Source organism: Styela clava, chromosome 13 (genome assembly GCF_964204865.1).
Source record: "Styela clava chromosome 13, kaStyClav1.hap1.2, whole genome shotgun sequence".
NCBI lineage: Eukaryota > Metazoa > Chordata > Ascidiacea > Stolidobranchia > Styelidae > Styela > Styela clava.
The window spans coordinates 6,666,502-6,953,989 of record NC_135262.1 but is presented as its reverse complement, the minus strand read 5'-3'; the positions used below and the strand labels follow the sequence as shown (position 1 = coordinate 6,953,989).

The 287,488-nt window shown below is 34.3% G+C and overlaps 15 protein-coding genes and 1 long non-coding RNA gene across 31 annotated transcripts; 8 read left to right on the top strand and 8 right to left on the bottom strand.

Moving 5' to 3' along the window:
* Positions 1–1,844: 1,844 nt before the first annotated feature.
* On the bottom strand, positions 1,845–42,246 carry LOC120333254 (uncharacterized). 2 transcript variants are annotated; one of them, XM_039400624.2, is made up of 50 exons: positions 42,126–42,246; positions 41,318–41,400; positions 40,809–40,898; positions 40,496–40,614; positions 39,720–39,839; positions 39,475–39,624; positions 38,658–38,741; positions 38,083–38,237; positions 37,555–37,681; positions 34,887–35,006; positions 34,374–34,517; positions 33,665–33,764; positions 31,667–31,755; positions 31,312–31,335; positions 29,993–30,142; positions 29,177–29,384; positions 27,740–27,933; positions 27,244–27,300; positions 26,314–26,587; positions 25,702–25,816; positions 24,617–24,784; positions 23,900–24,070; positions 23,508–23,604; positions 22,974–23,096; positions 22,340–22,483; positions 20,741–20,900; positions 19,810–19,952; positions 18,958–19,601; positions 18,575–18,755; positions 17,574–17,678; positions 16,566–16,731; positions 16,239–16,429; positions 12,522–16,163; positions 11,559–11,702; positions 10,992–11,087; positions 10,529–10,645; positions 10,244–10,303; positions 9,992–10,111; positions 9,419–9,550; positions 8,583–8,624; positions 7,772–7,936; positions 6,703–6,861; positions 6,432–6,545; positions 5,711–5,752; positions 5,032–5,184; positions 4,603–4,715; positions 4,159–4,253; positions 3,649–3,850; positions 3,426–3,523; positions 1,845–2,442 (listed from the first exon to the last, which is right to left on the bottom strand). In XM_039400624.2, the coding sequence occupies exons 1-50, from the start codon at positions 42,170–42,172 to the stop codon at positions 2,330–2,332; spliced, it is 10,350 nt and encodes a 3,449-aa protein (XP_039256558.2). In that variant the 5' UTR covers positions 42,173–42,246; the 3' UTR covers positions 1,845–2,329. The 2 variants fall into 2 exon arrangements, with proteins under 2 accessions (XP_039256558.2, XP_039256559.2); XM_039400625.2 differs by lacking the exon at positions 31,312–31,335.
* Positions 42,247–51,879: 9,633 nt separating this feature from the next.
* Positions 51,880–55,753, top strand: LOC120333269 (uncharacterized). 2 transcript variants are annotated; one of them, XM_039400663.2, is made up of 4 exons: positions 51,880–52,078; positions 52,564–52,782; positions 54,293–54,902; positions 55,363–55,753. In XM_039400663.2, exons 1-4 carry the CDS (start codon positions 51,906–51,908, stop codon positions 55,396–55,398), a joined length of 1,038 nt encoding a protein of 345 aa, XP_039256597.2. In that variant the 5' UTR covers positions 51,880–51,905; the 3' UTR covers positions 55,399–55,753. The 2 variants fall into 2 exon arrangements, with proteins under 2 accessions (XP_039256597.2, XP_039256596.2); XM_039400662.2 differs by having other exon boundaries at positions 54,293–54,959.
* A 1,997-nt stretch (positions 55,754–57,750) lies between these two features.
* Positions 57,751–82,456, bottom strand: LOC120333260 (glutathione hydrolase 7-like). 3 transcript variants are annotated; one of them, XM_039400643.2, is made up of 16 exons: positions 82,311–82,456; positions 81,588–81,748; positions 80,934–81,084; positions 66,646–66,775; positions 66,045–66,153; positions 65,254–65,426; positions 64,577–64,765; positions 63,759–63,966; positions 63,154–63,307; positions 62,468–62,580; positions 61,454–61,533; positions 60,978–61,133; positions 60,237–60,357; positions 59,682–59,808; positions 59,096–59,203; positions 57,751–58,275 (listed from the first exon to the last, which is right to left on the bottom strand). In XM_039400643.2, the coding sequence occupies exons 3-16, from the start codon at positions 81,058–81,060 to the stop codon at positions 58,106–58,108; spliced, it is 1,965 nt and encodes a 654-aa protein (XP_039256577.2). In that variant the 5' UTR covers positions 81,061–81,084; positions 81,588–81,748; positions 82,311–82,456; the 3' UTR covers positions 57,751–58,105. The 3 variants fall into 3 exon arrangements, with proteins under 3 accessions (XP_039256577.2, XP_077975254.1, XP_039256580.2); XM_078119128.1 differs by lacking the exon at positions 80,934–81,084; XM_039400646.2 differs by lacking the exons at positions 80,934–81,084; positions 81,588–81,748; positions 82,311–82,456 and adding an exon at positions 68,851–69,005.
* On the top strand, positions 69,485–78,775 carry LOC120333270 (CMP-N-acetylneuraminate-beta-galactosamide-alpha-2,3-sialyltransferase 1-like). Its single transcript, XM_039400664.2, has 7 exons — positions 69,485–70,196; positions 70,724–70,834; positions 71,886–72,070; positions 72,484–72,610; positions 74,372–74,528; positions 77,146–77,325; positions 78,480–78,775. The coding sequence occupies exons 1-7, from the start codon at positions 70,031–70,033 to the stop codon at positions 78,568–78,570; spliced, it is 1,017 nt and encodes a 338-aa protein (XP_039256598.2). The 5' UTR covers positions 69,485–70,030; the 3' UTR covers positions 78,571–78,775.
* A 4,382-nt stretch (positions 82,457–86,838) lies between the features above and the next one.
* Positions 86,839–89,717, bottom strand: LOC120333276 (troponin C, skeletal muscle-like). The gene is made up of 4 exons (XM_039400672.2): positions 89,451–89,717; positions 88,713–88,828; positions 88,446–88,581; positions 86,839–87,115 (listed from the first exon to the last, which is right to left on the bottom strand). The coding sequence occupies exons 1-4, from the start codon at positions 89,623–89,625 to the stop codon at positions 87,069–87,071; spliced, it is 474 nt and encodes a 157-aa protein (XP_039256606.1). The 5' UTR covers positions 89,626–89,717; the 3' UTR covers positions 86,839–87,068.
* Positions 89,718–93,506: 3,789 nt separating this feature from the next.
* Positions 93,507–97,136, top strand: LOC120333271 (dehydrogenase/reductase SDR family member 4-like). The gene is made up of 2 exons (XM_039400666.2): positions 93,507–94,061; positions 96,389–97,136. The coding sequence occupies exons 1-2, from the start codon at positions 93,825–93,827 to the stop codon at positions 96,980–96,982; spliced, it is 831 nt and encodes a 276-aa protein (XP_039256600.2). The 5' UTR covers positions 93,507–93,824; the 3' UTR covers positions 96,983–97,136.
* An 11,729-nt stretch (positions 97,137–108,865) lies between these two features.
* LOC144431456 (uncharacterized) lies at positions 108,866–110,464 on the top strand. The gene is made up of 3 exons (XR_013480033.1): positions 108,866–108,932; positions 109,565–109,750; positions 109,908–110,464. It is a non-coding gene; the product is annotated as an uncharacterized LOC144431456 (long non-coding RNA).
* Positions 110,465–121,112: 10,648 nt separating this feature from the next.
* Positions 121,113–123,225, top strand: LOC144411638 (uncharacterized). Its single transcript, XM_078118980.1, has 5 exons — positions 121,113–121,183; positions 121,801–121,903; positions 122,109–122,202; positions 122,277–122,329; positions 122,406–123,225. Exons 2-5 carry the CDS (start codon positions 121,808–121,810, stop codon positions 122,517–122,519), a joined length of 357 nt encoding a protein of 118 aa, XP_077975106.1. The 5' UTR covers positions 121,113–121,183; positions 121,801–121,807; the 3' UTR covers positions 122,520–123,225.
* A 5,334-nt stretch (positions 123,226–128,559) lies between these two features.
* Positions 128,560–148,678, top strand: LOC120333267 (hepatic leukemia factor-like). Of its 3 annotated transcripts, none has more exons than XM_039400657.2 (10): positions 128,560–128,681; positions 132,958–133,126; positions 137,528–137,679; positions 138,287–138,368; positions 139,483–139,637; positions 140,274–140,355; positions 141,527–141,759; positions 142,216–142,338; positions 144,931–145,082; positions 146,780–148,678. In XM_039400657.2, the coding sequence occupies exons 2-10, from the start codon at positions 133,033–133,035 to the stop codon at positions 146,826–146,828; spliced, it is 1,122 nt and encodes a 373-aa protein (XP_039256591.2). In that variant the 5' UTR covers positions 128,560–128,681; positions 132,958–133,032; the 3' UTR covers positions 146,829–148,678. The 3 variants fall into 3 exon arrangements, with proteins under 3 accessions (XP_039256591.2, XP_039256594.2, XP_039256593.2); XM_039400659.2 differs by lacking the exon at positions 128,560–128,681 and adding an exon at positions 131,901–132,024; XM_039400660.2 differs by lacking the exon at positions 132,958–133,126 and having other exon boundaries at positions 128,570–128,681.
* A 1,426-nt stretch (positions 148,679–150,104) lies between these two features.
* Positions 150,105–176,433, top strand: LOC120333255 (phosphorylase b kinase regulatory subunit alpha, skeletal muscle isoform-like). Of its 6 annotated transcripts, XM_078119411.1 has the most exons (31): positions 150,105–150,605; positions 152,616–152,774; positions 152,949–153,020; positions 153,227–153,371; positions 153,618–153,781; positions 154,260–154,400; positions 154,852–154,956; positions 155,445–155,537; positions 155,868–156,044; positions 156,513–156,699; positions 157,251–157,341; positions 158,174–158,327; positions 158,674–158,818; positions 159,479–159,557; positions 159,731–159,813; positions 160,456–160,614; positions 161,345–161,371; positions 161,835–161,864; positions 163,552–163,639; positions 164,156–164,236; positions 165,732–165,851; positions 166,314–166,425; positions 167,006–167,127; positions 167,660–167,738; positions 168,199–168,288; positions 168,685–168,826; positions 169,635–169,735; positions 170,458–170,634; positions 171,503–171,664; positions 172,236–172,439; positions 173,858–176,433. In XM_078119411.1, exons 1-31 carry the CDS (start codon positions 150,528–150,530, stop codon positions 174,035–174,037), a joined length of 3,747 nt encoding a protein of 1,248 aa, XP_077975537.1. In that variant the 5' UTR covers positions 150,105–150,527; the 3' UTR covers positions 174,038–176,433. The 6 variants fall into 6 exon arrangements, with proteins under 6 accessions (XP_077975537.1, XP_039256561.2, XP_039256563.2 ...); XM_039400627.2 differs by lacking the exon at positions 161,345–161,371 and having other exon boundaries at positions 150,106–150,605; XM_039400631.2 differs by lacking the exon at positions 164,156–164,236 and having other exon boundaries at positions 150,108–150,605.
* A 786-nt stretch (positions 176,434–177,219) lies between these two features.
* Positions 177,220–179,290, bottom strand: LOC120333264 (pyruvate kinase PKM-like). Its single transcript, XM_039400651.2, has one exon. It carries the CDS (start codon positions 179,060–179,062, stop codon positions 177,485–177,487), a length of 1,578 nt encoding a protein of 525 aa, XP_039256585.1. The 5' UTR covers positions 179,063–179,290; the 3' UTR covers positions 177,220–177,484.
* A 10,863-nt stretch (positions 179,291–190,153) lies between these two features.
* LOC120333259 (F-BAR and double SH3 domains protein 2-like) lies at positions 190,154–219,898 on the top strand. 4 transcript variants are annotated; one of them, XM_039400639.2, is made up of 18 exons: positions 190,154–190,483; positions 194,535–194,632; positions 195,201–195,246; positions 197,084–197,151; positions 198,085–198,120; positions 199,636–199,780; positions 200,353–200,489; positions 201,487–201,550; positions 205,130–205,258; positions 205,345–205,467; positions 206,573–206,739; positions 208,147–208,240; positions 209,871–210,047; positions 211,450–211,701; positions 212,057–212,453; positions 214,008–214,261; positions 216,250–216,396; positions 217,953–219,898. In XM_039400639.2, exons 1-18 carry the CDS (start codon positions 190,364–190,366, stop codon positions 218,007–218,009), a joined length of 2,511 nt encoding a protein of 836 aa, XP_039256573.2. In that variant the 5' UTR covers positions 190,154–190,363; the 3' UTR covers positions 218,010–219,898. The 4 variants fall into 4 exon arrangements, with proteins under 4 accessions (XP_039256573.2, XP_039256574.2, XP_039256576.2 ...); XM_039400641.2 differs by lacking the exon at positions 190,154–190,483 and adding an exon at positions 193,502–193,654; XM_039400640.2 differs by lacking the exon at positions 198,085–198,120.
* A 1,771-nt stretch (positions 219,899–221,669) lies between these two features.
* On the bottom strand, positions 221,670–237,569 carry LOC120332622 (uncharacterized). 2 transcript variants are annotated; one of them, XM_039399906.2, is made up of 15 exons: positions 237,339–237,569; positions 236,041–236,077; positions 235,749–235,831; positions 235,057–235,187; positions 233,732–233,838; positions 233,410–233,475; positions 233,035–233,133; positions 231,963–232,084; positions 230,929–231,027; positions 230,359–230,470; positions 229,997–230,098; positions 228,549–228,711; positions 226,306–226,496; positions 223,384–223,497; positions 221,670–222,468 (listed from the first exon to the last, which is right to left on the bottom strand). In XM_039399906.2, exons 1-15 carry the CDS (start codon positions 237,368–237,370, stop codon positions 222,394–222,396), a joined length of 1,533 nt encoding a protein of 510 aa, XP_039255840.2. In that variant the 5' UTR covers positions 237,371–237,569; the 3' UTR covers positions 221,670–222,393. The 2 variants fall into 2 exon arrangements, with proteins under 2 accessions (XP_039255840.2, XP_039255841.2); XM_039399907.2 differs by lacking the exon at positions 233,035–233,133 and having other exon boundaries at positions 237,339–237,568.
* A 10,846-nt stretch (positions 237,570–248,415) lies between these two features.
* Positions 248,416–266,579, bottom strand: LOC120332878 (uncharacterized). The gene is made up of 20 exons (XM_039400208.2): positions 265,937–266,579; positions 265,237–265,353; positions 264,493–264,569; positions 264,268–264,416; positions 263,760–263,818; positions 263,462–263,551; positions 263,151–263,234; positions 262,699–262,893; positions 262,318–262,523; positions 261,072–261,216; positions 260,599–260,783; positions 259,455–259,557; positions 258,710–258,861; positions 258,202–258,318; positions 257,081–257,781; positions 256,377–256,629; positions 255,348–255,454; positions 251,562–255,152; positions 250,822–250,989; positions 248,416–249,988 (listed from the first exon to the last, which is right to left on the bottom strand). Exons 1-20 carry the CDS (start codon positions 266,423–266,425, stop codon positions 249,981–249,983), a joined length of 6,996 nt encoding a protein of 2,331 aa, XP_039256142.2. The 5' UTR covers positions 266,426–266,579; the 3' UTR covers positions 248,416–249,980.
* On the bottom strand, positions 266,579–268,612 carry LOC120332879 (alpha-tocopherol transfer protein-like). Its single transcript, XM_039400209.2, has one exon. It carries the CDS (start codon positions 268,242–268,244, stop codon positions 267,297–267,299), a length of 948 nt encoding a protein of 315 aa, XP_039256143.2. The 5' UTR covers positions 268,245–268,612; the 3' UTR covers positions 266,579–267,296.
* A 7,021-nt stretch (positions 268,613–275,633) lies between these two features.
* On the bottom strand, positions 275,634–281,788 carry LOC120332547 (uncharacterized). Its single transcript, XM_039399815.2, has 6 exons — positions 281,512–281,788; positions 280,760–281,107; positions 280,350–280,503; positions 279,518–279,691; positions 278,038–278,228; positions 275,634–277,604 (listed from the first exon to the last, which is right to left on the bottom strand). The coding sequence occupies exons 1-6, from the start codon at positions 281,641–281,643 to the stop codon at positions 277,479–277,481; spliced, it is 1,125 nt and encodes a 374-aa protein (XP_039255749.2). The 5' UTR covers positions 281,644–281,788; the 3' UTR covers positions 275,634–277,478.
* Positions 281,789–287,488: the final 5,700 nt, after the last annotated feature.

The window sequence follows — 287,488 nt, the reverse complement described above, 5'->3', positions numbered from 1 at the left end:
CGCTCAAATGGAGGTCCTGCTTTGTACGAATTTTATACCAACTGAGTTAGGTGTTTAATGTTGTACCTGGGGACTAATAGTTTAATGCAAACTATTTTGCCAAGACTTGTTATCATTTAATGTGGAATTCGCAAATGTGGCACAAAATTATGAAGGCAGTGTTTTAGAAGGCTATCCGGCAAGTTTTAGCGGGGTAATGTGTTATCAGATATCGAATACATTTCCATCAAGTCACTCATGAAAAATGCATAACTGGTCAACGCAAGAACGCTCGTCCGCTCCGTTGGAGAAAAAAAACAAACGGTTGCAAAATTTCACATTCTCTGGTTCGGTTTTATTAAGCCCTAAGCCATAAATTATTCCATTTTGAATTAACGATCTCGCTACGGACGTCGCTCAGTCATAAACAAGACCGGCTATTATGGTTTTGGAGGTGTAACATCTAGGGTTACGCCCACCGAAATACAAGTTTTCTTTGTGTTTGTTTCAGTGATATGTAATCTGAACCAATGCTCGAAGTTTTGACAAACAGTTGCTGTATGTGTGTCTACCTAGATTGTGTTTGTTTTATGTGCAATATTCCCCGAAAAGTATACTTTGTACAGTCAGCGAAACCAATACAGGGAAGTGTCAAAACACATCAGTTGGGAGAAAAGATCGTCGACATTGACAGCTCAGTCGACATAATAATAGTTATGTCGCAATCGATAAATAACTCCGGTTGCGGCGGGCTTGGAAATACCCGACATAAAAACATCTTTTCCATCCATGAACTTGGCCAGCTGATTTATCAGCATGACATATCAAAATTTTCTCGTAATTAGGAATGAATTTCTGGAAATTGGGAGCTACTTTGTCGCGGCTACTACCCATCACAGATTGAGAAAATAACGGAATAATTTCTTGCAGCGTAATATTGACAAATCCCTTACATCGATATCGTAGCCAACCCGTGTTCATTTCGCAACTCTCGAGGTACCCTACGATTGCCGATACAAAAGACTGTGGTATAGACTTATACTTAGCAAGCGAAGCAGAACGGAAATAAACAATGGCTGAGACGGCAAACGATACCACATACAGTACGACTGTAGAATTGCTGTATGTTTGTTCAATGAATTTTTGTAGTATGTTAATTTCTCTCAATCATTATTAATGTACAAGCGGAGTATAAAGAGACGATAAAACAACAAAACATATACTAAAAAAGCAGAAGAACATTTTCCTTTGCCAACGTCATTCCACATAATAAAAACATTGAATGTAATCAAACGTAAAGGAAATATGGAAAGAGGCGGTTAGTTTTCATTATTAATCTGAAGCGCAGTTCTAGCATAGTGATTGCATCCGACCGAACGCCATTGTGGGCTTGCCACTGAAATGTCAGCCCATAAGCTGACCATATTTCACCGACGTCAACGCCCACCACACACCTTTTACACGCATCGGAATAAGTGAGATTTGGTGGCCTTCAAACCGAATGTTCGCTCTATTTGCTAATTCTAAATTGTATTATTGAATTACTCAATATATACAGGCAGTTGCACGCCACGCGCGCAAATATGTACTCAATGGCAATTGAAAGCCTTTTTGAGCAGCATTTTTCTTCGTGATTTTGCAGTGCCTCCAAAACTATGGGCGCAATTATTTATCTTGTAATTACGTACACAATCACTTTTCTGAATCCTAAATCAAGCAGCCGGAGGGAGGATCGTTCTCTCGATCGTCATTGTTGAATACTGTGCGGAAACAAAACCACAGATTCTAATAAAATGTGCACATATGCAACCGGTTTCTTTTACTCAAAACAACTAACTCATTGTTTAAAAGTATCCCAAGTTAGATAATATAACACATTGAGAAGTAAGGTGTATTTACATATATAATACAAACAGAACAGACCAAGGCAGTGCACGGACTGGCAGAAAGTATAGGTTAATAATAAAGCAGATAGGAACAACGGAAATGATATTGGTTACAAAGGCAGAAACAAAACAAACATCCAAAAGTCACTCCAATTCAATGTGAGTCGAAATTAGCAAAGAAGAATGATTGAACAATAAGAAAGTTTAAGTTATGCAAAAAATAATAGAAATCATACGATGGATACATTAAGAACAATAACAGAAGAAAATCTTACAAAATATAGCTATACATTCATATTCACCTCTACCTTACATGCAAAGTTTCTATGACTACTAAGTATGTCGCAATTGCCTGGCCAGTGCACTTGGCGATTTTCCATTCAAAAATTTCATTCCTTGCTCACAGGATGACTGACATTTTATGAACACGAAAACAAAGCATCAGTATGGTATAAATATTCATGCTACTGATTTTTACAGTTATCTTCTTGACTTGCATGTGCTGATGGAAGCTCTTTTCTTTGTGGTCTTTCATCAACACTGCTACTCATGGTTTGATTCATAATGGAAGAGTTCTCTGAAATAAAAAGAGAAATACCGTGAATTATATCTGTAAAATTAAAAAATGATGAAGTTCTTTCACAGTGTGAAAATATATATGGGAGAGCTTTCGTTCGGCAAACATGTGAGAAATACCGTGAATTATATCTGTAAAATTAAAAAATGATGAAGTTCTTTCACAGTGTGAACCTATATATGAGAGAACTTTCGTTCGGCAAACATGTGAGAAATACCGTGAATTATATCTGTAAAATTAAAAAATGATGAAGTTCTTTCACAGTGTGAAAATATATATGGGAGAGCTTTCGTTCGGCAAACATGTGAGAAATACCGTGAATTATATCTGTAAAATTAAAAAATGATGAAGTTCTTTCACAGTGTGAACCTATATATGAGAGAACTTTCGTTCGGCAAACATGTGAGAAATACCGTGAATTATATCTGTAAAATTAAAAAATGATGAAGTTCTTTCACAGTGTGAAAATATATATGGGAGAGCTTTCGTTCGGCAAACATGTGAGAAATACCGTGAATTATATCTGTAAAATTAAAAAATGATGAAGTTCTTTCACAGTGTGAACCTATATATGAGAAACTTTCGTTCGGCAAACATGTGAGAAATACCGTGAATTATATCTGTAAAATTAAAAAATGATGAAGTTCTTTCAGTGTGAACTTATATTTTTGTTCGGCAAACATGTGTGCAGATGTTTTGATTTGGAAAATAAACATGTGTGGGTTTGTTAAAAAATCACCCGAAACCTTGTTTTAAAAATGCATGTGTGTAAGTCTTAGATTGAAATGTGAATGTGGAACAGAAACCAGAATTGATAAACACATTTGTGGCAGACTTGAATAGGAAATCGTATGTGAGAATTTTGGCTAAAAAAATACTGAATAAAAACTTTGTTGAAAAGCACATGAGTGAGGCTGCAAGTATGTGTGGTGACAACATTTGCAAGAGTATTGGCTAGATATTGATCTACACACATAGTATACCTGATAACACATCACCAGATGTAAGTTTCTTTTCTCGAAACCTCTTAATAATCGAACGATATTTGTTGTTTTCTTCAAGGAGTTCCATGTTTTCAGTCCTAAATATATAATAAAAGACACAAATATACCTGTTATGTATGTCTGCACATTGGTAACTATTTTCACATCAATGCTGATTGTACATGTGTGCACATGTGCTTTCTAAATAGTCAAAATCACATACCTCCTCTTTGTTTCAATGTCCTTATATTTAGCGAGTTCTTTCTCAAGAAATTTGACTCGTCTTTGGAAATCAGAAATCTCCATTTCCAATACATAAACCTTTGTATCTTGAACAACTAGACCACCGGTGCCTCCACAGAATGCAGATTGCTTCGAAGATGCAACTGAGCTTCGTGTGGCTCTACCTGATCTTGTTTTGGTGCCTAAATAGTGTTAATGTGAAACAGACAGAATTACGTGATGTTATGTTGTACTATTTAAAGTAATGGCTCTATTATGATTCGTTGTCTCTGCTCTTTTACAAAAACACTCAGTTTTGCCTTAAACTTGTTTTAACGTGTCTGACTACGAAAATTTTTCCCAATATAACATAAAATTCAGTCAATGTTTTCGACAAAACATGAAGAATTACAAAAAATATTTGTTCAGTGTATTTAGGATATAATTTCCATATTCATCCTGGGTAAGATGAAATGCCACAATCATCAAACGTTTATTAAAACGCCATTACCTTCATCAGTAGCTTGTGACATAAAAGTCATCTTCTGTTTCAGAGTCGACATTCTTTCTTCATTTACTTTCAATTCCTCTTTAAGCTGGTTCACTCTGTATTTTACAAGGATAATGAACAAATGAACAAGAAAGCAAGGCGATTCAGAAGTATGAGTACCAACATGGAGGTAACTAATTTTGTTCGCCTACTTTACATGAAGTTGTGTAAAGAGACTGATTACTACGAGAGAAGAGGTATATTTACAAGAATAACCAACAGACAGTCCCCGGACTCGTAATAGAACTAAAATAGGAAAAATGAGAATAAAATTATGGCCTAACCCTAACCTTGTACAGATACTACAGGAGTATTCTTAACAGTCTAAGAGTCAATTGTAAACTTTCCCGAATCCACAGCCCTGATATTAAATAGACATTTGTTTGAAATTCAAGTCAAACTTACTCTCTCTCTAATGGTTCAACATTAGTAGTCAGTTGTATCCGAAGTTTGGAAATCATATTTTCTTTCTCTTCAACTTCTTTCAAGAGTGCTTTTTGAGGCCCAAAATTTTCATCCTAAAACACAATTTATTTGTTTGTAAAAATACACCTCAATGCCCATATCTTTTTTCTTAATTATTCAAAATGTAAATTTTTTTTTCTTCTGTATCATACATACCCCCCCCCCCCCCCCCCTATTTGAAAATTCCTGGCTACACCCGAGATTCTATTGATAAAAGTTGCATGTTACAATGAATTATTCAAGTTATCACTCTTTTAATATTAACCATTATAATGCCTTAACAGTAATAAAATAGATTTTTCAGTTGTGCCACATCTGATAATTCATTTTTGACCACATTCATTCATTGAAGTAAAATTGAATACCCACCTTTGTAGATGCTACCTGCGAAACTTTTTTGACTCGTTGTTCGAGAACAAGAATTTTTTTTTCCAGTTGTGAAGTTTTTTTTTTCTCCTCTTCATATTCCTGATCGGCTTCCATGCAACTGTCTTCCAACTCATTGATACGATCATTCAAACACTGAGGTTATAGAAACAAAGTTGATTCGATATTATTCATTTATTCAAAATTAAATCGGAAACTCAAATCAATTTACAATTGTTTATATTCAGCATTTTAAATCAAGAATATAACAAAATATTTGTAATAGCGTAAAGTAGGGCTACTCAACTGACAGACCGTAGTCCGAATCCAGATCTTCCGAGTATTCGACTGTACCTAATTTTTTATTTTAAATTATTGGCCCAACTTTGGATATGTGAAGTTTTCCTTTTATTAAATGACATTCAGTTTTAAAGGTTATTTTATAATTTGCTCGTATTTGCACTGGACTATATATGGAAAAAGCTGTAACGCTGAGGAAGTGCGCGTTTAAGAATGCCGAAATATAATTTCTGGAAGGACCAGCCCCCAGTAATTATAGAGTTTTGTTTACGGATCTTTGAGAGGCCCTGGTGTAATACCTCACGGACAGAGAATTAATTATAATTGACTGCAAAAATAAACATCTTTACAAATACAAAATTGTAAATAAAAACAAGAATACCTTTTTGGTGGCTTCAAAACGTTTCTGTACTTCTTTCAATTTCTAAAATTAAAGAGATTTTCGATTATTAGCATGAAAACAAAGGGCTATATACAGGGCTATATTTACCCAGTATCATGCAGGCTCATGTTTTTGCATATAGTGGGAAGGCTTGAGTGATTATTTATTAAACTCAAAGTGACTCGAGACATTTAAACTCAGTGACTCTGATTCCCCAGTGACTCCAACTTAGGATATGACTCAACACTCAAAACAAGTTTAGGGACACTAAAAAATACCAATATTTTGTTTTTTGAAAAAAAAAAAAATAGCACTAGCAAAAAACTATATATGAAAATTTATAACTTCTCCACATTTACATATTAAAATTAAAGGTACTGCCGTAGTATTTGTACCAGGTTAAGGTTAGTTCATAATTTAATTCTGTTTTTCCTTATTTTCGTTCTATCACAAGTTCGGAGACTTACACCCCATACTGGTACTTGTGAACACTTCTTGTGCGCCAAATTGAATCACATTCCCAAACAAATGTGAGCAATTTTAGGCCAATTTAATTTGGGTTTTATCAAGCAAAACACAATTTAAATTCCGTGCAACTATAGTGCATGTGATCAGTCGAAATTATTTTGAAGAGTTTTCACATCTCAGTCTCTCCATGTTACGATATAAGGTAACAATTTAACAGATATTCAGTTAACTGGAGTTTCAAAATGATGCTGACCTTAGAAAATTCTTCTTCTTTTTCAGATAACTTTTTCGTCAAACTTTTGTTTTTTTCTCTTTCCATGAACAATTCTTTTCCATCGTCAGTGTCTAATCCTGCATGCTTGGTTTTCTGTTTGAAATACGATACATGAAGTTTGAAAGAGACATACAAGAAATTTGAAAGGTGGATTTCTCTTTTAAAAAAAATATTTTTGTTTTAATGCTTCAGCTATGAGCGTTGTAGTGCAATCAAGAAAACTAAATATGTCGGTAATACTCCAACTCACATTTCTTACAGTAGCATGCTCAAGTCGAGCAACTAACTCAGCACATCGTTTTCTCTCAGTTTTTAATTGAGTTGTGAGTGCTTGTGTTTTTTGTTTTTCTTCTTTATATTTCACATCACATTTTTGTAAATTTTCTTTTAAAATATCGACTTCGCCATTCTAAAGGTAAAAAAATTGTTTGCATTTAATTTTGGAAGAAAACAATGATAAGATATGGCACACGGACTTCTTGTCCAAGGCAAACTACAGCCCGAGGGCCAAATTCGGCCCGTTGGGTGATTCAATCCGGCCTGTCTGATGCTGCCAAATATTTCTACTTGTAATCAATTCTGCATGGATAACATAGTTGTTGTTATTGAAATCTGAATTTGTTGAGTTTGCGATTAAATTTAGTTTTAGTACGTGGCATATTGTTTTCCACTTTTTCTTATGTAACACTGTTAAATAAAATTCGGTTCATAAAATGTAACTTTTTACGTCACACTAACATGGCCCGCCTATTAATGTGGGCAAAATTATTAGCCCCTGGTCCAAAAACCACTGGTCTAACCATTGGGTTAGACTTCTTTCTTCAGTAATTGGAGTCAAGAGAGTCTTCAGAATATTATGCAGTCAAGCCATCGTCTTCTTTGTCTTATCACAATTAGAGGTGCTCCCGAAGTATGCGAACCAAGATGGCGGACATCGGAACGTAACATGGGTAACAGGTTAGGTTAGACGATAATTTTTTTCCAATTTTCCTTATTTTAGTCCTATTATCAGTTCGAAGACTAGCCAAGAGCCTCCCGTAGTATTTATACCTAAAATTATGGCCTAACCCTAACCTAGTACACATATTACATTCCGATGTCCGCCATCTTGGTTTGCATACTTCGGGAGCCCCCAATTAGATTTAGAGGAGGCTAGTAATCAATACCAAATTTAAACATAGTGGTTAGCAACCCCCTCTGTCAATTACAGCAATTGCAAATACACAATTTCTTCCAGTCACATTCCTCTAAATGAGCGAAGACTGCTTGCTCTGGTGTCTAAAAAGTTAGAAATCAGTCCGAAACACAAGAAAACTAACCATTTTATCACTGCGCCTTGTTCTGGTAGCACCAACTCTATTATGATTTTTCTCGTTTTCTTCGAATTTCTTCTGTAATTCTTCATATTTTTTCTTTTCATCTTCAATTTCTTTGTCTGCTTCCATCAGACCTTCTTCAAGTGAATCAATACGAAGGTTGAGTTTCTGAAAGTGCATTTTGATTTTGAAAAACAAAGGTAAAAATGGTAACATTTACCAATTTTACTGTTTTCTGTGATTCTTAATTGTATTTCTGGCAACTAGCATTTCCCCAGATGGCGGAGCATGCCCGACATAAATGACCAATCATGATCAGCCAGATGTGAAGGTGGAGTAACCACTCTAACAGAGTCACTACTTTGGAAGACTCAAAGTGATTCAACTCTTGAGTCATTTAAGTGAAACGACAACTTTTTTGACTCTGGGACGTCGGGACTCAAAAAGCAGCTCAACCCGTGACTTGGGAGTGCTGTGACTCAAACTGCGACTCAGATGATAAATAACTCGATTTGACTCGAGAATTTGGGTTCAGGGACATGTACTCAGCATGGTATATAAATATATTATTTGAATATATCATTGTTACGAGTTTACCCAGGTAACATAGAAAACAGATATTCTCAACGTACTTCACGGCATTAACCCGGTTATAGTAAATCAAAAGATGTCAAAATTCTTGTGTCTTTGGTGCACACATTGCCCAACAACATATATATGCATGTCATTAAATTAAACTTTCAAAAAGATTATATGGAATTGGGTAAAGTTGACCAACAGAGGCGCCATGAGCCCATCAAAATTGAAAACTTACAGAACAATCGGTGTTTGCCTTTTCCGTGGCTTCGTCAAGTTTCTGACAATATAAAAAAAATATTACTCAGCAAAAAAAGACAATCATTAATTAAAGAATCCTTTTTGTAAATGTGATTATGTCATAAATCAATTTTATAAAAAAATTTGCGTAACTACCAAATTGCAACTATAAGTATATTTGGTAATAGTTGAAATTAAAACAAGTTAAGCTCAAAGCTGTAATAAAAAGTCATGGTACTGAAAAACGTGATGTCATAATAACCGTTTCTAGTCACGAGAAGCCCAGTGGCCCCCTATGGTACACCTGGGTTAATAGGGTCAGTGAATCAAATGATTTGAATCGCTTTATCAACCCACAAGCTCAGTCGGCAAAAGTTCATGTCACCTCTAGGAAGAACATAAAACAAACAATATAGGCTCAAGAATGAAAAAGGCGGGATGACCTAGCGGCACTCCAGAAGTGCGTGTACCAATATGGAGGTAACTAATTTTGTTCGCCTACTTTACATCAAGTTGTGTAAAGGGACCGAACCTATGGGCAGGGGCATATTCACTTGGCTAACACAGACAGTCCCAGAAAAAACAAGAAAAATCGAAATAAAATTATGGCCCAACTCTGACCTGATACACATACTACTGGAGTACCCAAAGCACTAGACCAAACTGCATTAATGCCACAAGTTATGCATTTCCGATTTAAACCCCACGTTCAGCACGTCCCCCACCCCACAGGGGGAAATAAATTGGGTAATGGCAGAATGGAAGAATTGGGCAATGCTGAACCATAAAAATTTATACTAAATTTTTTAGAAAACAATAAAATTTCTGCATCACCTTTTTGAACTCAACTTGCATAGCTGTAATTTCATCAGTCAGATTTTTCGATTTTTCTTGTTCTTGTGTGAGATTTTGCAGACATTTTTCATATTTCTTTTCATATTCTACCAATGTACTTTTATTCATTGTCTAGAAAAAAATTTCAGTAAAATATAGAATGACAAAAGCGATCTTGTGTTGTATAATTTATACCCAATATCATGTGCTATGCCATGTATAATTCAAAGATAAATTTTGGGCACTCTACCTTTGTAGAGTATGTGTACCAGGTTAGGGTTAGGCCATAATTTTATTCCAATTTTCCTTATTTTTGTTCTATTACGAGTTTGGGGACTAGCCAAGTGACTCCCGTAGTATTTGTACCTGAAATTATGGCCTAACCCCAACCTGGTACACATACTACGGGAGTACCAAATTTTGTATATCTTGATATATATACTTATCAAAATGCAGTAGTGATAAAAAATATTATTTCAGCGATAAATTTTATCAGTAGAAAAAAATTAACGATAAGACAACTGATAATATGTCATTATGAATGAAATTGTGGAGGATGTAGAAAGTAAAAACCTTTTTTGAAGATATGTCTTTAGCTTCAGAAAGTTGCAAAATAAGATCTTGACATTTTTTGTTTTCTGACATATATTTGGATTCCATCTCAGAATACGATTCTTTAAGATTTTCTAACTCCTAAAAAATATAATTTTACGTTGAAAAAAGTTGTTTGAAAATATGAGTAAAAATTCTATCAACATTTTGTGTCCAAATCTTGTATGAAATGAATAAGTAACATGAGTAAGGGGACAAGACATGGCGGCGTACCTTCTCCACTTCATATGCTTTTTGTAACTTTTCTTCCAATTTGAATACTTCAAGAGAATTCTGTAAAAAATATGAATATTATCAATAGAACATACATAATCAACAAAAGAATATAACCCATTCAAATCTTTGGGTCTATGGGGAAATAATAGAGGTTAAATCAGGATTTTTCTAGACGATCCATGAAGCGGTTATTTGGGGGCCACGAAATAGGCCCTTCAGGAGGTACTACATTAATTTAAAATAAATTGACTGATTTGTTCCAAAAATGTTCCAAAAACAAACCTTTTCATTCCGTGTAGAGATTTCATCCTTAGCAGCTTTGATTGCTTTCTCTAGATCTGATTTATCTTCTTCGTGCCGTACAGCCCATTTGTTAACTTCAGATCGTAATGTTTGAACCTTAATAAAAAAAATTGGAAGTATTGGAAATTTGAAATTGTTTGGTGAATTAGCTGTAGAGACAAAGGATTTTTCCAAACAATACCAACAAGGTAAATGGGAATTATATTGTTGAATACAATGAATTTAATTTAAGCAGAATGAAAATTCCACGCCAATTCACAAAAAGTTATTAATACACGGTCAACCAAGACTACATAAATTCTTGACACACTAGCCATGTCGGTGGTATAACCTAAAACAGCTGAGAATTTGCAAAAAAATGAAATAGAAACACTCTGGCAGATCGTAAATAAACAAATGAAATGTTTTTTAAATGTATAAAAAAAATGATCGAATGTCATACTTCTAATTCCTTTTTATATAACAGTCCTTTTACTTCTTCCAAACAGGTATGTGCTTTCTTCTCACTGTTTTTGAGTTGGTTTTTAATTTGTTCAAGCTGTGAAGAAAAATATAATTAATAGGTTAGGTATTGTAAAGAGTGTATTGAATGTTGTTAAGTTGGGTGCGATGACCGAGCAACACTGGCACGTGCGCCACAAAACGAAAACGACCAGTCAAGATTTTTTGCTGACTCGTCGACGCTCCAGAAGTGTGTGTACCAATATGGAGGTAACTAATTTTGTTCGCCTAGTTTACATTACTAAGTTGTATAAAAGGACTGAAACCTATGGGCAGGGGGTATATTCAAGTTGGCTGACACAGTCAATCCCCGAACTCGAAATAGAACTAAAATAAGAAAAATTGATATAAAAAAATGGCCTGACCCTAAACTGGTAGACACACTACAGAAGTACCAAATATTGTTTAGGATGTCAAACTAAAATATTCAAATCTTTCAACCCAAATCTCAATGCAGCATAATCTTTTTTTTTAGATCTTATCAGACAAAAATAGCAACAATCCTCACCTCCGACAAATTCCTATTTTCTTTAGATTTCAGGATTTCAAGTTCATCTTCATGTTTCTTAGTTAATTCTACCATTTCCAGTTTCAATTTTTCGATATTTTGACCAGAGAATTCTTTTTCTTTCATTGCAGATTCAAGTTTTGTCTGAACAGAAATTTATGGTTTATCACAGGCTTCTCAAACTGGGCACTTGGCCCGCCTTGGGGGCCATGTGCAAAGATTTTTACTAGGCACAGTTTGAGATGACTACCTTTGACTGAATGGCAGTTATTCTTTTATTTTCATTTATTGGATTCTTATTATGTGGATCATGAAAGTTAGGGGACTGCAACTGCAAGTCCAGTGGTCGGCAAACTGACGCTGACCAATCGTGGGCCGCTGAGCATTTTTGAGTGGGCCGTCAATAAATTTCTAATATGGGCAGCGATAAAAGCTCTATAAATCCAACATTACATATGACTTTTATGCCAAATACGTTTGTTTCAAGTTTCAACTATAGTAACAGCAACTATTCTGGTATGTTCATTCTTGCAAATCTTGTCATTTTATTGCGCCACCAAAATTCGCAACGACGTGTACCACTACATTCGCTTGTTCAATTTTTGTACCGCCACGTGTATCGGTACGTTTGCACTAGTTTTAATTACAAATTGAATGTTCCAAATTTCTTACATGATTAAATTAAAAATTTCCAACGAAATTGTTGGGCCTTAAAACTTTTTCCATTTTACTATTTGGGCCTCACTCAAAAAATTTTGCCGACCACTGTGCTAGTCTAGTCAGGTATACATTAATCAAAATATTTAACTATTCCGAATATATCATGAAAAATGTTATTACCGGTAAACTTTTCCCAAATTTGGTTCAGTTCAAATTCATAGTTAAAAAGTAGAATTATAGAGCTCAGTAACTTACATAATTGCGACATTGTCTCTGGCTTCTATGACTGAGACTCACACTCACCTTCAACAATTCGAGTTCTTCAGACAATTCTTGATGAGTGGCTTTCTCAAGTTCCAAATCAGTAGATTGGGATTCTTCAAATTCTTTCAATTTTTCTTCCAAAGCAGATTTTTCTGATTTCGCTTCATTCATTTCAAATGTGAGATTTTCTTTCGATTCTGTCAAATCTAGGATCTGAGTTTTCAAATCTTGGATATTTTCTTGCATCTTGCTTTCAAGATCCACAGTATTTATCTTTTGAGAATCTATAGAATCCTTTAGATTTTTCATCTCCGAAATTTCAGACTCTAATTCTCTAACTTTATTTTGTGTTGCAAGAAGCATTTTTTCAAGGTTAAGATTCAAATTATTTGCAACTTCCAATTCAGATGTCAAAGAATCTTTAGAATCTCTCAAATTAGGATTCTCATATGACAACTCTTCCTCTTTTTGAATCCTACCAACTTCCTCTAAATTTTTCTCCTCCAGTTTTATATTTGAATCCGCGATCTCCTGCTTCAAAATTTCAACTTCTTTTTCAAGAGCATCTCGCGATAAAGCAGATTCCTCCATCATGGATGCTTTGTCTCGGATCATATCAAACATAGATTTAAGTTCTGAATCCAGACTAGATGACTTCTCTTTCTCAATTTCAAGATCTGTTTGGAGAAGAGCAATTTCCTTATTCTTAGAATTCTCGCTTTCTTCATACTTTTTCAGCATTTTGCTCAGTTCATCCAGTTGGTCCTCCAGATCTGATTTGAGAATCTGTAAGTCATCTTTTGTCTTTCTTAACTCTGAAATCTCCTCTTGAAGCTTTTCATTCTCAGCGTAAGATTCATTTTGATTGGTCTTGAGTTCTTCAATCATTTCTTCCATCGATTTGATAGATTCCTGCAAACAAGCGCATTTTTCTTCCAGGTATACTTTTTCACTCGTCACTTCCTCTAGGTTGAGATTCTCTTGGATCCCGAGCCCTTCTCTAACTTTGTCAATTTCAGAATCCTTTTTCTCTAAATCCTGTTTTAATTGTCCAATTTCCTCCAGAACTTTTTCTCTGTCTTGCTTGATTGAGTGAAGCTCTTCCTCTAAATCCGTTTTTGTCTTCTTCAAATCAGTAATCTTAGCATCTTCTTTCTCTAAACTTTTGCTCAGATCGAGAAGCTGACGTTTTAGCTCAGACATCGCCTCCTGCTCAGAGGAACATAGTGTTTCCAGTTCTGAGATCTTCAAATGAGCTTCTTTCTTATGTTTGAGAAGTTCTTCAATTTCTTTATCTTTCAGCTTGATTTCTGAGATTCTTTCTTGTAATTCATCCTCCAGGTTAGGAAGATTTTGAGTCTTTTCATTGTTTTCATCCTTTTCAACATCATTTCTTTCATTTCCAGAATTATTGAGTAGAATTTCCTCATCTCGAGAAACATCCTGCTTTTCATAGTCCGTCTTTTCATCATTCAATTTGTTTTCCAATACTTCTTTCATTGCTTCCAGAGAAGCAATTATTTCAGTTTTCTTTTTAATCTCTGCCAATAATTCCATTTCTCTTTGTTCAAGATTATTTTTCATTACTTGTGATTTTTCTTCTAATTCAGTAGTTTTTTGTTGAAAAACATTCAACTCAGATACCTTCTCTTGCAATTGAGTTGACAATTCTGATATTTTCTCGTCAAGATCTTTTTGAGAACAATTCATTCTTTCAATTTCAGCATTCAAGTTCAGAATTTCCTCATCCTTTTGTTTCAGCGTTTCAGATGAGAAAATCTCATTGGATTGATTTCCTTCACATATCTCTTTCAGCAACTTTTCATTCTGTTCAGAATAAGATTGAATTTCATTACTGAATTCTTCTTCTTTCAGTTTCATTCCTTCTGTCAAATCATGAATTTTTGATTTCAAATTCTCATTTTCTTGTTGTAACCCTATATCAGAAGTTCTGAGAGTATTTCCTGCCTTCATAGATTCCAGAGAATTCAGTAATTCAGCAATTTGTTCATCTTTTTCATTGATTTGAATTTTCAGTTCTGCTACCTGATCGTAAAGATTGTCGATAAGTTCTTGATCTAAGTCAGCAGCAAATCCAATTCCGTCATCGTCTTTATTACTCACTTTTCGTTGAGAAATCTCTTGCTGCAAGGATTCACATTTCTTCTCAAGACTATCAATTTGTTGTCGACAATCTAGAATCTCGCTCTCTTTTTCTGTCAAATTGGACTTCAAATCATCCAGTCCTTCTTTTGCAGTCACAGATTCAGATTCGGTATTTTTTGATAGGTTTTCTTCCAGGATCTTAATTTCATCATCTTTTTTCTGTATCACTTCACTCATTTCTATGATAATCTTTTCGTGATTCTCTTTCGCATCTTCAAGAAATCTCGAAGCCTCTTCTTTTGCCATAATAATTTCCTCCAGTTCAGATTCCAGATCCGATATTTTATTCAGCAATTCTTCATTTGTCACAGAAGATTCCTCCGTTTCCTCAGTCTTTTCATCATTTTCCAATTGATTTTCAAAAGAAGAAATTTGTTCATTTTTCAACTGAACTTCTTTCTCTAATTCTTGCGCTCTTGCACGCAACATCCCTTTCTCTTTTAAGGAGGCATCATATTCCTCTTGGAGATTCTTATAATTTACTTCTACATCTTCTTGTCCATCCTTATTCTGCATCTCCTCCAGTTTATTAGACAGGTTATCCCGTTCTTTTTCAAGGTTTGAGACTTTTTCAATAAGAGAATCCTTTTCATTTTGAAGATCCCGAAGTTCATCCTGTATTTGCAACATCTTATCTTCAGATTCTACTTGGAGATTATTCGAAGGATTCTCTTCATTTTTTAGAAGTTCATCTTGAATCTTAGTCTTTTTCTCATTTTGCAATTGTTCAATACTATTTTGAGCTGCACAAGCTTTATCTTCCAATTCACATTTTAATGTGGTGAGTGAATCTCTTTCCTCTTGCATCTTTGAGAGTTGCTCCTGCATGTTCGAGATCTGGACTTCACATTCCTTTTTCTCGGTTTTTTCAGTTTTCCATTTTTCATCCATATCCTGCATCCTATTTTCCAATTCTTCCTTTTCTGCTTTTAATTCATACATTTCATCCTGAATTTGTCGTAATTCTTTCATCAATTCCTCTTGTTTACAATTCTCTTGAGCAAAAATTTCTGATCTTACATCATCCATGCCTTGACGAGCAAGATCTAATTTTTCCTTAACCTGATCCAGGTTTTGTCGAAGCAAGTCATTCCTATTCTCCTCATCTTTGAGCAGATTCTTACTCTTTTCCAATTCCTCTCTAAAAGATTCTAGTTCAGTAATCAGCAATGTTTGTTGGTTGTTCACTTGACTGAACTTCTCTTTTTCTTTCTCTAAAAGCTTGGTAAGATGATTAAGTTGGTCTTTGAGCGATTCAATGTTTCGTTCATCTTCCTGGATCTTAGATTCGGCATCCTCCAGATTTGTTTTTGTAGATCCAAATTCAGCCTGAATCTTTTCGTATTGCGATCTATATTCTTCCTCTTTTTCTCGAACTTCCTTAAGAGATTTTTCAAGGGCAGAGATCGTTTGTTTTGCAAGATTCACTTCATCCTGGAGAAGCTTTTTCTCAGAAGATATTGAAGAAAGATTCTCAGATGATTCTCTTGTTTGTTTTTGAAGATCAGTCTCCATCTGGAAAAGTGATAAATATCAATCAGGTAACAATAAAAAGTCTAACAACCTTATTAACAAGAATCCCGAACTTACTTCCCGTAATTGTTTTTGTAATTCCATAATTCTGTTTCTCATTTCAGACGATTCCTTTTCTCTCGCTCTCTGTCCTGAGACTTCCTCTTGACGAGTTTGTCTCTCCTGCTCCAGAACAGCCTCAAGACGAGTGACTTCGCCTTGTAAACTGATGACTCTGACGACTTCACTTTCCAATTTTTTGTTTTCATCTGAAACAAACGATCGCTTTGAGTTTTCGTAGCGGCTTTTGACTACTTTTATCACCCTTGAAAGTTTACTTTGTGGAATTCATAATTCTGACGCCTAATTGAAAAAATATATCATCAAAGCCTATTTTAGACCTACCTTGAAGTTTCTTATTCGCCGTGGCCAAATTCCCAGAGGTTTGCTTGGTCAGATCAAGATTGAGAGACAATTGTTTGATTTTGACGGCCATTTTATCAGGATCCATCATTTGGTTGCGGGGAATCACAGATGTTTGATTATTGTGTACGTTTTCTAGATTTTTCACCTTAAAAATAAGAGATATTTCGTTCAGGTTGGTTTTTAAAAGCGATATAAAAAGTGAAGTGAGCTTAATCACAGTGTAGCTAGTTCTTGTGATTCCCACGGCTGCAAAATTAAGGAAAACACTTAACCTTAGACACTTACCCTTAATATGTACCAGTTTAGCGTTAGGCCATAATTTTATTCCGATTTTCCTTATTTTAGTTCTATTACGAGTTCGGGGACTGTATGTGTTAGCCAAGTCATGGCGAGTCAAATTAGGGAATTAGAGAAAAGATTGAAATACAACTCTTTTTTTCTGGCAACAACAGCAGGCAGCTAAAACTTCCCACAGTCCAGAAAATCTGGAAAAATTACTGATATAAAAAAGCTTCTAATCTTTTAATCAGCATTTAATAATTCAGTATAGTTTCAGTAGCTCTTGGCATATTATAAATCACTTGTGATTTTGCTCAGAGATGAGTCTTTCTTTATTTCAGAAATTGTGAGTGAGTACGTGCTTTGAGCAAATTCAAAGGCGCTCCAGAAGTATGTGTACCAATATGGAGATAACTAATTTTGTTCGCCTACTTTACATCAAGTTGTGTAAAGGAACTGAAGCCTACGGACAGGGGGATATTCACTTGTCTAACACAGACAGACTCCGCGAATTCATATTAGAACTAAAATAAGGAGAAGAAAATCGAAATATAACCCTAACCTGCTACACACACTACGGGAGTACCAATTCAAAAGTTTTTGACATTTCAGTAATTGTCGATAACTTTGCTCAGCGATGAGTCTCCTATACTTCTGAGTGAGTGCATATTAAAATGATTCGAGCAAATTCGCTTAAAAAAAACTCACTTGTTGCTTCAGGAACTCACATTCTTCTGTCATTTTATCACTTTGTCTTGTCGCAATATCTTTCTCAACATTAGATTTGCATAATGATGATTGAAGATCACTTATCTAATGCAAAGCAAAGTAAAAGAAAAATATATTTTATTGAATATTCTTAGAGGATATTCAGCAATTTATCAAATCTTAGTCATGATTAGCCAATACAATTGAAAATGGCAGTCAGACTGTATTTAAAAATTGCGATTGCAAAATAAGATTAAGTCGCACAAGTTTAATCACAAATTATCAACTGTTAAAAATACGAATCAATTGATGAAAGATAATAGCGGTTCAGATGCAATTGGAGAGCTGCTTTACGTAGCTAAAACTAACATATAATAACACACAAAGAGGGATATTGGATAAATTCAGTTACAACAAAACCTAATGATTGGTTGGTATTTCGAATGAAAAAATAATATATTCAAAATTATTGTAATATACTGTAAATATCGCAGTTTTGTAATAACGATTTTTTTTTTTAATTTGGCACTTGCATCTGCACAGTCATCTGTAAAGCCCATTTTTATACTTGCATTAAATTATTTATACCTAGTAAAACAAGATAGATATAAACAGATAGGGCAGACAGACAGACGATGTAAGCAGACAAACGATACCTTTGCAAAATTTGTCGCATGCACCTGCCATTTCACAAGCTTGCATTAAATTAATTTAGAAAGTAAATCCAGACAGACTTAAACAGACAAAGCGGACAGACAGACAAAAGGAGGGAGACAGACAGACAAATATTATGTTAGATAACTCATCTGCATCTGTACAGTCATTCGACAAGGTCATTTGATATGTGCATTAAATTGATTTAGCAAGTAGGACAAGACAATTTTACACAGACAAGGCAGACAGACAGACAGACAGACAGAAAAGAATGTATTCCAATCAATACAGTAATGGGCGACAACCTACTCAAATAAAAAGACTGTATTCTAAAATTGAACACTAACTTTAGATAACAATTCGTTAATCTGTTTGTTTGACAATTCTCTTTCATTTGCAAATTCAAGAGTCGATTCTCTTCTTTGTTGTTCTGATCTTTGTAGCAATCTTTGTTGATCTAATTCACGATTTGTTTCAGCAAGCAACGCTCCTTGTGCATGCTCCGTCTTGGTATGGAGTTTCGAATAACTAGAATGAAACGTAAAGAAAACTGGATGACTTTGACTGAAATTCATTTTTCAATATTTTACAATTATCTTAACACTTACAAGACCAGCATAAGTCATATTGACTGAAATCAAACCCATTTAGACCTCTAATAATGGTTATTAAAACATTTTATTCTTGCAATGTGAAAACCATAAAAAAAGACACTCTCAAAACAACTCACTTTTCTCTCATCTCAGACAATTCTCTTCTCGCATTTGCGAGTTCTTCTCTGAGTACCTTCTCAGTGCAGTCCTCGCTGAAAGAAGTTAGGAAAACATCTTGCTGTAGTTTTGCAAGTTCCTCCTGCTTCCCGACTGCCGCATCCAAGTTTTCTTGCAAGATTCTAATATTTTCATCCTTCTGGGAGAGAACGGACTCCATTTCATTCATCTTTTCCAGTATAGATGAATTTTGAGATTCTTTTTCTTGCAGAAGATGGGTGAGAGAATCTAGCTTGCTTACATCCTCATCATTTTTAGCCTCATCCAGATGTGTTTTCGATACTTCTAATTCAGCATCTTTTTCACAAATTGCTTTTTCCAATTCCTCAATTTTCATTTTCATCTCAGCAACATGTTCAACATCTTCTTTTAATATTCTAAGCTCTTCCTCCAGCTCAGAGATTCTCTTGGATCCTGCTTCACACTCTTCGAGAATTTTCATCTTTTCTGCAATAAGAGAATCTGCTTCCTCTAACTTCGATTTGAGACTCTCCAAGTTGAGGTTTTTCTCCAGCAAAAATGTGCTTAGTTCGGAATTTTCATTAGTTTGCTGAATTGAATCTCGCTCCAGAGAATCAATTTGAGACATCTTGGAAACTTTTTCCTGCAAGAAAAACGAATTTGAATTAGGCAATAGGCCTATAATTAGTTAATGAATCTAAACAGTCCTGTAGTCGCAAGATTGAAAATGGGCAAAACTGATATTATATTTCCTTCCAAGTTCCAAAACACCACTGCGTAGCGTTACTCGTCATCGAGAATTTTCCATCATTCATCAACATATAGGTTATTTAAAAAATTACTTTTATTACCTCACAAATATCAAGTTGTGTTCTAATCTCTTCTATTTCGGCATTAGAGGATTGCAACTTCCCATTGAGATTCTGTATTTCAGATTCCTTTTCATCTAATTGGATCTTAAGCTCATCTAATTGAGAAGAATCCTGAACAGCGACTGTTTGAACAGAAAAGTAACACATATTCACTTTAAGCAAAGTCCTTATGTAAGCCTCCACTGCAAAATGGGGGAGAATTTTAATTGAATTTTGTTCAAGAATAAAGATAATAAAACAAGGCAATACATGGTGTATAAGTATAATTTATAAATATAGTGTCCAAAAAATTTCGCCCGGTTTTAAAAAAAAAAATTGAATCAAAAATTTCTTTGTCTTTGTTTATTGATAGTTCCTATTGTGCATGTGGCTTTCATTTATCATACAATAAAATTTATTTTAACTTATAATTGTCATTACTATAAAATTTTTGAAATTCTTTGGACACACTGCATATAAACCTATTCACTGGATACAAGTAGTGAGAGTCCCTAAATTCTGAGGATTGAGTCGAGTACATCACTGAGTGAGTTAGTTTCAGTGGTGGTTAGTTGATGATGAGTAAGTAACATTATTTTGGTAAGAATTCAAATATCAAAATTGTTGTTCATTTTGTGTAAAATTCACACAGTAAATATAAATATTGTGCTAAATTTTATTGTAAATCTTCAAATTTATCTAAATTTAGCTTTAAAATAATTTAAATTTTCAATTGCCAGAAACCTAACTGAATCACACGACAGAATCCTTACTACTAATAAACTATACAGAAAAGGTAGGAATGTAGGAATGACTGATGAAACCTCAATGACAAGTAGAATATTAATAATTGTGATGTCATAATTATGACCATTTTTCATACAATCAGCATTTCACCTATCAGGAACATTGAAATAATCAAGTATTTCACCTTCTTGTGGAACATCACTGCCCAGTTGATTGTAAGCATTCTGCAATTGGTCAGTCAGTTCTTTTATTCTTCGTTCATATTTATCTTTAGTTAATTCAGCCATTGTGTCGAAGCTATCAACATCTGACTTAACACGTTTCAGTTCTTTTTCTAATTTTTCCTGATAAAAAATGAAAAATTCATTCATTTTCAGGATTCTAAACCCTCTTTTTCCGCTGGTTACAATCGGCTTTTTGTACCATTTTATAATATGTAATGACCAGTTAATCAAACGTGCAAGAAACGCCCCCAATATCTCTTTAAAAAGCTTATTTTCGCATCTTCCTACTAAAACGCTCCCAAATGACGTAGCACAAACCGTCCGACCATAAAAGAGAAATTTCAAAAAATTTTGAGAATGAGTTTCTCTCTCTTATCGCTGCGGTGAACACGTGCTACACAAAACGAGATTTCGAGAGCTCTCCGGAACGAGCGATACGTAACCTTTGCACAAAAACCAGACTGAGCTTCGCAAGTGAAACGCGAAATAATCAATGTTATGTGAGAGCAAGTTTACGATAGTTGTCTGGAATCTTTGTTTGTTTATTATGTGCGCGAAATTGTTTCCCGCTCGTTCAAATGACTTATCTTTGAAATAATGACAAATTCTTTCGTGTATCTCTGAGCTTTGAAACACCTACACAAATAAAATTCACTTAGTAGTAAAATAAAAAATTTACAAAAAAAAAATGTTGACGGATCAAGCATGGATCATAGTTGGATGCCTAAAATGATTTTAGTTAGTGCGGAAATACTTCACAAAACATAAATGTAAAATAGCCCGAAAATAACTATTATTGTTATATTATGACCAAAAATGGAGAAGTACAAATATATTCGTCATACGGAAAAAAAGAGTTAAAGAATATTTTCCCCCAGACCTTTTATGTCTTGAGAGAAGGTGGCCATCTTGGATTAACTGGTGAACTATCAGACGCTTGAACCTGGGATTTCTATCCTAAGGGGGAATCAAGCGTCACAGAATAGGCACATGAGTGAATGGATCAAAAAAGGTTGAGAATGACTGCTTTATTGGATAATAAACCATCACTTCTGGTGGAGTAAATAAATACGAAAAAATTCAATACAATTTCCGGGCCATGTTCACAACACGACGTAAGTACTTCTAGTTGGTGTGACACAACCATTTTTGCATATGTTAGTTCTAACTAAGCCCACTCGACTAGGTCATTCAAAAATTAGGTCACTACGACGGCACAGTACGGTAGTAAGGCCCTCCAAACTATACTCGCTGTCGCCCAAGACTCGCAGATAATCGCCTGAAATTTAGCAAGCTGTTTCTCTCATTTTCTCGTTGTAACGACTCCGATATGAGTTAGATCACTGGCGTTAGTGAGTTCGTTATCGTCGGTACAGATGCCATTTCGGACGATCGTAGCTATACTTTGGCAAGCTCTGTTAAGTGATTGTGACGTAATTTTTAGATAGCATAGCCAAGTGGGGGTAAGGAATAGCATGTGCAAAAATGGTTGTGCCACGCCAAATAGAAGTACCTACGACGTCGTTTAGTGAACATGCGCCCAATTATCAATAACTTACAATTTCAACTTTCTGTGAATCCACTGTAGTATTAGCAATAGCAAGATTTTTGTTTGATTCTTGTAACATAACTTGAGCATCTTCAGATGATTTAAGCAAATTACAGATTTCTTCTCGCAAGTGTTGAAGCTCAGCTTCTAAATCCTAGTATTAGAGAAATGATTGAAGACAATTGCAGAAATTTTTTACAAATAGTTGTCATGAAAACAGGCCTAAGAAAAACATACAGTCATACAGGGTTCTAATTCGAACAGATGTAATGATAAAAAAAGGGAAAAACAAATGGTTCTCAAACTATTGACACATTCACTTTATTTAATCCAGGACATAATGCACTGAAAAGAAAATTTGACTTCATCAACCAGGAATAGTCTTACAATACGTGTATATTCAGTTGATGCTAAACGTGAGATTATTTTTTGTGCATAATAAACGATATTTAGTTTTCTTCCCAATAATAATTTTTAAGATTTTATCGTTTTATGACATCTTTTAATCCAGAATGTAGAAATCATTTTTTAAGAAAATGGATTGATATTCCGCAGCGCAATCTAAATTAATTAGCAACACACACACAACACTGACAAAGAGAATGGTAAACATAAACCTGTGAAGTAAAAATGGTAAAAAGAACCTTATCAGTAGTAGTTGTTTGTGTATCAGAACTGTTAGAATTATCATTTCGAAGTTTTTCTATTTCAGATTTCAGTTCTTCAATTTGTTCTTGTAAGTTTGTAATTCTCTGAAGATTCTCTTTCTGTAAATGAAGTGAAAAAAGATAAATTTTAGCATTATAAAAACAACCAAATTAGTTTTTAAACATCTTTTCTTATATTTCGAAAACTACTCTGCGGTTAAAATTAGCATACCATATCCGGTACCCTAGTAGTATGTGTGCCAGGTTAGGGTTAGGCCATAATTTTATTCCGATTTCCCAATTTTAATTGTATTACGAGTTCGGGGACTGTCTGTGTTAGCCAAGTAAATATACCCCCTGCCTATAGGTTTCAGTCCCTTTACACAACTTGATGTAAAATAGGCAAAGAAAATTAGTTACCTCCATATTGGTACACAAATTAGAGCGCCAAATTTTCAATATCTTTCAGAATTTACTTTATACATAATAATTTACGGCAAAAACTAAAAAACATAGATTAATAAGATATACCTCTTCTTCAAACAAGATTTCTTTTTCAGTTTGTATAAATTCTTCATGTTCCTCCATGACAACAATTTTCTTTTTCAGTTGTTCACATTCAGATTTTCTACAGATGGATATATCATAAACCCGTACAAGGGAATGTTGAATCAAGAGGAAATTTATAATCAACCCAAACTTGCAGATTTGAGTTGAAAAAATATAGACCCAACCCTGACTTGAATTTTTCATCAAATTGACTGTGAATCCACAGTCCAGCAGATAACCATTGACTTATTAAAGTACCTATTTCCATTATATTGCATAATTTTTATTTTATTCTAAATTTTTGATGAGAATATCCATTTGATAAAAATTTTTTCATGAAAGTTTTGTCGACAAGGTGATGATAATCTACTTACAATTTTTCAAATTCTGATTTGAAATCATCGAATTCCATTTTTATTTGGTCTCGATCTTCGATCAAGTTTTCACAAGCCGCAAGTGCATCATTCATTGATTTCTCCCCAAACTTTACAGATTCATCCAAATCTGCACGTCGGTTTGGTGATTTCATTAATTCATTTTCAGCTCTGAAAAAAGTAAAATAAAAATTTTCACTATCCATTGGAATATAGTTTCATGAATTTTGACTTGCGAAAATATACAAAATTTGATTCGATTGATAGGAATGCTGTTATGCCAGGGGTCAAGACTTTTCAAACTGGGAGTCCCAATCCCCCGGCAGGTCACGAAAGGTCTCAATGGGGGTTGAGGAATCACCGCCGGGATTCGATCTTTTGTGCGAGAAAGCCGACAATATGCAAGTACATGCACTGTATTGATGGCGTTGTCAATTTTATCATTTCTTTTCTGTATTATTAAGTTTTTCCCTCATTTTTATTCTATTCCCTGACGGTCACGTAAAAAATATTTGACCTGTGCAAGGGGTGGGTTGCGAGGAAAAAATAACACTGTTATATTCGATGAACCAATAGCTCTCAACACTCTCGTGATCACCTGTAACTTTGCTTAGATATCAATCTTTGAGTGAGTGCGCATGACCTTGCTATGAGAAATATCCATAAATAACAATCTTAGGCAAAATATTTCTCTTGCACAAAAATAAAAACAAATACCTTAATTTCTCAAGCTCTTCTCGCAATATTTTACAATTATTTCTTGCATCGTCTCTTTGTTCCATTAGTACTTCACATTGACCGAGAGCTTCACCAAACGTCTTTTCACCAACTTTAACAGATTCATTCATTGTTTGACTTTTGTCTGCAGAATTCTGTTCCAGAGATCTTGATAAAAAAAAATTTTGATGTCAAAAACAAATCGAATATTCAAATCGTCTATATTTTCAATTCTTAATTTTAGGGAAAATGTAGAATTTTTCCTTGAGGGCCGCATTTGGCATTGTGAAAAGACGAAAAAAACATATTTATTTCCGAGACAAAATCACCATTATGATTATAATAAGGAAAAAAAATCGTGAACAAAGATAAAACAGAGCCACAAGCTGTACACAAGCTGAAGTAGACTTTTAAAGTGCATTAACATAGGAAAACTCATCTCATTGACCAGATGAGTGACCAAAATTATGCTTCATACAGCTATGATAAGAGAATTTCGTGATTTTGAACGATGTTTTTACAGACTAAAAGGGTGAAATTTAGGATAGGATGGAATTTACAGAGAAGAAGAAAGCTGATAAAATGACTTAATCATATGGGGAACCAAGGTATTTCGTCCTGTTACCAGTCCATGTTGGATAAGGGATTAGTAAGTAAGTTTTATTGGATGCATTGTATTGAGTTTGAAAAAGAAAATTATTTTTGACTTCTCTTTATTAAAATACTTCGCTGAATATTGCTTTAGATTTTGATTAGAAATCAGATTATCAGTTTTAAAGAGCACTCACGTATTTTTTTGTGATACCCTCAAATAAATTTATTTGAAATACGATGACACGAGGCCTCTCCGTCTGCTTGGAAACAAGTTTACGACAAAGAGGCGCCGAAGTACAGCCAAGATCGCCATGGCGACCAATTTATAACCCTGTCCCGCGGAAAACCCAGGGAACTGTGCTAAATTTTTTCAGAAATTAGAGATTACTTCACCGAAAAATGTAAATTCTGGTAGTAATTGAATTTTTTGATTCAATTTATACATCCTTGAGTTTTCAACTTTTTAACTTAAAAACGGGTAATTTACTTACTTTTTCTGTTTAGAAATTTCTTGATCTTTGTAAACAATTTCTTGTTCGAGTTTTCCAGTCTCGATTTTCAGTTTTTCAATATCCATCAACAATTTTTCGTTTTCAGTCGCAAGAACTGTAAAAGAGTGGATTTTAGTTGGTGCTTGAGTGGCGAAGTGATTAAAACGTTAACTATACTGGCACTGGAAGCACTGGAAAATCTCAGTTTCAAGTTTTCTTCCAAAAATAGTAGCTCTTCCCAAAAAAAGCATCTGCTTCACAGATCACCGCCTTGTTCAGAGTAAATATGTGAAAACGTTATATAAAAATCTTGTACATTGAGAACAGTTTTGAGTATCTTTAAATCATTCTGGATTTGCTAATTTGATAGAATTTAAACGCTGATAAAACGCCATCACTCTGATCATTATTTCCTATCAAATCTACCGAATTCCAGAAAGACAATAGCAAAACTACAACCTATCTTATATTAGATGAAATTTGGAATGCGAGACCTTACAAAAATCTGGTGATGATTTCCCAAAAACGATATCAGATTTATAACATTTGCCACATTAAATAGTCACGCAACCTGTTGAGTATAGTGTTGCGAATATTTTTTCAATAACCTACCAGAATCTTTTTTTTCGCTTTCCAGTTGTTTCTTGAGATTTGCGTTTTCCTGAACTTGTTCTTCCCACATCTTAAGAAGATTCTCAATTTCTTCATCTTTATTTGTAGAATCTTCCTCTTGGTGAGATTTGAATCCAGATTTTTCTTCCTCCAGCTTAGATGTAAGAAGAAGATTCTTATGTTTTTGCTCCTCCAGTTCAGAATTTTTTTCATCAAGTTCAGCTTTTGTGGTTTTGAGTTCGTCTTCGAGTTTGTTGACATCAACGAGAGCAGTCTTAAGGAAACAAGAGAGCAATGCACAAATATTCAAATATGGCCTTCGTCTATCACAGGGGTCCTCGAACAGACGCTACTGTTGTCAAATTTTATTAATGCCGTTATCGTTTCTTTGGACAATTACAAAATTAGCCAATCAGTATTTCAATAAGTAAACGAATAGCTCGCAGAGCCCTTAGGTTTTCTCGCGGAGCCCTGGGGATCTGTATGGAGCACTCTGAGAACAGAGTTTGCTTGAAGAGTTTGGACAGTCGAGCAACAGAATAAATAGTTCTCAACTTTCATTAAAATAAAACAGCAAAATTCTTGGTGCAATATTACGTAGTATAGGATTCAAAGAAAAGTTCGAACAAAATAGAATAGATAGAGATTTTTTTGATATTTCCAAACAACCGCAATCCCCCAACAACAACAACAATTTAGCAAATCAGTTCAGAGGTCCTCCTCATTTCCAATTATGAATGTTTGATACACCGGTCCATCCAGAGTCAGATTGAAGCTTTTCAGCAAGCTATGCCATTAATGGAGATTTTTTTTCAGGTGATTTCAAACCTTATAAAACCATATTTCTCAAAAAGATGTGAAATTATAAAAATATGCTATATAAGATAGAAATAAAATTGTTTGTCATTGGAATAAATTTGTCATACTCACGGGGGAATGACTGTTATTGGCAAAAGTTGCTTCCAATTGAGTTTGAAGAACAGAAACCTAAAATGATTGAAAGGTATTAGGTTAGGATGTGTCGTAAAACTAACACAAAAATCACCAAATTTCGACATTAACATTAAAAAACTTGTTTGGTTGGTCTCGTTCCCTCAGAAAGACTTTTGATCATTTATGGGATACGTAGCTCTCAATTAGTGGAGTCGAGGTTTGCCAAATTTTTGCCGAAGGGAAAAGTCATAATTTCGAACACCCGGAGTCATAAGTGAAATTTTTGAATTCCACGGAGTTAGGTGTCAGAATTTCAGCCTTTTAATGATGATAAAAAAAGTAAATTTTTTTTTACAGTTTCTCAGAGTTCAGAATCCGAGAAAACTAGGTTTGCTCATAATATGACTGACAGACAAACAATACAAGGGAAGTTAATAAGAATTGATTATGCATCGATAGGACTCCAAAAAATTAGCATAACTGTCCACCTTACCTGATTTTTATATTGTTCTAATTGAGAATCCAAAGATTTTTCTTTCTCTTTAGCATCCTTGTTGACCTCCTCTAACATAGATTTGAGATATTCAATAGAATCTTGTTCTTCATCTGCTTTCTCCTGCAACTTCCGATTCTGACTACAAACTTCTCTCAACTGGTCGCATAAGTCCATGTTTTCATTCCGCAAAGCTGTGAAAAAAAATAGGCTCTGATCAGAAAAATATGTATGAAGACTCGAAGAGCAAAAATAACCAGGGGAAAGCGATCACGCCAAAAACAACCTAAATATTTAACAAAACAGTACATACTCAAACAGTCAAACATAGGACAAATTCACGTCCGATAACGCAAAATTACCAAGATAACGGAAATTTTTTTGTACATTTGTAAACACCGTGAGTTAGAGGATAATAAAGTTTTTTTACGTCCCGTGCTCAGGCCAATCAGTGCTAAATGTACCCTATTTACTGTTACTGATCTCACATACAAGACAATATAGACATTTCTATTTCTTGTTAGTACATTCTTATTACTGCTGGTCGGTTATCGCTTCCCCCACCATTAATGCATCTAACAAATAATGATACCCCCGTAGTATGTGTACCAGGTTAGGGTTAGGCCAGGGGTCGGGAACCTTTTTGGTCAAGAGAGCCATAAAATAAACATATTTTCAATTGCATTTCCGTGCGAGCCATATAACATTTCTTCACTTAATCAGGCCTGAAATGTTTACTCAAAAGTCAACACATACAATGTCAATATACATTTAATGAGATTTCTGATGCTGCATGTAGTCGCTGCGGGCCTTGAACGGTTGCTCACTTGCAGCCCAAGTTGAAATCTACGGTACTCATCACCCTTTTTCGTTTAGGCATCTCCGTAGTGTTTTTAAAACTCTATCGCTTTGTGATGTCACAATATATGTTCCAGAATCCCCTTGTTTGTCACAATGCCTGTCTGGTGATTATCTTACATAACATAGACATGTGCTGGGCGCGCGTTCTCAAACGTATTGGGAATTTTCTGCCAAAATTGGCTATAAAAGTGTTTGAAATTTCGTAACAATAGTAAGCTTAGTCTTAGAATATTAGATTTTTCTGGGAGCCATATGCCGTCACCAAAAGAGCCATATATGGCTCGCGAGCCATGGGTTCCCGACCCCTGGGTTAGGCGATAATTTTATTCCAATTTTCCTTATTTTAGTTATGAGTTATTAATTATGAGTTCAGAGACTGTCTGTGTTAGCCAAGTGGATATCCCCCTGTTCATAGGTTTAGTCCATTTACACAACTAGGCGAACAAAATTATTTATCTCCATATTGGTATACATACTTCTGGAGTGCCGAAATAACCGGTAACTACCAGCCAGTCTTACCTATCCTATTTCAAAACTCCTGTAAAATTTGGGTGAACTTGAAAGAAATGATCGAACCTCTGACATCAGGATTTGAGTTTTCCCACTGACTTTCTCTTCGTACATAATCAGATATTTTCAAATTTTGATCTTTAATTTTTGATTCTAGTTTTTTTTTTTCGTCCTCAATTTGATTTTTCTCCTCAATGACGTCGTCGAGTGTCTCACGTTGAGCAGTAATTTCTCCCTGCATTCTCATCATTTTGAGATTGAGCGATTCTCTCTCCTATAGGGTATAGAAAATCATTACAAATAAATTTCAAATGTGGGAAGTATAAAAAAATATAGGCTTTTCCGGCTGCAGAGCCGGAAAAAATTTTCAACCTCGAATTCTAATCCGTTTCTAAAATGGCTCTGGCTCCAACTTTCGACTTCTGATAGACAAAAATTTTATTCGTAGCTTCTGTGTTAGATTTAACTGTGTTGCCATAGGGTTCTTGAGTTCAAATCCCATGCACACCCCTTTAGCCAAATTGTAATAAATTGGGTAGGGAATGCCCAACAAAAAGATTCCAGTTCTCTAAACTAGGGGTTCTTTAACTTTTTCTGTTATTGAGCCCCTAGGGAGTTGACTATTGTTTACGAAGCCACACACTAATTTATAAAAATAAAAATAAAAAAACGCATTGTTACTTACTGATTTATTGTCATTAGTAAAATAAAAATTTTATTATTTATGTTATTGCTTTTTTGGGCAGTTACAAAATTAGCCAAGTCAGTATTTTAATAAGTAAACGAAAAGCCTGCAGAGTCCGTAGGTTTTTTTCATATGGGCTTTTCTTGTTTGTAGCAAAAGATGCAAATAAGCGCAATATAAAACATAAAAATACAGACCTGCAGGTGTTTATTTTTTGCAGCTCTCACTTCTAATAACTCGTCTTCTAAATCTTCTTGTCTTTTCCTCATTCTCACAACTTCATCTTCTAAGGTTTCAAATTTATCGCTTGCTTCATCAGCTCGTAACTTCGATCCTGGCGTCATCGGCTAAAAAGAAGGCCAAAAAATTAACATCAGCCAAAATGAATGATTAGGTAATTTTGCGATCAAATTTTCTGTAAGTTTTTGCTTTAAAAGTTTTATTGCAGTTTTTCGAATATTTTTCTCCGACGTTTTTTATAATTCGGTTTAAAACAGTTTCTCTGCATGCAGCAATTTCTATATGAAGAGCTCATTTAAAATATTGGCTACAGGACGAATACCAACCGAGAAGAGTGAAGAAATCAGAACAGAAAAGGGAATAAAGAACTGAAAAAGAATGAATTATCTTAAATTACGACTAATAATCCATATTTGTCAGTGAAAGAATTCAGGAAAAATCTGAATTGTTGAAATCATTGACAGATATTCTTTAAAAGTTAATAGTATTATCCAAGCTTATATTTTCAAGTTGTAGAAATGGACTACAATTTAAGTATGCCCAAACAATGTCATGCACAATCAGGGATGGCCAAAATTGAATTATCAACCATTCGGAATATTACCGAATGTGGAATATATATAAATTAAATTGGATCTTGTTTATGCAGAAATTAATACACACCATTGTAAAATCAAAAAGAACTTAATTTCAGTGATGTAGAATAGTGGAAATAAGCATCGTTTTGGGTGGTTCCCTATTTCTATAAAGTGTTAGTTGTCGAATGAAGTTTATTTTTCTGCTATCTATTAGATGTCAAATACTTGAAATGAAAAACCATCAAATGTAAATAAATATTATAAATCATTCCTAAATTTCAGAATCTACTATATCAAATAAAACCAATTTCAAATGTATTTAAATATTGGGCTCGATGCGTTCCTGGCAGTTAGCAAATATTGTTAAAAGTTAGTGATTTGATTTACTCATATTTTCTTAATTAGTAAGTTATTTTTATAGTGAGTGACGGCTATTATTTTCCACTATACAATATACAGTTACAATTAAAATTATTCATGACACCGTTAATTAATATCTGTCCTCACTTTTGCTTTCTTTAAAATAGAATGTTGTTCCTGAGAATACGATATATCAATAACAATATTATTACACAAATTTGTTCAAGTTTCAAGTAAAAAAGGCGAATAAATTAATTATCATGAACTGGTCTCAATGATTGCTACAACTAAAAAAAATTGCTATTGTTAGTTTTATTTTATTCATGCTTTATATTTACTTTAATTTCTTGTTGAGCTGATTTCTAAAGAATAGAGAAAGACAAAAACATGAGTTAATTTTAATTCAGTGATGATAATGTTGTAAGAAAGGCTGTAAAGTTGAATTTCAACAAAGATGATAATTAAAGTCAAATTTTTTTTTGTGTAAACTCAAAAGCATTAAGTTGTTTAAGCATTCTCAACGATTAAAGAAGGGTTGCACTTCTCGTAGTGCCCATATTTGAAGACAGCCCCATAAACATTAAGTCAAAGTAGATGCCCTTCGAATCCTAGTCTAGAATTAAAACGAAAGAAAAAATGTCTCAATTCAAATAGTTGAATTTTATGCGAAATCATTTAAACTTCTGTACTTACTGTAGTTGTTGGTAAGTCAAAAAATCGAGCTCTTTTTTTAATTGGTTCATATTCAGCAGAAATTACTGTTTGATCAAGTTTTTGATAAACTGAAGAAGAAAAACAAATTATTTTTTATAATAAAATTAGTTGTGACAGTATACCAATTTATACCTGACACTATATGAAAACGATTAGTAGTGTTTCGTACGATCAGGTCACTGATACTCGAGTTGGACTCGACGTGGTACTCAACTAACTGCCAGTGAGACTTTATTTGTAAGTAAATAGACTCAAAATTTGGATAGTATGTTGACTCGAATTGACTTCCTAGTCTGGGTTTGGGGTCTCATACCTACCGTACTCAATATTTTGTACACATACACAACAGCTTAATTAAGTCCTCAAAATTTGTATAATCCTCAATGAGTTGTTTGGAATCGCATTTGGAATCAAGTATGAATTTCACCCATCGAGTTCTTATTTGTCAAAATTTAAATATTCAATACAAAATTGAATCAAGTCATTTTGTGTGCAGAAATGTTCTAACTTATAAAATTTTCTATTTTTATACAAAAAAAAAAAAAAACAGAAAGTCGCACATCATTTACTGACATGTTAATACTAGAGATGTACCGATACCACTTTTTTCGCCGATACCGATACCGATCCGATACCAACTAAAAACGCCGATACCGATACCGATACACCGATACTACAAAAAGGCTGATACTACCGATATTCCGATACCAATACTATGTAATTATTACTTAATTAGGTGTGCTGTGTAGGGCAGACGGGTTAAAACAATGGTCTTTGAGCGTTGTTCATAGCACACATTATTTTAGATCGAAAAAGGGATCTATCACATAATATGAATTTGATGTTTGGCATCCAGATGCTTTAACTGATTAAGATACACGCTAGTAATCTCGGTGTTCAATTAGAAAAATCCTGAGCCGGGATGTCCAATTCGAATTTATTGTTAATATCGCGACTTTGGAATATCGTTATTTATGTTTAAAAGAATATCGCCCACACATTCTAGCGCCGTCGTCCTACGTTCAAATTAAAAGCATTTTACAAATATTTTATTTTGTGATCAATCGTAATCATCGCCGCAATAAAACAAAGCCAACATGAAAGAATATCAATCAGCACCGACAAGAAGAAGGCCTACTCATAACCGTCGAGGAGTTTTTTTTACTTTACTATTTTATAATATTTTACAATTGCTATCATATATTTTGAGACAATCTAGTCTAACTCTAGGCAGTCATGTCAAAATATCTATAAAGAAATTGTGTAGTTAAACAAAATTAAAATTAATACCTGCGTAGACTGATAATTGTGTCGGAATTTAGTTTATCGATATCGACGGACTAAAATGATAATAAATGATAGTCGTAATTGACGACAAACAGTCAGAATTTATATCCGTGCCAAAAGTGCATGTGCCGTTATTCAGGACCCCAATTCCACTGTATGATTTAAAACTGGGCGCCTACTTGCTTTTTGTTATATGCTGTGTTGATATATTTCTTCATAATTACTATGTAATATCAAAAATGTCAATATAAAAATTTGACAGCAAAAATAGCCAAATTAGTTAAGCTAGTTTGACTGATAAATAGCTAAAACAGGTGAATCCTATTCCCTCGCGGGGATGGGGACAAGTATGGCTCATAGCTCACGATCTCTCCAGACAAAAAATAAATTGAAAAGTAGTATTCCAACTTATCTTTTAAAACATTCTGGTAAGGTAAATATAAAGGTAAGGTAAAAAGGTAAATATATCGGAAATATCGGCCTTAATCTAACCGATACCGATACATGGCCGATACCGAAATAATGACCGATATTGCCGATACCGATACCCGATACCGATACATCGGTACATCTCTAGTTAATACACTTTCATAACTTCGATCAAAAATGCTTCTACTTCACCTCTTAGTGAAAGAATGGAACCCTAATTTCGAGCAGATGACGAATTACATTTACTAACTCGATACTCACAAGAGGATTGATTCATAAGAGTAGCATCCATTCGTGGTGATCTAGGCGCAGCAGCAAGTTTACCAGGACACCATGTCTCTCTTCTTATGGCTCTCTGGCGCTGGAAAGTTTATTAATAAAGGTTGTTAATAAATAACACTTATTCATATAATTCGTTATTTGAATAACTAAAATGACGATTCATTACCAATTTGCTACACCAAGGTGAGGATTTTGGCATGAAATTTTCACAAGGGCTTTGAAGGGTTTAAATTCGCAAAAGCTCTGATTCCAGCCATGAAGACTATTTTTACCTCAAAGCTGAGCTGCAGCCCCTGCTCTTTAGCCATTGCCATTATTTGGAATGACCACTACCATGATCGACCTAAATGCAACTTCGTGGCAGTGTGACTCAAGACCATGATGAAAGGAATTGAAATTTAAAAATTGAACTTTCAACTCGAACCTTTTTCAAAAAGTATAGACGAAAATTACAGATTATCATTTTTATGTAAAGTATTAGAAAATTTGTAAAAAAAAAACACTTAGATGGTTGAAAGCTGCAGTCGCAAATATTTCTGGTAGCTCCAACTACTATAGTAATAAGTTTGACTTAAGCTCCAACAAAACGTCACGTCTCCTGCTCCCCAATTATGGTTTGGTAACCGCCGCATGGGGCAACCGCACCCATATTTAATTTCGAACATTTCTATATAGACTACGATAATACCTTTGAATCAGCAGGCTGTGTTGAGACTAGAATAATATTTTTCAATGTCTGTATTTTTTCTTCTTGTTCTTTCTGAAGTTTGTCTTTCTCTTCCAACATCGTTTCAAGCTCCGCAGTTTGTTTCTTACCAGAATTGAGTTGAAGCTAAACGATTGGTAGAAGGATATCAAGACTGATAGAAGAACCAATCAAAAGCCAGAATTTCGAATATTGTGCTAGATAATTGTTTGTGCTCCGCAACACAGATTAACATAATCTGAATTTGGTTACGAGAATTTTAAACAGGACTCGTAACCAACTAGACTTCACTTAGTGATTGGCTCAACTTTGAACTAGGAGACTCCGATGACCTGTGACTGGACTTGACCTACTACGGCCTGCAGTTTAAAAACTTTCGGCCAACACTGGTTTCTTATAGCCTTGTTCTGAGCTTCGTTTAAATAAAATCATTAAACCCAAACATAAAATGAATTATTTTTACACAAAGAAAGTAAAATAAAATGAAATTAATACCATCTGTATTTTCTTTTTCAACTGATTGATTTCTCTCTTCTGCCTGTACAACAAAGCTTCATCAGATAAAACTTCATTCACGTGAGGTTTGTTTTTGATCTTCTTAGCACTGCTAGCGAACTGTTAGAAAATATAAGGATTATTGTAAATGAGAAGTAATAAGTAATTACAGATTTATCAATTTCATTTATGGAGTTCCGTTTCCAGTAGAGAAATTAACAAATACGTAGCGACAATTACGTAGTTAAATGCTGTCATTACAGGGATGGCCAATACCGAATAGTTCACTATTTCGAATACATTCGAAATTATTTTTTTCGAATATGAAATTTCGAATACTTCGAAAAAAAAAACACTAATTGAAGCTTATCTAAATGTATGTAGGAATTTCCATACAATAAGCAATGGCATAACTGCTATCTACAAGTTACAACCTAGCTATATTACCAGGCATTTCATATTTGCAGATTATTGCAGTATATATTTTATATACCATGAGTCATAGCAACAGAATTAAATTAATACGGCAATAGTGGTATCGGCGATGGATTTGAATATTTGCGCAACACAAAATCATCTTAGTAAAACGATAAAGTATGAGTTATTTTTCCGATTTGTGACAATTTTTTCGTGAGTACAAAAATACGAATCAAAAATTAATTATATTCGTGAACTTTACCACACATTTTAAGTCCGCAGATCGCCGTTGTATGTTTGAGTATTAATACTTTTATTATTTCATAAATACGAAAATAGGAATCAAAAACTATTTATAATCGGGTAGTTTACCACATATTCTAAGTCCACAGATCACCGTTGTATTTTGTAAATACGAAAAGAGGAATCAAAAATTAATATTAATCGCGAGTTTGCCACACAATTTATGTCCACAGATTGCCGTGATATTGTGCCTAATATAATTAGTTTTTGATTCTTATTTTCGTACTGACGAAAAAATTGTCACAAGTCGGAAAAATAATTTATACTCCTTTTTGGGAAATAATTTGGATAATGGTTGCCATTGGTTTGTACCTAAAAGTATGGACTTTTTACTAGGAAGATTTTGTGCTGCGCAAAATATCCAATCCATGACCGATACCATTATTTAAAATGCCTTACCGTGTTAATTAAATTCTATTATCATAACTCAAATGTTGGTAAATCAGGCAGTTTACCACACATTCGAAGTCCACAGATCGCCGTTGCATTTAGAATTATATTAGTTTTATTATTTTGTAAATACGAATTCGAAATTAATTATAATTGGGCAGTTCCCCACATCGGTCAGTATACCACAGATTTTATGTCCACAGATTGTCGATACAACCATGAGTTGAACAGAATTAAATTAATACGGCATGACATTTTAAATGCTGGTACCAGTCATTATTTTGCGCAACAACGAATCATCCTGGTAAAGGATCGATACTTTTAACTATCGTTATCAAAATTATTTGCCAGAAATTATTTTCTAATAAATCGACTTGTTTTTCCAACTTGTGACAATTTATTGGATATCGTAACAATTACGGCTAAAAATACCGTATTTCCCGGTTAATAAGTCTACATGGCAAATAGGATCATGTTAGTTTGGTAGAATCATACTCACAGAATTAACTATTTTTAACAATAAAGTTTTAAAGCGGCAAGCATTTTGGACAACCTATTAACCCGAATGTTGAAATAATTTTCGAATGTGGTAAGTACTACACTGTACGTCCACGGGTTATTTCACAGCTGTGTTTTCCTGTCCCTGTCGTTTTCTGCTGAATCGACAAAACTGAAGGGTCACAAATCATTTTATCACGGTGGCCGTGTTTCTCTTTAAAGTAACGATAACCGGCCTGCGATTGAATATCATGATTGGCAGACCCTATGACCCAAATATAAGGTTACACAAATCATGCTTGAGAAGACTCATGCGAATAATAAGCAGGCCACATAGAAATAAAATAAATATACTTTCTCAAATAGACGAAGAAAAAAAATCAGGCCGAAAAATTGGGCCTAGAAAAACGACTAATTAGCCGGGGAAATACGGTGATTGTCAATTTTTCGACTAATGGAAATGTGTCGCAACACTATGCGACGTACGGTCGCACAGAATATAAACAATCAAAGTGCCGATACTATTTCATCGTCATTACAATACGCGAGACAGCATAAAAAGTCGTTTGAAGATTCCGGTAAAACGAAACATCACGTTTACGGCGAAAGTGGCTACTATTCGGAATTATTCGAAAATCAGCCGAAAAGGTATTCGAATACTTTGATATTCGAATAAATTCGAATATTCGATTCGTTTTGGACCCTGGGCCTGTCAAATATATTCGCCTCTTAAAAACGGGCCGCGAAGTGAATACTTCAATAAATTGCGTGCCAAAAATTAAAAAACGAACAAGTAGAATACTGTTCGGGCATTGGGCGATTTAAAAACGGGACTACCAATTTATAACCTTCAGTTCAGTCAATTGGCAATAATGACTGCCCGGTAAATGATGTGAAATTTTTTCTTTTCATTGCTGTAACAATTTAGCACTTTTTAACTTCAAATATTAAATAAGGTATGACATGTATTCTGATATTAAATTCGCTAACAATTCATAAAAGCGAAGACAGTGAAAAAAGGGAAGCGAAGACAGTGTCTGTAGACAAAAATATTCCTTACTCTCAATGTACTGTCTGTATCATCTGCAGAAGCTGGTGTAACAGCACAAATAATTGCAGTGAGAGAATTTCCGCCAAGAGAAGGCTGAAGGATTCTTGTGAGTTTTGAATCCCGATAACTTATGAATCTTAAAAAATAAGATTAAAAATATTATATCATTACTATTATTATACGATAATTGTTTAGAAAATACATACAAGGAAATGAATAAATATAATTGATAAATTTAGTTCAATGTATTGAAAGGGCTGTGATTCTGGATATTCTCAATGGAGATGGCGTTATATTTTCAAACTACTCAGAGACGGGAGTCAAGGTTCTGAAAGTCAAAATTTTAGACTTTCAATGAATAGAAAATTAGTTTCATTTTCTACATCAACTCAATAAAGCATGAAATTTTCCGAGTGTCCATATTATAGTCTGTTAAACTAGGCTTGCATATTTCAAAGTTTTTGTGAAGGAGCAATGAAGGAGAATTGTAAAGTCATTACGGGGAAAACATGGGAATTGAAAATGTAGAAAACTTACTGTGCTGATTGTCCACTTTCTGAAGCCTTACATATCTGGTTGATGACAAGACCAAGAGTGGAAAGACTTTTGTTGATATGGCAACCTTCCTTTAACCTTTGACCTTCAGCGCCAGTTTGACTTGCTCTCTCTGACCCAGCGAGATCAACAAGATTCTATATAAATATAGACTCTCTTAATTAATTAAAAACGAAGATTCACTCTTTACAACTTCAGAGTTGTATAATAGTTTTAAAAGCTAGCATACAGACAGATTTTTCTCTTGATTGACGCACAATTCCGCATGAGGAAAAAAACAATAATTGACGTGACTGCACTTGTGCTATAAGAAATATTCACGGAGATATAGCTCATCGGCCTAAAGATGATGGCCTAAAAAAGCATGTCACACTGGCAAGTATAACAAAATAGCGTTGTAAAAATCACACACATTATTATTCATTATTGACTTTTCAGAAATTTTCAGAATGAGGCGTTTTGGACCCAAAGCTGTATTTTATTAAATGAATGAGCACTTCCATGCAAACTATCTTTACAACATTTTTGTAAAATTAATTTTCTGAATAAAGTATTACCAGTTGCGAGACTTTAACAGCAGAATCATTATCAATTGAATCTCTTGTCGAGTCATGTTCAGCTCTTTCTCTGCTTTCGATGATCTGTTAAAAGAATATATTAATTAGTTGATCTGAGAATTAGCAATTTTGCACCTGAAACTGAAATTTTAAATACTAAAATGAAAATTCACATGCCTAGTTCAATTGAACTAAAATGGATGCTACAGACAAGGATATGTGTAAACCATGACAGTGGATTACAGATCAAATTGTCAAGTGAAATTTGTGGCTCATAAGCAATCAACAGCGAAGAATGTGTCGCGGATAATTACCAATCGACTCAGACTACTGATGCGATGCCTCCAACGCCACATTGACTCCGACAGATCCCAAATTCGTAGAAATCAAATTTTGACAATAAAAAATTTAGCATAAGCACTACAAGGGTAATTTACAATAGACTCCAACTACTGACGAGAACGAATTTCAACCCCAATTGAAATAAAATTTGACTCCAATCTGACTCTGACTCCAGCTCCCAAGTAAATCAAATTTTGACAATAAAAATTTTTGCATACATGATCCAGGGATAATTTACAATGGACTCCGACTGCCGACAGGAAAAATTCACACTCCAGCTCACACTCAATTTAAAAAAATTTAGACTTCGACGTCAGATTAATTTCTAAATATTGAATTCGATTATCACCATTACAAATCTAAAACTCCATATTCCGCATAGTTCAAAAATACAACTCTAATGACAACATGTCAAACTCAGACTTTGCAGCAGTGCAATAATTGATACATTGTAAATACAAGATGTTGAACTTACCATTCTAAATATAGTATGAGATCTACTGCTTCTTTCATTCATATTTGTACATCCAGTATGTCTTCTCTTATCGCCAGATTCCATGAGTTTTAGGACTTCCTTTGACGACATGACCAATTTTTCAGTCAATCCTTGTACAACAGCATTACGCTAAAATCAAATTATATTAATGAGGATTTTTCATCCTCTAAATTCTAAAGTTTTCTATAACGACTCCACAACTCTGCACAAAAAAGAATACTAACAAATTCATCTTCTCTGATTTGTAATCCAGGTCCTTCGGTAGTTGGTGCTAAAAGATCACGAACAACTTCGTTGTAAATTTCCATGTAAGAAACACGAAGAAGAAATTCTCTCTCTGGTGTCTGTATAAAAAGCATATTATCTTATATTTTTGCATGCAGAAAAATACATGACCAAATATTTCCATGATTGTGACGTGGGGCAACAAATGTTATCACACTGTCCCTGCAGAATGAATGTATAGCCCAATGTCAACTGCCCACATCATATTTTGTTCATGGCATATATAAAGGGCAGTTTAGGTAAGTTCGAGGGGGGTAAATTCTCTTTTAAATATGCCAAGAGGTAAACAATAGAGTAAAAGTTGAGAATCCCCGAGTTAGATTCTAGTGCGCCTGGCTTTTTTGTCACATTTTCTTGTCTTTTCAATAAACTTTACATGTCAATGGATGATATTGGGTCTAGTATGATGCCAGAATCTTTGATTAAGATGTTGAAATTGCGAGTCGGACTCCAATAATATTAATCATAATTTTCACTAATCCTGATGTAACTAATTCCATTCAAACATAATTATGAACTTTTATAGTTGAAATGACACCAATATATTCAACAAATCCATCACAAATAAAACATCATTCAAACCAGTCTAAAATTGAAAAAAATATTTTTTGTCAAAAATGCTTTGTTGAAAAAAAGAACACCCATTTCCTGACAGTTTTAAACCATTACCTTGTAAATACAAATATAAAAATCACAATGTGAAAAATAAACAAACCTTTTGAATCAAAGCAAAAGTATCATTCACAGAAAGTGGAATGATTCCCAGATTCCTGCGATCTCCCATCATTGTGTAAGTTTTACCAGATGAGGTTTGGCCATACGCAAAAACAGTACCTAAACAAATAAAAAATATTCAATTTTCGTTTAATTTGTCAAGTTAATAGGATGGTGGAATATGGATGACGTTTATTATGGAGACTCTGGAGAAATATGGAGTATATTCTATAATGGGGATATGATCTGAGAAAATCCTTTCTTATTGTCATGCTCTAGAGTTGGAAAAACTGTTTGTTATTCTATTTTCTCACCATTGAATCCACCCATGGCCGATTGAACAATCGGTTCAACAATTTCTTCATAAACTTCTCCTGTTATTTCGTCACTGTCAAATACTCGATCTAAATTTGAATAAATAGAATGTATGGCCGATACGATGTAAATAATTTTTTTGTTATTAATTATTCATAGTTTGCAAGAACAAAATATAAAAATCGAGATATTGAAATAAGATCTATATAATAAAATCACAGATATTGAGAATCTTAAAAGTATTGAAAAAATATTAACAATTGAAAATGTAAGAAAATGATTTTTTACTGTAGCGTCGAGAGCTTTAATGAACAATTATTAATAGGCTGAAAACGAGTTTCGCTCATGGTGATTGATTTCAAATAGTCTACATCACAGCAAACATCATGATCTCACTCCCTCGTTTCAAATAGAGTTCTCATTTTATGAGTCTGAATATCGGCGACAATCTTGGAATCCGAGAACACAGTAATGCAGAAAAGCTAATTGGAGAATGATTAAAAATTACCAAAAATGTACGGTTTGCTTTTTCCTTCCTTCAACTTAATCTGATGAGTGTCAGCAGTCCATAATATATCAGATCCTTGTTCCCTAATACAAAAAAAATTTTTTTTAGGAAAAAATCTTTTGATCAATCAATCAAATCGTTTTTTATTAGCCATTCCGATTCCGGTAAAGCATAACAAAATGAAAACAAAAAAGATCACAGTATTTGTACTGAATGGCAGAATGACCGCGAAATGAAAATTTGGTTTACTTCGATCTTGTCAGCGGCAACCTTAAAATAGCGGGTCTGGTATAGTTTAGTACCACATGCACTTCTAGTTGGCCTGGCTCAACAATTTTTGCATATGTCAATCCTAACCCTCACCTGACTATGTCACCCAAAAATTACGTCATTTCGACGTCACAGTGGCGTAATAATGCCCACCAAAGTATGCGAATGGTTGTCCAAAACGCGCAGACGAGCACCCGAAATCGAGCAAGCTATCTCTCTCGTTTTCTCGTCACAACGATCACGATAGGAGAGAGTTCGCCCGCCGGCTTTAGCGAGTTCGTTATCGGCGGCGCAGATGTCCTTTCGGGCGATCGTAATTATACTTTGGCAAGACCCATGACGTGATGGTGACGTCGCAGTGACATAATTTTTGGATGGCATAGTCAGGTGGGGGTTAGGAATAACATATGCAAAATTCGTTATGCTACGCCCACTGGAAGTACCTGTGGTACTAAACTATACTAGACCCAAAATAGCTAACAATAAAAATGAACAAAGTCAAAACATGGCATAAAATACAAAATACAGGAATGAGCACCTTGAAATCAGAGGCCTGATTCGAATGGCAACTTTCACGGAATCCATGACCTTCCTTTAGATTGTTCAAGTAAGTACAGAATTATTTTTGATGATTATTATAGCAAAGCAATATATTCCTGTATTCTGAACTAGCCTAGCATCTAAAATTCTTTGAATGCAGGAATGAGAGAGAATTTATTTTATGACAATTCAAAAATTTAAAAAACAAGAACAAACAACATAAACAATGGCAAAAGGTTCAGAGCTAAGAAAAGCATTCATAGCCTAATTTGCATACATTTCAAATTATGTATTCAACTCCAATACAGGTTATCTATTTCGCAATTCGAAACAACCAAAACCTAGCTTTCATACTGACCGCCATAATTAACAACCAACCAGCACATACGATTTGGGTAAGCTGCGACACCTAACGGCTATATTCAAAATTTTCGCCTGTCAGGAGATCGATGGGTGTTTCTAAGACCCCTGCTCGTCATCGCGTCTACAATCCTTTTAAAATAACCCCTTGAGGAACAAAATGAGCAGAGCATTGAGCTACTATATTTATATAATCCCTGAATTTTAGAAATCAAACTAAAACCCGACAAGTGACAAGTAAAAACGCGAAAACTAGCGTTTACAAAAAATGTTTAAACATGTATGCCGCGAGCCGAGGCCATTTATCTTTCAGTTTCGTAGCGTACATAAGGTAACTACCTGAAAATGATTTTAAAGTGTTCCTTAGAAATTTAGTAACAAATATTGCCTTGTTCCCACTTCCAAAAGTTGCACGTTTCACAGAAAAGACGCTTTTACCACAATAAAAATGTGTTACCATCTGTCCTATTTTCTCTGCTTTTCCGGTATCATGGGCCAATGAACGCAGACTTCTGCATGACGTAACAAACAAATTAGTCAGCTGTAGGTGGATCCCCAGTGGTTGGATGAATATCAGATGTACCGGTACTGCTACTGCTCGCTTTGGCGTTGAGTAGCCTTTCCATAGTTTTTTTCAGTTATTATTAGTTCAGTTATTCTAAGGAGGTGTTGAAAAGTATAAGTAAGATATTAAACACTTGTATATCCTTACCATAAATACCAATTTTAGTTGAGCACTAGTCTATCTCATAAGACGTTGTTAAATAGGTACGGTGCAGTAACTCCAAGAAAGGCTAGACCTAGAATAATATGTCACAAACAACGATATTTTCTGGCTTGCATGAAATGTTTATGATTAATTTAATGACTCTTCTTGACTATTCAGCAGACTTATACAACTATATAGGCCACAGCATATTTGGAAATAGAAATTAATGGCTGTTTCTGTAATGCACGGTTGTGTGAAAGAGAAGAAAATAATCAATTTTACTAATGTCGGTTGGTCTAATCTAAATCTAAATTCATAGAGTCGACAAGAACCTGGGAAGCAATGATAAGTTATGCCGGAGTGGAAAGAAAGTAGCATTCGAAACGATTGAGAGGTGAGAAATCAAGTTGTAGACAGACAGTTGATGTTTAAAAATATTGTCTATAGTTCATACTGTCATAGGGCATTTCATACCGTGATATATCAAAATTTAGTGTAGATATAGTCTAGTAATGGTATGCAAACACTGCTGGACTGTAGTACATGCAATGAGCATATATACGCTCATTGTGTACATCAGATAAAATGCATTATGTATTCAAGGTATTAGTTAGTATTTAGTGGTATTTTTACACTCATGCTGTTCCAAATATGATTTTCTTCCTCATTTTAGATACTGTACTACAAAAGAAAACGGCAATTTTCCTCATTTTAGATACTGTACTACAAAAGAAAACGGCAATGTTCCACCAATCCGACCTAACACAGGCTCTAATCCCTGCTGCTATCAGTGCTATAAAATGGATTAAACAAGAAGTCTTGAAGCGTAAAGGTATATGAGAATCATAATAGTTGCAAACAGCTTATATGTGCCCATCTGCCCATCAAACTCATTTTGGAGACTTCATTGAGGTTTTCAATTCATTTTTTTCTCAACTATGAAGATCTTTTGAGGTTAACGAGGCATTAATAAATAAAGCTGAGGAATTTGTTCGTTCACTGTATGAAGAGGATATGAAGAATGTAAATGATACCAGGGCACGTCTATTCAACACTGGCAAACATAAGGATTATGCTCTCCACCCAACAATGATTCACTGAAGAAGCATATGGCCCTCAAATCAGTTCTTGAGTTGGCAAACTGCAAGTGTAAGAAAAATAGTCAAAATAATTTATGCAAGTATGCCAAAATCAACTTAAATTGCACAGATTTTTGTTTTTGTATTGACTGCAAAAATCACAGTACACTTATAGAGGAAAAGTCGATTTTCGAGATAGTGGATTTCGAAAACAATTCAGAAGAAAGTGAATTAGATATTGCAGTTGATTTAATAAGTATCATTTATTTTTTTGTTCGGACATTTGTTAGTGTCGTAGTCCTGTTTCTAGAAATAATATTGCCTTTGTTCAAATACCCACATAAATTAAAAAAAGACTAATTGTAATATTTCTGTTCACTATGTTATGTACATATTGTACATTCATTTAATTTTCTTGACTTTTCCGGTAAATTTCTAAGTGAGAAATAACTGATTTATTTATGTTTTCGTGCTCACGATGTTAATTTGTGACTTCATTGCTTAAAAATAAATACGTTTGATAGCTTCTATAAAATGGATGTAGCTTTTTATGCTGTTCTTGTTGTAAACTGCTTGTGGTTATTACATAAAATTTATTCGCTAATGTGAATCAGCGTTGTTGGTGTCGCTGCTTTCGAGGTCACTCGCGACTCCTGTCACACAATTAAAGTATTTTTTGTTGTTGGTTACATGTATGCCATATTTTTCGTAATCTACCTAATAAATTATGATTGACTGAGAAAGTCCGATTTTGGTCAGGCAAAACATTACAGGAATACATTTGTGTTAGTGTGCTGTAGGGCTCTCGAATTGCATAGTTCTTATGTATGTGTTGTAAACTTACGGTTATTGAATTTCCGGGAAACCTCTTATATTCAATTTCGCACCATGATTGTGGAACAAGCTGTAATGCGTTCAGTATGTTCATTTTCACACAAAACTGAAGGATTTATTGAGTTACCAGATGTGCGCTACGAAACTCATTTTCTGGGCGTTTTCAAGGCTTCGTCCCACGGCCCGTGTCCGTGGTAAGGAGGATCTACATGTGTTTAATAACTTACTTATACATTTTTCAACAACGTATTAGCATAACCAAACTAATATTGACTAAACAGGGCTATAAAAAGGCTGCCCAACTCAACGCAAGGCCGAGCAGTAATAACTAATATTCATCCGCTCGTTACAAGCTGATTCGATTCAATTGTTACGTCATGCAGAAGTCATTGTTCATTGCCGAAAATGTAGAGAATATAGGACAGATCGTAGCACATATTTCTTGTAGTAAAAGCGTCTTTTCCATAAAACGTGCAACTTTTGGAAGTGGGAACAAGACAATATTTGTTACTAAATTTTTAAGGAACATTTTAAAATCATTTTCAGGTAGTTACCTGATGTGCGCTACGAAACTCACTTTCTAGACGTTTTTCAGGGCCTCGGCTCGCGGCCTAATGGCTGAAATGTGACTGGATAGGGATTTGTTCGTAGAGAATTGTTTTAAAACAATTGTTTTAAATCAAGTTTTCTTTTGCCTGTTATGTTTGAAATGGCTGTATTATTTGATTTTTTGTATTAATTGAATAGGTTGAAGAAAAATGGGTGTAAAAGCTTGCCAAGCGCTGATTATTCCTAATAAACCCTTGGAAACGCCACACAATTCATAAGCCGTTACGATAAATGATATGATGTCCCAGTCCCATCGTTGTTCATTTTAGCAAGGCCAGTCTTTATAGGTTCCACGTTTAAACTCAAAGAAATCAAGATCTCTACTTGAGGTCAACATCCATAATGTACAAAATGAGATGGCACAACTTATCTATTCTTGCAGGGATCGTGACCTACGTAGAAATCAGAATTGCATGGCGTCCTTACACGGATAACGTATGCAATATAAATCTACTTTAAACGCGATTTGTAGATAGTTAAGAGTGATAACGTGAGGGACGAATCCATTCTCTACTAGACGAAATACAAAATCTTGATTTTCAGTTAATATTCCTATCTCTATTTAGACCGGGCCCGACGCAATTTGTTTTGCATATATATAGGGCCCGTACTAGTTGAGGCAGACTCTGCCTTTAGTTTAACTTTTTACAATTTTCCCAACATATTCGTTCTGGATGTTAAAACACTGTAATATGACTTACCATAAAATTCAAATATATATATATGGATCTTTATTTAATTTTCTTATATTCACAAACTAACGACAATTAAACAAAGATTTTTTTAAAAGAATAGAGGTTTCTACTTGTATATGCTTATAAATTATAGAGAAAGCTTGCTTTATTTGTCAATTGGAAAAAGTTTCCGTAGAATATAAATAAAAGTAGAAGGCTGTAGGTAGGCTACAGATGACGATACAGGTACAGATAACGGTCATCAGAATCAATTACCAACCAATTTCTATCAATACCCTATAATTCAGCGTTTCCCAACCTTTTTCGGCCACGGAATACTTACGCTTTTTATCTCGCCTGGCGGAACACCAAAAATGAAAGAGTAAAATTGATAAAGAAAAACGGTGTACTTCAGCGGTTCCGAATGGGTTCTCGTGGCGAGTTGCCAAATTCGCCGAGAAAACTAACATAATTGTGTTAAACATGCCTAAAAGATGGTTGAATATTTTACATATTGCATTTATTAAGAATGTTTTATTGTTTCTTAAGGTGCTGTGTATATGAATCAATTCCTTTACCATTATATGTCGTTTATTTTCCATTACGTAGTGTTTGTCTCTAATGGTACGTATAATGGAGATAGAAGTACTTGCCGCAATTTCGTGAGCTGTAGTTTATTTATCTACTGAATAAAGTTTAGCGAATATGAGTAATTTTTTCGGCATTTCAAAGTAAAACCAGGCATAAATGGAGGAAGAAGCGTTGACCTTTTGCCTTTATTCTTTAAACCTACTCATAGCAAAACCAAAAGGATTGCTGTAAACTTGATAATAAACTTAACAGCCAAAGAGCTAGGTCAACGGTTAACGAAAATGTCACTACCCCGCTCTGAGTCCGCTTTAGACCGACGGTGACGGAATATCGAACGGTCAGTTGGGCGACAACTTCACGATCCATAGATCGCCATGGCGTGCACTCGTGATATTCACTGTCCGAGTCCAATTCACATTGGTTGGCTTTTATATTGGGTGCATTGATGTTTTATACTTTATATTTAATCTTAGTCTTATTTCGGTGGGTGTGCAGAACGTGTTATATTGATGAAATTTTTTTTTTTAAACATAACAAATAATGTAATTAAAACTGATTAGCTATTTTGGGAATAAGACATTGTAGATACTGAGAATTACATTCGTTTTTGGAATTTTTAGTTTTCAGGACTGGTGCATATAGTGAAGTTGAAAAATTGCGTATGTCCTCAAGTCATAGACACATTTATGCCCAAGTCACAGTGCGCCATTATGACGTCACTTAACTGCGTCATACAAATTAACTTAAATCCGGCTACGAACAAAAAATTGAACCATGGCAAATTAGTGACTCTCAGTGGCATAACAATAACATTAGGAAGTTTTTTACGTTTTTTTCAAAACTGCTAAAAATGACTTACGCAATTCGGTTATAAGCGTGGCGATATATATATCGGTATCGGCACTCTAGCATATAATTGAATGTTGTTGCAAATCCTCGTAGAAAAAACCAATAACGGTAACGCAACGGCGCAACATCCCGGACTCTCCTTTCGTGCGTACAAATTTTGAGGATGATTGTAGCACTGTATGCATGTCCAACAATTCTTACCAAATAGTCGATCGCATCAGTTGGCTTCGGTAACCGACATTCTCCAATTTCACTCACGACAGTTCTATCTAACCCTAATCAATCAATCATCATTTTTTCGTCAACACAATCAATATAAATATACCACGGAAATATGACAAGATATAAAGAAAGTGAATAAAAAAAGACGAACTTTATATGTGTCACAGGAGTCGCGAGGAACCACGAAAGGTCTTCGAGTAGCGACACCTACGATGCTGGTTCAGCTTACCTAACGCGTGTATCTTTTCCCTCTTCTCTGTTTCCTATTTCATCTTTCTCGATCTTTTATTTCTCAGTTACTTTTATTTCATGGTGGTACTACTTGCATATTTTAATTTTAACACTATCCCCACGGCTGACTTATCAAATTTTAAACAGTTATTGACACAACCATCACCCTTTTTCCTTCAGGCTAGAGACATTTGAAAACACAAAAAAGTCCGTACATAAAACAATGCACATTTTCTGGAGTTGTCATGAAAATCAAACCTTCTGCCCATACGGTAGCACTGATCACCTTTTTTTTTGTAGATTTTGTTAACACTAGAATCACTACGATATATATTTGAAAATGGTGATTCACAGAGACCTATGTTCAATATTGAATTTCAAAATACATCAATGACACGGCCCATACTATTATGATAGTGCTTCAATTTTGCTTGATATTTGAAATACCGACTGAAAACATTTATATTTGAATTCTGCTTGAAATAATACAACTGCAAGTGGTGGGAACAAACACGCGTGTAGGTATTTTCGAATCGTGGTCGCATCCACGAGTAAAAAGGGGTACAAAGATATTGCTCTAAGTCTAAAGTATTATCCATGTGACCTGGAAGAGTTTCTGCCTGAGAAACTTATTATTAATTTTTTTGCACTTCTGAAAACAGCGAATTTAAATGTTTAGGCTTATTAATAAAAATAATTTTGGATTGTGAATGTCTCTTTGTTTGATGATTTCTGATTGATGCGATGATTCATAATTGAGCGAGGGGTCATCTGATTTCGACAATGGGACGGGGAATGTTGAATTCAATAGTTTTACTCTGAGTTGAAAACGAAATTTTAAACAAAAAAATTGAATGTGGAGGTGTCGTTAAGATCTTTGCTTTGTCCGAATGTCATAGATAGAAAACCTGAAACATATAAGTAAATATTTCTGTATGCATTTGTTCATCTATTTCAATATTAGAGTCTTGGATACTTATACCTGCCAGCAAAAATGTCTTCTCTTTGCCGGGTATTAAATTGTACGGCGGCTTGGCTGTTACATCCCCATTTATTCAGTTTTCGCATTATCGACCAATCGTACCATATCGTAGCCATTTTTCTCTCACTCAATTTCCTGACATATTTACCTTTTTTAATTGATTTGCGTATATGATGTATTGTTTATTTGATCCTTTATTTGAAAAGTAAGACAAAATCACATAAAAAACATTTGAAAGGTAAAAAAAAAGAATAATGAATGAGGCTAGATCTGACGTAATCAAGTTGCTATCACATGGCTACTGTGGCGAATACAAATACATTTCATGGAATGTTTTCCATGAGATGACAAGCCTGTGACTTTCCAAATGCAGTCCGTGCGATATTTCAATTGTCGTCTGCTACCCATAATTTATTTGTATAAAACTCAAAATCACGATCGTACAAAAAAGTTGTCAAGTGTCATGACATGAAAACATTCGTCTAGGACTATAGGGCTAGGATTTGTTTGATTCAGTGGGGTCTGACTAATATCCATGTTGAGCAAAATGTTTGCGTCACAATCGCAGTACAGGAAGTGAAAATGTTGATTCTTATCGTCATTACACCAATGTAAGTGATGGCTAGGTTTTTCTCTAAATACAGAAATCAGAACGCTTATTGTCGGCTATAATGTAATATCTGCATAGTGATCAGGGCTGTGGCTTCGTCAAAAATTTACATTCAACTCCAAGACCTTACTCCGGCGATAGTGACAACTGACAACCAAATAAATATTGTATATATTATGATGTGGACAATCTAGCAATATTGTTGCAGCCTCTGTGTGACATCTCGACTGTACAATATCACAGGAAATGCTCTTGCATATTTACCTCAATCGGTGGGTCATAAACCGTAATTACTAAATGAATCATTTGCTTGCTTCATAGTAAATAGGAGAATTAGTGTTTTTTTATTGGGTATGTTATAAAATATTAGTACAACAACTATTTTTAAAGAAGCGTATTATGAACTCGCTTGAAAACTTTTTATCTAAATGACTAACCAGACTTACGCATATATATAAGCGTTGTTTCGATCACATTAGCATATATATGAAGCTACGTAAAGAAAGCGTGGGTAATTATAATTGTTTCTATTTTCTATATCTATTGTTACAATGTTTTCTATGACGCTTTATTAGTTCCGTGGGTGGATAAGGATATATACATATTTAGGCCTACATAGCAGCTATGTCAGCAATCGGACTCTATCTAACCTATTAGATAATAGTGGGTAGTATTTTAACAATAGGACGAGAAGGGTCAGCGTCATAAATAGGTGAATGTTGTTTTCAATTATTTAAAAGTTCATCGACTTGAAACCACGTAAAACTGTTCGTCACGATGATTGTTTTTTAAAATATTCAGTGTAATTTAGAGAGATGGAAAAGTAATGGTGTTGCTGCGGACTTACATTCCAAACATTTACCCGTAAAACCAGCAAATTCGTCATAAATGTCAGCTCATGGGGTTTTGTTTGTAAAACACTTATGGTACGGAATTTTTGCAACATTTCGATAAAACCGGTACATAAAGTCATCATCTTTATTAAATCAATGGACTAAATATATACGTTAAAATATAACATCGTTTGAAATCGGGTTAAAATAATTCATGTATATTTACTGCACTTTTAAGAGCCTTTTTTACTGGTTGAAAACGAAAATAAGTTGTATTTTTAATCAAGGATGCAAGATTTGGTAATATGTTTAGGCAAATTGTCTTGAGTTAGTCATAAAGTTAGACCATTTCTAAAATAAAATACAAGAATAGCAATACGGTAGATAGTAAACAGCATATAGGATAGAAGTTTGTGTTATTGCATGGGCGTACCCAAGTTCTGTCAAGTATGGATCGTTTCACGTTTGATATAATTTAACAAAAAAAAATTGCTCAAGGCCACGTCACGCGCACGCACTCAGCATGAAGGAGACTCATCTTTGGACAAAGTTACGAACCACCACTGAAGTGCCGAGAGCTACTCGACTTATAAAGAGAAAGAGAGAGACTATAAAAAATTCATGGTATATACTCCACAAAACAAGTTTGAATACACTTTCTCAATTTGCTACTTAAAAAAGGGGTCGAACTCAAGAACGAGGATCGTATTAGTTTTTGATCGCAAATGGTATTTTTTAACGAATTGAAAGACAAATTTGTAATACAAATTCTGCGAAAGATTTGAAATCCACAAATTACAGTCAGGTCTTGCAACATAGTGAGCAAAGCCATTAGATACGTTTTGTGCGACTAGTGCCCATGACTAATATATTGCAACTGCGTCCATCACATTAATTGTGCGTAATCAGCTGTTGGAGGTCGTCACTTGATTTTTAAGAAGCACCTGGTGTGCCTCATATTACGACTCGTGATTTCTCAAAATGTTTAGTCATATTTGTAGATTTATATTAGGATTCCACTTTCATTAAAGTATTAATAGGTTTAGTTTTTGATGGAGAGGATGCAAAAAACTTTTCTTGAATTAGACTATTGTTTTACGCAAAGCAAAAAATTAGAATGTTTTCGGTAGCTAAAATAGTACATTTTTTTATTATTTTGCAACAGAAATCTAGTAACTATTAATTGAGTGCAATTATGAATAAAACTAATGATTCTATTGTGCACGAATTACAACTTCCTAACCTTATAGTGAATTCTGTTTTGACCGTTGTTTCGTTATACCTACTCGTTGCGTTTTCTTTCTTTGAATACACAACACGGTACTGGAATGGGGTTGGGACCGATGAGCGACATAACAAAATCGCGAGGTAGGTCATTTTATTATTGTTTCTTCAATCACTAAAAGGTGAAACGTAGTGTTTTTAGCTATTAACGTAAAAGTCTTCGTTCTCATGCGCAGGTCGGATGCCGGTCCGGGTATATTCCATGATGCCCGGCGCCCGTCGTAGCATATATATAGCACTGACATGGGCGAACTACGGCCAACAGGCCAAATCCAGCCCGCTGAGTAATTCAATCTGAGGCTGCCACAACCTAACTAAAACCAAATTTTGATGTTTCAGCTAAAAAAAATTCTCAAAGAATTTGTTGAGATTAAATTTAGTTTTGGCGCGAGGCTTATTGTTTTCCAGTTTTGCTTTTGTAACACTGTGAATATTGTTCATTAATGTAACATTTTACGTCGCACTTACATTTTTAGTTTTTGGTCCAAAAACCTTGTCCACTCCTGAATAGCATATTATTGTGCTCAAGCTACTCTTTTTATCCAACACATTTTCTGTACATTTTGCAGGATTTTGCGTATACTCTGCATCGTCGGCATATCTTTTGCATTTATGCATTATGTATGTGAATTGATAGCACCATTCATGGTGGATGCTTCCGCCTGTCAAAGCATGAACATCATGTGGCTCCTAACGTACGCATTGGGAATTTTAACAGCCTATGTATTTTTGTGGCAACGACAGCACTGCTTATATGAAGGGCCTGCACTGAAGCATCTATTAAATGGGTGCGTTTTTCATAAAAATTTATTAATGAATAGTTTCATCCGCTTTAGGCATTTTTCTGTTGTTTTATGGAATGCAGTTTGAAAGTACGTGTAGACACAGCCGCTTTAAGATGTATTTCGGCCCGAGGTTTAAGAGAAGTTGGTGTTGTCTGCATAAGTTTGGGCTATATCATAAACTTTGTATGTAGTGATTTGAACGTCATATTTGCAAGAATAGTTAAAACTTTTGAATTAATTGCGTTATTACTTATCGATTTTAATTAGTAAGTATGTTGATAGGTATTTGTCTGTCTGTCTGTTAGATGCACGCGATATCTCACGAAAGCGAGACTGAATCTGCTCCAGATTTTGCATGTGCATTCACCATATCTCGGACCGAAAGCCTATTAATTTTGGGCAAATTATGTCGTTTAATTAGCGAGGTATTAATTAATTAGTGATGGACCCAAGGTGTCACTATGGAGTAAGAGCGCTGTTTTGGGGGATCCCCTAACTTTCGATCGATACGTCTTCGGTCTCTGACCGATATTCTTTTTTCAACTTTGTTCTGTAGGCCAGCGTTTCCCAAACTTGTTGTTCGTGCGCGCCAAATTATCAGGGAAAAAACTCACGGCACACTTACACGGAAAAAATTGCCCTTAAATACAACTCAATTTTGTGACCGTTCATGTGTAGCCTACTTTATGTCTTTCAAAGTTTGTAAACATGTAGGCCTGGGGAAAATAAAGGCAAAAGATCGACTTCTGACTGATTTTCCTTAGGAATACTAAAAAATCATTCATGTTCGCTAAACTCGCTTTGACGATAAATATACTGCAGCTCGCGAAATTGCAGCAAGTAGTGTCTACCTCTGTCACGTAACAATAGAGGCAAACACTTCGTGATGTGGAGAGTGAACGTAAACGACATAGAACAATAGAATGAGTTCATTTCATACAAAGCTTTAAAATAAGAAACAATAACTAATGTAACGAGAATATCGGTCAGAGACCGTAGACTTATCGATCGAAAGTTAGGGGATCCCAAAAACAGCGCTCTTACTTCCTAGTGACACCTCGTGCCCCATCAGTAATTAATTGATAACTCGCTAATTATACGACATAATTCGCCCAAAATCAATAGGCTTCTGGTACGAGATATGATGAATGCACATGCAAAATCTGCAGGAGATCCAATCTTCTTTTCGTGAGATATCGCGTGCATCTAACAGAGAGACAAATACCTATCAACATACTTACCGATTAAAATCGATAAGTAATAAAAACAATATGTAATATATTCAATCATATATTAGTTATGTTTGACATAATTCTGTTGAATACAAATCGTCGCGGCGCATCAGTTTATTGTTGGATTTTAATCTTGATTCGCGAGCTTACATTTATACTATACAATTAGCGAATTGGCAAAATTGCACGAACTGCTCGAACTACTGCTTGATATTACAACGATGCGACAAAACAACATCAATGATTTTCTTCATTAAGAAAATTCAATTTTATTTTTTCAGATACATCAAAGCCCTCAGCTGGATTGTCCTAGGATTTCTGATTTTGAGCGCGGTCATGGTGTTTCTCGCTGGATCGAGAATGATTGCCTTTTCTGGTTGTAACCACAGTACCGATTCTCAAAAACTGAAACTGTATGAAACAATCCTTGCTATAACCCTCCTGACATTAACTATCTTGGGACAAGCTCAACTTCTCGTGTTGTTCATAATACCGCTTCGTAGTCACACTTCCAAGATTAAAAAATCCGTTAACAGTGCTCAAAGAGAAACTTCAGAGTCTACCACGACTGCACCAGAACCAGATAACCGTCGGAGAGCAAATACCAACTCGTCTCCGACTACAAGAAAAAGTATACGAAGAAAAGAGAGTTCAAATGCCAGCATAATATCTCTGGTAAAACGGTGTTTAATTCTGTCATCTATCTGTATGGTTGGTGACGTAATTGCCGCAGCGGTTACCATTTTAGAAGAAAATGCAGCCGGTAAGTTGGCTTATGATATCAATCTTATCGTCAACATTTTGTGCTGCCTTGGAAGTTTTAAGACTTGGACTAGTATGGTGTTTCCATGGAAAAGAACGAGAAGAGCCCAAAAGACGAGGGAAAGAATTGTGAGTGTGCGATATCTTCATGCAGATACTGAAACATTTTCTATTTAACCGTAACAGGTAAATCGATTAAATGCGCGTGAATACTTTTGTAAAACCCCTAAGAAGGTAGAAAACTTTTCGCAATTCCCCTTTTAACGTAACTACAATACTATTGTAACATATATATAATAGGCCTATGACTTAAAAAGCGATGGCCCGCAACTCACGGGCACGCGTATCCTAATTCTCAATACCAGTAGTCGGTTGATATTCGCAAAGTTCATCAATGCCTCAGTGAAAAATGTTATTGTAATCTCAGGCAAGTTCACTCGTTTAAATGAGGTATAAGTAAAAGTCGACAAATAAGCTTTCTAATTAAACAGAATATGGAGATCTTTCATACATCAAACAGAAAAATTACTTCATACTAACGTATTTTCAGTTGTAGCTTCATTATCTTTTATAAAAATTTATATTACAGAATACTATACCTAACTACTCAAGCTACCAAGCGTAAAACAGACCAGGGAAGAGCGAAATACGAACCAGTCGGCAACACCTACGTGAATAGCCCCTTGCCAGATTTCTGAAGAAATTCGTCTATTTCACAGGATTTATTCAAAACTATGATATCCACAAAAGACCCTTAGTGGTGTGTTTGTCCGATGATACTTAGAATACACATGTCTATTTTTTTAAATTCAGTCACACAAGAACAAATAATGACTATCTGTGATTTTATTTTATATTTCATGCTTTTAACTATATTGAACACAAACTTGATATTTCTTGAAAATGAACTAACCGCCGTATTATGTGACTTAGAGGGTCATTCTCTGTGATGTGACCATTACATATGCAAATACAATAAAATTTACGAAACTGCTTGATTTATTGAGTAGGCCTATATATTCTATACAGTTGTTGATATTTGGTTTTGACAACCCTGCATGAGCAAATTGAAAGCAGCGCCCCCGAAACAGGTTTTCATGACAAAGATTGATTTAGAATTCTCAGGGGAGAAGGAAAACGAACGAGACGAATGGTATTATATTTAAGCACGTTGCAACACGTTATTTTGGCCCGCTCAATAAATTCCGAAAGAAATTGGGACCTAGTCATAAGCGAACCGAGGGGGCATTGGGCATGATTCAAATAAGTAAACTAACAACCGCGAACTGAGTTTACTGGAGAGCGCTGATGCGGGAAAAATTATGGACTATCGTTTTGAAATTAGCTTTCTACAGTTTTTTTTTCTTATTTTACAATGCAAAGTGTGTTGAGAAAGTGAGTCATTGAATATTAGTCAGTGGAAACCAATTTACGGATTTAAAGAAATAAATATATTGCCGAAAAACCCGACAACAATTCGGAAATGGCCAATTGTATTAGCATAACAAATCGTTTTGAAAACAATGAAGAGAATTTGGAATGTCATCTATGATTAGTACGACTTATGTATATTAGCAAACGCTTTAAACGTGGGGTTAACATGAAATACGCTCTCTCGTCCGGTTACTAGTCCAGGTTGCGTATTGGATTATTTAACCAGGTATTTATTTCAGATACATGGACTTGGATGTGGAGGAAGCACTAACCGACCAGCGGTTACGTGAACCACCCTACGGCGGCGAAGTGTCTAGCAATCCTCTGACACATAATTATCCTCCACGGGATTAAAACCTCTGAATCAACGGAGGGGAATCAGAGATGCGGTGGTGAGCCTATTTCAACGCTCAGCACGATGTGCAACTCCGCTGAGCCAAGTGCATGTCGGGTATAGGCAGTGGTGAGCTGTAGCCGGAACGGAGTTCCGTTTGTTGGACATTTTACTGCACTTGCGTTGTTGAAATGTTGTTGAAATAAAAAGGGGGGGACAAAATTTTGATGACGTCATAGCGAAAATAAAGTAATAGCCTTCTGGAGAAAAATTTTATCTTTAACCACTGAAAATTTCAAAGCAATTGGTTCAGTATTTGAAGAGAAAAGCGATTTTTTAAAAATGGAGACGGAGACAAATAACAATAACAACAAAATTTTGAAACGATCGTTATGTCCATTTCGTGTCCAATAAGATTTGTATTGAATTGCTATGAATACTCTTATAATTTTACACAAACCTATTTCATATAATTTTTTCGCAGTTCAATGCAGTTCTGTAAATGTCCGCGTCGTGTTGTGAATATATTACATTTTTGCGAATTAGGTGCGTTCCGGTTGTTACAATTTTTCCAGCTCATCACTGGGTATCGTATAGGTATAGTGAACTCACTAGCAATAGCAATACGTTTCAATGCATGGGGTTGATAGTGAACCCATGCACGTTCAACTGAACGCGCTACAACAACAAGTCCAGCAATCCTCATCTAGCCGCAACAGAACTAGTACACCCATTTCACCAACTCCAAATAAGAAGAAACATAAACTGATATCGAACTTGCTGGTTAATCACGAGTATTTTGTTGCGCCTGACGGATTGTCTCGGTATTCATTCTCGCCATAATGTGGGATGGAACTCCAGGTTTCATGTATTAATTTTCCGGTTAGGATGCGCATCAGCATCATGCTAAGCGCTAAAAATACGCTTGCCACCATACCCCTGATTTCCATGCGGTGGGGGGGGGGGTAATTATGTGCGAGAGTGTTGCTGAACTTCTTGTTCACACAATCGCTGGTCGTTACGGCATCCTCTACCATTAAGTCTAATCGCATTCTCGAAATGGACTAAAAACCTGGCAACAGGCCGTGGATCACCAGTTGACTAGGCCGTCTTATGGGCGATCCTCCTCATGGGATTAATATGTAAATCCTATCGTGTTTAAGAGCTGCCCAAGAAATCCTCGCAACTACTGAACCTCAAAGAAAAGTCTTGTTTGCTACGACAGTTTTATTCAATTTATATTTGAGCAAACTATGATGAAAGATACAGACATAATAAATGACAAAAAACATATGCTAAAACTTATCAAGAACTCCATCAATCAGAGTTAATTCTTTTATCGCCATAACCATTGCCTAGTGAAAATATGGCAAGCTAGATGCAATTCATCTAAAAAAATAAAATTAAACTATTTGAACAAGTAACCGATTAATTTCAACACAGTAATATAAACTATATGAATTCAGACACATAGAAGGGAGGAATATTGTGTAATGCACATGAATAAACTTAAAAAAGTGCGAGTATAGAATAAATAAATTATGAAAATATGAGCGAATGATGATTAGAAAACGTATGCGCCATCATCAGCATCTCGTGGATCTTCATAAAATTTTACTAATCCCTCAAAATAAGTAAGACTATGACAAACTCCTAATGATTGTCCTGATGATAATTGTGTAACATTGTGTCCGAGTGACTTCAAATATCCAACGAGCCCTGATGAGACAGATTCTAATGAAAAATATATGAATATAGGTAAATCAAAATGATTAAATTATATAGATTAGAGCAGGGTTCTTCCAACTGCACGGTGTAGCTGAAAGGGATGCGTTAAAATCTCTTTCGACTTAACTTTTGCCAAAACAAAATATCAATCAAATTGAAAATATTTGGACCAGACACCGAAATAAAGTCAAAATTTGATCTTTTGTGCGAAAATATGCAAGAATATTGATCTCAATAAAAGTTTTATTATTTTTCATATTATTGAATTTCACTTCACTTTTATTTTAGTTCCGGGGATCGATCAACAAAAAAATTTGGTCGAGCCAAGTGAGTCGTGATGAAAAACGTTTGAAGAACACTGTATTAGAGTATAAAAAAACTACTTATTCACTACCACACAATTTCAGAGTGGCTCATGAATAAACAAGAGAACTATACTAAAATAAATCGTCATGAAAGTCAAATCGCTAACTAATGCAGCACATCAGTCATCAACCTACGTGATCTAAAAAAAACTGTTATTTGAACATTCAAATGCTTCTAGGCCAATTACCAACCAAGTCCTACCGCAGAAGCAATTCACATTGGCGCGGGTAAAACCACAGCACCGGGAATGTCGAAAATATGACGCACTAGTCTGAGATGTGGCAGCGCAATATGTGCAACAAGAGCAAATTTCAAAACAAGATCGATTCAATAGTTGCTGACAAAAGCATTTTTTAGGACAACAACACCCAAACTACAACAATTACGCAAAACAATTTATATGTGCACTCCCTTTCCAACTATCTAATATTTTTTCAAGAAATTTAAATGCAATCAATACCTTCAGCCATCACATTGAAAGGATATGATTCTTGATCGAGACGTCCGCTGGTTATACTGTTAGAAAGATCCATTCCAGATTGTTTACGTATAACTGTTTGTAGCAATGCTAGAAGAAAAATAAAATTTGATGGTCAATGCAAGATCACGCTCTCACTGAGAAATAAGGAAGATTTGGTTCCAAGCGAAGTTACTGGCAGCCAATAAGTGCCAAAAGCCACGGTGGATATAAAAAAAATAGCGTAGAATTTTATTTTAGTAAATACTGATTGGCACGATAATTAAATACGATGTAAATACAATCAGAAGAACAGCTATGTAATAGTGAATTCCACAAAACTGAAGTTCTTGGAAAAAAACTTTGGGCAGAAAATTTGATTTTAAACGTTTATGGAGGGACAAGTTATGAAAGTTCAAAAGAACACTCGATTATAATATCTCTAAAATATGCTAAGCTACCCAACATTAGGACAATGGAAAAAGTTTGCAGTTGAACTCTAATTGCAGAAGCCAGTCATATTTCAAATACATAAAAACTAATTCGGCATCCTCAAATTGACCAATTTTATGAATCTGAAATAATGTACCTGAAATTGCCGAATCTGCTTCATGTGCATCAAAACCAAGATAAAGACCACATTTTGTTTCAGCTGGTAAGCCTAGAACAGCAGACATTGATGACATCGGTCTCTTACTACCCGCAATCATGTTTGCCTGTCAATGCATGGATATATCGCCTTCAAATATTTGTATTTGATAAACGAAAATGCAAAAAAATAATATTTTCAATAAAAACACAAAACGCATGAAGTTTTCTGTATGTTCTTAACAGTCTATGAAAAGGTGACCTATGCCACTCTCAGATTCCAGAGTTGAAGTTGGAGTCAAAAACTTTTACAACTTGGAGACCCAGGGAGAGTCTGGAGTCGATTTTAAATTTTGCTAGATTCAACAGCCCTGAATAGAAGACAACATTATTATTGAATATCATTATTTTGACATGAATTCAACCAAATCCGTATTCTCAAGGTCATTTACCATTGAAAGATTTCTAGGTAATCCCAGGAATATATCAAAAGACCTGATCATAAAATATAACCGCCGTTATTGCACACAAGAATCAAGCATTTATCCATACTGACCTCAGAGTTCCGCAGACCAACCAATTCTTCCCCTTTCCCTGGCCAACAGAAGTCTAACATTGCATTATTAAGAATAAATCCTTCAGACATAATCTTGGAACCAAATGGAGTTCCAATACCCCTGAAAAGTAAATGTATAAGAGGTTATGGGTTAGACTAGAGTGCAAAAAGCTGAAAAACTAAATCACCAGATATTTTCATATGAAGTGTCCTCTCCTTTCACTTAGAACAAGGTTATATAGCACATATAATTTATTACACTTTGGGTGAGGTATTTATTTTTATTCTGTGATGCCAACATAATCAAGCCCCCAGTTTTAATCACTATCGCAGCAGTTCCCAAAGTATGTGCGTCATGGCGATTTGCTAAGCGCACACCAATGATTAACAGAATTGCGCTAAACATAAATAATATACGATTTTTATTAAGAATTTTTTTTTATGGAAGTGCATTGTGAGTTTTTCCTTGATAATTTGGTGCCGCATTGACAAAAACTTTGGGTCTCTCTGAAACGATTATTAACTAGTTCAAATGATTCAACTACAAAATATCAAGTGAATATGACTAAAAACTAATTTTGTAAATTCAAACTGAATTTTTCAACCCACAAAGTAATGATTACAATTCTGTCCCCTCGTAAAATAATACTAAATATAAAAATGCATCATTAGGCGTCAGTCCCATTGTTTACTCGTTCGAAACAAATGTTGTTAGACTTACTGTTACAATATAAAACTTACATTACAATGGTGACAATGTAGCCATCATAACCCACGACAGTGACATGTTGTTCTCCACCTTTATTTAACGATAAAGGTTGTGTGTCATTTAAATAATTGACAATCGGAAAAGTTTTATTGTCTACGATTTGTTCAACTACTGCAGGGTTACTGAAGCTGAAAAAGGAAAATGATGATGTTGTGGATATTGTTTTTTTGGCGCTGCAGAAGTGTGTGTGACAATATGGAGGTAACTAATTTTGTTCGCCTACTTTACATCAAGTTGTGTAAACGGACTGAAACCTATGGGCAGGGGGGGAATGGTCTAACCCTTACCTGGTACACATACTACGGGAGTACCTTTATATCAGCCAATTTTTATACATTGGAACACTTTTAAATGACATTTGACCTTCGTGTTTGTATATTTCAGCATTGCTATCTTGTTGATGTTTCTGGTGAATGATCGAAATTTTTCTTTGATCGAATGACCTTACCTTTCATTTACTTGTTCGGTTGTCTCCCAGGATGATTGATAACCAAACGAATATTTTACCGCTTCCAGCATACGATGATACTAAATAAAACAAAAACATAAACAAAACGATAAGCGCAATAGGCTTTGTGATCAAAAGATCGCCTTTGGGAAATTTTAATCGTCTTATATTCATTCTAATTATAAGTGAAATGACAATCCCTTTAATTTTTGTAGTCACCATGACAGCTTGTACAATGCCATCTTTAGAGACCAAAATTTATAAATCTAATTCATTTATGAAAAATGAATAGTGTCTCAAAAATGTTGTCTTCCACATCTCATCTCATTTTAGCGCATTTGTCCCACTGTTATGAGTTAGGATCGATTCTGTGGGGCAAATGGGTAAAGTTAAAGCATTATATGGATATGATGTGGGTTTGAAAATATATGATAATCTGGAAAAAGGTTAGAGCAGGGGTGGGTAAGGTTTTTGAACCAGGGGCATAGACTAACAGGCCATGCAGGTGTGATGTAATATTTTATGTACAATATTTACAGTGTTACAGAAGCAAAATTAGAAAACAATAAGCTTCGTGCCAAACTAAATTTAATCGCAACGTCAACAAATCCCTTGAGACGTTTTTTAGCTAAACATCAAAATTTGGTTTTAGTTTGGTTGTGGTAGCATCAGATGGGCCAGATTGAATTACTCAATGAGGAGTCAGATTTGGCCCGCGACCGTAGTTTGGCCATGTCAGGGTTAGAGTATTCATATGAAGTGAGATTCATACAATTGGGATTTATCAATACAAGTGTGACGCAAACGGGAATCAACATTTTAGGGAAATCCAAAATGTATAACATCAGAACTAGCATCATAAATAGTACATGTCTGGTCCTAGAGCAAATAAAACTTAATGAGAATTTTTTTTATAATTTATATTTGAGGGGAACAGTTGGTCTATAGACAATATGTTGTTTGACCAAGTAATTTGCAAACATTGTGTAAAGAATAAACAACAATATAACTCACCAATAAATAGTCACTGGAAAAGTTTTTATTAATAGGATAATGAGATAGATAATTTAATGCAGAAAGAATAACAGGACCGGATGATGGAGGACTGCTTGCTGAAACCGACATATCTGCAAAATTATTAATATTGAAAGGAATGTTCTTACTGCATAAAACATTTATATTTTTAAGCCTTTTCCTGGGTTGGATTAGAAACATGTAAATAGATTGAAAGGATTATGCAAAGCACTAGGATGAGTCATAAAATTGTCAATATCAACATGGTAATACTTTTGTATATTTAATTCAAACTATTAAATATATTTGAATCTCAATGCGTCAACTTTATTATCTTAGTAATTTTAACTTTTTTTTTAACATTTCCACACAAATAATGAATTGCATAACATATTAATATTTATTCTGAGGAAAGGAAAGTCGATAGGACAACTTAATCATATGAGAGTTAATGTCCCCTCAACCGGGTAACTAGTTCATGTTGGGTATAGTTATTAATCAGTTATTGGTATCAGATGCATGAACTTGATAGCGGAGGAAGTCGTAACCGACCTATGACATGGAGGAGCCCAGGATCTCAAACCTGCGAACGAACCCCGCACAGGGGAATTCAGAATCAGAAGTGTTCCAGAAACTTGTTTGATTGCCTAATTTAGAAAGAGCATAACTGCAACAAATAACCAAACCTCCATATTTAACTCGAAGAACATCTGTATTTGTGATAGCTTTGTAATTTTTCAAATCCTGTTTCTGCATCTTAGATCCTCCCTTATTTAATGTTGCAACAAGAGAATCAGCTATTTTTCCAGCATAAAATGAGTCTGGATTTTCTCCGATAATCTAGAAAAAATGAGACATAAGGCATATTAAATGAGAAATTTATAAAAAAATTTCCAAGGTTTTTCACGTTTTTTTGGTGATTTTTCAAGGTTTTTCACTGTTTTTGCCAGGTTTTTCTCGATTTTTCATGTTTTTGAAAGTTTTTTTGCGGTTTTTGGATTGCAAGGATTGTGAGATAGCTCTGATTTTGATAAGGAATTCAAATTTTTATACATGGGAAAATTTATTTTGAAAACTCTCAACATTCAGAAAATTGAATTAAATAAAACCAAGGTGGTTATGTTATGGATCCCTCCATCATCAAGTCAATGCATCTGAGACAAATAACTGGTTAACTATACCCATACCTGACATGGACTGGTCAAGAGGCCATGGTTCGCAAAATGCTTGAACCAACAGATCTTTCTTAACCCCGAAATACATGAAAAATAATCCTATCCTATCCTTATACCTGTAATGTCTTAGCAAGCTCTGGTTGTTTCAAAGTGTCGTTAGTTTTTAGTAACTTTGAACCAGTTCCGTTAGTCACCAGATTTTTCAAGTCTCCAGGAATAGAAGTGATATCCAATTTAGAAATAGCTTCTGAAACTTCTTCAGATATTAAAACACCACCGGCAGCTAGTTTTGATGCTTGTTGAAAAATATTTTCCCAAGGTGCTCTAAAAAAATGAAATGGTGATTTTTGAAATTTAATACACTTAGATACCTTATTAAATAAAATCTACTATACCAGAAATAAAAAAATATCAGTTTTATAACTTTAAAAGATTCTAAAAAAGTAAATATATATGCAAAAAAGCAAGTATATTCGACAATTTCATTGAATCATAGTCTGAATATTTGTTTGATTTAGTTATATTCTGTTTTGTTTGAAGAAGCAGAACTATGATCTGACAAAACCTAACCTATATAGGATAAGATTTACATATTTATCCTATGGTAGAGAAAAGTCGATAAAACTGCTTAATCATATGGTGAACCACGGTCTCTCATCTGCTTATCAGTCCATGTCGGGTATGGGATTAGTTAGCCAGTTATTTGTTTCAGATGCATGGACTTGATGATTGAGGAAGCTGTAACTGACCAGCGGATACATGAACCACCTATGAAATATATTTCCTATTTTCTGGAAAGAGACTACGTTATTTTTATTCATCACTTTAATGCTATCTAGTTGAAGCATCTCCGCGATGACCACCACATGCAAAAGTAAACAAGGTGAAAGAACCTGCAGTTCAATAACACAACAATATTCTACGGAAAACCTACTTTCCAAATTTTTCATGAGCCGCCTTCATCCCACGTATATATCCTGGTACAGCAACGGATTGTTCAGCTTTCACTTCATCTCTTGTTATGTTTGGTGTTTCTGTCTTCATCGGACTTATCTCACGAAAATCTATTTGAACAATATCATGTTTTGCATCATGCTGTTTTTCGATCAACATGAAACCACCCCTGTTCGAAATAGAGAAAGATATTATTAGACATAAAGAGACCATATGAATTGTTTGTTTTTTTCAAACAGTTGTTCTTTTTTGTACCTAATGGACTAATCAATATCTAAGATGGCTGAAGCCGATGGGAGACTATTATTCTAAATTTTTTTCGTTCAAAGTCCTATGAAATCAGATATATAAGCTTTTGATATACATACATATGACTTTTACAGGGCGTATGAGAACCATTTTATTTAACTTTTAAAATTTCCACTCATTTCGAATCAGAACTTCAGACTTCCGATGGAGTCAAAATTTCTGACAGAAACTCAAATTTAACATCTCAACATAAAATTGATTTTCTTCAGGAGTTCGAAACAAGAGTTCAAATTTTCCTCAAACAAGAATTAAAGGGCTGTAGTCGAAATTTTTGTCCCCACTGAGTTATTTTTGAAATGGCTCTAATTTGGAGTGAGTGATAAATTTACCCAGTTCCCCCATACTCACCCTCCTAATCCACCTTTGTGAATATTTTTAACGATAAGACAAAGTGAGGTTAAAATAGCGGCGTCAATTGACGATGCTGTTGGATAAGTAGAATCTGCAGATTCAGATAAAACTCTGATTCCAATTTTTGAACATTGATCATCATCGGACAAAACTCCAGCGTGTGGAATAACCTGAAAATTTTTCGAGAAATATGTAAAGTTGTTAAAATATATCAGCGCTTCCTAACCGAAGTAGAATCCGTACAAATGAAAGGGAGTTAGTCGTTTTCGGGGAGGGAACTTAAATTTGTGTTTGTGTGTAGTTTTCCTAATAATATTCAATACTGCTGTAATACCTACTTATATACACATATCATCAACTTTTCAGACTGTAAAAAAGCCAGAACCCAATATTACTAGCGAATCATCTTGGAATGATCAAACAACAAACGGAAACAGAGTTGTCATGCATAGCAAAGGGGAATTGAAAAAGATTTACATTAGGAAAATAGAGGTATATGCAGAGAAAGGTTGGGAACCACTGGAATATTAACGTTTTCCAAAATCATAGAAAAAGTATTTTTAAACATAATGTCACAGATGGGCATTGACCTCTTCGCCATTCCATGCCAAGTTAAAATAAAAGTATATAAATTGCACCATGTAGTTGAAAAAAATAAAAAAAATTCAACATGGAAATTGACAGTGAAATTTGAAATGGCTATTGCTATCAACTAACATGATAATCGACTCTAATCGACTCTAATAACTTTTCGCCAGAAAAATACAAAGACAGAGATGAAATCATACCTGTGGAGCTCCTACTAATATTTGAATTATCATTGCAATAGTAATTCCAACGCAAAAAATAATCATGCTGGCAATAATTATGGATAAACTTGATGCTTCTCTCCACCATCTGAAAATTAGATATACAATCAGGAGATTAAATTTCATTGTTGTCAAGGGGTTAAGTCGAACACAAGCAACGAGCGGCTCAAGGATCACAACCCAGCCTGCCAAGCCATTCAGTGCGGCCCTTGTCAATTTTTCCCCATCCAGCATAAAATTCTAATCTGACAGGTTCATATTTGAAAAGGCGATCACACGAATAAAAATAATGGTTCAAGGTTTTTGCTCTTGACGCTGCGTTAAATCTTTCGCCAATTTGCCCCGTGTGCATTTTTTACTGTAAAGCTAAGCAATAGCAGTATTCATTTTTGTGTGGCCCAGCTAGATCTCTGAATTAGGATCATTTCCGGATATTGGATTTATAAGAAATAGGTGATCAAATTGATAATCTGAAAAAAACCTTCACATCCGACTTCTGAACAATAATTAAAATATAAAAAAGTTAGGAAAAGGATTCATTAGACATCTTAATAAGCTAAAATTGAGCAAAACAAAATACCTTGGTTTGTTAAAGGGATCTGATCGTGTTTCTCGTAATGGCGAGTCTTCTTCGAGATAATTATTACCAGATGATCCACCTTGCTGCATTGTGTACAATCTATCGCTCGTCGATGTTCCGTTGTCTAAATCTGTAAATGTAACATAAATTTCAATACATAGAAAACATATCATGAATAACATACAGAATTAATATCTAAAAAATGTACACTTAAATAAATGTGAAGGTATACTTCGTAAATAAAATCGAAGATTCATAAGGGATCCACCATTCCTTTACTGCTAATACGAGTATAAAAAATGTCGTTTTCTATGGAAATATTCCATATAACAATTTGAGTACTGTTAACAATCGAATACATTTGAATTTTCAGATTCTTTCAGCGACCAGTGCAATGGTCATTAATAACACAATTTCTGACAGTTGACATTATTTTGCAAATTTGATTGCGCCAGATTTTTTACATTGGAATCAACTGTAAAAATTCACAGGGCCAACGGAGAAGAACAGTAATTCTTGGAAGCAATCTTTTACAAACAGCCTTCATTTTGAATTTCTCGGACATCCTAAATGTTCCCATTCGTTCTTCTGTATGGTGATACTTGGAATTAAAATGGCCTACATATTTGACATGGGCATGGCTATAGTTTAAATTGGATTTGATATTTACTTATCATTTATTTATATTTACTGACATAATAAATTAATATTCTCAATAAAGAGAATAGAGACGAGTAATCGGCCAACCATTTTCGTATGGCAATAACGTGATACTTAATTAAAATGGTATACATGTTTGACATGGGTAACGATATAGTTTAATAAATTAAATTTTATATTTACATATCATCTATATTTACAGTATACTGACATAAATAAATTAACACTTCCAATAAAGAGATAAACACGAGTGATTGTCCAACTGGTTGTGTATGAACATCCCAAGCATGTGAATTAGAAAGTGTAAGTAAACAAAATACAGATGGTATTAAGTGATACTGTCCTTGCAAAAAAAGGGTTATAGTTAATAATTAAACGAAGTCATAGCATAGAGTATGTTCGTATGTAAAGATTTAATATAAATGCCAAGTTTTGAATAGCACACATGGTTAAATCAAAGCGAAGTAGCAAGATTTTTTTAGCTCAAGTTTTTCAGCTTTGAGTAGTACACTGAACAATACATAAAGGTATAAAGGGATTGTAATTATTATGTATAGATATGTGGCTTTGTAGTATTAAGTTGTTAGATTTTGTTTGATCGAATTCTGGATATTTGCTACTAATGTCTAGGTGATGTACAAATATAGGTACTCTCGTAGTATATGTAAAAGGTTAGGGGTTAGGCCATAATTTTTTTCCAATTTTCCTTATTTTGATTCTATTATGGCTTCCGGGACTGTCTGTGTTAGCCAAGTGAATATATCCCCTGCACATAGGTTTCAGTCCCTCTATACAACTTGATGTAAAGGAGGCGAAAATAATTAGTTACCTCCATAATGACACATACACTTCCGGAGCACCCAAATATAAGACTATGAGCATCTCATTTGTTAATGTTATATTGTGTTCGTACACATCAAAAACGAATATGTTATATATTCTACAATTAGTTTGGAGCAACAATTGCATCTTACAATACAAATTACCTCCATTGCCCAATCTATGTAGCATAGAATCGAATGGATATTGCATGCAACTAATTTTACAAATTACTGACGCTTTCAGGGACCAAAAAAATTTAGAGATTAGAAATTTATAGAGTATCATAGAATATACTTAGGAAAGTATAATATATGCAGGCAGGGGCACTGCCTGGACTTCTGAAGGAGGGTTTCAAATCAGAAATTCCCTTCTGGAACAGTCGCCGCAATTACAACGCCTGTCGAAATGGGCGGGCAACTTTTTTTTAGCAGAAAACAATTTCTCTGTTGCCTAAATTATTCAGTTCATGGCCGATATGAGCATTTAAAATAAATTGGTACATTCATTTAATTGTGTTCAACGCAACCCACCTTTGCGTCGACTACAATAAAATGTGAAAAAGAATATTTCTGATTCTTAAATTTTTTGGTTGCAAGACATAATTAAAGCCACTTCCTCATACTAATAAATATGAGCTAAAACATGCACAAATTGAATTACAATTTGATCTACTGTTTACCACCATGATAAATTTCACCAAGCATTTTGCAAATATCGCATTACCGGCTTGTCCTCGTTTCTTGCGGAGTAGTCTGTAGAGCAGGAATATTAGAAAGAAATAACTTTGAAGACAATTTTTTTGACAAGATGATATTCGTTAAGACATCATGGCGCATTATATAAAGTACTTACTTAGTCCTAGTATGAAATGAAAAATAATAATTACAATATTTTTTATTTTTGTTTGATATGTTTATTTAAAAGTTTAGAAATAACTTTTAATTAACAGAAAATTAAATTTCCTATATACAGTCTCATAAAACTGTAATTTCAATTTTTTTCGAGACGATTAAAACATAAAAATCGATCGAATCTATGGAGTAACTATTAAAAGTTTGTACAAGTGGGGTCGCAAGCACCCGCAAAAATTCTTTTTATTCGCTATCTTCCATTTCTATTGTTTTACCAAAATAAACTTCAAATTGGCAAAATTCTCTATCGCTATCCCATAGTTAACAACTATAATAAAACTCGGACGTACATTATTAAAAATTAGGAGACGATCAATTAAATTTTTATTTATTTATAGTTGAAAGTGAGTGAAATCGAAAAATAAATTATTAACAGTGTAGTCCTTTTTATTACTTCTGCGCTGTATAGCTGACATAAAACATAACGACATCCTTATGTAGGGATTATATTTAATTTGTATGCTCATGTGGAAGAGAATTGCACTGGCTAGTTCAGCATGTTAAGTTAAAGTTGAAATGAATTATATTGTTGCGCCTGTGTAGAAGTATTGACATCTTGATGTAGAAAAATATTTCATACGTTCTAAATTGGGGGCACATTCATGTGGAAAATTACATGAATCACTATATCTTCATGCTGATCATGTCTGAAACACCTTAAATATAATGATCATTGTTTCATCTGTTTTCGTTATCAGTTGAGATATTGTACATTTTAATCTGCTTGTCTGAAGGCTCAAATCTCTAATTTTTTAAAGCAAATAGAATGGGTTTCAAATTTATTTGAATATTCGATTATTTGATTCGTTTTGGACATTCCTGCGCTACTCAATACTGATGTTAAGCATATTTCACAAAAAACTTCAGATATTTCTAATAAAATAGAATTTCTCAACTTTATAACATTGACAGAAAATGTATCAATCTATTACTGTTTTCTTTTCTACAGATACTTTTTTCACTGTGAAACTATCTAATGTAAAATAGCAACAATGCTCAAAATAAGACCAGCTGGCTTAGTCTTATACTCTGCAATTATTGTAATAGTTTGCATGTTCATCATATACCTGAACATGTATCGTTCGACTGTTCATGTTTTTCCAAATATCGATCCAACTATCAATAATAAAATAAAAAGTGGAGGAGTCACAGAAAGAGGTAGGAATGATTAATTATATAGTATAGTTAGTATTGCCGGAGTGTAGTCACTAACGATATAATATGTATATGCCATAGATGGGCAGATGCTACGTTTGTGTATCATGATTGAATGCCATGTTTTGCGGCATTCTGCTGCTGGCAAAAGGCGTGGTTGAAAGTTTACCCTATTTGTGTAAACAGAGCATTATTTGTTAATGAGGAGTCTCCCAAAAAATGTTCGAGCTAGCTTGAATATAGACGTAGGTAACATTTCATTTTTAATGAAATTCAACATTTGGAACAACTGCTCTCGTGACCTTTTGGAATAGGATTCAATTTATATATTTATCCAGGAGAAAAGAAAGCCTATGAAACAGCTCAATCATATGGCGAACCTGGGTTACCAGTCCATGTCGGGTATGGGATTAGTTTGTCAGTTATTTGTTTCTGATGCATGGACTTGTCCCCAATTGGGATGACACTAATTAATGTCTGCATACCTGTCATAAACATCAATTATATGATAATATTTTTTTCAATTACAGATCAAAGGTGTCCCAACACTATAAAAAATTCAAAATCAGATTGGTTTAAAGAGAGTTACGATGAAAAAATAATGCCTTTTTGGGGAGTTGACAACTTGGGTATAAACCAAGGTCAGTAAATTTAAATATCTAATATTTTACTTCAATAAATTTTCATCGGGTGGTATCAATTCACACAACTAAATCATGTTTAGATTGTGACATGGCTTGGGAAATGTTTAAATATCTTTATAGTTCTTTCAATACATAAGTGTAAAACAAGATAATCTCATATTCCAAACACATTTGTTTCAGCGCTAATGAAGGACCTACTGGTAATAGACTGTGGTTTATAACTTTACTGCTAACAAGTGTCCGTACAAGCAACTACATAAGATGCTACACGCCTATAAAGTTTGGAAACATTTAAAAATATTTGTGATAAGGCATTCTGCTTTATGACATGCTAACCATTATTTCACTTTCTCCACGTTTTCATTGATGCGCATTTGAAATCACGAAAAATTCAGACACTGCATGTCTGCATTATTCATTGAGATGATGGTACAAATTGCCTTTTTAAATCAAGAATATTAAAGTGGAATTCTGTCAATGTTATGACAAAACAACTGCTCTTGCCTCAATATTATCATATTAGAAAGATCAAAATATTCAGACACAGACTGCAATTTTTATTAAAAATTGGAAATGATTCCCATTTTGACCCCAGGGACAGAAAAATTAGTAAGATGGTTAATGGTAAAGCAAAAGTCTTAGTCTCCTCTTGTCTTGATTCCATTCAAGGAGACTTGCAGTAGAGTCGAATCTATGAGTTTGCTTGTCATAAATTGCTCCAAAAATCAATAAATTGTGCAATGAAAAGCAACCTCATCCATCACATTATCGTCGTTTGTGTTGTAAGTGGAACATTATCCTTTCTCGTTAGTTAGGCACAGAAATTGATACGACATAAAATGGGAGTCCGTCAAAATCAAGATTCAGAAATAGGGGGCTGCGCTCAAAAAGTTTGGGAAACCCTGGTGTAGGGAGCCATAGCCTATCACCCTCCAGAAGTTACAGTGATGTTCCCAACCACCCTATTCAGTTATTCACCCCCAATTGGATTTAGGCCTGCGGACCAACGAATAATAACAAGTAACAAACTGATAAACAAACTTTTTAGATGTGTTTCAATGGTGGCTCTCCATACAAGGATCAACTCGAACTAATTTGGAGCCAGTTTTAAAAGGTTTATTCAAAGAAGGAATTGAAAAACATCGGAAACGAAACGGAACTCGGAATAATGAATGTGTTAGTTGTGCAGTTGTCGGAAACTCTGGAAATCTTAAAAATTCTGGATATGGAGAGGTCCGTTACTAATCATCATACTAAAATTGTCACCATCATGAATTTTCTATATTATTAAGATAATGACTATTCAAAAAGTTTAAAAGATGGGTCTTCCCCATTTTAGTACTATTATGAGTTCGTGCGATAGCCAAGTAAAGTCGTCTGCGATAGCCATGTAAATATCCCCTGCCCATAGGTTCCAGTCCCTTTACACAACTTGATGTAAAACAGGCGAACAAAATTAGTCACCTCCATATTGGTAAACATACTTCTGAAGCGTCAAAAATTCAGCGTTTTCAGAAATCCAGTGCAAAAGAAATATTGAAAAAAAAAATACGTCTTGCTATATAGTCAAACCATGCTAAATTTGACAATAATTGGAATTTTTGATTTTATAACTTGACTAACAACAGGTACTTTCTTTTCGACAGGCCATAGATAAACATGACATAGTGATTCGATTCAACCAAGGACCTACTACCAGTTTTGAAAAAGATGTTGGATCAAAAACAACACATCGACTTATGTATCCAGAAAGTATGAAGGCAATCAAAAAAGGTTCGAATTACAATTAATATTGTAAAAAATATACCAATTACTAAATGCATTCAACAGTTACTTTTTAGTCACATTGAAATAAACTGTCTTCTAATATTTATTAAGAAGTGTGCTTTCATGTAAGGTCTCTTCCACTAGAAATGAAAGATAACCATAAATTTGCCTTGCAACATCAATATCATGATAGACATATGACTTAAACAATTCAAGGCAACATTGTCAAGAAAACGACCAGATCAATGGTCCTCAAACAAGGGGGCAGTAGACAATTTTTGAAGGGGCATGATTAAAATTGAAATATATGTTAGATTTGATCTTTTCCCCCTTATTCTAGATATTAACATTTCAAAATTTTTCATTTATTTCATTATTTACATTCCATCTACGTATTTTCAAAGCGTTTTTTGAATAAAACATACTTTTGCCTTACCTTTTAGCTAGTTATCCTTTGAGGTGGGGCGCGAAACATGACAAATTCTAAAAAGGGGGCGCGGCTTAAAAAGTTTGAGAACCACTGGACTAGATAAAAGCTGGTATCTGATTGCCACATGGTAGCTCACAGCTTGCCAGTGAGGATATTTTTTTAAATGAGTGATTACATATCACAGATAAAGAATGTAACAATGCTCTAATCTCAAACCCAATGTTTGATTACCGTGTACTTTGGCAATCATTACAACATTACAAAATCGTTCGGTTGATATCAATACAGTCAATATTGATCCTTGGTGTAAAGTCTATCTACAGATAGCGTATCTTATACGTTATGTGCAAAAGCTAAATCCAACCCTGCTTGAAACACCGTTACATTTTCTGCTACCAGGATAATTTAAGGCTGACTATTTTGTAGAAAAATTATCGTTTGTTGCCTAATATTGCAATAATTGTCAACTTTTCTACATATTTCATTGGCTGCAAACTCATTTTACATATTCTGACGTAACTAATTGACGAAATTGTGAACAGTTCTGCATATGTTGTTAACTACAAATCTATTTACCATATTCTGACATTAACTCAGTCATTTAACACATATCAGAATTCCTTACCAGCACACTATCATAGAAATATGTAACATTACTACTCATAAGGCTATCATTTTTTTATGGTATACTCTCATAATAGCATTTCCCAATTGGAGCAGGCATAAGAAGCGTGTTTTACAAGATACGGAACATCTTATTAGTTATTAAAGTTATCATAGCGTATTTCCTATTCAAGTTTCAATAGGATTTCCTGTATACAACTTCAAAATGATTCTTAACCATTAACTTCCTGTGAAACCTCCATTACTGCATCTGCAGAATTTCTCGTCGCATATTTACTCAATAAATAAGGCAGCGTTACAGGATATGAGATCATTAATGCATAAATATCTAACCTTCGAACTTATCGAAAAAATCTGTAACCAGTCAGAGTAAAGAAATTCCACCAGCGTTAGACTCACTTTGTGTTGTAATATCACTATCAGCACAATTTTTCATAAATCCTGAATTTAGAAACTTATATTATACATATAATTGGATCAATAATTTAGCGTGAAAGACGCAAGACGCTTTTTCTTAGTTGAATACAACATACAAACTATCTTAAGCATTGTCTGACATTGTTTAAATGACTATCGACTTGATGTTGTTAATGATAACATTTCAATTTCTATAACCCCAACCTATCATGAGTGCAATGTTGCGGCAAAACAATGCGAACATTAAGTGAAGTTTTTATGAACATGAATAACCATATTTATTTTGCACTTAACAGATACCAGTTTTACTTTAATCCCCTTCAAACCTCTCGACGTCGAATGGCTCCTCAGTGCAATAACAAATGGAACTATCAAAAAGACATATAGGCCCGTAACACCGCGTATTTATGTGAATGTTCCAAAAATAAATATTATTCATCCAGAATTCATAAGGTGAGTAGCTTTTTTTTTACTAACATTTTATGCATTCACTTTGAAAGCTCTATACCAAGGGTGCACAACACAGGGCATGATTTTGTGCCCAATGTGGCACGCCATTAGCTTGAACGTGGCACGTAAACGGACTTGGTTAACATTTAGATTAGTGATGTGCATCGATATTTTTCTTTTATTAATTAAGCCCAACATTTCAAATTCTGTAAATCAAAAATGCCTTTAAAACTGTATCTCTCCAGGACATTAAAATTTTCAATAAATACTTTTTCGTTAATATCTGTTTCATTGCATTTGTTGTTACGTGTTTTATGGAAGTTCGTTCGAGTTGTGCACCCCTGATTTACACAACGATGTTATTCTTTTGCTTTCGAACTTTCGAGCAGATCCAAACTTTTCTGTTCTGCATTGTCTACCCAATTTTAATATTTAGCTTTGATTCATCAAAGAAATTTTTAAAAAGCAGAGTTGGCTTCAAAATGGAACATCATTTTTATTTTATTTTAGAAAAAAAAAAATTACGACAGACTTTGAATATATATTTCTAAATTGCCTCATATTAGTTTTCAATCAGTTATATAGGCTATTGTATATTTCCTACCAAAAACACTCATAAACATACACACAGTCAACTTGGATAGCAAGAATTTCAAGATCCAAAATGCAAATTACATTGTTCAGAAAACTGTGTCTACCTAACACTAACTTGCTGTTATGGTAAATATACCTTGATCAGCATTGAAATTATGTATCCTCTACAACATACCTTACCTGATACAAACGCATCATAATTTAGTTCGATATTGATATACTGTAGCTGAGAACCTTAGAAGAATTTGAATGATAAGACTGAGAATACATGCACCATATGCACGAAGATATTACATCATTGCACTAACAGGAAATTACAGACATGTGCATAATACAAGACAAACAGATCATTATAACGTTTATTTCCTGCTCAAAGCGCGAGAATCGACTGAAATTAAAGATTTGGAAACGACTTTTTTCCTCGAGAACTATTTATCTTGCCTAGGTTGCCCTTAAATTAATGGCTCAATCACAGACTAAATTAAAGCCAATTTCTAAGTCATAGGTAGTCATAATTTAAACAGGACAGTTTATATCTAGGAATCAAAATTTTACGTATTTTTCATATTTTCTCATTATTTGTAACTCAAATTTTATGTTTTACCTGTATAATGATTTGCATATACCAATAGTATAGTATATTAAATGTTTCGGTCTCAAAAAAAAATTTAAATTTTATGTTGCAGCATAATAAGACATATCATTTAAACAGTATATGAATTTGTATAAAAGCCTTTTGGAATAAGTTCAAATTAAAAACTAAATTATTTCAAAATAATTACTTCTAGAAGAAAACACCAATAAATTCTTAAATTTAATAAAAATCTCCTTTTTTGTACAAAAGGAATAACTATTTCTGTAATATATACTGATATTTAGACTATATTCTTTACATTACTCTGTATGGCTTATTATATATCCTAGCCAGCCTACTGTTCCATTTCTACAGGACATAATCCAATAATAAATACATCTACAATGTAGAACATCAGCCCTCTCAACGCATTTTCTATGTTTCAATGCATCCTATGAATATTTTATAAACAACGTCACAACATAGCTTTACATAATATATGTATATGCGCATATAAATAGCCCATTAGTTTTAGAAATTGAAGTTGCAAAAGCAGGAAACCATCTAGCTTTGCATTGAATAGCATCAGTGAAATTCTACCTACCGGTAAATCTTTTCCATGAGTAATAGTATGCCCTGAGGCGAATCTTTCATCCTTGTGTATAGATGTGGCAATTACTTGATATGAAGTTTTCACGAGCATTATGGAAGAGTGCAAGACAAAGGGTTGTTTTTATTCATGTCAGGTTGAATGGAAATAAAAATTTAGAGAAATAAGTATGAGGGGGCATTATTTATGTTTATCTATTCACATACATGAGTTTTCAACTTTTCAAAGAATAACTTTTGTAGAATATTGTGACAACAATATATGCTCAAATTCTGAACACAATGTAGTACTTTTATGGCACATATTTACAATTATTAATATAAAACAATCATGGTGTGGCGTTACTAACCAAAACGCTAATTTTTACGCTGTGATACTAATGAGCAAGGCCTCATACCAAACATAAAATAAACAACAAAATTTACCAAAAAATAAAATCAGTTAAACTTTCAAATTTTTGTTGAAAAAAAAGTGACCCAAGAAAATTTACAGGCGACCCAGTTTCGGGGCGCAACACATAGATTGGAAAACACTGCCTTGAATGATGAAGATGATAAGAACATAAAAAATTTTTTTTTTTACAGATTTTCATTCTTCAAATATTCCTGTTTTTTAGGTAATAAAATTATTAAGACTTTGAATATGTGATTTTGCAGAGGGCTTTATTTTACAGAAAAGGTCTTAAACTAGGAAATAACGACTATGCAAATGGAATGTTAATATTTCGATTCATTTTTTTTTCTATTTTTACAGTGTCAGAAGTTGAAAGTCATCCATGTAAATTCACAAATTAGGATATGTACTAGCTAGTAAGAAAACCAAGATTATTGTAAAATTTCCAGATACGTGCATGTTAATTGGATAAATCGTCAAGGGAGATATCCATCAACAGGAGCGATAGGAGTAGCACTCTCATTACAAATATGTGATTCTGTCGATGTATATGGATTTGGTATGGATGATAATAGAGGTTGGCATCATTACTGGGAAAACTTGCCACCTGGTAGCGCACAAGCTTTCAGGTATGATAATGTATTGTCTTTCCTATACAGACTCACATGTATCACTCTTTTTCTCTTTACATCGGCTTGGATTTAGTTGTATTTATATTTTTATCATACTAACACTATCCACATTATTTAGTCATCCCAGACTGCATATATTGTTGTATGGCAGTACAGCCATGTTGAGTAAAAATCCAATATTTGACAATAATCGGGACTGGAAAATCTAGAGTTCAGCATTTAAATTCCCGAAAGTTGGAAGGCCAGAGTTAATTTTGAATTCCTCAGAGTCAGGAGTAGGAATTCCAGATATTTACTTGGGATAATCAAGGCCAAAATTACTGATAGAAACTCGAAAAGCACAAATTTTTTAAATGTTTGATTTTACGGACCATAAGGCAAATTCCAAATCCGTTTTTTTCTCCGAAATTGGCTGCGCTATTGTGTATGGATCAGTAAGTGCTTTATGAGCATAAGCACAAATTTTTTAAATGTTTGATTTTACGGACCATAAGGCAAATTCCAAATCCGTTTTTTTCTCCGAAATTGGCTGCGCTATTGTGTATGGATCAGTAAGTGCTTTATGCTTTATTGCCTACGCTCGAAACCGATCCTCTTGTTTTATAAACAAAGCACCCTTTTACTTTTTCTTTAATAAAAGACAATAATCATAAAACTAGATAGCGATTGGAGACCGCCGACTTATCAATCTCGCGGTTTCGATTCTTTCCCTCTGACTCAATAGCGACACCGGGTGTGCCATCGCTAATTATATGACATAATTCATCCAAAATCAATAGGCTTCTGGCTCGAGATATGATGAATGCACATGTAAAAGTCGGAGCAGATTCAACCTTGAGATCGATAAGTGATGAGCTTTTTTGTTTTATAATGAGCCTTGTACGGTAACCAAAACTCCAATACCGCTGCTTCTTATAGCCCAATGCTCCTTATTTATATATGGACAAAACCCTAATCTAAGCAATTAATTAATGGTGCGCCTTATAACCTGGTGTGCCTTATGGTTCGTAGAATACGGTAGACTTAACAGGCAATTAGAGTTGGCCAAATTCTTGTAGCTGAAATTTAGTTTCCTCAGAGATCGGATCTCAAGTCAAAGTTTTCACAGACTTTACAGCCTTATCACTAAGATGTTTATTTACTATCAACAGAAAAACTGGAGTTCATGATGCAGATGTAGAAAGAGCATGGCTTGAAAGATTAAAAACAGAAGGTGTTATTTCAATAAATATTGGGAAATAATTTGCTTGCGGACACCTGAAAGAATTGTACTATTAATATTAAATATGCAAGATTTGTTGGGCATTTCTAAGTGCGATGAGTCTATTAGGTCATGATATGCTATATCTAAAGTTGCCGCTATTCAAATTATTTCCTGTCTGTTATTACAATTTTTAATAATACTGAGATCTTGCACTGACTGCAATAAATTGTCTATATATTTTTATTCATGTGTGAATAGAAAAACCAACCTTGACAATGACAAATAGCTGACAGAACAAATTGGTATAAGGAAATGTGAGTTTGCATTTAAAATATCTGTGCATATTCTGCCAACTATGGTATTCACGGTGCTCCCGAAGTATGCGAACCAAGATGGCGGACATCTGAACGTAACATGGGTAACAGGTTAGGGTTAGGCGATAATTTTTTTCCAATTTTCCTTATTTTAGTCCTATTATCAGTTCGAAGACTAGCCAAGAGCCTCCCGTAGTATTTACACCTAAAATTATGGCCTAACCCTAACCTAGTACACATATTACATTCCGATGTCCGCCATCTTGGTTCGCATACTTCCGGATCCCCGTATTCACAATACACTGAATGCAGGGCCTTTTTTTAATTGTAGACAAATAGGAAAATTAGTAATGAAAAGGCCTGAAAATAGCCTAAAATTAGCCTAAATCGTATTCTAAAAAACACAGCTGCAATACAAATACAGTGGGTACATGGCCATCACTATGCAAGCATGAAAACCACTAATAACTTTTGCTTCACTGTTGTCTGTGCACAAACACTGACCCTTTTATTTGGGCTTACAAAATAGTTGCGACAAATTTATCAGAAAAGAATTTCAAATATACTTTTTTTTTATATTTTTTATTGAAATGATAATTACCTACATGATTAAACATACTTAATACAAAAAATTTTAGTTTCAGCATATAAAATTTTTTTAAAATAACTCATTGACAAAACTAATATTGGTGTTTTATTAAGTTACCCAGTCAATCTAAGATGAAATATTAGATTTTACTAAGTATAAATTTAAAACAAAGCCAGATAACCCAAATAACGGTAAATTTTGTAAGTAGCATAGCACCAGTTGCCTCTCTGATTTTAACTTACCGGTATATTCGTCTAATCACGAACATAAAAAAATATAGTACCCACATTCATACAGTTAAAATTTAATTAACGACTTAATAATAAAAAATGAAAGTGAATCATCTAATAATGAATCACATCCTGATATTGATAAGACTCATTTCACCACTTTGAAATGCATATTATATGCTGCAACAATAATATATTAAAACAATGTTTCTTTTTGACTAGAAATAAATTTTATCAACTACAAAAACATTCTTGATCTACCAGGTTTTTAAATTCTGCTCATAAATTGTATTTTTTTACAAAAGAAAATCATAACAAATAATAAAAACGATGGTTTTTTCTTATTAATATGCAAATAGTCATTAGAGATTTAATTGTTAGCACTAAGGATACATAAGGGTAATTAAATGGATCTCAAGTAGTTTCGTAACACAATAACTTCTTGTGGGGGCGGCGTAACAATTTTTGCATATGTCATTCGTTCCTAACCCCACCCCCACATCACCCGCAAATTACATCACTATGACGTAACATATGCAAAAATAATTGTGACAAGCCCACTAGAAGTACATATGGTACTAAACTACACTAGACCCAAATTATTTTCCATACAATGAATGTTTTTATTTATTCCATGTGCGGTAATTCAATTAATTTAATCAAGTTACTCAATTCATGACAAGCTCAAAAAGCAATCGAAAACGCCTCTCTACAAATATTACCAGAAAAATGTTATCTGCATAATCCATCACAACTCATATTTAGAACTTATGATAAAACTGACAATTGTCAGTTTCCAGTCTAATAGAGTATTAGGCTACACATAATTAGTTCTTCAAATATCATAACTTGTGTTAAGAAATATCATCACAAGGATTTTTAACTATGAGTTGACAATGCAAATGGAATGTTGTTTTGATTGAATTTGAATTGCGTCAGAATTTGAATTTTTGTAGGCCCATGAGATATCAAATACCCAAAATAACAAATTTACAAATATAAGCATTCTAAATTATTCCTCAAACAAATAATTAACTATAGATGATTTCAAATGTACAGTATTCAAAATTATTTATTTTTGAAAACCTCTGTATTAGTATAATAAAAAAAATTTAGAATATACAAAATTAAAAAAAAATTTCCTCAAATATTTCAAAAGATTTCTAACTTCCAAAACTTAACACAATAAAAGCTTATTAAACTAAAGCACAAGTTGATGTTTATGACAAAAATAGAGCTATATAGTTCATATTAACAATACTACAAACCTGATGTATCTGTAGAGGAATTTGCTACAACAAACTCATTCATCTGTACAGTCTCGGGAGCAGTGTCATCTGGTCCCCTGAAGACAACTTCAAATGGAGCTGCATTATTTCTTCCACCAAGATCCATGTCGACTTTTAGCAAAGGCGAATACTGAAATGTTCGATTTGATTGTGCCATTGTAATATATATTCCAACTCACAATTACACCGCACAGAGGCACAGCATTTACAATGCCTTGAATTGATTTTTTCAAATAAATTACAGTAAGTCTAGTCTCAAGAGTGCGTCAAATTCCAATGGATCAATATTCTCAATTCTTAGCCTTGTGAACTAAATGTAATGTGCAGTGACTATACAGACTTATCAATCATGCGATCTATTTTTGAACGATGATCTAACTACCGGACTACTGATGTAAGAAGTCATGCATATAGTAATTGCATAACTCAGAATTACCACTATCGGACTAAAGTATTGCTAAGAATAACATGCACCACCATCATGACTCTCTAATTTGGATAATACAATGATTACACTTGGTCAGGCATGGAAAACGTGTATGGTAACTGACCATAAAATGTATGCGGCATGTGTTAACAGAAATAGACTTAAAAACACAGTGAAAAGTTGAATGAAATTGTTTATTAAAATACTTGTCTGATAGTAGAGCTGCAATATCCAAAATATCTGGCATATGTTGTTTAGGTTAGCAACAAAATTTCCATCTTCATCTACAGAAGTACAGTCAATACCATCTTCTGTCTTCTTGCAGTCTATTCGGATAAACTTCCAAACTTCAGCTCAAATTAAAAATCTATAAAATTCAGTATATCATTTCAGCATTTTACAGTTTTACGAAATATAGTCTACATAATTATAGCGTTAATGCTAATGGTATAACATACACCAATCAATCATTACTGCATTATAAACTGTTCAAACCGCAGTGAAATTTCAAAATATGGAATTCGAAGCACTTTTCAACCGTTCTGTAATTAGCAAACATTGATTTAATTAGATACCGTAGGTTAGTCCATGTCAATGTCATCATTGTTTGATTAGTCTACTAGGTACCAATAAGTTTGTAACTCTGTAATTGGCACGGTACCGTACTGGTAACCTTAGGGTAACTAAGAATACAGGAATATCTGAATATTAACGTAAAACGTGTGTTTGTTTTCTGGTCTAACAAAAGCAATAAATTCTCTCTCTCATTCAAATTTGATACGATTTTTGTCGAATAGATGGACTACAAAAAAATTAGAAAATGATTCATAGAAGAGAACTCATTTATCACGAGCTATATTGCATGGGGAAAATAAAAAAGTAGAGGGTAGACTATACATGCAAAATATAAACAACAAAAAGTGAAGTACCATTCATGGCCGCACAAAAGTTGCAGAAACGAGTCAGACGAGTCCACCGACTCCTCTGAAGCTAAATTGGGCAACTAGTTGTTCCAACGCGACATCTACCGGTTAGCGACCTCAGGCGCAGCGGTGTGGCGTCATATAAATTTGGATCGTCAAATAAAATCGGCTCGGCGATGTGGCGCATCATGCTAAGCGTTAGGAATACGCTCGCCACCGCACCTCTGATTACTGTGCGTGGGTTCGCAGGTTCGAATCAAATGCGGGGATGGTTAGGTGCGAGAGGATTGAACCATTTCTGCATTTTGTATTCAATGGTTTTGCAGTTCGCTTATTAACCAAATTGAGGAGTACTGAAGTAAGTTAGTATATCATAAATAGGTATGTAAATCTCATCCTATCGTACTGAAATGAATGAATGTTTATGAATGTTTCCCCGAGCACCGTCTTCCTTGTTCACTTCCGTAACATTGACCAATTAGCAAGATGCAATAATTGACGTAAAAAAAGACGTTTCAGCATCCACTCAGACACTTTTGTAACACAGGCACTTAGACAGATTTTTAGGTACCGTATGGTTGTAAACATTATCTTAATTTCGCGTGTTATTTGTTAGTTTTTAGTTGTGTTTCGAAAATATTAGCATGAATCCAATAAATCCGTAAGCATTTCGTCTCTTTTAAAAGTTTTAGTTTAAATGCAGTAATTATTATTAAATATTAGTATGGAAATAGCTGTGATGGACTAGGGTAAACTTCTTCATCGGTACTTTTGAATAACAGGTTGTTGGATAGTTTGAAACATATACGCCGGTTTATAATGTGACGAACCTTGTTTTATCTGTTAAATGATGCCATGTGATATTGTTTCCATATTTGGTATTTTGGTATTGACGACCCTGAGGGCGCTGTGACACTGTCGATCTGTCCTTTGATATCCTGTTAGCGCGTGCTGTGGTGTGATGTGATTGGTACAGTGTGGTTGGTTTTCGGTTGGATTCTGGTCATGAGTGTCCGGTGGGTTATCAGGGATGTTTGTTTGTGGTTTTGTGATATTATTGTTTCAGTACAGTGCCATTGCAGTTATTTTAGTGTTGTATTTTTGGTTGTTGTCAGGGAATTAGCTATTATCAGTACTGTTCAAAATGTTTTTATTGTGCATATTCTATTTTCTTGCATTGTGCTGCCTGGTACTTGTCGCTTTATTGTATGCTTTCCGTTTCATTCGAGTGTTTGGTTGTATTAATCGTTGCTTGGATTGATAATTAATAAATAGAACAAAATAGCATAAATTGAAGTGAATATTGACAGGAAACTTGATGTCAGATCATATTGAAAGATATTCTGAACTTGAATAATTATTACATAGACTGCCGGTACGCTACAATAGGCGCCAAGTCGCAAAACCACTCTCAAAATAAGCTCCAAAATTTTTGCAATGGTGAAGTATAGAAAGAATATTCCGGGGTTCAACGATCGGTAAACATCCATAATCGATAGGAAAGAGAGAGATAAACAATTTTTATCCGTATACAACAATCTTCAAACTTCATTTATATATATAAACCATGAATTGTCGAAAAAATATCATTGTTTTTTTTCATCTCCGGTTCCATAATGCAAACAATGGATATTTCCCCGACCTTTGACCCCAGAAATATTTTCCCAATACTTTACTATTACAAAATTTGTAATGCATATTTTGAAGCGTTGGCGCTTACAAACTGGTTTACATGTTCAAATCCACAATTTTTATTAAAAATATTTAACTACATAATGCTCGCAGGTACTGATGGCTAATTCCGGCCTAGTCTATCGCAGTTTTTTCGGGTCTCTTTTTTGAATATTACTACTAGAATAAAGCTCCCCGGAAGACAAAATGACAATTGAGTTATTTCATTTACACCCAATTTCCGGAAACCCAGCTGAAAAAAACGACCTAGTAAATTGACCACATGGAGGACCACGAACCTAGTTCGATGTTACTGTTGGCGTATGGTGAGTCTCACCATTGGTGAGGTGAGTCTAGCTCGTTTGTCGATTCAAGCGCAAGCACTTGGATATTGGGGTATCGTGCCCGCATAGACAGCAGATTACTACTGCGAGGAGCCCAGCAATGCTTATAGTAGGAGTTTTGAAATCTTTACCAATTATACATCATTCGCGACCTCTTTCTTGGGTTGAAAATTAGAAAAAAAATTGTAAACGAGCAATAACCTTGAATAAAATTTCAAGGGTGTGAGTGTTTTTCAAGCAAATAGTTTTTTTTTTCAATAACCAAGATGGCAGAGGTCATCGATGCTGAGTTAGCTGTCCTGTTTAGTTTTCTTGTCGTTACAGACAATATCAAGATTGGAAAATAAAGCTTTTATTCTCGCTGAAACACGGCGATACCATTGTAGCATGTTGGGTAAAGTACGGAGGGTAACACAAATATTCGTATTCTTACTAGACATGTACCGATATCACTTTTGCCATAGATTTGGACCAACTGAAGAATCTCCCCCCGGACCCACCTGGGGAGAAGATTCTTCAGTTGGACTCACCTAGGGGAAAATTCTTCAGTTGGTCTTAGTTGGAGTGGAGATTCGTCAGTTGATTCCGATCCCCAACTGAAGAATATCCCCCTCCTCTAAGCCGATAATACCAGTTGATCCTTCGTTTGACCTGGACTAATTATTTGGTAGGGTTAGATGGTCTTAGTTGGGGTGGAGATTCTTCAGTTGGGTACCCTGCGAGGGGGGGGGGGGGATTCTTCAGTTGATCCATAGATTTTATAAAGACGACTTATCTTGTTTTGTCCAAATCCTTTCATCAGTGATAGGTTGAAGTTTTTTGTACTTTTTCAACAACACTTTCCCATTTGAAGTCCATGGGGAGCCTATTCCGCACCGCCGAAAAAGATCGCCAATGTTATTACCGATACCCGATAATATGTAATTTTCATCGACGTTTATATATGATGTTTTACAGAGTATGGGCGAATACGATATAATACACTGTAAACAATATTAACAGTGTATATTATATATCTGTTTGGGGAAAAGTAACGTTGAAAGCTGATAATAAAGACGTGACACACGGTATCGTATGTGTCACATATTGTCTCGTTGAAGTGTTTGACAAAGACTTTGGGCATTGGTGCAGTTATGGCGCTACCGGTCTATTCATCGTGTAACTTCAGACATTTGATATATCTCGTTCTCAGACCTAGAGGTTATTTGATTCTCACTCCAGGTATCACAGCGAACTCATTCTGGCTTTCCTGGGAAAGCATATTGTAGCATATAGTGTTTTAGGTAATAATATATTTGGACTTATTATTGGTTGTTTGTTGTCTTCCTCTAAACATTTCCTTTTTGTTATATATATATATCTTTTTTGACTGTCTCATTTCGAATGAACGGACGTCGATGTCCAGCGTCATTTACATTTTTGTAGCAGTTCCGAAGAATCATAACATCTTCAGCAGTAGTCAGCAAAAAATGGCAGATGTTGAAAGGTGCTCTAGCTGTTACGCTCCACTATATGTTGGAACTGTTGCAACACGTCATGTAGAAACCTTGTAGGGCTGTAGGCAGTAGTGGGATTCTGCCGGTTCGCACCGGTTCTACAGAACCGTCTCACGAAATTCTATGAGATCAGCGAACCGGTTAGCATTACTGGTTACTGTAAATGACTTTTTGTAACAGAACCGGGTGAAAAATATGACTTTTGTGATGGAACCGCTTGACAAAAAATTGAATCCCACCACTGGCTGTAGGCTATTCAGGGCTACTTAACTATTTTTGCTAAAGGTCCGTATACAAAACTTGAGAATTCCTGGTACCGCTCTGACCAGAAAATGCGTTTCATTCTGCGCCTAACTATATTTTAGTGACTCTATCTTTTCGGTTGAAAAGTTAAGGAAACGCGAGTTGTGGAAAACTGAGTAACCGCAAAATATTTCACTTCTTTTATATCCAAAGTTAAATGGAGACAATCCTCCAAAATAAAAATCAGACACAGTCCGAATCGAACACTTGAAAGGTCCGGATTCGGACCGCCGTCCGCCAGTTGAGCAGCCCTGGGCTATGTCATGGAAGCCAAGAAAAACTGATTTATCTATCTCAGACTCGGCCAGACGTTAACGGATTACAGGCTTTTCTTACTACGTGCCAATTTACCCCTGTCGCCTGTTTGACTTTCCCAACCTCAGGTGACCGTACATTTGAACCCACGTACATTTGAACCATTGGTGGGATTCAGCCGGTTCGCAACGGTTCTATAGAACCGTCTCACGGATTTTATGAGATCAGCGAACCGGTTGGCATTACTGGTTACTGTCAATATTCTGTTTGTAACAGAATCGGCTGAAAAATATAACTTTTGTGAGGGAACCGGCTGACAAAATATTCGAATTCCACCACTGATTTGAACCCATGTTTTTTTAGTTTTCTTTACTGGTTGGAAAATATAAACTTGACTTGATCTGATCTTGTATATACGTTGTCGCTTAATATTTATCTGGGGTACTGCTAATAAAACACATACGATGAGTTTCTTTATACGAATATATTTCAGACGGAAATGTTTATCTAGGCCTATTAGGGAATAAAATTGAAATCACAAATGCAATATAGAGAGAAATATACGGACAGTCATGACACGTCAGCAAAAGGTATCACATTTTGGCAAAACATGAGATTCATTGTCACACCAAACACTGGTGGTTGGTTGTAGAAAATGTTCCAAATAAAAACTGATAAACTTTTTAAATCTTGGATCAATAATTCAACTGCTGTGATTCCCCTGTCATCATAGCGACGAATTCTGAGGCAAAAAAAAATAATATCAGTATGATTCAACACAATATAACTATAGTTTGAAAACCACATGCAATTTTATTATTACCGGTTAAAGCCATACTCACAAATAATAACAGTACTTTGATATCTAAAGTTCCCTCACCCTATAAATTTTAATTATATACTAGAGCCTTGAGCGTGGCTGTTTGAAAATATTTTTGGTTCCCAGCATCTCCCATTCACCAGTAAAATTGTGTATGCTTTTCTTTTAATTTTGTATGTAATTTTTATTGGATAAACAAACAAATTTGACTGTGACTATAACGAAAAAAAAACATCCTAATCATTTTTTTCCTGTACCCAACTTCCACAATTTCAATCCTATGTAAAATTTTCAGTTTAGCACCTACTGTAGGCAAGCACGACTCTGTATTGGCGAATAATTTTCAGGGTTATATAATGTACCAAGTACCAATGTGATGTTAGCGATTATGATCTTTTATCGCCTAGGCCCTAATCATGAGATAGGATTTAAAACATATTCACCCGACCGATGACGTCACGTTTCAAATCAAGAAAGAACTTCTTGCGCAACTTTGAACATAATTAATTACGGCCAAGCATGTTCAATGAAAGGATAAAGTACTTGGTAGATATATAAACTATCGTTTATACTTGGTATAGTGGATTTAAACTTAGAGGACAACGCGGAAAGGTTCCCCTGGGCACCCGATCGTAAGACGAATTGGTCTGTGAATGGTATGGAATGACAGCTGCAATAGGAGCATGTCAGCATTTATGGCCTTTCGGGGAAGATATAGTATTTCAGTACTCGTAATACAATTTTGTGGTAATTCTATTTTTCTTTACTTAATCGGAGTCATATTATGGCGTGAAGTATCAATCCGCCATTTTTGTAAAAATTGTGATATTTTACTGTTGCCACATTTTTATGCCAATTAAATTCGTACCGCGGTAGTAACCTTCGATGTAAATACAAAATGTGGCATCAATGAACCTACGGTCATTATGTCAAAGCATTGGGTGGTTAAGTCGGCTTAATCGAGTAGCGCCAGGTGAAATAGTCTTTGCTAAAATGTGATTGGAACTTTGAAAAACATCCATTTTTAAAATACTCCAATTGATGTTAAACGCTTTATGTTGTCGTAGATTTTGGATCAATCATTGTCGAATAAAGATAATAAAATGGATTTTTTACACAGTGCCAATATTTTAAAAACCGAAAGCAATTATTCAAATCAATAAATATCTGTTTCTTTCACAAATTTTTGATCATATTCAAATGAATGTATCGAAATAAAATTGAATCATGTAGTTGATTCACAACGACTGACCTTCATAATCAATTTTTCCATCGCCATCTTTGTCTGCCTCTTGCATCATTGCCGTTACTTCTTCGTCCGTCAATGGTTCCCCTGTTCCTTGCATTACATATTTCAATTCTTCCCATTCAATGAATCCGCTGCCATCCTTTAAATATTATATAGCCAACATAAAAAAAAAACTCATGCCTAACGTCGAAAGCCAAATCATATATTATGTTACATTTTACCCCCTCAAACTTGAATTCAATAAATTAAAGTCAAAAAATATCGCAGTACCTTATCAAACACACGAAAGGCTTCTTTGAGCTCGTCGTCTGTATTTTTCGTTTTATCGTCTTTCATCCATTGGACCATTAGAGCGAGAAATTCAGTAAAGTTGATTGCGCCTTTACCTGTCATTAAATGAAAAAAGTCAAACACAGTCCTATACTCATATATATATTTGAGGAGAAATAATGATAACACCCAAAGGGCAGATGCAAGGTAATATAGCTGTAAATTGCTTTATTTTTTATTAAAGTTATGCTCATAAAATGATGAATTATTCTCAGTCTCTTACTTGCAGACAATGAGTTTGCAAATTTGGCCGCAAATATGTTGAACGAAATAAAACTGAAATGGAACATAAACGTCTGAATCTGATTTTACAAAGTTGAAAACATACTGAAATTTAACAAAATATATCATAAATTTTCGAGTTAAATCATTTGGATATAACGAACGATACAATACGTCAACTGATATTGCTGAAATGGCGATAAAGAGTTTGCCACAACCTATGAAATGGTATATCAGATAAAAGCAAAGCAAGATCTTGAACCAAATTGAAATAAAAAATAAATCCGGTTCTTACAACACCTTGTGCAATTTAAATAAATCTTCTTAGCAGTAAGTACCATAACGGGTGAAAATATTTTAAAATACACTTTTAAACAATATGGCTGATCAAACTGAGTTGAACACCATAATACGTATAAAATAAATTCTCAAAATACATTGCGCCCATGCACTAACCTTCTTTGTCGTAAGGTGAAATAATTTCGTCCAACTCATTCCTTGTCGGATTCCATCCCAGAAGCGTCATGATTTTTCCTAGTTCTTTCACACTGATATCGCCTCCACCATCTTCATCGAACATGTCAAACGCCGTTTTAAATTCATCAATCTGTGCTTGATCTAATTGTTCCATGATAATGCTTTATGGGTACACTAACTGTGGATGAGGCTACTTCACGACGGACTGCTTCTGACTTTCTGCGTAGTGTACCGGTAGTCCACGCACAAATGGAAAAAAGAAATTGCGCCGACGCAGCTCACGTGACTAAGATGCCAGCTCCTTGTTTTCGTCAGATTGAAAATAGAAGAACACGTCACAACAAAATCTCTTGGGAATTTCTGCGCCTGTGGAGCATAATAAATCCTGTAACACCTAAAAAGAATATTATACCCATTCACTCTAATACACTAGGGTCATTCAACTGTATATGCTTCCACAAAATGCCCTTCGATTAAATTTGAAATTGCTGATAAACTATATTATAGAAAGACTTTTTCAATAATAGATTAATCAGATTTACGATATATATAATACTGAGAAGTGTGAATATTTGACGCTTACATATTTTACGTAATTCTTTATTCTCTGTGATGCTTTTCATGACAGTGATTTGTTGTTATCAATATACAGTATATTCAGTATTCATCACAATGTGTCGTCAGTGCAAGTTTGGTAACAAGAGAAATGAAATTTTTGTGACTGTCTTTTGAGTATAACTTGAATTCCAAATCTTTGATTCAGTCAGTCTAATTTCCTAAATGAGTACTTTTTGCAATAGTCAATCTACAATGATATTTGAAATTTGCAGAGTAATTTGCCAGACTTAAGATGTAGTATGAGTGGTTTCCGAACTCATTTTCAGTGCATTCATCATAGGTATTTCACGACCTTGTGGTTGCACGAGATTTCTTTATCTTTCAACATAAGAAATGAAGTGGAATTGGCAATTGAAGCTTATAGATATAATTATCCTTGGGTATACTGCAAAAAGTAGCCTGTTAGATGCCCAAAAGTTTTTTTAATACGTTTTCTTTTGTTCTAGAATGTTTTCCATTATGTATGTGCTGTATTAACTCGAAAGGCTCTGCTAACAGAATTATACCTTTTATTTCTGCCCAATGAATTCGATCTCGAAAGTCGAAAACGCTATGAGAGCGCCACCTGGAGATGGACTATGTTGTAGGTGCGTGACAATCCCATGTTGTACAAATATTATTTATGAAAAGAAGGCTTAATCACGTTTGACTTCATCTAAATTAAAAAAATCAATTAGGTCAAAACAACTTATTCTGCCCTCCTCAGCAAAATTATCATTTACGTCACACGTCTCCGTAAACTCTTTTACGAATCATCTAAGCTCTGTTTAGATTGATTTAAGATAACATACTACTAAAACTTTAATAATATAATTAGTAAGTATGAATGGCGTTCCAGAAGTGTGTGTACCAATATGGAGATAGCTAATTTTGTTCGCCTACTTTACATAAGGTTGTGTAGAGGGACTGAAACCTGTGGGCAGTAGGTATATTCACTTGGCTAACACAGACAGTCCCCGAACTCGTAATAGAACTAAAATAAGAAAAATCGGTATAAAATTATGGTCTAACGCCCTAACCCCAACGCCGCGGTACACACACTACGGGAGTACCGTATAAATTGCATAACAATAAATAATTATTTATAATTGGCCCAAATATTTCTCCTGCGATGTTGGAGTTAACCCAAAGCTCATATTTATTGTCTTACAAATATATAGAATATTGTTTTCATATAATTATATGCAGTAGATCAACATTACGCTTACTAAATGTGTTCAATGTAGGCTACATTCATTCATCTATATTTCTATATATATCAATCAGGATGTAAGACCACCAACAAACATTATGAAGCCTGTAGGGCTATCAAAACTGATGAACATATTTAACATTTAAGGTTTATGGAATTCACTGCCTAGCAGAAAACGCTGATTTGGGGAAAATCAAACAGTAATAGTAACGCATTGACCTATACAAATTGCCAATCAGAATTGTAAGGTGCACTGGGATTTTCGACGATACGTTAACGAGTTTCATTGGGTTTGATCTTTTAATTTACATTTCTTGTCTGCAACATGGAAACAACGACTTCCCAATATATAAGCTTTGGTTGTTATACAAACAAACAAAGCATTACTGGCAACGAATTGCTGTGGAGTTGTCAGTAATCTATTTTTATCGTTAAAATACTTTTAAAGATTTAAAATAAAGTACTAAATGAAAAATATACTCTTTAAAATAAGATATTATTCAACTTTAGACCAAATGAATGGATGTAACAAAGCCATTTTGTACATTTATTTGCTTCTTTTTTGTACGAAGCATAATAAATAGCACTGTAATAAAATAAAGTCAAGCCTGGATACAATGAACTACTAAATTGTTTGATACTTAGGTCTCAATACATTCACCTGTATCGAGAGTAACACTAGTCTGGGATTCATTGCTAAGTATATAGATAATATGAACTAAATCAAGAAATGTAGTCTGGCAATAGTAATTGATTAAACATATTTATCAAATGAAATAATGTAAGTGAAAAACACGGATAAAACTTACTCTCAATGTGTCGGTAATGTTTACTTGTCAAACATTCTAGTCATGATCGCAGTGAAATTCCTAGAAACAGCAACGGATTTACTGGAAATACAACACGTAAAACACAACTATCTTCGAACGACCTTGTACTCCGTATATTATAGCTTTGGTCGGGATTGCTTTTGGTTAGTGACACCGTACTAACAGAGCAGTGATTCTCAATCGCGGGTCCGCGGACCAGTGTTCCCTCTAAGTAAATATTACACCGCGTAATTGTGAAACATGAAATTGTGAAACATGAAACGTGCAGACTAGCAAGACGTTAGAAAGTATGGCGAGCCACGCTTTGAAACCGTGATGGTACAGGTGCGCAAGAATGAGATTTTACTGCGCAATTGGGTTGGTGGAGCAGGTTTGGCGCAGTTGCGCACCTTAGAAGGCACCTTGCCGCGAACAAAAGTCGGTCCGCGCTAGCGAGAAATTTGTTAATTTATTATTTTTCTGCAGTGGAACCGCTTGATTACCGAAACGAGGAAGTTTATAACATGATTATTTGTCTTCCGTCGTTGAAGTGAGCGTTTGATAAGTTTGGTTGCCCTTTGATGTCTAGACTTACCAGTAATCACACTTTTCAGGTTCGGATCCGCGGTGAAATGGTAGTCATCATCGTGCTAAGTTACATGGACTGTGCGCATTGTTTTTATCGGACACGAAATGTACATATGTATGGATCGTTTTTGTTATTATGTTGTTATTCTTGTGGGTATTTTTTCTTATTGATATGAAAAAATCACTACTGGACCGCTTGCTTTGAAATTTTTAGTTGCTGAATTTTTTTTTCGCTAGAAGGCCATTGCTTTCATTAATTTCAAAAATTTCTGTGGGCTCTGTGATCTTTTGTGTGTGTGACGGCATTATCGAAATTAAAAAAGAGAGCGATGCTCAAAAATATGGTAGCCTATATACAAGAAAGTATATATACAAGTATAAATAGGAAATCCAAAACGGAGCAGTCGTTACTATATACAGTGCCTTATTTCCTAGTCTACTGTACGCTACGGTGAAATAGTTCTTATTTCGCGGAGCACGAGAGAGGTCGCAGAACCGCTACAAATAATTTTTCTTAATTTTGAAGAGATCGTCACACTAAATTTTGAAGTGAAAAACAAATCACATGAAGCCTACGGGGAGTTTTGAAAAATATATATGTGATATGGACTCTTAGCAAAAAATACATTTTTCAATTTTGATGACGTCATCGCACCCAAAAATCGAATCCCATAGAGGTCACAGAAATTACTGAAAATAAATGAACGTAATAGCCTAGTGAAAAATACAATCTTCAACCACTAAAAATTTCAAAGCAATTGGTTCAGTAGTTTGTGAGAAAAGCAATTTTTTCACAACATGAAGATGAGAAGAAATACCAACAAGGAGATCAACAACAACAAAACGTTCAATATGTCCATTTCGTTGTCAATAACAAAATGATTCATATGTACGTGTCCAAAAATGTGCACTGCGCCGTAGTTTTGTGACTGCTTTCAGCGATGTCGGGGTCAGACTACCGGTAGGCTAATGTAAAAGATTCGATGCTACTTCGTTTTGATCTCCGTGTCCATATATTTGAGCATAGCTCTCCTGTTTCAGTTGGTATACTTTCTAATACATTTTTTTAGTTGTATGGGATTTGCTTGAGCACCAAAATCTGAAAAAAAACTCTTTTCAACACCACTGCTAACTATATCTCGAAAAATGTTTTGCCGGACAAATTTTTTACGAAGTGTGGAAGTATGTGCACGTCGAAATTTTTCTCGAGATAGTCCCGGCAGCCTAGTTGGAAGAGTTGCAGTAGTAACAGCAGGGACGGACGGAATAGGTCTCGCAATTGCAAAAAGGCTCGCTATAAATGGTGCCCGCGTTGTTGTCAGCAGTCGAAAGCAGAAAAACGTGGATAGGGCTGAAAAAGAAATGAAGGATCTCGGTCTAGAGGTAGGTTAGAGTTGATTGAGATTTCAAAAATTCATATCAGGGTGATTGAAACGTAACTCCCTATTTTAAAAAAACTATAGTTTATTTTTAAAATATAATTTCTACAATTAATGAATATGAGAAGGAAGTATAATGCATGGGCTTATTGAAAAGTAACTCCCTATTTTAAAAAAACTATAGTTTATTTTTAAAATATAATTTCTACAATTAATGAATATGAGAAGGAAGTATAATGCATGGGCTTTTATTTAAAATTCAATATGGGCGCCTTTATTTGCCACCAGCTTCTCAAGTCGACCAGGAATCGCATCAACTGATTTCGCAAGAAACTCTTGCGGGATGGAAGTCATAACTTCACGTATTCGCCCCTCAAGTTCTTCCAAATTTCTTGGTTTGGTTGAGTAGACTTCCTCTTTCAGCCAACCCCAGAGAAAAAAGTCGCAGGGTGTTAAGTCAGGACTTCTGGCAGGCCATTCGTGCGAACCGCGACGACCCATCCATCTTCCAGGAAATTGAGCATTTAGCCATTCACGAACAACAATAGCAAAGTGTGGAGGAGCTCCATCTTGCATGAAAATCAAATCTTCAATATTTTCCCAAGCACTGATAATTGGCCAAATTTCATCTTTCAACATAGCGAGGTACCTTTCGGCATTCATGGTATCGCGAAGAATGAAGGGACCCACAATCCTATCAAAAGTAATTCCACACCATACCGTTACTTTGGATCGATTTTGCATTTTTTCACAGGTAACACGAGGATCTTCTTCCGCCCAGTAGTGGCAGTTATGACGGTTCACAAATCCACCTATGTGGAATACAGCTTCATCACTCCATAGAATATTTTTAAAAAGGTTGGGCCAATCTCTAAACCAAGCCAACATTATTTCACCAAACTCCATACGAATGTCAAAGTCTTCTGCAGAGAGTGCTTGACAGTAATGCGGCTTCCAAGCACGCCATTTAAGCTCGTTTTTTAGCACATTACGTACACAATGAAAGGAGAGCCCACTTTCTCTTGTTGCTTGACGAATTGACTTATGTGGGCTACGGGTAAACATTTCTTTAACAACTTGCACTACCTTAGGATCTCTGGATTTGGAAGGACGACCGCTTCTTTGAGTATCAGCCACAGATCCTGTGGTCATAAGTTTTTTATGACAATTCTTGATCGTCTTCGGGTCAATTTGGGCATGTTTTCCCTTAATAGTTCTCCACCATCTTTGCACTTGAACAATGCATCCCCAAACTTCATAATGCGCGGCTATCTGGGCACGTTCCTGTAGAGTAAGACGTCCAGCCATTTTTGTAGGGTTTTGAAATAAAATAAATTTGAAAAGATTGAAATTGAACAATATTTAAACAAATCTGAAAGGAAAACAAGAACATAAATTAAATTGCCATATATTAAGTAATATATACACATAAATTTAGAAACATGAAACATGATATAGCATTTGAATAAATTGTATTTATTTTAAAATAGGGAGTTACTTTTCAATCACCCTGTATACTAATCTTGTGACAATGGGGTTCATTACTACCATTTAAGTCATAAAATCCAGCATATTTTAGAAATACAACTTGTTATCAAGACTGTAGAATTTCATCTTTTAGACTTCGATTTAAGATCCGATTCCCGCCCAGAGTTAGCCAAAATTTCTACTCTGAAGTAGGTTTTCGATCTCGACCAAACGATTTTGGGAATTTTAAATTACGATCTGACGTTCCTCTCAACTCTGGAAAATAGAAGATAAATAGTAAATAATTCAAGAAATAACGCCACGTTTCTGCTCTGTGTATCTGTGGAAACTTGTTTCACATGAAGTCCATAATATTTTTATTTTTAATGTAAACTACTTCACGAGCTGCAGGCCTGTATCAGCGTACTCTTCATTTGGCAGAACATTGCATTTTTGCTTTCAATTTTGAAAATGATTGTTTATATGAAATTTGTGATCATTGCTCTAAAACTGGAATGGACTAGTTATTTGTCACGACATGTGTCGTTTTGTTAAATTGTTGTAGTTGTTTATAAAAAAATCGCCTTTTCCGCAAATATTGAACCAATTGTTCCCAAATTCATTTTAGAAAAAAATTAGATAAATCCACCCAGAATGTTACCGTATTACTTTCATATTTCAAATTTTATCCGAGCTCGTTATGGAATCCGACATTGCATCCAAAATTTTGCTGTTTCATTCTAATTCTTCAAAACCATTTTTTATGACGTATGAGTATAGTTCATTGCGACACGCTTGTCCGCCGACCTTTTCAGCAATTTGGGTGCAGTTACTGATAGGCAACTTTCAATTTTTGTAATACAGGTCATGGGAATTCAAGGACATGTTGCAAATAAAAGTGATCGGAAAAACTTGATCGAAAAGACGTTGGAAGAGTGGGGAGAGATAAACATCCTCGTTCAAAACGCGGGCGTCAATCCTCACCCATTCGACATTTTGTCAACTCCGGAAAGCGTGCTAGATAAAGTATATGATGTGCATATAAAATCGAATTTTCAAATGATTCAGGAAATATACCCGCACATGGCGAAAAGCAAGGCACCAGGCTCCATTATTTTATCTTCCACAGTAGGAGCATACGTCACACATGCTTATGCCGGGGCGTACGCGATAACAAAAGCGAGTATAAACGCAATGGTACGTGCATTTATGCCAGATCTTTTAAAATGTAACATTCGTATCAACTGCCTTACCCTTGGCCTTGTTGACACAGCGTTTTTGCAAGCACCTGCGAGTAACAAAGAAGCCCGAGACAAGTTTATGAGTGCAGTTGCGATGGGAAGGTTTGCACAGCCTGAAGAATGTGCTGGCCTTGCTGCCTACTTGGCTTCTGATGATTCAAGTTATGTTACTGGAGAAAATTTCGTGATCAGCGGAGGACTCTATACTCGTCCTTGAAAAAATCTATTATATTTCATTTTTTATTTATTTATTATAACTTGTTACCGTGTCATGGCGACGATTTAAATGATGCTACGTCGTCTTATCTATCAATAATTATTTGGAGGCATCTCATAAAACATCTTAGAAAAAAATTTACTTATCATCAGAAGGAATTGCATTGATGTCTGACTTTTGCAGCGCATTGTTGACAGCTCTGCAACAGAGTCTTTTCATATAAATCTGGACGTAACCCTAGCACCATGTTTGACGAAACATTATGATAAAAAAAAATTAATAACAATTAAATAAACCAACAAGAGAACTATGCTCAAATATATGCACACACCACAATGTGTCGCTCTTCTTTATTCTGATTTCTGACACACAAAAAACACCTGGAACGATTAAATATCATTTCTCTATGCAGCACAATAGAGACCCATACATCTCTAATATTCCTTAGTATATTATTTCTGACTATTGATCTTTATTGGACACGTAGTGGACATAACGATCGTTTCAATATTATGTTGTTGTTGTTGCTTTTGTTCTTTGACACGTTTTTAAAAAGTCGCTTTTCTCTTCGAATACTGGACCAATTGCTTTGAAATTTTCAGTGGTTGGAGATAAAATTTTTCTCCAGAAGGCTATTACTTTTTTTTCGCTATGACGTCATCAAAATTATTGCCATTGGGTGCTACGTGTCCATATATTTGAGCATAGCTCTCTTGTTATTTACAGCCATGTGTTGTTTTATCTCAATAAGTTAGACCAGTGATTCCCAAAGTGGGCGAAAAGGTTACAGAAGGGGGCGAAAAAGTGGAGGGGGCGAAAGGCTTGCTGGACTCGTCTTTGCAATAAAGTACGGTAGTTTGCGTATCCCAGTGGCCAGGACATCTGTATAGTAATCTGGCCCGGGACGCTTCACTGATTGGACCTTTCCTTGATCTTTGACCCCGAAAATTCTTCCCATACTTCACCATTCTAAAATTTTCGGTGCTTATTTTAAGAGTGGTTTCGCGAGTTGTTGCCTATAAATTGCGGTATTTGTTTCAAACTATCATTCTAATTCATACCATTCAAAAATCTGTATTTTAAAAGTACCGGTAAAGAATTTTAGCCTAGTCTATTTCTACACTAATTTTTGATTACTGTGATTAAACTGAAACTCCTAGGAGGACAAGATGTCCATTGCCTTATTTTATTTAAATTTCCGAAAAACAACTAAAAACTAACGAATATAATTCAAAATCGTGAAAATGAGGTCATGTTAACGACCACGCTCTGTCTGAGTGAGGAATGTCACAAAGTAAACAAGTCTATGCCAGGGGAAACATCCAAACGGCGGTTTTAACAATGATTTAATTTTATTTATTATCTACGCTCTAGGAATAAATTGCATTTTTTTACGTAACAGAATTTATCGGAGACACGTTTAGACTAAATTTTAGTATATCCTATAATTTATATTGAACAGCTACTCGTTTAACGAGCCTACAATTTAATTATAATTAGACAAATGGAAACACACAGAAAAGTTGATGCTGAGTGCAGGGGTTCAATAGCGCAGTAAATATTTGAATGTATTGCAATGCAATAAGGAAATAAAATTCATATTCTATTCGAAAGATTCATCACTGCTTAATTTTTCTACGAATGTATCTTCTTAAATAAAATCTTTATCAAAATTTCACAAACCATGCGAAAATATTCACTTTGATGTTTGGAAGTACATAATTGTGCGAACAATTATTTTAAAAAATGAACATTACAAAGAACAAGCGAAAAACTAGGATTAGTGATGCCCATTTAGAAAATGTTCCAATCTTGGCGTCGTGATGCTATCAAGCGTGATGCAGCAACAAGACATGTCATCGTCATTAATTTTTTAATAAGACGACTGAGTTGAGTTCACGAATTGTCGCAGTTTTCTCACGATGTTCCGTTTTTAACTTTGAAAAAATTTATGCAATCCGCAAAAAAAATAGCAAGCCTAAATTTTGTCCCGCGAGCGACGTAAAATTTGCCGACCCCTGGGCCATCCGAATTCAAAACAAATGGCTGATTAATACTATGGACTGGTGATCGGACTGGAGGACGTGGTAGGATAAGGAATCTGGAATGAATTTTACCGAGGATCGGTATCTATCATGTAATTTGGTGAAGGTCATCAGGCTGTAGGGTACGAAAGTCATTATTAGAAGTTTTGGAAAATTAATTTTGTTTTCAATATTTTAATGTGGAATGGGGTGAATTTAAGGAGTTGAATGCAAGAGTACATGGCGGTTTTTGAGGAGGTAGAACTCTGGATTCTTTCATTTCCGATCTCTGATATGGTGAAAGAGGGGTTTTTAGCCGTGCTGCTATTCCTATCAAAACAACTAAATCGCCTTTTCATCAGTAAACGGGGTAATTTTAGATAAAATAAAAAAACTCGCTGAAGAACATCAAGCTCATCCATCTCATTGAAAAACACTATAAACTATGATTTGTCTCATTATTTGGTCTGTAATATATTCGTTTCAGACTTTCCTTTTTTTGCAGTGCCGGGGGGCGATGAAGTTGTATAAACTTTTGTAGGGGAGCGATGGTACAAAAAGTTTGGGAACCACTGAGTTAGACTATGATATAACGAAAGCTCATGAATAAATTTACTATTTCGTGGAAAAAGATTATGTTATTCCTATTTAATGAATTGTTCAACGCGGTTTCATCAACGACACTTTCGATATCTATAGCAGGGTTCACCTGTAAAAAATAATGCAATGTGAAATGAAAGAAGATGCGTGAGCTTATTGGAAGTGATGAAAAAAATCACCACTGATTCCATTCAAGCATTATTGTGACAGCTGGTTCTATTATAGGGATAGAGAGATGAAAGATGGGTCTTAGGGATAAAGACTATCACCCTATATATTTAAGTTCGATTCCCGCGTTATTGTTTTGACACGCGTTATGGAATGTGACTCCAATCTGAATTCCTTCAGACGATAATAAGCCCACAGTGTTGATGCTAATGGTTGTTGTATATTATAGGAAGATGCACAATCCAAAATTCCGAAAACAGATAAAATTGAAACACACTTAACTCTTAACACAGTAAATCAGGAGTGAACCAAAACACATCACACCTAACGCAGTAAAACAGAAGTGAATCAAAACACATTACACTTAACGCAGTAAAACAGAAGTGAATCAAAACACAATATTGTGCAGCCCTCTCGGCAAGCCGGAACGATACGTCATCAAATTGATCGATACGAGAAAGGCAGTACATGTAATCAGTAATCAGTGTTGCTACAATAAAATGACCTATTGTGTGAAATGAAACACACTATTAAAATGAAAGGGTTAAATACATTATAATTCATAGTTACACAATGCACATTCGCTACACTATATGGTTAGTCACTGATTAGTGATCTGGTCGTATTGGCACTATTTATTTGAAACGAATTTAAAAAAAATTTTGTCAAGGAGTCTTTGTAGTATATATATGTTTTGGTCTGTGGATTGGTTAAATTTAAAAATTGACATAATCGCAAATTTATTTAGTCATCTTAATATTCCCTAACAAGCCAAGAAAAATGAAATAAAAAATTGAATACCAGACACAGCGAATCTCATTATTCCGCCGCACACTCCCCGTCGATGCCTGGCCACAGTTTCAGATTACGAATTTGTGGAATAAACAATCCTAATTTTTGTTGGCCATTTGTCCCCACAGCCATTCCTAGATCAGCATACGACTTCGACGCCATCTCGTAGTGACGACACGTTCTGCTGGCACTGCTACTCACACTCCAACATCGAATACAGTATCAACCCGTACTTTCGTTTACTGGACATTCGTACCGATTATGTGATAAAAATTAAAAAGAATTCATCTGGAACCGACTAAATGTATCAATACGTGACAAACGCTATGCACAAACATACGGACATGAAGGCCAAAACGAAATATTTTATCATCAATTTCCCGAAAATCATATATATACGGTAAATTACAGTACCGGTACCGGACTGTCCTAGCTTTTCCAGGTCCCATGACGATGATCCATGCTTCACGATTCAGTTTCAACGTGAATTGAAATACCAAATGATCCGAGCAACTCACTATTGCATTATCAGATCCTGTAACGCAGTCTACCGTTCCCCAGAAAAAAATTCACACTTTCGTTAAGTACGACTGCGCGAGATCCGCCGAGATCCGCTAAATTTCGCTGAACAAGAGTACGCTGATATGCGATCGCGGAACCGCTAGAAATAATTTTCATTATTTAATTTTGTTGACTTCATAACAAAAAACTTCAGATAGAAAAACAAATCCCACAGAATCTCCAGGAAGTTTTGAAATAAACGAAATAATAGCCTTCTAGCGAAAAATACAATCTTTAAACACTGAAAATTCCAAAGCAATTGGTCCAGTAATTGAAGAGAAAAGCGTTTTTTTTTCATAACAACAAGAACATGGAAAAGAATTCAGTAGGCTCACCATAAGTCCCGTTTTAGGCAGGACAGTCCCACTATTCAACGTCTTGACCCGGCGTCCCACCCGGTCAGCCAAATGTCCCGCTTTGGCGTTCAGCCACGACAGCCAGTCAGCACGCGTGGTTTTGTTTGTTTCGTTGTATTCCGCTACCATTGGCGGATAATTGCTACAAGTTGTTACGTGTAAGGAGCCCCGTACGCCCAAAAGGTGTTTAACGTTAGCTAAATTCCTTTCTATTTTTCGAACTGTAACCGATATTTAGACAGACAGCGCATGAACTCTCGGTGACAATATGGTCAATGAAGACAGCCGTGATGGTTTTAAATGTACCCCCGTAATGTAAAATCGGTCAATTTAAAGTTGAAAAAATCACAGATATGATCTTTGGGTCCGTCGCACTTTGAGGTCACCTAAAATATGGTAACACTAAATGAGTTCACTAACCAGTGTTGGGTTTATCAATGACCCAAACCAAAGCTTGAATTTCTGAAAATTTATCTAAATGGTTTTATGGCAGTAGGTTATGTTTTTTTATGGTGATACCAACGGCAAGACCCGCCGAAAGGCGTTTTGTACCTTTTACCGCCCCGACAAAATCCCACAGATGCCAATGCTATTCAGTCTATAAGTGCTTCGGTTTATTCACATATATTATAAAATATAAATGTGTGTACTTTTTAATTTTTAGCTTAGCTTTTTAGACTCATCAGTTCAGAAAAAACCCGAATGCTACAATCGAGAAATGCCAAACTTACTCAATATCCATATTCTGTAACAAAGAACTCGTTACACCAGCAGCGTTTCGAGCAGCTTGTTATATTTCATGATCAATGGGTCAGTTTTGATTGAGTATATTCACTAGACATTTAACTAAGAATATTTGCTTCAGTCAGTCACATTACTATCGCAAAGATAAACCGCATACCCAGGGCTGAAGTAACTATTAAGCAAAATAAGCACGTATTTGGGGAACCAAAGAAAGGGAGGCCATCACAGACATTTTTGAAGTCGAATTTTCAATTGCTCAGTGTTTAATAAAATAAATAGAATTGGTCTGACTATTCAAACTTCAATATTGACCCCCGTTGAAATAAATTTTGCTTTTTTTTAAGCAGTATCATCTTAAAAATCCATAAATGTTTGTAGGCATGAGAAGCATTTCCAAAAAATATCATGCAAATTAATCATAATTTGGCCTTCAATCAGTCATGAATCCTGAAACTGCATATTAATTTCATATAACATAGAATATTGGTTTCAATATTATACTGTATATTATTACTTCTTATACATGGGACACCAAGGTCTCAAGTGCTTAGGGCCTCTAAAACTGTGAAATGCATGAACTGACGCTCAACAGGATACACTGAACTTTTGAAATATAGGAACATTCATTACCGCAGCGTAAATCATACAAGTGGGTTCATAACAATAAAGTGAGAACATAGAAGAGAACTAAGTACAGTCGGTGTGTTAGAATAAAGCTTAATTAACACCGTTCTGCTTAGAGGTGCTGAGTGGCTACCCTACTGGTATCGGTATTTCAGCATTTAGCCATTAGCAAAGTTGATAGCAAGAGGTAACGGTACACTACTACTGTTCTGAATACTGGTATGTAAGTAACAACAAATATCGGATTTACTGACCACGTTTATATTGCATTTCACCGTAACTTCAATACTGTTGATATCCGATTTTACCGAAGGTATTAGCTTGGGTTACAACGCGAGACTAACTCTATTCAGTCTTGCTCTATTATGGCGACGGATTTGTAGGCGTATAATAATGCGAGTATGCTGCAATCAGGGCTGATTCAACCATTAAGCAAAAGAAAAACGCTGAGGCACTATTGAAAACTCGGCTATGCAAATTTCTGCATTTAATGAAATGATTGGTCTATTCACAAACACCTGAAAGTGCTTTCACAATATAGTTTAGTAAAAAAGTGTGCACAAACAGTATTGTAGTGGTCCATCTTTCAGATTTATATTTTTAAGTTGTTGACTGTACTTTTCTATTATTGGCTTAAATATGTTAGTAATTCTACTAAGCCACATTTAATCTTTTGTGATGCCGGTGATACATTTTTCGAGCCCATCGTTCACTATATATATCTAAACCAAGGCTGCCCAACCCGCGGGCCGCATGCGGCTCTCCGGAGTGTTTTATGCGGCCCGCCCTCTAAAGTTTGTAAGCAGACTTTTTAAATTTTTACATACATTTTAGTATACATAAGTATCGTTCGTGATTTTGGTGTAAATATTCCTGCCATCTATCTACGTTCAAATGCCGGTTTTTATTATTACGTATGTGTTAAGTCTTGTACCCTAGTGCAGGGCTACTCAACTGGCGGATGGCGGTCCAAATCCGGATCTTTCGGGTATTCGATTCGGACCGCGCCTAATTCTTAATTTTGAATCATTAGCCCCACTTTTGAAGTTTCCTTTTATAAAATCACTTTTATAGATTTAAATATATATGAAAAGAACTATAACGCCATAATAAACAATCTTGATTAGCTAATAATCATTAGTCGGCCGAGGAAGTGCGTGTTTAGGGATGCGAAATATAATTTCTGGAAAGACCGGACCCAAATATTTTTGAAGTTTTGTATGCGGATCTTCGGCAAAAATAGTTGAGTAGCCCTGCCCTAGTGGACATGAATGTCATTTTTATTTTATTTCTCGCAAAACTGTGCACTCTGTTCGACGAACTATAAAGATATTGTGCGATCATTGGGAACAAACGATGAGCGCAAATATAGGAATGAACTTGGAGCCTAGGTTAGCAAATTAATTTCATTCTGATTGCTTTCTTTCGTGTCGGCTTTGATCGTCTTCATTCGTCTTCATCGCCAACGTAAAATAAAAAGTCAACAATATCTTGGGTACTGGTCCCCGGACTCGTTGTCTTTTTATGTTTGTACTTTTGTTCATGTTATGTTCGCGTTAAATGAGATTTTGGAAATGTCGTCACTGCGTATTCGTCAATAATTCTGATGAAATTGACGTAATGGCATTGCTACTGATTACTGATTAGTCACAAATCAGTATATATCGACTATTCGTTCAGAAATCTTTGTTATGTTACTTCATTAAATACTTGTATTGGTGTTTCAAATTTCACGAAACGGCCCACTAAAACTTGATATTGCCCGACATTGACGCATATTATGCTCCTTTAAACATTAAAGCAGTATCGTAGCTACTGAAAATGAATGAATAAAAACACTATAACGCAAATATAACACTCAACTTTGACGTGATATGTGTGTTACTTGCGTGGTCGCCAAAAAACCGCAAGTGTGTAATGACTGATTCATTGATTCGATCGCCCGAGAATGTCCACGCCCCGTTTACCAGAATAATTTGCCAGCCCTACCCAGTAACCAGAAAACAATTATTAATTTGATTGATTTCATGTTAATAAACTCGCCTTTCATGTATTATGTAATTACCTACACCAAAATCAGGACTTATCTGGTCATATTGTTTAGTACAAACGTTTGCGGCCCGCGACCGATTTCGTCACGTGAAAGTGACCCGCGAAACGAAAAAGGTTGGGCAGGCCTGATCTAAACATTTGTCTCTCTTTATATTAAATGTTTATATATATTATTGGACACGTAGTGGACATAACGATCGTTTCAAAATTTGTTGTTATTGTTATTTGTCTCCATCATTTTTTTTTTAAATCGCTTTTCTCTTTGACTACTGGACCAATTGCTTTGAAATTTTCAGTGAGTAAAGATTGATTTTTTTGCCAGAAGGCTATTACTTTTATTTATTTCTAAATTTCGCATGAAATCTGATATTTCGTCTAAAATTTCGATGTATTATTTTATCCATGGGAACACTGGCTGTCCGATTTGATCCTGTAAATTATTTATACGCGAAACTCGGAATTTTTGTGGGTACCGGTGGCGTCAAAGGTAAATACTGCTTCGCTCTGGTTAACGTGTCCATATATTTGAGCACAGCTATCTTGTTATTTATCATCATCTAAAGCAGGGGTCGGCAAACTGCGGCCCGCGAACTATTTTTTGCGGCCCGCAAATGTCCCGCGAACTTTAAGTGCGTAATACAAAAATGATTATATATCGTTGTCTCCACGGAAATATTTTTATTGCGCATTTCAAAGCAGCATCACAGGTAGTAAAGGATTCAATGTTAAACGTCATTACAGAACGTATCACGGCAAATACGAAATTCGACCTCGAGTTGCGCCACTGCTCTGCGCGACAGTGCAAACGTGTAATTTACAAGTCACCATACGCGTAGCCATGGGGCGAGAGGGGCAATGACCCCTCCCAAATTTCCAATACTTTCTTTCTTAATCAACCAGTTGTTGTGACATTTACTATTCGGTCGCAGTCCTGCTCGTCACGATTGCTGATTAGTCATTACAATGCATTGTTGCGTCACAATCGTCTCGTCATTCGTAACTCATGGCAGTTTTTGGCACAGGCGGCTGAGTTCATTTTCGGACAAGACTCGCTTACCTTACTCGCGACAAGACTCGCTTACCTTACAGACATCAAAAAGCCCTACTCGGACTGTGGATGCACGGGTTTTACCTAGCACTACTTCTAAGCCTGAAAAGCCACCAACATTCAATTCTTTCTTCGGACGAACCAGCCCGAGTGGAATAGATTGAGCGTTTGTATTTGTTGAATAACCTCCTCCAGAATGAAGTGAGACTGTGGATTTGACGTCAACGACGAATGTTTGAAGGAGCTTCTTCTGAGCAGTCGCGAATATACAAGCGTGCACACAGCAATACAAATCGTTATGACGCTACAAGCAACAACTGTTGAGGCTGAGCGTTCTTTTTTCTGTATGAAGCGGGTGAAGACATGGCTGCGCTCATCAATGACGTCCAATCGCATTTCTGATTTGTGTGTCCTTCATTGTCATCGTGAAATGGTCACTGAGGAGAAGATCAATCGGGTTCCGGCGAGCGTAATTGGCGGAAAGCGAAGGATGGACTTTTAATGGTGGCGATGTCTTTTACTGATTCAGATTGCGTTATGAATATTTGTTGTATCAAAGAAAAAGTTGCTCGAGAAATAAATTTTGTATTCACAAAAAGCCAGCTAATTTGTTCAATATTATTTTCCTTATTGATCAAATGTGGTCTTTTTCTGCTTAAAGAAGTGATGTCTCAAACCCAATATCATTTCTTGAAATTACAATATTTGGCCCCCACCAAAATTTTGGGCTGGCTACGCCTTTGCAAATCATATAGGGTAGATATTGCTATGAGCAGCATTATATGAAATATATTACACTTACAATAAATTTCGTATTCGCTTGTCAAATTGTCATTTGGACTACGTACTGCGGGGAAACAAAGTTGTCATTTGATTACAACGCTTTCGCCGTGGCGCAGAAAAAAAATCAAGTAAATAAAAACAATGTACGGTTTGATAATATACATATTAAGAAGGGCAACATAAACGTCTCATTGTAGCACATCAATAGAAGTTGCGCCATAATTTTAGGTTTTATCCTATTTACGGTTCAATGTTGCGATTGTTCGCAGGCACAATTAACGCGGCCCGCACGCTACCGGAAATGTTGATATGCGGCCCGCGAGTACATAAAGATTTCTGACCATTGAGCTAAAGCCTATAGAACTTTTAATGCGTATTTGAGTTCTCAATAAACGACCCCTTTCCCCAATAGTTTTATGCAACTGCATCGAATTTGTTAAAAGTAGGCTATTACTTGACAGACCAACTTTTCTAATAGTGATCTTCAATGTGAACCTTAATCACATCAACAAATCGTCACGCTAATAACCGAATTGCGTAAGTCATTTTTAGCAGTTTTGAGAAAAACGTAAAAAACTTCTTAATGATACTGTTATTTCATTGAGAGTCAAGAATTTGCCATGGTTCAATTTTTTAATCGTAGCCGGACTTAAGTTAATTTGTATGACGCAGTTGAGTGACGTCATAATGGCGCACTGTGACTTAGGCAGAAATGTGTTTATGACTTGCGGACATACGCAATTTTGCAACTTTACTATATGCACCAGTCCTGAAAACTAAACATTACAAAAACGACTGTAATTCTCAGTATATACAATGTCTAATCCACAAAATAGCTAATCAGTTTCGATTACATTATTTTTTATGTTTAAAAATATATATTTCATCAATATAACACGCACACCCACCGAAATAATACTAAGATTAAATATAAAGAACAAGAGAGCTACGCCCAAATATATGAACACGTCTGTTCGCAGTACAGTACGGTTTACCGTACCGTCAGATCACAGTCTCCAAATATATTCACACCAAGCGAAGCAGTACAGTAGGACACAAAATGACGTCCGATGTCCGCAGAACGTTTAATGACGCCATAGCAAGCAAATACAAATCTCACAGAGCTAACAGAAATATTTAAAATGAATAAAAGTAATAGCCTTCTGGGGAAAAATTTTATCTTCAGCCACTGAAAATTTCAAAGCAATTGGTCCAGTCTTCGAAGAGAAAAGCGGTTTTTTAATATTCCCACTAGGTGTGTTATTCTGTGTCAAATAACAAGAACAACATAATATTGAAACGATCGTTATGTCCACTACGTGTTTAATAAAACAGCAATGCACCCAATATAAAAGCCAACCAAGGTGAATTGGACTCGGGCAGTGAATATCACAAGTGCACGTCTTCCTATACTGTAGTATAAATTCAAATTTATACGCGCTGAGCTGAATGCAAAAACTCAAAAATACTTTGCAGAGGTTATTTCGCCTTTGTGACGTCGCAATAGTCATGCGGTAACAATGATAATTCATTATGACGAAACAATTGCACAAATGTGCATGTCATACTGAATATCCATTTTTATGTGTTTCGGAATTCTTAAAATAAAATCAGAGTTAACAGACAGGTGCGCAGCATTACATAAATATCAATTTTATAAAAAACTCAAAATCGCCAAAAATCACTCACGCAATTCGGTTATTAGTGTGACGAAATAGAGTGGGAGTTGACCTCGATGACCGCACAGTCGAATCGGTCCCTCCCGTCAATACCAGAGCAATTTTGTTTGTGTTATGCGACGCCCCCGGTACACGATTTTTCTATGCTGATATTCGCTTGCTTTTCTGTTCTTTGAAATCGCCGTCAACAAATCCGCTGCGTCCTCGCCATTGTCACAGACGAATTTATAATTCTTCGCGCTCGCCATTGCCACAGTAGAAACATATAATCCTGGCGTTATCGCCATTGTCACGGTATAAAAATGTTGCTACTGTGGTTGAAGATGAATCAGAAGACTTAAGGGTTCCGGATTGGTTGTTTATTGTACCAACTCCGTGTAACACCGGAAATGTGATCCCGGTGTTGAATTCGCCGACACGCTTGACTTGATGCGGACAGATTATTATTGCTTCGAAAATCATCGTGCGACTTCCTGCGTCTTTCTGTGTTCTGACGGCGCTGTCTCGCGTCAAGATTAAGTGAGTGACTTATAAATATCCAAGTTCGTTGTGCACGTGGAATATTACACAATATACTTGACTATAGAGCAAATAGAGGAACAATCAATTGAGTGGGACAGTTCTACTGATCTTGATAATTTTTTCCCAGACTTATTCTGTCATTGTATACGAAGTCACCAGCTGCATATTACAACATAAGAGGTGTTTTACGTTTGCCATGATAATCCATTTTGCTTGATTTCAGGCCGGTACTAATAACTTTTTTCACATAAATTGAATATCAATTATTGCTATTATCTAAACATGGCTTCAACATATAAATATATTTCTAATTTTAGATTTGCCAAAAAGTTTTGAATTATTTTGTTGAGTGATTTTAAATTATTGATTTGTGATCAATAGCAATAACTTTTTTGCTACTCAAAATCCACCACATTTATTGAATGCAATAATATTTCTCCTGGAACCGTTATATTTTATTTATTCCAATTTGTTTTGTGGGGTATTCACATTTTTGTTTCAAATAATACTTTGTCAAAGTGGCTGTTATACTTATATATAAACACATACATGCTTAGATGGTAGACGAGGTTCAATCGTTGTGGGCAATTTATTTCAAAATATTGTAACTAAAATATAAATTTTTGCAGACGTCTCGAAACTCACCTTTGAATAATGATTTGCTGTCACCAGATGGGGTTTTGGCATGGAAACACATCTAGAGGGAATTTATGAAGATATGTCTAGAAAAACATTTGAAACAGCCATGTAAACTAACAGACCAACATGTTTAACTCAATAGCTTGATAAAAATGTCTGTTAAATATTAAGCACAGGTATAGCACAAAGAATTGTTTTGGGTATTAATTCATTTGTATTTTTCTATTAGATCTATCTCCTATTGAGCATTTAGATACTTGGATCATGATTAATATTTCTAAAATTTATTCAGGTCTTCAATAACAAATGAACCGGGGAAATTTTTCTTTGTAGGTACTTCCTGCTGGTTCTTCTGTTGCTCGGATTTCGGAGATGTCTGAATTTGAAGCAATGCCATGTTTTGCAAACTGCAAAATACCTTTTTTGACATATGCAACAGCACTACTGATGTGGCTTCCTTCAAAAACAGAAATCTACTACTACTCTCTGAAACATTTGGAGACAAAAAACTGCAGTAGATCAGCTAAAGTTTCATAAATTATTTAACACACTGGAAGTCTACAACAGGTGATTAGCTCAAGGATTTTTTAACAAAATAAATGCTATACAGCTACATGCAACACATTCTGTAGTTCATTTCATTGCTTTTCCAGCGTATTAAGGGCTCCAAATACTGGTACCTTCAACATGTGATATACCATATTAGACCAAACATCTGTCAGACCTCCTTTAAGTGTAAGATAAAAGTCTTCTAAATTGTTTTACTATATCATACATATAAATTTTTCGTGGCTTGAAACACTCTTTAGAGTTAGACTATCGGGACTATTATAAACTAACCTTTGCGATCAGACCTGCTAGGTGTTTTGGTCTAACTTGTCAATTAAAGATTTCAGACCCCCCCAATTCAAAATCCCCCCCTTCAAAATCCTCAGCTATGCCCGTAGGGCCTCACCCTAAATATTGAATGAATCGCCAAAAGATTTTCAGTTTAAAAGATGTATATTTTGGTCCATCGATGCTCCAGTTGATTGAAAAGCACCAAAGAAAAAGAAATATGTAGCAATGTCCACGTGATAGAACCTAAATTGCCTTTTTACTCCAGCTAAGAACCACTCCCAAAGCCTTAAAAAACATCAATGCCACTATTAATATAACTCGATATTCAGTGTTTATTCACATTAGTAATTAAAATAATAATTTGTATTTCTATGGATTATTGAGAAAAAAACTTGGGTACTCCAGAAATGTACCGTGTACCAAGATGACGGACAACGGAACATAGTATGTGTACCAGGTTAGGCCATACTTTTAGGTACAAATACTACAAAACTCACTTGGTTAGTCCCTGAACTCGTAATAGAACTAAAATAAGGAAAAGGGAATAAAATATTGGCCTAACCCTAACGTGGTACACATACTCCGTTCCAGTGTCCTCATTTCTTGGTACGCATACTTTAGGAGGACAAAAACTTGACTGTTAGCACATATATCTTAATCTTCGTTCTAGCTGCTGTGTTTCTTCAATTGTTTTCGTATTCCATGAGTTCATTGTCCATCTCGTTGCTATTAAGTACTTTGCATATACATTTGCTCAAATTGAATACTTTCTCAAGTGGTGTTGTTACATCTTGACATTCAGTTACATTGTTTAATAGGTATTTGCTCATGATTGATTTGAAAATATTTTTCTTTTATATCAAGTGTCGGATGTTCAATAATGTGATGATGGAAATAAATTTCAGCTGCTTGCATGTGTTAAGATAGCCTTTGTATCATCATTGACTCCTAAAAATGTTATTCATAGATTGGTTTGATTGGTTTCTTGAGCAGAGCCTTGTGTGTCTGGGTTGCATTATTAACAGAAATTGCTGCTCTACCTATGCATTCCAGATTGTTGTCACATTCACAAAAGCTGCAGAGCGCAAATCACTGGCCCTTCGTTTCGTTTGACGCCGTTGAGTTCTTTCTCATAATTATCACGGCAAGTTTTTTAAGTTTACTCATTTTATCTCTTGTGAAGTTCTAGATCTAAACTAGATTCAAAGTTTAATCTACTGGTATATTCATTTATAAGGTTAAAAATAGTGACACACGCCAAAATAAAGATGTTTCTTAGAAATAAGGACAAATATTTTCTAAAACAAAAACATTCAAAATAAGGACGTTATGGCAGTCCTGATTATAGGCCAAGTGGAGAAAAAACTTCTGTGAAAGCTACAATACTTAAGATGGAGTGAGACCAAAATACTGTGCTACTAAGCGTTTTTTTTTTTATATAAAGTGCAAAGTATTCATTTTCGTTCCACCACTTTACGTACATCTGACATTTTTTGCAATGCAACGCATTTTTGATGCCTTGCTGTCTTTCGAAAAAGATGTTGTCACATCATCCTGGTCATTTGCAGGACAGAATGTGTCTTCATTTTCACAATTATTTGTTCATATTCATCAAATTCTCCACGTCCTTCAGCAAATCTTTCGATCAGTCATCAATGAACAGGGCTAGTTTTCGAGCTGTGATGCAGGAGCGTCGTCATCGCTAAGCATCTTGTCTGAACAAAACCAACCGTAACGCCCGCCACTTGGAAGTGCAACATCGCCTTTGTTTGTTTATTATACGGCGAGCAGAGTTGGAGATTTAGTAGTACTATATATTTACGATCGTACGGCAACTTCACACTTAAAACATATAACAGTCAAGCAAAACATCACTAAAGAAATTAAAACTCGACCAGTCGCCAGCGCAGCAGCCGGAGAAGAGACAGCGAAAGGCGCAGTTTTTGCCTTACATGTAGTGAGTGGTCGGAGTTAAATCCGACAAAACAGCATCAAATAAGGGGCAACATAACAGTTTATAAACATAAAAATATAGATACACAACACACAATATAAACGCGGACGCTACGGACCGCGACAATGAACCTTTCCCCGAGCATCGACTTCCCTGTTTACTTCGTGACATTGGCCAATCAGCAAGATGCAAAAAGTGACGTAACAATGCTCCCTTCAAGCATCCGCTCAGACAATTCTCACTCAGACAGATTTTCTGGTGTGGTCGTAAACATTACCTCGTCTTCGCGTTTTTGAACTCTATTCGTTAGTTTTAAGTTGTGTTTCGGAAATTAAAATATAAATCAGATAATTCAGTGATCACTCTGTCTTCCTAGGCGTTTTAATTTAATTGCAGTAATAAGAAATCAGTGTAGAAATAGTAATCAGTAATTTATTTCTTCACCAAGCTGAAAGTACGAACTATACATACATAAATTGAAAGAAATCTAAAAAATCGCATTCCAGGGTGAAAGGAGACGCCGAAAACCAATTCTGCTTATCGTGCGGCGCCCCCTCGGGGAAGTCTAACAAAAACGTGATAAATATAATTAAATCGAGTAAAATATATTACTTAATAAATAAATACATAAGAAAACGCAATGGACCTTTCCCCGACCTTTGACCCCCGGGAAATTCTTTCTATACTTTACCATTGCAAAATTTCCAGGGCTATTTTAGGAGTGCTTCTGCGAGTTGGCGCCTGTAAAATGGGGTATGTGTTTCAAACCATCATTATGATTCATCGCACACAACAATCTGTTTTTTAAGAGTACCGGTAACGAATTTCAGGCTAGTCTATCACAGGTATTTCTACACTAATTTTCATCACTGCATTTAAACTAAAACTCACAGGAAGACAGAGTGATCATTGAGTTATCTGATTTTTATTTAAGTTTCCGAAACACAACTGAAAACTAACGAATAGAGTTCAAAAACGCGTAAACGAGATAATGTTCACAACCACGCTTGAAAATCTGTCTGAGTGAGAAAAGTGTCTGAGCGGATGCGAAAAGGGGGCATTGTTACGTCACTTTTTGCATCTTGCTGATTGGCCAATGTCACGAAATAAACCAGGAAGTCGATGCTCGGGGAAAGGTCCATAGATACGTCATAGCGACCTGGTAAATACCAAGAAATAGCTGTGGTAGACTAGACTAAAATTCCTAACCGGTACTTTTAAAAAACAGATTGTTGTATGCGATGAATCACAATGATGGTTTTAAACACATACCCCATTTTACAGTCACCAACTCGCGAAACCACCCAAAAAAATAAGCCCCGACAATTTTGCAATGGTAAAGAATAGAAAGAATATTTCGTGGGTCAAAGGTCGGGAAAGCTCCATAGCTCTGTGGTCTTGCGTCGCTGCTGCAGTAGAATACATAATGGACTGCCTCCCGCAGATAAACTAAAATATTGGTTCAGAGACGAATCAGGCATATGTTCATTATGCGATAATGTAGAGGAAACGTGTTTTCATCTGTTTTTTAATTGTGATTGAGCACAGAATTTTTGGGATTGGTGCAATGTAGGGCATCTTAATCCGGACCAAATCATAGCCAACAACATTGAAAACAAATCTGTGTTGTTGGCTGTGATTTGTGGACCTAGGTAAAGCTAGCGGCCACTTCCAGCGGACAGTTACCAATTTTTCCAAATTTGAACCCGCCATGTTCCACGACAATTGTCGCGAATTCACTTAATTGCGGCTACATGGATGCAAAAAATTAGGCGATTCTCCCTTTTAGAAACTGACGACAGACATGAAACATAATAAAAAACAAAAATGATTGAAACAACACATTTTTCTCCTCGATAAAATGAATTATTGCTCAGAAGCTCATTTATCGACAAAATCTAAAATTTAACTGAGTTGAAGCGTAATTTATGCAAGAAATAATTTTTACTCATCCAATTCATTAATACAGTGAATTTGATGAAGATATATAAAACATATATTAAATTTTAAAACAATTCCACTATGCGGAAAGTTGGGAAATACCCCCAAATTAAAGGAAAATTTTTAAGAAATTGTCAATATAACTCAGTTAAAGCGTAATTTATGCAGGAAATAATCTTTTCTCATCCAATTCATTAATACAGTGTATTAAGTAGACAAATATAAAATACATATTAAAATTTAAAAAAAATCCACCGTGCGGAAAGTAGAAAAATTCCCCCCGGTTTAAGAAAAAAATATAGGAAATCTCCAATTTAACTCAGTTAAAGCGTAATTTAGGTAAGAAGGAATTTTTTCTCATCCAATTCATTAATGCAATGTGTTTGGTGGACAAATATAAAATACATATTAAAATTTAAAAAAAATCCACCGTGCGGAAAGTACGGAAATTCCCCCCAATTTAATGGAAATATTTAAGAAATCGTCTATCCAACTCAGTTAAAGCATAATTTATGCAAGAAAGAATATCTTCTCATCCAATTCATCAATACAATGTATTTGGTGGACAGATATGAAATACATATTAAAATTTAAAAAAAATCCACCGTGCAGAAAGTAGGGAAATTCCCCCCAATTTAATGGAAATATTTAAGAAATCGTCTATCGAACTCAGTTAAAAAATAATTTAGGCAGGAAAGAATATTTTCTCATCCAATTCATTAATACAGTGTATTTGGTGGACGAATATAAAATACATATTAAAATTTTAAAAAAATCCACCGTGCGGAAAGTAGGGAAATTCCCCCCAATTGATGAAAATATTTGAAAAATCGTCTATTTAACTCAGTTAAAGCGTAATTTATCCAAGAAAAAATATTTTCTCATCCAATTCATTAATACAGTGTATTTGGTAGACAAATATAAAATACATATTAAAATTTAAAAAAAATCCACCGTGCGGAAAGTAGGAAAATTCCCCTCAATTGAAGAAAAAAATATAAGAAATTGTCAATTTGACTCAGTTAAAGCGTAATTTAGATAAGAAGGAATTTTTTCTCATCCAATTCATTAATGCAGTGTGTTTGGTGGACAAATATAAAATAGATATTAAAATTTAAAAAAAATCCACCGTGCGGAAAGTAGGGAAATTCCCCTCAATTTAATGGAAATATTTAAGAAATCGTCTATCCAACTCAGTTAAAAAATGATTTATGCAAGAAAGAATATTTTCTCATCCAATTCATTAATACAGTGTATTTGGTGGACAAATATAAAATACATATTAAAATTAAAAAAAAATCCACCGTGCGGAAAGTAGGAAAATTCCCCTCAATTGAAGAAAAAAATATAAGAAATCGTCAATTTGACTCAGTTAAAGCGTAATTTAGGTAAGAAGGAGTTTTTTCTCATCCAATTCATTAATGCAGTGTTTTTGGTGGACAAATATAAAATACATATTATAATTTAAAAAAAATCCACCGTGCGGAAAGTAGGGAAATTCCCCCCAACTGAAGAAAAAAATATAAGAAATCGTCAATTTAACTCAATTAAAGCGTAATTTAGGTAAGAAGGAATTTTTTCTCATACAATTCATTAATGCAGTGTGTTTGGTGGACAAATATAAAATAAATATTAAAATTTAAAAAAAATCCACCTTGCGGAAAGTAGGGAATTCCCCCTCAATTAAAAAATATATATAAGAAATCGTCAATTTGACTCAGTTAAAGCGTAATTTAGGTAAGAAGGAATTTTTTCTCATCCAATTCATTAATGCAGTGTGTTTGGTGGACAAATATAAAATACATATTAAAAGTTAAAAAAAATCCACCATGCGGAAAGTAGGGAAATTCGGTACTCTCGAAATATGGACACAAAGATGACGCACAACCTGCATATAAAAGGTGTACCAGGATAGGTTCAGATTTAGAATCTAGATTGTACGCTTTTGGGAGCGCAGGGAATAACCCATTTATGCAAAAAATAATTTTTTCTCATCCAATTTATTAATACAGTGTATTTGGTGGACGAATATAAAATACATCTTAAAATTTCAAAAAAATCCACCGTGCGGAAATAGGGAAATTCCCCCCAATTTGATGAAAATATTTGAGAAATCGACTATTTAACTCAGTTAAAGCGTAATTTATCCAAGAAAGAATATTTTCTCATCCAATTCATTAATACGTTGTATTTGGTGGACAAATATAAAATACATATTAAAATTAAAAAAAAATCCACCGTGCGGAAAGTAGGGAAATTCCCCTCAATTGAAGAAAAAATTATAAGAAATTGTCAATTTGACTCAGTTAAAGCGTAATTTGGATAAGAAGGAATTTTTTCTCATCCAATTCATTAATGCAGTGTGTTTGGTGGACAAATATAAAATAGATATCAAAATTTAAAAAAAATCCTCCGTGCGGAAAGTAGGGAAATTCCCCTCAATTTAATGGAAATATTTAAGAAATCGTCTATCCAACTCAGTTAAAAAATAATTTATGCAAGAAAGAATATTTTCTGCACCAATTCATTAATACAGTGTATTTGGTGGACAAATATAAAATACATATTAAAATTTAAAAAAAATCCACCGCGCGGAAAGTAGGGATATTCCCCCCAATTTGATGAAAATATTTGAGAAATCGTCTATTTAACTCAGTTAAAGCGTAATTTATTCAAGAAAGGATATTTTCTCATCCAATTCATTAATGCAGTGTGTTTGGTGGACAAATATAAAATACATATTAAAATTTAAAAAAAATCCACCGTGCGGAAAGTAGGGAAATTCCCCTCAATTTAATGAAAATATTTAAGATATCGTCTATCCAACTCAGTTAAAAAATGATTTATGCAAGAAAGAATATTTTCTCATCCAATTGATTAATACAGTGTATTTGGTGGACAAATATAAAATACATATTAAAATTAAAAAAAAATCCACCGTGCGGAAAGTAGGAAAATTCCCCTCAATTGAAGAAAAAAATATAAGAAATCGTCAATTTGACCCAGTTAAAGCGTAATTTAGGTAAGAAGGAGTTTTTTCTCATCCAATTCATTAATGCAGTGTTTTTGGTGGACAAATATAAAATACATATTAAAATTTAAAAAAAATCCACCATGCGGAAAGTAGGGAAATTCCCCCCAATTGAAGAAAAATATATAAGAAATAGTCAATTTAACTCAATTAAAGCGTAATTTAGGTAAGAAGGAATTTTTTCTCATCCAATTCATTAATGCAGTGTGTTTGGTGGACTAATATAAAATAAATATTAAAATTTAAAAAAAATCCACTGTGCGGAAAGTAGGGAATTCCCCCTCAATTAAAAAATATATATAAGAAATCGTCAATTTGACTCAGTTAAAGCGTAATTTAGGTAAGAAGGAATTTTTTCTCATCCAATTCATTAATGCAGTGTGTTTGGTGGACAAATATAAAATACATATTAAAAGTTAAAAAAAATCCATCATGCGGAAAGTAGGGAAATTCGGTACTCTCGAAATATGGACACAAAGATGACGCACATCCTGAATATAAAAGGTGTACCAGGATAGGTTCAGATTTAGAATCTAGATTGTACGCTTTTGGGAGCGCAGGGAATAACCCATTTATGCAAAAAATAATTTTTTCTCATCCAATTTATTAATACAGTGTATTTGGTGGACGAATATAAAATACATATTAAAATTCCAAAAAAATCCACCGTGCGGAAAGTAGGGAAATTCCCCCCAATTTGATGAAAATATTTGAGAAATCGACTATTTAACTCAGTTAAAGCGTAATTTATCCAAGAAAGAATATTTTCTCATCCAATTCATTAATACGTTGTATTTGGTGGACAAATATAAAATACATATTAAAATTTAAAAAAAAATCCACCTTGCGGAAAGTAGGGAAATACCCCTCAATTAAAGAAAAAAATATAAGAAATTGTCAATTTGACTCAGTTAAAGCGTAATTTAGGTGAGAAGGAATTTTTTCTCATCCAATTCATTAATGCAGTGTGTTTGGTGGACAAATATAAAGTAGATATCAAAATTTAAAAAAAATCCACCGTGCGGAAAGTAGGGAAATTCCCCTCAATTTAATGAAAATATTTAAGAAATCGTCTATCCAACTCAGTTAAAAAATGATTTATGCAAGAAAGAATATGTTCTCATCCAATTCATTAATACAGTGTATTTGGTGGACAAATATAAAATACATAATAAAATTAAAAAAAATCCACCGTGCGGAAAGTAGGGAAATTCCCCTCAATTGAAGAAAAAAATATAAGAAATCGTCAATTTGACTCAGTTAAAGCGTAATTTAGGTAAGAAGGAATTTTTTCTCATCCAATTCATTAATGCAGTGTGTTTGGTGGACAGATATAAAATACATATTAAAATTTAAAAAAAATCCACCGTGCGGAAAGTAGGGAAATTCCCCTCAATTTAATGAAAATATTTAAGATATCGTCTATCCAACTCAGTTAAAAAATGATTTATGCAAGAAAGAATATTTTCTCATCCAATTGATTAATACAGTGTATTTGGTGGACAAATATAAAATACATATTAAAATTAAAAAAAAATCCACCGTGCGGAAAGTAGGAAAATTCCCCTCAATTGAAGAAAAAAATATAAGAAATCGTCAATTTGACCCAGTTAAAGCGTAATTTAGGTAAGAAGGAGTTTTTTCTCATCCAATTCATTAATGCAGTGTTTTTGGTGGACAAATATAAAATACATATTAAAATTTAAAAAAAATCCACCATGCGGAAAGTAGGGAAATTCCACCCAATTGAAGAAAAATATATAAGAAATAGTCAATTTAACTCAATTAAAGCGTAATTTAGGTAAGAAGGAATTTTTTCTCATCCAATTCATTAATGCAGTGTGTTTGGTGGACTAATATAAAATAAATATTAAAATTTAAAAAAAATCCACTGTGCGGAAAGTAGGGAATTCCCCCTCAATTAAAAAATATATATAAGAAATCGTCAATTTGACTCAGTTAAAGCGTAATTTAGGTAAGAAGGAATTTTTTCTCATCCAATTCATTAATGCAGTGTGTTTGGTGGACAAATATAAAATACATATTAAAAGTTAAAAAAAATCCATCATGCGGAAAGTAGGGAAATTCGGTACTCTCGAAATATGGACACAAAGATGACGCACATCCTGAATATAAAAGGTGTACCAGGATAGGTTCAGATTTAGAATCTAGATTGTACGCTTTTGGGAGCGCAGGGAATAACCCATTTATGCAAAAAATAATTTTTTCTCATCCAATTTATTAATACAGTGTATTTGGTGGACGAATATAAAATACATAATAAAATTCCAAAAAAATCCACCGTGCGGAAAGTAGGGAAATTCCCCCCAATTTGATGAAAATATTTGAGAAATCGACTATTTAACTCAGTTAAAGCGTAATTTATCCAAGAAAGAATATTTTCTCATCCAATTCATTAATACGTTGTATTTGGTGGACAAATATAAAATACATATTAAAATTTAAAAAAAATCCACCTTGCGGAAAGTAGGGAAATACCCCTCAATTAAAGAAAAAAATATAAGAAATTGTCAATTTGACTCAGTTAAAGCGTAATTTAGGTGAGAAGGAATTTTTTCTCATCCAATTCATTAATGCAGTGTGTTTGGTGGACAAATATAAAGTAGATATCAAAATTTAAAAAAAATCCACCGTGCGGAAAGTAGGGAAATTCCCCTCAATTTAATGAAAATATTTAAGAAATCGTCTATCCAACTCAGTTAAAAAATGATTTATGCAAGAAAGAATATGTTCTCATCCAATTCATTAATACAGTGTATTTGGTGGACAAATATAAAATACATATTAAAATTTAAAAAAAATCCACCGTGCGGAAAGTAGGGAATTCCCCCTCAATTAAAAAATATATATAAGAAATCGTCAATTTGACTCAGTTAAAGCGTAATTTAGTTAAGAAGGAATTTTTTTCTCATCCAATTCATTAATGCAGTGTGTTTGGTGGACAAATATAAAATACATATTAAAAGTTAAAAAAAATCCACCATGCGGAAAGTAGGGAAATTCGGTATTCTCGAAATATGGACACAAAGATGACGCACAACCTGAATATAAAAGGTGTACCTGGATAGGTTCAGATTTAGAATCTAGATTGTACGCTTTTGGGAGCGCAGGGAATAAATGAACGTCTCACTGCTACTGTTCCCGACAGACAACTCAATAACAATTCTACCTCTACATGATTCCAAATGGGATATAAAAGTATAATTTATTCAATCTCAAGCAATTAAATAATTTTTATAATTCGTTTGTAACTGTTCTCAAATTTTTTGATCGGCACATACTTTCAGACTATTATTTACTCCTTTCAACCGATGACAAAGAATCGCCGTGATGTTTACGTTATGGATAGTTATATTGCTGGTTGTATTTTTCACCAACATACCAGCATGCATCACCATCTAATGACTGATGTAAGTCAATCTTTCAATCTTTGATGTTTTTAATTTTTCAGGCGGATAGGAAACAACCAATAAATATATCCGAGGCTCGAGAACCCCGGTGTAATTGATATGTATAAGTTGATTTCATGATTACTTTTGTTACAAAAATATGAAAAAAACAATTTGACGCCGAACACCTCGGATTTGAATATAAAACTGCTGGAATATACTTGCGGAACTATGATCGAAAACCATTGGTATAAACAAAATTAGGGTTGGAAAAATCGACATTGTTTTTTTATCTAAAAAATCCATATTCATCTTTCCTACAACACTTTAATATCATACTTATATCATCTCATTTGTTTTACAGTTAAATTTAGGAAACTATAGTGTGATTGTTTCTGCGTGCAGGATAAATGGAAATCACTGGGTTCTTTTGGTGAGGATGAAGTTTTGTTTTGAAATTTTAATAATATTCAATAAATAAAAAATTGTTGTGGCAAAATTACATATTGCTTTTTTGTATTTGATTCTTCATTTTGATTCGAACAAAATATCTTTGCAATTCATTGACACAACGAGAAATAATTACTACTTTCTGAATTCGTATGGAAGTTCAATTGAAGAGACCACTCACGCATGTAAAAATTATAAGTGAGTTCAATTCCTGAAATACACCTTATCGTTAGCCATTTCAACTACAAGCTAAAGTAGAAACTCAATAAACCTTTACTTCACTGTTGCCAGATCGCTTTCAAATCCTGGAGTGGATTTTTTAAAATTATCTTCTTTACAGTTATCCAGTCCTTTATTTTTAATATTCTATTTCTCTTGTTGAAAGTATTCGGCTGTTTTCGTAAAAACGTGTCCTGTTCTTACAAATAATATATGAACTACATAATCACATTGTACCAGTAACAAACTGTATTTACAATTGGAATGACATTGACAATTGTGAAAGACATTGAAATTGAATGAAAAGTATTGATTTTTAAAAATGAAGTTACATGAAAAGTATATTAGTAAAACTGAATTTACACACGTTACAACACACAGAAACTGGATGAATTTACGAAAAGAATGCGAAAACTGGACACCAACGGTTACTGAACATCCCATTCAGAGGGATGGATCCAGTTGTGGAATTTACGTGATAAAGGTATATAGGAAGTCATACAAATTTAATTATCCATACATCAGTATATGTTCTTTGTCAATTTATTCACAAGAAAATATTCCATAAGAATTGATTAATTCATTTTCATATACCAAACAACATTCTCATGATTTTCTTCACACTATTTTGCGTTATTTTGAAACAACTTATTTTGTCTATTGGTTCTTTGGCATATATTCGATTGCAGTTCGCTTGGATGATGCTGGAAACTAAAAGCATCCATGTTGTTTCACCAATCGATGAAAGGGCGAAAATTGCCAGTTGGGTGATTCAGAATTCCGGTATGACGAAATGAATATTTGATATTTAGATAATTATCTAAACATTACGCAGTTAAAAAATACATTTTTGACAGACTGCGTGGAGACGTACTGCAGTTTTTGTGGGGAGACGGGAGAAGGAGAATGGGTAAGTAACCTAATAGGTGTTCAATAAACATGCAATATATAATTTTATATTCATGTTATTTTGACTTTTTTTAAAGATTGGCTGTGATGTGTGTCCACGCTGGTTTCATGCTGGATGCTACAACGGAGATATTGCGGAGATATTGGACGTACTTTGGAAATGTCCAGCATACGAGGCCGGTTGGCATTAAAACGCATTTGATGTAAAAATAAGTTTCAAAGGGTTGCCACTTGACACTAACAAGTAGATCAAATGGCCATTTCCCGTTAACCTGTCCATTGAGTACAGAGCCATGAATATACAGTAGAAGCGCTACCCACGAAATTAATTCGTTCCGAAGACCCGTCGTATTACATAAGGCGTTTTACCTGTAAATGCCCTAATCCGTTTTAAGTCCACGTAAAACTCGGACATCATTTTCGTATAAATTATATTAATGCTTAAAATCCAACAACTACATGTTAGAATTAGATTACAGCATAATAAATAAACAAAGAACATACGGAAAGAAGGAAGAACATAGTAATAACGAATAAAAACTAAGAACGGTATGCTTATGTACCTTTGTTTACCATCGTCATAATCAAATGATTGATTCCCAAATTACCGTCCGCCACTGATGGAGAATTAAGACCAGAAAACTTGTTTTATTTTTTAAGTCGGTTTTCACTTGATTTGAGTCGGCGCTAATCTTTCATGTCTGGTGTTATTATTTTAATTTTGCTTATTGATATCGCCAACTTAAAGTGAACGATATTGTCATCAACGACGTCGGGATAATGATAAAATCCGCGTTAGATATTAAATAACATTTAAAGGTCATTTTATAAACTCTTAATTGCAAGAAATGAAAAAAATTCCCGGTATGTTCGGTCACTATCGAAATTGAGGGTGAAAACAATTAATTGCGACACAATTTGCTTTCAGATTTATTGGAATAGACGTTATTAATTGTGAATATTGTGTAATAATTGTAATTGCGCTTTTTGAATTTCTTTCATGCTGGCCATAATTTAGTGCCACGACGCGCACGGCTGATTTCAATTGCGATAAAAAATAGAATGGCTGTGAATATTTTTTTTTAAATCGAAAGTTTGACGGCGCTAGGAAATGTGCGTCATATTCGGTATTCTCAAAAACACCAAAAAACGATATTCGAAGGTCGCAATATTCAAATATTAGGTTTGTATTGAACATCCCTGCATCAAATTAATCTAAAATGAACAAATATCACTATGCAAGTTTTCGGAAAAGAATTAATGGATTTTTCGTATCCAGAGCCTTTCGTACGTAGAGTTTCTACTGTATACAAGTTTTTCGTGATATTTTTTGCTTCCATTTTTTTGTGATTGGCGAATAAAAAACGATTTGTTGATTGATTCATGTGAAAACTTCATTTGGGAATTGAAAGTTTCTTCATACGTTTACAGTGATCATAGCGGCTGCTATCGATCGTATCGTCGTTTCTTCCAACGTCTTAGTACGGTGTGCCATACTTCCTTTAGCTCTTTAATACAGTTTCACAGTCTTTCAAATTCTGAGATATTTTTTAACAACAGCATTAAACGGTTCGGCGACATACATATTCGACATAACAAATGAAGCGCCATAAGTGTCGAATCGTTACTAATCTTGATGACGCCACCTCATCTGTTAAGGTTGACAATACTATTCTGATTTAGGCTGCTGATATACTGGGTTAAGGCTGCACGTTCACCGAAGGTGACCCAAAGATACCAGCATAAGTTACTACTGAGGTTTTACGGAAGGTAGTGCTATATGGAGTGAGAGGGGGTGTTACGAGGTTGTAGTGTAAACCAATAAAATGAAATAAGAACATGATAAAACTTCAAAAATAATATTTAGTTATGGAGGCGAATGGGAATGATCAATAAATATGACAAGATTTCGCTTTAATTTATATAAATTTACGATTCCGTTGATTTTAACATAAGTTAGGGGAATTTCCCAACTTTCCGCACAGTGGAATATTTTTAAAATTTAATATTCGTTTTATATATCACCATCAAATACACTGTATTAATGAACTGGATGAGAAAATATTCTTTCTTGCATAAATTATTTTTTAACTGAGTTGGATAGACGATTTCTTAAATATTTTCTTTAAATTGAGGGGAATTTCCCTACTTTCCGCACGGTGGATTTTTTTTTAATTTCAATATGTATTTCATATTTTTCCACCAAATACACCGTATTAATGAATTGGATGAGAAAATATTCTTTCTTGGATAAATTACGCTCTGAGTTAAATAGACTATTTCTCAAATATTTTCATCAAATTGGGGGGAATTTCCCTACTTTCCGCATGGTGGATTTTTTTAAATTTTAATATGTATTTTATATTCGTCCACCAAACACACTGCATTAATGAATTGAATGAGAAAAAATTCCTTCTTACCTAAATTACGCTTTAACTGAGTCAAATTGACAATTTCTTATATTTTTTTCTTCAATTGAGGGGAATTTCCCTACTTTCTGCATGGTGGATTTTTTTTTAATTTTAATATGTATTTTATATTTGTCCACCAAACACACTGCATTAATGAATTGGATGAGAAAAAATTCCTTCTTACCTAAATTACGCTTTAATTGAGTTAAATTGACGATTTCTTATATTTTTTTCTTCAATTGGGGGGAATTTCCCTACTTTCCGCAGGGTGGATTTTTTTCAAATTTTAATATGTATTTTATATTTGTCCACCAAATACATTGTATTAATGAATTGGATGAGAAAATTTCCTTTCTTGCATAAATTATTTTTTAACTGAGTTGGATAGACGATTCCTTAAATATTTTCATTAAATTGAGGGAAATTTCCCTACTTTCCGCACGGTGGATTTTTTTAAAATTTCAATATGTATTTTATATTTGTCCACCAAATACACCGTATTAATGAATTGGATGAGAAAATATTCTTTCTTGCATAAATTATTTTTTTACTGAGTTGAATAGACGATTTCTCAAATATTTTCATCAAATTGGGGGGAATTTCCCTACTTTCCGCACGGTGGATTTTTTTCAAATTAAGTATTTTATATTCGTCCACCAAATACACTGTATTAATGAATTAGATGAGAAAATATTCTTTCTTGCATAAATCATTTTTTAACTGAGTTGGATAGACGATTTCCTAAATATTTCCATTAAATTGGGGGGAATTTCCCTACTTTCCGCACGGTGGATTTTTTTTCAAATTTTAATATGTATTTTATATCTGTCCACCAAATACATTCTATCAATGAATTGGATGAAAAAATATTCTTTCTTGCATAAATTATGCTTTGAGTTGGATAGACGATTTCTTATATTTTTTTCTTCAATTGGGGGGAATTTCCCTACTTTCCGCACGGTGGATTTTTTAAAATTTTAATATGTATTTTATATTTGTCCAACAATAACACTGCATTAATGAATTGGATGAGAAAAAACTCCTTCTTACCTAAATTACGCTTTAACTGAGTCAAATCGACGATTTCTTATATTTTTTTCTTCAATTGAGGGGAATTTCCCTACTTTCCGCACGGTGGATTTTTTTTAAATTTTAATATATTTTTTATATATATCCATCAAATACACTGTATTAATAAATTGGATGAGAAAAAATTATTTTTTGCATAAATGGATTATTCCCTGCGCTCCCAAAAGCGTACAATCTAGATTCTAAATCTGAACCTATCCTGGTACACCGTTTATATTCAGGTTGTGCGTCATCTTTGTGTCCATATTTCGAGAGTACCGAATTTCCCTACTTTCCGCATGGTGGATTTTTTTTAACTTTTAATATGTATTTTATATTTGTCCACCAAACACACTGCATTAATGAATTGGATGAGAAAAAATTCCTTCTTACCTAAATTACGCTTTAACTGAGTCAAATTGACGATTTCTTATATATATTTTTTAATTGAGGGGGAATTCCCTACTTTCCGCAAGGTGGATTTTTTTTAAATTTTAATATTTATTTTATATTTGTCCACCAAATACAGCGTATTAATGAATTGGATGAGAAAATATTCTTTCTTGGATAAATTACGCTTTAACTGAGTTAATTAGACGATTTCTCAAATATTTTCATCAAATTGGGGGGAATTTCCCTACTTTCCGCAGGGTGGATTTTTTTAAAATTTCAATATGTATTTTATATTTGTCCACCAAATACACTGTATTAATGAATTGGATGAGAAAATATTCTTTCTTGAATAAATTATTTTTTAACTGAGTTGGATAGACGATTTCTCAAATATTTTCATCAAATTGGGGGGAATTTCCCTACTTTCCGCACGGTGGATTTTTTTCAATTTTATATTCGTCCACCAAATACACTGTATTAATGAATTGGATGAGAAAATATTCTTTCTTGCATAAATCATTTTTTAACTGAGTTGGATAGACCATTTCCTAAATATTTCCATTAAATTGGGGGGAATTTCCCTACTTTCCGCACGGTGGATTTTTTCAAATTTTAATATGTATTTTATATCTGTCCACCAAATACATTGTATCAATGAATTGCATGAGAAAATATTCTTTCTTGCATAAATTATGCTTTAACTGAGTTGGATAGACGATTTCCTAAATATTTTCATTAAATTGAGGGGAATTTCCCTACTTTCCGCACGGTGGATTTTTTTTAAATTTTGATATCTATTTTATATTTGTCCACCAAACACACTGCATTAATGAATTGGATGAGAAAAAATTCCTTCTCACCTAAATTACGCTTTAACTGAGTCAAATTGACAATTTTTTATATTTTTTTCTTCAATTGAGGGGAATTTTCCTACTTTCCGCACGGTGGATTTTTTTCAAATTTTAATATGTATTTTATATTTGTCCACCAAATACACCGTATGGATGAATTGGATGAGAAAATATTCTTTCTTGGATAAATTACGCTTTAACTGAGTTAAATAGACGATTTCTCAAATATTTTCATCAAATTGGGGGGAATTTCCCTACTTTCCGCACGGTGTTTTTTTTTTCAAATTTTAATATGTATTTTATATCTGTCCACCAAATACATTGTATTATTGAATTGGATGAGAAAATATTCTTTCTTGCATAAATTATGCTTTAACTGAGTTGGATAGACGATTTCTTAAATATTTTCATTGAATTGAGAGGAATTTCCCTACTTTCCGCACGGTGGATTTTTTTTAAATTTTGATATTTGTCCACCAAACACATTGCATTAATGAATTGGATGAGAAAAAATTATTTCTTGCATATATTACGTTGCAACTCAGTTAAATTTTAGATTTTGTCGATAAATGAGTTTCTGAGCAATAATTCATTTTATCGAGGAAAAAATGTGTTGTTTCAATCATTTTTGTTTTTTATTATGTTTCAGGTCTGTCGTCAGTTTCTAAAAGGGAGAATCGCCTAATTTTTTGCATCCATGTAGCCGCAATTAAGTGAATTCGCGACAACTGTCGTGGAACATGGCGGGTTCAAATTTGGAAAAATTGGTAACTGTCCGCTGGAAGTGGCCGCTAGCTTTACCTAGGTGATTTGTGGCAAGTCAGCAATCTGGCAATATAGAAACTCTATAAAATATGATGGTATTTATGGGATGCAATGCAATTTGAGAGCACTTTTTAAATGTAAGGTATTGGGGTGCATGGGTTTGATGGACAGTGGATGCAGAAATGGTATTTTGCAAGGTCAACACATTGATGAGGTTTTAAATAAATCCATCATGCTATAATATCAAGTTTCCAATGCAACCACTGCAGCACTGGCCATCTCATGACAATATGTAACAGATTACCGTATTTACTAATTTGTGTAAAATGTCTAGTTTTTCAAGAAGATTACATAGATGGAAAATGTAGAAATCACCTATGGCATGAAAGGTGTTTTTCTGATTATTTATCTAATTCTTCAAAAATTTCGTTTTTTTAAAAAAAAATGCTAATGATGGGTTAATGATTATTTATATTATATATTATAACTGATGATAATGGGAAAATTATGTTTCAACTTCATGCACAAATGGACATACTTCATGGAGATACTGACATATGGAATTAAATGGTAAATGTATCTGGTCTTTATTATTCAATATTTGTCTTATCTTTTCATTGTATACCTTTTCATTGTATGAAATCACCTAAATTACATTACAAAAATAAAATAAAATTTGGACCTCTTGCAATAATATTGAAATATATATTTGGAATAATTTGAAATATATATTACCAAAACTATCATATGTATAAATCCGATTTGGCAATGGATTTAAATTTGGCAAAAAAAAAAAAAAAAAAATTGCAGAATTGGAAGGAAGAGGGTTTGCCTCACTGCTACAGTGTAATAAGAACAACACAAGGTAGGAAGTTTCTTTTATTTGTAACAAAACTGAAATAAATTATTTGGGCACCGATATACCTAAAATATCATATTATAAATCCGAATTGGCAATGAATTGATTTGGCAAAAAAAATAAGGCAGGAAGGAAGCCGAACGTTGATAAAATGCTGAATTCAGGAATTAGTACGGTACCGTGAATGATGACCAATATCTCTTAGTTCTGTCAGCACATCTATGACAGTGTGATAACCGTTCCCTTGGTGGGTTTGCATGTGGTTACCGTCGGGGGGATTCCTCCACCCTCAAGTTCATGCAAAAGAAACAAATAGGGTGGTGTAGCCAGACTGCCGACGATTTCATTCAAATAGCTATAAAACAAAAACCAAAGTATGACACTCTGAAGACGTATTTGTGACCGAACGACCAGTGTGCGACCACGGATTTTAAGCCTTGAACATCGTTTCTGCTGCGTCGAGACTAGGGCATACGCAGCCATGCATGAAAAAATGGGCTTCTAATTGCATTTCTGACCGTCATACATTTTAAGAACACGGTTATTTCGAACAAAACTCTTCTATTTTTAAACAAAGCACCGCATCACAGCAATCAAACAGACCAAAACACGGTGGTTGCAAATTGATCGACAAAGATATTATCGACGTATTGGAAATGTGCACCCCCCTTTTCCCACTCCTTTAATTGTAGAAACGCGAAACTTTAAAGATGGTTAAAAAAACACAACTCTACCCACCTGCCAAGTTTCATCTTTTCATCTCTTATATTTGTATGGATTTTCAAGCTTTTTTAAAAATGGGTAGTTGGCGACATGGAAAAATGGTCCGTTTTTTTTCTTCGGGTCGGGTTTCCGGTCGTAACTTTTTTGTTTATGATGGTCGCTAATAGGTCTAGCCGCAAAGTGGGAAAGTCACCCTATCTGGCTCACTAATCCCATACTTGACATGACCATGTTTGATTGATATACAGTGTCGACCAATTATCGCTCGTCAGCGCGGCGTCCATTATGCACATTTGGACTTTCTGAATTATGAAATTAAACGAAGTCCACGATAATGATGAAGATCGTGTTAGCCAATAACGCTGTTAGCCACAAATAATATTGTCTCTAATATTATTGGAAATTTTTGTTCGCAATCGTAGTCGGTGGAACGATTGTTTTTCTCGAAATTAATTTAATTTATTTTTATCGTCTTCAAGCATTTCCCATTTATAGTAATTCAGATGCAATTAGAATTTTTTTGTCGTGTTACTGTATGCTGCTAGCATAAATATAAAATTTTGTACTTAAATTTTGAAGATGAAAAATCGGTAATAAGGCCGGCCCTAATTCAATATAACAAGAAGTGAAATACCACAGTCACATATACTGGTGTGCGACTGGGGAAAGCAGTGCTGTTACTGTGTTTATGACATAACAGTACAACTGTTCCCTGCTTATTTTCTCATATGAATTCCATCAAATTGCCTCAGTCCTGATACAAGTACTGCATGTGTAAAGCTACACAATAATAACTCAGTATTGTAAGACTTGTGACAGCAGTCAGCAAGTTTTTCATCAATGCATTTATTGGTGATATCTATGACCTACATATTTTTTTATCATGATTGAAATAAGTGTGGCTTATTTACTAAAAAATCTTGTCATCCTTGCTATATAGCATATTCCATTTGTAGGTTTTTCTCTATATTTGAGCTTTTTTGTGACTTTGAGCAAACATATGCATGCAATAAAAAAAAAAAAGCTCAATGTATCCAAAAGTGGCAACCCTATTTATGGATTTATGATAATTTACCCTATTATTAAGCAGTTATAATAAGTAATTAGGTATAGTTATAATATTCAATATTTCTTATTCGAGAATATAATAGTAATTCAGAATTAAATCAGGATAGTAATTTATTCGTTTTTACAGGCTAGAGAGGTTGAATATTGTATGAATATTACCGAAATATTTATATTGCAGAATTAAAGGCGGCCTATAAAACGGGCAATACTACCAGCTATGTTATACTGTGTTTCCCCGAAAATAATACCTAGCCTGATTGAAAAATGATTTGACTATACACCTGTAAGCCCTCTCCTCAAAATAAAACCTAGTCGATGGTGCGAAATTTTTTAATTTGAAAATTTATGAATCTAGTGCTTGCAAGACATTCCAGAGGATGATGATGATATGGTCAGTTTTGAATAATCTATGTTTAGCAGGTTTTTTTCAATAAAAACATGTTATTTTTAAGTAAATGGATATCGGGTTTTGTATATTTGAAAATCTCGTAATTTGTAATTTTGTTTTTCATAAATGAAAATAAAAACATCTCCAAAAATAAGCCCTAGAGCCCCAAAAGAAAATTGAAATAAGACCCAGTCTTATTTTCAGGGAAACACGGTAGTATGGTCGTTATCAGGAATGGCCTAAGTTAAATAATCTACTTTTCTAAATAAATACATTTTTTATGGAATATCAAATGTACCGTAATCTAAATCTAATCATGTTCAAAAGAGCATCTTCATACAAACTATTAAGATTAAATAGAAATTAAATCTCATAATTCATTGGGATAACTAACCATGTTCTTATTTCAAAAGAAGTTTTAGGAAGTTGAATAAATTCATTTTCAGTCTGACAGTTGGATGTCAATTGCTTGAAATGACAAAATTTCAAATGAAAATATTCCAAATTCTTATCAAATCAAATATAACCAAGTTCAAATATATTCGAATATTTAAGTAATTTTAGACACTTCTTATTTGTCACAGTTGCTATAATTCTTTCGTAAAATTTCTTATCCATATTCTTAGTGGTGTTAATAAATCATAAAAACGTGAATTTACTGAGTACACTCGATGCACATATTTGTGGCTGTTTTAAAACTAGGTATTTGGATTTTTGAATCCGTATAATTTCAGTTTTATCATGCCTTTAAAATCAATAAAAATTATTATTGTTATCAAATAAGAAGATAAGAAAAGCTATGTTATACATCATTCAAATATTTCCTGATCTCTGTAAACGTATTCTACAGGCAAGACTTTTCAACTAGTGTGAACAAAGATCATGTTTGAAATCTTGTGATGTTATTTATTAAAAGCATATAGAGGGAAAATAAAATAGAAAAAGGTTACGTAACTTGTTTTTGTGTCATATTTTTGTAGCCCATTAGTACTATCCAACAAATTCTCATCGTTAAGAAAGATCCAAATTGGGCTTATAAATTATTATTATGTAAATTTTTTTGTGGCACAATAAGGTGATGCAGCATCAAATAAGGGTAGTAGTCTTTTAGCGGCGCTCCTGAAGTATGCGTACCAGATGGCGGACACTGGAACATAGTATGTGTACCAGGTTAGGCCATAATTTTATTGCAATTTTCCTTATTTTAGTTCTATTACGAGTTCAGGGTCTAGCCAAGTGACACTCGAAGCATTTTCACCTGAAATTATCTATTGGAGTGAGTGAATTAAGTTTTGCTTGGAAACAATCCAATAGGTAAAATTATTTTAGTTGAAAATATACATATTGTGTAGGTAAATTATTTTCATATATAGGGGTATGTGTAATTTATATGATATAAATTACGCTTAAGAAGTAAATGCCTTGATTTTGACAAAGCATAAACATTCAGTACGTTATCGATAAAAATAGCCTCAGGTTATTGCAAGCGTTTTGATGGAAATGTTAATATTGGTGGTTTGGTTTATTTTTTCTTGTTTATACAGAATTTATTATTGTAGGACATTAATCGGATATATTCGGTGGTCTCGTGTTTTTAATCAGGTTTTCAGTGTTATTATGTAATACCCGATGGCAAATTTTATTTTGATTTTTTTAAATTTATGGATATTTACTCAAAGCAAGGTTAATTGTGGACTCACTCAGAGTCAGAATTAAAGGAGATTGATCTCTAAGACTTGAGATGAATGGGAAAAAGTGAATTTGTCGTTTTGGGTTCAGATTGTCAACTTCCATTATTATAGTCAAGAGAAAATAAATAATATATAAATCAAGCAAAGAATGTTCGATAGTCGATACAAATTGTTTATGCGAGGACAGTTTTGCAAAATAATTGCTTCTCTTTCTCTGACCAATCATTTTCAGTGCTTAAAATTGTTGCGTTCTGGCGATGATTGGCAGTCTGGAAGACTGTATCGGTACTGTGAAATATTGTATACCTGTACTACTTCATTTTGGCCTTTGTGTCCATTGTGCATTGCTCTCTTGTTGTTTATCATACAGTATATTTCAGAGAATTAAAATCTATAAAATTTTATTTGTCAGATACCAAAATACCAGTATAATTAGAGAAGACTATATATCTTATCTGACTGGCCATTTGGCTGAAGAAACTGCGAAATGGAATTGGCAAGATCTACTGATCCTTTCATACCAGATTTAGAATACCTACTCAATTCTGTTCAGTATATGAATCCTGTGAAGAAATCTTGCAGTGAGTACCTTTTTCTTTGTCATTATCAGGGCAGGGAAGCTTGTGACAGAGCCGTGAAGCCCTGACATTTTGAAAGAGCTAAAGCAGGGGTGTATTTTTTTGCGGTGGGCCTTATAATCGACTTCATCCATCTAGCTGGGCTACATAAAATATTTAGTTTCTCCATGTACACATTGAATTAAAAAATTCTTACAATGGGCATCGTTTATCCATTATTATAATTTCCTTATTTTAGTTCTATTACGAGTTCGGGGACTATCTGTGTTAGCCAAGTGAATATACCTACCCCCTGCGCATAGGCTTCAGTCGCTTTATGCAACTTGATGTAAAGTAGGAAAACAAAATTAGTTACCTCCATATTGGTACACACACTTCTAGAGCGCCTTATTAATTATAATGTTTTTATATCTACAAATTCCAATCGATTACATTGTTCTAATATGGTATCATTTGGGATTCATGTTTCTAAAACTTATAAATAATACAGACCGGCTGCCTTGACCAATAGGTTAATAGGTCATCCATGTAGAGAACACGTAACTTGAGTCAACAAAAATCGATCTGTAGTCATAGGTCGCATCACACGTGTTGAGTTCATGCCACAAAAGCTTTTGTGATGATGAATGATTGTAAATTTATTTATATACATGAATGCTATTGATTATAATCTTTTCAAAAATACATTTCGTCACTTTTTAACCTTCTTGTGAGGATAACTTTTTTTGCTCATGTTTTCCCATTTTAGTGAATGATGTCGAAAATGAATCGAAGATTTGAATTCATTTGAAATCCATTATATTCGATATAGTAAATTCTTCTTATGGAGGAACATTTTTATGAAAAATTAAGGATTTTGATTCGTGAGACAATGTACGATATCTCAACTGATAACAAACAACACTGAGAAAACAATGACCTTTATATTTAAGTCGTTTTAGATATGATCAACATGAAGATATAGTAATTTATCTGGATTACCACATGAACCTTTTCGGAAATTTTTTCTCAAAGTTCTTTCTATATTGTAAATTCCGTTCAACATGAATATATATTCAATAAGAAAATATAATTCTTCATCTTGATTTCATAACGCATCAGAGCATCGTCATTTGCACAACATAACCCGGTATTGATTTGAAGTACCGGTACTTCAGTTAGACCTATTTGATCGATACTCTTTGTGCTAACTATATCGAAGCAGTTGTAATCCTCCATTTTTAAAGATTAAAGGTTAAAAATCAATTTGAAATCTCAAAGGTATTCGCCTGAAGGTATACAGTATGCGCCTAATGAAAAAAAATATGAATAAGAATTTATATGCCCATAGTCTCAACTATCTACTAACTCATCTAAATATAACTATAGATTTGAATATTATTTCTAAATTTGAAACAATAATTTCCTATTATGTTTCTAGTTACATTTTTGTTGGATTCAATTTTCATTATCAATGTAGGTTATCTATCAAAATAGGAACAAAATTTGGAATAAATAATATTAAAAAATAAGGAGTACAATTTATTATAATTTTGATCCGATATCGAGTTTCAAAAACGTCATCAAAATAAAAAATTGCACACTATGTGACGTCTCCTCTTAAATGTTAGTGGTCAGGCGAAGTCTCTGGTTTCAGTAATCTACTGTAATAGATTACATATCCGTACAACTTCATTTTGGCCATGGTTGTCCATATCTTTGATCATCGCTCTTTTGTTACATTGTATTGTTATTGCTCCACTGATTTTATATCTACTGTAGTTCGTCCTTGCTGCACAACATAAAGTACTCTCATAGTATGTGTACCAGGTTAGGGTTAGGCCATAATTTTATTTCGATTTTCCTTATTTTTGTTCTATTAGGAGTTCGGGGACTGTCTGTCAGTCAATTGAATACACCCCCTGTCCATAGGATTCCGTCCCTTTACACAATTTGATGTGAAGTAATCGAACAAAATTAGTTACCTCCATATTAGTACACATACTTCTGTAGCGCCCAACATAAATAATCATGTAATAAATTATGCATTGGATGATATTAGTCAATTCAACATTATTAACCATTTGTAATAAGAAAATGAGAATGATGATACAGGTTTCAATAAAAAGCTAACATGATAAAATTGTCTCAGCAGACTCACTCGGATGTTGAAATCACATTTTTTTGCCCAATTAGTATCATAAATTTTGTTTCATAAGCAGGGCTAAAAATATGGAGCGGACGTCATTGTTTTTGATTTGTAATAGGAGTGCTATTGTGCTTCCTGTAATTTAATATTCTACATTCAGGAAACGAGTGAAGCATGTTGTTTAATATAATATTAAGCTCTTTCATGATAGGAATGAAATTAACTGATAAATACTTTTATCTCAGATTAATAGGGTATTTTGATGTGAATTTCATTGTACATATTCTTTGTATAGCCCTATAATTCTTTGTGTTTTTCAAAACATAATTCGATATTTCTAGCCTTCGTTCATTTGAAATCATTTAAAGATCTCGCCACAATAATTATATCAAACCAAGATAACCATCAATACTCTCATTGCAATGCCCTGAGGCTACCCTTCTTCCAATCGATACGTTAGTTAATGTGTTGGCAAACTAATAACAACTATGCCAAAAAAATTTGTCATTGCGTTAGTTGCATTAAATCTCAAATCGAAGCTTTTTATTAACGGAAGTAGTTCAACTAATAAATTAACAAAAGATTTGTAATTTGTACTCATAAGTGACTCATAAACATTTTGAATATTGGCCTACGAGAAACTAACATGGTAAGCTCGGCTTCAGGTTTCAACTCCCAAGCCCTGATTACTACGCATTATCTGTATCATATATCCCGGATAGTCCATTGTTAAAGGTTTCAAAAATTCACATAAAACACTGCAAAAATAGTTACCGTAAGTGATTTTAGAGTCTTGCTGCACACTTATACAGAAATATAATATTCGTTAGTGAGCATTAAGACGTTCAATTCAAATGACTTTGAATTGTTATCTTCACTCTTGCTGTAGCGTCTTTGTATCATATGCATACGGATCCACCAGTGTTAAAGCATATATGAAGGATAAGTAGTTGGTCCTGCAAAAAAACAAATCGATAAAATAGTTAACGATTTGAAAATTATTCAATTCCAAACCTTGAAAATTTGATTTTTTGAATTTAAAAAATTTAGAAATTCCATTAACCCTTTCCATGCGATTTTTATTTTTTATTAAATAATCGTATTTTGTAAGGCCGATTTTATGCATTTGTACCCCCACAACTAATAGATCGAACAAAAATAGAAATATTCGCTAAATCCTTTACTGTTAGCGCTTCGTGGTTGGCAAACAATAGCATAATGTTGCTGTAGCAATTTCGTGATCTAACTCAAAATACTTTGGTAGATGGAAGGGATAATATGTCTTCTATTACCACCCAAAAAACACCGAAATTTGCATAAATTTCAAAATCACTCCCTCGTTCCGCCGCAAATAAAATTCCCGTCATAAACGAAAGCGAGATCTACCGTCGCTTATGTTAATCTCGAAGAAGACTTCTTATCAATAAACTAAAACCCGGAAAAACTAGATCAACAGTTTGCGACCATTTGCTGAATAAAACTATGGGTAACTTGAAGTACCCGCCGCGATCTAGCGAGTTTTGTCGTTGGTACATATACGTGCCCATCGCACGGAAAGGGTTAACATCATAATTTTTTTTTGTTAGAATTTGCAATATAATACTTGGAATTTTTTTTTTTATCAAATCTTCATTAGTCATCAAAATTATCAGTTGCAAATACCGTAATTGAAACATTTGTATTGCAATTTCATGAACGAGATTTGGAAGTATGAAAACATGTTAAAAGCTTTCACCACTATTGTACTTATCGAAAATAACATCTCTGTATCTAATGCAAAAGGTGTAATGTTTTCACAAATTTATTTGAAATACTGTAAACATATTACCAAAACAAACCAAATTTCCATATATCATGTTGCCACTTGAAAAGGTGTTGTGCCTCAAAATAAAACACATTTTCTATATAAATATTGATTTTCTTTATAGGGAACGGAAACGATTGATTATTTTTAGTAATACCGTATATATTATACTCTCAGACAGAAATGAAATTTTTTTCCATTTATTGTCTACACTTGATTGAATCAATCAGGTAATTAAATCATTACTAGGATAATTACCTGTCAAAACTAGTGACTAATACTTAACATCATTAGGTCTCTGGAAAAGAATTGGTTAATTATTTTTATTATTAATTTATTAATTAATTAATGTTGGTTATTTCTGTAAAATAAAATAAAATAAAATCTGGTAAAAAGGAATTTTTTGAAATTTTTTTCAAATGGGTAAATTATTTTATTATTAATTATTTAATGTTGGTTATTTATTTAAAAGAAAAAGAAAACAAGTTGGATGAGGAAATTCCAAATTTCAGTGAAGCATATCTCGGACCACAAATATGGAACAATACTATGGGAGACGATGAAATGAAACTGGGACAAATAGATTTGGAAGAACTCATGAATGAGAACAACTTAAATAAAGAGGTTGAAATGAATTTTATTTTAATAATCTATATAATCGCTTTGTTACGCTAATCAATTATTTCTAAATAATTAGATTTTGATTTTTGCAGCTGTTTAGTCAAAGTCCAAATTCTGAAATCCCCAGCAATCTGAATTGCGTACTTTCAATGGTGATTGGTGATAATAAGTCAAAATTCCCTACAAAAACTCGAAGGATAAATTTTTAACCGTTTTTATAGACTGTTTGTGTATGCCAAAATTTTTTCCTATTAGTATTTAATTTTCTCAAAGTTCGGAGCTAAAAAATTTTTCCCACTGAGATTCGTCCGGTTAACAGTCATGTATGGGATTAGTTAGCCAATTATTTGTTTCAGATTCATGGATTTGCTGATGTAGGAGGCCGTAACTGGCCAGCGTTACATGAACCACCCTGCGGCGGCAAATAGTCTAGCAACCCTCTTTCACATAGTCATCCCCACAGGTTTTAAACCTGCGAACCCACACAAAAAATTCTAATGGTGTATTTCTAATGCTTGGCATGATGCATCACAACACCATCCTGTACGACTTTGCATACAACACCCACCCAGTCCCATGTTTATGATACAAATAATTTAAATTTTTACAGTTGGACATTTCCTTGCTCTCGTCTCCACAAGAATCTGGATCCAAAAATGATATTCCGGATCAAAATCTTGGTTCGAATAAAGGTATGTTTTGAATTAAAAAAAAAAAATCATATTGGTGGTGTGAACTTAATTTTTGCAGTAAATTAATTCTATATCTTGCATGATACCATAATTGGTATGGTTTCATGGTACTGTTGTTGAGAAACGTAACTAACGGAGCAATCTATTTCATATTTTCAGTGCTTTATGATAGAACAACTTGCTAGGAGCCGTTAGCTTTTATATTTTATTAAATTTTCCTTCGGGACCCGATATTTCACAAAAGTTTTGTTTTATTTAAAGGTGAACCCTTTTAATTCAATATTGGTTGGCCGCCAATCTTTTCATTAACATTGGTGCTCAGTTACCGCTGTGTCACATTGTGTCCATTTATTTGGGCATTGCTCTCTTACTTAGGTAAATTTGTGTCTCGAATTGCAGCAAAAGGGGTTTTATATCACCATTATTAAGAAATCATTTATAGACCATGATATTATATAAATTTATTCTAAAAAAGTGTTCATTTTTTTATATTTTTTAAAATGGTACCCTTGTAGGGCCAGGCCATAATTTTATTCCTATTTTCCTTATTTTAGTTCTATTACAAGTTCGGGGACAGTCTGTGTTAGTTAACCAAGTGAATATCCCCCTGTCCATAGGTTTCAGGCCCTTTACACAACTTGATGTAAGGTAGGCGAACAAAACTAGTTACCTCCATATTGGCACACACACTTCTGGAGCGCCCAATAATCACCTTATAAAATATAACAGCTGCATCAAGAGCATGTCGATTAGTTGGTGTTATATAAAATGATAATATCTACTACAATTATTAATGTTATATATTGAAAATATCTTTAAGAAAAAGCTTTTGAGATATTGAAATTAATTTACTAATTTCAGAAATAGATAAAATTAATCGAATCCAATCTTGAGTTTAAAATACTCTCCACATGACAAAAATTTGAAAAGAACGTCATGTAGTGATGTCTTAGACTTAGTGTTATAATATTCCCATATAATTAATTTTTTATTTTAGGAATAAGTGAGTCTCTTGCTATGGCTGAACGAGCTATCATTTAATTTCTATTAGATATTTCGACCATTCCTGGTATATTTTTAGTAATTGATATTTTCCTTGTGATCATTATTTAAGAAAAAGAAAAGACATTAGAAGACCAAAGCCCCGATTTTCATGCGGCTTATCTCGGACCCCAAATCTGGAACAATGCCCAGTGCATTGATGGTGAAATGAAATTGGGACAATTGGATTTGGAAGAACTTCTTGATGACAGTGATTTGAACAGAGAAGTAAAATGTTTACTATAAACTAGGCACTGGGCAAGATAATCATGTGATTTAAGGAGATATTGAAAATATAAGTTATACACGAGCCCTTTCGCGACCCACCCTTGGGACCCCAGTTTCAAGAGCCCCAGCAAAGAATAACTAACACAACAAATGGACTCGAACCTAAGATCTCCGAATTTATAAAATCTTTGCAATGAATTCAATCGCACGATCCATTTCATGTGGTTATTTATTTGCTAAAACATATTTTGTTTCCAAAAAAAAAAAATTCAAGCATAGTGATGATGATAGGTCAAAGGTCAATCAAGAAATGTTTTGTTTTTCTGTATGAAGGTTATGATTTTCAACTGTGAGGTAAACTGGATGATTTTACAGAATCTTCAAATCGTACTTCGTCTCAGGTAGCAAATAGTGCACAGTGTCAAAAAAAAGTGCTCTAGGTCTAAGCTAGATTAGAGTGGTCCATACCCAGGCCCGCGGGCCACATGTGGCCCGCCACTTCATTATCTGTTGCCCCCGTCGCATTCTGAGCGGAATCAAAAAATCGTATTTCGTTTCTATTATCGCTTATTTCAAAATTTTAGCCTTTTTTTTTTTAAACACAATCTCTCTCTTTATCTCTAATGTCTCGTGTAGGTTGATATTACTTTGCTGAATTTACAACAAGAATCCGGTTTGAAAAATGATCATGTGACTCATATTGGCAAGGAAAGTAAAGGTAAACTTCTGTGTTTTTTTAAAAGTATTTGTTTCACAAAGGAAAATTACTCATTACAAAAAACTTAGTAATAATTAAAAAAATATAATCTCATTTTATTCTTAAGATATTATTCTTAAGAAAATGCTATTCGTACTGAATTTTCTTTATAGCTCTCTGAAATTTGGGCAATATAACCTTGAAATTTAATATCGTTATGCTTTTATCTCAAATAATACCCTACTTGTTAGAAATCTCATCAGGTATATCTGCTCCAGTTCATTGAGTTTCTATTTTTTATCAACATTGACTATTTTCTTGTTATGGATGTAAATAATTTAATATCAATTTGGTCAGCCATATTAAAGAGTGCTTATTTATATTTTGACACAAGCTTGAGTGCTTTAAAAGGTAAATTTTCATATTTGCTTCCTCGTTTTTTTTTCTTCGAAAGATTTTAATATTCGATCTACAGTATTATTGAGCGTCAGCAGGGTTTGTCGTGATTATATCATCAGTAAGTAGGAGTATTGATTTTTCCGTCTCAGTTACATAACTGGTTATATAAAAGATAAACAAAAAAAGGGGTTTGTTATATAACTTGTGTTCCAGGTCATATTTTGATTTCGATTAATATAAATGAATTTAATTTTTAATTTTAATCAATTTTGGGCAAATATTTTTTTCGTTTTTTTTTTTCAATTTCATTCCAGTAAAAAAAAATTTGACTGGTATTATAAATTTATCTTTTTTGTTTTCTTTTAGATATTCCAATTATGTTAGTCAAAATTGAATCTTTCAAATGGAAATGTTTTTAAAATTTACTGAAATTGGGAAGTAGTCGACAATTTGGATGTTGTTTGGAAATTCAATTGTTTAGTATCATTTTAGGCCCGGCGCTTACATATCTCGGCAATAGCCCCCATAGTGCGTAATCAGCAGTTTATTTTTCACCATGCTGAGAATACACAATGTAAAAGTATACAAAAATGTTATTTCAGGGTGAAGGCAGACTAAAGAATATAAATAAATACTGATTATATCGAGCAGCGAAGTAATCGTAATAGGCCAAATCACACCTGCCCAAATATTTGAAATTACTAAGAAACTCTACTACAAGAGAACAATAGAACATGGAATTTCGATTTTAATTTTCTTTTTTTTTAATAATTGATACCGCCTTTTTGTTTAGATGAACAGTATGCCTTGATTGACTCCCGAGACAAGGTTCATTCTCCCTATCTCGCTAATTCTCCCCAGTTCACACAATTCAACAATGTGTCGTACAACCAACAGTCTCCAACCCACACTATCCCCATGTCCCCTGGGTTGGATGTAGCTCTCCCACCTGTCCCACTTTGCGAGTTGGAGCAAAAGTCTACCGACTGTCTCCAGTTTGAGGCTGATGGAATGGATACAATGTCGGTAGGTTGAGGGTTAATGATAATCATTAAAGATGTGTTGCATCTAATGCAGGGCTGTGCAACATGCGGCCCGTAGGCCACAACCTGGCCGCAAAGCCATTTAGTGTGGCCATTTTCAACACTCAAGATTTTTCCCCATCAAAATTCTAATCTGACAGTTTAGAGGCGCTCGCATGGGCAAAAATAATTTTTTTTCTTCTTGTTGCCGCGGACGATTGAGTTATTTGATTCATACCTAAATTTTAAAAACTGACAAATAACACTAAAAACCTTTGAACGAGCGAGCTACTATTTATTCAAAACTGTCTGAAAATCTGCCAGAGGAAAAGTGCTTAGCAACTGCTAAAATTCCAATTGTTACATCATAACTAAATTGCTTCTGTCTACTTCAGGTTTTTGATGACTTTTTCCACTTTGTGAAAATTTGACTCAAAGTTTTTTGTCTTTACATTAACAGAAAGAGGGAGATAGTGATTCGGAGTCTTTTGACCCTTGCAAGAGATCTTTCACTGATGATGAGTTGAAACCGCAACCTATCATAAGAAAAGCAAGGAAGGTCCATGTGCCAGATGATTGCAAGGTAGTTTTTATTAATCTTTTCTATGTGTATTTCACAGATATTATAATGGAACGACGGAACTTATTCCTTCAAAAAAAAAAGTTCCAGCTATTGAACTCAGTTGGCTGTGAGCTCTCGCCTATTCACTGTCCTACCAGACAAAACGCTTAAGGCTATTACTCTAGTTAGTTTAAAAAATTAATGTTGTCTCTATGGGATTATTTTTTTGTGTGTGGAATGACGCCATCAAATCAAAAAATTGCAAAATCTCGTGGCGGTTCCGCAGTTGTGCTCGTTACATTCTGGTGGTCAGTGACGGCTACTACCGTACCGTTAGGGTACTGTGAAAGATTACATATCCATACTAATTCGTTTCGGCATTTGTCACCATATATTTGAGCATTGCTCTCTTCCTTTTTTATAGTTATATACACCTCCAGCCAGCTTATTCAGTATTGTTGCATTTTATTTATCGCAATTTTTTATTCAATTTCAATGAATTGAATAGATAACTTCACTATGATGAGTAAATAAATCATTTTGTTTTGCCCAGAAGCAAAATTGTCTGATGGCATCTGATCATTTGACAATTTTTTTATGAACTTGGTATTTTTTTCTTCCTTGATTTAATCCTATTCTGTATAAAAAAAAGTTTTCTGTTATTGAGCTAATATTCATTATTATTTATTGAATTTTTTCTTTCTATAAAACAAAATTGGGTATTTTGAGATATTGGTAACTGACTTCATATCAAAATTTAGCTATTTTAGCATTGAAATGAAATCTCATGTGAAAAGTTGTCTATATATATCTATATCTTTACTTTTCTATACTATACTTTATCTATACTTTTCAAAAAAATTTTTTCTGAATAGATATGGATAGTAAATTATTAGATTTGATTAGATAAGATAACAAATTTTTATTGATAACTGTCTTCCGACATTTAACGTTATCTTCATTCCCTATCAGTATAGTGATAAAGTACAAAAACATAATGGTAAATGGTTTTAAACGGCATCGGGTTACCAAGCCCTCGAATATCTTTTGCCACATCTTGTGTGTATGCACACATCGCCTTGGGCTATTGCTAATTTGATTATTGACATATGGTATTGCGTTACATATTTCTGGCAAAAATATGTTATTTCAAATATAACATAACAATATCTGGTAATCCCCAGGTTAGGTTTAGGGCATAATTTTATTCCGATTTTTCCTATTCCAGTTTGAGGACTGTCTGTGTTAGCCAAGTGAATATACCCCCTGTCCATAGGCTTCATTCCCTTTACACAACTTGATGTAAAATAGGCGAACAAAATTACTTATCTCCATATTGGTACAGAAACTTCTAGACCGTCATAAAATGTATATGGTATTGATAAATTCTCCTTGCAATTTACAAAATTTTGGGACTTCATGATTCATGAATACCCTGTATTCTAGTGTAGACATATCTTCTTTAAAGATAAAAATCCGGTAAAAAAAATTGAAAGTAAAACAGATACAGTTCAATTATATCTTTGTTTTCATAACATTTTTTCATTAATAATGTGGTATATTCAAAACAGCTAATTTCGAGATGGTCTGTATGGTCATTACTCATTTAATGTATGGGATGGCAATCAATAATTCTTATGTGAGCGTAGATGGAGATTTACGTAAGCCTTTTAATTTGGAACACGCTTCTAGTAATTAATTTTGACATTTCCTTGGGAGGTATATTCATTATATATATTCGTCTTGGCTTCATCGTAGTAAAATAAATGACGTACGCCTATAATGTATAACAGATGAAAGAGTGAAACTCGAAAAAATATATTGAAAAAAAAAACTCGGTCATTCCAAAAATGATAGCTGCTTCCATATCAGCCATGCTTATTCAAAGCAGAAAAAGAAGTGAAATATGTGTTGAATAAAAATTGAATCAAAGAATAATGTTATAGACACATTTGTCATTTACATGATCGTAACACCAACATTTTATTGTGCAGGAAGCGTTTATTAATGGTGTAAAATAAATTTAGCGACTATGAGTTATAATCAAATATGTCAGCATGTTTATTTTCTTCGAGAAAGTCTTGTAAAATAACATTTGTAGACAAATTATCGTTATATATCTACTAAGACTTGGTGATACGCTTTGCATAATGTCCACCAATAGTCATAGTTAGGTACCAATAGTTAGGCCGGTCTTCACCACATGTTTTTAATCTATCGTCGACTAAAATACCGCCTGACACTCTGTCAAGCGTTTGTCGAGCTTGGGCAATAGGAACGGATTCATCAGCGACTTGAATTCCGAAAAATTTGTATTTTAATGGGAGAGTGCAAAATATATGTAACAAAACGCCTCGTTTTGCGTTCTTTGCGATAAAACACAAGTATAATCGAACGAGAGAACGCTCGTCACTGAATAATTAATTAGAAATCCGAAAAACAAAAATTGACTTGCGGCGCCGAAGAGGCAGAAACCGAATTCTGTTATCAGATCCTTTTGGATTCAAATACTTTGGAATTCTGTATTGCCCATCCCTACTCGAAACAATCTATATTCCCCACATTTTCAATTTTCAGATTGTCAATAATTTTTTATTCTTTGTCATTATTCAGGATGAGAAGTATTGGCAGAAGAGGGTGAAGAACAATGTTGCTGCGAAGCGTTCTCGTGAAGCGAGGCGTATCAAAGAAAACCAAATTGCGATGAGGACCAAGTTCTTGGAAAAAGAAAATTCCAATTTGCATGGCGAAGTGAAAGCGCTCAGGTACATCCTCATATGATGTAGTTGGTGCACTACTTGCCATCGCACCTCTGATTACCTGCGCAGATTTGAGGGATAATTATGTCCATGGGGAATGCTGGGATTCTCGTCGTTGTAGGGTGGTATATATGCCGACCCCCCTAAAACGGCGAATTAAAAAAATTCACATATAAGCCGACCCTACAAATCGTAACACGCTGTACACACCTATCACAACAAATGGTTGCGAAAGAGAATTATTAATGAAAATGATAACCAATATTTTTATGTTTTACTTTTAATAATAACAGCAAGAAGTATGTCAAAATCCTGTCATAGCGTAAACACGCAAGCGATCACGAGTATGACAACCAATCACAGAATGATATCACTGTCATAGCGAACAAAGCATGCATGCATCTGAATCTAATAACTGAATATGTATTCCCATACCAGACTTGGACTGCAAATCAGACAAGAAGCCGTGGTCCATTATAAGATCAAGGCGTCTTATCCGACCTCTCCTTCTTGAGTGAGTCACTGGGTTAGGTCTCAGTGGCGGTTAATTGGTCGCAAGTCATTTCACTTCTTCAAGCCAATTCATATGGTAGAATTCATGTGTGATGGGGTAGCCTAGTGCTTAAATCGTTAAGACTTGAATATGATGGCATCGCAGAATAAAATCTTGAGTTCGATTTCCACGTCTACCGCCTCGCCCAGGGTGTAATAAATTATGGCTCGGGTTCCAAATAGCTACTGTTAGAACAGCGACTGTCATGATGGCGACGTAATCAAGTGAGCGACTGTCATAATGGCGACTTCATAACAGCGACGTAATCAAGTGAGCAACTGTCAAAACAGCGACAGTCATAATGGCGTTAGCATTAAAACAGCGATTGTTATGATGGGGTTAGGGTTAGTCCAAATAAAATGTTGTTATGAAGTCCCCTTTGGTTTCAACTTTTCACTACGCAGTGTTTGCCTGTTTGTGCGTGCATACGTGTGTAGAGAGCTCCCTAACACGAGTTAAGTCGCTATCATGTCAGTCGCTCACTTGATTATGTCGCCAATATGACTGTCGCTACCTGGCCTGGATATCATAAATCAGCTAGGCAATGTTATTAAACCGGAAAGATTGCGGTTTCACAGACTAGCGTTGGCTGCTTGCGCAGAGCCTTGGGAGCTCTCCTAGTATGTGCAACTAAATGGCGGACACCTGGACATAGTATGTGTACCAGGTTAGGGTTAGGCCATAATTTTATTCCAATTTTTCTTATTTTAGTTATTACAAGATCAGGGTCTAGCCAAGTGACTCCTGTAGTATTTGTACCTGAAATAATGTCCTAACCCTAACCTGATACACATACTAGGTACGATCCGGTGTCCGCCATCTTGTTGCACATACTACGGGAGTGCAGAGCCTTGCTCATATCCAACGTCGTATAAATTAGCATCGTCAAATAAAATCACCTCGGCGATGTGGCGCATCACGCTAAGCGTTAGGAATACGCTCGGCACTGCACCTCTGATTACCTTGCTTGGGTTTGCAGGTTCGAATCCCATGCGGGGATAGTTCTGTGCGGAGGATTGCTGGACTCCTTGCCGCTGTAGTGTGGTTCACTTACGGCTTCCTCCGTCATCTAGTCCATGCTTTCCTCTCCCCTGGGATAAATAGGTAAAGACTTTGTTTATAATGAAAATTGTTGTTTGATTTCATTCAGGGTTGAACTGCAAAGGCTGATGGACATTGTCGCTAAGTATGAAAAGTAGGATGCCATCGCCAACTCTACCAGATGAACTTTGACGCTGTTTTGTTTAAATGCTCACATCTCTATCATTTTTTCTGCTTGTTTGTTGTAAATAAAATAACATTTATGTAAACCATTAAAAACTACATTGTGGAGCTTAAATGGAATTAGTCTCGGAAGCATGTTTCATCGATGGCTATTTATTGTCATTTTTAGTATTTAAATTGGGGAAAAACAATTATTTGTCAAAAATTTGCATAGAAAATTTAACTTTCCTATTTTAAAGCGTTGTCTTATTATGCTTATTATTAGAAAATTCGTCACATACTGAAAAGATAAATTAAATTGCTTGTTAAGAAATCATATATAACACCATAATGGGCCCCATGTGTGGTATTGGGTATTGGAAAAAAACAAGCATTTTTACCAAATATAACTATGGTGTTATGGGATTTTTAGGTAGTACATTCGCACCTATCTTTGTAGTTGATTATACTGTATCAATATTCTGTATATATTTTGTATTTTTGCAATATTTTGCAAATATACAAGCAATATTTTGATTATTTTGTATATTAATCAATACTGATTAATATTGAAATATCCATTTAATGAGTTTTCAGATTCAGTCGTGTTCGATTGTTTGCTTTCCAAATGAATCCTAAATTTAGGATAGTTTTGCGATATTATTATACAGTTTCTGTATTTGGGCTCGTTAGTATCCAAAATATTAAACAAATTAATATTACTATACACTCCTTAAACTCTAGCTGACAGGGAAACTCATTCCCGAATTCTTTTTTATATAATCCAATTTGATTTTATCATTGGTACGAATCTAATGGAAATACGTAATACCATCGGATGTGGATTAGTCATAACAGGAAGAATTAAAAATTGTTGGTTAAATATTATTTGGCTTTTTTTGATTGCCCAAAATAGAACTAATATTAAGATACATGATACATAGACAGTTAATTTGGATGTATTGTTTAAATCGGTGTTCTTCTGACTTTTTTCATCAGGACCCACTTGGCACGACCAAAAAAGTAAAATAATAAAAAAAATATTTAAAAAAAAATAATTGACAGTAGCAGACAACACTGATGTGCTTGCATATTTTGCGCAAAAAAATCGAATTCTGGGTCTATTTGGGTGATGGTGGGTCTCTGTATTGGTTCCATCTTTCAAATTTGATTGATATTTCATTTCAACATGGGTAGTTAAGTATCCGTGGCCCCCTTTTCAAAGAATCTCAATCCTCCTATCCCGTGCTCTTCCATAAAAATACCTAGATGTGCTTCGAAAGTGACTTAAAATTATCAGAAAGTGTTATGAGTGTATATGCTCTTGCAAAACATGGTATGGCATCTGCCGGTCCTTTTACCTTTCAATGGGATCATATTTATTTGTGCCGTTATTCATCTCCTCTCCCAAAGATAGAAACTAAATTTGCATTCCAGGGCTTACCAGATTTTTTGTTGTTAATATTGTATCTCATCATAATTTTTTGTTTACAATGATCATGTCTTTTGAGAAAAATACTTTCTGAATTGGGTTTATTGTTGTTAAATTTCATAAAATTAATGGTAAAAGTACAGTAAATTATCTCAGCCTAAAAAGGATAGTGCAGGCGGGCATGTGCGGCCAGAGAAAATTTTCAACCAATTCCGGGTTTGAAAAAATTTTTGCTTTGACACCCCAAAAACATGTAAAACTCCATAGCCCAAACAATCAATGCGATTTGAATGGTTTTTTCAATGTTGGAAATTCTTCTCAATTAACACATGATTATTGTATTTCATTGCACTTGTAATTAAGTCATTGCCTCAACAGTAGGCTTTGTAAATATATCAGTGCTTCGTCTGTCAATGGTTGTATTTTGTTGGGAGATCATGTGAATCAGACAGAGACGTATTGAGCATCGCCCCCGGCATGCAAACGTGTATGGGGAGGCTAAAAGTGTTTTTTTTTCAAATGCAATTTTGTGGCTTATGTCTTTTTCAACACCATTTTCCACTATTCTTGAACGATTTACTCAATACCGGACGTTTCATGGCTTGCTATCATTAATCCTTTCTCCAGATGAACCTACAGAGATAGATCTAAATGTTCGCTTATATAGCTTGGATAACTTCAACAGCGAAGTCTGTAGAGAGATTGGTTAAGATATTGGTAACTGCTTTTATCTAGCCTTGTTCGGAGCAAAAGACATGAGTAAGCGTCGTATTGCGGGAATATACAAAAAAATGCTCCCAGGGATGATCCAAGATAACACAATCAACTAAGACATTTTATTTCATAAGAAATGCACCACAGTAAAATCACGAGAATTACATTTTTTTCATATATATGTCCATATCGTCTATGTTTGTGTTTTTGATCAATTCATCACGCGAATCAGAAATAGCGGTATTGCCGATACATTATATTTGGCATCTTGGTGATTAACTAATGATACGGAAATAAACAAGGAAGTTTATTCTCGAGAAAACATACATCGAATGTGGTTTTTATTTTTGAGTACACACAAATATCTGCGGAGTTTGTCCAATTAGGGAATATTTTTTTATCAAAACAGGTATCGTTAGGTTTTTCGCCTATTAAAACTGAATCATGTGCAATCAGTGGCGTGCCTAAAGAGGGGCGAAAGGGGCAGCAGGACCAAGCTGTAGAGTTGGCGTTATTACTTACACATGTTTTTCTTGGTGTATTTCTATTTAATTGAAAGCTAAATTATGTGTTTAGTCTTGTGGGACTAACTGAGATTTCTATCTTACTTGACCTTTAATGGCCCCTCCCCCGAGCATCAACTTCCTTGTTTACTTCGTGACATTGGCCAATCAGCAAGATGCAAAGAGTGACGTAACAATGTTCCCTTTAAGCATGCGCTCAGACACTTTTCTCACTCAAACCGTAAATATATACTACGCTCAGACATATTTTCAAGCGTGGTCGTAAACATTACCTCGTTTCCGCGTTTTTCAACTCTATTCGTTAGTTTTCAATTGTGTTTCGGAAACCTAAATATATATCAGATAATTCAATGATCACTCTTTCTTCCTAGGAGTTTCAATTTAATTGCAGTAATAAAAATTAGTTTAGAAATAGCTGTGGTAGACTAGGCTAAAATACTGTACCGGTAGTTTTAAAAAACAGATTGTTGTATGTGATCATTGATGACTTAAGTATCAATGATGTGATCAATCATAATGATGATTTGAAACAAATACCGGTACCCCATTTTACAGGTGCCGACTCGCAAAGCAGTGGTAAAGTATAGGAAGAATTTTTCGAGGGTTAAAAGTCGGGGAAAGGTCCATTTATTTATTCTCGTGTATAACGATACCTACAATCTGTTTATCCCCCGAATTATTTGTGAAGTTAGGGATAAGGGGCATCATTATTAGAATGTCGCCCCAGGCAGCAAAAAAGTTTGGCTCGCCCTTGTGTGCAAACCCTTTGCTTGTTTTGTCGATCACCCGATAGTTGACCTGGAATAACTTTTGTTACGTAAATGTTCTGGGAAGAAAATAGCAGAGCCCAAAATCGAATAGAGTTGCCTGTCCAGTATTTGCACGATCGCTGTCTGTTCCAGCGACAAGGATAGGCAAACTGATAAACGGAGTGCAGGATAGGTATTAAATGGTGAATTGCTGTATGTTGTAATCTTTCAAACAGTAAAAGCAAAACTAAACAACAATCATTTATAAATCTAGCCATGAGGAGTCGAAGTAACTCTGGAGTGAAGCTTGATAATTATGCTCGACTTATTCAGAAGACGATATTGAAATTTCAGGTCAGTGTTTTTTGTTCTTCATTAAATCATAAAAATCGCGGAAGCAATAGGCTAGTGCAAACTAATATAGTGAACGCACTTCATATGCCTGTATGACATATAGTCCCTGCGCTCCTATGGCTGCAAACCTGATCTTAACTTGTCTAAATCAGTAAATCGAATGGTAGAAGTATGCTCGGTTCAAAACTACCTTTCTGCATTACTTACTGGACAGACAAATTGTTATTTCACTTATTTTATGCATATTACTGGATTGGATTATTTATGTGGACTTATCACTTGATTACCCCAAAAAAGGTCCTTCGTAATGAGGCCCTCCAAAGTATACGGATGGTCATCCGAAATGTGCAGGCGATCATCCAAAATCGATCAAGCTATTCACTTGGTTTCTTGTCACAGCGATCTCGATATGACATCGCTGACATTAGTGAGCTCGTTATCATCGGCACAGATGCCATTTTGGGCGATAGTAGATATACTTTGTCAAGCACTTTGAAGTGATTGTGACGTTGTAGTGATGTAATTTTGTAGTACTAATGTACCGTACTAGACCCTGATTTGTTTCATTGCATTGCATTCGGAACACGCTGGCCAGTATTAAATAAATAAAGTCAAGAATCAATGCCCCCTACATCATCCAGTGTGCAACAAATTTGCTTGGTATGTTCGCACCAGAAAGATTTCAATTTTCATAATATATAGTACCCTTTATCTTGCCGTGGCTGCCTTTACATAGCCTTATTTGGAGTCAAATCCGCACATAAAACTTTGCAAAAATTTTTTTTGCTAGTTCTATTTCTTGTGAATCTTATTCCATTACAACCCCCTTTTTATGTTCAAATTCCATAAGTGTAAACTTACATATTTATCTTGGGGAGAGGAAAGTTGATAAGATGACTTGATCACATAGTGCAGTGGTCTTCAAATTTTTTGAGACACGACCCCATCTACAATATTATTACGTATGATAAGCACTCGCGACCCCAAGTTATATATATATGTTCACCTACAGACACAAAAAAAAATATTTATCAAATTAGGAAATTTATTAAAAGAACCCAACAACAACCATATTTAATCAGTGTGAAGAATGCGACTGCTTCCTTCCAACGAGATCTTGCATTCGTGGCTTAATGTTGCTTAAGCTCAAACGCAAATCGTGTTCCACGTTTAATCGATTTCGGTGCTTTGAATTTAGCAGACTCATAGCACTAAAAGTAAAGCTTTCAAAAAGATTGATCATACGATATTTTTCTTTTATGTTTATCAGCCATTTAATAAATTGTAATTATCAATATGACGGTAGCCTGGAAAATGAGGTTTTGCACAAAAAGCAACGGCCACTGTACAGTACATTTAACGACACAATAACGATTTACTTTAAAATATAAATTACTGTCGTTACGCAATAGCCTTATTACAAAAGAAGTCACTCCAATTCGAAATTTCGAAACTTGCTAGCCTATTGAGCGTTTTTCAACTTAACAGTGCAGACTGCACACTGTTGTGTATTTGTGTCATAGAACACTGTTTTTCACACAAACTAAATTTGGGATTATGATGTCATAATTGTTCTTGATATTACCTGTCTGCGTGCTTGTTATTCATTTTTTTGTTTGAAACATCTAGCGTTAAGCCGAGAAGTCACACACATAATAAAAATAATATAAGAAAAGACAACGATGGGCACTCGGCGACCCCAGAAATATATAAGGCGACCCCAGGTGGGGTCGCGACCCACACTTTGGTGATCACTGACTTAGTGGGTCACAGCCTCTCATCCAGTTACAAGTCTATGTTTACTATAGGAATAGTTAACCAGTTATTAAATTTGATTGTCTTGATGGCAAAGAAAGCTGTAAATGACCAGCGGTTACGTGAACGACATGAGGACGACGACGAGTCCAGCACTATTCTGTCACATAATTATCCTCACAGAATTTCAATTTACGAACCAGAGCAAAATAATCAATGATGCAACATTTCTAACTCTTTTCTATTATTTCCCAGGATCCAGTCACTGGTCTATTTCCAGCTGGGAAGGATGAACCACATGCATGGGTTCGTGATAATCTATATTGCATTCAGTCAGTATGGGGTTTATCTCTTGCGTACAAGAAACATGCTGATTTAGATGAAGACAAAGCCAAAGCATATGAACTTGGACAGGTGAGGTATTTACTCATTTTCAAAAAAGGGAGACTCGAGTCATTTACTCTACATGAGATGGACTCGGGTCACAATTTATCGGAGGCTGGAAGAGCCATTTAAATGAAATGAATCAACTCTTCATCATAATCATCATCTGATTTCGAAGGTTGAAGAATTTTTTTGCTTTTTCAGAGTGTTGTAAAATGTATGAGATCTTTACTCAACTGTATGATGAGACAAGTTGACAAATTGGAAAGATTTAAGGTGAGTGTGTGAGAGGATTGCGAAACTTGTCGTGATCGCACGGGGTGGGTTAAATACCTATGCGTACAGACTAATTACTTGATAAATATTTTTTTACCAGACTGGTAACAGGATGACCCCCCCACCCTGCCCCCCACCTAGAATGAACAAGATAACCCCCTGAACCAGGGACCCAGCAAGTTTGATGTTTATTTTTTGATTTTCAGACTACTCAATCAACCAATGATGCTCTCCATGCAAAATACAATCGACATAATTGCAATACAGTAGTTGGAGATAAGGACTGGGGGCATTTGCAACTCGATGCAGTGGGACTTTATTTGCTTATGCTATCTCAAATGACAGCTTCAGGTTTGACTGAGTTCTCGATTATACCCGACCAAACACGGTTCATACTAGGGTGTCTCAAATTAGATCCTCAAGCTCTCCAGGGGGCCATAATAATTCGGGGGGGGCGACAAGTGATGAAAGTCTTTGTGAGAGGGCCATGAATCAGGGAAGTTTGAGAACCATAGTGTGGGGGCATTGATCTTGCATGGCCCATGCCTGTTTATACATTGCCATGGGAAACGTGTGGCAAAAGTTTTATTTTTCTAGGAATGTCAATAATATACAGCTTGGATGAAGTCTCGTTTGTGCAAAATTTGGTGTTCTATATCGAGTCTGCGTACCGGACACCTGATTACGGAATATGGGAAAGAGGTGACAAAACGAATCATGGTGTTCCAGAACTAAATGCAAGTTCCGTCGGCATGTGTAAGGTAAAAAGTCTAAAATAATTGTTGCTTTCAAAATTGTTGACTGTAAAAACTGGAATCTACTTGAAAAAGTCTCTGCACAAGAATCCACAAGTTTCTTTAAACAAATATTTATTGTAATATATGACTTTTATTTAATATAGAACATAAAAATTAGTATTCAAATGAAAACAGCACAAAATTTGGTACTTTCGTTTCCGTAGTGTATGTACCATGTTAGGGTTAGGCCATATTTTTATTCCGATTTTCCTTTTTTTTGAGTTCTATTACAAGTCCGAGGACTGTCTGTGTTAGTCAAGTAAATATACCCCCTGCCCATAGGTTTCAGTCCTTTTACACAACTCGATGTAAAGAAGACGAACAAAATTAGTCACCGCCGGCGCCATATTGGTACACACACTTTTGGAGCGCCCAAAATTTAGTTCTAAGTTGCAATTCACTTTTGAAACTGGCTCATCTAACTCCATCATAATATTTTCAGGCAGCACTGGAGGCAATTGATGAACTTGATTTATTTGGAGGAAGAGGAGGACCCCAGTCTGTTATTCATGTAACACAAGATGAAAAAGCACAAAATCTTGCTATTTTATACAGTATGTTACCCAGAGAATCCAATTCTAAGGCAAGTTCTCTCAGTTTCTGTGGAGGTCTATGGAGGTGTAACCGCTGGTCGGTTACGGCTCCCTCAACATCATGTCCAAGTATCTGAAAAAAAGAATTGAATAATTAAACCCATACCTGATATGGACATGTAACCGGACGAGAGATTGTGGTTCGCACTATATGTTCGTCATCCTAACGACTTTTTCTTTCTCCCAGGTTAAATATGTTAATCCTATACTAAATTCTCAGTCCAAACCTGTCTGCCGATGGTTATCTCACCATAAATACCTACAACTACAAGTGTAATGTATCAATATAGATCAGGAAACACTGCTTAAATAAAATAAAACAAGATAATAATGAATATTAAAACAATACTGGATACTGTTCCAATGTATCTGTATATCCGGTGAATTCATTTCTATTTATTTGTTATCGAAAAAATTTCAATTACATCATTATTTTCTTAGGAAGTTGATGCAAGTCTTCTTAGTGTGATTGGATATCCTGCATTTGCTGTTTCTGATGAAAATTTAGTTAAGCTGACGAGAGAGACCGTTGTTAAAAAGTTACAGGTCAGTAATATGATTGATATAAACAGTATTAATTCTTTTGAGTGGATATTTTTCTGTCTAATAATAAACTCCAATTACCACCTTTAGAAGTCAGAACTTTTGTCTAACAATAGTGAGTTGGTTATAACGAATTATCCAAAATTCAAGTTATTTCAATTTGAAAGGGGAACAATAAGAATTTAATGCCTGATTTTACTTCGAACTGATTTTAATTCGCTGTAGGATGGTTCAAGTAACAGCTGGCTAACTAATCCCATATCCGACATGGACTGATAACCGGAGAGAGGTTAACCATAGGATTGAGCCATTTTATCTGCTTTCATCTCCCTCGGGATAAATATGAAAATCCTATCCTGTCTAACTCGTATTTTAAAACTATGTCTGAAATAATGCCCTAATTACGGTGTTTAAAAAAACTTCCCAAGCAGGAAGATGCCCAGTTTGACCACTAAAGTGCACTTGTTCAGTAAAATATCCTATTTTTGCAGGGTAATTATGGTTGTTGTAGATTTCTGAGAGATGGTTATAAAACTGCACTTGAAGATCCAAACCGTCTACATTATGAGCTTGCAGAACTAAAGGTAAAAAATTTTCAGATTATCGAGAGTTATCAACCATTCTTATTTTAGTCGTATATTTAGTTTTAGACCTCAATTAACGATTTTGTTAACCTGGTTCATAGTCATGATTTGAATGCCTGATAAATCCATTTTGTATACTCAATATAGGAAATACATGCAATTGGTATGATTGTATAAAATGTGTTTTATTAGTCTACATTCCACGACTTTACTAAATTTATTTTTCTTAATTCTAAATTTTATTAAACTGACTTGACATGTTGTCAAAACTTCTGTAATATTGAAATATCTCATATATTTGTTAATTCTTGCTTTAATTCTGTCTAAAAGGTATTTGAAGATATTGAATGTGAATGGCCATTATTTTGGACATATTTAATATTAGACGGAATATTTTTTAACAATCAACAACAAGTTATAGAATACAGAGAAGCATTAGAAGAAATATTAGTCATCGATGACGGAGTGAAAGTTATTCCTGAATTATATACAGTTCCTGCTGATTTGGTAAGTTATGCCACAGTAAGAACATTCAATGTTTTCAATTGTATTTTTCAATCCGAGGTCGACTATTTTTGATGCTGGTGAGAGTTTATTATTATGAACGAGTTGTGTTGTTGTAAAATAAGTTAATGATGTATTGATTGAATAAATAAACGAGATAGCGATCAGAGACTGCCGACTTATCGAACTAGAGGCGTGTATTCTTCGCTCTGACTCAATAGCGACACCGCGTGTCCCATCACTAATTAATTAATAACTCGTTAATTATACGACATAATTCATCCAAAATCAATAGACTTCTGGTTTAAGATATGATAAATGCACATGCAAAATTTAAAGCAGATTCAACCTCGCTTTCGTGAGATATCGCGTAACATACGAAAATGTCTAACAGAACAAAATGTCCTTTTTTTTCACTTAACTTATTTGCATAAATAATAGGAAAATTCACTGGTCGTTTTTTATTTCTAGGTGGAATTAGAAAAGAGTGATCCTCATAGTCAAATACGAGTTCCCATGGGTAAGATTCCTCATTTGTGGGGACACTCACTCTATATACTCGGGGAACTGCTCTGGGATGGGTTCCTTGTACCTGGGGAAATTGATCCTCTCAACAGAAGATTTGTTATTTCTCCAAAACCAGATCTCGTGGTTCAAGGTATTACATATTTGTGCAGAAAAGTTTCTTCTGATTCTAAGGAGGAAGTCATAATCATATGGCTAGAAAATATTAGTTGAACTTGAGTCTTGCACTAATGATTTTTGGGATATAGAATCAATTTGTGCTGTGTTATTTGGTAGGAATTTACAATTTAATGAAATTTTAATTTTTATAATTCATCATATTTTGAATGACTAGTTTCTTTTACAATTATTAAACTTTTTTCAATTAAAGTTAGACTAAATGGGAAGGCTTTTTATCCCTGCCTATAGTTCTGGCTATAGGTTTTGAATCTTCAATACAATCCTACTTAGTCTAGATCATATTTCACTGCATTTTCTTTTCAATTATAAAGACTCACTTTAAATTATCTTTGAGTCAAGTCAATTCTCTCTGGTTGTTAGTTGAGTTTAGGGCGAGTGATTTTGTTTATTTAGATGACTTTAGCAGATTTGAGTTTTTGGAAAAAAGAACTCGAGTCGAGTTAAAGACTCGAATGTCCTCAACATTATACATGTTATATACATTGATCATTTTTTTATATCCAGGTATTTTATTGTCTGAAAATAAAGATATTCAACAAAAACTTCTGATGCATAATATTGAAACTGAAACCATGGATGAGATTGCACCAATCAGGTAAATTTTCACATTAGAGTTCTGAAATTACTACTTACCCTGTAAATTAAAAAAAAATGTTGATAAAAGCATGTCAGATTTGACTCCATAGCCCTAATTTTGATATTAAATATTTTTTTATTTACCGTAACTGTCATGCGACAAAATCAACATTTTGTGAGATAATTTTTCAATTATATTTTATTTATCTTATTTTTGTATTCAATGTTCCGCAAATAAATTAGTTTGTAGTACTACTATTCATCGTTTATTTACACATTTTAAAAAATTAGACAAAAAAATAAAAAGTAGGGGCAATATTAAATGTCCTACAATTCCGAATACATTTTGGGTGCTCCCGAAGTATGTGAACCAAGATGGCGGACACCAGAACGTAGTATGTGTACCAAGTTAGGGTTAGACCATAATTTCAGGTACAAATACTATGGGAGTCACTTGGACTCATAATAGAACTAAAATCAGGAAAATTGGAATAAAATTATGGCTTAACCCTAACCTGTTACACATACTACGTTCCAGTGTTCGCCATCCTGGTTCACATACTTCGGGAGTACCCATTTTTGGATGCGGAATATTGAATTTGAAATTGAATTTGCAAAATAGTTTGTAAATCGTGGATCTGTTTTTCATAACATTCAAAAGTTGAATGAAGTATGTATGACTTTCTGATGTCAAAACATGATAATGAAAAAAATTTCAAATGCTAAATGTTCGTATTAGATTCATTTTAGACATTCCTTAGTGTGTTACTTCTATATACTATAAACCCTCATATTGATAGAGAACACTTTCAATAATCTCTAATCACTTTTACTAATTAACCTTCTTCTAGAATACAACCCGCAAAAGCATTATCAATAATCTATTCTCAACTTGGTAAAAATGCAAAGTTAAAAGTATCAGGTCGGCCTACAAATAGGATTGGAGTCCTTGGCACAAGTAAACTATATGTCATCAGGGGAAACACCTTTATATTCACTCCTCAAGTAAGTGGCAATATTCTGGAGTTTTTGAATATTATGCAGATAAGTAGTCAAAGGTCTTATTTTGAAATATTTGGGTATTGCTGTACAAAAGGGCTTGTAGGTATATAAATTTGTATCATATTTTTTTTTGGGGCCAAAATAAGGAATATTTAAAGTCTTGGACGTCGGAATTGGAATCAAAATAATATTTTACCATTTGGAAAATTAAAGTTTTATTACACTAACATTTTGGACTACTAACAGTAAGGAATGCCCCAAAGAAAACTCCTGGGGGCGATATTGTTCATCATGTACCTAGATCATTAACGCTTTTACACATAATTTTTTATTATCTTTTTTCTTCCAGTTTTTAGATCAAGAAGATTTCTACATGTCATTAGATACAGATATGTCTATTGATATGTTGATGACAGAACTGCAATATTTATCCAATCATTGGACCATGCCAGGACGACCAACAATTACTATTCCCATAACTTCTCGGAATATAGGTAAGAATCGAAAATACACAGGTTCAAATTGACGCACATTTTTTCAAGTCGTCACATGGTGGCGCAAATTGAAAAGCGACGAATTTTTTAATGGTGATATATGGTCAAAATTTTTCTACGAAAATTCAGTATCATTAAGCGCTTACTAAGCATACTTTATAGTCTATTGAAAAAGGCTTGCACACCAAAAAGTTTTTGGTGAAGTTTTCTCAGAGCTGTTGCGCGACACCGGCATCGAAATTTTTTCGGCCTGGATTCGAGAATCTAAGTCAATTGTAAATTTCCCCAACTCCACAACCCTAAACGATACATCAGTGCTAGTAAAACCAAGAAGGTTGCGCAATGATACTAGTGTGTTATGTCCCTAGAGTACCTAGCTTTGCTGAAAAGATTGGCAGCCAAGAGTGATGAAGGTGGTCAAGCTCGATAGAATAAAAAGTGTTTCCTTCTAATTTAAATATAACAGCGAGATATGGCGTCCCATGAGACTCGGAGAAAATTAAAAAAAATTGAAACTAATAGCCTTCTAGTGGTTTCAACTTTTTTGAATAATGAAAATTCAAATCTAATAGTCTATTTTTTGCTGAGAAATATGATTTTTTTCCCAACCAGATTCATAGGTCACTTCGTTTCCAATAACTTTGATTTTTTTCAATTTAGATCAAACTGGTGAAAATATAAGTCCTCACTTGATATCAACAATAAAGAAAATATCAAATGGATATTTAAATGGAGTCAGGTAAGTGAAGTTCCACCATCAAGTCCATTCATCTGAAACAAATATTTTGTCAACTATTCCCATATCTAACATGGACTGCCAAACCAAAAATCATAATGATCAGCTTTCAAATAAATTTTGATAATTTGGATGCGGTACTTTTGACTATAATATACTTTTCTATCAATTTACAGGGTTGTTATGGGAAGAATTGAGTCGATGCTCAGCACATCATGTATTACCGAACTCAATTTTTTAAATGTCGGTAATTTACAAGGTAAATATGACTGATATGTTTTTAACTCACTCTATTACCGGACCGGACCATACGGCACATCCCACAGACTGTGAAGTTTCTTAGGTTGGAGTTTTTGTCTATACATAAGATAGATAGATAATAATTTATTTCTGATACAAGTACATAATACAGTAAGTATAAGCAAACAACAATAAGCATAAAAATATATACAGAGGGGGGGGTAAGACTTCCAAGGTCGACCGAACATAAGGCGCATTGGTATTAGACGCAACGATTTTTAAGGAGTATCAAGTTACCGTACGAAACTCAATATTTTTTATGGTTATTGTATTTCATTTTGTGAAATCGTAAAATGTGATTCGTCCATAAAACAATTGTACTGGCAATGGTTTTGGGTTTAGGCAATAAAGCACTATCTGATCCATTAGCTGCCTCGGCTAATAAGGCACACGATCGATTTTTAAGAAAAATAAAGATTTAAAGTGTGCTTTACGCTGGTCCGTAAAATAAGGTACTCCTTTTACTGCCTTGTTTTCAAACTTTTTTTTTAAAGTTATATATTGGACCTTTTGCAAAGTAGATCATTTTTAGAATAAATTCAAATATTCATGATTTTATTTTTAGATTCAAACTATATTTTTTGAAAACATTTATTTCTAGGTGATGAGTTTTCACAATACCTTGATTCACTATTGAAACCGTCCGTCCCAAGAATGAGAAAACTGGATACTGCCTCCTCTCAGACATCAATAAATGAAAAGCAAAGAAGACTCTCAAGAATGAACTCGAATTTGAGGAGAAAATCAGCTGATTTAACGAGTGAGTAGGCTATATAGATTTTTTTCCATTCTCGCATACAAAAAAAATTTAAATAAATCTGAACCGTATTTTTTATAGTAGTAAATACTGATTAAAATAATTAGATAATCAAATAATTATCTGTAGACTAGCATTCCTCACTTATGGTGGAACAATTTATCATCCTATGATGCGCTGTATCCAAAATAAGCTACAATTGAATTTTGTTGTTTTGATAGTATTGATATTTATATTTATTCATAATAAATTCACCAGTTTTAGCCTCAGTCTGTCTAGACCAGTGGTTTCAAACTTTCAAGTCGCGCCCCTTTTTCAGAATTTGCCAAGTCTCGAGCCCCAACTAAAAAATAACTAGCTAACGATAAGCTACAAATAACGATAAGTAATGCAAAAGTATGTTTTATTCAAAAACACGTTGGAAAAAACGTGGATGAAACGTAAATATTGATATAAATAAGGTTTTAAACATGTTTTCGAATGCTTAATCAAGATTTGGAAAGGATGCAGGATTTCCATTTTGAATTCACCAAAATGAGGCGGACAAGATCAAATCTAGCAAATATTTTCATTTTTAATTAGCCCCCTCAAAAACACTGTCTATGCTTCTAATTTAACCACACGCTATTAGACTTCCAGAATAATTTTGACAATTCCTTTGACTCACGAACAGATATTTTTTCTGTTGTATCGGAAAATCTAGGAAAAATAAAACATTTTTATTTTGATTAAGCAATTGGAGAAACTGATGGAGAAGAAGGTATTTACGTCACAAATAACACAATAAAATATGTTGGTGCATGTCTTGGCTTGGTGAACAAGTTTGGGCATTGTGACCTCATAATCCTATAATCATGCCATGCTTAAACGAAGATAATACCTTCGTTGGATATTTTGAAATAATACCCGACACAATGCTTTCATGCTAGGCTTAAAACGAAGATAATAACTTTATTAGATATTTATAAAATGAAGTTATAATTGGTGAAATATTACTGCTTGTCCAAAAACTATATGTAAAATATTATAGATTACGGTATGTTTAGTGAAAAATAATTTTTTTTGTTTTTCAAATTTTGAAATATTACATTTTTTTTTTACAATGATTTCAAACCCTAAATTGGTATGAGTATGTGACCAGATATACGAGGAATTGCTTGAGGTTTTCACCTAAAAAAAATTTTTGTCTCATGAATTTTTTTCTTTTTACATCATGCTTTCAGAAAACTATCATTTGACGTTTCATTTTAAAGGTATTTGGATCATTTTAAAGGAATTAAAAAAACAGCACGATTGTTTTGCTTGTAGTTGTGAAGCAATCATTTATTTGTCATCATTGCTTTGTCACAAGAAAATCTGCAATTTATGTTGCTTCGTTTGTTTTTGCTGCAGAACGCAAATTAACATCAAAATATTGAAAAAAATAAATTTAATCGAGCACTTCAAATTTTTTTTTTATTTTTTTAAAATTTTTCTAATAAAAATTAAATTTTTTTCAAGTTGTAAATTTTTGTTGAGGTATCGTCGAACGAGCTTGGCTTCTAGTAATAGATCATACTATCATCAATCAAAATAACTTATCTGTTAATGATGATAATTTTTGTCACTGCACAGGCTGTCTGATTGGTAAGAGTTGAAAAATTTATGTAGTTTAACTTGTAGAATTAAAAATAATTAGCCTCTAATCATGTTTGATTATGATATAATGTACAGGTGTTACTTAACCATACACTAGTTAATTTGGTTTGCATATCTAATTTTGTCTTTAGTAATCAACTAATCAAGATATTATAATTTTGGCGTGCAAATAGAATATAGTTTTGTATTAATTTGTGATTTCCCAATTTTTTACTAAAATATTTAATATTAACATTAGCTTGTTTTACCTATCATATTGAACACATCTGTGCATAATCCTATCATGAATAATCATGATACACTTGAATTTAATTCTTCGAATTGAAAATTTTTGTTTTTAAAATTAAATTGGTCACAGTAGTAGATAACATCAAAAAGCTTCTTTCAATTTTAACGCTTGCTTTAATAATTGCAGTCAACGTGCTGTTGTTGTCAAAGCTTCTGTGATGTTATACATTGGCTATTTACCGAGCTGCAATCATATAAGCGAATTTGAGTGTTCTTGTGTACTTAGATAGATTTTTATCACGATAATATAACAAGATGTTATACCAACATTTTCAGTTTTTTCAAAAAAAAATTCGACACTATTTTATTTCATCTTCTTAGTTCTCTCTCCCTTCCTCAAACATTTTCAAATTATACTGGTCATTGTTGATTGAGTAATTTTAGATTTTGATGAAAATCCGCATTGGAAGACTAGCATATTGAAATATCTTAATATTTATCTTCCTTGTTCATCAAATTTAATCCTGAAAAGTAAACAAAACCAAACAATGCCCTATAATTGAAGATATTTTTAGTATGATTCTAATAATTAAAGGGATTCTGGCTTACGTGTTTTTTTTTTCAAACTTTGCTTCAAATTCATAACAGCTAATTACCAAGTTTTTATACTAACATAGTCTCGAAACATTCGAAAATTTGTGTGTGTTTTGTAAACTGTAAACTGCTTTAATTTACATACAATTCCATTATGTGAAATATGGTCATGGCTTTGTTGTTCTTTCCATCTCAATTTTTTGAGTAAATTTGCTCTAAGCGAGGTCACACACTCATTCATCTCTAAGCGATGTTACGGACGGCCACTGAGGAGCTACTGAGACTACTGTTACTAAATACTGGTTGGTGTATCAAGATACATGATGAAGCTAGACTATGCATTAGCAAAATCTTGTTAAAAATTATGTTATATGAATTGAAGTTCTGCAATTTGAATTATCAAGTTAGAATTTCTTTTTTGATAAAGTGTTCTTAATTAACGAATATCCTAGCTGTATTTTTTTATTAAAAATTCAACAGACGTGTCCTCACTGCATGACTTGAATATTGTACGACACGGACGCAAAGCTCTGGGGAAACTTGTTGGAAGCCAAAGTGATTTCACAAGGTGGGTAGGTGTAGTAGTTTCTAAAACAAGCGCGGACTCTGAAACAACCAATTTCAATGATAAATGTTCTAGTGTTTACAAGCCTGCTCTAATTGTTCATCGAAAATGCTTAATCAATTGAATGCTTTTTAATTTTTGGAGGAAATTTTAACTCCGATTACTTTCATTTAACTTCCAGCTCCAGACAATTTATAATTTTGTTGCCAACTACAGATTTTGGGGGATTCGAAAAAAAAGGGTTTTTACTATGATGTGAATAAAAGCATACCAAATCCAACATAAAAACATTCAACATAACAAAAAGCATTGGGTTGACTAAGAGTTCTCAACAAAGTTTGGTATCAGACAATAAAAATTCATTTTAAATCTGGATTCTGAGCCGGATTCATTTAGAAAGATTGGGATGTAAATTATCTGGACTCCACAACCATTGTGAAAATAACAATCATTGGATCATTTAATTATAAATTAATTCAACTAGTTGCCGGGGTAACAATCACTATATTTATCAAGCAGTGCAAAACACAGAAAGTCTTGTTCTGATTTTGAAACCAGTACTACCATGTATAAGAAAAGAAGGGGTGGCCAGTATATTGGGTAAGTGGAATGATAAAGGGTGGCGTTGTTTATGATAAAACAACACAACATTTAAATTTACCTCAACTGCTTATTTCCCACTTAATCCTTGTTCTCAAATTTTTCATCTTGGCTGTGCTTATTACTGACTGATATTCAAGCTTTGATTTGTGCCATATTAAATTATTTACATTTTTGATTAACTTACTTCTGACTTATGCCTGTTGTGAATGTATTTCACCATTGATCTTGCTTACAGTCCTATCTTTTCTTGTGGGAATGCCACATATGCGGGTCTTTGAACCGTCAACCGTTTGTTCAACTGTCTTTGAATTGCTTGATTGCCAATCTTTCCAGCAAACTCGTACACCTAGGCCTTATCGTACTGGTACCAATGCTAGATCATATTTGTGCATTGCTTTATCATTTTTCGAACATCTTCGACCCAAAAATTAAGCCAATTTGATTATTAATACCAATGAGGAAACTAGAAAGTGAATGAAGACTGTTGGTGAAGGGGCCATTGGTACTCCAGTATATGATGTTATGAAGCTTCTTTCTTGATTTACTAAAATCATCATGTTCTCAACGAGGCCCGAATTCACTTGCTTCAAGCTTGTTGATCACAAACATTGCAAGATTTTGCAGCACCAGCATGTTGGACCAAAAACAACAATAACATGTTGAACCCTGTAAATGCACCTGTTTTGTGAAATTGTCATCTGTATCTTCTGCCTGACTAGATGGTCATCACTTTTCTAAAACCAGGCCTGATTTTATTTATACAAAATTTCGTTTTTTTACTAGTTCAAGGGAACACTATTATATGTCATCTTTTACTATTTGTCCAGGATTTTAGTGACATTGCGGCAGTCATTTATGTTCATATATTTGAGCAATCCTTTCTTGTTTCATTCAAGCAAAATTCTTTGGGCAATTCTTTACAAGCCACTAATCCGTATCCTAATGCGCAAAAGTATACTGATTTTTATCAAAAATTAAGGATGCGTATTATACACGAGTAAATAGCATATTGTGCTGTTGCCTGATAGACGCAATTGCGCAATTGTTATTCCTCGTGCGCTTGTTATTGCGAGCATACCTCTGGCGTGTATTATACACGAGTAAATAGCATATTGTGCTGTTGCCCGATAGACACAATTGTTATTCCTTGTGCACTTGGTATTGCAAGCATACCTCTGGCGTCTTGTGATCGAAGACGCGTTTGCTCGCGGTATCAAGGTTTGTGCAATGCATGTGTTGCTTCGGATACAAAATTGCGCAATTGTTATTACTTGTGCGCCTGTTATTCAGAGCGTGTTTCTGACATGCTGATTGCGGACGTGTTCGCTTGTGGTATCATTGTTCGCACAATGCATGTTGTTCTGAGCTGAGAAAAAGTGAAAAAAATTTCATACTTATTTTCAATCAAAATATAGCGCCACGGGGCGTGTTATACACAAATAAATACCGTATTTTAAAGTATTTCCATAACAGTAACATTGTCTCTTTCCAGTCATTCAGATGAAAGTCTCGGTGGATCTCAAGATATAAATTCACTTCTGAAACAACTGGTGTCCCCTGCTGCACAGACAGAAGAACAAGCTGATATATTGCATTATCTGTATATCAATAAGTATGTTATTACAGAGATCTCTACAGTAATTTGACATTAAGCGGATCATTTGGCTAAATTGTTGTTGTTGGGAAAGTAATAGTTTTTTTCAAAATTATGGGCTCGAACAAATTCAAAATTTCTAATACTTGTAAATGGAAGAAGTCGCTAAAAGGCTATTTAGAGACCCATGGCGCCCAATATTTCACCACAAATTTTTCCGTTTTATTTCATTCCATGGGAGCGCTTTTTTATGGTATATGGGAACACTTCATCCCATCATTCCTGCTCGGCTAAGATCTACTACACCAGTACAGATGTTGTGTTCATCCCAATCTTTCGAATTCTAGAGCTGATTGAAAATAAACTGGCTCAGAGTAAAATGCATATGGAAAATATCGGCATACTTCAACCGCTAACTGGGGTCCCTGGATCATTGCTAATTTAGCATCTCGAACTTTTGGCTGTATTTTTATTTTTTAGGGGTCCAGAATGGGATACAAGATTAGGAGGGGGTCCTGCTCCCGTCATTGAATTAGTCGAAGAATTGTATGAAAAAGCAGGAATGGAATCTAACTGGTTAGTTGTTAGACAGGTAAGCTGTATAATATACTGTAAAACAGGGTTACAAAGTTAATTAGCTCATCAATTCAATCATCTATACACGGTTTAACATAATTTCTCCGGCGTTTCAGAAGTGTGTGTACCAATATGGAAGTGACTAATTTTGTTCATCAAGTTGTGTGAAGGGACTGAAACCTATGAGCAGGGGGTATATTCACTTGGCTTACACAGACAGAGGAGTCTCCGAACTCGTAATAGAACTAAAATAAGGAAAATCGGAATAAAATTATGGCCTATCCCTAACCTGGTACACACGCTATGGAAGTACCATTCCTTGTAAGCCTGCCAATGCAGGAATACCACAAGCCACCTAGTGAAATGATAGTTATCTTTTATACCCTCTTAATGGGTGATGTTGGTACTTAACCACCAAAGCAAAACTTACCAACATTAACAGTATCCTGAAAACTAAAATTTACGATTTTATAAATTTTATTCAGATATTAGATGATAATAGTTTCCCGCGGCTTCCCTTCACCAGTAAATCTGTGTGTTCACTCTTTTTTCTCAATTTTGTTACTGAAAAAATAAACTGGACTATTCTGATTTAGGTCACCGGTCTTTTAAAGAAACGAGTTAACGGACTTTCACAATCTGTTACTGATTTATTAGTTCGTCAGAAGCAACTAACTGTTGGTCTTCCTCCCGAACCAAGAGAGAAAACAATAACAAGGTCAGTTTGTTGTTTATTTTCATCACAACAATAAGGTCCTACTTAAATGGTTAGATCAAATTCCCCAAACTTTTTTCTACAGCAGGAGCACTTTTTCTCGAATAATCCAGTTGATTTGGGGATACCTCGCTCATTTGTTGTGGCTTTTCATTATAATAGCTATATAGCGATGTTGTTTGATAAATCATCAAAAGCCCACTGTCAATAGCAGTAGTGTGAAACTAAAATTAGATATTAGAAGATTTTGTGTTGCGGCTTTTTATTGGTTGAAAAATGTAACCCTGGCTTGTTAATATGATTCCTTTATCATTCCAAAGCAAGGAAGTCATTTAGATTGCGTGCTAATATAAAGACGCACAACCTTCCACACAGTTGCCAAATTAAAGCATATTTGCGGATTCAGGAATATTTTAGAACAAGAGTTCTTTAACCTATGATAAATTTACCCCATGAGGGTAAATCTGACTCTTTGATTCACAGCTTTGGTTAGAGTAAAAGAGGTTGATTAATAACGCATATTTTTTACATTCAGACCTCTACCTCTTGAAGATCTTCATAAACTAATCATGGATGCTTTTGGAGAAGACACAGATATTGCTGTTTTAACGCAGGTATTTTATACTTTCCAGTTCAGTTCTGTAATTAAGCGACATGGTAATATAGTCACCAATGCTTGTTGCAGCATTTTTGTTTTTAGTTCCAAGCTGAATGCCATAGTCGGCTAGGGTTCATATTTTTACTAGGGAGGCCTCTTGCCTGGTTAATAGTCCATATTGAGTATGGGATTGCTTGGACTTGACGGTGGAGGGAGCCGTAACCGACGTTTACGTAAACCACCCTGTATTGGTGAGGAGTCCCGATAATCCCACTCTCATAATTGTCTTCCACATAATTTGAACCTGCGATCCCATGCATGGTAATCAAAAGTGCTCTTAGTACAATGTGCTGCTTAGCCATATCATGGAGCCGACTTATTGACTTTTCTTCCTTTCGGGCCGGATATGAAAATAATTTCCTAACCTTGATAGAAGTGATGTGTCTGAAAACTAAAAGGAAAACTTTATTTTCCAGGAAATCATAATGTATCTTGCTATGTTCATCAGATCATCACCTGGCTTGTTCAGTGATTTATTAAGATTGAGAGTCGGACTAATTATTCAGGTAATTAGTAAAATATTTCTGAAAACCAAATTGATCCCATAGAACTCGTAATTTGAAAAAAATATATTTATATCTTTTTGTACTGTGGCGCAGAGAAAAGCGTTTTTTTTTCTCTAAACCCGAAACAATCTATAGGTCCACTTCATGTCCAGTAAAAACAAAATGACCATTGTGGTTGTTTGTTGTTTCATAGTGTTGTAAGAACCATATTATACTGCACTTGTAACAGAAATTTTTTTTTTATTATCATTTTCATCTTAGTTTCTCTGCGATTATCATGTGTAGATGTGTGTATTTTGATTGATAGAATCTACCATATTTAAACTTCGTGACTTTTCAGTCAGCCAGGGCATTTTTACATTCTATGAATTCCATTTCATATTTTCTATGTTTAAGGTAATGGCGAGTGAACTGGCACGACATCTCAAATGTTCAGGTGAAGAAGCCTCGATACAATTGATGAGTTTGAGTCCGTATGAGATGAAACGTCTCATTCATAATATACTCAGCGGAAAAGAATTTGGAATTACTAAAAGTGGTAAGGTTATCTGCAAATTAAGATTGAGTGGTGCTTGTTAGACAAGGGAATACAAAACAATCAAAGTTGGGAGTCTGAGATAAAATTTGATTTCCCTCAGACTTTCAATGGTGAAAAAAAAATATTTTACAGAAACTCAGAAGTATTAAATTTATAAAGCACTCGTTACAGCAGTAGTTCCCAGCCTTTTTGGCTTATGGCCCCCTTCTGGACGTTTCTAGCACTCATGGCCCCCTGTTTATTTATCATGGTATTTCGATTGGTAGATTCTAAACAATTCATGCTCAATGAAACCAGCAAGAACAGGGAGTTTTTCCTCGTGAAGGGAAAAATAAAATCAATTTTGTGCGTAGCATTGTGGCCTCCCACCAACTGCACTGTGGCCGCAAAAGCCCTAGGTTGGGGGCTGCTTTACAGAGATCCAGAGCTGGAGCCAAATTTTTTCCCAATCCAGAATCTGGGGTCGTATTTCATTATAAATTATCCCGACTGCACATCCCCGTCTACAATATCATAAATTTGGGTGCAAACTGTATTTTTTTGCAAAATCTCTGATGGTCTTACATGACTTTATTGTATGACCCTATTTGCACCTGGTTGAAATTACGTTATTTGTCACTTGTGCTCGATTCTTAATGAACCTTCGAACATTTAGTCTGATATTGTGTCAGTTCTTCTTAACCATTCCACGGAAAATCAGCAAATTAGTTCTTTCTGTAATATATTCGTTTGTGAACATCCCTGCTTGTAAAATGCTCTGATATTGGTTCAAAGCCAGTCTTAAGTTTTTTATTTATTTTTTAATCAGAGAGAACACACGCGTCATCCGCTGATATATCAGTGAAAACAACAGAAGTTTCATTTAAAGCTGATAAGAATCGATTTGCAAACTTGAAGCAAAAATTAAAGGTAAAATTCCCATTTATTTTTAAATGCCTTTTTCTCAGTTTTGATGGACCAATAGGGCAAGAATATAGTATGTGAAGGTTAATTAAACAGTATAACAGAGATGGGATACATATTCAAGAATTTACTGGTCTAAGACACGGATGTGCGACATGTACCCCTAACAACAGCCTAACAACCAGAAATAAAAATGACTGCATTGAAGTCCCAGAACTGAAAAAAATTTAACTTTTTATTTCCATTCATAGGAACCCTATTTCTTTTCTGACATCATGGATGTACTCTATATCATTTTTTTGAATTAGGTAACTAGCCACAATTCTGTGTAAGTCACATAGGCTTCTGGAGGGGTGGATAAATCACGGCCCACTGAAGTGTTCCATCTGGCCCACTTGTGTCTGCTGAAATTATGACTATAGTTTTTATGGGTACCAAATTTCGTTGAAAGTATTGATGAAAATAACGTCATAATAATTGAAATTGTTACATGTTGCTTCTTTTTATTATATAAATGTTAGCCTATCTGTTGAACTACCGGTAGCTGTTATAAATAAATTTTCATAATTTTTCATATTGAGTTTTGAGCGTCTGATCCAGTAACCAAATCTATTATCTGTAACCGGAACACTCAGCAAAGTAATTGCCTACCCCTGGGCTACTGGCACCGTGGTTATTCATTTAACCTCCTTGTCCATATATTTTAACATTGCTCTCTTGTTTTTCAGAGTCGTGATTTGACAAGAACAATATCTCGACCTCTCTCCATTGACTCAAGTAGTAGTTCAAGCAGCACTACAACTCCACTCAGTCCCACCATTGCCATGAAGCAACTCATCATCCCTAATATTTTCACTCAATGCAGCGATCAAGAATATTCAGCTCTCGCTGATGAACCTAGTGAGGTGAGGTTTGTTGTACAAAAAAATTGTAACATTTGTGCGGATGTAAACATTATTTTTTATTATTATTTAAAACGATAAGTATAGGAATATAAATTTTTTAGAGTTTTATTGGTTTTATTTAAAATTTTTCAGGTCATTTAATTTCAATATTTTTATGGACTTTTATGGAAAGAAGTAAATATTTTTCTATCACAGTAGTTTTCAATCTTGCGTTTCCCAAAGCTAGTGTGACTTGACTTTGGCTCGTCATTTTCAAATATCTGATCACTTCAGAATCAGAGCGAATTAATTTTTTTCAAATAAAATTGGATCTTGGATATTCGGAAGATGTGTAATTGTATGTGATTTTTTAATAAAATGGGTCCTCCAGACACATAAATTACTGAATACACGTATTCTATTACTCAGACAGTTTGCTTAGTGCTCACACGCAATAAGAAACATGTTTCATCAATAACTCAAAAAAAGAGTCATATGTCAGGATTGCATTGTAAAGATATGACCTCAATAAAAAAATTGTGGGATTCAAAAACGAGATGTCAGCGATTTGAAATTCTTGTCTGAACAAATTTGAATAATTTACCATTCGATTTGAAAAGCCCAGCCCTAAACCGGATTAGTAACAACTGATGAATTTTACTCCTGAAATAAATTCCTAGAACAATACTTTTTAGGATTCCACTTTCTATAGTGCAAAATTTAAAATTAATCGAGACAGTTATAAATTATCGTCGGCATAATAGTGAACAATTCACTTGTTACTGACCATGGTCGGCCAGGGCACAGCAAATAAACTCCTGTATTAGAATGTATAATTTTTAAATGGGATTCTAATTGTATAATCACCTACAATCAACATTTTTTTCAGTATTCTGGTGAAAAGAGAGGACAATGGATCAGAAGGAGACGTATTGATGGAGCATTGAATAGAGTTCCTCATAAATTTTATTGTCATATTTGGAGATTGTTGGAAAAATGTTACGGACTAATGATTGGTGTTCACTATGTTCCAGGATATGTCACGAAAGAGGTTTGTTTGTTTTTTATTACTTGTTTACTTATATGTCATATTTAAACATGTTTTGCTTCGCATTTTCGCTTGTAGTACTGTACTAACAATATGGCTGGGATACATGTACCATATTGTCAAAATCTATCACCCAAGTGTTAACTGACATTTTCATATTTTAATTGATTATTACAAATAATCAATAATAATGATAACATCAGAGTACTTCTTATATTGATTATTATTATACCCTTGACTGCTCATTTGTTAGAATTAAATTTAGGATTACAGTAATGTGCCATTTTCATACCTATGATCTGTTGCTTTTATTTTCGGTCAGAAGAACGGGACTGTCTGTACCAGTAGTTGTGGAAATTCACGATCGTTGATAAACAGTTTGGCATATGCAAAACTTCTTTTTATAGTCTATTAACAAACTTTGACTCTGAAGTGCTGTATAAAACAATAATACAAACCGATTTTTCCCCTGTTCAGTAACTGTATTTTGAGTAAAAATGCATTTTGTTTTTCAAGAAACTTGTTCATTTATTCATTTTTTTATAACCAAAAACAATAATGTTCTTTATTTCAGATGACGGAAGGAGAACTAAAGTTTGCTCTTTTAGTTGAAAATGTGTTAAATCATATCCCTCAACCTGAATATAGACAACTTATTGTTGAAACCATGGTCATTTTATCACTGATTGCCAACGCTCAAGGATTACCATTTCTTAACGACAATATACGAGTTGATCAGATATTGATTAAAGCAAGTGATTTATTCTACGATGACATGGTGAGATTATGGGTTAATTTTTCTCGTCTTGATTCTAGAGTAGTGGTTCCCAAACCGCGGTCTGCAGGCCAATCACGGCCCGTGCAACGATTTAATATGGCCCGCCAAATTTTGGAAAAACTGGAATCTTTCTGGTCCAGCCTACCCAATTTATTACACCCTAAGTAAGATGATGGCCATGGGATTTAAAGTCAAGATTTATTCTGCATAACCATCATAAGAAGAAAAATATAAATAAAACATACCATTTTACATAAATTAACTCTTTCCCTATTGAAGTCAAATTGTATGAATTATACTTAATTACTTGAAAGTGTGCGAGTTGTCAATTTCAAGAAAATTTTTTAAACCAAGAATTCTGCTATATATATTTCTTCACTTGTGATACCAAACTACCTTATTGAATATTGATACATATGGATATTGTGTATTGAACTGCATTTGTTACTTATCGATCTTAAGATCGGTAAGTATATTGATAGGTATTTGTATGTCTGTCTGTCTGTCTGTGTGTGTGTGTGTGTGTCTGTTAGATGCACGCGATATCTCACGAAAGCGAGATTGAACCTGCTCCAGATTTTGCATGTGCATTCATCTTATCTCGGACCAGAAGCCTATTGATTTTGGGCGAATTATGTCGTATAATTAGCGAGTTATCAATCAATTATTGATATAGTGATCTAGATTTTTGTGAAGCGAGAGAATTTTGAAACCCGCCGAGTGTGTGTGTGCGATGCGCAGTGCGCAAGTTACAAGAGCGGATGAATCGAAACTGCAGTTTCTGTTTTTGGGGATCCCCTAACTATCGATCGATAAGTCTTCGGTTTCCAACCGATATTCTCGTTTCTTCCTTGTCTATTTCCTACTTTTGCGGCTGTTAACACAAAGATGCTTGAACGAGGTAGTATTAAAGTGATAAACGAGAATATCGGTCAGAGACCGAAGACTTGTCGATTGAAAGTTAGGGGATCCCCCAAAACAGCGCTCTTACTCCATAGTGACACCTTGTGTCCCATCACTAATTAATTAATAACTCGCTAATTATACGACATAATTCGTCCAAAATCAATAGGCTTCTGGTCCGAGATAAGATGAATGCACATGCAAAATCTGGAGCAGATTCAATCTCGCTTTCGTGAGATATCGCATGCATCTAACAGACAAGCAGACAGACAGATACCTATACCTATACCCACAAATACCTATCAACATACTTATCGATTAAAATCGATAAGAACATTATAATCTATAAATCCATTAATAAGTCCGTGCGTCTGAAAACAAAACATGGACATGGACTGGTAACTGCAATATGATGGTTCGCCACATGATAAGTCGTCCTAGCGTCTTTCCACTTTGGGGATGAATACGTAAATTCTATACTTTCCACAAATTAATCAACTCTTAATTTATTCTAGGTGAAACAAAGCGCACCTCCAAGCATGCTTGTAAGAGACACTGCTTCAGGAATTTGTACCGAATTCTATGATTGTGCTCCGAGCGGAACTTATGGTACAATGAGTTATTTATCAAAAGCTGTTGCTGAAACATTTTCGTCGTACTTTCCTAAACATGTACAGGATTGCTTTGTTAGTTGAAGCTATTTTACTAGTCAATTAGTTTAAAGTGTGAAAAGATGATGTTTCAAAATATTGGATTCAAAAAATAATATAATGTATATGAATTGGTACTTTTAAGTACAAATTTTGGAGCAATTATAACAGTCCAGTGAGTTTGTATTTTTGTAACTTAAAACACTAAAAACAGTGAAATGGATGAATATGAGTCTTGTATTGACAATATTTTTCTCAGCATCAGCACTTCAAATTTTAAATTGTTGCTACACCGACCTTTCTTGTTTTCAAAATTGTATTTACGTTTTTTTGTCATTACAAAAACATACCTAAATTTATATAGTCAGATAGTAAAATTGAAATTTGTTATACATATACTACATCTGAACTAACTTCGTACCCACTGCTTGCATTGTATTTCTGTAACTAAAAAACACATTTCTGAACCATGTTTATTGAACTTTTTATCAGTTATAACTTATGTAGAGTTATCAATTCTAGCATATGCTTGGTGCTATTTTCTCACTGTAGTATTTTGCATGCATTGTACATGTTTATTGTTTCAGTTTTAGACAGCTCATTTTCAATAAATTCAGCTATAGTAATAACTAGGGCTGTCCAAAATCGAATAATTTTTTGATTCGAATCGAATATTTTCGTCGAATCGAACCGAATAATCGAATATTATTGCGCAATATTAAATCTATCTCTATTATACAATAAACGCCTGCCCTTCGATGTTGTGGTAACGTATGTGCAGTTACATCTTACTTACTGCTGGTATTTTGCAATACAATGTTTTCAGATTTATGAAAGGAGATCACACGCTTGTATGAACTGGTCAAAAAATTGAAGGACTCCAAAATTTGGGTCTCGAAAACTGTTGAGTGTTAAGAGTAAAAATTGCACTATTCAAAAATTGCAATCTCAATTTTGATGGATTCAGATTTAATAGGACATGTTAAGCCTGTAGATGCTATTTTAATCCTATTCACTAGTCTTATGTTTTTTTGTGTAAATTTCAGCAAAATAATAACAGCCATCAATATAGATAAAACTGTTGCTAAAGTTCAAAATTGCATTTAAAATTTCCAAGCTAGTTTGATGACAATATTATTTGACGACTATAATATTGTTAGTGTACAACAGCCATCAAAATGCAAGAGTGCAATTAATTGTCTTGGTATATAGGTGGATAATACAGTAATGCCATCATAAGAAATTACAAATTCCATTCAAAGAAGGTATTGCCATCATAAGGATCCCAAAACACCTGTTTCAGCTTGGAGTTGCCTGTACCATGTTCCTATGATAACTAACTCAACAGCTTCAAATCGATTCTATTTATAGAACTATCGTTTTCTAAATTGTCTCCTTTTTCTCCTTGTTCTCTCTCAAAAACGTCATGACCAATTATACCTTGTTATGATGACCATGCATGAAATGGCTAATCACGTGCCACCGGGCGGGCATTAGTAATGACATGTTTATCACAAAATGAAGGCGAGAGAATAATCGGGAAACCAATTAAGCCGGGAGGGAGAGTGGTCTGAGCTCGGAGCGCCGCCGCTTGCCCGATGAAAAACATCCCGTAAAGGTGGTTTCCGCTTTATGTACAGGTACCTAATTTTAGCGATTCGAAAATTAGCCGAAAAACGATTCGAATAATTTGCGATTCGATTCGATTTCGAATATTTGGTTCGCTTGGACAGCCCTAGTAATAACTCGGCAATTCACAGAGAATTTTCAATGTTCTTGTAAATGTGAAGATATGTGGAATTTACTATCAATGTGTCTGACTCGCCGCTCGAATTGTTTTCTAATGTGTCGTGTCAGCAGTAGAAAATTGTGTTCAATACCAAAGTCATGTTTCAAGCCCTGCGAATAAGTATAGTCACTTCCTGTTGCTGTTTTAATCACAGGTAATAATAGTTTTCATATGCAAAAGCGAAATGGGTAAATATGAGTCGAACAGACATTAAAAATATCTTGTGACATTGACTTGAGAAAATGTTGATTTACTAAACTGTACATTACCAGTCCCATGTTGAAATAATCAAACAATGGTATTGAATTTCAAAACAAGACTATTGTTGGTTGTTAAAAGCCTGGAATTTATAATAATAATCACAACATCGTTTTATTGTCATGTCATTTATGAATAGAATGCTATTGTTACATTCAACTTTCCGGGTATTTTGTTGAATCTGTTTGAAATTACTTTCTCATATTGTATGGCCACACACTGATGGATTGTATGGCTGAGATAAGGTTTCATTAATTTCTCATCTCGAAAGAGATTATTTAAGAAATTTTGGTCACACTGTCAAAACCTTAGTTTTAACCACCCTTTTCAAATGTTTGCAATCATTTTTTAAGCTTTCTTCGTTATTTCAAATAAAAATTATCAATGAGCAAAATATAGTAATGAATATTTTGATATAGTAATATACATTAGTACATAACTTAATAACTGGTGTGCCATGTTTTACTTGGTTACAGTAAGTTACGATTCCCTAAACCCTAATTCGTGGGTCAAGTCTAGTCATTAGATTATATAAATAGCAGTGAAATGGATGCGCATGCGACTTGAAACTTCGATCTTGCACCAAGTGGGATTTATTAGTGTATTGACAACATTTTCCTAGTCTCAACACAGCTTATTTTATGTTATTTCTACAAGCTAGCAAATTCTACCCTTCGTAAATTGTCCCAGTACCAAACAAAACCTCTCTGGCTCTTAGCCATATGTATGGATGACTCAAGGGCAAAGAGTTGTAGAAAAAGGGGCACTCCAGAAGTACGTGTACCAACATGGAGGTAACTAAATTTGTTCGCCTTCTTTACATCAAGTTGTGTAAAGGGACCAAAACCTATGGGCAGGGGGTATATTCACTTGGCTAACACAGACGGTCCCCAAACTCGTAATAGAACTAAAATGAGGAAAATCTGTATAAATTTATGGTAACCCCAAATTGGTACACATACTACGAGAGTACCGTACAAGTAATACAACCCGGTTACTAGCAGTGCAAAGGAAGCTGCCATAGAAATATACATTTCCTCTACAAATACCGTTTGCAAGCACTTTAGGGACACAATGAAAAAATAACTTGGCTTTTCCATGCCCAAATTATGTTGATATGCGTATATAGCGAAAGTGTCTCACCGTCCTTTCAACAAGCCAAACTGAAATACATATCACAAATAGTGCTCATATTTATTGGCAGAACTCAAAATTCATACAAATAATTTAATAATACAGGACTATGAAAGAAAGAAGTATATCTCCCGCCCGTTATGGATTTCAAGTGTATTATATATAGGATATACTTTTTCCAAAGCCTATACTTAGAGCTGGTGCATACAGATATATTTTACAGAAAACTGAATAAATTCTTTTCTTGAACTTATTAAAATAAATTGAAGCAAAAAAATGAACAGTCATAACATAATGGTAGTGTGTTATTATTATTCAACGACAATAACTCTCATTGTGTTAGTAAACCCGGAACCTGGCTGCCATCCAGTGACAACGACAACAAAATCGCCACTTTTGAACATCTTGCGTTGCAGACCGGTAGCAATCGCAAATTTGACTCTTCCGTCGACGTCATCAGCCCATGGTGATATCACTGGTTCTTGATAGAAAATTGGGAAACACCCACGCCACAAGTGAGCTTGTCGTGCAGTTTGGGCAAATCTTGTTACAGTGAGAATCGGGGCTCTTGGCTTGTAACTTGAAATCAGATGTGCTGATTTTCCAGATCTTGTCAAAACTATGATAGCGTTCGCACGGCATTTGAAAGACGATTCAACTACGCCAATTGCAACTGCTTCTGTGGGGTCAGTCGCAAAACCGCGGGCACGTCTCAGCTCTTCAAATACTTGAAGGTGAAATAATGCGGCCTCAGCTTCTCTCGCTATCTTGTGTTGCATGAGTACACATTCCAATGGATAATCACCTTTTGCAGTCTCTCCACTCAACATAATACAATCAGCTCCATCAAGAACTGCATTCGCAACATCAGAAGCTTCTGCTCTGGTCGGTCTCGGTTTGTGTATCATGCTCTCCAACATTTGTGTTGCGCAAATAACCGGCTTTCCAGCTCTGTTGCATTTTGCGATGATCATTTTCTGTGCAATGAATACTTTTTCTGCAGGAATTTCAATACCCATGTCTCCACGAGCAACCATGATTCCATCGCTTTCTTTAATAATTTCATCGATTTTACGAACACCTTCATGGTTCTCAATCTTTGAAATGATGAGAATATTCTTGCCATCATCACCAAGTACTTTGCGAACTGCTTTCACGTCATCTGCTTTTCTGATGAAAGACGCAAAAACCATATCGACTCCTTGTTCGACACCAAAACGAAGATCTCCTTTGTCTTTTTCGCTCACCGCAGGCAAATCTACTTCAACACCTGGTAGATTAACTCCTTTTCTGGAACCCAGCATACCCCCATTTTCAATTTCACACATTACATATTCAGGATTTGTCTCGAGAACAACCAGCGAAATTAAGCCATCATCAATGAAAACTCTTTTTCCAACACCAATCACTTTTGATAAATTCCTGTAGTCAACATATACACTGCTTGCATCTCCACTTTCTTTGTCAGCATCATTAAGAGACAATTTGAATTTCTTTCCCTTAACAAGTTCAACTTCAGCACTGCCTCCTCCTTTCAGCAAACCTGTTCGAATTTCCGGTCCTTTGGTATCAAGTGCAATTCCAATTGGTCGATATTGAATTGGATCTGACAGAAAACTTTGAGTGGCTTCACGGACATTCGCGACAGTTTTTGCATGTGCTTCGTGAGATCCGTGTGAGAAATTCAATCTTGCGATATTCATTCCTTTTTTGATCATACTTTTCAAAACTTCTACTTTTCCTGAAGCTGGTCCGATGGTACATATTATTCCTGTACTTCTGCAACTTGAAGGATTGCTATCGATGTTCAAAAGTTCGGTATGTTCCAAAAGCGTTGTCGCAAGGGAAGCTTGCTGTTGTTCATTTTCACAAAATTCGTCGTCAGCCATTTTTAATATAACTTGAAAGGTCTCTTAGCTGTATCAGAAATGATGCTCTTTTCGCAAATGCTGCTGGCTTTATACCGGTTATACAACACCTTATTTAGCACGTTCGGAACTAACTGCGACTCACCGGGATATCGACCTTCCTGAAAGGTCGCACGCAGAGCTCAAAAGTCTTCGTACACTCGTCGATGCGGTATAAATCACCTTTTCTATCGATAAGGAAACAAATCTACTAACTATTGATTAAATCTGAATATAGAATATATGCAAGATTTGTCAGTTACACTGTAGTATTCAGAACTTCAATGCAAATTCGAAATTTCAATGCCCAAATACACAATGTACATAATATGGGTCATAACTTGCTCACCATACAATAAATGTGACATCTCTGAATTGCACGAGAAGGAATGTCCGTTTTGTTAGCAACGCCCGCTCTGGCAACAAGCCAGCGGTATATTAGGTGAGATATTCACGTAAAGGGTGTGCCTCGAAAACTGCATAATATGTAACTACAACTTCGTTGAAGTATGTCGGTGCTCACTCACGATGAACTAGCAAATAATAAATTCTGAAAAAGTGTGCGCGGCTTGAAAAGTTGAGGATCACTGCTTTAAATTATAGGCTCTCTGCAACTACGCAAAAGTATCAGAGTGCTCGCCCACACGTTCAGTCTAAATCAGATTCTTTCCAAGAACCTAGAACAAAAAAGTATAGGATTGTTATTCTCTAAAAATTCACACGATAACTACACTCAGTTGAACAAATACTAAAAAAGTGGGTATGCTGAATACAATAAAATAAAGGCGTTATTAGAGAAAAAACTGTTAAATTAATTGAAAGGGTTTTTCGAAACTAGACAAACTAATTTATTTTATATCGGGTAAATTCTGGAAGAAGCCTTTAAAATTAAAAAATGGATGATAGATCTACTGTGTTTCCCCGAAAATAACCTACCCTGAAAAAAAGACCTTTGAAAATGATTTTAATATAAGCCCTCCACTTAAAATAAGACCTAGTCAATAACGCGATTTTTTTTTGCCTAGCTCATACCAAAAAATCTCTCCGACACGTTTTAAATGATTCATAATCTATGTTTTGCAATTATTTTGAATATAAACGTGTCATTTATAAGTAAACCGATATCGTTTTTCATATTTTGTATAATTGAAAATCTCGTAATTTTTTACTTTGTAATTTAGTTTTTGATAGATGAAAATAAAAGACATTCTCCGAAAATAAGACCAATATAGTGTTATATTTCGGAAGAAAATTGGAATAAGACCCAGTCTTATTTCTGGGGAAACACGGTAAATTAAATGTCGAGGCCGTAGGCTTTGGCGCCTGCTTTATATATCGATGAATCCGGCCCTGGAGATAATGTCACATGCGCATGTAGGGTTATCTCTAACAACAGCAACTAAGATTCTTCAAATAATCATGCGAGTCTATCGCTCCATTTTAATTCTCGCGAGCGATGATTGTGGGAAACTCACACCCTGCGGTAATGGGCCATGTCACGACTAGAAAAGGGCAAATTGTGGGCAAAGGGCATATTCTGGTACCATTTTTATTAGTATAGTCTCGAACTTCACTTATTTTTAAATTCAAGTCATTACCAAATGTGCTAGCGTCAGATTATGACTACAATTGTGGGTACTCCCGTAGTATGTGAACCAATATGGCGGACACCTGAACGTAGTATGTGTACCTGGTTAGGGTTACGACCGAACTTTATTCCATTTATCCTTATTTTAGTTCTATTACGAGTTCGGGGACTAGCCAAGTGACTTCCGTAGTATTTGTACCTGAAATGATGGCCCATCCCTACCTTGATACACATACTACGTTCCGGTGTCCGCCATCTTGGTTCACATACTACGGGAGTACCCAATTTTGTAGGTTACGCAAATCTGTTATGACGTAATAATGCATTTCACATAAATCCAATATCTCGCCCCAGCGAATATTCCCATTGTGTCAAATATAAAATATGACATCATATAATGACGTCCCATATTTTCGACTCTTTAAATGCCCCCTCAACGAAATCAGCCGTACCCACTGTCTGTCGCGGTTTCTTCAATCAGCGTTCCCGGCACTCTAGGGATCCGTCACTAGTCCAGGGGTTCCGCATTCAAACCCGAGAATCTATATTATTATATGTACATACACATTGTTTAACCATAATCAAATACAGTACCACTAGTATCCATATTTATGTAACATAACTTGAGTAACTCTCCGTAACCGCATGCAATTTTTCTATAGTGTGTATAGTAGGGGTGTGCAACCTTTATTACAGGAGAGCCAGATACAAGTAACTGGGTGAAGCCACGGGTCGCACATTTATAAGATAGCCTTTCTAGTAGTTGCAGGTACAAATAATTGTTTCTTTTTGTTATTGATCTTACGGTATTGTCAGGGATCCTTGCATAAAAGGTGAGTTAAAGTTAAACGATTTAAAGATCATTTAGTTCTGTCAGTATTATTATAGGTATGCTTATTTAACGTGTTTACCCGAAAATAAGACAGTGTCCTATTTCAATTTTCTTCCGAAAAATAACACTAAGGCTTATTTTCGTGGGTTGTCTTATTATTTTATTTATTAAAAACAAAATAAAGTACAAAATTAGGAGATTTCAAATATGAAAACCGATATTCATTTACTTAAATGACACGTTTTCCTATTTCACACGTTTTAGAATAATCATTTAAAACGTATGGGAGAGATTTCTTGCTGTCGACCAGGTAAAAAAAATTCGCGTTATTGACTAAGTCTTATTTTCGGGAAAACACGATATATACATGGTGATCAGACCAAGTGTAGACAAGTGTTCTAAGTCTAAGGCAGTGTTTCCCAACCCGAGTCCGCGGTCTCAAATGAGTCCGCGGAGCGTTTGAATGAGTCCGCAACGAGCCAGGAATTTAGCCACGTTGCGATTTACGTTAGAATTTACATAAAAAACAAGTTTAGTAACATAACATTAATCGAGTCAATAATTACTGGTTACTGAGTATATCTGGGCATATATTCGAATATTCAACTATTAGAATAGCAATTTACTATTCGAAAATTTGGTAACAGGTGACGCGATGGGTCACTTGCGCGTATTCATAGTATATCCGTGGGTTCAATCTATATACGGGTGCTAAAACCCATGGGTTGGGGTTAGTATGGGTATAAATATCCGTAAAACGAAAAAAAATGTACCTAGGTGCAATAGTATGCAGGCGCAATTGTCGTGGGTTCAAATGTACGTGGGTTCAAATGCAATGAAACCGGATTTCCGACGAAAACACGAATCTGCGCACGCTTCGATAAATACCTAAGTGGTGTTTCTCGCGAGTTCTCACAACGACAAATAATTTTTTTTTTCCATTTGGTGTCAATGGTGACAACCCAAATTTTCTAAATTGAAAAGCGGCAATACAAAGTACTATAAATAAAACGAAGGCACCATAAGTTTTGTTTTATGAGGGTCCGCGTCGGTTTAAAACGCTTTTTAGACATTGCAAATCGCAAAATTTTGCACCAGAGCATTTTCCCTTAGGATTCTTTGCTTTACTGCTTCCACATTGGTACGTACAGTACTGCCGTAGGTGTTGTACAAACAGCTCAGATTTGACTTAATCGGGCACGTTACCACGCATTTTAGTGTTCACGGATTGTCATCATATTTTCTGAGTATACTATTGCTTTTATTTCGTCAACACAACCGCAGATTAAAATGATCACAATAAAATTAATAAAAAACCATGGCGATGAATATGTATTTTTGATTTACTACTATACTTTGAATATATTTTAATAAGTACTAAATCAAGTTGTACTTTCTATAAATTTAGAGCAGATAGTAGGATTTTTCTAACCGCGATAACAAATTCGCAAGATCGCAAAAAAATATGTATTATTCTAAGTATAATCGGGCAATATATCCTCACATTATTATGTTCACAGATTGCCATTGTATTTTAGAGAAGTAATGCTTTCATCTCGTCGCAATTCGACGCGACCGCGAATTATCATGAACACATAAGTTAAAATAGGGATACATCTTAAATTCTCGTCGTTGTCATGGATTGAATATTGTGCGACAGAAAAGGCCGTTGTTGAAATTCATTGAAATTCTGTTATGTTCGGTTTTATTGCCTGTTTACACAGAGTATACGGTTGCAATAAACGCACCTTGAGTCCTATAGATTGGTGACTTGTTGGGACACAATTTCAGAAAAAAACATACGTGCCTGGTGCAGTCAAATTCCAAACAGATCGAGGCGTGCAGTGAAGGCAAGGGGAGGATATATCGAAAAATAACAATGAATTCTATTATTTATCTTTATAAAGCTATTTTCTGCAAAATATTTTTTTCTCTTTTACATTTATATTGTAGATATTTTAAAAAACATTTGTCTACTTTTGGTCGGATCCCCCTGTATGAAGTGTGCATCCATTAGCCACCCTTTCAGCTTTAATAAAACCCCTATCTTCACTGGTATGACACCACACCAGGTTGCATATTTTTTAAAGTTTGAGTGACGCTGGAGCAAACAAACGAAACATGTGATGGATAATGAAATTACTAACCAAGACAAATATACGAAACGAAGACTATTGGTATGAATTGTGAGTTTATCGACCGACGCATGGTTATGAAGTGGATAAATGTGAATATATATTATTATTAGGCCTATATATATTGTTTTGCATGTGTTAGTGTTTCGTAATTCAGTGAGACCATTTTTGAAAATACTTTTTCAAGGTTGTATTGTATTGGTAAGATGATACAGTCACGTGAAATTCCAAGCGATGACGACGAATCCAACAATTCTTCCGCAGACAATTATCTCTTGGACTTACGAGACTCGAGATCTTGAACCTACGTAGTAGCGCACAAATACGTCTTCATCAATACCCCTGACAAGTGTATGACTCCAAACATCTAGGCATCGTGTCGCTTTTCGCTACACCTAGATTTTAACAAATGGTATAACTGACTCAGCTGCTTATATAATGTTTATAATTCAGTTAATCGGGCAAAGGACGAGTAGGTGCGCCTGCCTGTAAGATCATTTATAAGAACTTATTAATCGGTACCCAAGGTGTGCCTCATAGAATTGGCTATCGCATTGTATTTACATAGGCCGGGAATATTCTGTTTGTTCTTAACCCTCTGTATACCGCATAAAAAGGAATAAACATGGCCGATATTATAAAGCTCCGTGTCAACTGATTGCGTAATTTTTCTATATCGATTACCAACCAATAAATTCACGTTTCCAGATATATACCTATAATTGAACGTTGTATGAGATTTCAATCCACTGTGCCACATTGGGTATATTTCTTTATATTCTAAGCCTCTCTATTGACGATTTTATGTCGTCACCGGAATGCTTTTATTGTCGCTCTCCATAGCGATTTACGGACTTGAAATAGACGGGTCACGCGTGAAAGCCCGTATCAAGAAATTACCAGGCACGTTTTTGTTACCGAGTTAACACACGAAGAAGTAAAAAAAAAGCCAGGTGCAGGTAAAGAACGCCATAAAGTGCAGATGCGTGACAAGAGTTTGATGTTTGTCAAGGTGATGTTATATCGCAGTTCATTTTTCCACAGCGGGTTTGTCGTAAACTTGAGAATCGACATAATCGAAAACTCGATTTTAATAATACTACTGTCAAAAGAAAAACAATCAGTAAATATTATATTAAGTACAAAAAAACGTTCGTTTAATTAAAATGGTAGATTTTGCAAATTTCAGCAGAAGGAGGACACTTGAAACTTTAATGAGAATCATACCACAAGGATGCAAAGTTAGTCATTTTATAGTTTGTTAGCAGTACGGTATTGAACGAATGTGCTATTTTAGCTATTATGTATTGTGAAGGGATATGAATCTTTCGCGTTTTTTACAGATACACCAGTTTACCACGCGAGTATTTAGCAATCTAAAATGATAACAAAAGTTCTCCGATGCATTATCACCCTTCGTCTCGCTTTTTTAACCAATGAGGGACGTCGCTTCCGGACGAAATAGTCACATGACAATTTTTCATACTTCCATGGGGCTTAATCACGTCTGAAGGACAAATAATATAACCCATGTTTTTTCAGGGACGCGGTTACGGATCAATTGGGTACGTTTTTTTACTCGTTATCTCTACAATGGTAATGGCACGCTTGGGTAACCTAACACCTTATCTGAAAGCGTTCAGGTAATGGGTATTCGCTTTTGATGAATAGTAATAGGTTTTCGTACTGAAAGACACGACGATTTCGTAAGCAATGGTAGGTAGGAACGACAGGTATGTATGGAAGCTCGGTGCGTTGTTGGGGACATACAAAAAGCTTTTTTGTCTTTGGAATATTTTTTCATGTTCCAATATTATTATGTTATAAATATTGTAATCGCAGTTTGATATTTGATGTTATAGAAATTTTCTGAGGATAAGCATTATAAAGCCAAGTTATATATTCGCAGTATTTGGCTTTGTAACAATAGACAATTTTATTGATAAACGTACCAGGCATTTGGATACAGAATTTTGCTCTTGATTAGAGTATGTCCCATTTATTTATTTTATTTATTGTCCTTATAGTAATCAGAGTCGTTTTAGGGCAACGGGTCAACGCAGGTCTCTTTAGTTCTTTCACGTTGTAATTTTATTTTTATCAGAAATCTGGACGTCTATGAACTGTTTGGGTCCATTTTATCGCCATTTTTCACAAAACAAGAACTACTTCGTAGGACCATAGAAACGTAAATTTCAAGGAGATTCACAACTATAAATTCTGTTGCTAAGTAACAAAAAACGTGAACATTTTTAGCCTTCAGAGTTTTTTTTGCAAGAAAGCGATATGTGACCAATAGGCTTTTACCATAAACTATTCGGAGTACACCAGCTTTCCACGTAGAGCTGAAACAGTCGTGAATATACCACGTCAATATAGGTGAACGTACTCAAGATTGTGGTCAGTTGGAAATCTCACACATTCCAAACTTCGTTGGTATATTATCCTAATATACGAGGTGGCGTTGTACTCGTGTTATTTACATAAGTAAGTCCGGGACACGGAATAACGTAAACCGATAGACAACGAGACAATAGTTTCGGTAAATAGACCAGTGTTTCTTGAAGCGAAATAAGATTTAGGCTACTTTAAGTATCAGGTAGAAGTAAAGCGAAAATCAGCATAATATGGTGGATTGCTCTTATGGTTTATGCTTATAGTTAGCGGTATATTAGAATTAGAATTATTTCTGATAAACATTCCCCGTGTTATTTGTTACGAATGCGGGGTCGAATATTATTCAAAATTAACACAAAGTTTTTTCGAAAGCGGTATGTGCTTTCTATCGGTGATTCTAATAATAATCCATGCCCTTATTTTGTAAAAATATATAAACAGTTTTAGATCCAACTTGTCAAAATACAGTTATGCGTAATATCGCTGTAATATATTTCATCTAATCAGCTAGGTAACGGAATGCCATGCTGGTTACCTCACCGCCCGGAGTCTCTTTTTTGTAACGGATTTAGTTTTTGAGCATTAATATTTTTTATTACACATATTTGTTCGACTTCTTTCTATTCTACCTGAATCAAAGTTAGATTTTTATCACGTGTGTCGCTACTCGATAACCAACATTGGTTTTACGCGCCATCCTTCACCGTGAAATGCCGTTTTCATATTTTTTCCCTAGTTTATATTTGCATCAAGTGTTTGCATCATTTTGGTGAAAAATGACCTACTGACTGACTAAAACGTTTCCCCATAGGCTACGGCTTGAAATAATCAGTTTTTCTTCGTATCGCGTTTAAATGAAATAGATTATCTATTACTGATGTCCCTTGTAACCCAAAATATTTTAAATATGCGGGGTATCTGTCAAATGTCTGTACTGAATATACAATGAATTGATGACATTCTTATCCTCACAGGCGGCAGTGTTATCAATAGACTTTATCTCAAGAATTGTGTTTGCGTCATAAATAAATTTATATTGTAAATTCTCGCTCGTGTATTAATGAGTTACTTTAATATGGAGTAATGTTCCAGTAAAAGTCAGTTAGTCGCTTGTTGTAAGTTGTATTTTCTAGGGATTTATAGACTGAAAGAATGAACGTAATTCTCAGATAATAAATCTACTTAGCGCCAGAATTACCTTTATGACAATAGTTTTCGTTGTGCAACATATGAATATCTTATTTTTATTTGAATACTATTTAAATCCAAACGGATCAAAATATTTTATGATCATTTTGAAAAGCAGCAAAAGAGAGCAATAACAGCAAAACCCAAACAAATATCGGATCTTAACGCAGTTAGGGTATGCAAGTATTATGCGATTTAAATTAAATTATGGACAAGGTTGTTTTTGCGTATAACTTTATATTAACACGTACGTGTATATCATTTCCGCTTTTTTGTATTTACTTTACCGCATGCTGACAGAAAATAACTGAGTGGGAGCGGGATTGTGAAAATCGAGGGTTTGTGGTCTAGCCGAGCGGTTTATGATTCTGAGAGAGGAACTAACTACGCTGCACGGCTGAGACCACGAGCTAGGTCGCTGCAATACACATGCTATTTTCGTGGCGGTATTAAATGTTTAAAAATGATGGTGGAGAGCAATAGACGGCGTGATTCTTTGTTTTTGCTTGTTTTTACTCTGTTACCTGATGATCTTCCCGCCTTGGACGATAATGTTGCCACGTTACGTCATAAGGGGTTTGAAAACGCTAACAAAGATCTACGTTTGTTCTGCAAAAAATGATCCCATTGGAATTTATGCGATGCCGTCCCGACCGATGCTTCGCAATCTGTGTTATAGAGTTCTTGCACCCAGATTGCAAGTTCATAATTGCAGTTGTTTCAGTCAAAACAAGTTTAAATTGATCGATACGGTTTCTGTAGCTTTTCAGTCCTCACAATCTTTTTTGCAAGTTAAGAACTAAACAACTCGAGTAATTATTTTATAAAATTTGGTACGATTGGAGAATTATCCACACTTATTTAGCATTAGAACTATCATACAATACGATAATTGTTGGTTGCATTTGTAATTGGATTCAAAACATACAAAAATACAGTTCCGGTAACAGCCTTTATTTTGCTTAAAGGGGCGATTGCCTCACAAAATTACCTCTCAGCGATTAACCAGACAAAACTGGTGGTTAAGTTCAAATATTACGTAGGATTACATGAGCTGAAATTTTCTTTCCATTTATCTTAGTCAGCCGGTAAAGGTGGTTTTATATATCTCTTATTTTATTTTCACATTATAGGCTAATGATGCCCTAACGGCAAATCCTACTGCAGCGAGCAGATATAGAAAGACGGAGAAATTTTCATTAAAAGATTGTCACTTTTTATACTTGACGTGTTGCTTGTTTTTTATATATTTTTCATGTTTTCACATTTGAAAAGCGCCTTCTAAACCGCCTGTTTGCAAGACACGTGTTGTTATTATCAAATGCGCGAGCGGTTCAACAGAAGAGGAGCTTTACTAAGGTCACGGCATTTACGAAGTCCAGATTTGTTGCCGCCAGTGCGTATAAAGATAGGTTAATGTAGTAAATATTGTATGCATACTGTTGAATATGACTGCTTTTTTGATAACTGAAAGCAAATTATCATGGCACCCACTGTGGTATTGTGACATCATAATACTAGGTAGTTTTGATTGGCGCAGATTTCTGAATATTCTTCACCTGCTGAAAAATTTATTCGACCGTGTTTGCATTTCTAACACTAGCAGATGTATTTTCCTAAATATTTATCATCCACGTATGTCGGTAATAACGTTATTGGTGTACGTGTACTTCCGTTTGATAGCATTCACAAAATAAATCCCTTCAAAATCGTGTCTGGTGCTTGTGGGAAGGTATTTTGATGCTGAGATTAGACAAACATTTTGAAGGGACTTTCCTGGCCTCTTGCTGGACATGTTTTGAAGGGACAGATTCCCTCGTTTCCATTTTCAAGTATGTTATCTAATAAGTAAACAGGAGGTTTTGCAATCGACAATAGTCTGCAGCGTTAAAACTGGGTGAAATGGTTTCAAGTTAATGAGGTGGTAAATCATGAGTAGTCTATTGTTAAACATTCGATTAAAATATAGTTCGTGTGTTGAAAATAAGGTGCGGTGTTTGAAGTTGCTCGACCATGAATTGTTGTGGTCACGAAATCTGATGACGGTTTTTGAAACCTAACACCAAAGCGGTAACATGTAGTGCCTATATCTTAGTGCCGGTAGAAACCTTTCAATATGTTCCGTATATTGATTTCGATTGAGTTTGAGCTGCCAGAAATAAATTTGACAATATTATTACAAAGAAAAATTGATAGATTTGCAGATGAAACATGCCCATGAATGTAATGTTATTATTTGTAACAATTAGTATGTAATGTTAGTTATCCGTTAGCACTATTTCTTCGCGGAGCTTTCTATCTATACTAAACGCACTGACGTGTGAATAGGAGTTAAATAGTGGATAGGTAATGTTTGCATGTTTTCAATAGGTTTGAAAGAGAATTATATTTTGTATCAATTTGGCGATTCTCCATTTGTACAAGTACTAAACAAAATGTACTGGTACTTTTACATTTTTTTAATAATTGCTTCATTTCAGTCATGAATACATAGAATATAATAATATTATCCGGGTTAAGTCAGAAAACGCGTACACATCGGCACAATAAAATGTTTACATTACAACTACAGTATGCCCCATTCTTGTTCATCGACAATATTGGGAAGTGCTTTCGGAATTTTACGAGACGGCCGAAATATTTGCTGAATAAGGTGGAATGGAGCATGTGGGACACCGCAATCAGGAAACGATCAGGTGTTACGTCGAAGATTGGCGAAATAATGCTCTCTATATTCGATGAACTGCCATAAAATGTACAATCATACGTTGTTTTTATTTTTAAAAAACGATCAAGTAGGTGAATTTCGTACCAATGTCTGACAAGGTCACGAAGATGTGATTCATCGCGTTAAGTTTCGATTATAAATCTCGATTATGTATTATTTCTGAAATAACAATTTCATTTTTGTTTTCATGTGTTATTACAAGATTTATTGGGCGTTTGGGTATTTTATACCAAAATCCGCCGTTTAGTTATTTTGCAAGATATAGACATAATGTTTAGTGCAGTGATAGTAGTTTTTTATTGACGATAAATCATTTACAATGATTTTGAAACTGGATTAATTTATACTCAACTCAACGAACGCAAAGGAAATTTGAAACAATCAAGTGAAATACTACCTATAACAACCAATAACTATGGGGACTTCACCTAAACTCTTGAGAAGGAAGACCGGCTCCTTGTCTTCAATGTCTAAATCGAAAAGTTTATGGAATATTTCTGAGGTCGGGAGAAGGAATACGTTAGTTTTAGAAAGGGTAAGTTATTTGGTGCTTTACACTTTTGAGGAAGTCCGTTGTGGAATACGATCATAAATTTTATCCATTTAATATTATTAAATTCGACATTCTAATCGTTTAGTGTTTCACATATATATTCTCAAGTTTAAATTAAAATAAATTAGATTTATCATCTCCGTACTGATATAGTAAATCAGAAATACCATGTGATGCCCGAGGGAGTTTGAATCACGTTTTCTATGAATAACGGTATAAAATTTGTATCCGTTAACCACAACGTTCATTTAACCGGACACTCAATTTCAGTTCCAATCACAAACTTGGAAATGACCTCACTAACTTTGTTAGATTATTCGTTTTCTAAAATGTTACAATTGATAATATCGACAATAAAGTCATCAAACATTGAAAATCGGTACTATTGATATCGGATCGGTGTCGCTTCATCATATAATGTAACAATTTAACAAAAAATAGTACAGTTAAAATTGAATTGATTGATTAGAAAAAAACGTTTGCCTTCGCTTAATATCATTTTATTCACTGTAGTACACAGCGACAATTTTTGTGACATTCACAAATTTAGCAGAAATGGTGTAAGGATTAAATTCCTTGATCTTCGATAGGTATTCAAACCCCAAATTATGCTTTTCAAAATTAAGATTTTTTACATCAGATTATATTATGCAGGAAGTTATTCAATATGGACAAATTTGTGTCTGTATTTGCTTACAGCTAAATCCTAAATCGAAGGAATTTCTTATTTAAATATACGGGTTATGTTGTTATTAAGAATGGTTATATATTTACTTCGGGGATGTACATTTATTTAAGGCTTCGTCCAGTGATTTTGTGCCGGCCAACAAAAGCTTTTCACGATTTCCCTTTTGTTGTCCGATCTGACCAAGAGCATTAAATTATATTTATAGAATTACGGAGACGCCTACTCGACGGATTTTTCGCTTACGTCACTCCGTAATCTGCTCGCCGACGTATTTGTTCCCACTTAGGGTAACAGAGGAAAGTGGACGGATTGGTTACTATTTCGTATTTATATAATATACATTCAAAAAATATTTAGTGCGAATTTAGGGTCGAAACGCTATACAAGCAAGTTTAGACAAATCGCTTGCAAACTTTTCAATTCTGTGAGTAACCTCGCACTTTTTTACCAATTTTATCAAACCGAAATATGCTTTCCATTGATTATGGTATCATGAGTTTTGATTATTATTTTTCATAGCTTTCGGTAGTGTCTTTATTGAGCGTTCATGATGTATATATTATGAAATTTATGCCTTTGGGAAATTACTGGTAAAATTACCGTATATAAATCGCAATCATAGTACTTTTCTATCAAACGATTCGGATTCAGGTATTCATTTCATCGGCCGACAAACATTGTACATTTGAATGAACAATAAAAATTGAAAAAAATCCATCGAAAAAACGTGCAATATTTTAACTGCAATGTACGCGGGGTCGCAAAACACCAACAAAGTCATTCGGTCAGCGACACCATTTTTGTTGAGTTAAGCAGCAGATGACGTCGAAAAACGTAAAACATGTGAGTACAGGTCTGGGGTAAAGTAAAGCCAGATGGGGAAAAAACTTTAGGAGTAGGTGAAATATTCTATTCAAACGCACCTAATCATATCAGCTCTAGGAGTGGTGAAACTAAATACACTGACCGAATACAACAAAACAAAAGTTGTAATATATTTCTTAAATTATAGCAGTAAACACCACGTGACTGGTACTGTGCATCAGCTGCCATTTGGATACCGTTATCAGAGTAATATCGCTCGTTAGGGCAGAAATGAAAACTTTCTCCCATTTGTATGCTAACTGAGACTAAGTGCCGCAGGCCGGGGATTTCCACACGATTCTAACGTCGATGAACTAATGTCGGAAACACGATAAATATTCTGATAAATCGTAAACACCTCGTCACATGATTTCGATTTATGACTTTTTTGTCTTCGATTTTAAATTTGGAACTATTAGTTTTATTTTTATTACTGCATTTCAGATTTATATTAGTCTTAGAGTCCGTGTAGCTGCCTGACTTCGAAAGTGCATTGATGTATTTTAGTTTCAATATTGTTCCGCATGTTGTCGCTGGTCAGCACAGAATCGGCCGTTTATTGATACCGAATTTTATAACTCAAAAGCTTGCGTAGTTAATATGTTGAAATGATGCATTTGAATTGTTGTGGAGAGCGTGATACTGCAATGTGAGATAAATCACGCATACCACTCGGCAATGTTCGATTATTTCAACTGCTGTTGGTATTTCTGATTTTGGAAAGTAATAAATACGAAATAATAATTCATTCTTGGAATAAAAGTGTTAAGGACTTTGCGCAATTTCTTTTAAATACTTCCGTTGTGCACGCTAGATAGTGTACTACATACCCGAAAACATCGGTAATTGACAGTCATAACGAACGGCAATGACCAAACCACACGAGAGGTTTATGAAACGACCGTCGTGTTTTGCGTCAGTCTCAAATTTCGCGCAGGGTACAAATTTCACAAATAATTCTTTCTATTCGAATTTCGAACGGCAAAGCAAGCAAGCCGATTGGTTAAACTAAAAACTTCACTTTAAAAATTAATATTAATTTATGGATAAGCCTTAGCGTGGCAAATTTAAGATTCGATAACATTTATCAACTTAGCTACATTAGTTTTTTTTATAAAGGGCATTTCTATCTGTATATACGAGTTAGCTTATTCCTCTGTAGATGAGTCAACAAAAATTACGTTTGTTTTGATCGAGACAGTGAAAACGCGTGGAATGTTTCTATTTTCTCTGCTCGACCTATCGCTGTTGTGTTCGCTTGGTTGAGCATTATTTGACTGCTTTTTGATCATTAGCTGTTACGGACACTTTTAAGTTACACAGTTTTCATGTTTTTGAGTACAACAAAGTACGTTACCTTGGAATACTTGGTATAATTTAGGAGGTACGTGTCGGTTACAGGGTTAAGTTACTTTCAGACAGTCTGAATTTAATATAGCTGAATTCAGTTTCCGTAAGTTTGTAAAAGTTTGTTGAGGTTATTCCAGTATTTGTTTATGATATTCATTCCACCATTTTGTGTTACTCATTGGAATTATTATAAAAATTAGCATAAATTAAAATTCAAAACATAGAATATGCGGGAGCCACCTCCAAGAAAGGTAAAATATTTTATAGAATTCATACTTTTACATTTGTGTGTTGTGAATATTAGAAACTTGAAAACATTACAACTGATTACGATTGACAGGGTTAAAATCGAACTTAAGTTTGCCGATTCAGGTAGTATTTATATCGCTGTATAGTAGTCCCTCTCATCACAAATTGCAGTATTAGGTCATTTTCTATTTCAAATTTCAAATGTGGGCCTAATGTTTCATTTATTTGAATTAACTATAATACGCGAAGTTCTCCGATTTAATTAATAGCCCCCACATTGAAAGACATCAATTATAACAGTGAGTGCAAAACCCTCCTTTACGAGACATTCTGGGCCTTCGTAATGGCATTAATTGACAAACCAGCTTTGCGCAATGAACTAATACTGTCCGACTGTAAAAGAAAGCGGAAAAAATAAATAGGAAAAAAATAATCCAATTCACCGAAGTTAATTGTACCATAGCATTTGAGAGTTTTCAGCAAAAAGCGCAATTTGGTCACATGACGGCTGTGATTAATTTAGATTATTATCGAGACAAGCATGGCGCAATTTGCCGCCATGCCAGATGCCCTCATTTTAGAGACAGAGTGTTTGTTTTATTGAACTAAAAGTCGGGACATTTTGGAATTGGGAGTGCTGTACCCAACTGAACCAAGTTGGCATTATAGATTGGAAAGTTCTACTTTAAATTCCATGTCAAACACCTCATCCAGAGTATAATGAATAAATTGGGTAAAAAATGTCAAATCGGAAAGATTCTCATTTTCCTAAAATACAGTAGCTCTTACCTAGTAGTGTCTGCTTGTGTAGAGCCTTATTCAGAGTAAACGGCATACAAAAGTCCTTTAAAATACAATGTAGTTATTCATTCACTTGTTTAGGCGAAAGTGACACAATTATTGAAGACAACACAGATAGAACAATTATCCAAACTCCAAAGTAAACATCAACAAGAGTGTGAATTACTTGATGAAATAAGGTTGGTATGATAATGACCTTGGTTAAAAACTCAGTACATTAGTTTGGGGCTTTAATGACTTATTTTATCCCCGAGGTTTAAGCCTACTATCGAAATATTAACAAGGCATCAAAAAAATTTAAAAATTCTTACCCACAAAAATATTGTTTTCGCGGTTTAGAAGTCTTTGCTTCACCATTCAATGTTGCTCACCCATAGTTTTGTTCAGAATAAAACTGAAAACGCTACATAAATGTCGCCTGTTGGCATTTGAAATTCTTTGTTACAATGAGTGCAACTACCCAAACTTTATTACGATAATTAAACTACACTAAATGGGAATAGCTAAAAGAAAATGATTGATTAGCGTTCCTGGAACATCATTAGGAAAAGTTGCAGCCTTTGCTGCTGATAACTCCTGACCACTCTGTGCAAAATTATATAAATTATAAAAATGATTAGTTTTCTGCTTCTTAAAACTCAGATACTGTTCATTGCAATGAGTTTTCCCAATGCAGATCGTGGCGATATTTTGTGCTGAACAATATTAGTTTCAAAATATTAAATTTATAAAACATTTATTATTTAGAAATTTTGCGAAACAAAGATCACAGTTGGATAGAGAATATGGACTGGTGAGTATTGTTATTATTCTTCCTGACATTCACTCAGGTAGAGTGGAATTTTTATGCTGAGTAGATAAAACTGGACTTTTTCAACTCAGATGTAGTGATTGGCTTTATAGGGGTTTGAAAATCAAACTTATGACCTGCGAATTGAATTGAAATGTGACCCAGTCAGTGGATTATGCAAGATCCTATGTGGGGAGAGGGGTCGAGGGACAGGGTGGTTAAAAATCGAATATTTATGATGTAATAAAACTAATAATAATGGTTTATTTCATAAAATTTGTTGTGACATCATAAGATAAATATAACAGTCTGTATAAAATACGTTTGAGTATGAATAAAGTACATTAGTGCTTGTGAAAACAAGTAATAAAACATGGTAATTGAAAATATGATGGCAAAATAACTGTGCAATCTTGGGGGGTCTGGGCGGGGGGGGGGGGGGGGGGGGGGGCATCGCTCAATGCCTATTTTTGTATGCTATTGGATCTAGTTCAGCAACATATAACCATTCAAACATGATGATCATTAATTGCTCTATCATTCGTATAGGGCCTATAAAGCGAAATAGATTATTATTCACAGAAACCATTTATTATGATTAGTGTCTTTCTTTAATTAGAGCATTGTACACAAATACTATTATTCTTGTGATAGCATGATTATGTCATTATAAATACACAAAACCTTTTCATAATATTCACTATTGATTATCAAATTGTTTCTTTTTTAAAGCATTGTCTGAAGATTGTTATCTTAAGCTTTATTTACAAATTGCCAACACCAAATGTTTTTTATTTTAGTACTGACATTTATGGAGCTCTTAAGATTTACTCAAGGGTTTTGTGACAATAAATATGACAAGTGATAAATCTTAAAAATAAAAATATTGATCCATTTCGTCTAAAACGAGTGTTCACTTAAACTGAAACATCTCAACAAAAATTTATTTTTCAGTGAACATTGTGAAATGAAAAAACACTTGAATTGAAATTGTGATATGAATTGAAAACGTCACAAGGAAAAATTCCCAATAGAATTGAATTTGTCTATTGTCTGTTAATGGAATGTCCACATTGCTAATTAGTAGGGGATTCAATTTCAATGCTATGCATCATGTCAAAAATTTTGCTACAATATCAACAAATTTTATTTATAGAAATCTCAATGGTTATGAAATCTTCAAATATCATACTTTGTTTAGATTAATTCTACGAACACCCCAATTGATTACATTACAAGTAGGGCTGGGCATTTTCGAATACCTTGTGATTTCAGAATCGAATAATTTTTTCGAATCGAATCTCGAATACTTGAAAATATAAAATTGTAAGCGACTTTATTATAGTAATTGGTCCTCTCAACAAATCAATTACTGAAGACATAGAATAAATCACTCAGATAGATTACTGAGCGTTCACACAGAATAACAAACATGTTTTATCAATAACTCACTACAGAAAATAGTCATATGTTAGAATTTCGTTGAAAAAATATGACTTCAATGAAAAAAAAATTGGGGAATTCACCTCGACCATTAGCAGAAAGATAAAAACAAGATGGCGGCGATTCGAAATTCCAGTCTGAACCGATTCGAATAATTTACTATTCGATTCGAATATTCGATTCGAAATGCCCAGTCCTAATTACAAGTTAAATGGGCCTTGTCAAATTTTTGTCCAATGTAATTCTATCGAGAGATTTCGTAATATTTATAATTGAAGCACAATACAACTTAATGTTTTTGCTTTGAGTTGTCTTTAATTTAGCATTTATTTATCCATCGTTTTGATCCATGTAATTTTTTTTCTTTACACATATCAAACTTAATTATATTTTTTAGGCTTTGCAAAAGTTAGTATTACAGTATCAAAAAAAGGATATACCAAAAGTAACGGAAGGAAATCATACGTAAGTTGTGTCTGTTTTTCGTTTCCTCAATCATTTTTTAACCTATCTATGCAAAAGTATATCATTTTGTCAAGCTCATGTAATTAATGGCAGTGATATTTATACTTGAAAATTTATATTTGAAAATCTTTCAATCTTCTAATTTATATCAATAATTTATTTCTTTTTGGTAACTGGTGTATTATTTGGTTCAACGTCATTCATAATAATTATTAAGTTTTCAAATATAAATTTAGTTTTGCAATTAGCTGATTTGAATCACGTTTGCAATCACAATGCAAAAGATATTTTTTGATAAAACTGTATTTTTCATTTTATGTATTAAAAAAAAAATATCATCATATCGGGGGAAATTTTTTATATTTCTTTATTCACTTTACTGTCGTGGTTTAAAAATAATGCTTGAAAGATTTCCTGTGATCCAATATCACCTTTCTGTTATTTCCTGTGTCATGTAAATATGACGTTTGCTCGTGATGTAACGACATGTCACAAATACTGCACTGTAATAAGTGATTAGGACGCATGTTAAAATAACACTGTCATAATCCAGAGCTGGACACCATTGATGATATGATTTTAATAAGAATTTAGAATATTTTCCATCTCAAATGTTTCATTGTAAGCATGTATTGTCTGATTGTCAGACAAAAAATTGACTTCATTCAACTATCTACTATGAATTATTCTGCATTACAAAATTTATTTTATCTTTGAAACTAATCTAATATACGTTAAATTTTATACGCTTTATTCTCATTCAAAAATATTATTTTAGAATAGTATATAATTCGATTTTGGACATTTCTGGATCAAAACCTTACTTCAATTTTCATCGTATATTTTCCTATTTTCAACAGTTTGAAGATTTTTATTTGTTTACAAAGATGTATTTTCTCTAAATCTTATAACATGTAAAAAAATGTCTTTTAGTCCAAAGAAAGAGATGACTTATCTTAAAATGTGGTCGTAAGTTTATCACTGTGTGAATATAGAAAGTTTCATTTTTGCAACTGTAGTTTGTGTGGAATTTATGAAATGTTCAATTATCAAATTCAATTTCGCATATAAATGGCACAAATAATTCAATAATCTGTCTGTAATTTGTTTCAAAACTTGTTGCACCCCAGAGAGATGTAGTATCATATATTGTTTATTAACCCTGAATGCAATAACATTTATTGTGATATTACTCTATTCGGAAATGTAATTTTATGTGGAATTGTTTTGTGCTGTAATTTATCATGCTCATGCTTACCTATAATTTGAAGAATGGTATTTCATGGACAAATTTTTTTAAAAATTGATGATTGTTGCAATGTCATGTTCCAAGAATAATTATTGTGAATTCTACTTCCGAAATTGTAATTCTTACTGGTTTTATAATTAGAGTGTGGCATTTGAAAATTGTAATGATTCTTTCATAATTGCATGATGTGATACGCAGTGTTCCTCAATGATGTAATTTCCTCTGTTGGCTATAAGCCCTGCAACATATTTTTTCAGGTTCCATTTTACATTTTGTAAATTAGTGTTTGGTTGAGATTATAGGATATAAATTGTTTGGCTTCCAAAATCGATCGAAATTTTCGTTTTATCAAAGTATTGAATTTTTCTAAATATATTGAAATATTCCATTTCTTCAAAAACACAATTCTTATCAAGTTACTTGTTATTAAATTGCTGTCTTTGCTATAATGTTCCACGACCCTAGCAATAAAAATTTATTATGTATGATTAACTAACATGGATGCCCAAAATTGGTAATATTTAGAATATTTACATTTGAAAATTTGTCATAAGCATTTGACATCAGACATGAAATAGACCTTATTTAACACGGTAAAACAAAGAAAATCAATGAAAAAAATCGTTGTATTTTTTGTTGCGTTTGGTGGTGAAAACATGTTTTATTGTGTCCATTAATTCACTTAACATCGAATTGAACTTATTTAAACCAGGGCTGTAGTGTAGTGTAAGATTTGGGGTTCAACATTTTTTCATTGGAATCGGAGACATAGTCGATTGAAAATTTTCTCTGCACTACTACCTTGTTTTAAACAAAATTTTTATACTGTTCAAATTGTAATCCGTAAAAAAGGGAAACCAGGGAATTACCACGCGAACATCCTCAGATACAATAATGAAATATTCAAATACTGGAAATCCGGAATATTAAAAATTCGTAGTGTATCATATTTCGACAACCAAAGCTTTAGGTTATGCAAGCCATCTTTTACAGATGGTTATTAAGAATGATTAGTAAATGCTTTTAAAAGTTTTTGAGAAAATTTTAAAATATTTTATTGCCATTTCGACTTCAGAGGATTTAGAATTGTACTCCGCACTCTTTGAAAATACGATTCTAGTTTTGACTCCAATGATAACATGCAAAATTCACTTTCCTGATTATGATCCTAATATTACATTGTACTCTACCACCCATAATTGGAATTTGAGACGCCTTTTATTCTATTTTCGCAGAACTGTGGTTTCGGTTTGGCAATCTGTTCTTGACGCAACTGACAAAACAGCACAAGCACGTTTGGTTTCCTCAGAAAATTATAAAAATGGAATATCGGAAGCTGCCAAAAACTGCAGAACACATAAAGATAATAACTTAAAAAAGGTTACGATAATATATTTTTGATACTTTTAGTACTATTGATTGCTATAATTCAATTTATATCAATCTCCAATGAGAATTGACTCAGTGATTGAATCAATTTCGGGCTCGGACTAGCATTTTAGATTATGATGATCCGTGACTCGATTTGACTCCCGATTCAGGATTTACGAACCACTAACCAACGCTGCAATTATTTATACAATCATTAACTTGATATTTCTTAATAAGGGACTTGCGTCTTTATCTGATTTTCCCAATTCGCTTGTCCCAGTCAAAAGTCGTGTCGAGGGTTCGAGTCAATTACGGAGTTAAGTCACTCTGGCAGTTAGTTGAGTATGAGTCTGAGTCATTCTTTCGGATGACTTGTGTCACTCCGAGTCTTTGATAAGCGATGACTCGAGTTGAACTAGAGATAGCTCGAGCCTCTCTATATTTAGTATCTAGTGAATTAGACGATAGAAAACAAGAGTTCTTACTCTAGATTTTCCAACAAAAATTAATTGATATTTCAATTACGCTGTTATATTTGCTGATTTTCTTTTTTTGTTTTATTTGAATATGTTTAATTACAGTGCCAAGATCTTCTTAACACAATTCAAAATGGAATATCAGAAACTGTGAAAGATCTAACAAAAGCAAAAAAGAAATATTTCGAATTAGAACAATTAGCTTCTTCAGCAAGAGAAAAGTTCCAAGAGGTTGAAGAAAGGTTAGTGTGCTTTTTTGTATGATTTATCTATAATCGGAGATGAACAAAAACTAATCCGAATTCATTATAAAACGATATTTTTAAATTTCTAACTTTGGTATTGCATGACCAAGCACAAATTACTGTAAATTTATTCATTCATGAAATTTTGTAATTCAAGGAGATTCTAAGATGAATGTTCCTTTGATTGATTTTCTATATTTATAGTTCTGGATTGCATAAATTCTATTTTTCTTGTCATCAAAATTATGTCATATGCCTGAAATGACAAATTTGTAATAAAATTGTTCTAAATTATTCCTAAATGTCAGGAATTTACTCTTGAATAGATTTGAATATCATTTTATCATCTTAAAATATTCGAAACAGAAATGTCAAAAACAAATTGAATATTTAAATACATTCGAAATTGGTTATATAGTAAGTATTATGATTATGATTCTAGGAAGATTTTGTTCGTTATTTTGATTTTGTCTACCTCTGATACACAATAAATTGGGAAATGTAGAAATGAATTCCGGAATATCACAAAACTCTTTATCTCCTGATATTTGGGTACTCCTGTTAGTCCTGTAGTATGTGTACCAGGTTAGGGTTAGGCCATAATTTCATTCCGATTTTCCTTATTTTAGTTCTATTACGAGTTCGGGGACTGTCTGTGGTAGCCGAGTGAATATAGGCTACGCCTTGCCCATAGGCTTCAGTCCTGTTACGTAAAGTAGTCGAACAGAATTAGTTACCTCCATATTGGTACACATACTTCTGGAGGAGCTGTTATCTGTATCCACCCAAGAATACTTGACTACAAATTTATTTCAAAGTGTTTGGTGCTCCATTTATTGGTCTTTCCAGCAATTGACCTAATTTGTCTACTTGTTGTGCTCTTGTTTTGTATAATTGCCTTTTGTATGTTTGTTTACTCTTTTTTTGCGTTTAATTATCCAATATGGAATAAATTAAAAATGGTAATTTCCATATGTTGTTCATTACTATGTAGGAGGAAGAAAAAACAACCGGGAATATTCAAATCACAAGCTGGATTAGAGAAAACAAGTCAAAAGGTTTGCTTATTATTAATAATACTTCATATATACAGTTTCAATTAATATTGATTATTGACTATTTTTAAGCTTCAAAATACTGTGTATATAATATGTATATTATTAGGGATATTCCCTACTATATTTTACTCTTGTGTGATATATTCCTTTTATGAATTAATAATGCAATAGAATTTATACACGTTACCTTTCGAACTTTTATTTATGTTTTATTAAACAACCAACTGTGGAATACCTTAATGACTGACTTAATATATTACTTCTTTTAGCGTCGTAATTAAATTCACAAAGTTTTACAACATACCAGTGATACCACACACTCACAAATTTTTAGTTACCTTGACAAAAGCAACGTCACGTTATGCCTGTTGCTTTTCAAATAACCGTTTTTATCGAACCCAATAACGCTACGTACAACCTTCAATTATTTCTGTTGGTTCAAGGTATTCGTTTTACGATTTACCGCTCTGCCAATTACTATTGTTCAGTTGGGAGTATAATAAAAAAGGGCAGTTTTATTGCCTAGTTTACCTAAATCATGCTTGATTATGTAAACAGTATTGGAAGTATTTTTTATGTACAGTGCACATTCCTTAATAAATGCTTTTATCCTTTTGTATTCAAGGATTAGCTTTTGTAATGTTTGTTTAGAATCGATGTGGCAATATGCTGTGGATGCCAGGCTTCCATCTGGTTGTAAAATCCTGTATTCAGGGCTCAAAATTAACTTTTTTTTGTTAATAGTTCACAATTTTTTTGCTGCTATTATATTATTGTCCCTGGTTTGTTGTGATAGAAAATTAATAAATATCCATTGTATAAAATTTGCAGGAAATTATTTGGTTAATTCATGATTTAGTACACAGACTTGAAATGTACAACTTTTGTTTATCTGGTTTATAATATATTCTATATTCAAAATATTATTTCAGAATGGATTAGGATATTATATTATTCGGTTTTAGCCATTCCTGTTCACATGAAATAATCTACAATGTATACCCATACCAGTGGGTGAAAGTTTAGGATCCAAAACAAACCAGAATAAACCGGAATGAACTGGTTATCCCAGGATAAAACACCAGGGTAGAAATCTCCTAATCAAAATATCCAATACTTTATATGGTAGCATCATTCTCGACCCAATATCATTCATGCCATGTTATGTTAGCTCATATTATTGTTATGTCATGGCATGTCTCAATTGAATGACGTATGGTAGTACCTTAGTAGCCTATTTTAATTTGAACCAGTGTCGGAATGTTCTACATGAGTAATTCAACTCTTCACTATTAATGATAGTGATGCTCAGGAAGTAGGCTATTCTGCCCGGAAGTTAATTTTTTTTATCTGTGTATCATGTGATGATTATCGTTATTCGGAAAATTATCTTTATTTGTAATTCGTCATAGAAATGTACGAAAAAAAAAAAAGTTTTATTTTGTGCAATTCAGGTTTTACAATATGGCTAAGAAGGCTTTCATTTCATTTTTGAAAACTGTGAAAAAAAAATTGAAAACCTACCAAATGACTGTGTATATGCAATATCTGCATTTCAGAACATTCATTATCTGATGTGGAACATGGCTTAATTTAGATATTCCGTATTCGAAAATATTATGTCACAATGTAATCAGAAATCAGAAGAATGAGTTATATGGTTTATGCCATCCCTGCACACAGATTTTGATAATTGTAAAAATTAGTAAAAAATACTTAAATTCTCCGAACAGTTTCCTAGGATTGCTCCTTCTTTGTCAAATATAACATATAGAAAAACAAATAATAAGCAAACGTTATTCCAACCAATTTTTATTAAAATTGCATAAATTCCTTCCACCAAATAGAAAATTTATTTGTGATCTTTCGTCAGAATATATAGTACAACTTCATCAAGCAAACAAATAAGTTAATCAAACAGTGAATATATTTATAATATGCAGCGAAACCACAAACTGCGCAATTTTTGTTTTTGACAAAAATGCTAGCCCAGAGGCTAAATTCTTTTTTAATTCAACTTCCTATCTATGTACGGTATTACTAAAAATTTGGAACGGTTAGGTCAAGTCTAGCCTATATTTAGGTCTGTCAATCAGTTATTGATTACTATTTATAGTCATAGATTAAATACAAAATATAAATAGAGATAAGTGAGAGTAACTAAGCTCATTTCCAAATACTTAATCATTATTATCCAATAATCACCAAAAAAGGTAATACTAGCTCTGGATATATTCATCCAAATATGGTTATTAATTATTAAACTTGGTTCCGAATGGTGAAAAATGGCCGTTCAAGGAAATTTTTTTTTTTTTCAGTTTTATAAAATACCCAGGCAAGGTCAATGCTGAAAGGGAATTTTTTTTATATCTATAGTCTGTATTTTCTCTAAACAAGGCACAAAACAAGCCAGAATTGAATGTAAAATCCTACTGTACTCCTATTGAAATAGTAGGAATTTTTTTCTGCCTTGAAATAGTAATACATGGTGGAGGGAGTACTCGGTATCGAGCATCGACTTTTAATTAAAACAATACAATTATATTTATATCTATTTTTTCTCATATAGGCTAATGTATTTAATTTAAAAAAATTATTATTGGTTTGGGAAAAGACTATTGAACCAGTTATTCAGAATATATTTGGAATTATTTGTTCAATTTATGGGTATCGTAGTAATATATTTTTCTTTATTTCATGTGCCGTTTTTTATTATGATTTAGTAATAATGTCACATTGAAGTACAAATACTCATTCTGTAATTGTGATCTCGATCGAAATTCCTTTTTGATTATGCGGTATTGTGTTTTGTATCACTTTAATTTTATTATAAAGGATAGGTGAAACGTCTTTTGTTACATTTTATTGGAGACCTGTATCCAATTACCTTTTTAAGAGTCTGTCTGATCTAACATGGCCCAAACATGGCCCAAAGAACCCATGCCTCAGCGGCACACTCCATCTCTGACCCATGTTAGATTTTACATAATTATAAAACATTGAATACAAGTTCGATTCTGTTGACAGTATTACTTACTCTTTTATGTGGTGTCACCAATAAACTGGCGATTTTCCGTACCATGAATTAAAATGTTCAAACAGACTGGTTGGGTATTTGGTTAACCGATTTTGACGGTATACCAATAAAACAGACCTTTTTGTTTTCATTTTTTTTTTACAACATGAAAAAGTACAAATTATAAAATTATGTATATACCTTCATTATGTTTTTTTTTTCGCAAAAGTAAATCGATGAAGTTTTGGTGATACTCGGCAGTTGGCATCTCATTGGTTGTCTACAACTTTGCTTAGAAGTTTGTTTGTTTGCTTTTTATGAATGAGTTCACGAGACCTCGTTTTGAATAAAGTCTCTAAAAAAGTTCTGGAATGTGTGTGTTACTGTGTTGATAATTTACCAACTTTAGTAGTCTGATGCAAGATATACATAATTTTTGAAATTAATCTCTATATCAGCGCAAAGTCCTTGTGGATTTATATGCTTTATGTGAAAAATAGCCATACTGTATGTGTGTTTTGTGTGACTGCGTAAAATAATCTACTAAAATTTCTATTTTATAGTTGGAACAGAAATGTGACGAATGTAATAAGTCATCAACGATAGCACGAAATGAATACATTCTTGCTCTTGCGACTGCGAACGCTCACCAGAAAAAATATTACGAAGTAGATATACCAGAATGCATGAGAGTAAGATACTTTTTCTTCTATTTTTGGGATTTGCTGAAATTAAAAATTTTCATTTCAACTAAACGTAAAATTTTATTGTAATTAAGATTCTTGATGGGGACATTTTTACCAAATTGCAAGATTACTTGAGTGCAGCGAGTCGGTATGAGTTGGAAACGGGTGCAGTTACTCAAAAAGCTTATGCAGTTTCACTCCAGTGTTCGACAATGGTAAGAATAATAAAACATTTTTTCATTTTTTTAAAACTTTTAATGATCATTATTGTGTGTTATCTAACGAGTCTAGTGTATTTATTTGGAAAGTCAATGAGTTTCAAAATGTTTATATTTATACAGTAATTCTTTGTTGGGTCTAATATTGTATTATGTATCGTTTTTTAATAGTTTTATATACTGGTCGTCCGGTGATCTTTTTGGCAAACTCTGTGCTCACAGACTTTAACTATACCTGTACCGAAGAGCATTCCTTTTTTGTTTTGGCTGCTTATCTTATTAAATACTATAATACACTATTCATTCTGTTTTCATTTTGAAGTAAACCGGTTTATCAGTTCAGCATATATCATCCTTTTTGCCATGTATGGCCAAGGATAACATATAGATATTAGAGCTGATTCTATCTGTGGCTTATCTTCGTATGTGGCCAATGAATTTGATGAATTTTTAGAGTCATAAGAATTTTTACCACAATGTATTTGACAATGCCTTGAAGGCAAATGAACTCAGTCAGATTGTTATGAGAATAATATAAAAATTATATTTATTACTCGGAGTTCAAGTATCAGTTCAATCTAAGAACACTGAACGGAGTAAATCTGAACCAGAGAACTGAAATAAAATTTATATTCAGTTCTTTGTTACCGGAATGATTTTTCCTCAAAATTTTTATTTGTTAAACTGAAATGAATTAAGTAGAGGACAAAAATTTCATTCAATTTTAGTGATTATTTAAAAAAATCGGTGAAAACAATATAAAATTCGCAGCGATCTTAATGGAAACTACCGGTACTCAATTTGAATTTTATTTGACAATATTTTAGTTAAAACTGATGCACAAGCTAATTTTTTTTTATCAAAATTCAGTTTTCTCAGAGCAAGGTCACAAGCACTCACTCAAAAACAAAGTGAAGTTATGATTGAGCACTGAAGTGCCATGATTACAGTGTGGAATCACATGTTAGTAAAAACAATTAATGCCAGACTTGAAAATCAGGCCAATATTTTATAGGGAAATAACTATGTAGTGAAGTAGTAAATTCTTCATAACTGGAGTTCTTAAATGGAAAAAAAATGAATTTCTTTTTTATATTTTTAGATATCACGAGAGTTCAGCACTCGTTGTTTCTTGAACGATAATTCCGTATTTGTTTGGGGCCCAAAGTATGAGTTTGAAGCATGCGAAGATGACACCAATAATGGTGAATTGGTTGCGGAACACGGATCTACCGGTGAAGATAATTCACTCAACCGTGAAGCGCGGAAGTAAGTTCTGATTCTTTAATTCCTAGTTTTTCAACCAATTTGTGAACTATTTAGGAAATTCCAATTTTTGAGTACAAGTTTATTAACCCAGTCTCAAACTGAGTTTAAAGTTGTGTTATTCACTGAGTCAATTGTCTCTGGCAGTTGGTTGAGTCTGAGTGATTTCATTTTGATGGTGTCTCGAGTCGAGTTAGTCAAAATTCTATGTAATTATTGTTAGATACTGATGCTATTGTTAGATCGGGTCCCACAGGGCTCGATATTTCACCCAAAACTTACGTTAGTCTTTCCTATCCATATAGGATAAGATTCAATATTTACCTATATGAGGTAAGTGTACCAATGTGTACCTGTAAGGGGAAGATATTAAGGCTAACCATATGGCGAGCCACGACCTTTCGTCCGCTTGGTTACCAATTCATGTCAGGTAGGAGATTAGTTAGCTGGTTATTTGTTTTTTCAGATGCATGAACTTCATCTTTACTCTCTTGTTTAACTTGGCATTGTCACATCAGGTTTTTTCATTCAGAAATAATATTAGATTTTAATAATCTTCCATTATCTACTAATAATAATAATTTTACTTGTATAAAATATACTCTGCCAAGACTGCCATGCATGAACCGTTGTTAATAATTATATTATCTAGGCACGATATCACCTGGCATAGTAGAATATAAATAATATTCTTTTATTATTCACACTTATCAGCACTTGATTTGATTTTGATTGCACCCAGTCTGTTTCATTGTCAGTCAACCTTGAACCCAAATTTAACGTTATTATTCTATTAATTCCTTTCATTTCCATCTTTATCATTCTATAAATAGCTGCTTGAGAACCATCCAAAATTTGATTTCGAATATTGTACGTTTATCTCGTAAGAAGACCGATATGGGATAAATTCACCAAATAGTAGATGGTTGATCAGTTCTTCAAACTTTTATGACCAGCTGCCTCTCGTTCATCTCTAAAATACCTATTTTTGCTATAAACACGCTTTCTAATATCAGTTAAAATTATTATAGTCGAAGCGGATAGCACCTGCTGAAGGTCTACCTTCGTAGCATCCAGAGAGCGGCTTTATGGCCTTCAAAGGGGCCCCAGGGCCCAGTATTAGAAACTTTAGTATTTTAACTACACTATTTTCTATATTTTTAACTTTTTTTTCGAAACAACCCCCATTTTAGATTCTCTTTAGAATATTTTTTTAAACATTGCGGAATATATATGTATATAGATTATTTTGTACCTATTTGAATTACAATTCTGTTGTTCACGTACATTTTCTATTTTCTGTATTTGCATTAGCTTCCCTATCTTGAAATCGCAACCCCAAATATTTTGAAAACATACTTTGACGTTTGTGATTAATTATTTATAACGCAATGTTGTTTTTATTGAAAGATGGGCTGGAAGATTCGTGAGAGAAAACAAACAAGTACAGAAACTGACACGTATACGTCAGAATTTGGAAGGAATTCGAAACAAATACACAGAGGTCTGTTGTTTTATGTAATTCTGCCTAAATTACTGAACACTTGAATGAATATCTGCCCGTTTTTGGTGTATAATAGTTATGTTGAGGATGTTATGAACTTCACCTTGGGATGTCTAATAATTTGATGTAGTTTCGTTTCGAAAATAATCATTTCAAGCAATGAACGCAGTATGAAACTAAAAGTGAAAAAAAAAAGTTTTAGAATTTTCGCATTTCCAATTTATTAAATTACATGATTGTTATCTATTGTGTCTAACCTTAAATGAATATATCCAATATTCAATATAGTATTTAGATAATAAAATCTTCGGTTTTGGCTATCTATGTTTGTGCTTTTTTGTTATAATTCGCTCAACAATTTTTTTCCAACATGTACATGAATCTGGAATTAAAAATTTAAAAAATTGGTTTGAATAGGAACGCATCTAATGGATTGATAAAATTGAATTGAGTTTCTCAAAATTAATATTTTATATCTCGTTATTGTTAAGAATGGTTGAAGAAGTTTAATATCTAACGCTGAATATAAATTTTACTATTGCGTCTGAATATTCAGATAATTATGTTGTAAATCTGATTGTAAAAACTATATTGAATATGATTGGCTTGTTGTATTAATGTAAGTTTATGACAAAATCATTTTTGTCATTATATTCTCCTTTATGAATAGGCCTACATACATATTTGGCATAACATTTGCATTTTAAAATTTGCTAATTTTGGTAAAAAATCATAGTCTATGGAAATATTACAACTTTGACTAGTTAATTATTTTATTTCCGATTTCACGACACACCTCCTAATCAATAATAAATTTGTAATTTTTAGAAATAGATTTCTCAGTAATGTAAATCTATTTTAATGCCAAATTATTATTTTAAGTATCAAAGCGCCATTATATCATTTGTCATGATTAGTATAAATTTATGATGTCATCGAGATTCGAGTATCATAAGAGATAGAAATTGTCGACACGAGAAAGTGAAAAAGAAATTACATCACCGATTATGATTGAAAAATGGCATTTTGTTAAGCTCGTTTCAAGACACGCTCGAAAAAAAGAAATCGTTAAATAGGTTTTGATTACTTTTATAATTTCCTGTATTATTACCGTGCCTACGCAGAAAATACCGTTTTATGTTTTGCACGTTTTTTGCACAATTTTGTTAAATTTTTATTTTTATTAAAACATAAATGAAAATTGAATTCTAGTTTCTGGTGATGTTTTTTGTTACTACAACGTTATTGGAACTTGTTGCTTTTGCGTCATGGAAATATTTTGTAATAGCAGGGAATATTTTTATACTTCTAAAACAAAGGAGAGAAAATTTTGCAACCTTCAGGTGCTTTTGATATCATCGCAATCTGTGACGACAGTAGTGTGAATAATTTATTATTACGTTGTATCAGATACGTGAATAGAATGTTTGCTCTAAACATAATGTGAAATTGGAATATTTTGTAAATTATTTTTGCTCTAGTGGAATTCTCAATGCCAAATAACAATGAACTGTGTATTGCATCATTTTGACGTTTATTCCTCCAAAATTTTTCTCATATTTCCGATCACTTCAGTAAAAACTCGAAAAAATTTGCAAAAAAGCATCAACTATTTCTAATTCAATTGCAGAACCCAGAATTAACGACAGAAGCGAACATAGCCGACACTGAAACTCGTATCGATAAATGTCTCTCCGATTTACGTCGTGTTGAAACAAACCGATTAAAATCAGAATCAAAATTAAATGTCTTGCGACATGCACCTGGAGTCGACGTTGATTCGTGGATTCAAAGTGCAATTAATCAGGTAAATCTTTATTTTTTTGGTGTCCAGGGGAAATTTCTAACGACATATTCACTCTGAATAAGGCTCTGCACAGGAGCTACTGTTAGGTCTATAGTTACTATGGTTCGTAAGGACTGGAGTATTCTCGTAGTGTGTGTACCAGGTTAATCCATGATTTTATTCCGATTTTCCTTATTTTAGTTCTATTACGAGTTGGGGGACTGTATGTGTTAGCCAAGTGAATATCCTCCTGTCCATAGGTTTCAGTCTCTTTACACAACTTAATGTAAAGTAGGCGAACAAAATTAGTTACCTCCATATTGGTACACATACTTCTCGAGCGCCAGGACTGGAATCTTTCCGGTTCGGCATTGCCAACCCAATTATCCCCCCCTTGGGTGAGGTGGGGCATGGGATTTTGACCCAGGATTTTAATAACTGCGATGGCATCATAGGCCACCGTGCTTGTCCACAAAGTTTAATATTCAAACAATGAGTTGTTGTATTGAAACAACGAACATAATCAATAACATTACTCAAACCATTCTGAATAAGGAAATAGGTGCAAAAATATTTGAAAATAGACATTAAAATGAATAGATCACGAACACGATGGCATTGAATGGTGCAAAATTGAAAACAGTCACCGATCGCAACTCGTTATGCTATTTTTGAGTCATTTTTCAGAACAAAGTGTTTTTTCTGGATTTAGTTCAAATCGGTTTTCTAAAAACTCTTGCAATCTGATAAAATTTGAACATTTTTCGAATTTTTTTTAACTGGGCTTCACAAAGTAAAAATTGATATAATATTTGAGTATTTGTATCGATCATTATTTTAATATGAATTTAAATCAAAGACACTTGCTTTAGCCTTGTTCTGAGAATTCACTACCTTTCACAATCAATTTATCCAGTTTACAATTGTATTGACTTGGACTTCTTAAAGCAGGGGTGTGTGACTTTTAACACAGGAGGGTCAGATACGAATAACTGGGTGAAACAGCAGGCCGCACCTTTATTTAACATATGCTTTCTAATACCTGCAGACTAAAAAGTTTATGGCATTGTAACGCCATTGACATAGGGCTTCGCGAAGCAGAGGAATTGGAATTACTGGCACTTGACCAGTTTAAACGAAATTGAAAACTCCTTCTGCGGGCCGCACACCATTCAAAATTGGCACTTTTCTGCGGGCAGCACCATTTTTTCTTGTGGGCCGCTCCAAGGTTGCACACCCTTGGCTTGAAGTATCGCATCAATTGTCATTTAGTGGCGTTTATTGCACAACTATAATTCAATAGGGTTTGAGTAACTCATTTTTCATTTTTGTGGTAACTTGACTCCACTCACTCACTTTGAGAAAAAAATTGAGTGTGAGTGAACCTACTACTAAATAAATTGAGTAATATCAAATCTTTTAGATGGCGAAAGAACCAAGTAACTCCGTTCCATCAACCCCAATCGATCCAAATAAAAAGTTTTCTGCCACGGAGGTCGATACTCCAAATGGACGTTCCGTGACTGCAGATGACAGTTCCTTTTTTGATGATGATTTTGACGACACGTTCGATGAAGCTTTCGACGAAGAAGTCGATCACGACGAAGTTTCACTCACTGCGAGCGATCATAGTCGTGTTTATCCAGTTTCGTGTAAAGTTATATATGGTTACACTGTGAGTTTTATTAACGACACAAATAAGAGTTGTTTTTTTCTTCAATTTCTGTATAGGTACCGGTAATAAACTCAAACTAGAATTTAATTGTGTATTGACGACATTTACCTCATCGTCAACATGGGCTATTTTGAATTTTTTATTGTGAATTTTCAATTTTTCAATTTCAATATCACTTGACACGATAAATATTTTTTCGCTAAAATAAACTTTTGCTAATCCAAAGACTCACCCAAAATTTTAAGTGAAGTCCCTTCGTCGGTGCTTAGATGACTTTTAGATTACTCAGCAACAGTACAAATACTGTTTAACTCTTGCAAGTAGCAACCTGTTTTGATTTGAACTATTTTTCTAGGGAACACGACCAGATGAGCTCACAATATCACCGGGCGACATTGTTGAAGTCGTTGAAGATGGGGATTTAGAACAATGGGTGAAAGCGAAAGATAAAAACAATCGAGTTGGATACGTTCCGGAAAAATATTTAGAATTTCCTGCGCCGACAAACTCAAATACGATGAACAATCATTCAGGATCGTCATCGATATTCGAAAAATCTCCGTCGATCGTTTCAGGCGGATCTAACCACAGTAACAACTTTTATATCAGTTCGACTAATTTGACAGACACTGGGACTACGCTGTCGTCAATTTCCGGAAGTTCAAGCACCTCTGGAACATCTTCTCTCACAACGTCTTCGTACGGAAGTGCGATGACCAATAATGACGATAGACATCCAACAGCAGCATCAGGTTAAATATTATTTCATATTTTTATCGGTCAGTCGACGGGAAGTGTAATTATGGAACGTTTCACTGAATTTTCATGTTGTTATGGTTATTGTTGTTGTTTAAAATAGATCGCTTTTCTCCGCAATTTATTGAATAAAACGATTTCAAATTTTTAGCAAGATGGTTGAAGTTTCTAGAATTATATCACTTCTATTTGGCTATTTTTTTTTGTGTTATATATGACCAGATATTTTTCTCAAAATTTTGCTAATTTTAGGAAAAAATTGAAATTCATTCGAAAAATTATCACTCTCAGTAATTGATGTCTCAAAGAAAATAGCGTCACAGATTATATATATATTATTTTTTTATTGGTTTCATTTTCAATTAGTAATTCCAGAACTTTCATCAAAATACCTTTTTTTATAATGTTCATTTTTTAATTTTACTTTCATCGACTTCTCAAAACATATTTCAGTGACATATTGATCCATTCAATTGACATCTGTTACAAATTATTAAATCTTTGTAATCCTATTTTTTCAAGTATTACATTAATCCCTTTTATAAATATTTAATTCTGTAATCTATATAGTTTAATGGATTATCATTAGCCTCAACTTAAAGAATGCGAATCCTCCACCAATTTCCAGTATCCTGGGGCATATCATTAACTTTATCGAGTCATGGGTATTCAATGTATTTACGAGTGGGCAATATAGAAAAGCTTTATAAATTGACATTGTGAATTTTTTTCACTATCAATTTTTTTTTAAATATTTCACACATAGGTACATATATTAGAATATCAGACAGTTTTGCAAAAATTGTGTTGGAAACACAAATAATAGACCAAATGATTTCAAATTTTGGATAATTAAAATAGTTGAAGCAGCTAGCTCTTTTAAGTTTACTCTCAAGTTCTGCAGGACACAATATTTTACTCATAATTTTTCTGTTTCATTTTAATTCAGTTACACTGTTTGGCCATTGACCATCTTTCTGACAAAGTCGGTGTTCACCTAAGCCTTATCGATACTGGTGTGAAAATTCTGTGGTAGTAAAACTTGATTTGTATTCTAAATTTGAAGCATTTGGATGACCAAGTAATAGATTCTCGCATAGAGGGCATAAACTAATGGTGCATTAAGTTAGTCATTGGACCTTTGTGTAGCATTACTCTTCTGGCCTATTTGATCTTTCGTAATTGTCAACATAAAAAAATTAAGTGTTCAACTATAATATGAATAGTTAACTATGTAGGTCTGATGATGCCTGACCTTGATCAGACGAAACGTTACAGAAATATATTTGTGTTTGTGCGCAGCAAGACTCTTGAATCACTTGAAATAGTTATCCATAATCAATCTCGCTATAGCATCCTTGCAGTATATGCATACAGATGCTTCGAAACAGAAGTACAGAAGAAGGATAAGTAGTTCGTTTCACAGAAACCAAATTTCTAAACAAGATAATTTATGAGAATTATAGATGATATTTAGTTACGATGTAATTCAAAATTCACTAAATTTTCACATTTATATACCTCTTGTTAATGTAATCTAACAATTCCAGGTGCAATGGTTTTCGCCAAAGCAATTTACGAATACGAGGGCTGCACAGATGATGAACTAACTTTTCCTGAGGGTGCAATAATTCGCATAATAGCGAAAGATGACAATGGTGTGGATGACGGTTGGTGGAAAGGTGAACTTAACGGAAATACCGGGGTTTTCCCTGCGCTTGTTGTAGAAGAAATGACGTCTGAAGAACAAGATTATAAACCGGTTAAAAAGACTAATAATTGGATTTCTTCAACAGATACTTTGGTATGTTCGTTTTATTTTAGTTTTTTTTTAAGCTAAATTTTAGAGTTTCAAGTTTGATAGAATGATTTTTATGATAAATTTGTTAAAAATTGCAATGCATGTGCGCTTTCAGTTAATTTCTTTTTGCAATATTTTTTTGTGTTTTAATATTACAAGTAGATTCTTAAATTTGTAGGATAGATGTAGGCTCAGCAATTAGCACATCATGCCAAGCATTAGAATTACTCTTTCCATGGCACCTCTGATTATCCTACAAGGTACGCCGGTTTGAATCTCACAGGAGATTATTATGCGCGTTTGGGTTACTGGACACTTTGCCGTTGTGGTTTATGTAACCTACGGCTTCTACCACCATCACGTCCATGCATTGAAAACGAATAACTGGTTGAACAATCCCATACCTGACATGGGCTGGTATCGGGTTGAAAGGCCGTGGTTTACCATATTATTATGCTGTTTATTCTTACTTCTCTCTTTCTTTGGATAAATATGAATACGCTATTCACAGTTAACAGTATTCAAAAATTATTTTTTTAAAAACCTCTCTAATTCAGATGAAATTTATCATTCATGAAATGTAAATTCATCAAGTTAATTCTTGAAATTTTTAAATTCGCCCTCCAATGAATATTTCTATTATGGAGCCATTGCCCATTTACAACTTTTATAGGAATTAATATTTCTGCTTTTTCGTCAACTTTGCTTGTTATATTATCAATGTTTATAATCACTCAAGCTCAAATCTTTGAATTGCTGAGATTTCAAAGTACGCTCGGCTACATAGCCTATTATTAGTATTCAAACATTTCATATCCCCCCAAGTTTCTATTTCTAGTGTTTTATCCCAAACAAAAATAAACACAGGTATTTTTATTGTGAACATGGAATAATTGATTAATTAAAAATCAGTACTTTTTTTATTGAGAGCCATCTCCAATCTCCAAAAACATTTTTCTGAAGATTTACAATATTACCAGCAGTTAGCATATTTCCAAAGAATTTAGAAAATGGGGAATGTAGTCTGCCTTATCAGTGAAACTGTTTACGTGACCGAATGAAGTCACCTGATATGATGGTTTCGTTTTCTCACGCTTCAATAACCACAAGTCGTAAAATATTTCTTCCAAACAGTGTATCTGTAGGATTTGATTGCATGGAATGTAAAAGTATAATAATCATATAAACGCAGAAATATCAAAGTATTATAGTTTAATAATGTAAATGCAATATAAATATATAAACACAAAGATTTGGGGGCATTGGCAAGGTCGTTGTACGACTTGAGAACACAAAGTTTGTTCAATCACTTCATTGTGTTAAGAAGTGTTGATGTACCTAATCTTGACCATACTTGGATCTGTATTTAGCATATGATAAAACATTTTTTATCAAGCATCATTTGAAAAATCAATTATTTAAAAATAAAAGGAATCAAAAATATTGCATACTTCTTGTGTTTCTGTTTTGTCTTTTCAAATTTATCTTGAGAATGAAATCCGATAAGATGGCCTAATCATATAACGGACCACATCACCTTGATTGTGATATTTTCCCAGACTGATATAGGTTGCTACAATTTCTTGTATCAAATTCCTCCTTCCTTCGATCAAGTAACCGAATTTGGCAACTTTCCATGAATTTTACTTTTACAATGTGTTGGGTTCCTCTTTTGGTGAATTTACAATCTAAAATTTGAATCGGATTTTATTTAATTGATGAATTCAATAACATTTATTAACATGACGTACGTCAGCATATCCTTTTGGGGCTCAATTTTTTCAAATGAAACTTTCCATATTCTGGTGATAACTTCATTAGTTAGTTATTCATCTTATTACAATTCTAATTAGTCATAATTTAATCGAACCTGAACCACTCTTAAATCGAGTTCGATTTATCAACGATTCATGCATAATTGAAACTTATTTTTTGAATGAGAATTTTCAAAATTTGCATGACTTTTTTCGTAATATTTCCTTTCAATTCAGGAATCGCCTGAATTAGAAGGACCTCCCAAGTTTCACCCGCCCCCTCCATCTCTTAACATTCCGAAAAACATCAACAATAACTACTATCAACAAATGACCATGTCGGCGTCACTGCCCACCACACCGGTCAAGCAGGCTGGCCGTCCGGTAAGACAGTGGTGTCTTTTGTTGTATACTTATTGGTGTCGGTGATTATAACATTGTATCAATGTATGTGTATTGATCATGAATTTTATGGAATGTCTCACATCCTGTATCCGAATAAGGCACTGGACAAGCTACTTCCACAATCTTTCAAACAGTGCATCACTGTTCATCTTAAATATTTCTGGTGATTGTGAGTTACACATTACCATAATTGACGAGATTTCATTTTCTAGTAATTATGGAAAATTTCTCAAATATAATATATCTATTTTTGAAATTCAGCTTCTATTATCAATTTGTTTTGAACCAGAAAATTTTTAATTGATTACATCTAAATTTATTCTGAAGAAATCGGGTCAAAAAATAATTCAACTTATTTAATATCATTTTTTTTTTCAATTTTGGGGGGAAATTTTTAGCATAAAGCCATAAGATTGGGTTGCAAATTGCAATTAATACTGAATAAAACTAATATTCATAGTTGTGAATTATGCATTATTTAAATTATGTTTGCATGGCAATGGAATGGCAGTTAATTAAATTTTGTGTTCTAACTTATGCTTGGCTTGCTTATATGATAAGGAACTCTGCAAAACAAATTTATTAACTTTTGCTCACAAAACTTTGGTATTTTGAAGTATATTTTCCGCTTGCCTTTTTTTTCTACTAGTGCTTAAATAGAGATGATCTTGTAGACATAACTCATTTTTTCCCCTCTTACAAGAGTATAAATAAAGAGTAAAAAACGGTGCCATGAGTGCTAAAATACTCCGAAAATGGGCCCCAGCCCTAACAAGTTGGGAATCACTGCTCTAAAACATAGTAGCTTGTTTAGTGCCTTTTTCAGAGTGCAGATGTGTAGTAGCCCATAAAAAAATTATAATGAAATTAATTTTAAATTTGTTTAGAATAATTTTTGTTAGCATCCATAGCTGTAGCAGTTTTTGCTTTGAGATACAGAACTATCTGTGTGTTATAGATTTAGATGGAAATGTATTTCAAGTAGTGTTAATGAATCTCCTGATTTCGAATTCATTCGAATTCAATTCATGTAACAATTTAAATAAGTCCAAAATTAAAATCCAGTTTATACCTAATATCTGAAATTTTCAATTATGAAGAAATCGGAGTAAAAAGAGATCGTAAATTTTGCAAAATTGGAATCTGTCTTGTCAGTTTTCCCGAATTTTCTCCGAGCAAAGTTACGAGTGACTACAAAAGTGTCGAGAGCTATAAGAAATTATACGTAGAATTGGGCAGTCGTGCGACTTCGTAGACTTTTCTACGATCAAACCAAATCGTACTAATCTTTTCTGTGTCCAATAACTCTCAATATTTCCTGTCTTTGACACATAAAAAGTAGGTTCGGTTGTTTCGTATTCCGTAGCTAAATGGTAGTCAATAATAAATAATGTTTTTCTCTGGAAGAGACTCAACATGGAACTAAATAATAGAGAAAGACTAATATAATTTCTCATTATTTTTTACAAAATTTCTCGAATTTAATTCTTAAGTTTTCAAGTTATTCATTATTTTATTTATTATTTCAATTGTAGACGAGGATCGCTCCACCGCCACCACAGAGACCGAGAAGTGCAAGTCGTCCTACGTGATATATCGTCAACATCATCCCAACTATAAATATACTACAAAATGCCTTTTGAAGGTCAGAGTTCAATAAGGCATCAAGTTCAGCTTCCCAGTTCAGGCTTTTTTATCACTTGACAGCAGGGAATGTTGGTCTCGTCTTTGATCGTCTCCGATCAAGTGTATATTAGGTCTGTATGTGACTTGGTAATTTGTGGGTCCAGGAACTTAATTTATAACTAATGGAATTTTCGTGTTTATAATGAAAAAAAATATCATGTTATATCTTTATCATACATATTTTATTTAATAAAAATATGACATTTTTCTTATATTTTCACTAGAAATGATATAAACACAACTTCTCAATTTAAATTCAAAATTCAAAGATATATTGCATCTCCTTACTTCATGCGAAAAACTTACTAATATGACGCATTTCAAACTAGTTGGCCCTCTTTATTCTTTTTTTGGCATGTCTCATGGATTCTTTTAGTTTCTCAGATGAGTGAAACTCAGCAATGCAGTTTTTCTGCTACTATTGGTATTTACAGTAAATCGGCCATTTTTTGTTCAATTGTGATAATTGTCTTACGGAAGCCGCCATGTTTTGTCCTAAATGTTTTTCTCTCTTTTATTATACATAGTACATTTCATTGTGAAGCACTTTTCTGTACCTTAACCTGGCATGGCAGTTTTTGTTTTAAATATACGAGCAGTATGGTTTGAAACTTTGAATTTCATTCACAAAATGAGATTTTTGCACAGATTAAATTTTTTTTAAGAGCTGGCAACTATGTTTCTCATTCTCTTGACAAAAACTACATTTAAGAATGATATTCTATTTTCTGGACTGTATTTACAGCAATCCTTACTTTTTCCAGCAGGATGTGGAATTAGGGATAATTTACACTAAATCAATTTCAACAATTGTAAAAATGATTCTCGACTACGGATTAAAAAAAATTTAAATTGTTTTGCGACTCTGGGTCGTAAAAAAATTTTGACACGGAAAATTACATTTTAGTAAGAAAAATATGGCATGCACATGCTTTATTGTTAAAAACGCTTAATAATCTTGCTGAAAAAATTATTTTATGAACTAAAACTTTTTATATCTCCATTAATTAGGAATTTTAAATTCCAATTGTCGACTCCAAGGAATTCAAAATTTTGAGTTCTAGTTCATACTCCGGGCAGTTTGGAAATTCGATTTCAACTTAAAGTAAAATATGTCGAACTTTGAGTTCCAAGATTCCAGAAATATCACTTCATCTCAGGCCCCAAACCGCCTGCCCCGCACATCAAAACAATACACAACATTATCCTTAGTTAGTCTATCGATAATAAATTTCAATGAAATAATTTTGTAATGTAATTCAGTCAGTTTTAATTAAGTTTTCAGAATTTGTAATTATATAGGTAATAATAACAGAAAAATTGGAAAATCATGAGATTATTCAAAAATAGTTATCGATGAAGCACAAATTTGATACTGTTCAATATTTTTTAATATCAAAATGCAGTTTCCGTTTTGTTCGTGTCTTTTTTGCTACATCAACGTTGTGTCTGAAATAATTGTCTGATGAAATGAAACTTCAGCGTGAAACTTTTTTTTTGTGTTATTGAGCGTCAGAGTTCTATCCCTGTTGTCTGATCAAGTTTAGCCCGACTTTGAATTTAAATAATTATCTTCGAATATGTTTGTAAGTCGATTTATTTCGCATTCAATACTCGTGGCCGTTCGTATATTTTATGTTTCGCTGGATGTGGGCCGAAGAAGAGTCTACCTACAGGCATATGTTGTTTATCTTTGGCACACATCTAGTTGGACGTGGAAATGGCATTTTCTTATCTTTTGTTTAAATATTTTGCTGCCACTGTTTGCTGGCCAATAAAAATATACTATGTTCAATGATTGGTCAGTTTGTTCTTGTGTTTTGTATCAGTCAAGAATCAGTAGTTAGTTGGTCATCATACTGAAAACACACTTGATATACGAATTGCAATAAATAATGAAAAAGCATTTCAGGGTGAGGGGAGCCGCGAGAAACCATATTTGGTTACAGAGCAGCGTCACCCAGGTGTATATTTCGTAGATGTATGGGTTTTTCTAATCGAAAAAATCCTGGATTTTCTGTACCAAGGCAGCATGGGTAATCCATCTTGCTAGGCTTGAATAGATTAGGGTTGTGATGGCCTTATCCCTGGCTTAAACTTAACTGTGCTAGCTTCGCTGGTTATAAATCTCAGGTTCAAATTCCATTCCCAGTACATCACTAGGGGTATAATGAATTAGGTGGAGAATGCTGAAATGGGAAGATCCTGATACATCCGAAAATTGCTGCTTCTCGCTTATAATTAGATATCAGTGGTGCTTGCATAAGGCCAACTTCATAGAAAAATGGTTGTTCAAGCGCTGTATATAAAAGGAAGACCTACCGATCCCACTGCATTGTTTGATCTGGATAATTAAATTTTCTAAACAGAAACGAGCAAATTTTTTAAAATTGCTTCGAATCAATATTTCGAAACGTTAGTCCGTTATGATGATAATTCAAAATAAGGAGAGCAGAACCAGTTATCAGTATTTGGTTCGGACACCATAAATTAAATAAATCCGTTATTCCCAAAGATGACTCTGAATACCGCAGATTGAATGTTACCGGACATACTTTTATTTAGAGGATATGCAATAGCCTATTGAAGCACACTGAACACCCAGGACTTTCTAGGGTGTCCATAAAATCCTAAAAAATTTTAAAATTGCAAAGGGAATTTATCGATACCATATATTATTTCGGCCCTCACAGATGTATTAAATGAAGTAAAAATACTTACCGGTAAACAATTACCAATTAAAAAACAACAGACCTGGTTAATAACATATATTGAGATCTGACTTAATAACTAATCTGAAATTTTGAATAGATTTATAGACACCCTGTATATTTATTTAAACTGTGACAGATGTTAGTAGGCATTGTTGATATCGACATTTTATAGCAAGAAGCCAAATTGTGAATCACCCAAATTTGCCTTTTTTAACCAGTAATTATTATAATAATTACCTGATTGTTTGATTGGTCTTTTACAGATTTTTCTAAATCATCTTCATTAGGTATTTGAAAATTTCAAATTCGATTTTCATTGTTGTTAGAATTGATTACTCATTTTTAAATTTACACTTTCTATTTGTCCAAATATCAAGTACTTTTCTCCACTTTTGTACCAGAGAGTAAAAGGTACATTTCACCTTTTTGTTTTATTATCTTGAATACTAATTAAGCTATGATTCTTCTAATTCTAATTAAGATATTATAATTCTTCAAAATTCTCTTCAGCCCCTAGGAAATGTGAAGTTTAATATGGTGATCACATAGCTAGCAATATTCTTTGCTGACAAATATTCCCTTTTGCCATCTAAATTATTCCCTATTCCTTATACATGACACATTCAGACATGCTTTTATTTAGAGCACGGTTTTCCCAATTTTGTTCATCATACCCCTCGGACAATTTATATTCGCTTCCGGTAACCCCTATATTCTAATATTTTTGAGGCTACTTCTCCAATGCACAACTTATTTTCTTATACTTGACCTAGCGTAAGCCTTCAAAAAACAAAATGTAACCTGGTTCGGGATCCCCCGATTTAGAGCAACTGCAATAGGCTTACACACAAGTTGTATTTTCAGTGATTTTATTTTCAAAGAGCAGAGAAAAGCTAAAAAAAAAATAACAAAATACATTGAAAAACGAAGTTATTACATGATCGGAAATACGAACTGGAATATTACCCATAATTCAACAGCCTAAATTTGGCAACCATGATATTTTTTAAAGAAAAAAATGAATTATCGTTAACGAGATAAAATATGATACATCATTCAACTTCTGACCATGTGAAAAAATGGACGATCAATAGAAAGAAACAACTATTGTGCACTAAATGTATATACACCGACTTTACATATTCAAAAATTCAGAATGTATTCGGACTAGCAAATTATTCAAACTGGCTATCCTTGGTTACCAGAACAATTAAACTACAAAGACCATAGGAAAATAGAATTATAGTCAACCGCCTGGACATTGAAACATGTTTTACAGACTATAAAATCACATCAGCCAATATTTTCTCTTTAACTTTGAAAAAATTTTAAACTGAAAAAATTGGACATAACACCATTTAAGAAGAATAAAAAAGTGGATACCACAATATCATACATGGTCAATGATTGAACCATGTTTGATTTGATATGATACAAACCAAACTTGAGGATTTATACAGATTGGGGAATTCAACTTTGACCCTTGACTATTTCAAATTTTTCGTGGACTGTTTGTTTTCAACACATAAAATTGGTATTTCATGTTCAGTTTTAATAGTAATTCCACTGGCTACCTTCAAGCGTTAACAGCTCGGTAAACGCAAGCCATATCTCGATCTCCATATCCCATTGCTTTGGATCTTTTGTACAGCTGGAAAGATTAAAATATTTCCCGTTAGTTTGACCAAATTAAAAATTGAAATATTTAACATTATTTTAACTGGCGATATTGCGATAAATGTAAATCATTATTTTGTCACGAAACGTCAAATCAAGTTGAAAATCACAGGCTATTAGAGTCACGCCAAATTTTGAAGTTCATGTCCCAGGACAAGTTGAGTCATAACTCAGGCTGCTGACAACATAAAACTTACCATCTTATGTCATGGTCAAACCAATTTTATTTCGGATATCTAATCACGTATTAGGCAACATTTAATTTGGAATGATCATGGCCTATCACAAATTATCGCTGCAAGAAGACATTGAATTTTTTATTTTTTCAATATAATATTAATAGGCATAGTAAATGGAACAATATCAGAATTTTTCCTATATTTCGAAGACTCTCAAAATTTTTTGAGGTTCTCAAACCAATTTTTCCTGTTGAGTTAGAGTCGAGTTTGAATTGAGTCGTTTTGATCAAGAAAAAATCTAAAACTCGAGTATACAGTGGTTTGCGGGTAAGGTAAAATAACCAATATTGTATAATTATCATGCAATCATGTGTAATAAATCATTTGTATATATAATATGAATATATTGCAGGGCAGAGAATGAATTTAATTTTAAGGAGAGAAACAGTCATCATAGGCTGCTTCTTATAGATGGTCACCTAATTAATTATAATTAATCAACCTGGTTAATTAATTATCAATGGTTGATGCAAGCAACTACAAAAATCCTAAAGTTTGGTCCAGTAAAAGAAAAATGAACTCGAAAAAAAAAATTCTCAAACATGGACACAAAAAGCCCAGTGATAAACCACATTACAGGTATCAAAATCCAAACTTGATAAGTCACGAAATCGACTTTCACACAGCCACAAAAAAAAAAAAATTCCTACCTCGTTAGAAGCACCAGCTATATGCAATGGTTGTTCCAATTCTTCTCCGATTTGTAATCCAAGTCTTAAGTCTTTTTGCATGTGTCTCAGTGGAAAGTTCGCAGGAAAATGACCCTAAACAAGAAATGGAAACAAATTGGGGCAGTGGTTCCCAAACTGTGGGTCGCGTGAAGATTTTCCGGGGTCGCCTAATTTCTGTCAAACATGCGCACATAAGTGACTACGATTTGAAAGTTGGAAAGTGAAATTTGTTTTGGTCGCCAAGTATCGCAGAAGTCTTAACTTCGGATTTTTCAGCAATGATTTGGCCATTTTTAGTCCAAACGGCGCCAAATTGTTATCTGACTTTCTGCCGTTCTAGTCGGGAATATAAGCTAACAATTTTGGCACTATAAAAAACTAAAAATCGAATGCTGATTCTATTAGCCTAGGTTGGCTATGTGTGATAACTAAATATTTTTGTTATGGCCTAACAATATAATTCATACCGGGTGTTTTTTGCAACCAGCAGTATTACAAATAAACAAACAAATATTAAATGCCGCCTTGATGTCAAAAAAATTAGTATTTACCCTCCTGTACCTTACATTTGGTAATCAATCTATTTGGAGTTATTTTGTAAACATGAGTTCGAAAAGAAAGATGACGAGTTCAAACAGATCTAAAACTGAATATGGGGGGAAGATACCACAATGCTTGCATGATATGTCGGCAATATAATTTAAAACGACATTTTACAATCTTGTGAGCCATGAGCATTTTACAAAGTTAAGATTTGGCATTGAAAAGCACTTAAATTTGCGGAAGCCTTTTTTCCGTTATGAAAAGTTTGAAATCTTACTCTAAATTTATATATAGAAAGACTTTTGCTGGTTTTTGCATTATAAATGATAAACGCTGATCAATGTGTTTGCGCAATAAAAGTGTTTGTTTTGTATTGTATGTTTGGCTATTCCCAGCACTATTGTGGCCCGTGAACAATGCAAAAATAATTTTGTGTCTCCCGGAGCCGACAATCTTAGACCACCCTGTTCTAGTATAATAAAAGGCACTTAAAAGATATGATTCCGTACACGTTTTTCCTTATTTTACTCTTATGTTCTGTTTTACTTTCAAAATAATAAATAATGGGGCAATCTGTAATATGTTAACATTGAACTAAAAATATTAAAGACACTGATGGAATATGCTGAATAAGATTTTAAATTTATGTTTATTTAGAAGCAATCTTACTATTTTCGAAGTATCGCACGCTTCCTTACAACCTACCACATTTTATCAAGTCCGTCTATGTTTCGCCAAAGAACCGTCATAATTTTGATCGAAGAGATTTGTACACCATTGTTTTCATACGGTGCCATGGGTTTTCAAATCTTCTGAAGTTTTTCCGGCGCATTGCCGTATTTGTTCGTATACTTTTTTTGGGCCAATGTTCACCGTCAATGTCTACTTGCAGTCGATAGGCAGGTACAATTGTTCCCGTTGAGGCATTTGAAACTGATATATTAATTTTTGAGGTTCCTGAACGTTTCTAGTTGTGGGGTCGCGAGTATCTGTAGGCTCTGATTTTATGAAAATTGGGGTCACGAAAAAATAAGTTCGGGAACCACTGGTCTAGTGGTTGAAACAGACTATAATGCCATCGCCGGGTAAAAATCATCTCACACAGGGTGGAATAAATTGGGTAGGCAATGTCGAACCAGTAAAATTCCGATCATCTCAAGATGGCTTAGAAAAGAAGAATGCAACATTTTTTGTCGGTGGGCTTATAAGATAACCAACTTTATCTAGCTGGGCCACACAAAAAATGAGCATTTCCATGTAAACAAGAATTAAAAATCTAGTGACAACTGGGAGAGCACAGAGCGCTGTGGAAAAGGCAAGAGAAGAGCATGTGGGTATCTCTTACCCTTACAGCAGGGGTCGGCAACCTTTTGTCGCTCACGAGCCAAAATTAAGGTTGCAAGTCATCGGCGGGCCGCACATATTTTTAGAAAGTGAAGCAGTGATACATCTCTCGAAAAGAATATGGATTTATTTCCTCGTTGCATCTCATAAAATCCCATTTGAATATTTTCAGCGCCATTGAACCCTTTGCACTTAGCATCAACTTCTCTGCGTTTTGTTGCCATTTACTTAATTATAATTAAATTAAATTCTCCTTAAACGGGTAATTGTGATTTATATAATTGTTAGGTTATAATATAATTTAGTCCAAAGAATATACCGGTATTCGTCAAAAAGGATGTTCTGTTACTATAATTTAGTGAAGCGTCGGGGGCTGAATTATAGTGCCCCGCGGGCCGGGCGTTGCCGACCCCTGCCTTACAGTAATAAACGCACGGGAGAAACCAGCGAAAGATTTACCATAGCGACAAGGGAAAAAATCATATATTTATCCATGTGAGCATTTTTTAAAGATAAACTGTCAGATCAGGATTTTATGCTTGATGGTGAAAAAACCTGAGTGTTGACAAGGACCACACTACATGGCTTGGCTTTTCAGCTCCCGAAAAATTTAATATACAGCAATTTTGTGTAATAACAATGATTTTTTGAAATTAAATTTAAAACACTAGAACATTTTCAATTTTTCAAACAATTTTAGAATAGAGAACTAATAAATGAAATGTCAGGTACATTTGAAGTTCATCACATTTAATTTAACAAATCATTTTCAAAAAAGAATAATTTAGAATATCTCCATATAAAAGCTTTCGAGCATTTAACACCTGATCAGTCGGAACGGAAGACAGATATCATTAGATAATTTGAAAAATTCAAAATATATAACAAAAACAATGCTTTATTGAACCATTCTCATAAATTTACAATAATTAGTTAGTGCTATAGTCAGATGACCTCCATGGCCAATACAACTGGCCATTATTTCTCAAATACTACACTTGATGACCATCTTACCTCAAGAACGGCCGCTCCCTTTGATTTGACGAGAGGACAGGATAAAGCACCCATATTCAATATTTCGAGTAACGTATATTGATCAAGTCCTGCCTTCTCAGCAAGAGATAAAGATTCTGATATGGATGCCATGAAAGATCCCATCATCATGCTCATTATCATTTTATTTTTTGCACCGTTTCCGAGTTCGCCTGAAAAGGAGAGATTTTACAGAAATTAACCAATTAAAATAAAAAAAATTTCATTTCAGCAATTTAATTTCAAAGTATTGGGTGATATAGAAAAAAATCTAAAGATAATACCAGGATCTGAAGACATAGAGGCGAGACTGAAATTCTGAAAAATATTTCATTTGAAAATTGATTGCAGAGAAAAAGGGTGTACTTTAAGCGTCAACATTTTACCAAGCCAACAATTCTTTATAGGGCTCAATTCGTTTCAAAGATCAATGTTGGAAAAAGAGCGAATTGTGACTGTTTCTTATTGATTCTTTTAACAAAAGGGAAAAATTACTATTCCTCCCTTTTTCTGCAATATATTTGTGATTTAAACACTTGAAAACGGCCAAATAATAAAAAAAATATTTTTTAAATCAGCATACAAAACCAACGCAACAATAATAAAAAACTAATTTGAATTATTAGTTTTCCACAAAACCTATTAATGGTTGAATAAAGACGTAAGTGGGTAGTGTATAGTTATGTAAAAATTCAAATTGGGATCTTTCTATTAAATTTGAGTACTTGTTATGAAATGTCAAAAAAAATAATGTCTGGTATGGTGGTATTTACAATAATCATAGTTAGAGGGAAAAAAATTTCCAAAAAAAGTTACAAGCGCATAAAACTATGTTTTTATATTATTTATTCAAAACAGTTTTCTAATCCCCCAAATTTAAGAGGAGTGTTTAGTTAGCATGTTTCTGGTCAAATTTATGAAAAACCCCAAAATTTAGATAATCTTTTGTGATAACTTAATTATATTTGGTGAATAAATTAAGATGTTAGTTCACAACATTTTACACCACACACAAGACCAGTGCCTCAAAAACAATGGTAAAACCATCCAACAATATCAAAAGTTATATAATAGGAAGTGGTCGCAATCAGCGGTCGTTATTAAAACATTCCATTCTGAAATAACATTTTTAAATAACGAAAGTATTCAAAATTGGATAATATTCAACAGATAATTTTGAATATTTATAGAATTTGATAATATAGAACAGTGGTTCTCAACTTTTTTGTCTTTGCGGACCCTTCTGGTGCTCTCAGAACAGTCATTGAGGACGCCTCAAAAGTTTTTTCAATTGAAATTCAGTTTATAGCTTAATAAACAGCAACCTAATGTTCCATACAGATTTAACCAAGTCAAAAATAACACCAAACTAGTGGACATTTTTATTTATTTTGTCAAATTGAATACACTCGATGGGATTTCTGCTGTTGCATATCAGAAGCAAGTCTTGAAATATGTGGTCGTGTTTTTGATAACGATAGACGCATATCGTCTTCGACGTTCAGTTGGTTACGAGCCTTGGATTTGATATAAACGAGAGCAGAAAATCCATTTTCACAAAGGTAAGTGGAGGCGAATGGAACAATAACGCGAAATGCTTCCATCGATACTTTTGGGTACGAGGGCAAAATGACACACCAAAACTGAGAAAGTGATCACTGTGGCTGCGTTCTTGTATTTATCATTGTGATGTCATAACTTGTATTTGTCACAATAGGTCTACGGGAGCTTAATCAAAATAGTTTTTGTAGGCTATTGTCACATTGTCATAGGCAGTAAATTTTCATTACAAATAAACCGTATTAAACTGCAAATAATATCCTAAAATCATACTTCAATCGCGGCCCCCCCGGAAATGCTTCGTGGACCACTGGGGGTCCGCGGACCCCCGGTTGAGAACCACTGATATAGAATGTTCGAGATAAACATTGCTTTTATCGTTGAAAAGTGTAAAAAGGAAAATTTCAATTACTCAAAATGATATCTTCTCGAATAAAAAAGTTAAATTTTTCACAAAACAAGAAAAACCTATTCTAAACCCATGCCAACCTCCTCACCCAGTGTATATTAAAATGGGGTAGGCAAGACCCAAGCGGAAATATTGTGACCCCTCCAGATATATTCGCCTCGAATATCCTCAAACGTTAGATATTAGTAGATGCTTATACAGAGCCTTGTTCAGAACAAAAGACATGAAATAAGCGTTGTATAAAAAACAGACCAACCTAAAAAGAACGTCTTTTTCCCCATTGCTTCGAAACTTGAATAACAATCCATGTATAAAGATCTATCGCCAGCTGCAAGTATCACCAATTGACCATGTTCAGCTTCCTTTTTACTTCCGTTGACAGGAGCCTCCAAATAACGACCTCCTCTCATGCATATTGCCTGTTAGTTTCGAAAATTGAATACTCGTAAATCGTATGTTAAGTTTAATCCATGTGTTCGAAACTGGGGGTAAATTGGACCCACACAGGGATGCAGCCAGTGATGTCCAAAACGAATCGAATGTTCGAATACGTTCAAAATTCATTATAATCGATATAGTAAATTATGAAATTTGGGAGTAATTTAGAAATTAGGGATTTTGATCAACAGAAGATATAGTGATTCATGAAATTTTCCACATGAACTTGCCCCCAATTCAGAATGTATCTGATAATCCATATTCGAAAATATTTTCCCAGACTGTATTCGAAATAGTAAACTATTTCTTTCCGGCCATTCTGGGTGCAGCCAGTATTTTCAAGATTCAAAGTTGAAAAATTCAGCGTTCTTCCTGGTTTTCGAGGCTTCTGGAACATTCGCCACCAATACAACCAATCAAAAATGTCTACCTATATTAGTGTGTGTTCAACATAACTTTGCGGTTGTGCGGAGCACTACTACTCTAAAACACAGAGGCAAACTGTGAAAATATGTGGAAAATTGCCCGATTATATCTAGTTTTGATTCATATTTTTTGCAATCTTGTGAATTATTATTTTCAGACCCAGGGCTCTTCAAACTGGGGGGACCCCAGGGGGTCGCAAAAGGGCTCAATGGAGGTTGCGGTAAAATCTTTTTCAACATTAACTTATATATATATATATATTGATCAAATTAAAATGATTTGCAACCAGTACTACTCGACCTTTTGCGCAAGAATATGCGACACATCGGTCTCATTTCAAAGGTATTATCAATTTTCATTATTTCTTCAATATATTCAACGATATGATAAAATTTGGACATTCAAATGAAAATTTCGAATTTTGTCATTTTGGAAACATGAAATTACTATTACGGTAATTAAAGAATGGAGTTTTATAAATGTAATGAATTATTTAGTAATAATCCACAAAGAACAAATTTAAACTAAATAAAATTACCCAATGAAGCTGACAATTATTGTAAAATACAGTGAATATTGAATATTTGAATGTGGACTAAATAAAATAATTAAATAACTTAATTGTATCTATAAATTGAAGAACTACAGGAATATAGCACAGAATCAGCATTAAACAAAATGCCATACATAAGACAGTCAAGTTTACCAATTGTTTTTAACAGTGTATATAAGAAGGCCTACATACGAATTTTTTTTTAAAAATGCCGATTTTAGAGAGTACCATTTTAAGTATTTACAAATAACATATATAAATTAAAAAATAACAAATCAGGAACGAACCTCGGCAATTTCCTTGACAGTATCAACGTCAATTGTTGACATATCGACAAATCCTTTTCCTGACGACATTCCCTGAAGAACTCCGTAGTTGCCGATGACGATCTGTATTTAACAAAAGAGTAATGTTGAAATATATGGGGACAGAGTTGAATGTTAAAATAATTGCACCGAGTGTGTTTGTAAATGATTAAAACCAGCAATTTTTGGGACGAAATATTGGACCAAGAGGACAAAATTTGTAAAAAATAAAAAGCACTGAGAATTGAAAGAAGAATTGATTCTGTGTTATATGCTGTCGTTAAAATGTACAATATATAACGCAAACTGAATATTTTCATATCAAAAAATAAAAACAAACTTACATCTCTAACCGCATTTGGATCAGCGACGCAAGAAAATATAATGTCGCATTGTTGTACAACGTCTGCAGGAGAAGATCCTTGCTTAGCTCCGGCTTTTATAACAGACGTACACCTAAAGTTAACGGACGAACGTTAGCATTTTTTTTATGTTTATTCACACCTTCCGCTCTGAACAAGGCTCTTTACAAGCAACCACTGATATCAAATGATGTGTGAGGGGCTATTATTTTCGGGAGGGCCGCAATCTCTTCTGGTCGACATTGACTACTCAATATATTAGACTCTGGGTGACGTAGTCTGAACGGAATTTGAAACCGAGATAATTACCTGCGACGCCAACACATTCTAAATAGATTTACACCAAATCGTGAAATGATTTTTTTTTTTCAAAAAATTCCAATTGTATCATAAATTTGATACAAAAATATCAATTTTAGGATAAAAATAGTATTAAGATCAAATCAATTCTCAAAAACTATCTTCATCAAAAATCATACTATATTCAAATATTTTTGAACATGAAAGATGTGACTGATCACTGGTCAGAAAATAAGACAAATTGATGCTTACTTATCTTGCGTTCTATTCCACACAGTAACATCGTGTCCAGTCTCGACAAGATTCCTGGCCATACTACTTCCCATAATTCCAAGTCCAATAAAACCGATTCTGAAAGAGATGAAGAAAATTAATTAATGCTATGTTTTATCTTCGTTTATGATACAATTTCGCCTGCATGTTACATTACAAAAAATTTATATATATGATTTTGTTTGAATAAATTATATTATAAAAAAGAAGTGTTTTCCGGAGCATTGATTTCCTGTTTATTCCCGTAACGATAACCAATCAGTAATAAGTCCACAATGATGTAACAACTAACAATTGCAATTTTTGTAGCAGCACAGATACTTCTTTCGCTCAGACAGATATTCAAGTATTTGTCAGTTTTTAGTTGTGTTTCCAAAAATTAGTTGTAAATCGAATAACTTGTTATTAAGTCATCTGAGGAGATTTAGTTTAGTTGCAATAATAAAATTAGGTTTCGAAAACCCTGCGATAAACTAGGCTAAAATTAGCTATCAGTATCTGAAAGCGGAATGTGGATATATATTCTCTATACAACAGATGGTTTTAAATGTAAACAAGTTTGCAAGTGACAACCAACAGGAACACTTTCAAAATGAGCATGAAAAATTTTGCAGTGGTTACGGTAAATATAAAAAGATTTTTTTCTGGGGTCAAAGGTCAAGGAAACATCCATTAAATTCCTGCAGACCCAATGTTTTGGAAGTTAAAATTTTCAACGTTCATAAATCTCAAGACTTGACCTTCAGTCAAATTTTTTGACCATCTGGAGTCGCGAGTCATCAATAACACTATCCGGAATAGCCTACTTAATTTGTTACACACTTGGATCAGGTGGTGTGCCATAAACAGGGCTTAAACATTGATGAAATTTCCTTAACTACCGGTAAAAGTAAAATAATACAATAAGAGAAGTTGACAACTTCAGAATTGAGTAATTTAAAAGTAGTTAAAATGAGAGCATGAAATCAAATTATCTTGCAAAAAAATGTCTAAAAATATCCATATATACGTACTTTTTATCAGTTGCCATGACTTCTCGTGGTATATATTGTGTCGTACTATCTGCATCTGCAGTTGTATCGGGTGACCTTCTGGAAGACGGCAATTTTATGTCGGGAGTATCAGAACTGAATCTCTGAAAAATAAATATGATATCAATGTGACGAGAGTCATTTTAGCAAAAATACTCCACACAAACTAGTCTCGTCTGACTTTCAGAAAAACTTGACTTTGGACTCAAACGAAATTTTTTACAAATCTTCGAAATAGCAAAAAATCGGTGAAATACGATTTCCCGCGTATATTAATGCTGTGTATTGAAAAATAAATTGAAAATATACGAGGTTGTTGCTGAAATAATTCAAAATGGAATGTGTTGATTGATACCGATGTAATGTTGCCTTGACTGATAGCTAGAAGAATCATATTATGAATAGAAACCATTTTAAAATCGAGCCTAGATAGAATACTTCACAGAGAATTGACAATTTTATGAATATCAAGCAATGTTTTCATTTTTCAATTGTAATTAGAAACACAGAATATCGGTGAATTATATGAACATGAAGGCAATAAATAAGGAGGCCCAAGCTTTTATAACAATAAGTGAATGTATTAATTCACTTAGAGACCCTTTCGTCATCGAAATTATATTTAATGAAAAAATAAATTTTACGAGGTATGGTTTAGCAGCACAGGACAACAGAAAAATCATCCATGAGCAAAGAAAGTGTCTGATATGTAATTTAAGCCAGTAGATCAGCTTTCGATTTGATGAATTGGTTAACAATAAAAACCAGAACACTGCGTAGACATTTATGGAGCGTAATATGTTAGATTTTGATGATAGAATTTTCATAATTTTGCGTTAAATTAAATTTTACGGCAGTCAAAAATAACAAACAATTAAAAAAAAATATAACAGAATCACAAGTGAGCAAAAATGTTGTAATTGTCACTCCTTTATTAAATTGATCAGAAGTGGGAAAGAAATTACCCCCGGAAATAATTGCTATTTGGATTCGTTAATTATGATTTTTATAAATTCAAAAAAATAAATAATGCAGCACCAAGAAAGGTACTCACATTATAAGATGAGGGTTTATGGGCAGCATTTTGAGGTGTATTGTTTTCTAAACTTCGTGTGAGTAGGTAATGAGAGAGATCGTGATGGTGCAGTGTCAACTTTAATATAAAGAAACAAACAAATCTTAGTGGTAGCCAAGTAAGCAAAGAGAGGGTTAATTTAACAAAATGTTCCCACACATATATAAACAGTGTTCCCAAATTGAAAGATAGACCCGTATTTTCATATTTAACCATCTACTCACAAGTTGTTCAAAGCAGGTTTTAAAACATCGTTAGAATTCTACATGTATATTTTTATTTAGAGCATTATTTTTTACGAATTAACAAAGTTAAAAAAATTTAAATGAAATAAAATCGTGTGTTACGCAATACCTGTTCTCGGCTTGGATAATTCTGTTTCTTAGGTTGCTTTCTTCGCTTCGGTGTTGATTTCGTTGTCTACAAATTAACAAATAAAATAAAAAATTTAAATGTATTAATTAGTTTAATTTGAAATACAAATTGCAAGTCTAAATTATACTTGCAATAGGAGATTGGTGGGGTTGATAGCCTGGTGGTAAAAACATTGGCCTTGAATGTTAAATATCGCAGCTTCAAATCCCATTCACCCAGGGTTCAATTATGCATGTACAGAGTCTCGTTCGAGGTAAAACTCCGACGTATAACAAAAATTTATGAGTTATAACTCAAATACCTTTTCTGCTTTTTTCGAAGTAATTTTAGCGTGTTTCGACAATGGTTCATCATCACTTCCATTTTCATCTTCAGATTCTTCTTCTTCTGAGCTTGTGTCTGGGATGCCTGAATAATACTTGGTTTTACTGATTTTTCTGAGCAATTTACCTTATATTCTCACATATAAGTCGACCCTACAAATCGTAACTCATCGTACGCACCTATTACAAGAAATGGTTGCAGAAGAAGATTAATGAAAATGATAACCATTATGTTATTTTTTACTTTTATTATTAACGGTACGCAGTGTCTCAAAATACTGTCATAGCGTAAACACTCAATGTATGACAACCACAGACTGTTATCGCTGCTGCCATAGCGTACCAGAAGCTTCTTCGAGTGTGTGCGTGCACGCTCTTATCGTGAGAACTTAGCGATTATAAGCCGACCCTTTAATGCGATCAGAGTTATGTGTGTATAAGTCGAGCCCCTTTTGAGTTTCTGCCTTTTATGTGAGGATATACGGTGAGGTAATTCAATATTCATATTTGATACCTAATATAGCTGTTAGCCTATTATTTATCTTTGAGAATACATGCAGAACAAGATGTTGCAAGTACATCTCAGTTCATTTTGGCCTTCGTGTCCATATATTTGTGCATCACACTATTGATGTTTGCGACTTTGCATTGAGCAACAATGAACGATCGCAAATTCTTTTTCGACAATATCCTACTATATTTTTTACTTTCATGAAAACTATATTATTTACAAATTTGAGTTACATATAATCCCGCACATAAGCCAAACCTATATAAATGACGCTAAGGTGGTGAATTTATAGTGTAACAAGTCTGCTTCGCATGTGCGCCATTCTTATCATGAGAACTTGGCGTCTATAGGCCGACCATTTCGTGTGATCATAGTTATGCAAGTATAAGCCAAAATTTCAGTGCGATCAGAGTTATGTACGAATAAGCCGATCCCTCAGTTTGGCAACCTTTTTTGAATTTCAAACTCGGCTTAAATATGCGAAGAGATAAGGTACTTTACAAAGTATTTTTATATGCATTTAAGCATAATATTTATATATACCAGATTTTGCGGACGATAAGGCACACTGCTTAGATCCTCGACGCATCAGGCTATAATAAGATGCAGCGATTTTTGAAGCAATATCATTCCTGATTGTGGGTGTAGGAAATAAAGCACTACATGATTCAAACATTAGGCGCACCGAACCACACGAGGACCACTATCTATTAATGAGGAAAAGTGTGCTCTGCTGTTCGTAAAATTCAATACCTATTTTTTTATTACAAATACATCAAAATTTCTGGTTACCTTTTCCCCTTCTTTCAGAAGCATGTTCAATTTCTTTTACAGCGTCGATAAAATTTGGACGTTTGTTTGCAACAGAGAATGTTTCTTTGTTTTCTTCATATGGCTTTATCAATTCAACTTTTGTCCATGCACTGAACGAAGCAAAAAGTAATTAATATGCAATTATCTGTTTTAATTAAAAAAAAATTTTCTAATAAAAGTGAGAAATATTGAAAATATGGTTTTGGATTAACTGTACAACAAGGCAATGAAGAGTTCTGCAGTTCTGCCCAATAACTGCAGTTCAGTGATTATGCAAAATTTTCCAGATATGCCTGATTTGGTTCTATTTTGATTTTGACCTCTGTCACGCTAGCGAAATCCTGCTGCTCAAAAACATGATGTCATAAAAAGTGTTTCATTATAAAATTTATGAATAAAAAATAATTTAATTGCACTAAGCTTCCGTGGTTATTGATTAGAAATACTTCGCAAAGTGGAAACACACTTTTATGACATCGTATATTTTAAGTAGGATTTCGCTAGCATTTCGCTGACGTGACAGTGGCTGATTTTATACACCCCTGCAAGTTGCATATAAATTATTGCAATTGTGAGTATATATTAATGACAACCACTCTGAAATTTTGCCGCGCAACTTGTTACCAGGAATTAATTTCGACCGTTGCAACTACAATGAGAAATGAGCTTACTGGTCTCCAGTTCCGTAGAATCTTACATAATGCATTTCTGACTTTCCTTTAGGTTTTTTAACATCTTTGTCCTCTTCCACGATCTGAAATATTCATAAAATAATTTCATTTTTAGATAAATTTGTTAAAAGATTTGACTGTAAATAGTTTTGACTTTTTCCACTAAAATGATAAATACTTGTGTGTTTAGTTTGCTCCAAAAATGATATTACAAACTTTGAGGCATATTGGTGATATTTTCCTAAAATACCCAGTTTATACTCAGATAATAAATACAGAAATGCGTGTATACCTTTCCAGGCCAATACGGATATCCTGTCATTTTCGCCCTGTGAAAAAAATTTAAATTTAACATTTGTGTCATAGAGTGGATGAAATTATGGTTGATTCGATAAGTGGTTGTGATATGGGCTAGCTTATTCTTCTTAATAGAATTACTTGGTTTAGTGTAGTTTCGTACCTCAAGTACTTCTAGTGGGCATAGCATAAAGATTTTTGCATGTCAATGCTAACCCCCACCTGACTGCGCCAGCCAAAAATTATGTCACAGTGACCTAATATAGTCTGTCAAACTATACAAATTGTCATCCAAGACACGCAAACGATCACCTGAAATCGAGCAAGCTATTCTCTCGTTTTCTCGTCGCAACGATCCCGATATGAAGAAGATCGCTGCCGTTAGTGACAGAGGTAGTGGAAATACAAAACTACACTAGACTCATAAAAATTATATACATACAGACAGAGAGTGTAACAAAACATATTTGTTTTTGTGAAAACTTCTTCACATATTGTCAACAATTACAAATATTCGGGTCTCGTGTAGTTTTGTACCTAACGTACTTCTAGTGGACGTAGCATAACAATTTTTCGATATGTCAATCTTAACCCCCATCTGACTATGCCATCCAAAAATTACGTCACTACGACATCACAATTATGTCATAGAGCTTGCCAAATATACACACAATCGCCCGAAATGGCATTGGCGCCGGCGATAAAGAACTGACTGACGTTATCGATCTCTCTCCAATTGGAATCATTGCGACGAGAAAATGAGAGAAATAACTGTGATTCCGGGTGCTCGTTTGCGCATCTTGGATGAGAGTTCGTATAGTTTGAAGGGCTCTATTACGTCACTGTGATGTCGTGTTGATGTGATTTTTGGATGGTGTAGTCCAGTAGTCAGGTGGGGGTTAGGATAGATACGTGAAAAAATTGTCATGCTACTCCCACAGGAAGTATGTAGGTGCGAAACTACATGAGACCCAAATTTTCAAAGTTTCATCGTTAACTGTCCATAGAAATGAGTATGAGAAATTTTCAGAGCATTTCGAATTTTCGGATCACTGAAATGTATGGTACCAGAATATTGAAAACTTCAAATATAATATTTATTCTGGCATCGGAAAACAAATTATTTAAATGCACAACGAAGAATTAGGCCTACCTCGGTACAAAACATGGCTAAAACGTCTGCATTTCGATAGAATGTTCCAAATAATAGAATGTCAATTGCAGCATTTCTTAGTTCTGGCAGTACAGCAGTAAGCTGAGACTTGGAAATCACCATATCAAAAATTCACTTACCAAACAAAATCACCGACTTTTAACGTTGTCATCCTTCTGTAGGAGATTTTCCGAACGTCAGAACAAAAAATTTATAAAGCAAGAAAATTTTTAGTAATCACAATCTATTCAAGCAAATACAAGGTCTAATGCAGCAATGAGAAACGCCCGAAACCGACAGAAAAAGGCAAAACGACGAAACCACGCGTCAAATAGCGCCCAGTCGATTGCGCGCCTTTGATTAAAATTGCTCCCGCAAAACCACACCGACATCTTGCGGCAACAAAAATCGGACTTGCAATAACAAATCATAAAATTTTGCGTATATTGTTGGATTTGTGTTTATTACCTTATTTTAAAGTTTATTCCAACTACGTAATCAGCATATAAGGGGGAAATAACATAGAGAAAACAGATTCAGGAGAGAAAAACAAAACTTTGAGAAAGGTTTGAATTGTATAAAATTCAGATAAAAAGGTGTTGCAAAACAAGTGGTAAATGTTTGCCTATCTAAACAATGTCTAGAAAGTTTTGGGAACTCCTGAAGTATGCGCACCAAGATGGCGCACAACCTGAACTCAAGTTGTGTACCAGGTTAGAGTTCAGGTTATGCAACATCTTGGTGCGCATACTTCAGGAGCACCTTAGCAGGAATTTTTGAATTCATGCATACACACAGGAAGAGAAAATCAGCATTACAAAATTCTGGGATATCGATATAGTTTTCTAGTCCCAATTTCGAGGTTGATTTTAATAAAACTAAACTCGAGTTCATTTTAAAGCGTGCTTAATTTTCAGAAAAATCACATAAGGCAGGGGTCGGCAACCGTTTGTCGCTCGCGGGCCAAAACAATGGTTGCAAATGGGGGGCCGCACATATTTTTAGAAGGTTGAAAATCGAACAGATGATACTTTTTATATTAAAAATGGAGCAGTGATATATATCTCGAATAGAATATAGATTTATTTCCTCATTGCATTGCATTTTTTTGGCGCCCTTGAACCTTTTGCACTTAGAATCAACTTTTCTACGTTTTGTTGCCATTTGTCTAATTATAATTGAATTATAGGCTCATTAAACGAGAAATTGTGAATTTTATAATTGTTAGAATATAATCTAATTTAGTCTACACGCGTCGCACAATGAATTGTGTAACGTAACAAATATAATCGTCAAAACAGCTGTTTTGTTACTATAGTTCAGGGAAGCGTCGCGGACCGGATTTATGAGAATGCCTTTAAGAGATGAAACGCTCTTCAGATAATGTTAAGCAAGTGAAACGCATACCTTAGTGGCACCCATATATACTTCATCTGATGCATCTAAGGATGTACAAAGTCGAATTGAGAAAAAGTTTTTAAAAGAAATGGTCCAATCAGAAGATAGCACTCGAAATGTTACGGAGAATCTTTAAATGTTTATGTAAATATTAAATGATAATTATACGGCTATGTGCTATTCGGTAGAACCTATTAATTTAGTCTGTTAAATTTTAGATTCGCTGGATAACAATGGACCACAGGGTAGTCGCTAGAAAAGCAGAAATTTGGGAGCTCGAATGAGATCACGGATAAAATGCATTCTTTCTAATTTCTTGGACTGCCAGGCTAAGACACTGCTCTGCACAGACGAAATTATGAGCATTCATAAATGTAATATAGTATATGCCTTTAATAACTAATAAAGTTATTCTTTGTAAAAATTGAATGTTTGATAAATTTTCTGCTTTTATAGCGATAACCCCGTAGTTCGCATAGACAAGCAACAGTAGCAATAAATAAACTGTTAAACAAGTATTATGAGAATGATTGATTATAGTTGATCTAATGACTCGTTTTTCGGCAGGTATTTTTCGATGACCTTCAATAAAGCCAACATTACAACATATTTAAAGAAAAAGGGAAACTCTATAGATTCAATTTAATTATGATGACAGAACAGCAGCATGGTTCAACATGGTCATAATATTGCCAAACATAGCGCATATTCAAATAATTTAATAAAAAATATACATGTATCATAGTTTAAATAAAGCATGTAACTAAATTCACTGAAACATTGAACAAGTATTTTTTTACTTTGATACTGAACGTCTAATACATTTAAAACAAGTATCGGAGAGTATAAAATAGTAAAAAAAATTTTTTTACACCACCTCGTGGATTCTTTAGAAGTGTAGAAAAATTACAGTTTTGAATGGGCGTTTTTCGAAAACCTACTTTAAAGCCAGCATTACGACATATTGGGAGAAAAAAGAAACCTTTTAGATTCGAGTTTATTACGGCAGAATAGTAGTAGCACGTTTTATACTGGCCATATATGATACCAAACATAGTGTATATTCCGATAATTTTATGAAAAATATATATGTATCATAGTTGAAAGTGGTTTTGTATTTCAAATAAATTTACTAAATATTTGAACAATTATCTTTTTTACCGTTTCATACACCGATACTGAACGTCTAATACTCTTGGAATAAGTTAGGAAGGGTATAAAATAACTATAAACATTATACGGCTTCTCGTGTGTGATTACTCAAATGATGAGTAGCGCGACAACTCTTAATTGTTGCGGCGCAATGCATCTCATCTATGCTCGTCTGGCTCGCCAGTCGATATACAGTTGTGTTAACTTGTAGACGTTTGTTTATGATCGCTGTTTTGAGTTGTATTGTTTAAGTTGTGCCGCTGTTTTCAATAAGTTCAGTTGTATACGGGTTTCTTTTCTGAGAAGATATCAATTAAGAAATGAAACATGGTGGATTTTATTTTTTCATTTTGAATAATTACAGTTTTGATTGGACGATTTCTTGAAAACCTCCAATAAAACCAACATCGCGAAATATTAGAAAACAGGGGAACCCTTCTAGATTATATTTTATCATAGCAGAACAGTAGCAGCACGGTTTGATTGGCTGTATATAATCCCAAACACAGCGTATAATCCTCGATTTTTCAACAATTCGAAAAATATTCCAATGTGGTTTTGTGGTTCAACTCAAATTTACTAAACACTCGAATAAATATTTTCTAAAACTATTGTCTAAATTCCGTGTTCCACGTCTAACAAGTTTGTGTAAGTTGCGTAAACTACAATGTAATAGTAGAACAATTTACGTCCTCTTGCGGATTTTTTTTTCAATTTTTCGATAGTGAAAATAGGTCTTCTTTATAGAGCGATTTCTTGAAAAATTTAAATAAGGCAACATTGAGACACATTGGGTGATGAGGAAAATCCTTCTAGATTCCATTTCATCATAGCAGAACAGTAGCAGCACGGTTTGACAAGGTCGCATATAATACCCACCGTAGCGTATATTCTTTGATTTTATGAACAATGTAAATGTAACTTATTTCAAAGAGGTTTCGTATTTCAACTAAATATGCTGAATAATAGAACAATTATCTTTTTAACTTTGTCCTTGATTGAGCGTCCGCTCCTTGGTCTTCCTGATCTTTGATACATAAACTTAAGATGAATTACATAAATTGCTCGTCGTGTACGAGTCGAAATAATTCCAAATTGCCAAACAGCAATTTCGCACCTCATTTCTTGGGTTAATCTCCTTGTCATTCTGCGGGTTGTCGAAAAATGCAAACAATGCCTAAATTTTACTACTTATTCATACTATGTTTCCTGAAGAAATGAACGCTCTGTGATGAGTACCTGAAAAGTTAATCAAAATTTAAAAGTGTATACTTACTTTTGAGACGCCCTGTATTATACGTATTATAAGGCATACCGGTACCGTACGGTACTCGACACGCAAAGGATGTCTCAACTTATCATTTTCATCTGAGCATGCTAAATATATTAACATATTAATTGATTAACAGCGGCCCTGTTTCATCCACTTATCTAAGAACAAGTTACCTTCGACCTATCCACGATTTTACGCCAGCCCAGATAGTATTATCATCGCGCTTAAGCGTAACTTATGCAGGCGGAAGAAAAAAATATAATATTCTTGTTTCTTTGCGGGCGGAATATCAACAACAACATCGGAATGATTCTGCGATTTATCTGGTCCCGCCGACAGACATTTTCAGGTACTCGTGTGAAGAAATTTGTCATGGACTTTAAAGCAGCGACATGGCAAGCACTGTCTCTGATATGGCCGGATGTGAGATGGCAGGGATGTGCATTTCACTTCACTTAGGCCATAATGAAGAATAAGACGGAACAAATTAGCAAGTTTGTAATTAACAAGTAGGTCATTTAGTGCTCATGAGTCATATGCATTCATGTGTTTATATCATTAACGTTTTGTTAAATATGGAATTTTTAATTTTCAGGGACATCGGGACGAAAGATTTGGAGCAAGTTATGACCCTGTGTTATATTCCAGATATGTTCATCCAGTCGCTGTTCTTATCTCTGCGAGGCAAAATGACCACCGACGGGTTGAATAGATTTGCTGAGTATTTCGACAGGACATGGCTGAAGAACTCAGTTTGGAAACCAAAAGACTGGTCAGTATTCGACGTTGACTATAGGACTAACAACCATTTAGAAAGGTGGCATCGGTACTTCAATAGCATAACACGGAAAAATATGCCTTTTAAAAGCCTTATATCCAAGATTCAGGAGGTCAGCATTGCGTTGGAATCGGATGTGGTGGAAGTAATCGAAGAATTAATACCAAGAAGGGTTGACGCAAAATCCGGCGGTGCAAATGGAAAGTTAAAGAAAGTTTGGAATATTTTCACGGACGGAGGAATATATGCGGAGGCTCTTCATCGAAGATGTTAAAAAATCTACGGCTCGGCCTATTGTAAAGAGTAAGTAACCTAGTGTAGGTATTTGTCCGCTTCCCCAGTTTTTTGAGACAGTTGAGACATCCTTTGCATTCAATGCATGATATTATCCTTCACAAATCAGTCGAATGTATTTGAATTCCTGTCCTATATCCATAATCCACTTGCCTTATCATTAGGGTTAGGCTCAATATTATACATTACTTTGGTCAATTTTTCACTTTATCAATACTATTAATGTTATTATGTCTGTTATTATAATCTGCCTATCAAACTGATTTTTACAATTTACCTAAATTGGTGCCATTATTTCGATCTCTTATATTTGATTAGCAAATCTATGTCACAAGAATTATTAATATGGCCTCTGTTTATGTGAACTGTCCATTGAATCTGATTTTGAAATTATCTTGAAAATGTAGAAATCCAGCTTTAGCACCAACTTTTTGCATTGAAACTATCTAGATGTCTGTGTATGTAAAAACTGAAAATGTCTTGAAAAGTCAATATTGCTTTAATAAATTAAATAAGCACTTCATGAAAACTTTCAATGCATTATTGTTTTATACTTTTGGGATGGTTACCCAATGGCCAGAAAGATTTAAAGCCTTTTTTGAATATTTTTATTTATTGAAATTCCGCTTTGTTTTATTTGTTTGTTCTATTACTATTCAAAATCCTATTTATCTTATATTTTGAACTAGTTTCAGTAATTCTAAAGTTTCCACATTGTTGGGTAACTAGTTTCTAATTATTCAAATTTTTTTTGTGTTTCACATTTGGAAATTTGGTAATTTTCCTCCAAAGTGAGAGTGTGTCATGTGTATGCTATGCAGTTCAGGTAATGTAAAAGGTTAATGAGGTCGCAGGCTTTGTTTTGGAGAATAAAGGAGCTTATGTATTAGTAAGTCGGGACATAGGCTCTTTGTATTTTGAAATAAGTAACACTATGTACTATGTGGAAACAGGGTGTGTATTTTCCACTAGTACGCAACGTGTGTTTTTAGAAAATTAGGTGACTCTGTTATAGTGGCTATACAGATACTTAGTACGTGGTGCGAACATGGGCCATGGATACACTGCTGCTAGAGATTTGGCTTGAAATTTTTTTAAAGTGTAGACTCTATCAACTGACTGCCAGTGAAACGTACCTCTCGTAATTCACTCAACTTGACTCAAGACTTCAACCCAGTTAAAACAGGAACATTATTTAAAATCGTAAATGTATATATACTGTATAAGCAAACCTACCAGAATCTGAACAAAATGATTTTAAAAGTGTGATCATGTTTGATTATTTTCAAACGATGTACATTATATTAATATAGACTCTACGATTTGAATGTGAGCTTTTTGAACCCTTGGACAGTACCGGCGGAACCCTGAAATATCACAGAACCATGTTGAAAACCACTGCTCTTTTTAAGAAAATTTCAAGCCATATTCTCTAGTCTATGACAACCTATCATTACACTGGTCAACAACAAATTTGCGGTCTGCGTTGTTTTTTACAACATGTCGTTTTTTACGATTTCGATCACATTTACGCATGTTAGAGCATTTTAGAAGAAATTAGTAGGAGTAGAATGATGCTGTGTGGAATACGTTTTTTTTGCTTATGGACCGGGTTAACTTTTAAAAGTGTTTGATCTTTAGTCATTGATTCACATTTACGCATGTTAGAGCATTTTAGAAGAAATTAGTAGGAGTAAAATGATGCTGTGTGGAATACGTTTTTTTTTGCTTATGGACCGGGTTAACTTTTAAAAGTGTTTGATCTTTAGTCATTGATTCATTTTTGTTTTATTACAATTCGTTTCGTGAAGAATCTTGCAATCTTGTTTGTTTTTTATTCATGGTAACGTTTTCGTTGATAATTTTGCCTTTGTTCATTCTATCTTCTGTGTAAATTGATCTTTACCTATTATTCTTTTGCGAGTGAATGAGATGACTTCGTTTAGAAGACCTCCATTAGCGACGAAGATACCTCCAGTTTCGAAGGATATGAAAAAAGAGAAATGGATTTTGAAGATGATGCTCCACATTAATTTTCCCAAAAGGAGTTGAATGATCTAGTTCGCGACCTCAAATTGCCAAAGGACTCTGCCAAACTGTTGGCTTCCAGATTGAAAGAAAACGCAAATGCAACAGGCATAAAGAATATCTCCATTTTTTCTCGGAAAAAAAGGATTTGATTTTATAAGCTGTTATTACTTAAAGAAAGTAATTTCAGCGAGTTCCCGAACCTTTTTGGTGCGTAAACAAGCTTGTAATCATTACCCGCACAGAAATAAACAAACAATGACTGCGTTCGCTCGAAACAGCTCGCGAAAATATTCGCCCTTCGCCTTGTATCTTGAATATTTTGCCTTGCGTTTCGCCCCGGAAGGCCACTCTTATTTAGTTTGAAAGATGACGTAATTCGCCCTTTCTGGAGTATTAGATGTCTATTCCATCTGGCTTGTATTTATCACTCCGATTTGAACCCCCACCCTCTTTATAAAATTTTTTTTTATATTTTTCACATTTTACATTACTTTTCTATATCAATGTCCATCATTCAGATTTTATTAATCGATGTTTCCATCTCGTAGTCGATGTATATTGTTGAACAAAGATTTTTTCTTTTTTTAGTATGTGTGCTGACAAAATGACGTCATAATGACACAAAAATGTAATCAATTTTGTCATCAGGCTGATTTTTTGAAACGCACAAACTTGACCTGATGAAGAGAAACGGATGTTATTTTCGGATTCAGCAGTGCCAAAATACCCCAAATCAGTTGCAAAAATCTAAACAACATTCAAAAAGTAGAAAATTATTTGCTAGTGTAATAGATAATCGGTCACTAAAGTTCTTGTTTGAGAAAATTTCAAGCATAATATGCTTTAGTCTATGACAACTTATCATTATTTAATTTAATACCATTTGCATCTATCTAGAAACTGATCAGGTCAGAACCTTTCTACTACTGACGTAGCAGAAAAATGGTTGGCACAAACTTTCGAACTCAGTGAAACGGATGCTAATGTTTTTCGAGCCATAAAAGCAGCCGTTTATGATTCAACTGTGGAAAACAACCGGACTTTGCCTTTATTTTTTGAACTCAGAGGGGAAAAAGATATCTTAAGCAGTGTATGGGGAAGAACAAAAAGGTTTTGAATAAAGTCAAAATGAAAAATTCCAAAATATAGCGTGCAATATCTATTCTTTAAAATAAATTTATTTTCAGCAATATTATTGCTTTCAAATTTAGTTTTGCATATGCTATTCTTGAGAATAATACGGATTCTGGTACTGCTGGCATATAATCCGTATGGTATTTGCTAGGCCAGTGGCACACGAACTGGGGGTACCTAACCCAAAAGAGGAGACCTAGACAATTTTAGGGGGTTTCCGGGGGTTTATTGACATAACAATTTATTTTGTAATCGCCATATTTTCCGCCGCTTTGCAGAAAAACTGGGCGCGCCGTGTTCGCATCCAGTTAGCAAACATTGTTACATCACAATTTAGTTGGTCTCGCAGATAGTAGAGACATGTAGTCTTCATTATTATAGCTGCAATGAAGCTTAATCTTCTGTGAAATGGAAACTGTTGAGATGGCGCCAATAAAAAGCTATGGAGAGTCGGTTTTATAATTCAGTTCCGTGAAATTCAAGACTCAAAATCGACTTCGCAACTACAATGTTTTTGTGTTTGTTTCCAACAGCAATATGCTACCTTTCCCATGACGTCATTACCATTTTTGATTTAATGTCATTCAACTTATTCTTGACATTCAATAAAACAAAATATTGAGTCAAGTTTATAATTGACGATGATATGGAATTCCTAGGTTTGATATCGTAGAAACAGTGACACCCTTCTCACTGAGATTAAATCAAGATGTTGTTCTTGTATTTATGGGTTCTTATGTTATTGCTGCTATTAAATTTGATAAATTGCACGCTTGGAATTTTTTTTTTAATGTTAGGGGAAATTGAGCTTATGGTAATTCAATTTTTGGGGAGACCGTATTCGAAGCTTAGTCACTGTTTGGTCGCAAAAAGAGCGGAAAGTTTCATTCGTAAAATATTTTAGTAGAATAATTTCGAATTGGAAATAACTGAAACTCATATTTCTACACAAATAATAACGTACATGTATCTCATTTATATAACATTCATTATAAGTTGTCAACTAACTATCAAGGGAGGCGCATTTTAAACTTCGCCATGGGCGCCATAGATTCGCCCTTGCTAGGGGTAGAAAAATTGCATTTTATCGAATATTTTCAACGAATACGGAATAGTTCTAATCTACAATCGACCAGGACGTGGCGGGTCGATAATAGATCAAGAAATAAAACTTAATTATGAGTAACTCATAGCATATCGTGGGTATCTGTGGATGCTTGCATAGGGTATTGTTCAAAGCGAAGTTCGAAGTATTGTTTAACCATCATAGAAGCATCATATAAAAAAAAATCGTCTGATTTTGTTATAATCGCTGTATGTTTGGTCAGTGTAATTTTTCCTGCTTTCCACACCATAACGTCGGTAGAATATCTTTCTGCCAATTATTTTTGTTTTCTCAATAATGTAGCATATTATATATGTATATCCGATCCTGCTTTTTCTGATGACTTTTACCCCGCACATTTTTTTAAAATCCAGGGCTTAACCAATCAACGCTCGTTCCTACTTTGTCTGGTGACTATTACCACGCTCTTTCTTTAGAACAGCGTTTCCCAAACTTTTTCGGCCACGGAACACTTACACTCATTATCTCGCTTCGCGGAACATCAAAAAATGAATGAGTAAAATTGATAAAGAAACATGGTGTAATGTGTAATCCAATGGGTTTGTCGTGGCGAGTTGACGAATGCGCCGCAAAAACTAACAGAATTGTGTTAAACTTACCTAATATATGATTGAATATTCTACATATTGCATTTATTATAAATGTTTTATTGTTTCTAAATTTAAATGCTGTGCATGTGTCAATAAATTCATTTTACCTTTCTATGTCGTTACTTTCCATTACGTAGTGATTGCCTGTAATGTTACGTCTAATTGAGATAGAAGTACTTGCTGCAATTTCTCGAACTGCAGACCTGCAGTTTATTTATCTGCTGAATCGAGTTTAGCGAACATGAGTAATTTTTTCAGCATTTCAATGTAAAACCAGGCAGAGATGGAGGGAAAAGAGTTGACCTTTTACCTTTATTCTTTAGACCTACTTGTTTGCCCATAGCAAAACCAAAATGATTGCTGTCAACTTAATAATGAACTTAACAGTCAAAAAGCTAGGCCGATGGTTAAGGAAATTGCCCCTACCATAGTTATTCCGCTTTAGGCCGACGGTGACGCGATGTTGGGCGACAACTTCACGATCCCTAGATTTCCATGGCGACCAATTTAGACGTGTTCTTGATTCTTTTTCCACGGAACACTCAGAAGACGCTCGCGGAACACTGGTGTTCCGCGGAACACAGTTTGGGAAACGCTGCTCTAGAATGTTCGGTTTTACCAATCAAGCCTCGTTTACACTTGTTTTGATGACTTTAACCCCGCCCGTTTTTTTTTTAATTTTTTGGTTTTACCAATCAACGCTCGGTTCTACTTACTCTGTTTACTATCCGCGCATTTACTAGAACAGCGGTTATCAAACGACGGGCGTGGAGCTAACTAAAAATAAAAATATTTGTTGGATTTGATCTTGCCCGCCCTATTTCGGTGCTCCAGAAGTCTGCGTACCAATATGGAGGTAACTAATTTTATTCGCCTACCTTACATAAAGTTGCATAAGGGGACTGAAACCTATGGGCATGGGGTATATTCACTTGGCTAACACAGACAGACCTCGAACTTAATAAAGTGAGGAAAATCGGAATAAAATTATGGCCTAACCCTAACCTGGTACACATACTACGGAAGTACCCACATTTCCTCATTTTGGATATTTACGTTCCATCCACGTTCGTTAACACGTTAGAACACTGTTCTAGATTGTTCGGTGTTACCAATCAACGTTCAGTCCTACCAATCAACGCAACATTTGTGAGAGCGAGAGTGACAAATCCGTGGTTGAGAATAGGTGAAAATCAACGTCTCCAAAATTACGATCCGACTACGATCCGGAATGAAATCCTTAGAAATAGATCGTGAGCAAAAATTCGCTTCCCGCCAAAATAGTGGTTGCCACATTACTCAATAAGGCCGCGTTCTCGTAGTAAATGAAACAAAACAAAGGGGAATAATTATGTATACCAGAACAATATCCCGTTGAACAAAATTCATCCAAAATTCCATCTTTTGTAACCCCTTTTCATACCAAGCTCATATAGCAAAAAAAAAATAAAAATATTTAATCTCAAACTTCCGAGATTGAATCATGTTGTTACACTGAAAAAAGAAATTCTTCTGAAGAAATGGAAAAGTAAAACGTGAAAAATATTCTGCTCAAAATTTAGTATACACACACACAAAAAACAAATAAAAGGGCAGGTCGTGTCGAAAGATACAAAAAATATATATTTTCACGATAAGACTGAGTGAAGTTCTGCTTATAAATAAAAATTGTATCTTTAAAACCGTAGAACATATAAATTATGATGCCACATTCGTAGTGCTTTCAAGCCACGGATAACAGGACAATTAAAATTGGAGTAAAAAACATAATTGAAATCTTAAAATAATAATAACTAATAAAGCACCATTCAATAGATGAGCTTCAAACGATACAAATGGCAGCAGATTCAAAAATAAGGATTGTTGTCCGCAAGAAATGGAAAATTTCACATTTTCGTTTTCCTGAAGAGAGATGTTCAGAAAGTAATTTCAGAAAAATAACTGATATTTTTTGTCCAATCCATTTTAAGCATGGTATTCATCTATGTCCCAAGCTTATAACCAGGTATATATAGGATGAGAAATTTGCAGTTTTTGGTGTAAATTGAGTATGAGAAACTTTTTTTTTCATTTGAAAACAGATTTAAAAAGAAGTCCCGACAATAACTACAGATATTTAAAAAAAAAATTTTTTGATTGAGGTCCTTATGAATTATGTTAAATTTTCTGCTGGGATTGAAATCAAAATTTAGGCAGCAGTTATAATTATAGAATACCAAATATTCGGATATGAATTACTCTACTTATGACAAAGAGCATAATTGAGCATTGAAGTCAAGACACCATCAAAAAATTATGCTAAAACAAATATGTTACATTTTTACGTCCTTTTTATCAAAAATCCACATTGAAAATATATTTTTGAAATTTCATTCTCAAAACTTTTTCATTTTAGAATTTCTGCACAAATATCATCAAATATCTACCTCGGCCAAACATAATGACACTTTTAATAAAGATGTAATTCCAGCAAAAATTAGTTAGTTCCTTGAACGTAAGTTGCCTAATTTGGATGCCATTTTAGCGTTCACAACCTCATCAAGAAAATTTAAAACTGGATAAAATTTAGTCTTGCAGTAAATTTAGTGCAATAATATTATTACTTATAATTTTGGAACATGGTGGAATAAAAACATGAACAAGACGAAGATACAAAATTCTTTGAACTGCAAGAAAATGCAGAAAGGGGGTAGGTGCAGGTGCTATGAGGTACAACGAATCAAATTATTGACAACACTGCTTTTAGCTTACATGCAGTGTAGATTGTTTTACGCAAAGGAATTAGTTAGAAATATAAATGTGCGTTGTTCTAAAATTATTTCAGTGAGAATCTTATATGTATAGATCATGCTTGATTGTGATAATTAACTCCTGTGCATATTCTTTTAATGTTTCATCTCCCTCGATCTTCTCTTCGCTTTCTCGATAAGCATAATTAGCCAAAAGCTGGGCTCAGAGTCACACTTTCTTTTGAATTTCTCCGATTATTTTTCGATTCAATCATTGTCATCGATCTGTGATTTAAAAACAGTTTTATTAATTGATCGATAAAATAAATTAAAAAGATTGTGAGAAAAAAGGATTTACACGATAGTTAGAAAATTCTTTAATTGACATCACATATATTTAATAAATCGAACAACTAGTCATCATTTCCTCTATTCAGTATTGGATATAAGTTGTCAGACTCCAAGCCACATCGCGGGTTACCAGTGGGCCTAGGCATTTCGAATCGAATCGTAAATAATTCGAATCATTTCAGTCGAAAATTTTAATTCAGCACCATCTTGTTTTCTGTTTGGCCACCGAAGGTTGAGATGAATTCCTCAATTTTTTTTATTGAAACCATATTTTGATATGAAATTCTGCCATATGACTCGTTTTATTCAAGTGAGTTATAGATGGAACATATTTCTTATTATGAGTGATGAATTCTATGTTTTCAGTAATTATTCGTCTGGAATTGAATATCTTCGATTCAAGAAAAAATTTTGATTCGATTCTGAAATCATCTGTTATTCGAAAATGCCCAGCCCTAGTTATCAGATGTTAATTTAATCAAGAAAAGCACATTTTTTCCGTATTGCCCGACCTCCTTAATTTTGCTTGACCATGGGTCTGCACAATAAACTTGTCAAGCCTTGCTGTAATATATTACCAGACCTTGTGTTAATATATTTTGAGCATTGCTTGTTTGATATTTCAAATTTAATATGTTATATATTTAGAATGGCACAATGGCCTCCATGATCGTACAAGATGAAATATCCAGATAAAATTATGATTTATCATCTATAATTACACGATAAGATAAGATTACAAGATAACACGACAATAAGATACTGACCTGTTGAACAGGATTCTGTATGTGGTGGATTATATTTCTTTGGAATTTTGAAGTTTGATAAATCTCTGCTTTGCATTGAAAATCCTAGTTTGAAATTAGAATGATTCGGAGACGCTGTCACATTTGCACCAGTTTGAGTGTTTGAAAGGGATGATTGGATTCCTTTATCTGAAAAAAGTAATAATAGCTAATACATAATAAGGCGGGCCAGATTGAATTACCCTACGGGCAGAATTTGGCCGGCGAGCTGTAGTTTGCCCATGCCAGGGCTGGAGATTCCAAATTCACTCAAAACGGGTGTTTCTATGTCACATTTTTGAGAGCATTGAATCAAAATACAGCTTTGAGATTATTGATTTAGTTTTTCAATTAAAGATATCACCAAATATACTTGCTTATAAATATAATGAAATGTTGTACATTGCAGGACTTTTTAATTGAAAATATGTTTGGCATAATGCATTTTACAATATAAAGAAATTCATTATGGCATCATAATGTATATGTAAAATTCAACATAATAGACAATAAATTTTTTTTTTTAATTGGTGATATCTGTATTGTAAATAGATGTTTTTTATTAAGAATCTGGAAAATTTTCATTCAAAATGACCAGTTTCAGAATATATTCGATACTCCATTATTGAAGTACGTTCGAAACAATAGATTATACAAATTTGGTTCCATGGTTAGGCCCATGTATAGTATATTTAAGAAAAGTAAGTTAATAAAAAACTTACCTTTGATTAGGGAGGGATTGATATTAGGGGTTAAAATTGCAGTTGACGTTGAGGGCAAGTTACCATCTCGAATGGGTGACGGTGACGATTCACTTCTCTGCGATGTTGGCGGGGTGAGAAAATTATGCGTCGTTGGGAATGTTTCTTTCAAATTAGTAAAAGATGAAGTGGATTTTGTCTGTGCATCAGATTTTATAGTCATTTTGAATTGTTTGCTACTTAGTTTTTGTTCTGGTGGATTCGATTGTATATTTCCGATAGCGGGTAGTTGCGAATTTCCATTTTTATGAGTTTTGTGGAGTTTAGTTTCAAAGGTTTCTTTCGAATGCAATAAATTTTTCATTTTCGTTGAATCTGGGTTTTTTGCGTCGAATTTTTTTGGCGTTGAATCTTGTTTCCTGTCCTGTTCTGCGTTTTTCCTGACGATAAACGGTTCCTGTTCAGGACTAAAATCTGACAATCCTTTAGTAGGTGATGTTATATGTTCCGTATTGAAAAATCCTGTTGGTGTTGTGGTATGCTCGGAAAGTTGTATTTCATGTTCATGTACTTTCCTCTTCTTCCAGTGTCTTGCTGGATTATAATTTGAAGGGAAGTGCGAAGTTTGATCTGAATCAGTCGACATAGATCGATGCTGGGTGACGTCAGCTGGTAATTTATATTGCAAGGAATCGAGAGACGTACGATGATGTGACGAAGCAACGGCGCTCGGTTTATAAAACTTAGAACTCATTATAGCACGCGGTGCAGGTTTCATATGTCTTGAGGATTTTGTACTCCACCCAGCGAACTTAGCAAAATCTTTAGGAGATTTTTGCTTTATGTGTTGTTTGTCCGAAACCACCAAAGGTTCTTCTTTAATTTTGACAATATGGGGTATATCTTCATTTAGGGGGCGTACTTTTGGCGGCCTGCCTCTACCACGTTTCAATTTTGGCACATCAGAATTTGTCTTTTCTTTACTTGATTTGGATTGCGGCATATCCCCTGTTTCTCTTTTTCGTAACTTAGGTGGAGAATATGTTTCATTATTGTCATTGTCATCATGTTTTGGTGCAATTGCATCCTTTTCTCTAGATAAAAGATCTAATTTTTCTGGTCCGTCATCCGTTTTCATAGGCTTCCTTTCACGCAGCGCTTTTCTTCCTATACCTTCTTCAGGTGATTCTGACTTGGGCATATTATCAATATTAAGACCCAATCGTCGCAAAGCCGCATGCTTTTTTACCAAGTTAGGTCGTTCCAGTACAAGATTTGAAGATTGTCTACTAGATGGCATTTTGAGCCTATCATGCGAGCGATGTTTGTGCTTTTTGTAGTTCTTCGAAAAATGTTTATTCGGATTAAATTGCAAGAGAGATTTTTTGATTTTAAGTTTTAGACCTGAACCAGAAGTCACAGTATCCTCAAATTGGTTTGGACTCGATTTTATCGGAAAGTTACTTTCAGGAGAACTAGATTGAGAACTCATAGAAGAATCATCCGAATCATAATTAGCTTTCGGAACTATTAATTTATTTTTATTTATCTTGAGTACCAGTTTCCCAGGACGAATTTCTGAATTTTTACGATCGAAGTCACTTTCTTTATTCGAAGCAAAATTTTGTTCAGCTCGATTGAGATAATTTTGAGATTCTGCCAAACGCATCGGTGATTTTTTAAATAGTTCATTTCGAGAACTGCTTTCTGAAGTCATCGGAGAATCGGCTTTATAATTTGTAGATTGTCCTCGTGGAACGATAGCACCATGAATCGGTTCTGGTAATACACTAGAGGGCGATGAAATGCCTCTTTTTTCAGAATCGTAACCATCTGGAAAACGCAACCTTCGCCGTTTTTTCTTCTTTTTCTTTTTCTTGCGTCTACGACGTCGTCTCTCGTCATCGCTGTTAGTTTCTAATTGTACTTCGTTTCCGCTCCCAGCCACTACTTCCCACTCATTATCACCTTCATCGGGTACATCGATCGAGTGCGAAATTTTCTTTGACAATTTTTGTGTCAAATTTGTTTCATCGAGCATATCTGGCACTTTTAATGATTCTGCCTGTGCTTGGACAGCTACAGACGCAGACGACGGCAAGAAAGATTCTGGCGATAAAGTCGAGTCCGGCATCGGTGGAGGAGAAGGGTGGTGCCTTTCTTCATTAGAAATGAAAGCCCCACTGGGTCTATCTTTACGGTACGGTGGCGGCGGTGGGTATTGATAGTAAACAGGCATTGCAAATCGATTAGGTAATATAGAAGGCAGTGCGGACGTATGATGTGGCATCTGCCACGAACCAATAGACCCATATGGAAATATTGAATGACTTTGAAAGGGTTCTGCTCTGAAGGACATCATTTCAGGCGGGGGAAATCGATTTTGAAGGAGTGGTATATTATCATGTACTTTGTGTGAATACGGTGGCGACTCATCTCTCGATTCATTTAAAAAAGAAAATTTTTCGAAAAAATTGTCATGGGATTTATTGCCGTCGGTGGTATTAGAATAAAAAGGCGGAATAGATACATCAGGCTCGCACTTTAGCCCGCCTAGGATACCACCGACGGCTCTCACGTTTTTTGGCCCACTTGGCTTATTTATGGGCTCTTTAAAATCAGTGTCAGTTTTATGTTCTTTTGGCTCAGTAACGTTTATATGAGTATGTAACGGAGAATTCGAAGAAGCAGGACTCGTGTTGCTAATCGAACGTAACTTTTGTCGAGACTTTTCACTTGACGATGGATGCATCGAGAATGACAAATCGAAATCTTCTTCGCTTGAATCGGAAGGTTTAGCTTGTAAAATTCCGATACCAGTTCTATGTTTTCCTGGATTCAGTGCATTCTTTTTCCGTGATTTAGATAATTTACGATGATGTTTATGATGGTGACGAGACGACACATTTTGAAAATCGGAGTCTGATTCATCCATATCGCCACGGTAACCATCTTGGTCTTTTGGAGTTATCGAACTCGGTGGATATGATAGAGTGTCTTCGGATATTAAAGGAACCCAACGTAAACCTGATGAAGCAGTTTGTTTTTCGCTGCGCTGTGCTCTTAAAGGAGCAGGGCAGTTGCTACCGTAACTTATATCGAGACCTGGTGTTTTCCAAGATGAATTTGAATCTCCGATATCGAAAGTTGGCAGTTTTTTGTTTGTTTTAGAACTGACGAATGCATCGTTAGAGTCTGAATTCGATAGCGATTCACTTCTCGGAGAATTTTTTGTTTTGGGTGAAAAACTGAGAAAACTATCATCGAGCTCTTGCCCAGACGTCCGTCGAACTTGGGGAATATCGCCAAGGTGCGGTGATTCGCCGTCGGCGATTATTCGATCGTGTGGTGATGGTGCAAGAGCTCGTTGTCCGTTTTTTGCCTGTTGATGTTTAGAAAGAGGCTTTTTCACAACAGGAGATAAATTTTCATTAGCACTTGATCTCCTACGTTCCTTAATAAAAGGTGAGAAGGATCCAGATGTTGGTTTTCTCGTACGACCTTTGTTTTGAGACGATGCCCTTGACTGTGCCGATTCACCATCTGTAAAATCCTCAGAGCTGTTCTGTTGCATAGGCGAAGTGGGTCTCTTTGTGGAACTTTGCTTCAAATCTACAATAAAGTATAATTTAATAATTTATTTGAATCTACATATAGGGACTCATTTTACTTTAACGATATACCATTACCACATCACTGGCAACTTCATTTAAAAAAATACATATGTGAAATTACTTTATTTAATTAAAGCACAAAATATCAACTAACATAATTGGGTATATTATAATACACAGGAAAATACAATACCTTTGACACTTTGTGTGCTCTCTTTGCGTCTTTTCTTTGATTTAGACGGTGACGGAGGTTGGTCACCACTACCGGACCATGTGCGCTTCCGTTGGCTTTTGCCATCCCTGGAACAAGACAAAGTAAAAAGTTAGGAAAACGTGATGGACTATAGAATTTAGAGATGGAAAATGTTCAGTTGGAATTCTGAATTGCTCAGAGTGAGAATTTCAGTGGCCATAAGTTTACTTAGAGTTGTTATTAACAGTCTAATAAAGAGGGCTTGCATTTACCAAACCTTTGGTAATCAAAATTCGAGTTACAGTCAAAAATTTATTCACAATCCAGAGTCAGGGCCAAATTTTGCTTCAATCTAGAGTTGGAGCCAAATTTTGTTTTAATCCAGATTTGGAGCCAAATTTTGTTTCAATCCGGAATCAGATCTAAATTTTGTCTTAATCCAGAGCCGGAGCCAAATTTTGTGTCAATCCAGAGTCAGAGCCTAATTATGTTTCAATCCAGAGTCAGAGCCTAATTTTGTTTTCAATCCGGAGTCAGAGCCTAATTTTGTTTTCAATCCGGAGTCAGAGCCAAATTTTGTTTCGATCCGGTGACGGAGCCAAAAATTGTTTCAATTCAGAGTCTGAGCCAAATTTTGTTTCAATCCGGAGTCAAAGCTAAATTCTGTTTCAATCCAGATTCGGAGCTAAATTTTGTTTTAATTTGGAGTCGGAGCCAAATTTTGTTTTAATTCCGAGTTGGCGCCAAATTTTGTTTTAATCCAGAGTCAGAGCCAAGTTTGTTTCAATTCAGAGTCAGAGTCAAATTTTGTTTCAATCTATGGTCAGAGCCAAATTTTATTTCAATTCAGAGTCGGAGCCAAATTTTGTTTCAATCCAGGGTCGGAGCCAAATTTTATTTCAATCCGGAGTCAAAGCTAAATTTTGTTTCAATCCAGAGTCGGAGCCAAATTTCATTTCAACCTTGAGTCAGCAGTCTGTCGTAAACACTACTCTACTTCATAGACCTAATTCTATCATATTCACATACCAGGAGTCTTCTTCCACACTAATTCTCTTAGTTTCTGAAATCGTTTCTGTCATAATCGTCATTCCCCGTTTCAAAAATCTCAAGCTATCAATATCCGAATCTTCCGAATTAGAGAAGTCCAAATTTCTAGATGACCTTCGCAGCATTTTCCGAGAATTTTTATCGCCTCGTTCAGTTGTACTTCTCTCATTGTCGGCTGTCGTTGATGACATTTTACGTTTCTTATTTATTAAAGATGGATTGTCAATCATGTCTGAGAGTGCAAAAAAGTTGTTTTAATGAAAAAATAAAGTTATAAGCATCGCAGAAATATAAATATTGATAAAACATCCATCCAAAAGTAGGGAATTTTTTTCTGTCATGCGATAAGGTACTAATATTTGAACGAGATAGTATAGAAGTGATAATGATAACATATTCGATTTCCGTAAAACAGTAAGTACATTTGTAAGCTATTTCATTGGATCGAAATCTAAGAATAATTCGCAGTTCGATTTAGTGTATATTTTAATTGTTCGATGGAATTAGACTCTGATGTCATAAAATCAAACAAATCAATGTAAAGTGGAAATAGATTATGCTATCTTTACTATGCATTAGGTTTTCAGAAATCAGAACAGCAATTTATCTCAAAATTGACAAATTTTTGACGTAAATTGCACAATTCAGAAATTTAGCAAAATATTGATAGCAAAAAAACAAACCTTTGGTTTCATCTGCAGATCTTCGATTCTCAGAAACATCTTTCGAGATTGTACTTGACTGCACATTTGGAGAATTAGGAGCAGAAATATCAGGCGATTCAAGTTGTGCGTGCTTTAATCTCGCTCTACTTGTACGAATCTCCTCGTTAATTTTTCCTGATTTTTCATTATATTTCACAGTGTCAATACGACCATCTGATGATGACGTTGTTCGATGTTTTTTCGATTCGAATCGCTTTTCGCTTGAATATTTATGTCGTACTTTATTATCAGAGTTCGATTTTTCTTGCACTTTCTTGGTAAAATCATTTTTTGAGTCTGATTTCTCTCTGCCGCGTAAATTTGAATGGGACCTTCTCCGTGACTCTGATTCTTGCGAACTTCCACGTAGATTTTTGTTCGATTTAGGGTCAAACGTTTTTGATACTTCAGATTTCGTTTCCAAAGTCATTTTCTTCGAATGTTTTTTCAAATCGTTATCATCAAGAATTTTTTGTTTCAGTGCGTCATCTCTGAATGGGACACCCTCATTTGAACCCTTTCTGTATTCTACTTTGATATCTGCTACTAATCCATTTTTCCTCGTATCTCCTTGTTTTTGTGAATTTGAACTTTTGTTCTCCATTTTTGAGTTTGATGGTTTATCTCTAGGTGAGGTAATTTGAGTAACGGTAGCTGAAGACTTTGGAAGTGGTCGAGGTCTGAAAATATAATTATTTTAGGGCTGCATCACACTCATAATAAGGTACTGAACAGGAAAGTAAAATGACATTAACTAGTTTAAAAGAATCAAATTTGTTCTTCTGCTTCCATTCGTCAGCTTTTTTAGTGTTAAACAAGGGGTACAAGAGTCCACAAGTACTGAGTATCACTGGAAACGGGCCACGATCAGACTAACAACAACTCAAAAGTCAATGCAATTTAAGCAATCACAGTAATGGGAACTCCCATAGTTTGTGTACCAGGTTAGGGTTAGTCCCTAATGTTATTCCGATTTTCCTAATTTTAGTTCTATTACGAGTTTGGGGACTGCCTGTGTTAGCCAAGTGAATACTTCTGAAGTGCCCAATATTAAACTTAAAAATGCTCACTCATTTATATCACTTAAAAAAAAAAATCACCTGTCTGAAACATCACTTTCGGCATCATCATTTTTACTGGCAACTACTTTTTCATCTTTTTTCTTTGAAGTGTTAACATACTCAATATTTGAAGGTGAATTAGATCGGCTTTCATCCCTGACAACAAAAAATAATTTCATAGAATAGTTTATATAATATATAGAAAATGATTCATACAGATTCTAAATAAATAAACTTCTTCGAATACATGCTCCAAAAAAGTCATATAGGCATACAATAAAACTGCATTTTCAATGAATTACAACTTTCCAATTAGATTCAGGTATTATTTAATATTATATACTCTGACATGTATCCCAGCAGCCTCTATTTTATTTTTTATTTTTTGACTTTGAAAAAAGTATGCGCCAACGTCTCACTGACATTCAGTCGAATAAAATTCATTTCATGTATGACACTAGAGTCAATTTTAGTATTCGATAAATCACAACTCATCCAACTCAAATTGAGTCAATAACTCAAACCTCCTAAACATTGTCACTCATACCTTTGAGACCATTCTGGTGTCATCAATAATTCCATGGTTTCTTTTTTCGCTTGATCGAGTATTTGTTTATTTCCACATGTGGGTAATGAAGATAAAAGTATTTTGGGGTCAAAATTAGAACTCTGAGACATTCTGTATTCCACGTAGTGAATCTGGGAAAATAAGATTATTTATTAATAAAAGTTTGTCAATCACTTTAAACTAGCGCTTCTCAAACTTTTTGCCCGAGAACACCAACGTTTTTTATCTCGCCTCGGGGAACAGCAAGAAATTAGAATATACAATTGATCGTGTCTCAGAAAACTTAACTGTGAGCCATTACTACTAATTGTATGAACAATTTTTTTTCCCAATGTCTATTTCTTGCTTGTGCAGCACACACAAACAACCCGCCATTGTTAAGTAATAATAATCTTTTATTCTGCTTCTATAATAGTTTCTTAGTGGCTGTACGAAACTTAGGACTGGGAATACTTGCAAAGAGTTGTCACAAACAGAAAATTGCAAAATAAATTTTGGTTAAGGTCACATCTTGACAGTGACAATCAAAAGAAAGCGAATCTAACTATAACAGTATAATATTAACGGGCAAAGTCACATTGATTAGCACAAACTAATTAAGAGCGTCGTACAAAAAAAAAATACTTCAAACATACACAAATTCGAAGTTTTATTTATAAATTAGTGAATTAAAATGTATGTATCCTAAAAATACAGTTTTCTTTATTTCAAAATCGAAACGTACCTGGGCTAGAAAGACATTAGACATAAGCTTAACAGAAGACCGTTTCATTTTTTCACGTTTTCCAATCATGTAACAGAGATTTCTGACACGTTCAAGATCTTGCCTGAAATTGAAAAAAAAAAAAAATCATAACAGTAAATTAGAATTTTATTTAAGATAGTTGCATAAGCACGAGAAAACGTATATCAATAATACTTGAAAAAACTTTGAACGACTTCCTTTTGTGTAGTCGAATAATATATCATATGTCAAAAGCAGTATTGATACAAGGGTTCAAGGAAATTTCAACAAATCGTGATACGTATTTTCTTATGTACTATCACAGATTATAGAGACTGACATAACAAAGGAGCAACCCATTGCATTAATGTTTCACATTAGAATATCGGTCAGAGACCGAGGACTTATCGATCAAAAGTTAGGGGATCCCCCAAAACAGCGCTCTTACTCCATAGTGACACCTTGTGTCCCATCACTAATTAATTAATAACTTGCTAATTATACGACATAATTCGCCCAAAATCAATAGGCTTCTGGTCCGAGATATGATGAATGCACATGAAAAATCTGGAGCAGCTTCTAACTCGTTTTCGTGAGATATCGCGTGCATCTAACAGACAGACAGACATACATACAGACAAATACCTATCAACATACTTACCGATTAAAATAGATAAGTAACAATCGGGGGTGTTCAAAATACATTTGAAATTAATTGCATTAATATTTGAAATTCTCGATTTTTTTGAAATAATATAGAATAGATATATTTAACTTTTGAAAACTGTAGAAAATGAAAAACCAATTCAGCATATTTGGTTGAATATGACTTCGGCATATATGGACATTTTTCATGAACGATGACAATACTTATGTCTTAGTCAATAATATTCTTTTTAAGTTTCCATTGCATAGAAACATTGAAATCTGAAAATCTCAGGCAAATTCGACTCGCAGCCCAAGGCATAATACTATTTGATAGGCATAATACTAATATAGGAAATCTTCTAAGTAAAAACATCATGCTTTTTGACCAATAATTGTCGACTTGAGAGGATGGGGTATAGCTAATACTTAATTTCAATATTCATAAAATCTAACTGTTCAATGTTTACTACTCAATTTGTTAAAAATTCAGTCTCACCTCAGATGAGTGAACATTCTCAATCTTCTTTGCAATCCAGTTTCAGCAGCTTCTGCCAATGCTTTTCCTTCTTCTTGTTTTGGGGTCAGAAGAGGTCGATTGAAATTTGCTTTTCTTTTCAATTTCCAATATTCTAAAACTTCAGTTGCTGTATCAGGGGAAATATTCAAGGCACTGGCAACCCCCTGAAATAGAAATTGATAAAAACTCGGAAAAATAGTTAATGATGAGATTACTTTTTCAATCGAAAGAGTAATGTTCATATTTATGAACACAAAGTTGTAGTACTTGCACCGCTACGCTAGGCCTGACGGTGCCGAGTTAGTTGAAAATATCGATGGACAAACAACAACAAGATAAACCCTAACAACAACAATAATTTAGCAAAACCATTCATATGTACACGTGTCCAATAGGAACCTTTATGTGTTAAATCAGCTGTGAGATGTTTATTACGAAATCTTTTTACTTACGTCGCTTTTAACCAATGTGTAAAAATCTTCCTCTAATTCCGCAATTCTTTTTTGTCTATCACTTCGTTTTTCTTCTTCCGTTTTCTTCCCAGGTGAATTTTCTAATTTCTTTTTGGAATTTCTACTGTGTTTCTGACAAAATGACCTGAAATGAAAATAAAATGAATTTATTATATTATTTCTTGAAAAAGCAAAATCCTCCCAGTTCAGCATCTCCAACCGAATCAGAAATGATTCACTAATACCCCCTGCCCATAGGTTTCATTCCTTTTACACAACTTGATGTAAAGTAGGCGAACAATATTAGTTACCTACATATTGGTAAACACACTTCTGGAGCACCCCAGAATTGCTTCACCAATACCAGTAATATGCCGCGATAACGAAAGTGAAACTAACTCATTATCAACAGAAAATCCCTGAAACAAACATTGACTTTTCAAACCCACATAGAAAAATTAGTTTAACATCAGTTCACCAGATGTCAAATGCTTGAGGAGACATATTTTCGTACAAAACATAAAACTATCATTTATCTAGAATTTTTAGACTCTCAATCTGGTCTCTACCTACAAACACAGCCATATCGGGGCATCCACTGACCACTGATATCCAACATTAAAATAAGGAGCTATTTAGATTGGAAGGCCTATTATCTTTTTAGTTCAACATTACCTGGCCCGGGGGTTTGCAACAGGTCCCAATTTGTTTAGTGCGGCCGTCGTCAGCCCTCAGATTTTCCCCTATCAAGTATAAAATCCTAATCCGACAGTTTATGTTTAAAAAAAGCGCTCACATGGGTAGAAACACATGATGTTTTTGCCTTTATTACTACAAGGCTAAGCATTTTCTTCTCTTGTCAGCTGACTAATGAACATTTGACCAGTTGGTTTAGGGTTGCTACAACTTAACTAACTATGCAAGAACTAAAACTGTCTCACTAAAATGTTGAATAAACAAAATTTTTCATTGTGAGAATTTTTTAATTCATTGGGAAATCTAAATTTTTCGTGTGGCCCAGCTAGATGTCTGAAGTTGGTTATATGGCCCACCGACAAAAAATGTTGCACACCCCAGGGCTACCCAACATATTACATCTTGGGTGGGGTGATGGGCGGGAGATTTGAACCCAAAAATTTATTGGATTCATTTCAGACACCCATATATAGAATTTTAGTTAAAATTTGTCAAGCTAAAAAACAAGTCACAAAAATTCAATATTAAATAAAAAATATTCACTACAAACCTGAAAACGATAGAACTCTCTCCTGTACTCAATGGTGAGTTGGGTGATAGGCAATCCGTTATCATGTCAAATCCATTTTCCATAGCACAAGTCACATGATACGCAGTAACGCAATGTCGAACGCTACATTGTATACAGGCACCTATGTTCCGTTCTTTGCAAACTGTACAAACCAAGGCCCAACGAGATGACGGAATATGAGAAACCTGAAAATATGGAGATTTTGAATAGTTGTGTATGTGTATTCTGAATTTAGAAAATTATTTCAATTCTGATCAAGAAATAAAATCCTATCTGGGATTGAACTCCCAACCATCAATATTCTACAATTGTACACTACTTTATACAGTTAAACAACTCAATGAAAACTACGATGAGTACCTTTGTGATAGGTTCCATTCTGTCCGGATCTGCGATATTAATTTCAGGAATCCACAATGCACAACTCATATGCGCCCACTTGCGGCCAGATTTGGTGCTTTTCATCGCTCCGCCTTTCTTTCCACACAATATACAAACAGCAGAACCACGAATGCCGAGAGCGCAAGGTTTGCATAACCAACTACCCTCTGGTACCTGTTATTAGGAATATCAAAACATTGATATTGAAAGTACTTGTGGAAAATTGCATCCGATAAAAAGGCAGCAAATATGACTAGTTTAATAAGAGTGATACATTGATGGCTCTAAAATATTGGAAGAACTTTATTGAATACAGATCACCTTAACAGCTATAGCTATTTCATGTCATGATAGTTCCCAGCACATCAAATTGACATATTCAAATATCATATTTATTATATCATCTATCTATCTATATGTGTTAATGTTACCTTGAGAATTCCATAACATGCCTGATGAACGCATAAGTTACATCCATCACAAAATACCATTTCGTTTCCTTCTTCGCAATCAGGCTGAAAAAAATGAATAGGATATGCTCACAAATATGGTCAAATATATGGACACGATAGTCGAATAGCCTAATACTACCATCTTTAAGTGCTAAAAATGTCAAATCAAATGGCCCATTAGTTACAAAAAAGGGTGATTTTTTCAATATTTTGGCAAAAATATTGTTATGCTAAAAATTTTGATTTTAAATAGTTAGAATAAGCGACTAGAAAAAGTGTGAGAAACTTACAGATCTGCAAACGTCACAAACAATATTCTCATCGTATTCTATGCCAAGACCTTCCTTAGTTTTGATAGCAAGTTGCATGTTTTCGTGACACTGAAAAGTAGAATTAAACAAATATTTCCACATTATTTGCACTCTAATAAAACCTAGATATTCAGAAATCTACATCTTCTGATAACGAAATTTACAACCCTTTATGACGCAGTTCATTGTTCAGTCAATTCAAAATCTACCAATATAACTGGAAATTTTCAACAACTAATGAACGCCATATTTAGTCCAATATTAATTAAGTACTGACCTGTGTTTCTAATTCTTCCATTATAATTTCCATTGTAAATTCATCAAGAGCAGTAGAACCTGATATATTAGGAAACATATATAAACATGGCACATGCTATACCTTTTTTAATGTATACCACAATTTCTAATAAAAAAATGCAGATTGAAAAGTATTGGAATTGGAAACTTTAACCAGGGTGCAACTAATTGACGAAGTCCAGCAAGGAAAGCCAATTTCACCAACAACTTTCCGACCATCATTTATTGTGTTTATTGCGACACAAAGTGTACGGTTCGATCATTTTGCGAAATTGTAGTTGCTATTCTTGTTGTTGCTGTTTTTGTTCACTGTCCTCCGCAAGTAATGAAGCAATCGAGCAAGTTTTCAGTAGTTGAAGATGGAATTGGTCACATTAGAACTCGATCTTTGTGCCCATGTATTTGTGCATTGTATTATTTCAGCTGGTTTAATATCAATGTAAAGCATAATCAAAATAGAAAACCCATCAAACGCTCACGTAACTCACCCAAACATTCTCTTTCTTCATTGATAACTTGTAACCATGAAACGTCAACTTCGTCCAAATCATATCGGCATGTAGAATCAGCAAGAACGTTTAGATTAACTGTATCCCTATCACCAACGTCAGGCGTCGTTTTTATAAACTTTCTTGGCCTGAAAGAAAAGTCAAAGAAATCAATTGCGTCCTAATGAATGAAGTTTTATATAATGTTATTTCAAAATGTTTTACATTCGAAAATCTCCTCTTATATCCTTCGGTACTGTGTCAACTTTTATGCCAGGCAGACCTTCTGCATTAACGGGAACCTAAAAAAAAGTGGAAAAATTTGAGATTCGTTAATTCACCGCTTACTTGTTAAAAATACATGAAGAACATGACTGCTAAAAATGGCGAAAAAACCAAGAAGTGTTATTTCTAAAACAATTTAAGTCATTTGTAATAGAATAATATGTAGAATTTCTCTCAAAACAAAATCATTATACTAATTACCAGCGAAAATAAATTCTACAGATATCAGTAAATAAATCTAGAATGATGATCTATCTATATCTCCATGGCCAACTCTTTTCAAAGTAAGTCAAGAATGGCGAATATAAAATATTCACAAAAATGTACAATACAACACATTTTATAAGTTCAATTTTATGAGAAAAAGACTGGGAAAGTGATTCTAAAACTCTCATTTTCTGTGGCCCGCTTCCAATAATCCCTAAACTTCAATAAGAAAAAGCTTGTTTTGTTTTTACCGGTTCTTCATTGGTTACTTTATTCGCGAAGTTCACTAATAAAAAGCCAACAGTAGTAAACGAATAAATGCAATAAACGCAGTACAGGCGAAGGTAAATTTATTTTCAAATAATTCAGGCATTTCGAATGGTACTTAGTGAAAGCCTTTGGTTTGTTGCCCCCAAGAAACTGTTCATGGCCCCACATAGAGCCTAATAGGAAGTATAAAATGATGCAAGATTTTACCTGAACCCCCTTCTCCCATTCCATTCTCCAAGAATCTTTCATCACCCAATATTCTTCAGAAAGGAGTTGAGATGTATCAGGAATCTTCATAGCACTTATAAGATCTTTTCGAAAAACCTGGAAAAAATTGATGATAAATATTAACCAATGAGCAAAAATGAATCAGAAATTTAGCAAAAACATAATAATTACAAACACTCAGCGTAAAACGCAATAAATCACTATCATTTAATCCGCTCATGTGTCACAATCAGCACTTATCTTTGAAGGAATGAAAAGCGACAATATAAAATAAGTTTTATTGTGACAAAACAAAACCTAAAAGCTTGGAAAAAATGATGAAGATCAGTTATTATTATCAGTTACATAAAGGGATAGGCAGGTCAGAATAATTTAATATCGCACTCGTTTGATTCGTTTACTCCCACAATTCCACACAGTATGAGTTAGGGTTAGGCCCTAAAGTTATTCCGATTTTCCTTATTTTGGTTCTATTACGAGTTCGGCCTGTGTTAGCCGAGTGAATAATACCCTGTCCATAGGATTCAGTCTCTTTACATAAATTGATGTAAAATAGGCAAACAAAATTAGTCACCGTCATATTGGTACCCATACTTTTGGAGCGCCATACATTGTCCATACCTTGTTACACATACCCAGCGTTTTAAAAGACAATGCAAATATATACAAGTATACCAACCTCCGCTGGTTTATGATGACTTCCGATTTCTTGATTCCTATTTTTTCTTTTTTGAGAACTTTTAAAGATATTTAAACTACTACCATTACTTGTTTGTCCATTTCCTGAAGTTAATTTGTCGGGCGCGGGAGAAGAGGCATTTTCAGAGACGAGCGTATTCATGACACTGTTTAGATAAGCAGTTGGAGCATTTGGTGATTCCGGTTTCGCCGAATCCTTTTTCGTTGCCAAATCAGTATTCAACTTAAGATTAACGGACTTGATCGTAGTAGAATGCCGACTACGACGAGTTCTTCTTTCAATATCCGTGTTGGAATCCACAGGGCCATTTTTTCCGCTTGTTGAGAGGGCCACAGTCGAACCAGACGATCCACTTGAAATTTTCGTGTCATCATTGCCGAAATTATTATCACCGGTACTCGGAATTCTCATACCTGATTTTTTAGTTTGTTCGTTCTTGGCAGATGTGTGATTTTTAACATCACCCATCTTTTGAATGCAAGGTAGAAGATTCTACTTTTTCTTTATAAATAAATCCAGTTATCAGGTAATATTGTATAAAATTATGTATATTAGTATTGTATCCGATATCCAAATCCACATTCTGTGAGGATAAAACCTTATTATAGCTAAGAACAACACCTAAAAAAATGAAGTGACCCAATTAAACATAATATACAATATATGCATAAATTCATCTAAATTACTTTGGTGTATATTTTCAATTTAGTATACATTGCACAGAAAAAAATATAGATTTAAATGCAGTAATGTCAGAAATATGTCAGTGTGCAGTAAGACTCTTAATCACATAATAATGTCAGTAATGTTGGTTTTTCAGAGAAAATAGTTTTATAATAAATGTACAAGATTGGAACAATTTTAAAATTATTTAGGAATATTTCCACTTCTGTATAGTATATTCTGTATAACAAAATTACAATGCATGAATTTAGAAAAAAAAACTATTATAATCTTGGTAAAAATTAGGTGACCCGTATTTTTCATTGAGGTAAATTTATGACTCAAATTTTCAAACAAATGATGATCGTCGTTCTCCGCTAATCAACTAAACAAATTTTCACCCTCATAATTCAAGAAATATGGTGAGATCATAACAAGATAATAAAATTATTTTTTAATTCTTTATAAGACACTCAAAAAGGACCTAAAATAGATATATAATAGGAAAGAAATAAGATATAATGAATACATCAAAATGTAATGCTGTATGATGATCAATTAGATATCTTCATAATACTAGATATGAAATGTTATTACTGTATTATGTCCATTTATGGTTCCATATAAATTTCCCATGCATAGACAAACAAGTAAATAATTCATCTATCTTTCAGTATTAAAGTGCTGTAGATGGATTTTCTTTCCACTCACAAAGTTCTTCACCCCATTTTATGGCTGCTTCGATTGGGTCACCCCCCGTTCCACCAAGATATCCAGGAAGATATTCAGGGTCAATTTGTTCGTGAAGTTTTGTGAAATTGGTTCCATGGAGTACGATACGTTCTTTCATTTTCTTCTTTAAAAATGGTTTAATCATTTTAAACATAGCATCATAGAATGTTCCTTCGTTAACAAGATGCATTAACTTGTATCTAATTGGCATCGCGTCTTGAATCATAAACATCATTTTTCTCATTACCGACATTGTAAATTTTACAATGACTTTAAAACTCAAATCTTTCATATCTTCTATGATGCTGAGCCCATCAATTTGAAATGCTTCGTCTTCTAACATTCTTTCAAGGCCGAGCATAAATAAAGCAAGCAAACTGTAAACGTCTACATCGTCAGTCAAAAGTCCATCACGATATATCATCACACTCACACCATCTTTGTCTTTGTGTGGTAGGACGTAAACATATCCAATAGCCACAGTGTCTTTCAATAATGCTGGATTCTCCACTCTCTCGAAAACTTCAGGCAAATCTTTTCTCGAGTAATGATAGTTTCCCAATACTTTCAACGCTTTGTCATGATCAAATTTTTTTGCTCGTAAAAACCTTAAAATGAACTCGTCATCTTCTCTTATCAAGGTATAATTCTTGTATTTCTCCTTAAATGCGTCTCTCAATTTATCAATGGCTTCCAATCGTTTTTCATTGTCTCGCGGCTCTTTCAACTCACGAACAGCTTTATCCAATAATTCTTCAGATAACGTACATTTATATCTCGGACCAGACATTTTTAATAGCGGAACACTGCAATTTAGGAGAAGTCCTAGATGTCTAGTGCACTGTTTACTTTTCAAATGTATATAGGAATTAGAATTATGCCATTCCTGCATTCAGCCATTAACCAGTTAACGGTACCGGTACCATTTGGAAATCTAATTTTGAAATTGTCTTACCATAACCAAAATGTATGTATACAGGTATAGTTGAGCTACTGCACATCAGAACACCATAGTTGTGTTATGTAATGCTGTTATGTCAGAACGTTGACTACCGGTAGTTCTGTAGTTTCATAGTTTAGTGCCTTAGTAAGTTGGTAGAAATGTTCAAATACCAGAATACAGGAAAAACGAGTAGTCTATGCGTGAATTACATGCTGTTATTTCAATACATGAACAAACCATGCATATTACTGTTACACATCAATATTATTTAATTAAAGCAAAACACCAAATATCAGATTAGATGACTCATAGGCAAAAACCTACTTTGCGAATGAACGCAGGCTGGTACGAGACTAATTTTTCCCAAAACATCTGCAAATTCAATATGACGTCAGAAACATTGAAAAATCTGCACCGAAATTGTAGATCTCTATAAATTCCTTGACTTTTTATATACACGCATTCATGAATTAATTTCAATATTTTTTATGCTTTATTTTCGCACTTATTCAACTGACTAGAACACCAAGCTGAAAATATTTTTCGTAATCGCTCGATTATTCAGATCACGTGATGCGAAAGAGTTCAAAATCTTTTACGCCTTCCACGCATCACCAACCATCGAATGATTGACGTAATCTGTAAAATAGTAAGAGCTCATACGATGTCATACCTAGTACCTACATTATTGACACAACTCGATAACGAGCGCCTCTGCGTGTCACGGGGGTGAAAAATGAAGTCATTGAATTATGGGACACGATATGTTCCTATGTATAGTTAAATTTTTGGTATAATGTTGCTGTTGTTCTTGTTCATTACCTTGTTCGTATTTTCCTATTTTCATAGCAATGACTGTTGGTTTGGAACGATATCATTTAGCTGTATAATACTGACTAATATAGTAACAAAATGATGTTATGAATTTTATGTATATATATACATTGGTGTTGTTGAATCAATGTTAGTTTAAATAGTGTATTTTCACTTTCCATACTCGGGCCAGGTTCAAAATCAACGCACCAGAAATTGAAGTAGTCATTAATCTCCTAGCAATTTGTTAATTCCGAATAATCTTTATTGATTTCCTAACATTTTTGTAAGTGCCTGACTCAAAACTTCACACGAGTAGGCTACTAAGTAACTTGTATTTGTTTTATTAACTCACTCGTATTATTAAATTGTCCACTCCTTTCTTCTTCAATCTATATTTTTTTAATTAATTTTTACTATGTTCTGTAACCTAATGAATGCGCTTATACAGCATATGCAAATTGATTAGGAGTCTCAATGATCGTTGTCGGTCTCACAGAGATAACCCCACGCGAACAATATTTTCAATTACAGTAATATCATTATAATGTAGTTATATGTTTGCTTTTTTATTTATTCTTGTCGGTGTTGTTTGTATAAAATAAATCTATTTCTTTTTCGTTTTCTTGGCCTTTGCTCGGATTGTACCAGTATAGCATGATTGTGTATAGTACGCATAATTTCGTTGAGGCATTTAATAATTCAAAATTGTCATTAAAGAGTTTTTACATTTGTTGCGTACGCTCATCACGCGAGTATATTCGGCAGTAGCTTAGATTTGAAAGCAAATTAAAAAAGCTAAAAGATACAATATAATTGGATGTAGTGTAGCGTCATGGTAGAAGAAAGCGTGACGTCAAAAATGCATTTTAGTCGTGATGATGCGATCTGGGACGAAACTTTTCTGCTGCCCAGAGCGAGTTTCTGATAATGATGCCACCCATCTGATAATGATGCCACAAATAATAAAGGGGATGAACAAATCATAGATCAGCGGTTTTCTTACCTGGACCCTTGGACCCTAGTGGGGCTACAGAGCGGTTGCAGGGGGGCACAATTCCAGGCGCACGACTGATTTTACTTTTCACTTTACAATGAAATTCCCCGTTCTTCCTAGTTTGATTGCTTGATAACTTTATTTCACAGATTGTTTTCACTTTTTGTGCAAGAATTGTTTGAACATGATGGGATTTCGAATCTACCAATCAAAACAACACTATAAATATCACTGGAGTCATAAAGGGGGAGGGGGTGCATGAGTGCTAAAAGCCCCCGTAGGGGGGATCATAAGCCATAAGAGGTTGTGAACCACTGCTATAGATGTTGGTATAAATGGGAATGAATAAATTGAAGGTTATTTAAGAGTGAAATGTTCGTATTGCTAATAATAAAATCATCAAACGAGCACATTGGCGGGAAGGGGCAGTCAGCAATTGTCTACTCAACATTACCACAATCAGTCACACGGGACTATGCAGGTAGTGTCAGCTTTTGTCGAAAAAGCACGTGTGCAACAACACAAACTCTACAGCTTGGATCTGCTGCTCTATACAACGTGCTGCCCATGACCCTTCTCTAGTAGGAGCGGGGGTAGGTAAATAAGATTTGATATTCCGTTCTGGATTAGGTGCGAAATCATTCTTGTATTTTCATTGTATAAAAATATTTCATGTTCATTTGTACAACGTGGATATATGTTTAAACTTGGAACATATGTATTACGTTTAGTGATTTTTCTATCATAAAATGTTGTTTGTTGTTATTACTTATCGATCTTAAGATCGGTAAGTATGTTGATAGGTATTTATCTATCTGTCTGTATGTTTGTCTGTTAGATGAACGCGATATCTCAAGAAGGCGAGGTTGAATTTGCTTCAATTTTGCATGTGCATTCATCATATCTCGGACCATAAGCCTATTAGGCCGCGAGCCGAGGCCCTGAAAAACGCATAGAAAGTGAGTTTCGTAGCGCACATCAGGTAACTACCTGAAAATGGTTTTAAAATGTTCCTTAAAAATTTAGTAACAAATATTGCCTTGTTCCCACTTTCAAAAGTTGCACGTTTTACGGAAAAGACGCTTTTACTACAAGAAATATGTGCTACGATCTGTCCTATATTCTCTACATTTTCGGCAATGAACAATGACTTCTGCATGACGTAACAATTGAATCGAATCAGCTGTTAGCGAGCGGATGAATATTAGTTATTACTGCTCGACCTTGCGTTGAGTTGGGCAGCCTTTCCATAGCCCTGTTTAGTCAATATTAGCCCAGAAAATGAGTTTCGTAGCGCACATCTGGTAACTAAATAAATTCTTCAGTTTTGTGTGAAAATGAACATACTGAACGCATTACAGCTTGTTCTACAATCCTGATGCGAAATTGAATATAAGAGGTTCTCGGAAATTCAATAACCATAAGTTTACAACACATACATAAGAACTATGCAATTCGGGAGCCCTACAGCACACTAACACAAATGTATTCCTGTAATGTTTTGCCTGACCAAAATCGGACTTCCTAAGTCAATCATTATTTGTTAGGTAGATTACGAAAAATATGGCATACATGTAACCAACAACAAAAAAATACTTCAATTGTTTGACAGGAGTCGCGAGTGACCTCGAAAGCAGCGACACCAACAACGCTGATTCACATTAGCGAATAAATTTTATGTAATAACCACAAGCAGTTTACAACAAGAACAGCATAAAAAGCTACATCCATTTTATAGAAGCTATCAAACGTATTTATTTTTAAGCAATGAAGTCACAAATTAACATCGTGAGCACGAAAACACAAATAAATCAGTTATTTCTCACTTAGAAACTTACCGGAAAAGTCAAGAAAATTAAATGAATGTACAATATGTACATAACATAGTAAACAGAAATATTACAATTAGTCTTTTTTTAAATTATGTGGTTATGTATTTGAACAAAGGCAATATTATTTCTAGAAACAGGACTACGACACTAACAAATGTCCGGAAAAAACAAACAAATAAATGATACTTATTAAATCAACTGCAATATCTAATTCACTTTCTTCTGAATTGTTTTCGAAATCCACTATCTCGAAAATCGACTTTTCCTCTATGAGTGTACTGTGATTTTGCAGTCAATACAAAAACAAAAATCTGTGCAATTTAAGTTGATTTTGGCACACTTGCATAAATTATTTTGACTATTTTTCTTACACTTGCAGTTTGCCAACTCAAGAACTGATTTGAGGGCCACATGCTTCTTCAGTGAATCATTGTTGGGTGGGGGAGTAGGCTATAATTCTTATGTTTGCCAGTGTTAAATAGACGTGCCCTGGTATCATTTACATTCTTCATATCCTCTTCATACAGTGAACAAACAAGTTCCTCAGCTTTATTTATTAATGCCTCGTTAACCTCAAAAGATCTTCATAGTTGAGAAAAAAATGAATTGAAAACTTCAATGAAGTCTCCAACATGAGTTTGATGGGCACATCTAAGCTGTTTGCAACTATTATGATTCTCATATACCTTTACGCTTCAAGACTTCTTGTTTAATCCATTTTATAGCACTGATAGCAGCAGGGATTAGAGCCTGCGTTAGGTCGGATTGGTGGAACATTGCCGTTTTCTTTTGTAATACAGTATCTAAAATGAGGAAGAAAATCATATTTGGAACAGCATGAGTGTAAAAATACCACTAAATACTAACTAATACCTTGAATACATAATGCATTTTATCTGATGTACTCAATGAGCGTATATATGCTCATTGCATGTACTACAGTCCAGCAGTGTTTGCATACCATTACTAGACTATATCTACACTAACTTTTGATATATCACAGTCTGAAATGCCCTATGAGTATGACAGTATGAGTATGGACTATAGACTATATTTTAAAACATCAACTGTCTGTCTACAACTTGATTTCTCACCTCTCAATCGTTTCCAATGCTACTTTCTTTCCACTCCGGCATAACTTATCATTGCTTCCCAGGTTCTTGTCGACTATATGAATTTAGATTTAGACCAACCGACATTAGTAAAATTGATTATTTTCTTCTCTTTCACACAACCGTGCATTACAGAAACGGCCATTAATTTCTATTTCCAAGTATGCTGTGGTCTATAAGTAGTATAAGTCTGCTGAATAGTCAAGAACAGTCATTAAATTAGACTAATTATAAACATTTCATGCAAGCCAGAAAATATCGTTGTTTGTGACATTTATTATTCAGGTCTAGCCTTCCTTGGAGTTACCTTGGAGTACCTATTTAACAACGTCTTATGAGCTAGTGCTCAACCAAAATTGCTTCTTATGGTAAGGATATACAAGTGTTTAATATCTTACTTATACTTTTCAACACCTCCTTAGAATAACTGAACTAATAATAACTGAAAAAAACTATGGAAAGGCTACTCAACGCAAAAGCGAGCAGTAGTAGTACGTCTGATATTCATCCGACCACTGGGGATCCACCTACAGCTGACTGATTCGATTGTTACGTCATGCAGAAGTCTGCGTTCATTGACCCATGATACCGGAAAAGCAGAGAAAATAGGGACAGATGGTAACACATATTTATTGTAGTAAAAGCGTCTTTTCTGTAAAACGTGCAACTTTTGGAAGTGGGAACAAAGCAATATTTGTTACTAAATTTCTAAGGAACATTTTAAAATCATTTTCATGTAGTTACCTTATGTGCGCTACGAAACTGAAAGATAAATGGCCTCGGCTCGCGGCCTATATTGATTTTGAATGAATTATGTCGTATAATTAGCGAGTTATTAATTAATTAGTGATGGGACACGCAGTGTCACTATAGAGTCATGAATCGAAACCGCGGTTTCGGTCGATAAGTCTTCGGACTCCGACCGATATTCTTGTTTGTGACGTTAATATATATGGACCCCTGTATGCAAATTACTAAATAAAACTCTACGGGAACCTTACTTATGATTTTGTTCGCTTTCCTGACTCCGTAATCAGTTTTTAATATTTTTTTGATGTCTTTTATGCTATTCATGGCGTCAAAATAAACTTATTACGAACTATATATATGAATTAGGGTTCGTGGCAAAACTAATGGTCTGTATGAGCTCAGCCATATGGACCTACCGTCCTGCTACCACCAAGTGTTGAGTAACTTACCTGCATTTATTTACAAGAGCGCGGAACTCGAAAATGAAAAAGTAACCGATGTTGCACTAACCCAGCTGCGATGCCCTTGCCACAGAGCGTTCGGAAACTATAACAAACCTGTTCATAAACTCGAGATCGTGCCTAGGTCCGCATCTCGCGGAGGATAATCATATTCAAGATTGATGCGTGTGCAATAAATTAACTGCCAATCCCATTGGCCCGTTTGTGTCCCGCGGGTACGTACTATGTGTCTCGCTCAGTTCCAGTTGCTAGCGAAATTTAGTGAGGAGACAATGATACGCCGAACAGTTGAAACAAAATGAAAAATAAAATTCGAATTCCATGTGTGTGGGCTCATTTTCGCACGTTACTTTCACTCTCAGTTGTCATCTTTTGCCGTCTCATAACACCTCCTCCGACCTCTCTCCCACGTCTTCGTTTAGCCTATAGTCGGTCAACGCCAAAGTTGAAAAAACATATTGTTCGTAGTTTTTATTCGTAATTTCTGTTCGTTGTTCTTTCCATGTGTACATTTTATATTCATTAGACAGTAATCCAATTCTAACATGTATTTGTTACGGGTTTTAATCATTACTTGTCGATTTCATGGTATTTGTCTGTCTGTATGTCTGTTAGATGCACGCGATATCTCACGAAAGCGAGATTGAATCTGCTCCAGATTTGCATGCATGTGCATTCATCTTATCTCAGACCAGAAACCTATTGATTTTGGGCGAATCATGTCGTATAATTAGCGAGTTATTAATTAATTAGTGATGGGACACAAGGTGTCACTATGGAGTAAAAGCGCTGTTTTGGGGATCCCCTAACTTTCGATCGATAAGTCTTCCGTCTCTGACCGATATTCTCGTTATTATACTTTAAACAAATACTATGTCAACGTTTTGTGGGGGCTCAGAACGGATCAGCGCATTGACAGGTAAAAATGCGTCTCTATTCACCAATTTTCGACATACGAAGGGGCTTCCCGAACGAATTAATTTCGTAGGTAGAGTATCCACTGTAGCTGAAAGCATAAAAAATTGTTTCTTGCAGAAATGTTGAGTTAAAACGCAAACATTTCTAAAGAAAACTGCTATTCAGAAAGATTGAAATTGCTCGCACGTACCAGATTAACTAAACCAAAAACTCGTTTTGCGAGCACACCATTCAAAATTGTCACTTCTCCGCGGGCCGCACAATTTTTCTTCGCGGGTCGCATTTGGCTCGCAGGCCGTAGTTTGCACTCCCTAGTCTGAGGCATGATGATTACACTGCGCACGGTTAACGTCCAGACGAAAACTTACTAACCCAAACAATTTTTTGGTTTGGAAACATACAATCAAAATAGCACTTAACATGATATTACTTATCAAGTTACCAATAACTTGCAATATTCTTCATCATTATATTAATATCCATCTCAATAAAAATTACAAGAGTAATTATGTTACAAAAAGTATACAAATATCAAAACATACACTTGAGTAAAAGAGAAGCACAATAAAAATAATTTGTCAGTAATCAGTCAATAATACCACAATCAATAATACCACAAATCTATTCGAATTTCATGCTTACAATTATTATTTTCTTCTGTAGAAATCCTCAATTTACAAAAAGCCTTGCAACCACTTTCAGTCACAAATACCGTCGATACCAGGGGTGTGCCACATGCGGCCCCAAGGGCCACAACCCACCAAGCCATTCAGTGCACTCATGTTACACACCCCTGGCATTTACAGCTGGAGCTTGAAAAGTCGGTGCTTTGAGAACGGGGACAAAATAATTAATACATTTTGCATGATTCGAGATAAAACAAGTCAGCGTTCCCTCAGTAGTTGAACCACATATCTGCCTAATTCCAGATACCACCTTTCAATTAACACTTACAACAGGTATCATCTAATGGATGAGAGATTAAAAAAGATGCACAATATTCAGATTGTTTAAGTATTCACAAATTTGACATCAGTACTTCAGTAGCATATACCATGTCAGGAAATGCAGGAGAGGATTTTATATATAATACAGAGAAAAATAATGAAGTCTAATATAAAGCATAATTAGAATGTATGAATACAAAAAATAACTCAAATAGATAGGTTTACAATTATGAATATATTTTAATATTCGATAAATCCGCATGTAAGATCTGCCGATAATAATATATTAAATGTTCTTGAGTTACAGAGGAATTAATAACCATATTACGGATCAATTTTGGTGTGAATGTATTCTATATAACTTTGTGTATATTGCACAATTGTTGAGGTAACTTTTTAATGTTGGATAAGGGTATATTCTATTGTCAGTATATCAGAAATACATAGGGATACCATTTTTTGTGACCTGAAAGCAGGACACCTCCGAAGACCATAGCTGTGATTTTATCAACTTTAAATTTGTCGATTTCACATTAGGGGCCTACATTTAAAACCATCCCGACTGTCTTCATTGACTATGTTGTCATTGAGAGTTCATGCGCTGTCTGTCTAACTAAGGAATTTACATTAATGTTAAGCACTCCTTGGCGTACGGGGCTTACACATAATAAATTGTAGCAATTATCCGCTAATAATGTTAGCGGAAAACGACGAAACAAACAAAATCACGCATCCACCTTCAGTAAGTAGGCTACCGATACGCTACACAGCAACGAGAACATGCTAAATAGTGATATTTGTGTATTATGCTGTCTTAACGCCAAAGCAGGACATTTGGCTGACCGGTCAGGACGCCGGAACAAGACGGAGACTGTGAAAAGTGGGACTGTCCCGCCTGAAACGGGACGTATGGTAAGCCTAGGAATACATAAACAATACTGATAGAATTGAAAATTATCAAAATCGATTTGTGGCCAATTGAAATATTCATTGATATTCATTTATAAGTTTGCACTTATAGTGAAAAAGCTGTGGAATTTAAAAAAGAGTGGCCGTTCCCTGAAGAAAATATAAAATAATACACTAAATTAAATAAAGTTTATTCTAAGAATGATTTAAAAATTAAACATGCAATATATAAACCAGATTACTCAGAAATTCATTCAGAGTCTCTACTGGAGTTGAGTTGTGACTTGGCACAAATCGCTTGGACATGTGAACCTGACTTGATTCAAGCCAATTTTGATCAAAAGTTGACTACATTATCCCAATCCTGCAGGCTTGCCTAAAACATGCACCATTTCTTCCGATTACAAAAATATGTTTCCTAATGTTCAAATTTCAAAATTCGATTCACTCTCCTGGTTTGTATGGATTCTTCTCATCCCCCTTCTTCGAACCCAAAGTATGGTTGACAGTTCTATGATGAGCTTCATCAGCACGTATCGCAAGAATCACGTCTCTCATCATCGCATCTTGCTGAAAAGGATTTATTGTTTAAAAATAATTTCTAATAAAAAATAGACAAATGAGAAAAACCAGATAGGAATAGAAAGAACAGCTTGAATTGGATTCGAGAAAAAATTTCTAGAATGAATGTATTTTGAATACAACTAATTCCAGAATATTGACTATTCATTACTGATCTTATGAAAAAAGATATGTGAGTGGCAGCCATGGCCAAACTGAATATTTTCATATAATTACAAATACATTCTGATAGATAATTTTTTAATATTGAACTATTAAAATTCCTTGACATTTATCAAAATAAATCTTGAATTATATTTGAATATGGAGAAGTTTATTAATCCATTTCACTGATTTTCTGTAGCTATCAGGAATTAAAAGAAGTTTTAATGATCTGACTAGATTTGAGTTGAAAATCCAGTTTTTTGAAACATTTACATACCGGTAACTTCCAATATTCAATAGCTATTTCTGGAGCTTTCATTCTGCACCACATTTTCAATTCACCCTCATCAATAGCTTGTAAACATGTGGTATATGTTTTAACGGCTTCTTCTTCCAAATAACCAACGAATCGATGACAAAATGCAGGAGATATCAGGTACGCAATAGAAAATGATGGCACAAACATACCTTATTAACGAAAAAATAAATATATTTTCTAAATAAAATGTTATTAACGAACATGAAGCATAAAGTAGGGCAGAGGCAGGCATACTCTAGCCTCGTGTGGCCTGCGGAAGCCTCGAGCAAATACTCAAAAACTAAACAAAATTCAATAGAATTGAAACTATTACCTTCTGTAAAATTTAACCATAACTGCAATTAAAAATATTTTTACTCCTAATAACTCACACAACTTTGAGCTGGGAATACATTAACTATATTTTTGAGTACATGGAAGTCTGCATTAATAACATTATTGTGATCAACGAAAAATTCAAAAAATTTGGTTTTGATTTCGCTTTTTTCTAGGAGTGGTCAAAATTTAGCACATGTTTAATTTACCGTTTGAGAGCAGCTAAAACACAGCATAAATTTTGAGTTTAAGTTAGTTGATGAGACATTCAAGAATAGAACTGTAAAATATTAATTTTTACGCATGAAAACAATATCTCATGATTTTGCTCCAGAAGTGGGTGACAGGAATTCATGTTTCCTGCTTAGCTAGGTTAGATCTATATGAAACAGGGCAGTAGGTAGAAATCAGTTTTGTCATTTCCATTTATTAGATAAAGAGGAAGCGCATGAAACTATTTCTACTTGGATTACTGATTATCAGAAATGACACACAAATATCAGGAAGCCGAAACTCAACACTTTGTCATATCCTTTCACAGCAGCTATTGACAACATAATTGAAGTTTCCAGGTCGAACTGACTGACTCGCAGGTCGCAGCCAAATTACACATTGAAAAAAATGTTTCATAAAAGGGCGTACGTTGAATTATATATGTCCCCTATTCGGTGAAAAAAATTCCCGAAATTTGATGAGAAAATGTTTTCTATATTTGTGTCAATGTATATGGGTCAACAAAGATTTTCTTGCACGAAGATAAAAACAAATGAAACATCGACCACCGCTCAATCATGCCTAGCCTACATACCAAGACTTAGTTGATCTGTATGCCCGAGTGGCATCTTTTTTACGGCTAATAAGATGCATAAAAGGTACATACCGTAAATCCCCCATATAAGCCGACCAAGGGCTGCTTCAAGTGTGTGCGTACAGCCGTACACGCTCTTATCATGAGAACTTAGTGCACATATGCCGACCCTTTAGTGATATCAGAGTTAAGGGTGTATAAGCAGACCCCTTAGTTTGGCGATTTTTTTCAAGTTTGAAACTCGGCTTATATGTGAGGATATACAATCATTCATTTCCATTTCTCAAATCTTAAAGTAGTATATATAAATCTAACCTTGTGCGAGAGCAATAGTCAATCGCATTAAAATTCCTGGATGAGCGACACGTAATGCTGTCATGAGATGCATTCTTTCATTTTCTGCTTCTTCTAACAGAGTGTGAATCCAGCCATGATCTCTTTTAATCTTGCGTAGAGAATCCAAGTGTCTCACCATAGCACCAACCATACCTACGAGTCAAAAGTTTTCATATATTATCTGATTAAGATTTTTTATATGTATCCAGTTCCTGATAAAACAATTTCATAAATTTTTAAACAAGGAAATTTGCTCATTAAAAGCAGACAATCACAATCATGCTCTCACTCAGAAAGAAAAACTGACTGATTGAAGTGACAGGTGACCAGGAAGGATAGGATTCACATATTTATCCCGGGAAAGAGAAAAGTCAAACGTATGGCGAACCACAGTTGCTCGCCCGGATACCTTACATAACTATCCATGTATTAGATTTGGACCTGCAAACCCACGCTGGGTAATCAGAGATGCTGTGACGAGCGTATTCCTAACGCTTGACACGATGTGTCACACTCGAAAAGCTAGTTGATGGAATCAGATGCAAGCCGTAGCCAACGATTCCATGAACCACCATATAACAGCGCACCTCAGGATTTGAATCTGCGAATTTGCACGGGGTAATCAGGGGTGCTTGCGATGATAAGGGTGTTCTTAATACTTGAGACAATGTCTTGGAAATGTTGTGTCCCATTTGTTCTACGTGCCTCGGCCTCGCTTATCCCACATGTCTCGCTTATCCTGTGTCCAACTGCTAAGTTTTATCCAAAAAATAATCTTTTTTTATTTCAATAGCATTTTTATAATACTCACCAGGAACACCTGCTACTGTCTCTAAAAATATTATTCTTTTTAGCCATTGTTTTTCATGTAGTGTTCCTCTGTATTTTCCCCATGTATATCCAGAAAATAAATCAAATCCTTTTCTAAGTGTAGATACAGTGAAATATGCGAGTTTGTCAACTCTCTGAATAAAAGAATTGAAGGATGATTTTTATTGCAGAATAAGGAGTACAAATATTAAACTACTTGACAAATTGAATGAAGTATTTCGCAAATGGGAAATGACGTACAAAAATAAAGTGCTTTCCATATTTGGGATATTGATTGCAAGGATATAGCAAATGCTCTTTTGTAGTGATTGATTAATAACATTTTTGGCTTAGAAGTGTAGACTGCCACACTTATCTTGTAAAATATTAAAAAAAAACAGAAATACTCACTGTAACAGGTGGTTTATGTGTAATTCTAACAGACTCCAGTTCTTCAGTACTCCAAACTGGATGGGGAAGTCTATATCCACCCTCATGCATTCCTAATGCTTCCTCTATATCAGGATGTGCAATATCTTTAGAGACTGGTGTCATACCTCCTGCACCACTTTCAGTCGCCTTTTTTTCTTGTTGGTGACGCTCTCGAAAGTGAGGCAAAGATTCTTCATTTATGATTTGTTCATTTTCATTGTTATTAACGTTTTCTTTTTCTTTCTGATCATTGGAAATTGTCAATAGTCTGCTTTTGTCAGTTGAAATCTGACGAAATTGTTGTGGCACGTTGGCGAAGGCGGAAAACTGTAAAGTGTGAAATAACATTACTGATATGAAATAACAAATTCAATCCCAACAGAATTAAGAACCAATTCACTTTATGTGAGAAATAGTGGGCACAAGCAATTTAAAAAACATTTTATTAGTCATTGACATAGCCATTTGAGTAAGACACAATATTCAGCACCATATTGAACTTTAGTTTCGAAATTTTTTAAGAGAATAAAGGATCTCCACTCTCAGCGTTACGAAAGCAACACAACTAAAATGGCATAGGTATTAGGCTACTTGGTTAGATTAAGATTATTCTATCAGCCGACTGACCTTGAAGTAAGCTACATTTGTACATGCAGATGCAAGTAGAGCACCACAATACATGTATACACTAGGAAATCAGTAAAAATTGAACATAAAAATAGACTTATTACCTTCACAAAACCCAATTCTTTCGGGAGCTGTGTCATAACATTAGGAGATGAAACAAAATTCCTACATTGACATCTTGTTAATAATAATGTTGCTTTATTGTTTCGAAGACAAAGCCGTGCAAAAGACTCCATTTTTGTTCAGTCCAGTTTTACAACCAAAATTTTACTTCATACAGTCATAAAAACAGTACAGCAGTTTAATATTTAATCAGATAAGTCTGTCTTTTCTTTATAATAACGTTGAATCTGAATTATTTGAACGAAAACAAATCTTAATCCATTATACGCGAACTATGTAATAATTCTTAATTGCCTCGAGCAAAGACAGAAAGAGAATAGCAAACAGTTAAGTAGACGAAAGCGAGGCAAAGAACCCGGCAGCCGGTCATTTAGTTTCGTTCGTTATTTGCTTAGTTCACGCACAATATATACCGTATACACGAAATTACTCATGTTATAAAAAAACTTAATCCATAAATAGTCTACAACACCAATGACTTGGCAATATACAGCTTAGTCGAGCGACCTTGAGACGTGAAAAAACAGATTATCGAAAACGAAAACAGGATGCTTAACTGTTGCGCAATATCACATATACCAAAGATCAAAACAATGTGTTACGTCATTAAAAACTTGCGTCACGTTTTGAAGAACTTGCGTCATGTTTTGATGGCGTCATATCATTTCAGGAAATTCGCTATCACGTATCGCGCAATTGTGGCGCAATAACTGAACAATTGTATGTATCGTATGTATGTATGTTTATTTGCTTCAAAAATGTATCTGCATAATAATTAAACGGTAAAAAAGAGACGGGATACATGTTCAAGATCACCTAGGTAAAGCTAGAGGATTGACAATGAATAACTGCTTAGCAGATATAAATTTGCTCTAATTTATCGACAAATCGACAATTTCACCGAGTTAAAGCTTAATTTATTCGAGAAATAACCTTTTCTCATCCAATTCATCAGTATCTTTAGTAGACACATATAAAACACATGTCAAACCTTAAAAAAATTCCGCCCCGCGAAAAGTAGCCGTGCTGAAAGTAGGGAATCCCTCCCCCCACTTGATCGAAAAAAATCGACGAAATCGTTAATTTAACTGAGTTAAAGTGTAATTTATGCAAAAAATAATTAATTTATTCTTGTCCAATACAATTTAAAATAATATGGCCATTTGGCTCCCCATTCATCCTCCCTGGTCTCCTGCTCGCTCCCCTAACTTGCTCTCGGACTAAGCTCTCGCGCTGTCCATTCTTCATTCACATTCCTCCTCCCTTGGCCGCCTGTCTTCTGACCCGTCCCCTGCGACAGCTCAGTTGGCTGTACTTGCCGTCCCTGCGTTTGTCCCATTCCTCCCTTGGCCGCCCTACCTTGCCCGGTGGACCCGTTCCTGCAGCTCGTTCTGCCCCCGTGGCTCAATCTACCCTGTGGAGTCCTGGCCCACATTCTTCCCTGCTGACCCTTTCCACGCGGCTCCCCCGTTCCTTCCTTGACCGCCTGCGCTCGCCTCTCTTTCGGCTCCCGCTCCTCCTTCAGCCGCTGTGATGCCTGTTGGCCCACCCACCCTTGTCTCGCCCGCATTCACCACTCGCTTGCTCTCCGGCTCCATTTTCTCCCTCGCTCTTTGCTTAATCGCTATGATGCCCCTACAATCTAATGTACCTTGTGGGTTTCGAACCCACGCGCTTTATGTTTGGCCATGTCTCTACGGCTCCCGCTCCTCAGTTAATTGCTATTATGCCCCTACAATCTAATCTACCTTGTGGGGTTCGAACCCACGCGCCTTATGTTTGGCCATGTCTCTACGCTCCCCTTGGACCACTGCTACTGACGAGATCGCGAGGATCAGAATCTTAATTAATTCGCATCGTCACGTTTGGCAGCGTCTGACGAGACTACCGCGAAAAAATTGAACATACTGCGTCAAATTGAAGCGAGTGTATTCATGTGATTCTCATGATTTCCTGTTTTAAATTTGTGGTTCGCTATGATTCCGCGTAAAATTATCAAATTTGCAAATTCATTAGCGACATCGGGCACATTTTCCAAAATTTGAATATGTGTTCCACATGTATGTCCATAAATAAATCCTATTGTATTGGTTAATTGGATAAGAAAAATTATTCCTCACATAAATTATGCTTTAACTCAGATAAATTGACGATTTTGTGATTTTTTTCACCAAATTAGGGTGAAAATTATCCACCAAAGATACTGTGTTGATAAATTGGATGAGAAAAAATTATTTCTTGCACAAATCACTACTTGGATAAATTGACGTTTCCGTCATTTTTTCGATAAAGTGGGAGGAAATTCCTTACCTTCCGCACGGTGGATTTTTTTAAATTTCAATATGTGTTTCATGTATGTCTATAAAAAATACTGTGTTAATGAATTGGATTAGAAAAATTATTTCTTACAAATATTACGCGTTAACTCATATAAACCGAAGGTTTCTTCGATTTTTTCGATAAAGTGGGGGGAAATTCCCTACTTTCCGCACAATAGAATCATTTTAAATTTTAATGTTTCATTATTCGTCCACCAAAAACAATGTAAAAATGAATTGGATAAGAAAATACTATTTTTAATCACTTGCGATTAAATTTGCGAATTTGCGATTTTGTCGATAACTGAGGGCAAATTTATATCTGCTAAGCTAAGTTATTCATTTTACCGAGAAAAAAATTTTGTTCCAAACATTCTCTGTTTCATTATGTTTTGAGTCTTTCTTTGATTCATCAAAGGGGGAATCGCCTCATTAATATAATAAAAACTAAAACAAAATCATAACAGTCGCCATGAAATATTTAAATCAGCGCCGATTCGAAAAATAAAACACTATTTCCGGTCTTAATTCTCCATCATTGATGGATGGAAATTTGGGAATCGGTTTCACTCATTTGATTATGACGATGATAGCATAATAACATTTGCATATTTCTGAATCAACGAATGATTTCGGGGACAATATAAAAATTATAGCCTGCGGGAGCTTCCCTGTCAGGCACTCAGCATCTACCTGTTATACCATTGGCCAGTTTGTTTCCCACGGGCATGTACAATGTGTCTCACTCAGCTTCAGTTGCTAGCGAAATTCAGTGAGAAGACGATACGCGCATAACAGTTAAAAAAGAAAATAAAAAAAAAAACGAAAAAGCAAAACAACAAAAAATGAAAAATTGAAAAGCAAAATAAAAAAGAGTAAATTCAAATTTGAAATTTTATGTGTGTGTGTGACGTGTGTGCTCATTTTCGCTCGTCGCTCTCAGACTTCAACATTTGCCGCCTCAACTCACCTCCTCCGACACATGTTGCAATCGACTCTCACTGGACAAGTCTAATCTTGTCTCTGTCTTATGTGACTCGCTGTCGCGTTTTGGCGGTAGTTTGGTAGTTGTTACTTTTTATTCGCAAGGATTGCGGTTTCGTGTATTATAATTAATTACGTTCAACGTCTAGTTGTAGGAATAATTAATTGCCTTCCCGCAGTCTTATATTGGTAGAACATCTGACAGCTGTAACTTTTATTGTAGAATATTACCTAAGCTAGAAATAAACTGAGATTAAAAAAGTTGTTTCCGTATATTCTGAAATTTAGTTTGTTATTGCCTGATTCAAAACGTTTCGGTAGATTTGTAATTTGTTGTTCTACATTACTGGTTCTGTGTCTGAATTAGTGTCTGAATAATAATTACTTTAATAGATAATTTAAGCTTGCAAGTGCTTTAATGCATTATTGTTTTACATGATCTGTATTTGAATATCTTTATTTAAATTCAGAAAACCGCTACACAACGCCACCTTCGCTACGCTGGCTACACCTTGTTAACCTCGTCAAACATTGTGAACTTTCTTTTTGGATTTTATTGCAATATATAAAATTTCATTGTACAACATCATTGATATTTGTGGCATTGAAGGACACACTGATAGTAGCGCGTTTTCGAATAGTTTTCCGAGAATCAACGAACAGCCAGACATTTCAGTCGCCCCCTCATGCGACATCTGTATTTGCCAGGATACTTAAAAAAGGTGTTACAGTCATTGAGTGAGCGACAACATTTTTGCTGGGTTTAGCAGTAGAGATATTTCAGTTTTGAGCTTAACTAACGTCATTTTCTCAGTAAGCACGTACACAACAAAGAAATTGATGACTTACGTAACGAAGCATATCGATTTAAATTTATCGGTTGTTTGGAGTTCATGGTCTAGTTTTTCATTTGTCAACTTTCAATGTAAGTTTATCAAGTTCCATCCAATTTGGTTCCTATTTGTATTTTAGTGTCCACTCCGGACTGAGTCACATCAGGAGAAATATCGCTATCAAGATGTTTGTATCATCAACGAACAATTTTTAAAATAATGTGGAGCTATGGAAAAGGTCATTGATAAAAATTAAGAATAATGTCGATCCCCGGGAAACTCCGTGAGTCACAGGCAAGGTAGGGGGTACAGTGCAAATCAATTTGATTATTGGTCTAGTAGAGCAATTAGCCAGGAAGGTACTCATTTGGTATGTAAACCAAGATAGCGGATACCGGAACGTAGTATGTATATATATCTTAATATCTCAAAGTTATTGGGAGATAGAAAGAGTTGTGGACAAATCAATTAAACCTGTAACGCAGCCTTATTATAGCCGATTGACGTTATTTATTATTCAGATTTCAACGATGTTTGGATATAAAATCAATTATAATTGGACTTACATTAAATAATAGAATGAAGGAAAGTTATAAATTTTTGCTGTTCATTTCCTTTCACGTTCCGAGTACAGCGTTACAGTGTCGTGCATCCAGGGCACTACATATGGCCACTCATATTGACATAAAAATGCAAAATGTCAATTTAATTCGAATAAGCAGTCCATACATAATTTAATATTTTCATGCGTTCATTTCTAATTTCGGTGGAAGGAGCTGCGGAATATATTTATATATATATCAGGGGTCACTAACCCGCGGGCACCAAGTCGCCCGTGAAGACCACATGAGTCGCCCGCATGTCTGTTCCAAAATAAGCATAATACCGGTGCTTATGAGTAAGCTACATCAATTAATTTTTGTCATACTATTCTTGTATAAATCGCACTCATGTCTGTATGTGGGAACTGACACTATGTTAACTATTATTGTAACGATCATCCTGATTAGTATTTGATCTCAGTAATGTGACGGGTCATTCAATGCTCTTACAGATATCACCTTCCACGAACCCGTGTTTTTTTCTTGTCCGTTGATTTGGGGAGCAGCAATAATACAGTTATTGATTTCAAAGAAAAATGAAAGAAAACCTACCATTTTCACGATGAGTGGGGGATGAATTTCCTTTTACCACCTTGCGTATGTCTAATATGCGGGGCGATTATAGTAACGACAAAGCGGAGAAATATTTCACATCTTGTCAGTATCCACTGGTCAGCGCAGTAAGGGCAGAAAAAACTCGCCCTTTAAATCAAACAGCAATCTTATTTTACGAGACCAGCGTTTGGTTCAAGCTATTTTTGTGAATCAACATTTTTCATCAGGAACTAAACACGGAACACGCCTCACTGATGAAATCTGCAAGACTCGCTTACAGTTACAGTGTCAAGTTACACGCCGGAGTACAACACACTGACGGGGAAGCATTAGACCAAATTTGTTTCATTTTGGTTTTCTCCTTGTTGAAAACAAGATATTCATAATTAGTTAAATGTGTTTGTAAATTTGACAGTACAACTGTTAAGTTCATTTTATCTTAGGCTTATGCAGGGTTTTCGTATAAACGCAGGTACATTGTGGACCTGTGGTTTCCGAAGATATTATTGTAGTGATCACTTTAAAAAACAATCAGTTTAAAATGGAAGTGCCATGGATAGTGATTTATTTGCTACGTTGTAATAATCGTTCGATTTCTCGAAGAATCCTAAAATTTATCAGTGTTTTTACTTGACTAAATACCAGTAATTATCAATAATTGAAGCT

Bases quoted from the DNA above. Each gene is read 5' to 3' on its own strand.
- LOC120332878 (XM_039400208.2), bottom strand. From the start codon at position 266,425: ATGGGTGATGTTAAAAATCACACATCTGCCAAGAACGAACAAACTAAA. The intron at 258,319-258,709 runs GTATGAGTGACA...TTTTGTTGTCAG, and splicing joins ACACCAGAATGGTCTCAAAG to GGATGAAAGCCGATCTAATT. The intron at 255,455-256,376 runs GTATGTGAATAT...GTCTTGTTCCAG, and splicing joins AGTGTGGAAGAAGACTCCTG to GGATGGCAAAAGCCAACGGA.
- LOC120333255 (XM_078119411.1), top strand. From the start codon at position 150,528: ATGAGGAGTCGAAGTAACTCTGGAGTGAAGCTTGATAATTATGCTCGA. The intron at 153,372-153,617 runs GTTTGACTGAGT...TTATTTTTCTAG, and splicing joins ATCTCAAATGACAGCTTCAG to GAATGTCAATAATATACAGC. The intron at 168,827-169,634 runs GTAAGGTTATCT...TTTTTTAATCAG, and splicing joins ATTTGGAATTACTAAAAGTG to AGAGAACACACGCGTCATCC.
- LOC120333269 (XM_039400662.2), top strand. From the start codon at position 51,906: ATGAATAAAACTAATGATTCTATTGTGCACGAATTACAACTTCCTAAC. The intron at 52,079-52,563 runs GTAGGTCATTTT...TACATTTTGCAG, and splicing joins CGACATAACAAAATCGCGAG to GATTTTGCGTATACTCTGCA. The intron at 52,783-54,292 runs GTGCGTTTTTCA...TTATTTTTTCAG, and splicing joins CTGAAGCATCTATTAAATGG to ATACATCAAAGCCCTCAGCT.
- LOC120333270 (XM_039400664.2), top strand. From the start codon at position 70,031: ATGCTCAAAATAAGACCAGCTGGCTTAGTCTTATACTCTGCAATTATT. The intron at 72,071-72,483 runs GTCCGTTACTAA...TCTTTTCGACAG, and splicing joins AAAATTCTGGATATGGAGAG to GCCATAGATAAACATGACAT. The intron at 72,611-74,371 runs GTTCGAATTACA...TGCACTTAACAG, and splicing joins TATGAAGGCAATCAAAAAAG to ATACCAGTTTTACTTTAATC.
- LOC120333276 (XM_039400672.2), bottom strand. From the start codon at position 89,625: ATGGAACAATTAGATCAAGCACAGATTGATGAATTTAAAACGGCGTTT. The intron at 88,582-88,712 runs GTACTGCGATAT...TAATATTTAAAG, and splicing joins CCTTTCGTGTGTTTGATAAG to GATGGCAGCGGATTCATTGA. The intron at 87,116-88,445 runs GTCAGTCGTTGT...TTTTTGCCTCAG, and splicing joins TGGAAAAATTGATTATGAAG to AATTCGTCGCTATGATGACA.
- LOC120332547 (XM_039399815.2), bottom strand. From the start codon at position 281,643: ATGGAGTCTTTTGCACGGCTTTGTCTTCGAAACAATAAAGCAACATTA. The intron at 281,108-281,511 runs GTAATAAGTCTA...CACACTTTACAG, and splicing joins AAGAATTGGGTTTTGTGAAG to TTTTCCGCCTTCGCCAACGT. The intron at 277,605-278,037 runs GTATGTAAATGT...AATCCTTTTCAG, and splicing joins TTGAATATTGGAAGTTACCG to CAAGATGCGATGATGAGAGA.
- LOC120333259 (XM_039400639.2), top strand. From the start codon at position 190,364: ATGGGGACTTCACCTAAACTCTTGAGAAGGAAGACCGGCTCCTTGTCT. The intron at 212,454-214,007 runs GTTAAATATTAT...TAACAATTCCAG, and splicing joins ACATCCAACAGCAGCATCAG to GTGCAATGGTTTTCGCCAAA. The intron at 214,262-216,249 runs GTATGTTCGTTT...CTTTCAATTCAG, and splicing joins TTTCTTCAACAGATACTTTG to GAATCGCCTGAATTAGAAGG.
- LOC120333267 (XM_039400660.2), top strand. From the start codon at position 128,585: ATGGATTTAAATTTGGCAAAAAAAAAAAAAAAAAAATTGCAGAATTGG. The intron at 138,369-139,482 runs GTATGTTTTGAA...TCATTATTTAAG, and splicing joins AAATCTTGGTTCGAATAAAG to AAAAAGAAAAGACATTAGAA. The intron at 140,356-141,526 runs GTAAACTTCTGT...CTTTTTGTTTAG, and splicing joins TATTGGCAAGGAAAGTAAAG to ATGAACAGTATGCCTTGATT.
- LOC120333260 (XM_039400643.2), bottom strand. From the start codon at position 81,060: ATGGATCTTGGTGGAAGAAATAATGCAGCTCCATTTGAAGTTGTCTTC. The intron at 64,766-65,253 runs GTGAGTATGGGG...TATTTCGAACAG, and splicing joins CACAAAGGTGGATTAGGAGG to GGGTGGTTTCATGTTGATCG. The intron at 59,809-60,236 runs GTCAGTATGGAT...ATGCATTGACAG, and splicing joins TTGGTCTGCGGAACTCTGAG to GCAAACATGATTGCGGGTAG.
- LOC120333264 (XM_039400651.2), bottom strand. From the start codon at position 179,062: ATGGCTGACGACGAATTTTGTGAAAATGAACAACAGCAAGCTTCCCTT.
- LOC144411638 (XM_078118980.1), top strand. From the start codon at position 121,808: ATGAATTTACGAAAAGAATGCGAAAACTGGACACCAACGGTTACTGAA. The intron at 122,203-122,276 runs GTATGACGAAAT...CATTTTTGACAG, and splicing joins TTGGGTGATTCAGAATTCCG to ACTGCGTGGAGACGTACTGC. The intron at 122,330-122,405 runs GTAAGTAACCTA...CTTTTTTTAAAG, and splicing joins AGACGGGAGAAGGAGAATGG to ATTGGCTGTGATGTGTGTCC.
- LOC120333254 (XM_039400624.2), bottom strand. From the start codon at position 42,172: ATGGATTCCGTGAAAGTTGCCATTCGAATCAGGCCTCTGATTTCAAG. The intron at 22,484-22,973 runs GTTCTTTTTACC...CTCTAATACTAG, and splicing joins AAACAACTACTACTGATAAG to GATTTAGAAGCTGAGCTTCA. The intron at 16,164-16,238 runs GTAAGTTCGGGA...TCACTTTTCCAG, and splicing joins TACAAAAACAATTACGGGAA to ATGGAGACTGATCTTCAAAA.
- LOC120333271 (XM_039400666.2), top strand. From the start codon at position 93,825: ATGTTTTGCCGGACAAATTTTTTACGAAGTGTGGAAGTATGTGCACGT. The intron at 94,062-96,388 runs GTAGGTTAGAGT...TTTGTAATACAG, and splicing joins TGAAGGATCTCGGTCTAGAG to GTCATGGGAATTCAAGGACA.
- LOC120332622 (XM_039399906.2), bottom strand. From the start codon at position 237,370: ATGACAACGTTAAAAGTCGGTGATTTTGTTTG. The intron at 230,099-230,358 runs GTAAGTTTGTTT...TGTTAAATACAG, and splicing joins ATCCAAATGCGGTTAGAGAT to ATCGTCATCGGCAACTACGG. The intron at 226,497-228,548 runs GTTGGTCTGTTT...TCTCCTTTTCAG, and splicing joins GAAAAAGACGTTCTTTTTAG to GCGAACTCGGAAACGGTGCA.
- LOC120332879 (XM_039400209.2), bottom strand. From the start codon at position 268,244: ATGCAGGAATGGCATAATTCTAATTCCTATATACATTTGAAAAGTAAA.